Raw genomic sequence first — 216,104 nt, forward strand, 5'->3', positions numbered from 1 at the left:
TCTTCTTCAGCAACGAAGGACGAACACACACTCTTCATTTACTCAGTCTCTTCTCTTACTTTTAATTGGTATATTTAAAGATTGCTTTGGAGAGGAAATGTTCCTATAACAAACAACAAATGAGTTGTGCCCATAACCTGCAATGCTGAAAGGATAAAGGCTTAAAAACAAAATCGCAAACCAGATCAATTGCAATAACTTAGTCCCAGTGAAAAGAAAAGGTAACATATTTCCCTTTCTCTTGGTAGAGGAAGTGGGAGTCTTCTCTACAGGTATGAAATAATGCTTCTGTTATCTGATATAGTCACTTCGTTAGTTTTCCTTAATTTTTTTTTAATTACAAGATTCAACAGAGAGAGGAGGGAATATTGGAAAACATTCTTATGTAAAAAAAAGACAAATAAAAATTAGTAGTTAGGGAAAAATTCAGGACTACGACAGACTCATTAGTTTGAAAGAACCTTAGCAGTCAACTAGACCAACTAATCCATAATAAGGAACCCCCACTGTCATACAGCTTCTACAAGGTCATTCAGTTCCTGCTTAAAGAATAATGAAGAGAAATCTACTACTCTTCAGGATAGCCAATTTTACTTACAAATAGCTCTAATTGTTAAAGTTTTCCTGTCTCTTTGTAACTTCTACCAATTTCTCCTAGTTCTGACCCCTGGGGATGAAGAGAAAAAGTCTAATCCCTTACCAATTTGACAATTCTGCAAATATTTGAAGCCAGTTGGATGCCCTATCTTCTCTGGTCTTCCACCTCTAGGCCAAGCTTCCCCAGTATATTTAAATGGTTTTCATTTTCATTGGGCACAGACTTAAAGTCTCTCTTACAACCTGGCCACCCAGCTTATTTTCTTCCTAAACTAGAGCTCAAACAGTAAAATATTCCAGATTTGGTGTGAGCAGGGCATGACAACCACTTCCCTTTTCCTGCAAGTTATGCCTCACTTAACGTAGCTTTGGTCTGTCTGCTATATCACACTGTTCATAATGAGTTTCTATCATTGTTGTTCAGGCATTTTTCAGGTGTCTGCCTCTTTGTGACCCCACTTGGGGTTTTCTTGGCCCAGTTACTGGAGTGGTTTGCCATTTTCTTCTCTGACTCGTTTTACAGCAAACTGAGGAAAACAGGGTAAAGTGACTTGCTCAGGATCACACAGCTAGTCAGTGTCTGAGGCCAGATTTGAACTGATGAAGATTAGTCATCCTGACTCCAGGCCTGGCACTCTTGCCAGGGTACCACATAACTGCCCCCAGCCTTAGTCTTTCTGACCGCCGTATCACGCTGCTTATAATAAGCTTTTAAGTTCATGATAAAACTCCGATATCCTTTTCAGGAAGAAACAATCTATCGAATCATACTTCTTGTGAAGTTGATTTTTTGAATACATGTTTAAGACTTTTACCCTTTTTAAAATTCCACCATGTTAGATTTTGCCTAGTGCTCTAATCCAAGGGCTGGAAAATCCTTTGGCCTGAGGGCCAAATTTAGCCTGCTGCCCATTTTTGGAAAGCTCATGAGCTAAGCAGGGTTTTTTTCCTTTCTTAGCTACAGCCAGAATTTGCCTCCCTCGTTCCCCCAGCCTATCAAGATCTTTTGGAAATCTGTTACCTCAAGTTAGCTATCTCCCCCAGCTTTGTACCATCTGCAAGTATGATAAGATATGTGAAGAGTAAGAAAATGAATCTAAACCTTTATTTTGCATTTTAAAAAGCAAAATGGTTTGCACACCAGTTAATGAAGTGTTATTCTAATAACTTCAAGAGTCTAGGATGAATTCAAGAAGTTGCCTATTAGAAAAAAATGTCATGCAGACTCTAGTTATACACCACTGAACATACATATACATATGTGTGTGTGTGCATGTGTGTATAATGTGTTCTGAATGTCTTCTTGGTGGCAATGTAAAATGAAACGACAAAAATGCAAACTTTTCAAACTGGAAAATGAACATTTTATTTACATGCCCATCAAGTTACAACTTATTTCATTATACATTCTTCATTATGAAATCACAAATGATACATAACTGTACATTATTAATTTTGCCACTGTGTTACTTTTTACATGTATTCCTTGACAGAGTTGGAGAACATAGTTTAACAAGGCGACATTATTTTTCTCAAAGGAAGACATAATTCATTTCTTTAGGCTTAGTTTGGAAGAAAATACAAAATGGAGGAACCCAGAGGAAAATCAGGGTCATGACAAACTTGCCTCTTTATTTGTAAACTTTCAATATATGCCCTCCCAAAAGCATAAACTTCATAGTCCATATCAGAACGTTACCTCTGATGTAAATGCTCCCATCTACCCAAATACAGCATGTACACTGTACAGACATTACAGGTTAGGAAGGATCACAGTCAGTGAAAGTAATAGAGTAAGGTCAAATAAGTCATCACATCCAGTGGCAACAATATGGCGCACTAATCCTATCCTGAACTCAACAAGAACCAGAGCTCCTACAAAAGGAGAGGAAATAAAAACAAAGAAAATGGGTGAGTAATTATATCTTCATTGTTATACCTCAGACAACAAAGTCCTTGCTAAAGGACCAACGCACAGCCCTATAGAAAAAAGGTAAGACTGCAAAATAAGAGAATTAAAATGTTACTCCCTCTACTCGGCAACCTAGAGAAATCAATTAAGAGCAGAAACCTGTCAAAGCAATAGGTTTAGATGAAAAACACTTACATACTGCACATTAAAATTAAAAGCATAATTTTTGTTCAAATATAGGGTGCAATACAAGGAATAGTAGAGAAAAATTATTTGTAACAGAAAAAAAAGCAAGAATGCAGGGTGAATGTGAAGCAGAAGATGAGGTGAACATAAAGTGGGAAGGAAGACAGAAGGGGGGCCCAATTTGAGAGAAAAGAGCCAAAATCAAAAAGGGAATTTCAGAATGGAATGAGAGGCTAGCAGAGTGAAATGGATGGCTAGTTTCAGCAAAGAAAGTGGGAAGATGCCAGGTGGGAAAAGGGGAATCATGAGAGGGGAGGCCCTTGCCAAGCTAACCCAAATAATGTTAGTGATGGAGCAAGAATGATAACAGAAAAGACCGGAATGGAAAAAAGTAAAAACAAGTGGGAACAAGTCAGAATTCTGGTGTTTTCTTTGTTGTACCTGCAAATGAAGTAGGGGAGTTACAACTCTACAGTAAAAATCCTCAGAGGGGGGAAAAAATGAAAAATTCTGGATCCCCACCTGTGAAAAGCAAAGCTGAATTGTTAATGTAAGTTGCCATTTTATTTCATCTAAAAAAGACAAAACAAATAAAACCCCTAAACATCAATTATCCCTATCCCCAAACTGAATTACATATATATGTATATATATGTGTGTGTGTATATATGTATATACATATATATAATATATATATATTCTTAAGAAATTATTATGATGTAATGATGTAAAGAAAGTGAAATCAGATCACAGGAATATATCCTAGAATTAAAAAAAATTCAAAACTAGTCTTTTAAAAAGTCATATTAATCGACTATATAAACAGGCCTATTTATAGAACATATTCAATGTGAACCACCATCCCCCTACGGGGTGCTGAGCTTCACTAAGCCTGCCACATTTTCCAAATGTTACTTTACTCTTCCACAACTTGGTAACGTTAATATCATCAAACCAAACCAAAATGATTCAATGACCCCTTTCCATTTCATTTAGTTAAATGTGAAAGGAAAATGCAAGCCCTCAACAGAAAGCTCTGGAGGGCAGTGGGTATCCCTCCTCCTATGCTCAAAAGCATAAAATATTTCTCACCCAAAACAAGAGCATAGAAATGGGGAGTGGATGCCTTTACAGATCCTCTACAAAAAGCAGAGAGAAACAAATGATCCTTCCCAACCATATTATACCCTAAGAAGGTGGTATACACGAGGATCCAATATGAATCAAGGGTTTTGTTTTGTTTTTACACAATACCATGGGCTTACGTGGCTAATACGTAGTAGTCATTTTTAAGATTAAAAAATAGGTCACAAAATACCTTACAGAAAATCCTTAGGATTTAATACTGAATTAAGGTTAGATACCTTTGGTGAATCCATATTAAAGAATGTTTAAGATAACATTTCATTCACATTTAAAAAAGGGAGGGGGGCATGGGGAGAGTTGAGAGTTGAGAGATCACACTGGACAGTCTTCCCCTAAAATCAACTTGTACTAGTTGCAGTTTGGTTAGTGTCCTGTCCCTAGATAGTATCTCTGGTGCCATTTTCCCTTCCTTATGCCATCTTCCCACCCCCAGAAGTTCTTTTGAACTATCTCACACAGAGGGTTCCTTTTTGGTTGTTGTTGTTTTTTTTTTTTTAAGTACCAAAAACACCCTCAAGTATTGTATTGCAAGGAAAAAAGAGAAAAAAATTGTGCTTTGAGGAATAAAAGCAAGAGTTTGGTCTAAAAGTATTTGAAGCTAGAACTGAAACCTCTAGGTAGAAAAAGCATAGGAAAGAAACACGAGGCAACTGAAGAAGGTAATACAAAAACTACTGTGGAAGAGGATATCAAGGACCAAAAATTAAACCACTTACTTGTCACTTTTAATACACAAAGCTCTCTTGGACTTATTTCTTATTAACATGTAATAGAACAACATGGAGTGGGGGGATGTGGATGGGGATGGGTGAAGTATGGGGTCAGAAAACTAGCCCTAAGGAAGCTAATGAGGCTTCTAATACACTTAAAAGCACAGAAAAGAAAGTGCTTCAGACAGAAAAAAAAAATGCAGCCTTGTTTCCCCCAGCACCACAAAGATGACAAATGCCTCAACTATGCCAAAGCATCGGTGAACATGGTGAGCTTACCTTCCAATTCACAAAAACAAACAAACAAACAAAGAAACAACAACAAAAACAAAACAAAACAAAGTGATATGGAAAACAAACTCGGAAACCTAATCTTTGTCAGACAAGCCTTCTGGGAAAAAGAACAGCCCTGAGGCGGAGAGATGACGTATAATCCAACCTGGGCCCAAAGAATAAGCACGTTATGAGATGATTCGTTAGAAACACCAATGTAGAGAGATCCAGTTAGTCAGCAGAGCTCTCTGGCCCTCTGCATGGGAAGGTGCTAACTGGGACAGAAGTGAGTATACTAATTCCATTTCTTTTTGTTACCTTAAAATACCAGTCCATATAGAGTTCTCAATTTCCTAGGGTGTTCTTAGGAACCTGTTTTCTAGAGACTTTTAAAAGATCTTTTATTCTAAATACCTGATTTAGGATTTCATAGTTCTGCAAAATTTCTTCCTCCTGAGGCTTATCCCCTCACTATGAACCTTACCCAATGCCTTAAATACTAACACTTTCTGTTCTCATGATCAAGACTGAATATCTAAAAAATTATTTTTTAGCACCATGACCAGTAGGGCGACAACCTACAGTGTCTCAACTCGGAATTGTAAGAAAAGCAGAATGAAATGACTTTCCATCTGAGCTTCACAAAAAAATGAAAATCAACATAACAAGAACCCTCCCGCGTTTCTTGTGCCCATAAATGGTTCAACCCAATAAAAGCCAGTTACCTATGAATTTCATAAATGGTTTATGCCCCAAGGAGAAAACCCTTCAAAGTTTCTTGCAGAAAAAAAGAGTGCTCTCTCCCCTCCCCAACCCCCAAAGGAAGACAAACCTAAGAACTTCCCGAAGCACATGGCCAAACCAATGCTATTGGACAGGTTTGCTTACTAGAGATAAGGAACGGCACAGGACCAAAAACAAGGCAAAGCCAAAAGAAAAGGGGGTTGGGGGATTGGTTCCACATAATCACCTTGTGTACTGATCGAATGAGATATACTGGTATTAATTCCTAGTTAGTTTTAAGCTTCTGGATTTTGTGAACAAATAATACACAGGTCAGGATAAAAGTATTGACTTACTACCGTCTTTATAAAAATCGAAGATACACACAAAAAACACATCCACATTTATGGAACGGTATCCATTCAACTTTGATATGACAACACAAAAAACTAACAAACAGCTAGTAGGTTGCTGAATAATATCCATCTTGAATAACATTTTAATTTTAAAAGGTCCATATTTACAGAGTACAATTAGATGCAATGGCTTGCATTCTGCATCTCCCTTTAAATGCATGATAAAGAAAGAACAAAGATAATGGTTGCCACAGATCTTCCAAAGGGGTTAAGCTTAGGGGAGACGATTTAAACTGCTATAGGTGGGCTCCAAGAATGGAAACTGACATCCCTTGCTAATTCAGCTTCCCTCCTCCTTTACTTGGTGGGAGAAATCATAACCGGAACTAAACCTCAATTCTCTTGCTCAAGCTACTTTACAACAGGAGAATTTATCTGCATTGGTTAGGTAGTGATCCTAACAAGTATCTCAAAAAACACCCTGATTTATTCTACTGATCACCTCATTTTGGGGGAATATCATATTTAATAGCTCATTTATGACTATGTGCATAATGGCTTGCACATAGAAGATAGCCCCCATCTAAAATACCCAGATGATGCAAAAAGAGGCCCTGAAAACAAAAAAATCTATAGGTGCATTTCCTATTAAGTTTTATTTTCAATGGTGACCAGAAAGAAGTCCTCTTCTCCTTACTAACCTGGGGAGACAGTGCCCAGATTTTTTATTTCAAAACCAAGTTGGAAAGAAAACTTTTTTCAACTTTCAGGAAACATTCAAACTGATTAATCTGTTAATTAAGGGGATCACAGAGACCCCAAAGCTCAGCCTCTAGTTCCCATTAAAATAAAGCTCACTAAGATATAAGCTAACCCACTGCTTAAGGTGAGTGGATTGAAGGCTTTCAGGTAGCTCCTACTTAAAGTGTGCCTGCTATCAAACAAGCTCCTTTTAAATAGAGCCCTCTGGGCACAAGACTAATGGGCTAAGGCTCTCTTTAGTGTATGTGTGTGTGTTCATCCTTCATGGAAGAAGCCATTTGGAGGAAGGGTGTGCCTGAGATGGGAGATGAAAGCCTATCTCAGGTATAAGAGTCTTTCATAAGGAAAGTCATGGTGAAAGCAGCAAGCTTCCCATCCTGTAAAGATCCCTGCAAGTGGTAGGATTTGGAAGTAGAGGTGGCTGATCAAACCAAATGGGACTCGTATGAGGAGGCAGAGAGCTATATAATAAATTTCCTTTTGATGGAGGTATGAATTCCATCTGGGTTATTGAGTTCCGAGATGCAAATTTATGGAAAAGCCATCATTAAAAAAAAGAAAACTTAAGACTACTTTCCAGTCTCAAACATAACATGATGTTCTTTCAGAATCAACTTTATTTGAAAGACTCATCAAGGTCTGAAATACCATAATCCCAGGATTTAGTCTTTAAAAAAATTTTTTTGTAACAATTTGAATGATAGTACAAAATCTTCACTGTGAAAACACAGAAGACAAAGGCTATGTGAACTCTGTCTCCTCTCAGAAAGGATACAAGGCATAAAGGACCACTCCTTTCTGAGGGACTCTATAGTTTGCTCCTTCTGCCAGCTATCCAGTCAACGCATCAAAGGACACTGAGCTTCCATTTCTCTTGTGTGATAGGTCTATCAACATGATCAGGAAGCTTTCAATACAAAAACGAATTCCAAAGTCCAAGGATGCCCCAGGACTCCCTGCTCTAATAGTTTAGGTTCCCACTGTAATATCTATCCCAAATGATAAATATCTTTCACAAAATATGGGAGCAAAGATGGAACTAAGGCACTTTCTTACGGTTTGCCCAGAATTAACCTTAACAGAGCTTGCTCCTTGGAAAGAGTTAAGCTTTTCATCACAAGGAAATAGGCCAAAAGCTATCTGAGGGGAGAACTCACAGTTTAGGCTGTGTTGGTTATGCCTACAGCCACAATCACTGACTAGCTATCTCTTTGTGTGGGATTACACTTCACATTAAAGTTGTCTTTGCTATTAAATCTACCAAATGGCAGGACACGCTACGGCCTTCCCCAAAAGATACGATGATAATAAGAAACGTGATTGCCAGTGTTATTCCCCTAATGTGTTCAGTCTTAGAAAAGAAGTGGCTCGTACTAGCAGGGAATCAGTTTATAGGCCTGCAAGTGAAGTTTTAAAATGATTTTTTTTAAGCCAATGGGAAAATGACAGTTATGCCTATTTAACTCTGGAATTGAGAACTGGGGGAAAGCAGAGGTGAAGGGAGGTGGGGAGGGAGGGATTCAGCTAGGATTTGAGAGAATGTGAGGCCAGGCTTTGACTTATTTACAAGAATGAGAACCTGTCTCTTCCACTGGTACAACTCCCAACCCAATACCTCTTATCTCCTTTTGGCCACACAAATACCAGGTTGATCCCCCCAAATTTTTGATCTATGTTTGGCATACACCTTCTGAAGTCTTTCTAAGAAGTTATTAATGCGTATAAAAGAAAATTATTTTCTAGCCTACACTGAAGATAAGAGCAACCATTATCAAATATTCTTTGCTAGTAAAAAAAAAAATCTTTTAAGATGGGGGATGTGTTAATGTTCTTTCCTCAATCCAAGTCACTGTGATCGCACAGTCAGATTTTGAAGAACAAAGTCTACATGCATCATAAGCACTTAAAAAAAAAACCAAAAACAAAACAAAAAACCAAAACTATAGTTCCTTGTAGCTACAACAGGACGGGGAGCAAGTGGACACCAAATTCCTATTTGCTTCTGGGTCCTCTAAGTTCAGCTTTTCTTGGCATTCATCATGCTTTTGGCAGCTCCAGACCACAGTTAAGCAAGATTGTAGACTGCCAACCAAGTTCTTGGCTCCTGATGTGACTGCTCCCATCGCCTCTCCTTGGGAAAATTCCACAGTAGTTTCTATAGCATAAGGGTCGGTTATTCTTAGTGGAAATCATTCAACAATCAGTGCCACATTTATGTGGGACAAATCTATCATATGCCTGTGGAAGGTTAAAGAAATGATCAATTGTCAGTCAACTCTGAGTATCACCAGTAAAGTCACGGAGGCCAAAGAAAGCAAGATTTTAATGGTGGGCCCTGTGTTAAGAAAACTTGAGATACAAAAACAAAACAAAAATCCAAATGTACAAAAAAGGAACAAAACCAGATCCAAGAAGTGCATTTCCATATGACAAAACAAGATTCCATACATTCATACAAAATATTTCACTGACTGGTTTTGGTTTTTGTTGTTTTTTGTTTGTTCTTGTTTTAAAAAGGCTGCTCCACCCCCGCAAACCCTCCCTTGTGCATTTAAGAAATGATGTTTCAATGAGTAACTCATCACCCCCTGCCACCCCCTCCCCCCAAAAAAACAAAACAAATGAAAAAACAAAAATTCAAATTGATACACAGCTTTACAAGAACACATCTATTGTGCAAAGCAAGGCAATGGATACAGAGCAGATCACACAAGGGTATGAGGTCTTCCCTCCCACCCTTAAATCATGGTAACTTGAGACGCTCCACCTAAGAATACAACGGGCTACCTGTGGAACTTCTGTTGAAATGCTAAAGCGTGTGCTGGCTCCTTAAACTTCGCGATGGCTTTCCGTTGCTGGGGAAGCATCTGTAAACTCTACATGAGGAAGGAAGAAAAGACAGAGAGATAGAGAGTGAGAGTGAGAGTGAGAGAGAGAGAGAGAGAGAGAGAGAGAGAGAGAGAGAGAGAGAGAGAAATTGTGATGACATCACCATTCTCACTGACAATGTGACACTTTTAAGAACAACAATACCTGATGGTTTCATTTTTAAGGTGAGCAAAACACTTCACATATATTCTTATATATGATTGGAGCCTTGCAACAAGCCTATAAGGCAAATGCTATTTATTATTTTCATTTTACAGTTAGGAAAACTTTAAAGTTAAGTGATTTATTCAGGATCATATATATAGTCAGTAAGTATCTAAGATAGGATCCCCTATCTTCTCAAATGCAAGTGTAGCTTTCTCTCCACTGTGCCATGTTACTTCTCACCAATGTATTGTTAATGTACTGGTATGTATTGGTAACATCTAACCAGGCAAGGCATGCATGCATGCGTGTGTGCGTGCGTGTGTAACACTGCCTACCTTTATAGGCTATGTTGGTTTTTTTTTATCTGTGATCTCACTGGTTTAGGGAACTCCCACATAAAGAAACTCCCACTACGAAATCAGTATCTGCATCTTTTCTGCAATTTGTAGTTTGAGGGGGCTGCCTACCAACAGCATGGAGAAATTAAAGGTCTTGCCTTGGGTCACACACTCAGTATACGTATTTTTTTTTCAGGAGTGGGGGGAAAGCAACTTAAAGTGACTTTTGCCCAAGGTCACACAACTAAGTCTAAGTGTCTGAGGCCACATTTGAAGTCAGATCCTCCTGACTCCTGGGCCAGTTCTCTATCCATAGCACAGCTGCCCCAGTATGTTTAATAAGGCAGAATATGATCCTAGGTCTTCTTGACTCCCAAGTTAAGCATTCTATCCATCATGCCATCTTGCCTTTACTGGCAGCATCTAACTCAGGATATATACATGTGTATAGAGAAAAAACTACAATGCTGGTTGAGTCAACACAGCCAACCTTGGAAGGAGGTTCACTGTTTTCTGAGCTTTGTATGAAAAAAGTGACCAATCAATGTTATGTTTTAGTTTTGTTTAATTTATAAACCAAAAGGCAGTATGCTGTACTAGTGCCAGCCTTAGGGAGGGCTGGGAAGTTCTGCCTCCTACACTTAATGGCTGTGTGACAGGTCAAATACCTCAGTAACCAACTAACTAACCAACACTCTCCTACAGAAAGTGCCAAACTCCCCTGCCAGATGTATTTTCTCATTCGAGAGCTCCTTACGTATCAAGGACATAACAGGTCTAGTTTGTATCTTTATTCCTAATGACAGATTATCTTATAATGGTGCTGTAGATTTTCACATATATGGGCGGATGTACTGGAAAGCAAACAAATTCTATTTCCACTCTTGTTCTATTAGTCTTTGTTTAAAATCCTGGGATATAATTCTATAATATCTGTAATAAGTCAAGTGGAAATGCACCAAATAACTGTTCAGTAAGTTTTCTTCCTCGTAATAAAAATAGATGAGTATGGCAAGACCTGCTTAACATCAGAAACCCCTAACAAACAACTTTTCAATACATACTGCTTTAACTTAAAGTAAGGCACATTTTAAGATTCCCTGAATTTGAAAGATCCAAAGTGTACTTCCAGTACTGTTACTTTGAAATATACATGGATTAAAAAAATTGCTGGACAATTAGTTATACTGAAAATTATTAACAGACTAATTATTTCCACTAGGGTAGAAACATAGTCCTTGCCTTAAAAAATTAAATTTAGTCAAGGTTCCTAAAAATCACAAACATATAAACACATTTCCGTAAATAATGATTTTTTATTCTAGAAGCAGACAAGAAATATTTCCTTCCCCCGTCCCACTTAACAGTATTTTATTTTTTTCCAATTACACGTAAAGATAATTTTCAATGTTCATTTTTGTAAGACTTTGAGTTCTGAATTTTTCTCCCTCCCTCCTTCCCAAAAACATTTCTTAATAAATCAAAATATTAGTAAGGGTCCAAAGTGGTATGGTTTTCAGTGCAAAACTTGATTTTTATGAACGAACTGTTTCAGGAAATGTCTTAATTGTATATATTCTGCAAATAATACACTTGATAATATTTGGATATTTAATAGGATGATAACTGATATTTATATTGTCCTCACAACTCCATGAGGCAGGTACTGTTTATTATTATTCCCATTTTAAAGAGGAAACCGAGGTTCAGAGAGGTCATGGTCATAGTTAATACCTGTCAGAAAGAGAGATCTTGAAATCAGGTCACCATGATTCCAAGTTAAACACTACTGATGATGGAATCCTTTCACATATAAGTTGGATGCCTAGTAGCAGAATCAACTGTGATGTAAATGCTTCCACAACCTTAGGATTTTGGGTCAGGGCAACAAGCTGTGAGACATAAAAATTAATCTTCTTCTCTTTCCTCTATTTGTAGAAAATGTTCTTGCTTTGGGAATCCAAGGTCTTGTCTGCACATGGGGCAATCGAGGTTAAAGAAGCAGACAGAGGCAAAAAAAAAACAAAAAACCATAAGGAGAAATGGTTTTGATTTCAGAAAAGCAAAACCCCCTCCAAAATGGACACAGGATTCTACTTCCTCTTACTTGCCAAACTGGTAAGAATCACCATGGAACTCAAGAATGGGGGGGAAGGAAGGGGAGATAAGAAAGAGGAAAGAATTATTTGGGATTCCTGAGGGTGGGCCAAATGCCTTTCTCTTCAGTTTGTAACAGAAGCAAAAGCAGCAAAATGTAGGCATCAGGTAGTGTGATTTCTATCCAGGGCTGTGGCAGTTTTATTTTGGATATTAATGTTCTGACACTCTTGAAAAGGCAGCTTCTAAAGGAAGTTCTGAGATGGCCTCTGAGCCAGGAAACATCCAAGTCGGGCTGCTGACACATACAGGTGGTAATAAGCCCCCTTACCTCTTAAAGCTCTGGGCACTCTAACTCTATCAGTTGCAAGACTGATGCCGAAATGCCCAGGGAGACTCCTCCTCACCTGCTAATTTCTGCTATCAATGGAAATCTAAATACAGTCCCTTTCCTAGAAACATCTTATTGCATAAGGATCCTTTTCTCTTTATTATGATGTTCCAAAGGTGCACTGGGAGCTTAGGATCAGACTGAAAGGTGGATGGAGCCTCTAAAAATCAACCAGTGCCACCTACTAGATTTACAAAATGGAAGCAAAAGACTGCAAAGAGGTAGAAGCCCAGCCCAGGCCTTCGATTCCAAATCCAGCATTCCTTCCATCACACTCCTGTGACCAGAGGGTTTTCATAAGAATAAATATGTATTTCATAACCATATTCAGTTGGAAAAAAGGGGATCCTTCACCCCTGTTTCATGTTGCAATCTTCCTTTTGGTTCTCTCTCTTGCTTCCCAGGATCTGACTGCTCATTCTATGCAGAGGGTTCCCAATCTAGACTTGTAACCTCCAACATCTCTGGAGAGCTAAATCTGGGAGCAGAGAACTGAGAGCAGAAAGACAGCATAGTCCAAGTCCTTCAGACAAGGAAACTAAGGACCAGAGAAATGCAAAGAGTTAGAGTCACAAAGGCGTTAAGCATTTGCTAAATGTTTCCCAATTACATTTTGGGAGGAGGGGAGGAAGGAGACAACTGGGGTTAAGTGACTTGCCCAGGGTTACACAGCTAGTATGAGATGATGTGAACTTGAGTTCTCCTAACTCCAGGGCAGTGCTCTATCCACTGTGCCATGTAGCTGCCCCACCTTATTATATTTTAATCTGGTTGGGTGGGCCCCACTTGGAATGTTGCCTTTTAATGTGGCCCCTAAGTGACATCTTTGAGCTAGACAATTCTCTTAAGACTGTACTTCTACTGGTTTTTGAGAGCCATTTGCTAAATTTTTAGCATGAGATGGAAATTGTCAAATATTATAAATCTGATGATTGTCTAGACTAAAGAAAATGATCGCAAAAAGGCTAAGGATGTAATTTTGCCAGCATATCCCTGGGCCTCCATTATCTCTTGTCAGGACTATTACAATAGCCTTTTAACTGATTTCCCTGTCTCAAGTCTCCACTTCAATCCATCCTCATTCAGTTGAAAAAGTGATTAAAAAAAAAAGTTTAGGTCTAACCATGGCACCTCGCTGCTACCTTCCCCCCCGCCCCAAGGGTTCCTTATTGTCTCCAGGATCAAATGTGAAGTTTTCTATTTGGCATTTAAAGCTTGTCATCATCGGGCCCCTCCTACCTTTCCAGTCTAATTCTTTAAACTTGACTCCCCTCTGTTCCTGATACAGCTATACTGCAGCCACACTGGCCTCCAAGCTGTTCCTTCCAGGTGATACTCCATCTCCTTGCTTTTGCAATAGCTCTTCTCCCTGTCTGGAATGATTTCTCTCCTCACCTCTGCCTCTTGGTTTTCCTGGCTTCAAATGTCCCCTTCTGTAGGAGGCTTTTCTCAAGTCCCTCTGGCTGCTAGTGCTTCTGTCTCTGAGATCACCTTCCACTGACTCTGCACAGACACTGTGTGATCCTAGGCGTTCACGTGCTCTCTCTTTCCACTAGAACAAGTTCTTTGAGGGGAAGGGATATTTTCACCTTTCTCTGCATAACCAGGCCTGTCTAGTCAATGCTCATTTACTGACTCCTCTCTTTCACACCTGTCTTTCATGCAGCTGCCAAAATAATCTTCCCAAAATGCACAAGTCTAATCACTTTATTCTCCTGCTTCAACACTATCTTACATCTACAGAATAAGATGCAAACTGCTCAGACTTCCACGTAAGAGAGTCGCCAAATCAGACTCCAGTTACCTTGGAGTGAATCACCAGCTTTATTGTACACGAGCCCCTCCTCCCCATGGCACCCATATTTGTGGGGGTGGATGTTGACCACATCCGTCACTTCCTACCTCTGTTCACTTCCCCCAAGCTGGAATTCAGATCCTCCTCATCTCAGTCTGTCAGATGTTCCCTCTTTCATGAAGCCTTCTCTATTCCAGGCTGAGAGTGTTTTCTCCTTCCTCAAGTTTTCTTAGCCTTTGTCCAACAGAAGTTGGAAAAGGCTTAGGCCTCATCCATCACACTCTATCTTGTCTTTCACGTCTCTGTCCCCAGCTACCCCAATCCCTTGAGGTCAAGGAATGTTTACTTTCCCATCTCTGTATTCTCAGTGCCCAACACACCTTGTGAAGAGAAGGCTTGGTGGTGCCAGTGCTGGGCCTGGATTGAGCTGGAAGATCTGGCACTTACTAGCTGGGTGACTCTGGACAAGTCACTTAACCACTGTCTGCCTCAGTTTCTCCATCTGTAAAATGGAATAGTATCACTTACCTCACAAGGCTGTTGTGAGGATTAAATGACACACCTGAAATGCTTAGTACAGTGCCTGACTATAACAGGGGCTTAACAGATACTTCCAGTTCTCAAGGGTCTATTCTGTTCCAAAGAGATTTGGAGATACTTGTGTTATCTTCGAGTAATAATGAGTCAAATAACAGAGATAAAATTCATTGATACACCTTAGTTTTTATTTTTTATGCTCCACTATCTAAATAGCAAATTAATTTTAAGGATGTAGTAGTTCAACAGCGGCCAAAAGAGTAACATTCAAAAGTATGAAAATGATGTGTTCAAAAGTGTTCTGCAGTGTGGCTGATGAAGAGTCAAGAGGGCCTGGGATCAAATTCTATCTCTGCTCCCCATGACCAATATGATCCTAGGCTAATCGTTTATCTCAGGAAGCCCCAGTAAAACAAGGTGCTTGGATGTCATGACTTCTGAAGACCCTTCCATTCCCAAACCACGATTCTCTCATTACTGCTTTATATAGCATTTCAATCTCTTGCAATTTACAGAACACTAGGGAAAGAAGACCTGCCCTGGCTAAGACTTCTATTGTGAGTTTCAGAAATGGGCAGGCAGCTTCATAGAATGTGAGGAACCCTGGCCTGGAGCCAGATGACCTGATCTCTAGGCAGGGCTTAGTCACATCCCAGGCCTGTACCCTGATCAAATCTTTTAGCTTCACAAATCATCATGTTCTGCAGCCACAAAAAAAGATGGGAAAGTGCCACATAGATGATACTGAGGTGATGGTTTGGGAGTTTACAAAACACTGCACAAATCTGATTTGTCTTTGACAGAGCTGTCCTGATCCTCAACCACTTTTTTGAACAACCAGCAGCTGATGTGTGTACATTTAATGCCAGTTATTTTTTAAAAAATGTTTTAGAATTCTTTTTCACATGACAAAATTCTCAGTTTATATTACTACTTATAGTATCAAGAGCAGATTTAGTCATAGGAGATCTAAGATCTACCAACCAGTTCAACCCTCCTTGTTCTACGGATAAGGAGGGTAGAGCCTGGAGGGATGGTGTCACACAATTAAGTAAAGTGAAGGTGGGATTCAAACTGAAATTCTTTGGAATATGGGGATCTCTTCACTGAGCCTCCATGCTTTCTGACCACTGAGTAATGACATGGATTCTAACGAATAGCCTGTGTAGGCTGAAGAGAAGACCTCAACAGAGAAGTGATCTTTCAAGGAAAACTGGTCAAAAGTAGTATGGAAACATTAACTGATTAGGAAACTGGGCTTTCCAACAGGATCTAAAAAACAAAATACCCATCTCTACAAGGGAAAAATCACAGTATTTCTAATTCCCGGTAGTGATGGCTATCAGAACCACAAGCTGAGTTTTACTGTTGACATCAATAGTATTGTTCCCGTAGAATGAAAACAAGAGGTCAATCAAGCTTCTCAGAGTAAAATGCTTGAAGTACTTTTGAGATTCTGCATGACCCAAAAGGAGGGCATTTGTAGCAGGCACTTAACACTCATTGACATTTATGTCCTCCATGTTGCTGTCAATGAACTTTTTATAAATCCATCTTGGGTCCCAATGGATTGTCCATCTTTTGAACTAAGACTTTGCTTTGGCTTGGGGCACTGTTTGGCAAGACTGAAATACACTCATCACCCAGCAAAATGCAAATTCTCTCACGGGCAAGGACTGTTTCATTTTTTTCACTGTCACCCTTGCAGAGAGTAGGTGAACAACGCAGACCTGCACCCATTGATGGTATTCAAAATTCACTGATGGTACTCAAAAGACTGGAAATGAAGAATGTAAGCCAATCCCAATGTCTCAGTCAACAATACTGACTAAAAATTTATTTTTTTCTCAATGCAGAGAATGAAAGATAATCATTTAAAGTGTGAAATATGCAAGTCCTTGTGTGTTACAAGACAGTATTACTTTAATCATACAATATATGCATATATGTGCAAATGTGTTGGCCTCCACGCTCTGGATTTGACCTCCATACTCTGAATAGTCTTCCAGTATTATATGACTTATGTTTTTGATAATAGATTTCACTGCTGTTCATAAATGCTATTAATTCAAATTTCACTGAGTGGCTTTATCAGCCAGGAGGCTTTGCTCTTTTTCACTGATACGGACTACATCTATATTTTTTGTGTTGTAAACATGAGCAATTACTTACAGGAAGCCGAAGCAAAAGTGTGGAAGGGTTTGTATAAATCCATGCCCAAGACAGGAAAAACTTAAAGAGCATGCATGCCTGAGAGACCAGTCACGTTTATGTATAAAACCTTCTCTCACCCCCCACCCCCCAAGCTACTCTGAACTGAACGATTTGTGGAAACAGGGCAGGAACTCAATTTTAATGTGGTGTAGGGTCATCAGAACCTTTTTTTCAGGTCATAAGAGATGACCTGATGACCCATAACAGATGATGGGAGAATCTTGCCTAATGCCATAAGATGGGTTCTAAAAAGTTGGTTTTATAACTAATGTTTTGCAAATAGATTTATTTTAAACACATGTGGACAGCCTGCTAATAAAAGCAATTTTATCATGTATCTCCTTTTAAAGCAATTAATCACTACTTATTTTGTAATTTTTGAAAAGCAGGATTTTCATATATAAAGTGCTTAAATTGAGGTACAACCAAATCATAAAGGAGATGAGGAAGGTTAAGTAAGGTCTATCTGTCAAAACATGAATACTGCATATATTTAATGAAGAAAGCATTTTTTTTTGGGGGGGGGGGGGCCAAGGGGTTACAACACAAGTCTCCAATCTTTTTGGTGGAGACAGGGCTATTTTTTTTTGTAAAGGCTCGAATGGAGCTGTGAGGTGTAGATGTAGGAATAGAGGTGGGACAGTCAAATGCCTTCTGACTACATTCCCCGGGTTCAACCTCACAAGCCTCAAGAAAGGGTTAGGAGAAGGAAACAGGGAATTAGTCAGTAGAGCTACTACTGTGTGAGGCTGACTGATCCCAATCAATAATTTCAACTATAACTCTATTTGCACATAAAACACCATATTCACCTAACTATGAAATCAAGAGTTAGGGGAGGTACAAAACTAGGTGCAATGTCTTGATATTTTAAAAGATCCAATGGACTGAAACTTTTTTTAAAAGAAAAATCTCAATAATCTCCCTGTATTAGATAAAGCATTTCCTTTCCTTTTTTTTGGGGGGGGGGGGGGGGGGGGGCAAATCATAACTTTGCTGCATTCAAATTTATAATGGAAGAAAAAAATGACTGATAGAAATATTAACTTCATAACAAACTTTATTATCACATGCCCTTGTTTAGATTTTACTGATGTAACATTTTATTTTAAAGCCTTAGCAAACAACTTGCTGAAACAAGGAAACACAAGGCTAAAAACGTTTGGTCCTTTGGAAACTTTTATAAAGAAGTTCATCGTACAAAAATAGGTATATCAGATTTAATAACCCTAGAAGTCCTATCAATAACCATGACTAGAAGAGTAAAAATACTAAAATATCCCCCCCAACTGACCATGTATAAAATTAACTTTTTCTGCTTCTATAAGTCATTATATAGAAATAAAAGATTTCTAAATTAAATAGCACTAATAATTTGCAAACTGGTTATCACTCCAAAATTAAATGGTTTTTAATTTTTCCAGAGTATGTGACCAACATAAAAATAAAAGCAATACAGGTAAGTAATGAAAGCAGAAAAGGGAACAAAGGGTTGGTTTTTTTTTTTTTCAGTTCTTTCATTCATTTACTTTAAAATTAAAATTAACAGAACACCACCAAACTTTCTTTTCATTCCTAAGGAATGAAAAGTTGTGAAGAGAAGGAGGAAGATATATCAGGTAAAATAAAATCAACTGTGGTACCTTTAATAAAACAATGCCTCTCTCTGAGAAAACTTCTGCTATGGCACTCAAGATTCAGAAGCCATATTCTCTTCTGAGGCAGCTGTCAAGCCTCCAGATTATTCCTTCCCACAAATGACCACAACTCATTTCAGTGGCAGTTGGACTGTTTTAACCCAAGGATGCTATTCTTTCTGGCCACCACATGAGGGCACTGGAGAATGTGAAATTCTGTCATTCCTTAGCTGGTGTTATTGAGAAAGGATCAAATTCAAATCCATTTTACCTAGTAAGTGGGTCTCCCACTGCTACTCTCTTTTCAAATTTTTCTCTCTTTTTTCACTTGTGTTTTAATTTTCTCTTTTTCTTCTGGCAGGATTTTTCCAATGCCTCTGTAGCTCCAGGATTTAGCAGTGGCGTAGGCACATTATTGCAGCTGGTGCTTTTAGGTAAACGCCAAGTTCAAAAGCAGCAACAGTGTCTGTTAATTAATCTTGGGCAACAATATGCAAAATTCTCAATTAAGGGGCCAACAAGGGAAAAGTTATGTCTTGTGATCTCCCACTCAATGCTGCAGACTCACAGAACTAAAAGGGTCTGCCCCCTTGGTCCATTCTCTTACAAATTAAGCTCCTTGATGGCAAGCATTAGGTAGTTTTTCACTTTTTGCAATCCCCAGTGCCTTCCAAATAATAGATCCTACAGGAAGCTAAGAAATGTCTGCTAACTAGATGAGGAAACTAAAGCCTAGAGAGAAGTGACTTGCCAGGTAGTGGCAGCTCTGGGCTCAGAGCAGAGTCAATGTGCCTCTTTTTAATACAAAGGGATATAAAACCTGAGTTTAAACTACTGTGCTTCTTTTTCCAGCAAAAAAACCCCAAAAAACCTAAGACAACAAACAAATGAAACAATTAGACTCCTAATCATAAATTCATTTTTCCCAGCTTAAGCTTCACAGATTATTTCACTTTCTTGGACCAACCACGCACCTAGTATAAAGTAAAGGCTTGTGACATTTAATAATAAGTGTTAAGATGAAAAGGAGATAATTATTCATTATATAGAAAGGTTTAATTTCAATTAATTGAGGGGGGAGGGAGAGGACTTGAGTCAGGAGAAAAAAAATTCCTTAAACTTTTTTTTTTTAAATGGGAGAGGAGAGAGATCCTCAAGTTTCATGTAACCAATGACATTGATGCCAGTAGCTTTTTTCAGATACTTTTTTAAAATATTGTGGCCTAGGGAGCTCTTAACTGTTCTTGAGCCTCCTCCAGATCTTTCTCTTCTCCTGGTCTTTTTCCCCCTTCACTAAAAACTACTCCTGATTGTAAAGTGTTAACGATTTTTGGTAGGAACAGAGGCAAGTGAATTTGACAAGAATGTCAATGTGAAAAAAAAAACTGATTAAAGCCATTTGCTCCTAACTGGACAGCCATGTGACACTACATGATTTTTGAGGCAAATTTTAAAGTTTGTTTGTTTTAACCATAACAAATATTTTAAATGGTTCACCTGGAATAACTCAATGGATGTGGTCAACAATACCTTATAGTGAAACTGAAGTCAGGAATTAAAATACTAATAAGTTCAGGGGGGAAAAAAAAAAGGAAGCAGGCCTGCTTATGAGTATTCCAAAGGAAAAAGAATACAAATGGCTTTGAATTTTGTCCTGATTTACATTTCATTTTTCAGAGGCACCACCTCTCCAGATGATTTCTGAGAGTTTATTATACTAACATAAGCAGTAAAATGCTTAAAAGTGAAAGCCACTTTAGTTAGTAGCCTTTTGAATTTATATTCAATGATCCCAATTATAATCTGCACAATCATTCACTTATATGCTAAACTTCACCACTATTAGCCATGAAAATCCTTACAATCTATAATTCTGTGTAATTTCAGGACAATTTACATGCTATTAAGAATCAAGCTTGGTCCTATATTTAGGGCAAGTTAGTCCCATTTACTTTGAAAATCCAATCTGTATTTTTGCTTGTTGTTTTTTAATGGCCACAAAGTGATTCTGATGTCACAAATACCACTTTTTTTGCTAACGCTAACACCTTACTACCTCAAGGAAACATCCCTCTTACAGGAGCAATATACTGCTTAAGATTCTGTTTTAAAAATAAATGAGCTACACTCTAATGTATACCTAGTTTATAGAAAACAAGCCTCCTTCAAAATACAGATTCTATATGGTGTCCATTCATCAGAATCTGAACAGATTTGGCTCTGCTGGGGTTTACTGTGACCAACGAGACAGATTTATATCATCTTTGGCAACAATCTGAGGGTAAAGAAATCTCTCTCCCCATCACATTTTAGTTACCTCTGGCAACATTTAAGAGTGGTATAACCTAGAGGAAAGAAAATGAGAAGCCTCAAGGAAACAGAAAGAACAAAGTTAAAACAGATCCCACATGCTTATCCCATCACTTTTGGTGTCAGTTACAAAGGAAAAGGATTTTACATACCTGGGACCAGAAACTACACTAAAAGGTTTCAAAGTTTGTTTTTTTTTCAATTAGCCAAGAAAATTACAATTGCAATTATATACCTGCTTATTCAAAATGGCTGGGAAATAGAAAATTCTGGTAAAAAGAATTAGTATTGCTCCCATTGAGGGATTATTAATATATCTTTAAAATCAACACACAGTAAAAATAAACCTTAAAACTATGTGAAACATAATTCAACCTTTCATTTTTTTTGAAGGATCAAAGGGCACTTTGGTATCTTACCATCATCACGCACATCAGTTATTACTGTACAATGGTGTGTGTGTGTGTGTGTGTGTGTGTGTGTGTGTGTGTGTGTGTGTGTATTAATGTGGGGAGTGGGCGAGGGAACAAAGTCTGCTTAAATGACTTTCTGACTATTTAAATTTTGGATAAATTGTAGTCTATTTTCTGACTCGAAAACTCTCACCTTATGCATGTATCGGCACTAATTTGAAGGTAGCACTGTGGAACACTTAAAAACATATTTTATTGTAACAATCACTAATTTAGAGCATTTCTCAAACTTTCCCCATCTGTATCTATTACTAAGGAAACGTTCCACACCCCACTAAACCCATCAAAATGAGAATAAATTAAAAGCCTAGGAATACCATACTCTATGCTACTCACCACCCTGGACAGAGAAGGAACATCCATTAGCAGTTGTGGTTGCCTGAGGATGGCATTTTGGCAGAAGTAGCTGGTACCAAGAATAGTAGGCTCTAAGACTGGGAGTAGATAAGGGCCCTAATAGGCAGGAAGTCAGACACAGGAGGCTGCAAGGAGCTAATATTCACAACCTCCTAGCAACTTCTCTTTGAAGGGATGATCCCCATTTTGAGAAACAATGATCAAGAGAAAATAAAGAATTTCTATCACTTACATGGCATTTACCATGGCAAAATTATAAAAGTAGGGTGGCTTTGCAAATTAGTCACTATTTGGCCCTCTGTGAGAAATAATTTCTACTAGGAAAAAACAAAATAAATAAAACATGTTACTGTTAAATAGCCACAAAGTTTTTGCTTATAAATCACAGGTGCACACTTTACAGATATTTCAAAAAGAATTTTTTTAAAACCTAGAGTAAAAGGGGAAGGGGGAAGAAGCTAATAATTATAAATAGGTATGTAAACAAACACATATTATTCTACTAGTAGAAAAACAAAGCCTGCCCATTTTAAATACATTTTTTTCTTGTTAAAAAAATAAGTTTTGGGGAAAAAAACCAGAAACCTAGTTTGCACCTTTGTTTTAAAAATACTGACATAGGACAGTGTAGAAGTAGCTCCTTTAACATTTGTTCAACATAGTCATAAATTCTGCTCTTAGAAACTGAACTTTTTTTGCTATCTTAACAGTCACAAATGAAATATCATCTTGACCAATTAAAACTTACAGTATCCCTCACTAAAAAAAAGTATACATTGAAAAATGTTAACAAGTAGCTTATGTTTTCTTACCCTCTGTGTAGTTTGTTGTAATCATGTAAGAGAAGCAGGTCACTTTATCATGTTTTTATTTGTAACAACCCTTTACAACAAAGAGTGCTACAAAAACCTTAGCCATTCAGAATTTTCCAATTGTTTTGGACAGAAAACTTATTTTTAAATCAAGGGCACAAACAAATCAAATCACTGTCCAGCCAGGATTTCTGAACTTTCAAGTTCACTCTTGGATAGCACCATGCTTAGCCAATAAATTCAGAGTCATGCTTTTTATGTTATGTTTTCAAATCTTTCTTGGTACTAAAAAAGAATTTCTCAAAGACAATGTTATGGTATACTAAGAAAACTGATCAAATTATTTTAAAAGTATCCACAAAGGACTTTGTAAGTAAGATAAATCATACAAAGCAAATAATCTGTCCTCATGTGACAACACTTCCTTGTGTTTAGCATATTTACATGAAAAAAATATATATATATATTGAGTTAGCTCACAGAGGGGACAAAACACAAAGGTTTGGGGTTTTTTTTTTCCAAGAAAAAAATGAAAATCTGAATTTTTGAGAGTAAATGTGGAAATTGAACAGTTATCCAATCAGCTGCACTCTGTCAGTCCTCTGCCTTTGGGTGCTCTGCTCTCCCCTTCCTGAGCCATCTTCAGCAATTTAGCTAATAACTGATCCTCACAACAACGTTAGGGTTCTTTGTCTCAACTACTGCAGGGCATTCTCCCAATGTTTTAGGCTCCAGCCTCCTGTCACAACCAATTAGGGAAAAAAGAAGAAGAAGCTATATTTAGCCACTGAAAATCTTAACACAATGATGATGAATGTGATTACTTAGACAAATACCTCTATAATGCTTAGAGTCAATGTAAAATGATGCAGTGAACTCTAAACTAGGCTACATCCATCTCCTTAATATTTGTAACTCCACCTAAGTTTTTACACATAAATGACTTGTCTTTATTAACTAATAGAACAGATCATTTAAAACAATGGATAACACGCTGCTTTTTTTTCCTCCTGAAGCTCAAGTGGAAGAGGAAAGTAGGTCAGAATGACACTGTGTTTGTGGTAAGTTCCTGAGAATTGGTGGAGAAGGTGAAAGGACTTCACAAGACAGCGATGGAGAGAAGATAAAACAATTAAAGCACATCTCTGATTTCACCATCTTAGTTTTTAACAAAAGTAGTATCTATTTGCCACTGGGGATCCTTAAAGAGGTCAAATCAACAAGAACTAATACCTTCTCAGAATAGGCAATTAAATACTGTTTATCAATGTGGGGAAGTTCAAGAGATGGCCCAAGAGACAGATAGCTCCTCTTCAGGTTACCTTAAGTCAGGAAATAACTTGGGTAAGAAGCCTATGAAAGGAAGGCTCCATTCAAAACCAGAAAGCACTAAGGGAGGGGAAAGGAAAGGGAGTGATGAGGAGACCTTAAGGGGAAATGGTCAAGGGTTATCAGAGGAGTTTGTACATAGCTAACTGGGGTCACTATAAGTTAAAAAACAACCACGGAAAACATTAATAACCACTTAAATTTGGCTACATTTATATTATTAAAAATTACAAACTGATAGAAATCCATTAATTTTTTTTAGTTATTTTAAGATTAACGTGCTTAATTATTAAATGGGTTTAATATAAAACAATTCTACTCCAATATAATTTCAGCAAGTCTATCACCAAAAATATTTTCTACTAATAATGTGAATAAATGCAAATATTGTTTAAAAAAAAAGGCATGATAGATTTAAGACCTTTTGGTTTACAAGGTCGATTATACAGAAGCAATACTAAAATTATTAAATGTACTCTGAAAGTGCTCTGAACAGAAACACTGAATACATCAAATGAATACATCAACACATGACCTAAGGAAAGTCACATCACTTGCTTTTGCTAAAAAACATTTTTTTTAAAAAACCTAAATACTAAATCTAATCTAATACTACAGAAACTATAATTAATGGGAAAAAAAAATCATCTGAGCACAAAGGTTTACTTTAAAAAAGAGAACTGGGGTATAAGACCCGAAAAACCAGGCTAAGTTACATAATTTGTATTTCTTCAAACCAGGACAAAATTCTACAGGCTTTTCAATTAATGAAAAATTTCCCAGTAAAGAACAAAAAAGGGGAGAGGGAAGGAAGAAGGAATTAAATTACACAATGTCTTTTTAAAAGCTAGATACCCAAGAACATATATATGTGTATAAATTCATGTATTCTTTATATATAAATCTTTTTCAACTTTTGGAAATATTTCTGAATTAGGAATTATCTTAATAGCCTGTTGCACAGTCAACTGTTGATTATGTAAGAAGAATCCAGCTGCAGACTACTCAGGACCTTCTTCACCCCTCTGGATGCCTGCTTTCAGAAAAGTGCTGAAATTCAAGCCAGAAATTACATCCCTTGATCGAAGCTCTGATAAAAACTTTTTCTGGTGGGAAGGGACACTAAGTGGAAGTTTGGGGATTACTGTCAATTTCCATTATTTATGCTTGCACCTATTCCCCATTTGCTCAGATAATCAAGAGTTGGCTGTACTTTGCCATTGCATGTAAAAATTGCCTAAAAACTTACTTTACTAGGTTCTGTCTTTTGGATTCCAAATACAGGTGCTAGGAAAATACACACAAAATTGATTAATTCCAAGGTTAGTTAATTTGGAATTTAGAGTTTAACTTCCTATTTTCTTTCAGAAGATTTTCTGTCTATATTAATTCCATAGAAGTTACTCATTATTAGAACACATATTGACTTTCAATATTATTAATCTTATGTTTAGAGTAAGGCACATAATTACAAAAATTTTTACTATAACTATGATTTCTTCCTCTAAATAAAGTGAAAAACCTCATAAAAATCAGGTAAAAGTTTTAAGATTAAGATTACAGTTTTAAGATTTTACCAGTCATATAAAACATATATTCTTGAATATCAGTTTTCACAAAATGCACACTTCCCATTAAAGCAATCCTATTTCTAAAAACTTACTCAACATTCTAATTTTCTAATTAAACTTTTTAAAAGTAAAGTTTCATTTAATTCAGTTTCTTTCACAACATCCAAATGACATGCATTTGAGCTGTAACTGGCACAGACTTAGAAGGTGGAAATCTGTGCTAGACTTGTAAGGGACCTCAGAAATTATTGCTCTGATCTGCCAGGCTGAGCACCCAGTGAGGGCTCTGTGGGGACCAGCACCTCCTCTATTTCCAGCAGCTACCTAACATGAAGGCAAGATTTGTTTGGGTTGGGTCTGAAAGACCATTTGATGCTCTGTTTTTGTTTCAATTCAATTATTTTGGGGGAAATAAAAAGCTGCTTTAGTGTTTCACTAGGGTTTTGGTGAGAGGGTACGAGAAATAAATCTTTGGTCTTTTTAGGGGCTCCGTTAAGACCAAAGGTAAGTTCATGGTGCCATATGTTGGAATAACTCTTTCTGGGTTTGGTTTCAGTAGTGTTCTCTGATTCCACAGGGGAAAAAATAAACAGAAAAAGAGGCAGAACGAAGCTTGTTACCCAGCTCTGTCCCCATTTCCTTCAATAAGGACTCATTTTTCTCTTACTAGGCTGAAGAAAGCCATGTACCATCAAAATACATTTTTGGCTTTTTTGTCATTTAACTATGTAGTTAAAACCAGAAGGGCAAAAAGCCAAATGTATATACCCTTTGTAAGATTGCCTTTCAATAATAGAGAATCTGTAGATGTTAAACAATAAGAGTGATGATGAGTATGATTTAGTGAACTTTAAACTGCCAAATTCTTTTTCATATAATCTTCAAACCAGGCTTTCTTCCCCTCATAAAAAAGAATAAAACTATAATGGTAGCAAGCGTTCACATTTTTTTTATGCTTTAGAATTATAAAAGTATAAATAAATACACTATTTCATTTGATCAACAACTGCAATGCTGTTTTATTAACCAACTTGGAGTCTTGAAAAAAAATAAAAGCATACTTGCCTGTCAATTTTCTATGCACTGTTTTATATGAGTAAAAACTTTCTTCCTTCTTTAGGGGAAAATAAAAAAAAAACAACAACACCAAAATTGTGTAATTCATGACCTATCCTGGGCATGCTCAAAGAGAATTTTTTTTGTTTTATATTATCTTCAAAAAATAACCCATAAGGCGTCCAAAAATACTTGGGGCAAAGAATCCCAAGAAAAGTACTAGTTCTTTTAAAACTTCTTCTGGATTATATAATGTAAGATTGGAAAGTATTATTTATCTAACTTAAATTTTTGATGATGAGAAATGGGTGGAAAAATTAAATATTTATTTTGGGAAGGAGAGATATTAAGATTCAAATAGCAGATATAAGAAAAAAGTCAATGTGGAGTGATGAGTTCAAATATACAAAAGTTATAATCTATTTTTATAAAGTCAGGTTCAGCTGTTATTTTATAAAGTGTGCTCATTGTGAAAAAGTCTAACTATTTCTCTAGTATACGGTAATACTTTTTGTACATATCTAAAATACGATACAAAAATACTGCATGTTGATCAACAGATTTCCACAAGAGACAATGTGATAGAGTGAAAAGAGTGATGGATCTTGGAGTCAGAAAATTGTGGGGCCTTGTTCAAATTTTGTCACTAACTATAAATGTAACCTTGGATAAATCATAACTATTCTGTCCTTTAATTTCACTGTCTATCAAGTGATATTACTGAATTCTCTAAAAGTTCATTACCTGCAAAAGTAGTCTAGAAAAACAAAGAAGTCAGATTAACAACAATCCCATAAAAACAACCCTCAGATTTAATGGGTCTTGGTGCCAAAAAAGGGTCAGTGAAAACTCACCACTCTGGAAACCCTATGAATAAAACTACATATCATTCAAGCCATCCCTCTGAATAAAGACATACTTTTCCATGAATATAAGGTATATAAACTTGAACTTAGGCTCCTAAAAGTAGATTTCTGTTCATTTCTTAGGAAAAAGAGAGTCCCTAAACACAGAGATTCAACCAGATTCAAGCCAAAGGGCTACTGTAATCCTTCTGACTTAAAACAGGATTTTTTTTTTTTTTTTGCTACACTCCATGAGTTCTATGCCTCTATGAGGCATGTAAACATATTAGTTTGCATTTTAAGATCTTTTAAGGTTTCTCCAGATCTCTTCAGTTCTCCACAGGGTAGTGGTTTGTGTCAGTTGATACGTCATAAGAGATCTTTATCTATCTCTAGGATCTCCAGACACATTAAAACTCTGATTTGCTTCAAGGCCTGGTAACATGAGGTGGAATTGGGAGGGCCATCTGCTATCGCAGCATCAGGCTTAAAGAGATAGGCAGAACAGTTAGGGAATGTAGCTTGTTCAACATGGGAAGTGCTCCCCAACATATAAAATATTCATTTTTTTTAAAGCATGGGTCCTGAAAAAGGGATCCTGAGCTTGAAACAAAATCAGGTATAAAGGAGATGGAACTCCATGAGAACAGCAGGCACTCTGGAGGATGATATTTAGACTAGCCTGGTGACATTTTACCAAACGAACGGGCCATCAGGCAGCTCGACTTTTATATGTCCTGAAATCCCAAAGGTGAATGGAACTCACCAATGATTTACTAGCAGAGGCAATTCTCTGATCCTTTAAAATATCCATATGGCTCACAGACTAGTGCTTCAAGGGCACAATCTATATGAGAACCAGGCTAATTAGCTAGTATTCAGACTGAGAACCAAAGCATTCACTTCCTACTTAACTAGGCAGAACAGAAACTGCTAAACAAAAAGGCACTAAAATGAGGAAAATATGCCACATGGAGCTGATAATTACACGGATAGCCCTCTCCTCTAAACAGCAGAGAGAAAGAAAGGGGAAGGAACAAAGAAAGACATGAGGAAAAAGGGAAGGATATTCTTTAGGTTTAACAGTAGCAAAAACAAACAAAAAAAGAAGTCCCACTAGCTGTCATGCACATTAATGGGCTGTGATGAAGCCAACCAGTGGTTGAACAAAAACAAAAGACAGGCAGCATAAATGCACACTGAAAGTCTACACAAAAATGGACTGGGAAAGTACAGCAATGCCTCTTCTAACAAAATCCCTCCGAACTAAGCTCCTTCATAAAAAGTCAGCTGTGGAGAAAACAAAACAAGTCAAGCACAAGAGCTGACTGCCATTTGCAGCAATGTGACAAAAATACCCCAGAGGGCACAGCGTCTGTCTGTTCAGCTCAGCTGAAGGTTAACCGGGCTGATGCTGGGCAAAGCTCTCCCTATCCTGACCAGACTGGAGATGCATCCCCACTCACAGGCCTCATCTACTAACCATTCAACAAGGGAGCTTTCATCGGCTTCCTTCCTGACTTTAGCTAGGTTATCCCATCTCGGATACTTTGGGGACTGACTGCTCCCAGGGGCTCAGTGTGTCATCGCCTGCTCAGCTTAGCCAACAATTTCTGAGCTCAAATTATAAACCAGCCTCACCCTGTTAGTGGGGATTATGGTATGGGTTAAGAGTAGAAGAGTGTTTCCTGTGTATCAGAGTCTTTATAACTAACCTTCTTGTTGTGGCATTTCAAATTCTTGACACCTATGCCCTTATGCTCGATTCCCACTCTCTTCCCTTTGAGGAGTTTACTAATACTTGGTCAGTTATTTGATCTATTGATTAGGTGACTGTATGGCAGCTCCTTAAGGGCAGGGGTGGTTTGGCTTCTGTCCCTATAGTTTAGAATCTAGTATAGTGCCATGCATCTGCATTTCAAACACTGTGAAAATGCTTTCTTCCACAATGTGAAATTACTTTCTGCTTTGCTCATTTTAATTTTAGATATACACAAACAATAGGGAGATGTTTTAGGCAAAGGTCCAGGTTCTCCTCCCTTCCCCCCATCTCATAAGGCCTATTTAGTCAGCCCTAAAGGTAAACTTAATTTAATCTTTTAAAATGTAATTTGGGGCTGGTATACCAGAATATTCTATGTCCTTTCCTCACTTCCTGAGACCCTTCCAAGACTCTGAAAATATATCTCTATCTCTTTCTCTTTGCTCCTATCTTGGATGGAAACTTTGCCCTGCCTTAGCTACCTTCTTGATGACTCTGCCCTCTATGCCGCTCTCCCTCCACTGCCTCAATGACCTCCATATACATATTTTCTATTTCATAGTACATCTGATATTTTGTTAATTATTCTGTCATCTTAACTCCTTTAAAGTCATAGAGTATCTTACATTATGAAATTTCTGATAAAAAGTTATTAAAAGCATTAGTGGTGGTATTACTGTCTAAATTCGACCAAAATGGCAATGTGATATTGCTGAGTGCTTTGGTCTTGGAAACAGTTAAGACCTGGGTTTCATTTACACCTCAGACAGTAACTGTGTGGTCTTCAGTAAATTACGACACTTCTGGGAGCCTTTTCCTGACCTGTTGCTGTTGTTCAGTCATTTCAGTGATATCTGACTCTTTATGACTCCATTTGGAATTTTCTTGGCAAAAGAACTTCTCCAGCTCATTATACAGATGAGGAAACTGAGGCAAACAGGGTTAAATGCCTTGCTCAGGGTCACAAAGCTAAGAAGTATCTGAGGCTGGATTTGGCCTTGGGTATTTCTGACTCCAGGTCCAGCACTCCATGCACTGCCTATCCTAATCTGTAAGTGGGGATAATAAACAACAACTACTTCAAAAAGTGATGAGTCAATAAAAAATTCTGTATTAAGTGCTTACTATATGACAAGCATTGTTCTAAGTGTTGACAATATAAAGAAAGGAAAGACGAAGTCTGACCTCAGGAGTTTACATTCTAATGAAGGTGACAGGACAGAGTAGACAAAAGGTGATCTCAGAGAGGAAGGCACTGGGTGAGGGTGAGGATGGAATCAGAAAAGGCTTCTTGAGGAGGGACGGATTTGAGAGGAGTCTTGAAGGGAATGAGACAAACTAAGAGGTGGAGGTAAGGAAGGGGATCATTCCAGGTATGAAAGAAAGCTACTGAAAAGGTAAGGAGACAGGAAATGCACTGTCACATAAGGGAAGCTGCAAACTGGTGAGTCACTGAATTTCAAAGAACAGTGAAGGGGCTGTGAATGAGTAAGATGTAATAAAGACAGGAAGGGGCCAAGTTATGAAGAGCTTCAAATGGCAAATGGAGTACTTAAAATTTGATCCTAACAGATCAAAATAAGAAGACACTCAAACGCACTGAACAGCTAGGGAGAGGGTGCCATAGTCTGTGCTTTAGAAAAAGCCATTCCAGGTGAGGTGGAGGATGGACTGCTGGGGGTTGAGACTTGAGGAAGAGAGACCCGTTAGTCTGGGGGAGTGCTGAGTGATGTTTGTGTGAGCAGAGAATGGGCTCTGAAGGAGAGATGCTGTGAGGGCAGAAACAAGGTTGGGCACTGGATCAGACTATGTATGCAGTGAATGAGAGTTAGGAGTCAAGTACAGTCTGATATGGTAAGCCTAGACCCATAAATAGTAACAGGAAAAAGTAGAAAAGCCCATTTGCAAAACCTTAAAGTACTCTGTAAATGTGAGGTACTGTTATTATTAAAATTAAACTAATGTTACTTCCAGTATTGTTGAGAAAAGTAAAACATCTTAGTCTCAACAACAAAATTGGCTGTTTATGTGTGCTTTGATGGAATGGTTCTCAGTTTCCCAGGCAAAACAATGTAATCTACAAATTAAAGTTAATTATTCTAGCTACTCTATTATTAAGATTTTCTATTACAAACTACTTACAAAAGAACAGTAGTACTATCTAATCATTTATTAACATGCAATTGCCCCAAATGAACACTAGGCAGCGCCATAAGCCTAAGGAAACAAAATATTTAATAGGCACACATTTTTCTTCTTGAACCACAAAGTCAGGAGAGTCTCTTATTGAAAGTCTTATGCTCTATGGCCTCAAGATGATATATAGGCATATTTAAATTACGGTGATTTCATGCTACATGAGCCACTCAATGCAGTATTTTGAAGAAGTCAAATTCTTTACCTGCCATAATAATGTCTCATGCTAAAAGTTCATTAAAAAAAAAGTTTGTTTTTTTTTTTAAACTGGGAAGGCCAACATCGTGGTGTGCAATGGAGGTTTTTGTTTTTAAATCTGTAAAAATCCTACTTAAGACATTCCCCTGAATTGATTGGCAAGAAATGAGCTCACTGTTTTCTTCTTACAGGTAGGAATAACTGGCTTCAGAATGAGAACTAAATTCATCATTCCTCAGGGATTTTGGGGGGTTTTATTTAAGATGTCTTTCAGGTTAGTTGGAAAGGAAAAAAAATTTTTTAATGTAATAGATTTAGACTTTTAGATTTAGATTTTTATTTTTTCTAAATAGATTTAGATTTTTTTCTTTCAGGAAGGAAGGAAGGAAAGAAGGAAGGAAGGAAGGAAGGAGGTGTTAAATTACTATAAACATTAGCAATCTTCCTCTTACATGTGTTCTGCATAACCTGGTTACATATTTTTAGAATAGTGTTTTCTTATTCTTTTCAGTTCAGAGAATCGGCAGATTAGGATAGAGACGGAAAAGCAATTGAAGGAGGAGGGGTGATCTCAGAAGGCAATGAGGTTACAAATATACATTCTTCTATTTACACAAAGGTTTTGTCTTGGCACAAGCTAAGAGAAATTTTTACTGAGAAATATTAATTTTCGTTTAAGAGTTTTCAGTATCATAAGACTTCTCTGGACTAACCTTCACAATGTCACCTTGGGGGTTTAAAAAAAAATCTATTTTAACATAGTCTGAAAGAGAGCAGAAGTGCCTGTCCCTGGTATTCCAGTTGCTTACTACAATCTGTGTATTAGAATAAATACTTGCTTCAGTGATACTGAATTCTTCAGTGAGAAACTAAATCCCTGCCTTTACCCAGGCTAGAATGGAACCCTTCCTTGTTTCTGCCTCTCAAAGACTCCATACTTTTCTCCAAAGCTCAGGTCCAGGACCACCCCATATAGAAGGGCCTTCCTGATTCTTCCAGTAGCTAGTGTCTCCTTCCTCTAAATGGCTTTTTATTTATTTTATAAATATTTATATGAGAGCATATTGCTTCCCCAAAGACTGCAACCTCCTTGTGGTTAAGGGCAGTTTCACTCTTGTATTTGTACCCCAGTACATGAAACAGTATCAGGAATAGTAGGTGAATACAAGCTTGTTGGATAATTGACCGACATCAGCCCAGCTGAACTAGAGGTTCAAGGACAATGAATATAAAAGGATGAGCTACCTCAATCAGGGATCACTGGTACTTTGTCACAATTCAGAACCATCAGACCAAGCTCCAGACCTGGCTCTGTTATTAAGCTTCAAGTCCTACTATACTATTATTTGTGTGTGCACGTGCATTGGTGCATATGTATTGTGTGTGCCTGCGTACATGCTTGTATGGATGCATGAATGTATGGCAATACAAATAAAAGTTCTTAGTGCTCAGTTTTGTTTTTGCAAAGTGGCATCAACTATCTGACTGCTAGAGACAAAATAACTCTTATATGCAGTCTGAGGACCATGATATCTAACCACTTTTTCAGTCTAGCTCCTGACAGTCTGTTCTACTAAATGAAGTTTCCACACATTTTAGTTAACACAATAATTTAAGAACACGTCATTCTATATGACAAGGAAATGCAACATATGAAAGTAAGAGAGTATTAGTCACATTCAATACCTGCCACAGTTTGAAGAAGGGCTTTCACCTATGCTTGTGTCTTTCTGAAATGTCTATAAGTAGATTTTAAAAAATTGTTATGTCACTTGCATTTTCTACTCAGAAAGTGCTTTAACACTCACCTAGATCACCTCTCTCAGGCACTTGATTTTATAATACAACAGTCCCTAAATTTTACATTATTCATGCTGCTTAAACTGCTCCCACACCCACAAATAAATGTGGAAGTGGAACTGGGTAGGTGTTGGTGGACATTAACAGATAAGGGTAGATTCAAATATACATAGGGTTTATTTCAAGGAAAAATCCAATGGTCTACCTATTTTTGTATCCTCATTCACATAACAGCTCCAGTAACTGTACCATGCAAGGGAATTTTGATGGCTAACTTCAAGTTTTCACAATAACAGTGCTGGAGAAGTTTTTATAGCTAGCTCAACACAACATTCTAAGGGTCAGAATAGAAAGCGTCTAAGCATACTGGGAAAACTGGCATAAAATGTCAAAGTGGATTCCTATACATCTATAAACTTAAAAGAGTTCTCGTGCCAATGTATAGGGTTAACAGTGAAATACTGTTTAAGAAAAAGTGTTATTAGTCAAAAAACTTTCTGATTCTTCCACTGATACTAAGTATATGATTACAAACATGCTGAAGAGCTTAATATGAAATTTTAGAATAGTCTTCTGTACAAAATAACTGATTTGAATTGATAAAAAAAAAATCTTATGCCTAAACTATATACCTACATTTGTATGTAATAAATGTTCTGACTGATAACTAGTGTTGCACAGTAAACCAAATCTACCTTTCCTTTCTAATGTGTTACTTTAAACTGAAGTAACTAACCCATAAAGAACACAACTTCTGATATCACAGAATTAATTTGGCTTATGAGTATGAAAAGACTTTTGGCATATAGATGATAAACCAAGGGTGACCTACCTGAATGGGTCCTACTGACATCAGCAAGTTTTTCAGTTGGACATCAGTAGTTGATGAAGAAAGCCCTTCAACTGACACAATACAGGGCTGAGGTTTGCACTCCACCACGCGCAGGTTCTGTTTATTTGGCATCAAGCGTCCCCGGCCCATCTGGCCTGCTACTCCTCTGCCTCTCCCATGCATAATAACCTGCCAACAACAAAAAGTAAGAGAGTTGTGATTTACTAAGTTTGAACTTTGGTTATTTTTATAGATAGCAAGATATGAAAGTAAGCAATTAACTCAGAATCAACTGAAATACATAGCAGCTGACAAAGGCAAGTGAGCTGTTTTTCCTTTGACAGCTTCCCATCTACTGTCAGCTATTTTTCCAGAATGTTTTCCCAGCTAATCATCAGACAGCAGCAATCTGGAACTGGAAAGAGTATAAGACATCAGCTCTAGTTCAACTTACTTGTTTTGCAGAGGAAGAAATCAAGGCCCAGAGTCACAAAGGTAGGGTTAAAACCCCTGGGTCTCCCAACCACTAGGGCTCTCTCCATTGCAACATATTGTTGCCTGAGACACATCAACACTGATGGTTAGTTTTACATCTGAGAGGCACCCAAGTTGACATAAAAAGCAATGGTTTAAGTATCAGAAGTCTTACCTAAAACTCCTAAGTAAGCAAGTCATGAAACCTCTGTAAATATCAGTGCTCTCATCTGGAAATTGGGGATAATGATGATGACGACAATGACAACACTTGCACTGTCACATAGCACTATTGCTCAGAAAGCATAATCTAATTGTTAAGTATCATATATACATGTAAGCTAATATAAGCTGTTGAAATCATCTGAATATGAATTGTTCACATGGGAAATCAGGTTATTTGGGGCTAAAAGCCTATAAAAGTGTGTATGAACCATAAAGGTAAACCAAACTGTGTCAAGATGTCTAACCCATTTTGTAAATATTTTAATGGCCATGCTGAAAACTGTACTGGGAAGGAGTCCTTGGAATATCAAACTGATAGGAAAGGAGATGGTATTTCTAAGCTTTTGGAAGGGAGTTCAGAAAACAGTTCCCCCAAACGCTTATGATTAAGCTTTCTTAACTTTCTTATAAAAAGGATAACTTTTTAAATATAATTCAGTTGCCCAATTCCACTAGAAAAAGCATCATGAAATTTCAGTAAAGAGGAATATAATTTATTTAGTAACAGCCTAATAAAAAAAAGAGATGAATGAAAAAGACAGTGGGAAAATTTTTAAACTGAACTCCGTGACCTACGTGGGTTCCAATGAGAAGTAATGATAATACAAAAACACAATATTCCTTAAAATTCTAATGAAATTATTTCTTTGAATTATGCTTAAGGGGTAATAAAGATATTTTAAAAGAAACCAGAACTGTAGGTAAACAAAGGTGGCAAACAAGACTTAATGAAAATCAAATAATTATATTTTCATATGGAAAATATTAGTTTCATTCAACAGTTATTAGCTACGTAAAATTGACTATAAGATTATCTTTGAAAAATAAAAAATTTAAGACCTTCATTGAAATATTAATCAATAACAGAACTGTAATTTTCAAAAATCTAGGAAAAATGGGTATAACTATCCAAGAAACAGCTGATTGCTAAAAACGTGGTTCTAAAGTCAATTTAAGCTTTATCATATTTATCACTTCCTTAAACAAATCTGGCCTCAAACCAAAACAGCGTGACACTGTGTGAGTCACTTCGCCTCAGTTTCTTCCACTGTAAAATGAGGATAATAACAGCACCTATTACGTACCTTCCAGGGTTGCTGTGAAGATGAGATGAAATATTTGTAAAGTGCTTTGTAAACTACATAAATGTTATCATTACTGATGTGTTTGTCCCTTCATTGCTGAAGAAGACCATACCATCAGAGAAATGATGACATGGCTTGCACTTTGACTTTGTTTTGAGTGAGGGAGGGCTGTGCAGGTCACCAGTCTCACTTCTCCTCCAGAGTCATCTGAATCCAGTGACCAGATATTCATAAGGATGATTGGAGATGATCCAGGATGAGGCAGTTGGGGTTAAGTGACTTGCCCAAGGTCACACAGCTAGCGAGTGTCAAGCGTCTGAGTTGAGATTTGAACTCAGGTCCTCCTGACTCTTGCACTGGTGCTCTATCCACTGCACCACCTAGCTGTCCCTATCATTATCGATAGTAATAACAACAATAATAAACATAGCCATCAAGATAATAAGAAATTCGGAAAGTTCTTATCTTAAAGTAGGGCCCTTGTCCTGACATTTACAAGTAATAGACCTCTTTAATCTAACTTATTCTGAAAACATACAGATCCCACACCTCTTTGTATCTTAAATGTCCAGCCAAAGGAGTTTCTTGATAAATTGTTACTGATGTTGCTTTAAAAAAAAAGCTAAGAGATGCTTCTAATAATAAAATTATTCAATTCATTCTCATCTTTCCAAATTTATTTCTGGTCTACTCTGCCTGGATCATTAGGTTCAAGATGCTTCTAATAAAACTCACAGTAAAGTAGTTAACAGAGCTGACAAGCAGTAATGGACCCAAAAGGGAAGTCTTTGTAAAACTGCCTGAGTCCTTTCCCAAAGAACTTCAAATGTTCCAAAAAGACTAACTTCCAAATATTCTGAAAAGTTTCTGTAAGTCATAGGCACAAGTGAGAAGAAATAAACTGTTGGAAATATTCAATTTAAAAATGCAACAATTAACATGTCCTTAACTAACTCTAATATAGGCTTGGATGTACAATTTATAATTATAATTGATATTTTAGAGCACTTTAGAAGTTTTGCTAAGTATATATGATTATATGTGTGTGTATGCACACATATGTATATACATCTACATATTTATAATCTCAACAACACTGTGATGTAGTTACTACTATGGGCATTATAAGTCCCATCTTACAGATGAGGAAAGGGCAGCTTGGAGAGGTTAAATAATTTACCCATGGTCAGACAGCTAATAAAGCATCAGAGGCAGCATTCAAACCCAGATTTTCCTTGACTCCAATGCTAGTATCTTATCTACTGTATCACACTGTGTATTCTTTCCAACGATGGAACTTATTTTTTAAAAATCAGATCCAAAAGCTATTTTAACACAGAAATTCCAAATCAAAGAACAGAAGGAAAAAAAAATTAGACGACAAAAAACTTTACCTATGATTGAGTACTCCCTAAAGTCACTTAATCCTTTCGTACTCTAGGCTCCCATCAGGAAAAAAAATGCAATAGTTTTACTTGTTCCTATTTCACCAGATGCTAGTGAGATGGACTGAATCTGAACTCCTCAGAAGAGAGCTATCATACAAACCCAAGGTGTTTTCAATGTTAATGTTACTAATATCAGGGACTCTCAACCAGTGGATCAAGATCCTAAGAGAACCTGAGAGCTGGACGGGATGTCCCCCAGTCTAAATCATAAACAAAAGAAGCAATCCCGACTATCACATAGCCAACTGTTAATAGCAGACCTCAAGTCTTTATCTGACAGATGAAGAAGCCTGGTGATGTCAGATTCCTTCACTTGCTCTTTTAAAATACTTTTCCTTATGGTGAACCATCTCCCTTTCTGAATCTGTTATCAGGGACTTATTTTGTGAGCCCTACTTCCAATGACCTCAAAGTTTAAGGAACATAAAGTAACTCCTCAAAGAAAGATTGGAGACCTCCCCAAACATCACATTAATGTGAAAAATGAGCTCTTTGCTATTTAGAGAATGCATCAAGTTGCCAACAACTTCACTTAGGAGACAATACAAAACTTAGATAATCCTTATTTAATCAACTATTAGGGAAAAAGCAAGAAAAATACCAGTACTTCACCCTATCAAACATCAATATCCCCAGATTTTGGGGGAATGACCCCAGAATTAGGGATTATGACTCTGCTTGAGCTCATTTTAAAAAGGATGTAACTATATCAAGGGCACCATAAAGGTATACGCAGTCAGAGTATTGCTTTAATTCTAAGGAAATGCCAATGGTTCACATAAAAGATTCAGGTTTTCATGATGTAGCCCATGAAAGAAAATCTCAGTCTATTTCCATATCTAAACTTGACAACTCAGTAATAGCAATTTGAGAATTACAGAATTTTTGGAGTTTTGAAGGGGCTCTAAAGCAGTGATCATTTAGGATAATTTCCAAGCTGAGGGTGCAGGATGTGAAAATCAGCATCCACTGATACCCAGTACAGTCATGCAGCATTCTGACCACTACTATACAATGACACATTTAAGTTAAGCAAAGAAGAATGGTTTTTGACTCTGCCAAAGGAGAACACATCTTAATGCCACAGATTGTTTAGAAACAACTCCTAATCCTTAGTGGAAGAAACCATCAACGAAAGTTAGGTCAATTTACAAAAGGATAAATCTCAAGCTATGGAAACTCTCAGGTGACAAAGGAGAGGCTAAGTATAAAGAGTCCCTAATAGGTGTTGAGGGCTGAAGTCAATGCTTCATGTGAAACAGAAAATTGATTTTTAATTGCCAAAAGCATGTTTAAGAAACAGGCTGCACAGAAAGCTTACATTTTAAATTAAAAGTCTGTGGGGGTGATGAAGTTGGGTTGTCTCATCAGGAAAATATTGAAAAAAACGTTATCTGTAGTCATTTTTAGGTTTAAGGAATCATAGATTTAGATCTGGGAGACAATCAAGTTCAATCCCTGGAAGAAACTGATGCTGGGAGAGGTTATATAACCCTCCCAGGGTCAAAGAGCAAGTTTCTGATTCCACAGCACATCTCAGTTAGTGAAATGCATCATGGTATGGATAATGGAATTAACACTGGTCTTGAAGAAGCATAAGAAATCAAAGTTTAAAACATCCTTCTGACACTTAACAGCTGTGTGATCACGGCATGTGACAAACTCGGAAGCCTCAGGTTGCACAACTATAAAATAAGAATAACAGAACCCCTGTAGTAGCTATCAACCAATTAACAAGCATTTATTAAACACCTACAATACACCTGTTAGGTACTGAGGATACAAATAAAATAAGAGGTTTATGTTCTCCTGGGGGGAGAGAACATAAGAGTGTTCATGAGTCAATACATTTAGGGAGTGGTTTATTAACAATCAGGGAAATAAGAAGTGCCTTGATGTGGGTGGTAGTACTTAAGCTGGGCTTCCACACAAGGCAAGGGTTTGAAGAAGTAGAGGTAAGGAAGAAAGGCATTCCCAGCATGGGGGTAGTCTTTCCAAAGACATGGAGGAAGGAAATAAAAGGTAGTGTGTGTTATGGGGAAGAAGAACTACGCCTGGAGGAATAAAATGTCATATATGTGAGGAAGAAGAACTGTGTAATCAATCAGCTGGGAATGAAGCCTGACTGCGAAGGGTTTTAAGTCCCAATGAGAAATCTATATTTTATGCTAAATGCAATGAATAAATTATCAGCTTCTTGAAATGGAGAATGATATGATACATGAGAAATGCCAATTTGGCAGCTATGTAGCTAGAGATGAGGGAGACCCAGTATTGTGTTCAGGCATGGGTAAGTAGCCTGGCCCAGGCTAGGCTGATGACTCAGCTTTCTTCCTGCTTTGGAGGACAGCAGCAGCTTCTCAGAGCCCTGCAGTCAATCAGAAACCTAACTAACCTGAGAAAAAGACACTGCCACCAAAATTGGCTATACCTTTGATCTTAGGCTGGAACCCACCACCTCTAATTGGGTGACTGAGAAAAGAAGACCCTAGATATACTGGCCATTTTGAAGCTTCTGGTTTAGACACTTGGGAAGCTGCCTCCTTCAATCTCACTGACTTTCAGTACCTTTCCAGAGTCCTGCAGACGGGAGGAGCTCTCTCCAGTTGCTGCCTGAACCTCTCATAGACCTGCCTATGGACACCAACTCTGGGATTTCAACGCTGCAGCTGATGAGGCCATCCTGAGCACAAGCAGATTACAATTCTACCCTCTGAAAAGACTGACCCTTTCACCCCTAATGAGCAGTTTAAAACTTCATCACCCTACCCCACCCCCCTTAAACACTACCAAGAATCTTTACTACCCTGACTGTATAATAAACAGATATGTTACTTACTACTGTATTACTCTTAGTCATTATTCTAAATCTTCATTGGTAAATCAGTATGCCTCACATGAGTCCATGAATTTTGTAATTTATTTTTAATCAAACAGTTTATTCAAATAATTCCCCCAAAAGTATTCCCCCCCACACACACATGCTAAGGATAACTGTGGGGAGATCAACCTGCTTTATAAAGTTGTGAATATAATGAATGTAAAGTACTTTGCAAACTTAACACAATGGCTTACTGGTATTTTACTGTTTTCAGAAATGAGACAAGAGAAATCCCTGAGGCTAACTAATAGGTAATAGAGATTTCTGAATTCCTGAAAGGTTAGTGAAAAAAAAAATTTAGTGTTTATTAAATACATCCTTCACCTTTGTGAAGGGCCAACTGATTCTAAAGACAAAAATGTTACCTTCTTTGCTGGGTGAATTCCTTGGATGTTTTTAACTCCTGGCGGAACAGCTGAGTGTATGTGAGCTGCAACTGGAGGTTGCTGCTGTTGATGAAGTGTTGTTCCCTTTGTCAGTGTGACTTTCCGAACAGGATGCTGTCTTAGTTCTGGAGACTGAGGAAGTCGTTGTGGCTGACCCTCTGGGTGAAAAAAGCCAACATTCTCTCCCCCCTGCTGAAATCAACAAGGTATCATGCTGTTCAGTATCTATTCAATCAAATACCAGTTTCTGAGAAACCTACTTGGGAGTATAATTTTATTAACATCTAACTGAGAATTAAAACAATTATCAAAACAAATCTGACACTTCAATGTGTACGGAGGGGGGGAACAGAAAATTTCCTGCCTAGTTTTAAATTATAACTAGCAATCCAACATTTGATGAAGAAACATTAATGACACTTTTATCTTTATATTAATTTGCCTACTAAATTTTGGGGAGGATCTGATTTAAAAAAAAAAACATTTTATAACACTGAAGATCTGCTGTAGTTTAAAGAAATACACTCAGGTTCAACACAGGGACTCTCTCACTCATCATTTCCTAAAGGTGTACTGTTTGTTAAAACCTGGCAGTTAACATAAATAATTTGTATTTTTACCTCTTGCTCAAACCAGACTACTATGCCATAAATACTCTCAACTCATTCCACTACTATTTTTTAAAAAATTAGTTTATAACTATCTAAACACAGGTGGCACTGTGAATAGTTTAAGAAGATCTGAGTTCGAATTTGACCTTAAATACTTGCCAGTTATGTGACCCATCACAAGTAAATCATTTAACTTTTGTCTGTCTGAGTTCCCTCATCTGTAAAATGAGGCTAGTAGTTAGCACTTATTTCCAGGATTATTGTGAGGATAAAAGGAAATAATATATTTAAAGCACTTTGTAAATGCTGACTATTATCAGACTTACTAAACTAGCATGAAACACATGCTCAAATCTTAGAAGTTTGCTGTGTTCCTTCTTTGCAGGTAGATATGAGGAAGATGAGAGACAGCTAGGTGGTTCAGTGGACAGAGCACTGGACTTGGAGTCAGAAGACCTGAGTTCAAATCCTGAGTCAGACACTGACTAGCTTTGTGACTCTGGGCAAATCACTTAACCCTGTTTGCTTTAATCCACTGGAGAAGGAAATGGCAAATTACCCTAGTATTTTTGCCAAGAAAATACCATGGAAAGTACTGGCTATGGTCCATGGGGGTCACCAAGAGTCAGGTGTGACTGAACAAAATAATGTAAATATATGTTCTTGCACTTTATTTTACTGAACAATTTTCCTATAAGACTGACCTAGGAGAGATGATGGCCAACAATTATGCAACAGTGTTATGAGAACTGATTACCACCATCATCATTCTTAAAGTCACTGCATTTCTGGGATGTACTTATTAATAAACTTAACTAACCTCACTCTACACCATCTTTCCCTTATTGCCTGTCTGACTTTAAGAAGTACAGAAGCACTCTCATGTACTGGTGCTATACAATAACTGCCTGACAAGCAGCAGAAAGGACACAAAGAAACTTTTAAACCCTTGCCTAGAGCTTATCCAGTGTCACGAATTCCAAATCTGCAGAGTAATAAAAAGCTATAGAACAGAAATGAGAAAAATCTGTATGAAAGGTAGATGCCAAGATAAACACTGTGAAGATCTGACTGAAAAGTAAGGTGTCTTAGCAGCAGTAGGTGCTTAATAAATGCTTCCCGTGATAGAATGGAAATACCTGAAGGGCAGGGACCGTCTATTTTGTCTTGTGCTAATGAGTTCCTAGTGCCTAGGCCCAGCTTTTGACTGCTACATAAATATGAACACCCAAAATGAGTACATTTAAAAACTTCCAGATGAAATACTATGCAATCACTTTCCCTCAGTTCTGACTAACAATGTATGGTGATTAAAAAAACCCCCCAATAACCAAGCAAACGAAGGATGGATGAAAATAGAGAACAACAGAACTGAACGACAGAAAGCAAGCCTTCAAAATGAGAAAAACCATAGCTTACACTTAAAATCAAATCAATTTATACCTGCTAGGACCCTATGAACACTTAAAAGATTAAAGATACAAGATTCTATGTACCTAAGTGTGATATGATGATTGTTCCCTGGCATCCCCACTCCCAGGATCCTGGGTGATATAAATTTAGAAATGGAAATACTTAAATACTGACATGCCCAAGCTTAATTTTCATCTACTTCATGACCTCCACAATCATTTAAGGCTATTCTACAGAAAGTAAAAAAGTAGATAGGATATAGAAAAAAATAATATGAAGAAAAAAACTTAAAAGCGGATAATTTCAAGTGTTGCTCAACATTTCATAGTAGTAATTCCTGATACTAAATACACAAATGATACCTGATTCACTCAGTTGTTAAGTTTTTCCTCATATATGCGTGCTTACTATATATATGCACTATTATTTATTCCCAGGAGGATACAAGTTCCTTGATGCTAAAGACAGTTTCTTTTTTTTTTTTTTTTTGGGGGGGGGGGGGGGGTTGGTCTTGGAATTTATAAAACCTCCTGTCACATAGTAGGTAATGCTTACTGAATTGAACTGAGTAAATTTAAGAAAAGTTAAACAATAAAAAAAAAAATAGCAATATAGCCAGGCCACCTGAACTCTACTGTCAAGTTGATACAAACTATTTTAATTAGTTTATCCATAATTTGTTCAACAAATGTGGAATGAGAAAATTTTAATTGGCTGATTAGCTATTGCTTCCCCAGCTAAAAGGTCAGGATCAGTAGTAATAATCAAGATGCTGGAACTCAACTGAAATTGGACCAGCTCATCATCATCATTATTATTAGGAGGAGGAGGAGTGGTGATGGTGGTGGAACAACAACACAAGAATATAGCACTCACTATGTGCCAGATCCTACAAAAGCACTTGGTAAATGATATCTCATGATCTTCACAATAACCCTGGGAGGTAAATGCTATTATTGTCCCCATTTTACAGATAAGGAAATGGAGGCAAACAGGAATTAATGACTTGCCCAGTAGTGTCTGATGACTGGCCTTCTGAAAAAAAGGATGTGCTATGGAGAGAAGATAATAAAGGGTTTATAGGACACCCCCCTCACCTCCAGATTACTCAGATATAGAAAGTTTCTGTCTTTAACATGGAAAACTAATTGTGACTTGTTATCAAAGTCTTCCATTTTGCAAATCTGATTCTGGATAGCCATTATTCAATTCCATCTTAATATAAATTTCCCTATATTCAACGAATTATGTTAAATTCTACTAATACCAAGAGTATTACTGTCATATAAATCAATCATACAATTCATGATGAACACTTTTGTAAGAGGTATGATGTCTTCATATAGGACTAAGTAAAATGAATAAAAACAAAACTGTAGCTTGAAGATTATGCTGTGGTTGCAACCACAAACAAGTATTTACTAAACACTGATTATATGACTAGGATCGTAGACCTTAAAAGGCCAAAATTTAGTCCAAAAGTATACTTAGTTATCACTATTAAGGTGACAAAGGAAATTAATGGAACAGTCAACTCTGTGTACATGTGCCAGAAAGCACATTACACAGAAATCATTATGACTGTAAGACTAATATATAACAAATTTGATGGGTGCACATTTGGGTGATTTATGTCGATTCCATTTTTTCTTCAGCGGCTTCACAAGGATCTACATAGCACACATTAATAGGGAGGGGTTTGGAAACCCCAGGTTTGCCTAAGTTACTATAAATTAATGTTACCATCTTAGAAATTACAAAATTTTTAAGCAATTAATTCTAGAAGATGGCTTTTTAATATAAGGTTAACTGGTGTGCTCAACTTCATATCTAGGCTAGACATGAAACTTGATGTAGTTTAGGTCAAAGGTCAGCAATTCTGACAGCATCAGAACATTCATTCTTAATTCATCCCTGCTTTTGCACCATAAGGTATACCTGAAGTGTGGGGGTCAATGCTGGCTTTAATTATCTTTCTTTCACCAGGATGGCATACAATATGAAAACCTTAATCATTTTTGGTTTAGAATGAGGCTACATTGAAGCCCTGAAGGAAAAATTCTGACTTGCTAATTGTTATTCCTTTAGATAAAACAACACAATTATGACCAATTATATTCTTTTTAAAAATTACACATTCCAGAATTTATTAAAAGAATATGGGACAATTTCCTTACAGGTAGCCAGTTTGGAATTAAAGGCTAATTGTGATTTAATTCCAACACATAATAATCAAAAGTTACACTTAATAGTCATTTTCTCAGAGGAAATTGTGGCCCTTAAAAATACACTGGCCAAAAATATTAATCTATCCATAGATAGCTGAACCAAAAATAATAACCACAATCAAATCAATACTTGGAAATTTGAATTAAGTGATTTTCTGCAATGCACATTTAGAAGAGGCAAATCACAAGGCAAACAAACTAACATCAAACATTTCTTTAAAACAAATTGAAACGAAAAGCAACAACTTTAAGGATTTAATTCAATGCATATTTATAGAATACCCCCCCCACATGTAAAAGCACTAAACCTTAGTGTTGTGAAGTTTATAGTTTAATACAACTTAATTTGGCAAGTATTTATGATCTTCCTTTTATGTGAAAAGAAACTGTGGTAGGCTAGGAGAAGGGAAAAGGAAAGAAGCAAGAAAGGGAGGAAGGGAGGAAAGAAGGAGAGGAAGGAAGGAAGGAAGGAAGACTAGATTGTGACCTCAGCCACACAACTAAAATAGATACAACATATACAAAGATAACTAAATATGAGATAATTTGAGGAGAAAGAGAACACTAAAAAGTTGGGAGACTAGGAGAGAAGGTGGTAGACACATGAGCTGAGTTCTAAGAAGCTTAGTTGAAGAGGGTGAAGAGGGAGGGAATACATCAGGAGAAAACCTAAGCAAAGGCAAGGAGGTAAGGACACAGGTTGTCCAGTTTGGTTGAAACATAATGCCCAAAGGGTTATTAACAGAAAGGCTAGAGCCAAATTAAAAATCTTGAGCAGTGAAGTGATGTGGTCTTAAGCTTTAAGAAGAATGTTCTTGTAGCTATGAGAAGATGGATTGGAGAGGGGAATGTTGCAAGACTGGGACACCAATTAGAAAGTTATTTCAAAATTGTTGTTTCTCCTTTATTTTCAAAGAGGACCAATGTCTTAACTTGCTCAAAATGAAATAAATTTAAATGAGGCAGAGTTGTGCAAAGTTGTCAGTCTCACCCTCTCTTCCTGAATCATCAAAGTCCAGTGGGTAGGACAAAAGTCAGGACAACTGGTGATGGCCTGGGATACAGTGGTGTCTTAGATGACCAAACTCTAAGCATTCCACAGCACCTACTTCATCTTCAAATTGTTCTCATCTGTTCATTTTGCCTGGAAGAGTTTTCATATGCTTGGAGTAGATGTCTTCCTAACTCAGTGACAGATCTGACGCCCATTGGTTACCCTCAAACTGGTACAGCCCATCTGCCTACCAGGAAGTGGCTGCTATACAAGCTACAGCTTCTTGGAGCCACAGATGAGAGTTTTACAGTAGTCTAAGTGAGAGACAATGGCCTGAGAGAAGGGTGCTATCTCTAAGTGAAGAGAAGGGCATAGGGCTTGGCAAGTATATAGATAGGTGTGTGCTCGTCCTTCATTGCCGAAGAGAACCACGCCATCAGAGAAATGATGACATGACTTGCACTTGACTTTCTTTTGAGTGAGGGAGGGCTGTGCAGGTCACCAGCCTCACTTCTCCTCCACAGCCATCTGAATCCACTGACCAGATATTCATCAGGATGACTGGAGACGACCCAGAATGAGGCAACTGAGGTTAAGTGACTTGCCCAAGATCACACAGCTAGTGAGCGTCAAACGTCTGAGGTGACCTATGATCTTCCTGACTCCTGCGCTGGTGCTCTATCCACTGCACCACCTAGCTGCCCCATATAGATATGTGAAGTGAGAGAGAAGGAAGAATTAAAGAATAATGCTAAGGTTTTGAATCTGGTTGCCTGGAAAGATGATAATGGCCTCAACAGGAATATTCTCCTGACTTGCAGATTTGGGGGAAAATATAGGAAATATGATGTTTGAGAGGCTAAGATGCCAGTTCAGATTTTTCCAAAAGGCAACAGAAATGTGGGACTATGTTTAAGAGAGAGAGAGAAAGAAGCACCAGATACAGAGATCTGGCAGTCATCTAGATAAATAATTAAACCCCTTAGAGCAGATGAGATCACCAGATTAGAGAAGAGACAAAAGAGAACAGGGACCAGTAATTTACCCATGGTTAGGAGAGTAAGGGACAGGCAATGACTGAGAAAGGGAAAATGAAGATAGCTTAGAGGGGTAAAGAGAAGAAATAGACAAGGATCACATCACAAAAACTAATGTGGAAAAAGGGGCATCCAGGAAAGGGGGCTGTTTAACTTAGAGAGAGAACATGGATGAAAAATGAGAAATGAGAAAAGTACATTAGATTTACCAATTAAGAGAGCTTTAATAATCGTGAAGAGGGCAGTTTCAGTTAAATATTAGCTCAGAAGCCATATTAAAAGTGAATTAAGTGTATGAGAGTTACTTGAGGAAGTGGGAGCAAGAAATAGGCAGCCTTTCCTAAAAGTTTGACTGTGAAAAGGAAGAGTTACATGACCTACTTGAAGAGGTGGCAAGTTAAGTAAGAGTAGACCTGGGCAGGTTTACAGTCACAGGAAAACTAAACCTAAGATTAAGTCAACCAGACTATCCTTTCTAAATGAAGTTTTGTTGTTATATGATGCTTTTTCATTTATTATGAATGGTTTTCAAGTTATTTTTGAAGATCAGTGAGTAGTAAAATGTCAGTTATGTTTTGCATAAAACATTAAGTTGTCTAAAAGTAGACTCCTTCCCAACTTTCAAATGAAAAACCATTTTGAAATGAAAATGATTTGGGGCCTGACTTTGTATTTCACTTACCACCAGGCCATTATCAGTGCACATTAAGAGTATAGAGTATATTTTTCTAGCTGAACTGTTCAAAACTTGAAAATATAAATGATGAAGTGTATTTTAATAGACATGGCTCAAAAATGTTTATGGGTCTTCTATATAGGTCAATACAGAATACCCAACACACACTGGAAGTGACCTCAAGATGTTAATCTTTTATGATTTACAATTTACGTTCAAAATAAATTAGGTTTGTTTTAAATTCTTAATATAGGGAAAGAATAAGTCTCTGTAATATGGAATATGCTCCACGTTCACAGTCCTCACAAGAGGTTATACAAAAAAATAAAATAAAATCTGCCTTTCATAAAATGCCATATGCCTATACATAATTAGAGTAACAGTATTTCCTCATTCCCTTGGAAAAGGACAAGTGGTTTATCTTTCCTTCTACTAAAACAGATTTTTCTTTCAGAAATGATGACCCGTTAATGAGCAATGAAAACAACAATGTATCTTATTGGGGGGAAGAAGGTTGCTATTGTTTTTAAAAGCGGAAATGACTTTAGTAAGCTGATAGTATTCTTTTATCAGTTATATCAGAAACAAATCTTACAAAGAGATGGTTTGTTTGCCATCAACATTAGCAGGACAAATTTATTTATAACAAATGCTTTAAATGTACAGATAAAAATGCCTATTGATACTGTCAGGACTTCTTACAATTTGACAGATCAAATCTTATTTTCATTCTTAAACCCCATGAAGGAGTGATATCACTGTCTAGCATTCAGTAGTGAGCAAATTGATTAATCCTTCTCTATAGAAATCTCAACCCTTGATTACACCTATCAGACGTTAAGCAGCATTATTCTAGAGTGACAACACTTGACAAATTCCCCAACCATTTTTCTCAGCCTTTGTGGCCCTGCTAGCTTGTATTAACCCTGATGAAAAATTAATTTTCCTTATCTTCTACTAAACCCCAAAATCCAAATCCGCCAAACTGGCAACTCTTTCTGTAAAGGTATTATGAAAACCTCTAAAAGATTAATTGCATGTCTTCAGGTGACATTAAATTAATTTCTGTACTCATGACAGACATTTGATACTCCGTACTGAGAGGACAGATAACATTGTCAGGATACACAGAAGGACAGTGGTGTAGTGTCCCAGGGCAGCCTCTTATGAATTCTCCTTCGATAAGGCCATATTTCACTGTCACTGGCGCTGTTACTGATCTTGAAGCCCACAGACCTCGCTGAACAGGTTTCTATTAACTATGACAATGCTGGTCTATCTGTGTAATCTTTATAAAGCTAATTCAAAAATTTGACAGAAATAAATTAGATGTGTGCTCTATGAAGCACTTAAATTATAAAAACAAATTTATACTATTTTCTCTTTTCAAAGTACTATTTTAAGCAGGGAAAAAAACCAACAGAAACAAAGCCTTTTCCTGTCTATCATTTGGGTTGATTAATCCTTTAAAAGTGCTATTTCAACAAAGAACAAGATAAGACCATCAAAGGGCTAAAAACTGTAACTCAAAGCTTGGAATATTCTCTGAAACACATAATTTTTCAAATATCAAATACTAAATAAAATATCTGTAACACTTTCCAAAAAAATATAATGGTTTTACTCAAAATTAATTTACACAAGACACATAAAAGTTAACAAACAACATTTCAAAAATTTCATATGTGTATATATATTCTGCTCTCATAGTAAGGCTAACAGGCTGTCTTTTGTGCAAGAATATTATGGATCATATGACTCCGACTTATTTTATAGTCAATGATCTATCAAAAGACATTAGGTTCCCATTATGTGAGGGAGGCACTGTACTAGGCACTGGGAATTAACAGAAAGAGAAATATGTCCTACCCTCAAGAAGCCAACGTCCAAGAGAGAAGACAACATGCACATATATAGCTACATACAGAACACATGCAACAGAGACAAGGCAACCTTGGTGGGGGAAAAGAGTGTGAATAACAAAATTTTCTTGTTGATGTCTGAGCTGAGTCTTGAAGAGCACAGATTCCCCTTCGCCAAAGAAGGTGATAAGGGAGTGAATTAAAGGCATAGGGGCAATCAGTACAAAGGTGATGATCAGGTAGGATCTATACCAGGAATGCAGGGCTGGTTCAATATTAGGAAAACTGTTGGAATTACTGATCATATCAACAACAAAACTAACAGAAACCACATGATTATCTCCACAGAAGCAGAAAAAACTTTTGATAAAATACAACACCCATTCTTACTGAAAACACTGGAGAGCACAGGAATAAATGGAACTTTCCATAAGATAATATGCACTATCTACATAAAACCATCAGCAAACCTTACATGCAATGGGGATAAACTAGATGCATTTCCAATCAGACCAGGGGTGAAACAAGGATGTCCATTATCACCACTGTTATTCAATATATTAGAAATGTTAACTGTAGCAATAAGAGAAGAAAAAAAATTGAAGGAATTAAAATAGGCAAAGAAGAAACTAAGTTACCACTCTTTGCAGATGATATAATGATATATTTAGAGAATCCTAGAGAATCAAGTAAAAAACTACTTGAAATAAACAATTTTGGCAAAGTTGCAGGTTACAAAATAAACCCATATAAATCATCTGTATTTCTATACATTACTAACAAAGCAAAACAGCAAGAGATAGAAAGAGAAATCTCATTTAAAGCTACAGTGGACACTAAAATACTTGGAAATCTATCTGCCAAAACAAACCCAGGGACTATATGAAGACAATGGCAAAACACTTATTGCACAAGTAAAGTCACATCTAAATAATTGGAAAAGTATCAGTTGCTTGTGGGTAGGCTGAACTAATATAATAAAAAGGACAATTCTACCTAAATTAATTTACTTATTCAGTGCCATACCAATCAAACTGCTAGAAAAAATATTAACAAAATTCGTCTGGAAGAACAAGAGGTCCAGAATATCAAGGGAATTAATGAAAAGAAATGCTAGGGAAGGTGGCCTAGCCATACCACATCTCAAATTGTATTATAAAGCAGCAATCATCAAAACCACTTGGTACTGGCTAGGAAATAGAAGGGTAGATCAGTGAAATAAGTTAGGTACTCAAGACACAGTAGTCAATGAATATAGGAGTCTACTCTTTGATAAACCCAAGGACCCTAGCTTCTGGGATAAGAACCCACTGTTTGACAAAAATTGCTGGGTAAACAATGTGGCAGAAACTGGCATTGACCAATGCCTGACACCATACACAAGAAAAAGTCCAAATGGATATATGATCTAGGTATAAAGGCTGATAATATAAACAAAATTAGGGGAACAAGGAATAGTGTATTTGCCAGATTTATAGAGAAATTTTTGACCAAAACAAGAGATAGAGAACATTATGAAGTGCAAAATGGACAATTTTGATTACATTAAATTGAAAAGTTTTTGCACAAACAAATCCAATGCAAGCAAAATTAGGAGGGAAGCAGAAAACTGGGAAAGAATTTTTGCAACTAGAGTGTGTGATAAAGGCATCATTTCTAAAATTTCTAGAGAACCGAGTCAAATTTACAAAAACACAAGTCATTCCCCAATTGACAAATGGTCAAAGGATATTGCACAGACAGTTTTCAGAGGAAGAAATTAAAGCTATCTATAGTCGTATGAAAAAAATGCTCTAAATAAGTATTTCTCTTATGTTGAATTTGTACTATTTTATCTGTTCTTCTTAAGGTCTGCTAAGAATCTTAGTTTAGGAAAGTTCAGATTTAGGGGGATCCCACAAATGGATTTATTTTAAGGTTACTCCAAGACTGGCTCAGGGAAGCCAATGAATCATAAATTTCAACTTGGAGGAAATACAAATCCTGGTTTTACTTCTAAATATACTCTAACCCCCTAGAGTTACTTTTGGCTGACGAAAACTTTCCCATTCATGCCCAAGACCTTATTCATCTGCACCTGGATCCCCAGAGCTACCCTTGGAACTGTGGATAAAAGAGAGACACCCTCCAGTTAGTGATCAACTAAATAGCTTTCTCACCTTATAACTTTGCTTGAATGTCATTAAGCCATAATACTACATACACAATTTACTAGTACAGACTTCTTCTGTGACTCTCAGCATTAAAAAAAAAAAAAAAAAAAAAAAAGGTGGTCTCCTATTATGCTGACTCCTCCCTCTGGTTCTGACAAAAAAAAAAATGAGCTGATTTTCTTAAAGCATAAATTCCATTCAAGTATTACTGTAAGCTTCTAACTATCTTTTTTCTTGTCTATAGTATCTAGGATCCTCAAATAACCATCCTTGAGTCATTTAATTTAATTAATAAAAGATTACTCAGAAAATATATAAAGTAACCCAATATAGCTTCCAAACAGAATACTGTTTCTACCCAAGTATTTCCATCTGATTTATGGCAATTACTTGGGGAGTTTTTCTCATAAACAAAGCTTTTAACTTCAATTCTGAATTATTCATGGCCAGCAGTAGATTATAAACAAACTTTTATGAAGAACAGATAAAATACTGCAAATTCAAATAAGAGAAATACTTATTAAACATTTGTGTGCAAAACCCTGAAGAGACAAAATAAGGGAAATATACCATGCCTCCATGAAGTTGACCTTCTACAGGATGAGATAACAAAGATAATTATGTTGAATTTTTATTTAGTTTATTAATTATTCCTCATTTACATTTTAATGTGATTTGGGTGGCACTGGGAAGTTTGGGGGCTACTTACAACCTAGGCCCTGAAGTTTGACACCTGTGACAGTAGAAAAAGAACTAGTCTCTAAGCTAATGATCTGGGTTCAAACCCCCGCTTCTAACATACACACTGGCTATGTGTGGCAAGTCAATTCTTGTTGCTCACTGGGAGCTCCATACACTGACAAATCTGGTTTAAAACAAAACAAAACAATATCAAGTCATAGCTATAAAGAGTGAAGGAAGGCCATTCTGGGCCCAGGGAACAGCATGTACAATGTGAAAATACCCCACAGCTGTCCTAGGTCTTCCCTTTACACTCTCTCACCTGGTGACTTGATCAGTGTTCCCATTGGTGTAATTGTCACTGCCCAGACAACTCCCAAATCTATAACATGAAGATCTGCTTTCTCTCCTGAGCCCCAATCTTGCATCATGAACTGCCTATTTGATATTTCCAAATGACAGTGCCAAAGGCATTTCAAACTCAATATATCCAAAAAAGGATGTTTTCCCCTAAACCCATGCTCCTTCCAACCTTTCTTATTATTTTTGGAAACCACCACTGTTTCTATCATCTAAGTTTCTAACTTCAGTGTCATCTCCAAGTCCTCTTATTCTCCAAACCTTATGGTTTCTATCTCACAAAAATGTTTCTAATCTATACCTTTCTTCTCACTCACATAGTCCCAACGCTATTTCAGGGCAACATCACCTTTCATCTCAATTACTGCAAGTCATCCAACTGGCCTCCTTCCCTTAAGTCTCTCTCCATTCCATTCCATCCTAAACATAGCTGCCAAAGTGATTACCCTAAAACACAACCCTAACCACATCACTGCAAACTCAATAAACTTCAATGGCTCCGTATTCCTCCTGGATCAAAATTCTCTTCTTGTCATTTAAAGTTCTTCACAACTTGGGCCCAACAAACCTTTTCAGTCTTATTACACATTATTCCCTCTCATGTACTCTAGACAACATGGCTTTCCTACTGGCCATCCTCCATGGCACTACATTCCCATCAGCATGTGTTTGCACTAGCTATTCCCCATGCCTAGAACATACTTCATCCTTCAATTCCATCTTTTAGAAATCCTAGTTTCCTTCAGGACTCAACTCAAGTTCTTTCATCTACATGAAGACTTTTCTGATCCTTTTAACTACTACAAGTACTCTTCCCCTCTGATACATTACCCTGTATCCTCTCTGGGGGTGGGAAACTTGTGTCCTCAAGGTCACAGGCGGCCTTCTAGGTCCTAGGGTGTGGCCTTTTGACTGAACAAATCCTTTTACTCAGGGCATTTGTTCTGGGAATTTTGGATTCTGTCAAAGGGCCATACTGGACACTATGGAGGCGGGAGGAAAGGGGAAGAAGAGAGTAGAGACAGGAGGCAGACATTAACTGTTGTAGAGAGTTCTTCACTGAAAGAACCGGGAAATTTAATTGCTGAGTCATTGTCAAACCAGGATTCAAAGCTCATAGAGAACAAGGGAAGTATACAGAAGTCTAGTTAAAATATTCTAATTTTTAAACAATCTACAAAATATAGGTCAGTGCATCTGTTTTCAATTCCTGGAAAAATTCTAGAACGTATTATTAAAGAGAAGTTACATACAAATGTATAAAGGGAAGTGGTGACTGCTAAAAGTCAGTATGGCTTAATCAAGAACAAGTCACACCAGACAAACCTCATTTATTTTTTGGCAGAAATACTGAGATGATAGTTCAAGGGAATGCTGCAGTCTTCCAAGATTTCAGCAAATTATGTGAATATTCCTTGTATTGTCCTTGTGTATATATATGACATGAACTAGAGAAAAATAAAGTTAGTTGGATTTGAAACTAGTTGAATGACTATTCCTGTGTAGTAGAATGCTACAGGAACCTGTCCTAGCTCCTATGCTGTTCCAACAGTTTTATAATGATTAGGACAAAAGTGATGGATGGATGGACGGACAGATAGATAGACGGACAGATAGACAGACAGATAGATAGTATGCTTATCACACTGACAAAAAACAAAGTTGAAAGGATGACTAAGATGGTGGATGACAAAACAAAGACCTTGAGAGATGAGAAAAAAACCAGGATCTATTCAGATGAAATTTAATAGGCATAATTGTAAAGTCCTGCAATGAATCAAAAAATTCAACTTTACAAATTCAAGACTGAAAAGATGTAGTTATATAAAAAAATCTGTGATTTTTAGTGGAATAGAAGGTCAACACGAGTCAACAGTGTGAAACAGAAATTAAAAAAAACCAAACTAGCATGATCTTACATTGCCTTCAAGGGCATCATCTCCAGAACCTGGGAAGTGATAGTCTCATTCTATTCTGCCCTGGTGCAACTATCATGTTCAGTTTTGAACATAACATTTTAGGAACAGAGTACATAGAAGGTGATAGTTACTTTCAAGTTTTGAAAGGAAAGAGGAATTATGTGTATTCTTCTTAGACCCAGAAGGTAGAACTTGGTAGCAAGGGTGGTAGCTACAGAGAAATAGATTTTGGGCTAAATGTAAAGAAAAACTTCCTTTAGAAGCTCAGAAGTGGAATGGACTGTAGCAGAAGGTAGTGGGTTCTCCATAATCTTCATTCAAGGCTAAATCAACATTTCTTGGATTAGTTATAAAAGGGATTCTACAAAATTCTACTAAATGGCCTCAGAGTTCTTGCAGTTCTTTGAGGTCAAGAGTCATCAGGATTGAAAAAAAGCCACTGAATTTTGTCTGCTAAAAAGACAGTGACAAAGAAGAGAGTAAAAATGAATAGGAGGGGGAAAATAAATGAGAAAGGAGGATAGTTGTTAGGACAAGCTCCTGGAAAAAATGAGAGAAGTAAGAGGTGAAGGGATCAGTCTTAATAATAAATTACAGGAATACTACCTCTCTTGTGATCAGAGGTAAAGAGATAAGTTCTGAAGAGATTTACTGTTCATTCTACCTGGTCCCATACCATCACAACAAATGTCACTACAGATTTTCACAACAGAAAATAATCGAATGAACTAATATTTCATTAAAATCTCAGAATGATCAAATTTTAGAGCCATTTCTAAAGATAAGGAAACTGAAGTTCAGACACCAAGTAACATGTTCAACAGACACATCATTAGTTCTTGGAATATCTCTTAATGTGGTATTCTTTCCATTGATGTACTTCTGCAGTGAGTACTGACCCAAAGAAGGTAGAAGCACTTCTCACCTGGTTACATCCAAAGAATTTTCAAGAGTTTTTCTACAATCTGGTAACTGCTATAGAAAACATGTTAAGAAGTGTGTGATCACCACCAAGCCTCTCAAAGGATTCCTTTGTGAGTATATCTGAGAAGAACACAAAGTAGATGGGCAAAAGGGTTTAGTAGACTAAACAATCCAGTATTTTGGGGTCAGAAATTTAGCAGGCCTTTAAAGACTTGATCAACTGTCCTATACTTGCATCAGGATTGGCTTTGAGAAATATAAGCAAGTCTTCTGTGATTTACACTGAGGACAACCAAAGAGCTTGAGAGAAGTTTTGTAAAAGCAAGAAACAGTGGGTCACCATAAGTCCCTGGCATCTGCTAGTAGAAGACTGATTAACAATGAGACTTCAGTCCACAAACTGGAGCTCCTGGCTATGAAGGAAGTTCTCAATGGCATGAGAGTGAAGCGTGGTTACAAGATGCCACAAGATATCTGTTGTTCTCTTTGAAATTGGATAGTGCTATTCAGAGATGTCAACTAAGAGATACAACCACATCATTAATTATTATTATACTGTTATAACATAGTTCACAATAAAAGATACTCTTCTCTATGATTTGTGCATATATAATAATTAGCTTTCCTCTAGTTCTGGGATGGGGAACCATGTGGCCCTCTAGTTCCTCAAGGGCAGCCCCGCCCCTTTGACTGAATCCAAACTTCACAGAACAGATCCCCTTAATAAAAGGATTTGTTTTGAAAAACTTGGACTCAGTCAAAAGGCTACTCCCGAGGACCCATAAGGCCACATGCAGCCTACGGGTTCCCCACCCCTGCAGTCTAGTTAAACTGATGATGTAGCAGTTATTACCTCCATTCCCATTCATAATAAGGTTGCTTTTCAAACCAAAGTTCTCTCTGGGCTCAATAAGTCCCCCCAACTTTCTTTTGAATAGCAGCAGCCAACAAACTGGAGGCTAAAAAGATCTCTGACTAGCAGTAGTTGCTTAAGCATGAGAATAAAGTCCAGTTGGAAAGACTCAGCTACTGGTATGAATATTAGCATATACACTGCAATTTGGGGGTAAAACAACATATCCTTGAATGGCCAAATTGTGTATTACAACGGACAATGAATGCTCAGTAGCTGCCAAAACTAATGAATCTTAATAAGGCTGTTCAGAAACAATCTGACTTCTAAGGCCACTAATATCGGTCTCAGCCAAGCTGGTCTGTGTTTCTATTACTGTGATACCACATAAAGAGATGTCTTTATTTATGTGGAGGAAGAATTTACCAGAATTTTTACATTAACATGGATGACACAGATATAGAAAAGTCTATGATACCACAGCCATTTGAAAAGGCTTAAATATTACCTCTTACTATTCATATTCAATTCAAATCTACTTTTATTATGTACCTATTATGTGGGAAGTGTTGGGGACCTAAAAACAAAAACACAAATACTACCTGACCTTAAGGAACTTAAACATTTAATAATGGAAATTAGAAAGAAACAATGCATAGCTCTGCAACCTTAAGAAAGTTGTTTGATTTCTTGAGAACTAAACTGCGTCAACAATATGATAAGAAATTTGGCTCAGATATTCTTTAACTCCTTCAAGTTCTAAAAAACTAAGAGGATTAGCATTTTCTTCTTGTGTTGGTACTAACAAATCTTAGAAATAAAAAAAAAATCAATCCAACTCTTCAAAAATCTTACTTCTTAGAATAAGGCATGAAAACTAAATAATTAAAATTCTAGTAAAAATAATCAAACAGAAAACCTTGATACAACAGAAAAGGTCAACGGCATGTGCATTTTAGGCCATTTCTGATCTAGCAAATCTGCACTACAACAAAGAATATGAACAGTCCCACTGGAGTTGAATGCAACAGGACTGAATGGGTAAATATGGGGGGCTCACTTTTAATAGAAAAGGAAGGGGGAAATGAAGGAAGAGATGTCAGTAGAAGCTGTTACTTGATAACTTTCATTTAACTATCTACAAATGAACTAATTCTCAACACTACAGTCACATAAATGAATTGGGACCTTGGGCTTGCCAGTTTTGACAGCTTTCAACATAAAGCACAGCATCAAAATAGGACAGCTTGTTCTCCTGCTGCGACATTCTGTACTTCTTTTTTCTCTGTGAAACTAATGGAATAATGTAACATTTTATTTAGTTTCCTGCCAAATCATTAAAAAATTCATTACCTTGATCAGAGGAAAACAGCAAAATTTAAAAATTGCTTTAATTTCTTAGGAAGTATAGACAGGCATTTCATAGGGGCAAGAAAAGGAAAAAATTTACTGTAGGTGAATAATTTATTCTGTCTTCACTAAAAAGATAGAAGCTGTGCTTGAAGCTCTCAGAGCACACCTGTTTTTAACATGGCAAAAGAAGATTAAGATAAAATAAGCTAAAAGCTACCAAATTGATACTAAGCATTTTATATTCTTTACCCATGCTGTGTGGGTATTTAAAAGAAATCAGTGACATGAAGTTGTATTTCTAAAACCGGCTACTTTTATTTAAGAATTATTCCCTTTCTAATTAATTAGGAACACAAAAAAGAGGATCATAGGATATCTAGGATAGCACAGAGATTCAAGGAGCACCCAGGGCAACATCCACCTAAAGAGACGGAGCGACTTGCCCCCAACAGTGATTTCATCCTGATGGGACAACTCCTTCCAACAATACATATGAACTCATTCATAGCAGACAGTGCTGTAACTTAAGAGAGCTGAAGAGGCACTTGGCTAACATCAACTGGATATGAATATAGGTCTTCTTGAATCCAGCTTCAGCACCATGGCCCACTATACTATGCAGCCTCTGTTGGGTTAAATATAAAGCAGAAGTAGTTTCTGAGCCCAGATCTGATGTCCAAATCCAGTACTAGTGCTGTAAGACTTCTACTTAATGTCCTAAATTTGATGAGGAATATTTCTATTCACTCAGCTATTTTAAAGGGGGCCATATACTAAATTCTCATGTAAATTTATTCAGCTTTAAGAAAAACTAATTTACATAAGAGGCAGATTAGGGGTTGACAAAAGTATTTTACAATAGTTTTTTTAAAATTATAAATTCCTTCTATTTTTAAAACATAATTTGAACTAACAAAAACCAAGCTTCCCTTCTGTAACTGCCCTATGTAAGAATCAATACTAGGTTGAGTTTTTTTCTCAAATAATGGGATCCATTAAATTCTTATATTTAAAATTAATGAACTAAGCCTGCACTGTCCTACTAGTTGTTGCTCTCTTTTTTTCCTTCTTGGGAGGGTGGAGAGGTGGGGGGGGGGGGGGGGGGGGAAGCAAAGAAGAGAAGGTAAGGGAAGAGAAGCGGTGGTGGTATGAGCTCCAGGACCAGAAAGGCTATACTGCCAGTGCCTAGAGTTAATAAACAACTATGCAGTATTTTAAGGTTTGAAAAGAACTTTACGTATGCTATCTCATTTCACTACCAACAGGACTGTGAAGTAAGTGTATTATTATCATCACCTAACAGATGAGGACGCTAAGGCTAAGAAGAGTTAAATCACTTGCTATGGTCACACATCTAGTAAGCATCTAAAGCAGGAGACTGTCTTTCTAACTTGAAGTCCAGTTCTAGCCATGATACCAGGGGGTTTCCAACCTGGGCCATGCATTACCCCAGAGAGGTATGAGCAGTTTGCCAAGGAGGCCTAAAAACTATTTGGTAAACAATTAGTAGTAGTGTTAGTGACGAAATCTGTGGATTAGAGAGGGAAGAAGAATAGCAGAAAGGAGAGGGAAGGAGAGATACAGAGCATCTGAAAAAAAATTTAAATTAGTTTAAGAAATAATTGTAAATGCCCCAAAATCAAGTAAAATGAAACTGGAACATGATATTATTTTCATACTAAGCTAGAAAAAGTCAGTGACAACAATGTAGTGAAGATGAGCTAAATGATCTTCACAAATAACCAGAAACTCCAAATTTATCTCCAGTCTGCAAGAGGTACAAAAATCTTTGGTGTACCCTTGAAGAAAACATATCTCATTCTTACTAAATGTATTCACACAAGGCTTTACGTTTACGAAGCTTATCTCTCTGAATCAGGGTTCTCAGATTCTATTCTCAATCAAATCCCAAACAAGAAATAGCCTGGCGGCTAAGCAGAATATTATTTCTTTCAAAAACTATACAGAAAACTATTAGTAGACAACAAATACAATTGAGAGTCTCACTGATGTGACTGTTCTATAATATATTTAATGACTTCATGATACTAAAAGATATTATGTATTTAAATAAAGTTTACTTAATAAAAAATTAATCAATTTTATTCACATGCATGTGCATGGTAAACTACAATTTATTTCCTTTTATAACAGAGAGGTGGAGTAGAAAGGTTTACTGAAAGCCCAACGACATGGGAATTGAAAACGGTTGGGAACCTCTGTACTAAAAGCTAGGTGACCTAAATTTGAATTAAGATCATAGTTCTTATAGATTTAATGCTTGAAGGAAACTAAGAGTTATGACACCCTTATTTTTATGGATAAGAGGCCGCTACAACCACAATAGACAACCAATAGTAATTGTCAGGTAGAAGAACCATCAACAACTTTATCTTCACTTGGCTAATGATGTTTTAGAGGAAACAAGTATAAAAATGGAAATCAGTATTTCTATTGATTTCTAAGTATTACAGAGAAACTTATAATAAGAGGAATTTTCCCCTCAATTCATTTTGTACTACAGTAGCAACACAAAGTAAACTCAACAAGCATTTATTAATAGTGCCAGGTACTGTCCTAAGCACTAGGCATAAATAAAGGCAAAAAGAAAAGGTCCCTGCTCTGAAGCTTACAATCTAATGAAAAAGACAATACGCACATACCATGAACAAAAAAAAAAAAAAGGATAAATTGTTAAAAAAATAAAATAAAATAAAAACCTCAAAGATAAGACACTAATTATGGAAGATCGAAAATTTCTGTAGAAGGAGGGATTTTAGCTAAGAGTTGGAGACAAGAAAAAGAGATAAGGAGGAAGACCATTCCAGGCATGAGGAAAATGGAGTGTTTTTTGCAAGGAACAAACTACAAGGAGGCATGATGGGGTTGAGGAGGAATAAGGTGGAAGAATACTGGAAAAGTACGTGTGGAAGAAATTGTGAAGGGATTTAAAAACCATAGAATTGTCTCTCTGATGCAGGAGATAAGAGGAAGACATTGGAGTTGAATGAATGGAGGCTGGGGGGACAGACTGCCGACCTCTGCTTTAGGAAGAGCACTTTGATCGCTGAGTGGAAGCTGAAGGCAAGAAGAACCCCAAAGTTACTGCAGTAGTTCAGCGGTGATGCAACGAAAGACCTCCACCAGAGTGGTGGAAGCATCAGAGAAAAGAAGGGGGTATATATGACAGATGTTGTAGAATCAAAAGCACTTGGGAACTGATTTGATTGGGCGGGGAGTGGAAGAGTAAGGAGTAAAGGATATCACCTAGATTTCAAGCCCAGGTGATAATGAATATATGGATGTCCACAACACTAATAGGAAAGTTAATGAATGGAAAGGGTTTGGGGGAAAAAATAATGAGCTCAGTTTTGTGCATATTAAGGTTAAGATGTCCAACAGGCAGTTAGAGACTAAAGATCAGGGTTGGATAAGTAGATCTGTATAGAGAAGATAACTGAATCCACAGGAGCTGATGTGGTCACCAAGAGAAGTGGTAGAGAGGGAAAAGAGGAGATGGCTCAGACCCAGTACAGAGGAATCACCAAGGTTAGTAGATATAACCTGAATGAATATCCAGCAAGTAGTCCAGATAGGATGAAGAACCATGAAAGAGTAATGTCACAAAAACCTAGAGAGAAGCAAGTATCAAGAAGAGGGTGATTGAGACTAAAGACTGTAGAGGTCAAAGATGAGGAAGACTGAAAGACCATTAGATTTAACAAATTAAGAGATTATTATTAACTTTAAAATGGCAGTTTCAGCTGAATGATGAGGTTAGAAGACACAATGACGAAAATTAAGAGAGGAAAGAAAGTGGAGGCTGATCATACAGAGCTTTCAAACACAAAAGGGAAGAAACAAGAGCTAGCAGGGACACATGAATTGATTAAGGGTTAATTGCAGATGGGGTAACATATGGGCATGTGTGCAGGCAGCAGAGACGACAACAAACAGGAGAATAAACATTAGTGAGAGAGTGGGAATGATAGAGGAGAGGAGGCGATCAGCTGAAGAAGATAAGATGGAACAGAATCATCTGTGCATATGGAGGAGTTTGCCTTGGCACGAAGGTGGCCTAACTCTTCATTTGAGAAAGGAGTAGGGGAGATAGTGGCAGAAAGCATCTTTCAAGAGATGGGGAGAGGGACCTCTCAACAAATGGCCTCAAAGTTTTTCAGTGAAATATGTGGCAAGATTCTCATGTGAGAGAGTGAAGGAAAGGTGAATCATGAGAAGTTTGAGGAAAGATAAAAAAGGTTTGGAAAATACTGTGGAATACTGAAATGATTTAGAGAGGTGAAAAATGACTGCCTTGCTGCAATGTAACATATGTAACATCAATCTGTAGTGGATCCAAGCCAGGAGAGTTTAGTGATTTTCTCCAGTTTTGTTTATTTGCACATGAAAAAGCACAGTGGATGGTAGGAGTAACCCAAGTCTGGGGCTTAAGGGTTTGGGAGGGCAAGACTGGTAATGTGATAAGGGGACAAGGGACTTGAGAAGAAAGGACAGTACAGAATTGAACTAGTTCACTAAAGTGATGAAGATGAGAAAGGATTAGAGCATAGGCAGTGCAGGCCTGACAAAGAACTGAAGGGTAAAGGAATTGGAGTTCACAGTAAACATGAAGAACATAGCTAGGGTTGATCATAAAGCAGAAAGGAAAATGGAATAATCAAATATTATGAGCAGATAAAAGAATTTCAGAATTCATGAACAAAGACTTATAAAGTTGTCTAGGACACCTCAGGAGGTTATATCCACTTAATTGTACCCAAAAGATGGTGGCCTTTATGTTCAAAAGATAATATATGAACCCTACATGATAGTTTTAAATTCATTCTTGAATAGTCACCAAAAGTATAATACCAATAAAGATACTTGATTTAAAAAGTATATTTTTTACATCCTAAACTCATCTTCTTAACACCAAAATAACTAATCTGAGTATCCCATCCGTGAAATATCATCCCAACATCTTTGTAATAAAGATTTTGTTAAAGAATAATTTGCATATTAATAACAGAGTAGGTATAATTAAAAGGTAGAACTGAAGACAGCGAAATTGTTCCCTTTTTGAGAGGAGAGAGCAATATTGAGGCAGTAGGGAGGGGGAAAGCAAGAGGAAAAATGTGAGGGAGAGGAGAGAGAGATAGAAAGATAGAACAAGACAAAGAGAAAGGAGTTTCTTCACTAAACCTTCCCTACACCAATGAAATCACAGGTGAGTTAACATCACCACAGATAACAAAAGACTCAAAAATAATATACCTCAAGAATCATTATCTGCAGTACCCCCTGAAAAGCTCAATAAGCTATAAATGTTGACTATGAGCAGTTAAGAAAGGACAGAAAATAAGAACTGTTTTGATTCATAATTGACTCATTAAGTATAACTACATCCACAGCAATCTAATTAAGTTGTAAAATTTTCCCCGTGTGGATGCCAGAACCTGAATTCAAAGAAAATTCTGGCTCACTACATAAATGAAGAGCACACTTGAAATTTTTTAAAATAGTGATCATTCACCAGAGTATAATTTCTTGGCAGGTGCTGTATACTGAGAAAGTTCCAAGTTTTTTCTAGACACTGAATACTGAAATAAGCAGATTCTTACATAAAAAGAACAGTCCGATTACAGTTAAGGGCAAGTTTGGGCTTTGTATATAATGAGGAAAATAAAACTGCTTCTTCTCTTCATAGGCCCTTGCCTATGAATACAAAACACAAGATAAATACAAAATAAGAAATGACTGTGCTCAGGGACCTATGGGTCACACAGTAAGCTACAAGGTGTGTGTGAAAAAACAAAGGAAAGCTATTAATAAATGAGCCAGATATTTAAAATGCCCATACATTCTGGATCAGAACAACGATACAAGCCTTCCAACAGTATCGTACCAGTTAGGTGTTTGTCAGAGTACTAGGTCCAATCCTAGACTCTGCAATCTGAATGCTACAAAATTGTCACATATATGCAGTCTTATGACATAAAAGATAACTCTTGGGCACAGGTTTGCAGTCCATAGGGGAGGAAAGGCTCAGAAATTAGAATATTTTCTCTAATCACAATTATATAGTGTGATTCCTTAAAATAAACCCCAAACCATCATAAGTATAAACTAAGGTCATGAAGGCAATGCTACTGAGGGCAGTTCAAAGGGACAAAAAATTATTCTTTACAGAAAAACTACTTTTTCCTATTTTGGCTTAATCAACATTGTATCTATGTTGGAAGGAATATAAAAATTAATATAATGTCAAGGAAAAAGAAAATAAGATCAAATAATATTATGTAACTTGTTATTCAACTTTACTAAAAATCTATCTCTGTAAAGATGGTTCTTTCAATTTTATAAACAAAATTGTACAAGTAACTTTTAGAATTCTTCATTGTGAAAATGATCTCCAATGCTATAGTAAATGACATAGCAAAATTCAAAGAGACACTCATAGTTTTTAATAAAAGAAAAGTGAATACTTCTTAACTCCTGGAAGGTGTCTAAGATAGTGTTCTGTTTAAATAGCAAGCCTCATGTTTAATGAGAGCTTTTGTGGCAAAAGATATAGGTAAAACATAGCTTTGCTCTACTTCTTAAAATTATAACCCAAGTAAATCAATAATGACAATTATGAACTATTACATGAGCAAAAAATTGTGAAGATAAAAAACAACTTTTCTCTGGAAAACCAAAAACACTAATACTGTCTGAGCTTCTTATAAATAAGTCAAATGAAACTTAGATATCATTATATAATTTCATCTAGTGTTTACCTGCCAAAATACAACAAAGTCTTCGTCCTCCTAGATCAGAGAACTAGTATCTGATATGGCTGATCCCATTCATCCTGAAAATCTCTTCTCTTAACTAATATGATATGGCATTAGACCTGTTCTCTTCCTACCTGTTCCTTTTCGTTTTCCTTCGATAGTTCATTTTCTTTCTTGGGCACACTAAATGTTATTACCTAAAATTCCCTTTTTCTTCCTCTCCTCTACTTCCACATTTACTTGATGATCTGAGTGTGGTGCCCAGACCTTCTATAAAGATAACTACCAAATCCCTAGTTCTGACCTCTTTGCTCAGCTAGTTCCATAATGACAGTTGTCCGAGGACCATCTCCATCTAGATATTCTACTGGCACTTCAAATTCAACACATCAATTCAAATTAACTCATCATTTGTCTTTCCCCTAAACTAGGTCTTCCTAACTTCCTTAAATTTCTAAAATGTATCACTCATGTTCAAATATTTGAATCATCTTTAATGAATACTCTCTTGCTCATATACATCAAGTCACCATGTTCTGGAAATTATACCTTTATAACATGTCTTACTTTTCACCCTTTCCTCGCCATTTTCTACTCTACTGATTTATGGACTCCTAGAGACTTCTCTGGAGCCTTCTCTCCCGTTTAATGAATCCTCTGCTATTTCTGTAGCCAAATTAGTTATCTAAAAACATACCTCTGACCACATAACTGTTTTCTTCAAAAATTTCCAATGTTTCCTTGCTACTTAGTGTTGTCTAGATACTATAGTATAACATTCAAAATTCTTCATAACGTGATTCCAGATTACATTTCTAGTTTTGTGTTCACTACTTTTCTAACAAAGCTACATTCAAACTGGACTACTAGAGTTCTTCCATGAATAAATAATACATCTCCAATTCTGCTTCTCTGCCAACTTCCTGTCTATCCCGTACATAGTTTACTTCTTGTTTCTTTGTACGCAGTCTCCCTCATTAGATTATAAGCTCTTTGAGGGCAGTGATGTCTTTTGCCTCTTTTTGTATCTACCTTGCTGAGAACAGCGTCTGATATACAATACATGCTTAATAAATGTTTACTGATTGATTGCTTCTATGAGCTTCTTGTTCCTCTGCTTGGGTGTCCACCCTTTTTTATTTTTCTTAGGAAATTCCACCCATCTTCCCAAGACACCTGAACTGATGCCTCCCTTCAGGGGGAAAAAAAAGAATTACCTGAACCTCCCCCCTCTCCCCGCCTTTAATCTCATTTCCACTCTGAAACACAAGACTGTCCAAGCATTTGCTTGTATCTGCTTTGCTTTATAATTATTTGTGGAGTGGTTGCTTCCCTACTAAACTGTTAAAGTTTTTTGAGCAGGGACTATTTATCTTTTTTGACATAGTGCCCTACACAGTGCTTTGTACAAAATAAGTCCTCGATAAGTATTTGTTAAATTAAACTATCATGCTACTACTAGATCTACTACTAGATGCTACTAAAGAGATCAAAGGAAAAGGAAAAGGACCCATATGTACAAAAAATACTTATAGCAGATTTTTTGAGGTGACAAAGAACTGGAAATTGAGAGGATGCTCATTAGTTGGGGAATAGCTGAACAAGTTGTGGCATATGATTGTGATGGAGTACTACTGGGCTATAAAAAATGACCAGGAGGATGGTTTCAGACATGGCAAGACCTATATCAACTGATGCAAAGTGAAGTGAGAAGAGCCAGGAAATCGTTGTGGACAGTTCACAGCAATCCTGTAATGATGATCAATTGTGAAAGATGTGCCTACTCTGATGAATACAATGATCCAAGACAATTCCAAAGGACTCATGATGAAAAATGCTATCCATCTCCAGAGAGAAAACTGATGAACTCTACATGCAAAATGAAGTATAATTTTCTCCCTTTATTTCAGAGTGGGGTTGGGAGGAAGGTTAAAGGGAAAAGAGAGCAGCAATATAGCAAATATGGAAATGTTTTGCATAATTTCACATGTATAATTAAAGCCTTGTCTTCTCAATGGTGATACAGGGGCGGAAAATAATTTAGAACTCAAAATTTGCAAAGAAAAAAGAATATTTAGAATAAATAATAAAATTTTAAAAATATTAAACTATCAGTGTTTTGAACCACAATTAATACAAGTGTGAACAGAACACTGAGTTCTGCTGCAAAAATTCTGATAACATTCCATTAGAACATTTTTATCATTTTGTTACAATACATACATTACTTAAAAAAATGCAAACACACAAATACATTTTCAGTCTGTGGGGCTAAGAGATGAAATAGAGTTAATATCTAGAGTATTTGTAATTTTTAAAAAGTACTTTGAATCCAGTAAAGAGAAAGGAAGGCAATATCAATCTAACTTGTGAATATTTTTTTTATTAATTACAATATTTTGTGGGCATTTAATTTCTGTCTAGATAGTTCAAATTTTTACACTTCAAAAAGGAAAGAAAAACTGAAAGTAATTATTATTTAATAGCCTGATTAAAAAAAGCTTTGAGTAGTCTGGCTTGTTCTCTCCTATTTTTTAGGATTCTTATTACAGAAACTGACTTATGAAGCAAAGTCTTAGAGACAGAATTTGTTTCAGAAAATTTGCTTAAACTAGACTGAAAAATGCTATTACTTTGGATCTTCTAAAAGGACAAAGACAATTTTTATACATAGGTACTTGTTATAATGGGATTCTTCGTATCTAACGGGGCCTTATTTTGTGGTACTATAAATAAAGCCTCTCTAAACTACTTAACAGGAAAATAATGAAACTAATCACTAAATACTGTTTAAAAGTCAAAATGACATTTATAGTAATCATGAAAAAACGTATAACCCTTCCCACTTAGGCCATGATGAAATTACCTATGAATTAAAATCAATTTAGCCCACAGATTCTACAGTCTTGATTCACTTTTTCTTTGTTTTTAGGGGTGTAGAGGAGGAGGAAGTTCAGGACAATAAGATGAACCTAAGTATACTAACACCTTTTCAGTTTGGAAGAATGCTTCAAGAATTTTTGGGCTCACTGGATCTGAAGATATGACAAATTAATTCTTTTGTCTAGTACATTCTAGGCATATTGATATTCATTAAAACACAAAAGCAAAACATAAAGCAACCCAATGTGAATTGGAATTAATAGCAATTTTTTAAACCAACTAAAAGTAGGTTAGCTGATTCACATGACTATAACAGAGGCAAATTGTGTCACTCAATTTTTTTATTTTCTTTGATAAAGTTCTCTGTGTATTTTAGGACTGCGCTAAATGAAACCCCAACCAAAGAGAAACACTCACAAAATTTGTAAACTTACCCCTCCTGACAACTTAATCACCCTGACTTTGGAGCTGACATGTGGCCCATCTCCACTACCACTGTTCGCCCGCTGCATGACAGTCCTTTTCACTCCAGGTTTCATTTCCTGGGGCTGGCCTTGTATTGATGCCACTCTAGTAGCCTGTGTTGGGGTTGGCAATTCGTCCATGTCGGAAGGCTTTGTTTGAAGTACTTTGTGAGATGGCTGGGGCTGAGTTTGAGGTACTGTTCTATTCTGTCTCAACTGTTTCATTGGTTTCATTGGTTGTCCTTGGTATTGCAAATTAGCACCAGCTTGTACAAAATTTGAAGTTTTGGGCTGAACATTTGTAATAGTGATGTCTTGCTTTTTTACAAGAAGTCTATTTTTTACATTTTGTCTAACTTGTGCACCAGGATAAGGTAGCAGTGGACTCCCATTAGTGGGTGAGAGTGATGTTTGTTCCTCCTGCTGTACTGGGGGTTGTGGGGTATAAGGCTGCTGTTGCTGCTGTGCAAGTCTTTCAAGTAATTCCCTCTTTCTAGCACCAGCCTGCTGCTGCCGTCTTAATTCCTTTTGTTTCAAGATTTCTTCTCTTAAACGTTTCTGTTCTTCTATCTTTAAACGATACAACCTGGTTTCTTCATCTTCATCAGGAAACTAAATAGGAAGCACATTTTTTGTTAATACAACGAAATGCATGTGTGCCAATCCAAATAACCAATCAGAACTATTAAGAAAGCACATCTTTCCCAAACCTTCATTCATCAATTGTGTAAAATCATTTAAAATCTACTTTTAATTTTTTTCTAGGATTTATTTCCCATTTAAATATAACTTCCTTGCCTCTGGAAGGGAGAGGGAACGAACCTCAGCTAAAGCTAAATTGGGAATCTTATCAGAATATTAAAAACGAAATCATGTAAATTTCTACTCATTTAGAAGTTTCTGAAACCAATTAAAGTACTCATTTAAGTTATCAAAATATGTTTCAAATGGAAATGGCAACAATACCAAGGCAACTCGCTGTCACACACAGGTTTTATCTTGCTCTTTTCTGACAAACTAACAAAAGGTAGGGTAGTAAATGACCTGAAAGGCCCTGATTAGAACTATTGATTTTTCTTACAGAATTTTCAGGCTGATCTCAAACTCATTTGTCACACAATAATTGGTTATAATGAACAGCACAAGTCAATCTCTCTGACCTTGAACTCGTGCACTCTCTTCAGAATCAAAATGTTGCCAAATGCAGTGTTGGAATATTAATGGTATATATAGAATCCTTTAATATTCTAGTCGAAGGCCTTTCTGAAATCACTATACTGTGTGTCAAATAACCTTTGTAGAGGTTTTGCAACTCTCAAAAATAGAAGTGTATTCTGATTATATATTTCTTTAAAAGAAATACACATTTCCCCATCTAGTGTATACATCAAAAAATACCACCCCAACCATCCATTACCTATTTGGAAACCACACATATCTGAAAGACAGTCAAGAACGAGGAAGTAAGGTAAAAAGGCCTTTGTGCAAGCAAAACTAATATCTAGAGAATAAACCTCATGCATTTCATTTCTCTCACCAAAGGTCTATTTATACTCTTACTTAAAACACAATTCTAACAAGACTAATTTTCCAGTTTCCAAGTTCACAGCAGATAAGAATATGAGAAATAGCAAATTAGAAAGAGAGCATAAGGTAAACCTACAAAAATGAGAGGTGACAGGAGGGCAGCAGAAAAACTATTAAAAGCAGAAAGTAAAGTGGCCTAGGGCTCTCTGGATATATGGTGACAAGATTTACATACCTCAATGGCTCCTTAAAAAGCTATTTTATTACTCTGCTACAATAAAGTACAGTAACAAATTAATAGTGATGATACTGAGTCATCAAAAAAAGTTTAAAGCATGGACAGTGTGTTATCTTAGGAAAGCACAGAAGTCTATGATAACATTTTAAAAAGACTTTCATCATACATGCTTGTGGCTCAAGGGGTTAATTCTTCAGCTATCCAGAAGGACTCATTCCCTGAGGGTGTGAGATAGTTCTGATTACACTGCAATGAGAATTGTCAATCACCTCTCAATTATCTGTTTGTCAATCAGTCACATCAATATATTAGCTTCATTCTGCTCCCCATCACTATCAATCATTGGTGCAAGTTTTGGGAAGTGAAGCCAATGCAAAATTAACCTGAATAAAAAAATAGGAATAATGACTTTTTTAAACATCAAATACAAATAATGCTGCCTGGGAGCTGTTGCTCTCCTCCATTAGTGTAGATAATATTAAGCCATTTTATTGAGCTAGTAAGATATTTACTAACCAAACTAACATCAATGTTCATAGTTAAGTAATTTCTCATAATTTATCACACAAATTCTAGTTAGCCCTGAAATTCTGCCTTCAACATTTACTGTTCAACACTCTCACAGAAACTTGCTTAGAAAACAGACTAAACTAGTATTGTGAAACTGATAGAATTATATGTAAATAATTGCTATCAGGATAAACTATAGCAAAAGAACAGCTGGAAAAAAAGACTGAAGGCCACTCGGGTCATCTCTCTCATCATGAGTTATTACAGAAGTGGCAATAATTTTTATTTATTCTAATATATTTCTTTGCAGTTATACTTCTTAAAGTAGAAGTTTCCCAAACTAGTCTACTTCTTTAATCTTGAGGAAATTATAATTATATGGGTAATTAAATTTTTCTAAATATACTTGTAACTGAAAGTAATCCTCTGATAAAACCTGTTATAAAAGTTAAGATTTCTTGTATTTAATAGGAATATAAGTGTAGAACCTATAGTATGCCATCTCAGGGAGGGAGTCAAGAGGGAGGGGGGAAAGAGTGGGAGGGAGGGGAAAAAAATCTAAGATATATGGATATATATATATATGCATACAGAACACTGAAAACAAATAAAATAATAATAATTTTAAAAGGTTAAGATTTCTACAAAGCAAATAATAATCAATTTATTTTGTTAATCCAGTTTATTACATACTTGTTTAGCTTTACAACAAGCAAAATAATGGCCATGAAGATGGTATATTAAACTTGATAGCTAAAGGTAAAGAGACTAACATTAAGCACAAATAAAATATCTGTACAAAACAATTTAACTCTTCAAAATTATATTTTTGGATCTGCTATAATAAGTCCATAGAAAATTTTTTAACCAAAAATCTAATCCACATGAGCTGAAATAAAGTCACTAGGTAAAAATAAAAATATTATTAACTGGACATCCTAAGATCAACAAAGCTCAAAAAGCAGTACAGATTGCTAAAGCTGTAGGCTAAGGGGAAAAAAAATAATTTTAGCAGTTTCCTACAGTCTTGAATTCCAAAGATATTGAACACTGTTCATGCATTATTCTCAGTGCTAGTCTTGAATTGATGTTACCAGATATCATTGACAGAAACAGAAATTTAACTGTGTCAGCAGGACAAATTTCAAATGACTTTTAGGAGATACCGGTCTCATTCAAAGTGCCTTGGCACTTAACTTTGCTAATGCATATAAATGTTACTAAACGAAAAGTTAAAGACACATCAACTACCTTTCTCATCTATGTCAGCCCCTCCAAATTAAGTAAATCCCATAACTCCCCCAAATCACACTATCTTCACCAAATGCATCCCTGTAAATAAATAAATCAGCAAACAAGATTAAATTCATAGGGTGTATAAGATTGGAACCTCATTCATTGTATACCACATTTATTCCCTTTGTATGAGAAATTATACATTACTTAGCTACATAAGTATCACCAATAACTTTTCTTTTAACCAAGTAACTATACTGGTGGCTAAAACCGTTAGGTGTGACAATACACAAAAATAAGACATAAAGATCAACCGCACAAAATATAGAAGCAAATGGAATAGTTTCACACAGATGACAGGTGTTATCTGATATGGTCTAAAGTGATTCAAAAGAATTACAAACTTGGAGGTGAAGGAACAGAATATATCACCAATTCACTTCCAATTACAAGTGAGGAAAGAAATGTAAATGTGGGGAGTTTGGACTAGATGGTCTCTGAGGCTGCTTACAGCTCTCCCATCCATGATCCTCTAACTTCATGAAAATTAATTTCCTGGAGCATTTGAATGAAGAGGGAATTTCCAAAATGCATACATAATGGATGTCCAAGCATGCATGCATACTGAAAGGAGATCTGACTGCAGAAGTAAGTCTATGCAGGGGAGCAGAAGGGAGAGCCCAGAGGTTGAGGTCTTGGCCACACGGGACAGGAAGCCACAGTAATCTGAGAGTGAAAGGCACAATCAAAGCTACCTAGATATTCACTTTGCCTTAACAGAACCACTCCTAGGGAAGTTAGTTCAAAAAATGAATAGACAGAATACAGAAAAGCAGTGAAGACAGAAATCTGTCCCATTGATTAGTAGGCTTGTCATAGCTTAACAGGTAGATGGTCAAGAGACAAATAGGAGGAAAGGAAGAGACTAACTCTTGAACCATAGCCCAAGGAAAAAGTGGCAGGACCTTTATAGATGAATAAAAGGTTTGGGGTTTGAGAGGCAAAAATATATAAAAACAAAAGTCTTACCTCTGGTTCTGTTTTTACTTCTACTTTAGCTTGAACCACAGGGCTGACTGGCTTAACTTTCATTTCAGTCTTTCCCTGTGGGGTCCTGACACCTACAACAGATCTCGAAGGGGGTGGGGTGCTTGTAATTGGTTTCACTTGTGCTGCAGGTGTAGAGGAGCAACGGTTGTTACTCATTTCTATAACATGGGATGGTGCTATTGGTAATTCACGCAAATTGCTATTTCTTGGAGCAGTTGGCTGCATTTGCTGAATTGGCCGCTTGACAACATTCTGTGAAGCTGCACTCTGTCATAAGAAAAAAAGGTAATTTCTAATCAGAAATAGATACTTGTGAAAAAGAACAAAAACTGTACATAAACAAAAAAGCAATACTACAATCAGAGCAGATTCTCTTAACCCTCAACCCCACTGTTTACACTGTAATTTACTCAAAATTCTGAAATCTCTGACCTAATGAAGCACACAAATATTTTGTAATTCTATGCAAGCAAGGGATTTCCAGCTACATTTTTCAAACTTAGGCAGTACCAGGTGACAGCTGTAGCAAGAGAGACAACGGGTAACCAATATCAGACCAACCAATATAGATGTTTTCAATGACGGGCTCACACTTCTAACTAAATTCGAAAAGCTAATTTGTCAGCTTTAAACATGTGATTTAAAGTTCATTCAATATGAAAAAAACAGTTGACTGCAACAAGAGATGAACCTCAGTGATGGATATGTATTTTAACAAAACAGCCACTGACATTGTCAGAAAACAAACAATAAGCATCCTGTACATGTGACAATTTTCCAAAGAGGTATGGTTTTTAGAAGAGGAAAAACATTCTCAAGATGGGTGTCAAATACACAGCCCACAGCACGAGCCAACACTCCTACACATCGCCTGAACCACATTAAATATAATAGGGCAATATTTAACAATATAAACATAGATTACATTAATATGTGGTTTTCTAGGTCATGATACAGCCTGCACAGATGCTTAGGAACAGTTCAGTGGTCCCTTCATTCCCATCTGAGTTTGATATCACTACTCTAAAAGACATACTTTTAAATAGAAAACACACACACACCCCCAGAGGAATAACAAAAGTGAGTAGAAAATATCTGAGGATAGAAGGAAGGGGAGACATCACATCTCACAATAGGGATTATATCTTAGGAAGAGGCATGGTATTGTGCAAAGAGCTCTGAGTGTGGAGTTAGACAATCTAGCTTTGAATCCCACCTCTGTGCTTGCTACCTGTGAGACCCCTGAAAAAATCACAACCTTCTTGGGCCTTAGTTTCCCCTTCTGCAAAATGAAGTCAATTTAATCTCTAGATCTCTGATCCTAATAATGACAAAGGTCATTTTCCCTCCTGAGAGAGATGGGAAACTCTGTGAAAGAGCATTTTTTTTAACCAACAGGAACAGGAATCATAAGTTTAATTCCTTATGCTGGTATTTTAGTGCCTATCACACAGTAGATGCTTGAGAGCTGTGGAGCTCTGGGATTATTCAGGCTGCGTGTTTTACATATGGAACTCATAAAATCTACTACTATTTTTAAAAAGTTATGGAGCTTAACAATCTGTCTTCCCATTATAGCCCCACAGCATTTACTGAAGGGGCAAAGGGTCAGTTTTAAAGAGCAGGCATAAATGATAAAACTACAGTTCAAGGTGCTCCAATACTTTTTTTTTTAAACAGGCAACAATAAATCTATGCCAGATCTAAGACTAGAACCCAGGCACCAATATGGAAATTCAGTATCCTTTCCATTAACCACAATGCTTCTTGTTCCTGACACAGAAAATCAAATAGCCTTTTCTCCTTCTGCACACTATCAGTTCTTCCAGAGGTAAGAATTATTAACATAGATCTTTTATTTACAAAGAAATGTTTGTACTGTTTTGTATGCAGAGACCAAAGTAATATACACTTACAATAGTGGTACAATATAAGTGTTCAAAACTGTAAGCCTTAAACAAAAGTGGAGAGACTATCTAAAAAGTATATAAGAGCTTTCTAACAGTCTATTTTTCGTATCTATCCCTCCATGTACAGCCATTCTTTAAAAAATCTGAAGCTGAAACAAAATAATCATAAAAGTATGTTTTTTCTTCATAGAGTGTGTGTATATATGTGTTACATTTACATACACACACATATATAAGCATACACATACATATATATATGTGTATGTGCATACACATACATACACACAAACACTAGAAGCCATCAGTTTCCTGTATATCATTCATAAGTGGATAGTTGGGGTGGGGAATCTAGTTAGGAGAAACATAACATAAGTTTGCATATCAATGACTATCTTAAATTATGGCAGAAAAGTTATTTTAAATTATATGACTTTAAAAAAGAATTCAAAATACTGCTTTCTACTTACATGTCTTGGACCCTGTCGCTGAGGGCACTGCATTCTACTGTTATTTTGCTGAGGCTGAGAAGTCTGCATGTGAGGCCTAAATGGTGGCTGAGACATGGGCATCAGAGGTGGTGGTGGGACAGAAAGGTGATGGTGATGCTGATGCTGAGGCTGATGCTGCTGAGGTTGGTGCTGAGGCTGGTGTGGTGGTTGGTGCTGAGGTTGGTGCTGGGGTTGATGTTGGGGCTGGTGTGGAGGCTGATGCTGGGGTGGAGGCTGATGTGGAGGTTGGTGAGGAGGTTGGTGTTGGGGTTGAAGCGGGGGCTGGTGTTGGGGCTGATGCTGATGATGTTGTGGTTGATGCTGGGGCTGTTGTTGTTGATGTTGGGGCTGTTGCTGCTGTTGAGGCTGAGGCTGGGGTTGATGTGGTGGTGGTAATGGAGGATGCAAGGGTCCCTTCATAATTCAATGAAAAAAGAAGGAAAACAATTTAAGATACATATTTGCATTTATTATATTCTAGCATCAATTTCTTAGAAGAAATTTGCCCTATTGGGGCAAACTTTAGATGATCCTAATGAAGCTTCATTTTAAGATTTGCTATGATGACGGTAACAGACTCTCATTTACGCCAGACTAGTACCTTAAAATTTAATAATAATTATCCCTATGTTAGTATTACTAAAGCTCGTTCTTCTTCAAGTAAGATAAATTTCATTCTTCAGTATTTATGTCTGTTGAATCTATAAAATGTGCTTAGAGGCTGAACTCCTCGAAAACACACATAACGTATCTCTCTGATATTTTCAGAGTGAACTTGAAGGAAAAAAGAAGATTCTTCTGTAAGAAAGGTCCTTATTTATAAGAGAGCATTATATCAAATTCAAGATTCATTTTTATCAGCAGAGGGCACTCAAGACTTTCAAATAATAACAGTAAGTGAACAGCATTATCATTTCTTGCCCAGAATACATACAAATCTTTCCAGTATATCCTTTGGGAGTGTAATTTTAAATAATAACTTCACAATCCTTCCAGAATTAACTAATTCATGAAATCATTAGAATGGTGAACAGAATACAAAAATTTCTAATTTAATTTGCAGTAAAATTAAATCTTAACTTTAATTTGTTCATTGCCAAAGGAAGTCATTGCTTTCGATTTTCAAATACTCCTCGCACATGTTAAATTATAGGGACATAGGTTATATTTATAAGCATGGCAAATAATGTACTAATAAGACTTAGTTTTCTTATTATTAGGCTAATTGTTTTCTTGATGTTCATTACAAGCCATAATGTCAAGCTCAAAATGTTAAATTTGTCTATATCTGTTTTAAACAAAGTTAGTTTTACTCATCTTCCATACCTGCATGTTAGGCTGTGTGTGTGTTGGAAGAAATGGCTGTCCTGGGCCAGGTAAGAATGGTTGTCTGGGAGGAATGAAAGGCCGTGTATTTGCGGAGCCCGGTTGGTTGAAATGAAGAATCCCCACTGGACCTGGAGGCTGAATGTTTGGTCTTACAGGCCTTTCTCTGGGAAATACTGGTTGCTGTCCCTGTTGATTAAATGCTGGTCCAGGCTGAGTAAAAGGCAAGGGATTCTGGGTAGGAACAGGATGACTGCTGTTAAGAATCGTGGGAGGTGGTGGTGGTGGAGGGGGACTTCGTTGCTCAAACAAAGGATGGCTCGGGAACCTTGGTTCTCCTGAAACTAAATGATATTACAAGCATATCATCTTCTTGATAGAGAATATGGACTTCTTAGTATCATCTTAAGATGAAACAGAACTATGTTAAATTGACCCTACAGGACTGATGATTCAACTCAGACTCATAAGGCATAAAGATTCCCCTTTTCTACCAATCACATCACTGAATATTCTTCTTTTAAAATAATTAGTATAAACTAACTAAATTCAAATATACAGCTTAATATATTATTATAATTATTTTCCTGTTACTTTTTCTTTGAAGGTTCTTTGTTGCCTTATGTAATTCACTTTTTCTTGACCACACATTTGAATGTTTATACTCATTGGACAGAAATGAAAATTTATTTTAAAAATATAAGCAAAATGAACAATTATTGGATATTTTCTATCAAGTTATTCCTTTCTTATTCAACAACCTATAAATTTCACATCCCAAATAAAACTTTCCTCAACTGATGCTACTGGAGTAAGACTGAATATCCTGTAATTTAAAAAATTCCAGATGCTGATGCTTGGCTGAACTGAATTAAAACAAAATATGTCTATAGGTAATGAAATTAATACTACGAACATAACTAGTAGACTTATCATATTAACAATGTTAACTTGAAATTACAAAATTTCTTAATGATGTACCTACCTCCTAAAAAAAAATGGTCTCTATCCTGAGGAGGTGGTGGGGCTCTCCATTGGTCCTGGAGAGGAAGCCGTGGGGGCTGGTTGAAATTGGTAGGAACAGGCCCAGGAGTATGTTGAGGAAATTCTGGAGGAACCTAGTAGTAAACAAAGAAAAAAGTAAAATTAAGTTATGAAAAACGTATGAAAATTTACCAACACTTCTGAGATATTCAAATAGAATATAAAGTTCTTCTCTAAAAACATTGATTTATCAAGTATTTTTGGTATTCTGTATAAGTAGGCAATCAAAATGGGCAATGATGTCACAATATTAAGTAGTATATCTAGAAGAGAATTCAATGTTTTAATATCATTGTTGCACCACAAGAATACTACTTTTCCCAAGCTTATTGAAATCCATGCAATTATTGACCTTCTTTCCCATTAATCCAAAACACTGGATGCCTACTTTATAAAATGCTCCTGACATTTATCTTCTTAAACCATGTTCTTCTTTGCCATCTATTTAGTCAACCCTAAGCTATAGAAATGAGGCAGCTTTAGTTCACAAGGAAAAAAAAATCAATTTGTAGAATAATAAAATCAGAAATACTGAAAAAAACCATATGGATATTTTAGAAAATGTATGTAATTTTTTAAAAAGCAAATTACTATAACTATTCAGTGAATACAAAATGGTTTCACTGAAAACAACAATAGTAGCTAACACAGGCATAGCATATTTTATGGTTTACAAAGCATTTTACATGTACATATTATCTCAGTTGTTATTATGAGGTAGGTGTTATTATTAGCCATTTTAAGGATGAGAAAACTGAGGCTCGGGGTGGTTAAGTAACTGTCCCATTGGTTACATACTTAGTAAATTAAGGAAAAGGCTCTTTTAAATAAACTATTAAAGATGTGTTTTAAAGATTCAGCCTTATATTAAGCAATTAGAATTGAAAGACTTTAGAGATCTTATAGTCCCACCTGCTTCATTTTACAAAAGCAGAGAATGAGGGGACATACCATGTAAACAAATAAGTAAAAATAAAACTTCAGAAGGGAATGAACACTAAATGGAATAACAAGTGAGGTGAATTTTGAATAAAGCTGGGAAAACGAAGAGGTAAGGGGTATGATGAGAGTGCATTTCAGGCATTAGGGCCACCCCACCCAGGTCAAGATATAGAGGCAGAAGAAGGAATGACAAATCTGAGTTGAAAAGTATGTAAGCCAGTTTGGCTGGAAGGCAGAGTATGTGAAAGGCAAATGATACATGGACTATACTACATATTGGGACAGGCAGGCCAGAGAAAGAAGGACTATAAATGACAAGTAAAGGAGTTTGTATTTTATTCCAGATGAAACAGGAAATCACTGCAGATTCTTGAACAAGTTAAGTGATGTGGTCAGTCTCGTGCTTTAAGATGTAAAGAAAAAATCAGAGTCTAGGAATGGACAGACAAATTAGAGAAATGCTACAATAAGAGGTAATGATGGCCTGAAATAAGACAATGGTTTTTGTAACTTGAGAGAATAGTATGGAGGGAAAATAAGCTACGGAGGTAAAATTGGCACAATGTTACAACTTATGGGAGGCATTTAGGAGAACTGGGAATGACTGCAATTATGAACCTAGAAATTATGTAACTGGAAAGATGGTGGTGCTCTCAAAAAAACAGGAAAGTTTAGAGGAAGACTATATTTAGGGAGAAATGAAGGAGTAAGAGTAACACTTTGGAAATTGTTTAGTTTGCTTGTCTACTGGATATTCAGTTAAAGATGTTCAACAGCACTAAGTCACATAGAAGTGAAAGTCAAAGAGATATGGACCAGACATACACATCTGGGAGCCATCTGCACAGAGATAACTGGACCCAAAAATCACCAAGGAGTCAGGACTGAGTCTTGAGGGTCTCATAATTTAGGGGGTAGGGAGTGGATGATTATCCAATAGAGGAGATAGTCATTTCATCTTTCATCCACCACACAGGTAAAAGACCTAGGAGAAAGTACTGTCATGAAAACCCAGTAAGGATAGAGTATTCAGGAGAAACGGTCACAAGTTTCAAATAATGCAGAGAACAAAAGAAATTATTATAAAGAAAAATTCACGGTAGTTTAGCAGTTAAAAGATCACTGGTGACCACAAGAAAATTTTCAATTGAGTGGTGAGGTCAGAAGACAAAGCAGGAGAGGTTGAGCAATGAATAAAAGAGGAAATAGAAGCAATGAGTGTAGGTGGCTTTTTTTTTAAGACTTTAGACTACCAAAGGAAAAGAAACAGGACAATAGCTTTGAGAGAACAGTAGAGTCAAACTAAAGTTTCTCAAGAAAAGACAAGACCAAGGGATGTTCATTCACAAAATAACAGAGACTGAGTCAGTAGAAAGGAAGAGGGTTAATACTGTAGGGGGGAAATGATCCAAGGGGGAAATTTAGAGAGGCAGCATGACATGGGGGAAAGAACCCTGACTTTTTGGAGTCAGACAACCTCAGCTGGTATCCCACTTCTGATGCTTAATATCTCTAGGCAACTCATTTAACCTCCCTGAGTGCCTCAGTTTCCAATTCTTTACAACAAAGGAGCTGGACTATATATCTGGAGTTTCTTCTGTCTATAGCTCTATGATCCTATAAAATGGATGGGGATAGGTTCAAGAGTACAAACAGACGAAGGGTGTTGGCATCAGCAGTGAGAAGGACCTTCTCATGAGAGACCGGGACAAAGGAGGAGAAAAACCAAGGCTCTGAAGTGTTATATTCCATGAAGATAAAAAGGTGCTTATGTTGGACTGTTTCAATTTTCTCAAATTGAGAGGTAAAATGCTCTCTAGGAAGAAGAGAAAGGATGGCACAGGAAGCCTGAAGTGAAAATATTTGGAAGAGCAAATGTCGTAAAATAATTAAAGAAGAATAAAAATATTAGATTAGGTTAACTTCTGATGAACCCATCTGCACCACTGTGTGACTTTCCTCAGAGGTTTGTAATTAGCAGTAGAGAAAGTGAATAGTTAATTTCAACCAGTATATCAAGTTAAAATACCACAAAGTTTTAAAAAGATAGCCACCAAGTTATTTCATGATAGTAAATAAACCAGTAGAGGTGAACATTAGTAGTAATCAAGAATGAAATGTATTTTACAAATGAGACCATACAATACTTTCCTAAAAATGTTTTCATACTCTAAGAAACATGTCATCGTTTAATATAAATCACTTAACACAAACTGAAGATAGCAAAAACACTCGTGCTATGCTTTTATATGCAATATTTATAATGTACATCATAATTTTGTTTTTATTAGAATGTACTGGAAAAAACAAGATTGCTTCACTCATTATTGTTTGCTAAATATCTACTGGGAATTTCAATATAGGTTCAACTTGTAGATAGCTATCTTATGCCACTACTAAAGAATTTATTCTACAACTTATACTATTCTAGACCTACAATTCATCAAGTACATTTATACACATGCAAACAGACACACATGTATATGTACATATATAGATGTACACATAAATAATGGGCAAAATTTTCCTATTGATATGAAGAACAAATTTTGTAACTCATTTGAGAGTCTATTAAACACTATAATTTAATCAATTAAATTTATATAGTGACAAGTCACAAAAATATTAAGCATCAAAAGTGGGATACCAACTGGGGTTATCTGACTCTATTTAGAGTCAAGGCTCTTCCCCCCATGCTGCCTCTCTGAATTTCCTCCTTGGACCATCCCCCCCTACAATATTAACCCTCTTCTAATCTATTGACTCTTTCCCAGTTACTTGGCAACCACACCTTGGTGTCTCCTCTCCTAAATAAATTTTCACTTCACTATAAAATTATTGTCCTATTTCTCTCTTCCCTTTCATAGTCAAAAACCTAATTTAAAAAAGAAAAGCCATTACCTCAAGGCAAAGATTGCTTCTTTTTTGGTCTTTGAGAGTGGTGGCACCTAGAGTTGTACCTTGGAGTTAATGCCTGCTTGTTAGAATTCAAGACTTCAAAGTATTTTGCTAATTGTACTAATTTTCTCTCAAGTCAGACTTTGTAGGTAACAAAGTCTTTTTGAAAGTTCTGCAATGGCTCAGGAAATAATGTGCACACAAACACTCTCTCTCTCAAGAACATTATTAGCTTGAGGTGAGCCTTATTGAGTTATATTTCTTCTAAACTATGCAATTCAACTGCCACATTATGAAATGTCTACACCCAACTAAAACGGGAGAGAAAACAAAGTTCAGTAACTTCAGTGAATTTTGAATGTTGCCAGTTTATAAAATTTTGAGTTTATTGATCTGTATGCATGCTCATACATTCATTCAGGGTGGGAGTTACATGGTATTACCGCTAAGTTACCACTAACCCGAACTAGTCAGTGTTTACAGCCTGATAAGTAACAACGGCTTAAGTATCTACTAACATGCCAGAGGCCTTTGCCCTACTACCTCTTATTTTCTGCTAAAATTACACCTCAAAACGCCTCAACATCATTCTCCATTAGCTACTCATTTGCTCTGTCTAGCCTTTTTAGTCCAACCACCCTCTATGTTTCTGCCTTTGATCCCTTTTCCCCTCCTATTCCTTTCAAGAGCTTGCTGCTTTGATCACTGCTTTGAACCCCTCCAACCTTTTCAATCTCTGTATACTTGTTCATTCTTCCAAGATTCCTATAAATCCAGATCTTCAACATCTTTAAAACCTTTGCATGGCCCCTACCACTATCAAAAGTTAATATCTTATATCTTTCTCCTCTGTTAAATATCCAACTTCCTAGAAAAATCATTTATATTACTTGCCTTTATTTAGTCTGCTCCCTTTCACTTTGACTTCACCACTAAACTGAAACTACTTTCTAAGGTTATAATTAGTTCAATTGCTAAATAGAGCAGTCTTTTCTTAGTTCTCATTCCTTCTGATCTCTTCAGTATTACTCAACACTGTTGATCACTTGCTCGCTCTGGTACCCCACCCCCCATCTAGATTTTCAGGTCACTGCTCACTCCGGCTCTTCTACTTGGCTGACTACTCCTTAATCTCCTTTGTTGGACTATCATCTATGTCCCATGCTTTAAATGTAGGTGGATTCCACTTCCATCAGGGAAGGCTTAGGGGTGGGCATGGTTCTGTCTCTCTCACATCTCATCGCAGAAGATCAATGGGCTCAATGATTCTGGTGCATATAACTTCCACACCTATATATCTCTCAGCCCGACATCACCAAATGTCTATCAGACATCTCCAAACAGATATCCTGAGGGAATCTCAAACTAATCATGTCCAAAATGAACTATGAAATTTCCATATTTTGGAAGATATAATGTTATGAAAAGAATGCTGGATTTGTAGCCTGAGGACCTTGGTTCAAATCCCAGCTCTGCAACCTAACACGCAACAATCTCTGCAACAACCATGTGTGACTTGGACAAGACACAACCTCTCCGCATCTCAAGCTCCTCATTTATAATAAAAGGAGACTTGACATCATGGTTACATAAAGTTCTAAATCAATCGATCAACGAACATTAAGTACCTATGTACTACTCACTGTGTTAAGTGCTACGAATACACAGAAAAAAGAAAATAGTCTTTGCTTTCAATAAGTTTACAATCTAATAAAGGAGATATGTGTAACCTTAAAAGAGAAGGCACCAGCAGCATGGGGGACCAGGAAAGTCCTCCTATGGAATGTGGTACTTTAGTTCAAGTTTAAAGGAAAACAGAGATTGCAAGACACAGAAGTGATGAAAGAGTGCATTCCAGGCAGGGAGATAGGAAATGAAATATCATGTTATTATATTTGAGGAATAGCAAAGTGGGTCAGTAAAGTCTGGATCATAAAGTCTACGACGGGTAGTAACGTATAAGAAAAGTGGAAAATCAGGAAGGGGCTAGGTTGTGAAAGATTTAAATATCAAACAGAAAAGTCTGTACTCGATCTCTGGGGTAAAAAAGAGAACCTATTAAAGATGGGGGGGGGGGGAGAAGGTGACATGTTCAGATGAGTGCTTTAGGAAAATCATGATGATCTTATCATCAAAGATAATCAACATGTAGTTGAAGGAGATGTCCAGTGTCCTTCAAGTCCCTGCTGAAATTCTACCTTCTACAGGAAGCCTATTGCAATCCTTGAGAACATCTTCCCTCTACTGACAGCACAGTGCCTGATACATAGCAAGGACTTTATAAATGTTAGCTATTTATCACTATTATTTACAATTTGCTTGTACATATCCAGTTTGTACATAGTTGCTTGTATGTTGCAAATATCTTGAAAGCAAAGACTATCTTTTTTTGATGCAGCCCCAGAATTTAGGACAGGTGCTTAGTAAAAATGTTTATTGTCTGATAGAGTGGGGAACAGTCAAGGCAGAAAGACTGATTATGAGGATACTGCAAAGACATGAACTAGCCAAAACTAGGGTAGTGGCTATACAGAGAGGAGAGATGCTATATAGATAAAGCAACGTGATTTGGCAACATGTTGGCTAGATTACAGCAACAGTCTCTTAATGTCTTGCTTGCCTCAAGCCTTTCTCACCAAATTCTACTTAAGTGTTGATCTAACCAGGGGACTAGCTCTACTTAATCAACTACAATGGTATCCATTTAGAATAAAATATAAACTCCCCTGTTAAGATTTTAAAGTCATATATAAAAAACCTAGTGCCAATCTATCTTTTCAACTTCACTAGAATTCATTACTTCTCCCTCATTCTACAATCCAGGCGAACTGGTCCTCACATAAGGCCCTTTATCTCCTGTCTACCTTCACATTACACATCTACCGTGCCTGAAATGCACTTCCTTCTTCCCTCCACCTGGACCCTTCTTCTCCTTTAAAATGCAGCTCAGGCACCATGTTCTGCATGGAGATTTTACTGAGTTCTGTCTTTGTCTGTATGTCTGTCTCTCTCTGTCTGTCACACACACACTCCTCCCTTCTTCCCAAACTATCATGCATTTAATTACTTTGTATGTATTTGTTACTTATTAACTTCATATTTATACTGTATATATTTTTATTCGCAAAGTTTTTTTAAACAATAGAAACTAATGTTTCTAAGTATAACAGTAAAACAAAAAGACTACATAAAGCTATAAATAACAATGTTATTGTTCTTGCTTTAAAAACAGCATACAATAAACTCTACATACTACTTTTAAAACTGTCCCGGTTACTTGTACTTCCTTATTTAGCTTTCTTCTGTTCTCCTTCGCGTTCAAAAAATGTTACAATGGCTCTCTTTTTCTTTTTGTTGGCATCACTATGGCTAACTTTCTTGCCCTACTCCTCTACTTAATAATTAAAACAGAAAAGGGCTGGGAGGGAAGGGAGAAGGATCCAAACCTTGTAACAAACAGTCAAAAAAACCCAGAAGGTACGGCTATGCATGCTGCACACATTCTCTCTCTGTGAGCAGAGAGATGACATTTCATCACAGGTCTTTTGGAGACGTGGTTGGTCATTACTGTCTCTCAAAGTATATTTTATTTCTTTACAGTGTTGTTGTATAACCTGCTCTCTTAGTTCTGCTCGGAATTTTCTGAAACCACTTTTTGTCATCTGTTATAGGGCAGTATTTCATTAAATTCACATCACAAAATTTGTTCAGCTATTCCCTGGTTGTCTTAAAAGCAAATTAAAGTACTCCTTTAGATTATGGTTCTTAACTTTTATCCATCCCCCCTTTATATCCACCCCTGCAGGTTCAAGAAGTTAGTTTTGCCTATGAGTACTCCCTTCTCAGGATTATCGTATCTCTTAACCACCACCTCTCTGCACCGCCCCTCCCCCCCCCCCCAATTCCTGCTGGTTCTCCTGCTGAGCTTGATAAAGTTCAATACGAAACTCTGCATGTTAAACTCTCCTTTGTCTTTGACATAGTGAAGTTCATCTGAGAGGGAGTTAGATGGTGCGGTAGATAGAGCACTGGGCCTAACGAAAGAAGACCTGAGTTAAATTTGACCTCAAGACACTTTTTACATGTGTGACAATGGGCAAGTCACTTGTTTGCCTCAATTTCCCCAACCGTAAAATGGGGATAACACATATCTCCCAGGGGTTCTTGTGAGGATCAAATGAAACATTTGAAAAGGGTTTTTAGCAGAGTGCCTGTCACAGAGTAGGAGTTCTGTATGTGCTATTACTATCAGCATCACCATTATCTGATGCCCATTCCACTCTGCCCCTTCCTCCATGGTTATATACTCTATTCTGTATGTTCTTCATATGAACCCCGATTATAAAAAAGAACAAGTTCCATCCCTTTCTTCCTTTTACTTCATCTTTTCTTTCTCCTTTTCAGTCTTAGAAAATAACCATGCCCCACCCAAGACACCTGGTTTTGAAATTTTAAAATTTCCCTTGGTACTCTTTGAAGACATTAAGCTTTTAAGAGGACACCTTATTCTTCTCTCCTTCTTAGAACATTAACACATCCTCATACAATTTTTTAGCTGCTCAAATAAGTTTACTTTATAAATTTATAAATTTTATAAACTTATAAAATTTATAAATTTATAAATTTTACTTTATAAATTGCAGTCCTGTGTTTGTATTTCAAAGTTCCTTCTTTAGTCTTTTCATCAGGAATACTTGAATGTTCTCTACTACATTAACAATCATTATTATATTTTGCTTTTTGGAATGTTCTCACATGTTGGTTTTTCAAAGCTACTTCTGTACTTGTTGTCCTTCATTCTTGAAGAGGACCATGACATCAGGAAAATGATGCTGTGACTTATAAGTGAACTGGATTTAAGTGTGGGAGGGTGTGCAAGAGCCATCTGGGTCCACTGGCAAGACACAGGACGACTGGTGATGGCCCTCACTTCTGTACTACAATGCTAACAAAGAACCTAACGTCTCTTCTCCTTTTCAGAAGAATCTTCTGGGTCTTAGAGATCCCATTTCTTTGTCACTTTAATTGCTTCTTTCTAGGTGCTTATAATATTTTTTCTTTGATGGTGGAGCTCCAGATTTTGGCTATGTCATTCCTGGTACTCTTTAATTTGATCCTTTCCAGAAGACTAGAGGATTCTTGCTACCTTTTTTGTCCTCTGGTTTTAAGAAATCTGAGCAGTGGTCTTAAAAAAAAATCATGGTTGTTATAGAGTCCAAAAGTTACTTGTCCTTAACTTGTTTTTCCAAGTCAGTTTTTTTTTTAAATTTCTTACATTTTCTTTTCTTCCAATCTTTTGGTTTTGTTCTGATTATTATTGCCTGTGTCTCTTGAGTCATTGATTTATTTGATCTGCTCTGATTTTCATGGATGATTTTCAGGAACTCCATTTCTTGTGTGAATTTTATGATTTTATTTTCTATCCTACTAATTCTTCCAATTCCTTCTTCAAGAGTTTTATTTCATTTAGTATGTCCAGCTTATTTTTCCTAGATAATTAGGTAGTCCCAGTGGAAAATCCACTTTTTCCTTATGGACTCTTTATAATTATTGAGTTAATCTTTAGGGGATCTCTAGATTTATAATGATTTTTTTATAATGATCAGTATTTTCTTTGATTTACTCATCTCCAGTTTTAGTTCCTAAATTGGGACTTCAGAGATACTTGTCTGATGATCATTTGCTCAATTCCTTTTTTCACCCTACATATGCAACCAGATGTCAGGTCTTCCCCTAGTCAAAAAGTTCCCTATTGCCTCTAAAATAAAAGAGCCTTATTTGGGCACTTAAAGTCCTTTGTGATCTGGTTGCAACAAATCTTCCCAAGTTTATGTCACATTATTCCCCTTCATGCATTCTACAATGCAGACAACTTAGTTTCATCCCTTTTCTTATCCCTGTGTCTTTGCACTGTCCCCTGTGCCCAGGATATAATCCCTCTTCCCCTCTACTTTTAGAACTTCAGCTGAATTTCAATTTGTGGGTTACCTTTTTCAGGAAACCTTTTCTAATCTCTGTGAATTCTTAGTACTTCATGATCTCTGACTCTTTAAATGTGATCTCCCTCCCCTCCTCTATGAGAATGGAAGATCCCTAAGGACAGAAATGCTTTTTCATTTTGCCTCTGTATATCCAGCAGCTTGTAGGTAATTAATAAATGTTTGTTGCATTGGCTTATTCTGTGAATGACTTGGACAAATTAAATTTGGGAGAGATATCTAACATATATGACGATCAAGATTCAAGATGTTTTTGTCAGGCTGGAATACTGGCATAAAATCAGTAACCTTAAATTTCACAAGATGAAATGTAAAGTTCCACATACTTAGGTTCAAAAATCGAACTGTCAAAGAAGATAAAAAGTCCCAGAACAGCAATTCATATGGATAAAAGCATGAGGGATTCAATTAACTTCAACTTATTAATGAGTAATATAATATAGCTATTAAAAAGGCTAACAGAACATCAGGCTCCATTATACTCATCATAGTGTTTAGGATCATGGTAAATAATGGACTAACTATGACCTCAGGTCTAGAAGGAAATGAAATAATGAAGGTGAGGTGCTAGAAAGGTTGTGATCTAAGATGTCTTGAGTTTCAGAAACAAGCACCCAAATGGATGGGGAGCCAACCACCCACTGAGGCAAGAGGACTGGAGAACATTCTTGTTTTTGAGAAAAAATGGTCTCAAGATGTGAGTGGAAACAAATATGGACAAATATCTAGAAGAGCCAATATAATTTTAAATTATCTAAAAGAACATTAGGGAAGGTGTGGGTGGCAGTTGTGGGGGGGGGGGGGGGGAACTTCTTACCCAAAATGACAGGCTCAGGCATCAAACCAATAGTTGTTATGCTACTCTATGGCAAAAGAGCAGTACTTAACTTGTAATGAGACTTCCTAAAATTCATTAAAATCCCCCACTGAGTCTAAAATGTGAAGAAAAAACATCTCTAAGTTAGTTTAACAAAGAAAGCACTATGACTTACAGATTGCTTTTACAAAATGTTTACAAAAGTGGGTTAACAATTACCCATGATGAAATCACTGACAGAAAGACAGTGGAACAAGTTTTACTTACTCATTTGCATATGTACTTTTATAGAAATGGGTGGCAACAGATACAACAATAAAATACAAAAAAAGACTTTTGTAAAGAAATCTCATATTCTGAAATTCTACATACACATGTGACAAATAAACCTGCACATACCCATTTCTCTTATTTGGTAATCAAGATAATAAAAATCCAAAAATAATGACAAAAATGTAAAGTAGCCAACAGACTTATTCAGCCTTCTCTAGGTATTTTCATATTGAGGCAAATAACAAAACTGCCTGGTTCAATGTAAACACCAAGATGAGGGGCAGGAAGATAATCAAAAAGAGATCAACTAATACTATAACTGTCAGGTGTATTTTTCAAAATTATGAACATAATTTTACGAGAAATAACGTCAATAACTAGAACCTAGCTGTCCTGACACCCAGTGTTGTGCTGTTTTCGTGACTGCACAATGCCAATTAGTGACAAACATGTTCTATATCCACATAAAGCAGAAGATAGCTGCCTGATCAGTACATCTTTTCAGGCCCCAATAAAAATTCCCATCTATGAAGAAGCCAAAATGACAGATAAAAAGTTAGACATGAAACAACCAAACCCGGACATTTTGCCATATGGCTTCCTTTACTACTTTTAGTTTCAGCTCCCCTCTTGTAAAGGTAACAATAAGCAGTGAAATGGCCACGAGACAGAGAGTACTAGGGAGGAAGACAGGGGGAAAAAAATCAACAAAATGAAATGTTTTACTTCTGAATTAAAAAATTTCTTGTAATAAAATCTGATGGCTAAAAACATTAGTCCTAAGAGACTTTCTAAAATCATTTCAGTTTTTACAAATAAATAAAAATACAATCATTAGAGCAGATGTTTTAAAAACTACCTTAATTTCTATAAAATGAATAATACACTAGTGCACCATACTCAGGGAACCCAGTTCTAGCCCTCAGGATTTTTAAGTAGACTCCAGGACAAATCCTTATGTATATGAAATATGTCACACAACCTTTAATGTTTGCAGGGAGCTAAAATTTTAAAGGTAATTCTTAAAGTTACCTAGTATAGTACTCAATTATAAATTCAAAGGCCAATTCTACTGGAATCTGAATTTGAGATTCTGGGCTACTTGGAATTTTCAACCACAGTCTTTCAGGGTATAAAGACTTTCTCAGAACGTTTTGAGAGATATATTAGAAGCGATAATTTAGAATAATACCTGCATGTAAATAAAAGATGTCAATAAGGTTTTTAAAAGATAATTAAGCCTACATGAGTGTTAGAAGTTTTTAAAGGTTTCATTAAGTCAGAAAAACCTAATATATATGTTAAAATATGAAACTTGTATGTGCATATACATATATACACACAAACATGTAAATGCATATAAAAATGCTGAATAACCCATGGATGATTTGGGAAGAGATCAACAATATCAAAATTCCAAAGGATGAAATATTAGTGGTCCAAAATGCATTTCAGTTCATACAAAAAGAGTATTTAAAAATGTCTATAAAATTTGTGAGCATTCAAATAATCTCTCAGCAAATCCAGCAGTGGTTAGAAAGCAAGTAGTAAAGTACTTTTGTAGCAGTCTGAGATTTGTATTAAAAACTAATAGTATCCCTCTCTCTGAAATTTCATTCTGCTACTTCATGAGCAAGTAGCTTTGAGAAAAAGTTGAGGAGGATGAGTAGATTTTCCCCAGATTCAACCTTGAAGGTAAGTTTAAAAAAATTTAGCAGAACTTTTATTTACAAATGAGGAGAAGCCACTCAAGCTTTCCCTGTTAAATTTTACCTTATCTATAATGAGAAAGTCTATCTTTGGGAGTACTTGAAATAAACTCTCTAATGGAAGAAACTGAAAGACAGGATTCTATAAAATGCTAAGTATATGATCATATGTATCCAATATAGTGGAAGCTTTTGCACTAGGGCATCTAATGCACTAAAATGAAGTCAGAGAATTCATAAATAATTACAATTTTCCTAAATTTTACAATTACAATTTTCCAAATTTCCTAAATACCTTAAGTAAAGCCCCATTCTTTGAATAACCCCAGAGCTATGTAACTTCTTAGAAAATTTAGATATCAAATAAAAGACAAATGCTATACACGGATATGCCCAAAGGGGGAGAAGACAGAGACAGAGAGAGGGAGACAGAAAGAGAAAGAGAGAGAGACACACACACAGAGACACAGAGAGGGATTTATGAGAGTGCATTTGGAAGGGAGGAAACCTGATTTAAACTATTACAGTAGCTATGGATGAAAACAAAAAATCAAATGAAAGAAAACTCAAGTGGGCATTGCCTAACTGCAGAAGGGGAAAAGATTACTATGATTTAGAATGCTAGAGAATTCAACTGTACGAATTAAGTTATCCTCTCTACAGGAGGACACCTATAGAAAGAAAAAAGTTGTCATAGAATATAAAGCTTTTAATTGGCAGTCAACAGGAGACTGAGTTAAGTATCATACAAGGAGAATTACAAAAAAAATGCCTGCCTTTTGCAAATTTACAATCTGAAATGGTCCTAATGTGAACAGAGTTAATATATAGTCAATATATATGATTTTTTAATAGAAAAAAAAGTTTTAAATAATTACAAGAATGAATTTAACTAGCTTTTATAGTACAAGTACTAATAACATAGTAGAGTAAATATTTACTCTGTCTGGTTACTTTATAACATTGACTGATTATTATCCACAAAGAAATGTACTTAACAGGGCTGTTAGGTAACTACAAAATCAGAGTGGAAATCAAAAACAATAAGCATGGAAGTTTCAGGTCCAAACTAGATAGGTCAGCATAAATAGTTAGCTGATCAACTTGGAAAGGCTTCCCAAAACATATAGGATTTTAGAAGCTCATGACTAAGAAATGGCTCTGCAAGCTAGATGGTTAAGAATTCTTGGATGACAGTATATTATCCTGAAGGGTTTTAAATACTCAAATGAAGAATTTATGTTTTATTCTAGAGGGGTTAAGAAGCCACCAAAGATTCTTGGGCAAAAGTATGAAATGGCAAGACTTTGGGAACATTATTTGGTAGTTATGGGGAAGACAGATTAGGAAGGGGATTGTAAACAAGGAACCCAATTAAGAAGCTGTGCTGCTGAGAAGTGATAAGGACCTGAATTAGGGTTATATTCACATAAATAAAGATTAAGAATTGAATTCTAGAGATTTTGTGGAGGAAGAATTAACAAGACAGATGAAAGGGTGAGCAAGGGAGAAAACGTGAAGAGTCAAGGATGATTCCAAAACTGGTTGCCCCAAAGGATGATGGTATCTTCAACAGAATCAGGGAAGTTTTGAAGAGGTATGGGTTTAGGAGGGTAAATAAAAGTTCCATTTTGGACATGGTGTGTTTGAGATGCCCAACAGATATCCAAGTTAAGATTCCCAACAATGAAATTAAAATTCAGGAACGATATTAGAAATGCATCTATAAATCTATATGGAACTCATGAAAGCTGATAAAACCTTAAGAAAGAGTATGGAGAGAGAAGATTGCCCAGGTTATACAGCTGGTGAGTGACAAATGCAGGACTAAGAACCAAGTTTTTTGCTTCTTGGTAGAGAGCTTTTTATCATAACATATTATTTACATAATTATTTACCATGGCAAACTTGTCTTTATGTTAAACAGTGTAAGATTAACAATCTAAAGACTAATCAAAATGCAATCATTATTAACTTTTCTTATTTAATACTGGTGAGGCATAATTATCTAAAGCCAATTATTCCTACCAAAACTATAACGCAGTTGTTTCTACTATTCATCAGACATAAATACTTCATTCAACATGACTTTTATACACTTAAGCAATTCTGCCTTCTGAATGAACATAAGATAAGGCTACTTTAATCCTTTCAAAAAATTACACTATTTTGCGTTTTCTTTTTTATCCTCTTAAATATCCTTCCTAGTTAAGAAATTAACATTCTCTCTCATCTAATTCTTACACAAATTGTACTTTTTCTCTTCTACGTATCTTGCTAATTACGTGATTTTATCTGTAATAATCTATTCATAAGGTGCTGATAACTTTGGTTACTCCCCCCATCAAAAAAGATGAAAACTTTGCATAAATTTCTTAGCACAAAGTTAATCTTATAATGCAAGGCATAAAGAGGATCTAACAGCTATTATATGACTTATCAGCTTTCCTGAAAGGGTCACTCAGTACACTTTCATAAGACTAATTAAATACCTTAACAATGTCATTGAAACTTCATGAATCTTTCAATAAATTACAGCCTTCCTCTACAACATGTTTTCATTTATTAATCTAACTTAAAATGCAAAGTGCTATATAAGAAACCCTTCCACAGTTAAGTAGGGCCACTCAGTTAATTCTGATATATGATTTAAATGCAAAGAATAATGGCCACTGTAACCTATGACACAAGTAAAACTATCACTATCTGTCAAAAGATGTTAATCCTCTTATTTCAAAAGTGACCAGTCTTAAAAAAAAAAAATCTCCCTAAAAGCCCATTTTGGAAGATATTTTATAACTTATAAGGCAACAATAGTGGCATATGGAATGGTTCTAGAAATTCAAAAATACATAGTATGCACAGATAGAAGCCAGTCCTCGGCTTCATACTGTGACTAAAATTGCTTAGTGAACTGATGGTTCATAAACAGGCACAACACTAACACTTCAGACCTTCAACTCTTCTAAGAGTTCAGTTCTAAGGACTGAAATATTACTTGGTAATAGAAAAATACTCATTAGTTAATATACAAAAAGGCATTTTTGTTTTTATTAAGTTTCATACATTTCAGCTTATCAATGACAAATTTCTTATACAATTAAGGTTCAAAATATATCTAATTTTATTTCTAACCATTTCACTAAAGTACAGTTCACATTTAATTCAGTCATGGCCTTAGTTACAAATATACATTCTTCCATAACACTCAAACACAAACAGAAATATAAAAACTATTTGAGGTTTTAGAGGATTCTACTTATTTTCCATACTACAGAAACGAAAGGGTTTCAGAAAACTGCTAGTAGGGTATTTATGTGTTTACTAAGTTGGTCATATTGGATTTTGGAAACATTACAAAAAGAATTTGATTTGACACAGCAGGTAATGCCAAATTCAAAATAACTTCAATTCTAAATTATGGCCTAAATGAACAACATTCTTACTAGAAGAGAGGAAAACAGGCAGAGAGGTAGCCAGCAAAGTAGTCAGAAAACACCTTTAATTTTTTTATAAGGGAAGAAATATCAATCTTCTTTCAACGCTTGCAAAGGACTAGCCATTTTCCTGCATAGCCACTTTGTCCACTGATGTTAAGATCAGAAGCTACTAACATTTCCTATTAGGCCTCTTTCTTTCCTCTGATACTGCTATGATTCTGGTACAGGCCCTCATCACCTCATTCCTGGACTATTTCAATAACCTGGTGGTGGATCAGCTTGCCTCAAGTCTCTTTTCACTGTAATTCATCTTCAGTTGTTAAAACAATGTTCTTTAAGTTGAAGTATATGAATATAATGAAATACTACTGTTCTATAAGAAATGATGAACAGGCAGATTTCAGAAAAATCTGGACTTTTGTGAACTGATGCCGAGTCAAGTGAGCAGAATCAGGAGAACACTGTACACAGTAATAGCAGCATGTGTGAAAACCAACTTTGATAGACTTAGCTATTCTAAGCAATGCAATGATCTAAGACAATTCCCAAATAACTCATGATGGAAAACGCTACCCACAAGCAGAGAAAGAATTATGGAGTCTGAATGCAGATAGAAGCATATTATTTTCTCTTTTTCTTTTTCTTGTGGATTTTCCTTTTTGTTCTGATTCTTCTTTCACAACATGACTAATGTGGAAATGTTTGCTATGACTGTACATGAATAGCCTATATCAGATTTCATGCTGTTTTGGGGAGTGGGGATTAGGAGGAAGGGAGAGAAAAATATGGAACTTAAAATCTTATAAAAGTGAATGTTGGAAAAAAAATTAATAAAAAAAATGTTCTTGAAGTGAAGTTCTGATTATGCCACCTCTCTTCATCTTTGTCTTCTAGCTTCACTGGTTTCCTTCCCAAGTCTCAGCTAAAATCCAATCTTCTACAGGATACCCTTCCCAATCCCTTAATCCTACTTCCTTCCCTCTGCTGATTATTTCCAATTTATCTTGAATATAATTTTTTGGTACACAGTTGTTTGCATGTTGTTTCCCACTGGTCTGAGTTCCTTGAGAGCAGGTACTGTCATTTACCTTTCTTTGTATCCTCAAACCCTAAAGACAGAGCCTAAAGATAGCACCCCTTAGTTACTGGGTTCCCCAAAACTTATGATGTGATGGCCAATTGTCTAGTGATGAACCTCTTCCAACTTTGCTGGGTTAGTTCTTAGGAAACAGACACAAGTATACTGAGCCACACTATATTCAAGATTGCTCTAATCTGCAGAACTGCCTTTGAGAAGTCTGGCTCATCTCTATTCTACAATGAGATATTAAATTAAGCTTTAGTCAACATCCTCCCCCAATAAAAATCCAAAATACTTATATATTCTGGTGCTTCGCCAATATGAGTTCAGAAATTTCTTACTTCCTTCCACAATACAAAATTAAGCATCAGCTCATATAAATAGCTCCACAATAGAAGCCTTATATGCATTAACTGGAGAAAGATCTATCATAATATATAAACATCCTAAATAAAATTCAGAGATCAGGCCACAAATGAACTCCCACACATGCCTCTTCCTTACTAATCCCATCCAAGATATCAAAGCACTAACCCACCTCCTATATCCCCTTGAATAAAGAATTTGCCAAAACATTCCAACACAAATCATGAAATACCAACTTTTGGAGGGAAAGACATACTCAGTATGTTAAAAAAATAAGAAATTTAACATCATAATTTTTCCTAGTTTTTAGTTCACATAATTTTTGCTTTAGTTGTTTGGTCTTTTTGATAATTTTATGCCTGGTAGCATTAACAATTTCAATGTGTTTGGAAGTGTATGTGCAATTGTTATGACACATAAGTCAACTTGACAACGAGGAAATAAAATGGAAGATACTAATGATTAAAAACTTTTAGTCTACTACATGACTATCTAAACCAATATCTTAAGTAAATAAAGTCAGCTTCCCTTTAAAGCAGGTATGACTTTTTCTAGGTCAGGATTTTTCAATGATTACCCCACTAAAAAAAAAACAAACCCCAACAACAATCATCCAAACAAATAAAAACCCAGGGACAGTCAGTGTCAGCAGTACTGAGAAAAGACAAAAACACTAAAACACTGTTGGATACTATGAATTTGTCCAAACGTTATGAATAACAATTTTGGATTATACCAGAAAAATGACAAACTGTTCATACCCTTTTTATTTTGCAATCCCACTATGGGGGAAATAACCCCAAAGTCAAAGAGAGAAATGAAGTTCCAATATGTAAAATAATATTCACAGCAATACTCTTGATATATAAAGAACAGAAACAAATTTGGTGCTCATCACCTGGGAAATGGCTGAAAAGGCTATCACATAGGAATATAATGGATTAATACTGTGCATTAAGACATGGTGAATAAGAAGATTTCAGAGAAACGTGGGAAGAAATGTATAAACTGATGCAGAGAGAAACAGAACCAAGAGATAGAGATGGGGACTGACTGGACTTCAGGTACGCAGGACTGGTGTACAGAATTTCCAGATCAGGAAACTCCCTGTACTGTTACAGATCAGTACCACCTCTTTTTCAACTTATAATATTAGAGAATTAGAATGAGGCAAGACACTGAATGTTTAAGTGATGTGCCCAAATGCACAGAGCCAGGAAGTGTCAGAGATTGAGCCGGAACTCAGGTCTTTCTGACCCCAGGGCCAGACCTCTGTCCACTATGACACTCTGTCTCTAAAGAACTAAGAAAACAAATACTATGACAACAATGCAAAGTAAAAGACCACAATTAAAAAGAAGATAAGCAATAAGTAGTAGAAAAACCACCGCAGATCCCAGAGAACATACAGTGACATATACCTCCCCTTCTCACTATACTGGAGGGTTTTGCTTAATTGTTTTTCTTTGTTTCAAGACACAGTTCAAACTGGGAGACTGGAAGATTGAAATGACTGTGATGTGAAGACAGAAGGCATAACTAAAAGGTATTCAATAAAGTTATATCATTTCACGACTACAAAATGTTTGAAAACCTCTGCTATGCATTATACTTATATAAGTGTTTTTTTTTTTTTTTACTCTGTTCTCTCCTTTATGGAAGATACAATTAGGAAAGAAGTAGTCACAACTGGGTTAAAATCAAAAAACTGGTATATAATGTAAGCTTTGAAAATATTATATGTTATCTATCAGGGGAGAGGGAAGAAAAGTCATTTTTGTATAAAATGAAAAATCTTACCAGCATTATTAATCAAGATTGTCTATCTTCAATGATCTTTTAAATAATTACAGATAGGTAAAAATATGATTGATAGGAGTTGTACATTTAATAACAGTAATTATCTTAGTTAAAAACAAGTCATGTAATTTCCTTTGTACAGAAACTTGTTTTAAAAATCTATGAGGCTTCAAGTCAGTATCCATATTTATATACTAATCAATAAATACTTGGAGGATACTTAAGATTCTCTGAGCAAAGAGAATTTGCAACAGGTTTAAGAAACTTTATTACTTAGTCCTAAGTAGTTTCACAGTGCTGTATAAATGCTTATTTAAATACAACATTACTACTACTTGTTGAGTATGTTATAACAAGGATTCTTTTTGTGTATGGATTGGAGTAAACAGACACTGAATCGCTATCAATTCTCCAATTTTACAATTCTGTGGTATTAAATTAAAATTATAATACAATTTCTTGTTCTAAGTATATAATCTTAATTGCTTAAGAGTTGCAATAATAATTTACAAGCAACTGTGTTACTAGTACACTATAAAAGCTTATCTATTTCTTGGGCTTTCAGTTACTAGGGAACCAAGTTTTTTTTCTGATGCTATGAATCATGTGCAAAGTACTCTGGTAAAACAGCAAGTAAAGTTAAAGGGTTACTGAATTTTAGAAGCCATCTTATTTAATAGCTGTTATCATAGTGTTTAGCTGCTGCTGTTCCTCCTGCAGATGGGAATTCATTGATATGATTAAATTTGATGGTATGATAATATATGGTAATCGTGATTAATCAGAAACCCAGTAGCAAATGGAGGATGCTGGGCATTATGTCACCTGCATTTTAAACTGCATTCCTTCCATGCCAGCCTGACAATATCTGACAGCTGGAGGAATATCATAACTACATCTGCTTACTACTACTTATAGTTCTGATAGAAAAAATTCCCATCATTCCTTCACTGTCTTTATTGCTATAATTACTGGGTTCTGCAGACAAGTAGAAAAAACACTAAGTGTTCCAAAAGAAAGCATTTTTTCTCATTGTAGTACATCCTCGATTCACATCTGCAAAGACCATAATCTGAAAGAAATGTAATTTGATGCAGCAGTCTCATTCAAACATGATTTGCATGAAATGCCAAATAAAGCACAATCCAAGGAATGTCAATCAACACCACCTGATACCATGTACCCTACTAAATGAAAACAACATACATTAAAAACTACCTGTGATTTGCTACTGCTACACAGTAAATAGAAAATTTCATTTAATGGTACTCTATTACAATAGTAATGCCATAACCAAACAGAGTAATTTAAAAATCAAAGCCACAATAACATCACTCCTTCACCTAATTTTTTAGTGTTTTAAACAAACACACCACTATGAAACTGTTTAGTGGCCAAATTTGTTATTTTTAACTGGGTTACTGGCTTTCAAAAGGTAATCAATGGACTGAAGAGATGATAATAAAATATATTAACCAAGATGCTTTAAAACATTATCACTTAAAATCATATCAGATTTTAGTATTTGTAGCAATTGAAAGGGAACAAAAGTTAGTTTAAAAAATCTAAACTTAAAATGCTACACTGTAAATCTGTAATATGATGAAGATATCTCTGTGATGGCTTCAAGTGGCAAACTTTACATATGATCTTGGGTCAAAGGCATAACAAATATCAGGAAAAAAGAGACTAGAAAACTAAGTTTTAACAAGAGAAAATAACAGTTAATTAATTAGGTGGAAAATGCTGAACTATAAATTCATTATCTTGTTTAAAACAAAGAAGGCTCCTCGGAACTGAAAGCGAAACTCACATAGAAATGAAAATGGATGTTTACTTATGTAAAGGCAATTCAAAATAATTAGCAAAATATAAAACGGGTCTGGGAAATGAGATTTCAAAGCCTAAGTGGTTGATGTAGCACATTTTAACCCTCAGGGGTATATGCTAGCTGCCTAAGCCAATCAGCCATGCTAAGAATCTGTTATTTAAATAACTGGAGGATATATCTATGCTTTCTCAAAAAGATTCAACTCTCTGATAGTATGTTTCAAAACATTAACTAATCTACAAAAAGATAAGAGCACAAGGAATAAGGAGGATGTTTCTACTGTCCTAGTACATTTATTTGGTGGTAAAATTCTAGGTTGTACTAGGTCCTTCTAGTCATAATTATTTAAATATACATATACTCAGAATAAGAGGATGTGCATGAATAAGAAAAGATTTTAGTCTCTAAGTCCTTCAAATGCCATAGTCCCTGAAGAGAATACAGGAAAGTCATAATAAAAATCCAGTAGAAGCACAAGCCTCTGATAAGGAAAATTTCCATGATCTCTAAGCATCTATTTCTCAAATATAATTTTTTTCAAACCACTTAGCAAGTATTTCTAAAGCAAATTTACTCAAACTCTGAAATTTCTAATTCAAATTTCTAAATAATTCAGTTTTATGTCAACAAAACTAAAACAAATCTTGTTTCAATATTCCATATTATTTTGAATAAACTGGCAATTTTAACTTAAATGGTAGCTATTCCTAAATAAATAGCCAAAACCATAAGTATACATGATAATACTGATGAATAACTCCTCCTCCCAAAATTTTTAATAATTACTTAGTACAAAGGCTCTTACAGACAGTCTGTGAATTTTTTCTTCTTAGTATTTTGATAATTGTATTTTAAAATAATTGGTTTCCTATATAATCTCACGCATTTTCTTTTATGTATGCATTCAAAAACATTATACCAAAGAGTCCAGAAGCTTCAGGAAACTGCCAAATGGCTTTATAAGAGCAAAAAGGCTAAGAACTCCTGATTTAAGGTTTACAAATACAATCACTCATGATGAGAAAGTTGTGAATATATTATTATCTTCATTCATAGATTTAAAAAAAAGTTTAGTGATTTACCCATGATCACACAGCAAGCAAATTAGGCACGCTTTGGATTCAGATATCCTGACTCCCAAGAACAGAAGTATATACATTATGTCATAATGACTCCTAACTCTCAGTTCCTGTTCTCCTTCAAATGAATACAGTAACAATATTAAAAACTTACACTTACTACTAGAAGTTACCACTCATGAATGATGTGTACTGATAATTTTACAGCAATTATCAAAACAATGATCCATAGTAATCTTAGGATGTGTCCTTCTTTTAAATAAGCTACAATAATCACATACAATGGTACTCTGTAACAAACTTCTCATAAACTGTAGGAATTTAAGTTCAAAACTTGGAACTTCTTATACCTTAAATCATTTTTTTCAAAATAATCATTACTAAAACAATTCTAAATATACTTATGTTTAAAAGATACGTGTGTTTATTCACTGCTCCTTAAAATAATAAATACATGTCTGAAGACTTAAAGGACAAGTAAGAATAAAATGTTTCCTCTTAATTGATTCAGTTCACTATTTATAAACTACAGAAAAGATAACCAATTTTCAGCTTTTGTATACAGGTGTGCTCTGCTTTGAACAATATCTAAGGTCATTAACAGTAACGCAAAAATCATGCTTTTATAAGGTAAACTAATTTTAACTGGTCATAAAGGCTTACTAAAAATAGGTTAACCATTCAGCAATACAAAAAAAAACAAAACACCACTCTGATTTATCAGAGTACCTAATTTTTATCTTTATATAAGAGGGTTTTTTCCCTTGTTTGTTTGTTTTGTGAAGTGAAACATACCCAATATTAGCAACTGTGTGATGTCAATTCTCTATAATTTCATTCCCAAGTGAGATTAACTATATGTACCTAATTTCACTGTTTGAAGCTATTATTTGGTTTAAGTTATATCTAAGAAATGTTGTGACTAGTATTTCATGATATCAATCAGGTTTAATTAAGTAATAGTGGAGAGAAAATAAATGTAACCCAAAAAAGACAAACTAAAAGGTACATGAAAAAAGGGAGAGTTGTAACCATAATAAAAGTATTTTTCCTTTACACAATATTCTGAATGTCACTTTGAAAAGGCCTTCAATATAATGAAACAGGTGTCGAGATATAATTACTTTAAGAAGATGGGCTTCAGAGTAAAGTAGAGCAATGGCCTGTAAGACAGAAATCCCGCCTGATTTAGGTGGAAGACAGAGCTTTTCATGTTTAAGAAACCAAAGAAAGGAGAGCCAATACCTCCTAAATATTATTAAATATCTCCAAACAGACACTAAAGTTTATTATCACTTAATTCTCTAAATCACTGGAGGGAAGCACATCCAAATCCAGAAACAATTAGCATTGTTTCTGAGAATGCTTTTTTTGGAAAAGGGCGATTCTCATATTCCAAATACAATAATCAGAAAATCTAAATTTCTAATGAAATTTAAAATATTAACTGCATTGTACTCTAAGGCTTATCTGACTTTTTACCTCTAAATTATCACTTAAAATTTATTGAAGTACATTTGGAAAAAACACAAATGAAAATTAAAAGTGACTCTTCTAATTTTATAGTTGCTATAAACACATTTTTACAAAGCTATCAATTACAGTATTGACTTACGGCTATTCCCTGTTTACAATTTCTTGTCCATTTTGAATTTTAGAATATATCATATTATTATTGCTGTAATGATAGTGAAATAACCATGAAAATTACTTCAATAACAGTTTAGACACACACCTTGAAATTTTTTCATACAAAATACTGTAAAGTACTTCAAAAGTGCTCAAAATATTTCTGCTCTTCAGTAAGTTAGCTTTCAAACCTATTCATCAAAAAATATATATTCTGCAATTTAAAGCACAGAAATGCTTACTCCAAAATAAAATAATTCACTGGTTTATAAAAAGATTTAATAAATCATGTGAAGGAAAAACAAATGCTTTTTTCTTTGCTTATTTTCACTATTTGAAACATTTACAAAGTTTTCTACTGACTGGACGAACAGTTTTAAGAATCATCAGTATTTCAGAAATATTACTTTAGAAAACAATCCCATAAATCACCAAACGGTACTTACTTGAACAATAACAACAGTTAAGAATAATAAATAATAAAACACTATTGAATTGAAATAACTGCAATGAAATAACTCATTTACATAGCATTTTATGGTTTAAAAAGCACTAGATAGTTGAATCTACTTTTGATATATTTATAGACAGAGGTAGATCTATTTTTATTTTCTGTGGACTTTTGCAATTTAAGTATTTAAAAGGTCTTTCCTCATATTTTAGGGTTATTTTTTGTTCAATATAACTACATATCTACATACTCTTACTTGTTTTCTGAACTCATAATTACCAACTATAATAAAAGCCTTATAAAACATTGTATAGGAAACTCAAGGAAATATTTTTCCAACAAAGCAATTGCCAGAAAAATGAAAGAAACTAAGGAAAAGTTCTAAAATATACTTTAAAATTTATTTTCTGAAATGCTGTTAAATCAAATGACTGAGCATCTTTTTTTGTTTCAAAAAAACCCAATTTGTTAAATTTCACATACATGTGTATGTCTACACACACACACGCGACAACTTTTAATAACAGAAGGATCTTTGCACCTAATACAAGGAGGCAATAATAAAATCAAAATCCATATTCTTTAAACTAAAACACATTTGAACTTCCCACTGGTGACTCTGATCCAACAATTTTACAGTTAAACAAAATTAATTCTGCTCTCAAAAATCCATTGACCTTAAGCTTTTAACAAACATTTTCAACTGCACAGATTATTGTCAATATTTACAAATCCTTAAAATTATATTTAGCTGGAGCCACTTTTATTTGCTATATTAATATTTCTTTGCAAATGTATGCTTATCCATATCACAGCAGAAGGACCAGCTGCTACTCACTGGGAATCTCTGGGGTCCTACAGCAGGTCTGGGCTGGCTGGGTACTGGTAACAGGGGCACTAAAAGAAGAAAAACACCTTTTGTTGTGAATTTGTTTTGGTTAACAACGGTACAAAAAGAAATAATGCAATTTACCAAACAGGTAAAGAGTTGAAAGTTGGCACAAATTTGAGCACCCCACACACATTTTTTTAAAAAAGAAAGCCCCCCAATATTTTAAATGGTAATAAGAAATTTAGATTTCACTAGTTAAATATTTATAAGATTTCATTTTTCTTGAGGAGATGACTCATTTCCTATTTTTCAAATATAGCTAAAAGAACACGAAAGAATTTCATTTCTGGTGCTCGCAATCACCCCAAAATCTAAGTACAAGTAACTTTTTGTTAATCAGAGGAAAAAGAAAATCAAACTACAATAGAAACAATTTTTATAAGGAAGCCTACTAATTAGAAAGAAGTATCATATACTTTAATTAGTCCATTTAAAATACAGGATAATTTCATAAATTGTCATTAAGTGGGTTACATACTACTGCGCTTTTAAAAAAAATTCTGGAGCTTAAATATTGTGGTTTTATAAAAACAAAATACAATTACACATGGAATTTTGCAAACAAGTTCTATTCTAAACTTCACATAGCAAGCAGTTGTTGTGTTTGGAGACACCCGAAAATTAGGAGAAAATAAATCTTAAAAATACAATAATTGAGGGTATGAGAGGAAAAAAATTAATTTTTCAATTATTAAATGACCTCCCCACCTCAGTTACTCATGGAATTCAGCACATTAAGCTTCTTATTTAACAAGATTCCATAGTTCAAACATCAAAGTGCTACTAGGCTCGTTAAGCCAATCTCTGAAAATGTGACTCAGAGAAGCTCCCTCATTTAAAAAAAAAGATGCAAAGACCTGCTGCCAGAAAAAGTTTAAAGGGGGAGAAGGGTAAGGAAAGGAGAGGGCAGAAAGGTCATTCCTCCCAAGAGAGTAATTTGTAGAGTTTTGAATTTTACTGTTCGTAGTTTGAACTAAAATATTTTTTTTCTTTCTATTTCACCTAATTAGTTCAACAACCTTTTACTAAATGCTTACTCTATCTGAGGGCAGCTAGATGGCACACTGGATTGAGTGCCGAATCTAGAATCACAAAGACTCATCTTCCTGAGTTCAAATCTCACCTCAAATACTTCCTAGCTATGTGACCCTGGGCAAATCAGTTAATTCTGTTAGCCTCAGTTTCTTCATCTGCAAAATGAACGGGAGAAGGAAATTTCAATGGAGTCATAAAGAATCCAAAATAATTGAAAATCTACTGAATAACAATAAATACTCTATCTCAGGGATTGCATTGTGTACCAGTAAACAAAATACTGCCCTCAAGTAACATGAGATCTAGTTGAAGAAAGGAAGTAAATAAATTATAAAGGAACATGTCAGAAAGTACAAAATGTGCTATACAAATTCATCAATATTGCTTAATTCTAGACATGGAATCCAAAATATCAAGTCATAGCATCAGATATCTCAGCTAAAAGAGTCCTCAGAGGTTACCTGGAACAAGAATCTTCTCTCCAACTTGCCTGGGTGGTCATCTAAGTTTTGCTTTAAAATTTTTTTAGTAGGTGATATCCAGTGAAATCCACTCCATTCCTGGATCTCACTCTGGTCACACAACTAGCTCCATCTCCTTTAGCTGACACACAAAGATCTTCACTATTGTCTTCTACACATTTCTAGCATGTAAACTGTCATTGCTAACAAGCTGCAGATGTCAGAGAAAAAGGTAGCAAAGCTCAGAGGCCCAATCAACGAACAGGCAACTTATAAATGAGCCAAGAACTATGCTAGGCACAGAGCATCCAAAGAAAAAAATTGAAATAATCCTTGAAGTAATCCAAAAAAAAATGTACATTCTCTCAGAGGAGACAACATATATGTACCTAAGTATATCTAGAATTAAAAAATAAATAAATACACAGTAGTTTAAGGAGGCACCTGCACAATTGTAGGGAGGAGGGAATCAGGAAAATAGAAGGTCAAGCTTCAGCTGAATCATCAACAAAGTAAATGATTCTACAAGGTAAGGCAAACAGGCATTCCAGACATGAAGGAAATTCAGTGGAAAGGCCAGGAAACAGGAGATGGACTGCAATGTGTCAAGAACAGAAAGAATTCTAGTCTAGCTTGATCAGACAGTGTTGGAAGGGGAATCATATGCAATGGAGATGGAAAGGCAGGTTGGGGCCAGATTATGAAAAGCATTAAAAGTCAAGATTTTATAGGAAATAAAACAGGGAGACACTGGAGTTTATTAAAATGAGGAGGGGCATGATCATAACTGAGTTTAACAAATAACTTTAACAAATAATGTAAAAGATAGACTCAAATGAAGAATCACTGCAGGCAGAGAAAAAAGTCATTAAGCAGGTCATTACAAGAGTGATGAGGGTCTAAACTAAAGTGGTGGCTGTTTAAGTAATAAAAAAAGAGATGTATGCAAGAGGTAGAAGCAACAAAATTTTGACTAGTTGCATATGTTGGGTGTGAGAGTTAGGAGTTAAGGATAATGCTAAAGTGGCAAATTTTGGTGATTAAAAAGATAGTTGTTTCCCTTAATAGAAACAGGAAAACTGGGAAAGGGGTAGGTTTGCATGTTTGAGGGAGGACGATTGAACTGTACATGTTAAACTCAAGTTGTCTATGCAACTTCTGGTTTGAAATGTCCAACAGGAAAACATAGTCTAAAAGGGAGTCAAAATGGTGAAGTGACAGAAAGGAGTACAGTAGGGTACCCTCTGTACCAGATGGAATTCTAGTAGGATAATCCAGAAAAACTCACAGTGAGCTCTTTGTCCAGCCCCAGCTCATCAAAGGGAGACACTAGTGAGGTCTGAAGACACTGGGTACAAAGTCAGCCAGAACCATATTGTGCAGGTAGCACCCCAGCATCAGGAGAAGCTGTGTATCAGGACAAAACGGGGTTCCAGAATGGGGGGGGGGGGGCATTGAGGGATGAGGCAGTATGTATGTGCACTGTGATGAGAACAGGTGTGAACTGGCAGTTTTGTTACCGATTACCCAGTTCTAGATTCAGAGCAGATTGATAGAGGGGTCTGTGCAGGGCAGTGGGGATTCTGGGTAGGGAGGCATAGAGCTAAATATAGAGAAAGTTCAGAATTCATTAAGAGCAGTGATGTGGCTCAGGTTTCCAAGGGCAGATTAGGTTCTCTTTTCCAGCATCTAGGCCAGACTGCAAAGAAATAATCAAGGCAGGAATCCCAAACCAAAGGAGAATCTAAAATTTTGCTATTTTGAACCAAAAAAGATTTCCAGTTAGTTGATAAGAGACAGAGTCCAGCACCATTCTTCTACTGCAAGGAACCTGCAGAGCTTGGGGTAGACTTGAGGGGTGGGGAGGGCACAGGATCAGCCATCAGACTTTGCCCTGAACCACACCACTTAAGGAGCACCAAAAGCTTTCAGGTCCACAGTTTTTCCCTGAAATCCCCAACAAAGTAGGAGCAAAGGGACCAACCCAAGCATTCCCTCCAGAAGTGCCACAAAGCCTATCCCCAAACATCAAGTCCCAAATCCAGAAGTAGGATGGAAGAATGGGCCAGCAAAAGAAGTAACTTTATTATAGTAAGAGTTAAAAAAAAAAAAAGGTTTAAAATGTTTTCATAAATAGGATAAGAGTACTTGCCAAAAAAGTTAGAAAAGAACCATGGAAGAACTAGAAAGAGCTTGACACAAGAGGTACAAAACCTTACTGAAGCAACAAATACCCTGAAAATTCAAAACAACCAAATAGAAAATAACTTCATAAGGCAAGAAGAAATATTAAAACGAAGTCAAAATTATAAGAAAAAAAAAACAAAAACCAGAAAATTATGTAAAGTATTTCATAGTGAAAGCAACTGACCAGGCAAACAGATCAAGGAGAAAAATTTAAGGATTGTTGAACAATCTGAATATCATGACCAAAAAAAAAGAGCCTGGACATTGTATTTCAAGAAATCTTAAAAGAAAATTTCCCAAATCTCTTAGAACCAGAGGGCAAAGTGGAAAAAGAAAGAATCCACTGACCATCCCAAATGAAAACGCCCAGCAACACCATAGTCCCAAACCAAAGCTTCCCAGTCAAAAGAAAAAATACTCCAAGCAGCCAGAAACACCATGTTTAACACTATAACCTATACACGATAAACACCATGAAAAATGAGCAGCATCAAAATGAAGTTGTATTTCCCTATTCATATTAGAGGTTCCTGAGTGATGGAGTTATTTATTATGATGGGATCATAATAAAGTTGCCTCCAGCCCCAAGATTCTAACTTCCTTATGGGTCCCAATGAATAGCATTTATGTCCTGATTTAACCACACAATCTAGCTTTAACTATACAGGCCCCCAGACTCAATACAGTCACGACTCCCAGATCCAATTCACATATTTGAACAGGTGTATTCTTGTACTCCACCACAACCACATCATCCATTTAGTCCAAGACAGGACCACAACACTTAACTATCCAACTATCCATCTTGATCAGGCAGGACCACAATAGCTAGCCAACTGGAAAGCAGCATGCCTGGATGTTTGACCATCAAAACATAAAAGGGACTCTACCCATTACCTAATCCCTTAACAAATCCCTCCTGTCTCTTTAATATTCATAATTTCCGTTGTGTAATCAGCATCATTACACTATAAAATTGTCTGTCTTGTCTAAGTTGCTGATTCCTCTTGGAACCTAGACCACTTCTGAGGGGTGCTGATCTTCAATAAATGCCTATATGTAGATTAGAGATGGTCTGATTCTGAATTCTTCAGATGGTGCCACCACAACACACCATGAAACCATAACAGTAGCAGTGAGTCAATGCTACCCTTCCTTTCCAAACCCTATTAGGAGAGAAAAGGGAGGGAACAAGCAATTATTAAAACCTACTCTGAGCCAAGTACTTTACAAATATTATCTAATTTAATCCTCACAATAACACTGAGAGGAAGGTGCAAGGGACATATCAATGACATGCACATACCCAACATGCATCTTTCCATCATTGTTTATGAGCTTAATTCTTCTAAGATCAAAATATCCTAGAATTTGCAATCACTTGGTTTCATCAACAGAATACAGGTGATCAAGATAACATCATTTTTACAGCAGAAACAGTTTGGAACTACTGAAAATATAACATAATTTGCTAAGTGCAAATCCAGCTCAATCTTCATCTCCTCCCTAATTATAGGCAGAACTCAACGACCATCAGAAATATTTGTCCAAAATAAGACCAAGGATATAAACTCAAGTTAATATGGCCCTTTCAAGTTTACAGAGTACTATATACACAAAAGTTTTGCAAAGTATGAAACTCAAACTTTATTTTATAGATTAAAAAAAAGTTCCTCAAGTGATTTGCTCATGGTCATGTGGCTAATTAATTAAGTGTTGAAACTAGGGTTAATATAACAAATCTCATTTTTTTCCCATCCACTTTGCTATAGTCACTTACCCTATAAAAACAAACTATTTTTCACACTACTGTGGATTTTACCCGCACTTAGGAAGTAAAGTCTCTAAGATATAGCTAAGGCACCATTTTGTCTGCATGCAGCCTTTCCTGATCCCTCAAAAGGCAAAGGCTCTCGCTCTTCAGCTACTATTGTAGTCAAATGCATAAGCACTAAACACACTTCCCTGTCTGATACCCTGGGTGATAACAACGTTCCCCAGAGCACTTGAGTCATCTCCACAGTCAAGACTGACATGGAATTTTGCATAAATCTAACATGTAGAAGAGAAGCAACTTGCATAAGGAGAGTTCTTAAGGTTACATTTTGCTGAGTCAAACATTTTCTTAAAATCAACAAATGATAAAGACAGGGATACTTTGCATAATCAGCTGCATAGATGACCACAAATAAGATGGTCTACGATAGAAAATCAGCTGTGAATACTTGGTACCTCCTGCCCCTTCTTTTTTAAAATCAAGACTGCACATAGACCATTCTCATAATTTTATAGACAAGAACTGCAGGTAAATGGGTCAGTACTTGTCAGTGATTCTTCAGAGGCTTTTATTTCTCTGCCTTCTTTGATACAGAACTGAAAATAGAACTTCTTAATTCAAATTAAAAAAAAAAAGTCAATAAGAATTTATTAAGCACCTACTATGTACCAGGAACTGTCCTAGTGTTACAGATACCCCCCAAAAAGGCAAAAACATTCCTTGTTCAAGGGAGTTCACAATCTAATGGAGGAGACAACATGAAAACAAGTATGTTCAGACAAGGCACATACAGTCTAAACTGGGGATAACAGAAGGAATGCACTAACATTAAGCGGGGACTAAGAAAGGTTTCTTGCAGGAGGTGACATTTAAGTTGCATAATTTCAGAATTGTCCCCTCTAGCACCTATTTCTTCCATGTATACTTGGGCAGGTTCAGCCTTTTTCCCTGCCTTGCCCTTGCCTTCTGAAATAAAATATAGAAAAGGTAAGATAACATTTTGCGAATAATTCAAGTCCATTATTATGGATATTAACTACTGTGATGTATTATAGATGATGAAAGTTTGGGACATGGTTATAGAGGTTGACCTCAGTAAGATTACATCTTGTCAAACAATACAAGAGTCTAGCAATAAAATGTAGGTACTAATGCTGATATGACCATATACATGGCATATTAATGTCTTTTGAGGGTTAATAAAGAACCCATAGAAGATTGCATGCCATTTCACAGAAGGAGGGGGAGAAAATCTAAGAAAGTGATAGTAGAAAACTGAAAACAAATAAATTCATTTTAAAAATGAGAAAAAAAATTTTAAAAGAAAGAAAAAATAAATGAAAAGAGAAGAGGTGACAGAGAGGACAATCTGTTGGAAGAGACAGGATGGAATGGGACTGATTCTTGAACACAATAGCCTTGGTAATGTCACTTCACCATGTGAGGCAGGGTGAAAGAGGAGATATTGGCAGAAAGCACCTGAGTGATAGGAGATGAATAAGAGTGGAGAAGTAGGAACACATGGCGAATGACTTCCATATTTTTCCAAGAATGTAAACTTGTCAGCCTTAGAGGGGTACTGAAATATGAAAACATGAGGAAGTTTCTCAGGTGAGAGAAAGGGGGGAGGAGCAAAGACATAAGGCGTTTAAGGAGGAATGAAAATGTTTGGAGAGCCGCTGTGGAGAGCGAGAGAGCAAGATAATTAGGGAGATACAGTAAGACTGCCCATTAGCAGGGAGGGCCCAGGGTCCAGCTGAGATTATGTCACATAAATCCACAGTGGACTCAGGACAGTTGCATGATTTTCTCCACCTTCATTATCAGCACGTGTAGGCACAAATATAAGTGGCAGAAGTGATCTAGGGCCAAGGCTTGACTGGGTGTAATCAGTGATATGATTAAAGGAGTGGGGAATTCAAGAAAAGAGGAGAATGTAGAGTTGAACTGGTTCACCAAGGAGTCAAGATGGGGAGAAGAGGAGTGTCTAGTGCAAAGGAGATGGCCTAGAGGAGAACTGAGGGATCAACGGATTAGAAGTCATACTGTGAATGAAAAGTAGGATCATATAAGAGAAGGCAGAGGGAGAGGTGAAAAGCTAGTTAGTTATGGTTGGATGAACAGATTTCAGAGTTTTTCAGCAGAGTGATACACTCTTGAACACAGAGGAAGATGGCAAGATCAAGGGTATGATCATCTTTGTGTGTGGAATGGAGAAGTTCATGGGAGAAGAGTAGGCTGAGGAACTGAGTGGTTAGGGAATTTGAGCGAGAATCAAGACATATGCTAAAGTCCCCGAGTACCAGATCAGGAGGTGGAGAAGAAAGAAAAGTTGCAAGCCAATATCAAACTTAAACAAGGAAAGCAAGAGACTAACCTGAGCATCTGTAGACAATGGCTACCAAAATTTTGAGTGGGTGGTAGATATAAATAGCATGAACCTTAATGGTAGGGAGGCTAACGAATAATGAAGGAAAGGAGACAATCTGAAGTGCCAATGGGGAGTAAAGAGTATTTCAATTCCCCTCCTCAAACCATGAACTGAGGAGAATGAGTGAAGGTGAAGCCAATACTGGAAAGAATGATCAGGGAGATTGTGTCATCAGGGGAAATCCAGATTTCATTAAGAGGTAGTAGACAGAAAGAGTGGGAAAAGAAAAGATTTAAAATGAAGTTAAGTCTGTTCCCTATGGAACAAGCATTCCAGAGGATATAATGGAAGGACTAGGTGGAGTTAGCATGATACTTTGGGGTGGGAGGACTGGTGGGATGGGAATGTTGAGGGAGGTTTAGATGATGACCTACAGGAGTTCAGAGTCCCTGGAATGTGAAGGGTACAACCATATGTGAGAAGGTTTATCATTGAGTGCAGGGCACCACTCCTCTCCCCTCAAAAGACAAGCAAAGCAGAAGATGGGAGATGGGAGGTCTGAAGATGGAGGGAGCGCTGTTGCTGTTCTTCACAACGCAGGTAGGAGATTAGGCTGGCAGCAAGAGGCACAACTGATATAGATACAAATGACTGACTGAGACAGATGAAAGATACCTGTCCTGGCCCCTGGGAGCCTTTCTTTAGACAACGTGCTACATACAGCAGAAGATGGAAGGCTCAGAGCACTAGCACACCCATGGTCACCTTATCTTGCAACAAAAGCAAGCATCATATGTGGTGGGGATATTCTGGTCTTTTTCAACAAGTACAGGAGTGAAGCAAGGACAGCAACTCTCCCCTCTATTATCTGATATAGTTATGGATATTCTAGCAACAGCAATAAGACATGAGAAAGAAATTAAAGTCGTGAAGCTAGGTAAAGAAGAGATAAAACTATTCCTATTTCCTGATGGTATGATTTATTTAGAAAATGCTAGACAATCAGCAAAAATACTAATTGAGACTATCAATACTGTCAACAAAGTTTCATGTTACAAAATAAATCTTCAAAAATCAACAGCATTTCTATATATAATAATTTTAAAAACACAAGAAGCAATAATAGAAAAGGAAATCCCCATTTCAAATACCAACAAAATGCATAAAATATCGAGGGATGAAAAATATACAAGGACTAGAGATCACTACTAGCACTGTGCTGGTAAACCATGGTCACTGCCAACATCCATCAATCAATCAACAGCCATTTATTAAGAACTAATTACGTGCCAGGCATTGGTCTTGACCCCTAGGCATGGCATAAAACCTGAAGAGGAAGACATCTGCAACCTGATGGAAGACTGAATACGTGGGAAGTCCCATCATAGAACGCATAAAGCTTTCCTGACTGGTACTAACTTGGGATTTGGCTTTGTAATCTCAAGTCACTGAGTAACAGCAGAAATAACTACTGGAGAGGGGTAGAGGCAACAGAGTGTTTGATATACTGTCATGAAATTCTGTACTCTATAGTTTCCAATCAAGGATCCCACTTTACCATCATCAGTTTAAGAGTGGCCCATGGAGCATGACATACAATGAACATTCCACATACCAGATCATCCTCAAGCACTTAGCGTTACACAACACAATGTTACTAAGGACTCAAAATTTTCAGAAAGCCATTACCGACCCACAACCCATAGAACATCTACAAAGAAGTAACTCATGGCAAATTCTGCACCCAGAGGCCACAGAACATTGGAGCGAGGGAGATTTCTGTTCCGGAGAGACCTGCAAACCTCTTGCAAAAGGTCCTTCGCGCCACGGACTGGGCGCCAGGACTAGGAACTGAGTACAGCCCTGCCGAGGCCACGGCACCGAGAGGAAAAGATCCGAGCGGGCTTCAGGGACGGGATCTCCAGCAGCCGCACAAGTCCCTCCAACCACAGGTGACGGGGGTTGGTGAGAGAGTCTCTTTGGCGGGTCAAGAGAGGGCAGTGGGGTGCCCCCATGGCTCGGGCCCCCTCGGGAGGCGAGGCGGTGGTGGACAGGGGCTCCCCAAGCAGGCAGGAGCTCAGATCCATTGTTGAAGGTCTCCACATAAACCCCCTGAGGGAACTAAGCCCTGTGAGGCAGCCGTGCCCCCACCTGAGCACCTGAACTTAATCTCACACTGAACAGCAGCCCTGCCCCCGCCAAAAGCCCTGAGGCTGGAAGCAGCATTTGAATCTCAGACACCAAACGCTGGCTGGGAGGATCAGGAGGCGAGGTGGGTGTGAGGAAAATATTCAGAGGTCAAGTCACTGGCTGGGAAAATGCCCAGAAAAGGGAAAAGAAATGACTATAGAAGGTTACTTTCTTGGTGAACAGGCATTTCCTCCCTTCCTTTCTGATGAGGAAGAACAATGCTTACCATCAGGCAAAGACACAGAAATCAAGGCTTCTGTGTCCCAGCCCACCCAAAGGGCTCAGGCCATGGAAGAGCTCAAAAAGAATTTTGAAAATCAAGTTAGAGAGGTGGAGGAAAAGCTGGGAAGAGAAATGAGAGACATGAAGTCAAAGCATGAACAGCAGATCAGCTCCCTGCTAAAGGAGACCCAAAAAAGTGTTGAAGAAATTAACACCTTGAAAACTAGCCTAACTCAATTGGCAAAAGAGGCTCAAAAAGCCAATGAGGAGAAGAATGCTTTCAAAAGCAGAATTAGCCAAATGGAAAAGGAGATTCAAAAGCTCACCGACGAAAATAGTTCTTTCAAAATTAGAATGGCACAGATGGAGGCTAAGGACTTTATGAGAAAGCAAGAAATCACAGAACAAAACCAGAAGAATGGAAAAATGCAAGATAATGTGAAATATCTTACTGGAAAAACAACTGACCTGGAAAATAGATCCAGGAGAGACAATTTAAAAATTTTGGGACTACCTGCAAGCCATGATCAAAAGAAGAGCCTAGACATCATCTTTCATGAAATTATCAAGGAAAACTGCCCTGAGATTCTAGAACCAGAGGGCAAAATAAATATTCAAGGAATCCACAGAACATTGCCTGAAAGAGATCCAAAAAGAGAAACTCCTAGGAACATTGTGGCCAAATTCCAAAGTTCCCAGGTCAAGGAGAAAATATTGCAAGCAGCTAGAAAGAAACAATTCAAGTATTGTGGAAATACAATCAGGATAACACAAGATCTAGCAGCCTCTACATTAAGGGATCGAAGGGCATGGAATAGGATATTCCAGAAGTCAAAGGAACTAGGACTAAAACCAAGAATCACCTACCCAGCAAAACTGAGTATAATACTTCAGGGGAAAAATTGGTCTTTCAATGAAATACAGGATTTTCAAGCATTCTTGATGAAAAGACCAGAGCTGAAAAGAAAATCTGACTTTCAAACACAAGAATGAAGAGAACCATGAAAAGGTGAACAGCAAAGAGAAGTCATAAGGGACTTACTAAAGTTGAACTGTTTACATTCCTACATGGAAAGACAATATTTGTAACTCTTGAAACATTTCAGTATCTGGGTACTGGGTGGGATTACACACACACACATGCATACACGCACACATACATAGAGACAGAGTGCGCAGAGTGAATTGAAGAGGATGGGATCATATCTTAAAAAAAAAAAAGAAATCAAGCAGTGAGAGAGAAAGATATTGGGAGGAGAAAGGGAGAAACTGAATGGGGCAAATTATCTCTCATAAAAGAGGCAAGCAAAAGAATCATTAGTGGAGGAATAAAGAGGGGAAGTGAGAGAAAAACATGAAGTCTACTCTCATCACATTCCACTAAAGGAATGAATAAAATGCACACTCGTTTTGGTATGAAAACCTATCTTACAATACAGGAAAGTGGGGGATAAGGGGATAAGCAGGGTGGGGGGGATGATAGAAGGGAGGGCATGGGGAGGAGAGTGCAATTTGAGGTCAACACTCATGGGGAGGGATAGGATCAAAAGAGAATAGAAGTAATGGGGGACAGGATAGGATGGAGGGAAATATAGTTAGTCTTATACAACACCACTATTATGGAAGTCATTTGCAAAACTACACAGATTTGGCCTATATTGAATTGCTTGCCTTCCAAAGGGAAGGGGTGGAGAGGGAGGGAGGTAAAGAAGTTGGAACTCAAAGTGTTAGGATCAACTGTTGAGTAATGTTCTTGCCACTAGGAAATAAGAAATACAGGTAAAGGGGTATAGAAAGCTATCTGGCCCTATAGGACAAAAGAGAAGACAGAGACAAGGGCAGAGAGGGATGATAGAAGAGAGAGCAGATTGGTCATAGGGGCAATTAGAATGCTTGGTGTTTGGGGGGGGGGAGGGGATAAAAGGGGAGAAAATTTGTAACCCAAAATTTTGTGAAAATGAATGTTAAAAGTTAAATAAATAAATTAAAAAAAAAATAATAAAAAATAAAAAAATGAAAAAAAAGAAAGCCATTACCTACAACATTAGGAAAATATACCGCAGGTGGCAGTGTATGTACCTTAACCAGCAATCGTTAAAATGGTTCAGTCTTTTCTTTAGTTAGGATACATGGGTCTGAAAATCAATATGTAGAAAAGAGAAAAAAAGTAACTGTGCTTACAGCAAGTGTTTAAAAAAGAAAATGACATTCTAAAAATCGTTTGATTCCCACACTGAGTTCTTAACCTAGGCACTCTATGCTATAGATCTCAAGCTACCCCCATGTGACATGAGATGGAGAACGGGCCAGAGTCTATAGAGAACTTATTCTTGGCCATTATTCACTGGTTTAAAAACAAACAAACAAACAAGTCTATGGGATCTCAAGATGAAAGCAAGAATGGAACTTACACTCTACAGCGTATACAGTGGCGAAAGATAGTTGGGATGAACTGTACATGTAACTATTTTAGTATGTAAGTGTTCTAGAAGTCATAGGCCAAGGAGGAGGGAGGCTATACAATCAATTAACAAATATTTATTATTAATTATCAGTTAGCAAATATACTATGTGCCAGGCACTGTGCTAAGCTATAGAGATACAAAAAGCAATTGAAGACAGTCCCTTCCTCATGCAGCTTACAACAAATGAAGGAAAATAACTCTCAAACAAATGTATACAAAGCAAATTATACAAAGGATAAACAGAGAATGATTATGAGAAGGAAAGCACCAGAATTAAGAGGACTTGGGAAAGGCTTCCTGTAAAAAAAGGGATCTTAGATGGGACCTGAAGGAAAACAGGGATGTCAGTAGACGGAGATGAGAAGGAAGGCATGAGACAGCCAGAAAAAATACCCTGGAGCCAAGAAATAGCGTGTCTTGTTCATGGCACAACCAGGAGACTAGTATCACTAGACTGAAGAGAATGTGGTGGGGAGTGTTTCTGCAGATATCTGTGATGTAAATAGAATGACAAGGAAGAAATGAGGGAAGAGTATGAAGGCTATCTGTGTCAACACTGTACTGTTACACTGTTAGATTTATGTTGTATGTGTGCACTATCTACAATCAGTGCTGCTGCATTTATAATGAAATGTATTTAAATGTCTTCAATCATGTATAATACTACATGTGTGACAAATATAGGATAGAATGTAATGGATAAATAAACTAAATGGATTTGCAGTACACTTAATATTTATGACATTTCATTTCTGTGCTTATAATATTCAACAATCAATTTGGTCAATGGGAGAATCTCACCTAGACATTTACAATTTTCCTCATGTCCACAAATAATTAAAGTACAAATATTTAATAGGACCAAATGTGTAATGCTATAACCTCCAAAAAAGTTGGAAGAACTCAATTCCACATTGGCCCAGGGAAACCAGTTTGTAAGATACTTGGTATTAAATCCTAACTAGTTCAAAGATGGCATATACTGTCTGTGTGGCCAAGTACAAATTATTTAACTTTTCAGTGCCCCATACAACAAAGATGATAATTTGTCGATCTGTAGTAGAATGACCAAATTAACTCAAGCCCAATCAATCTTATCCTGTCCTAAAGTATACATAAAGTCCATTTGTCTATCTGAAGGCCAGCTGTGGAAAGATCACAAGGAAAAGATACATGCCAATAGGATTCTACAACTGTAGCATTAAACGTTTTTTCAAAAACAACAACAGAATGTGGGTATTTTGTTATTAGCCCATGATCATGGTTCACTGCTTTAACTTGCATCATACAACAATGAGAAGGGCTAGAAAATGTTTACAAGCTGATAAAACAACTAGCTGATTTGTAAAAGACTTCTGAGATACTTGTCAGAAGCATAGGCTATTTCTCGAATCATAGTAAGCTCTAGCAATCTTTTTTTCTATTGGACTAATGTAAAAGCTTGTGTCTAACCAACTGTCAGTTTACTTGCCATGCTTCTGACCATTTAGCTACTTGGCTTTTATAAAACAAGAAAATATGTAACATTAACAGATGCAGACATAAGTAAAATTAATACGACAAATTAGATTTAATGCAGTTCCACAATCACAAAAGCAATTGAAAGTAGCATCATGTTCAACAGCCCTTCTTTGATACATCCAATTCATCTGAAACAAATGCCAGGCTCTGTTGGAAATAAATTTTAATTCTTTCCACGGGATTAAAGCAAAAATCTGCTATTAAAAATGGTTTCATTTTTGGTCACTATCTTTCCTCTCTCATTCTATTACTGGTCAAAAACTTGTCAGAATCACTTAACTTGTTCCCTGTGCATCTATGTCAGTGCCACTATGGATGATCTGCATGCCATAAAAGCCATCAGAGCTACTATATCAACAAGAACTATCAAAAATTCCTATGAAGAATAGGAAAGCCCTCTTTCTAATTGAAACCACTTTGCACAGCAAGAAACTAGCAACTCCATAATTCAGAGTAAATGTTAATTAACTGGTTCCATCTCACAGGATAGTCTTCTGCCACAGGTTGTAGCTAAGCTTCCAAAAGAAATGGATGTGAATTTTGATAAAGATAATATGAAGAACAGGAACTGTTTTTCATTCTTGTCACTGCATCTCCAGCCCCTTAAAAATAGTAGATATTCAATAAATGCTCACTAAATTTCATATGAAATATAAATTTTCTCCCATCTAGTTACACATGGCAACAAAATTTATTTCACTAAGCTTTGCTATCCATAATCACTCACATAACAATTATTGGAAAATGAGCTTTGTTTCTAAAGATCAGAATCAACATGGTCTACATGGCAAACTATGTGGCTAATAAAAGCCTAAAATTCATTGTTAAAAATACTGCACTAATACTTGTGATGTAAAATTAATAGAACATAATAATTATGTACTTCTTTAGCAATTCTCTGAAAACATACTTTAAAGGTAAAATGGGTACATGGTCTAGGTATAAAGATTGATACGATAAACAAATAAGTGGAGCAAGGAATTGTGTATTTATCAGATTTATGGAGAAGGGAAGAATTTTTGACTAAACAAGAGAAAGCATTATGAAGTGCAAAATGGATAATTTTGATTACATTAAATTGAAAAATTTTTGCACAACCAAACCCAATGCAACGAAGATTAGGAAGGAAGTAGAAAACTGGGAAAGAATTTTTGCAACTAGCATCTGCGATAAAGGTCTCATTTCTAAAAGATATAGAGAACTGAGTCAAATGTACAAGAATACAAGTCATTCTCCAAATGGTAAATGGTCAAAGGATATGAACAAGCAGTTTTCAGAGGAAGAAATTAAAGCTCTGTACAATCATAAGAAAAAATGCTCTAAATCACTACTGATTAGAGAGACATAAATCAAAACAACTCTGAGATACCACATCACACTTATCAAATTGGCTAACATGACAAAACTGGAAGATGATAAATGTTGGAGAAGATGTGGGAGAGTTGAACACTAATTGTTGGTGGAGGTGTGAGCTGATCCAACCATTTTGGAGAGCAATTTAGAACTATGCTGAAAGGGCTACAAAAATGTGCATGCCCTTTGACCCAGCAATACCACTTTTAGGACTGTATCCCCAAGAAATCATAAAAATGAGAAAGGGTCCCACATGTACAAAAATATTTATAGCAGCTCTCTTTGTGATGGGCACAAACTGGAAATCAAGGGGACACCCATCAATTGGGGAATGGCTGAATAAATTGTGGAATACGAATGTAACGGAATACTATTGTATTATAAAAAATGATGGGGGCGGAGCCAAGATGGCGAAGTAGAAAGACACACATACACATAGCTCCGAACCCACAAACCACAGAATGGCTAGAGGGGACCAACCCAGGGCGAATTCTGCACCCAGAGACCACGGAATATTGGAGCGAGGGAGATTTCTGCTCCGGAGAGACCTGCAAACCTCTCGCGGGGGGTCCTTCGCGCCATGGACTGGGCGCCAGGACGGGGAGCAGAGGGCAGCCCTGCCGCAGCCACGACACCGTGAGGAAAAGATCCGAGAGGGCTACGGGGACGGCTCTCCAGCGGCCACGCAGGTCCCCCCACCCACAGAGGGACCTGCAAACCTCTCGCAAAAGGTCCGTTGCGCTGCAGACGCGGAGCCCAGCCCGGACTTGCGGTGGCCGCCGCGGCTCCGAGAGGCACAGATCTGAGAAGGCTCCAGAGACGGGATCTCCAGCGGCGGCACAAGCCCCCCCACCAACAGGTGACTGACGGGGGTAGGTGAGAGAGTCTCTTTGGCGGGTTGAGAGGGGAGTGGGGTGCCCCCATGGCTCGGGCCCCCCCAGAAGATAGAAGCTGAGAGGCGGCTACAGACAGGGGCTCCCCAAACGGGCGGGAGCCTGGATCCATTGTGGAAGGTCTGTGCATAGACCCCCTGAGGGAACTGAGCCAGAGAGGCGGCCCTGCCCCTGACCACCTGAACTTAATCTCACACTGAATAGCAGCCCTGCCCCCACCAAAAACCCTAAGGCAGGAAGCAGCATTTGAATCTCAGTCCCCAAACGCTGGCTGGGAGGACCAGGAGGCGAGGTGGGTGTGAGGAGAACATTCAGAGGTCAGGCCACTGGTTGGAGAAAATGCCAAGAAAAGGGAAAAGAAATAAAACTATTGAAGGGTACTTTATCGGAGAAAAGACACTTCCTCCCTTCCTTTCTGATGGGGAGGAACAATGCTTGCCATCAGGCAAAGACACAGAAATCGAGGATTCTGTGTCCCAGCCCACCCAATGGGCTCGGGCCATGGAAGAGCTCAAGAGGAATTTTGAAAATCAAGTTAGAGAGGTGGAGGAAAGACTGGGAAGGGAAATGAGAGGGATGAGGGAGAAGCATGAAAAGCAGATCAGCTCCCTGCTAAAGGAGAACCAAAAAAATCTTGAAGAAATTGGCACCTTGAGAACTAGCCTAACTCAGCTGGCAAGGGAGGTGCAAGGGGCCAATGAGGAGAAGAATGCTTTCAAAAGCAGAATTAACCAAATGGAAAAGGAGATTCAAAAGCTCACTGAAGAAAATAGATCTTTCAAAACTGGAATGGTACTGATGGACGCTAAGGACTTTATGAGAAAGACATATCTCAGAACATACCGCGCAGATTCGAAAAATGGAAGATAATGTGAAATATCTTATTGGAAAAACAACTGACCTGGAAAATAGAATCAGGAGAGACAATGTAAAAATTCTGGGACTACCTGAAAACCATGATCAAAAGAAGAGCCTAGACATCATCTTCCATGAAATTATCAAGGAAAACTGCCCTGAGATTCTAGAACCAGAAGGCAAAATAAATATTCAAGGAATCCGCAGAACACCGCATGAAAGAGATCCAAAAAGAGAAACTCCTAGGAGCATTGTGGCCAAATTCCAGAATTCCCAAGTGAAAGAGAAAATATTGCAAGCAGCTAGAAAGAAACAATTCAAGTATTGTGGAAATACAATCAGGATAGCACAAGATCTGGCACCCTCTACATTGAGGGATAGAAGGGAATGGAATAGGATATTCCAGAAGTCAAAGGAACTAGGACTGAAGCCAAGAATCACCTACCCAGCAAAACTGAGTATAATACTTCAGGAGAAAAAATGGTCTTTCAATGAAATAGAGGACTTTCAAATTTTCCTGATGAAAAGACCAGAGCTGGAAAGAAAATTTGACTTTCTAACACAAGAATGAAGAGAACCATGAAAAGGTGAACAGCAAAGAGAAGTCATAAGGGACTTGCTAAAGTTGAACTGTTTACATTCCTACATGGAAAGACAATATTTATAACTCTTGAAACATTTCAGTATCTGGGTACTGGGTGGGAGTACACACACACACACACATGCACACACACACACATGCACACACGCACACATACATAGAGACAGAGTGCACAGAGTGAACTGAAGAGGATGGGATCATATCTTAGAAAAAAAAAATGAAATCAAGCAGTGAGAGAGAAATATTGGGAGGAGAAAGGGAGAAGTTATATGGGGCAAATTATCTCTCATAAAAGAGGCAAGCAAAAGACTTATTAGTGGTGGGATAAAGAGGGGAGGCAAGAGGAAAACATGAGGTCTACTCTCATCACATTCCACTAAAGGAAAGAATATAATGCACACTCATTTTGATAGGAAAACCTATCTCATAATACAGGAGAGTGGGGGACAGGGGCACAAGCAGGGTGGGGGGGGGGGGATGGAGGGGAGGGCACGGGGAGGAGAATGCAATCCGAGGTCGACACTCATGGGGAGGGAAAGGACCATAAGAAAATAGAAGTAATGGGGGACAGGATAGGATGGAGGGAAATATAGTTAGTCCTATACAACACAACTAGTATGGAAATCATTTGCAAAACTAAACAGATATGGCCTATATTGAATTGCCTGTCTTCCAAGGGGAAGGGGTGGAGAGGGAGGGAGCTAAAGAAGTTGGAACTCAAAGTGTTAGGACCAAATGTAATGTTCTTACCACTGGGTAACAAGAAATACAGGTTAAGGGGTCAAGAAAGCTATCTGGCCCTACAGGACAAAAGAGAAGACGGAGACAAGGGCAGGGAGGGAGGATAGAGGAGAGAGCAGATAGGTCACAGGGGCAATTAGAAAGCTTGGGTCTGGGGGGGGGGGGAGGGGATAAAAGGGGAGAAAATTTGTAACCCAAAATTGTGTGAAAATAAATGTTAAAAGTTAAATAAAAAAAAAAAATGATGAACAGGAAGACTTCAGAGAGGCCTGAAAAGACTTACATGAACTGATGCTGAGTGAAAGGAACAAAACCAGGAGAACTTTGTACACAGCAACAACCACTATGTGCAAGGCATTTTTCTGGTAAACTTAGTACTTCGCTGCAATGTAAGGACTTAAATAATTCCGGTCTCTTAAGACAAAATGCAGTCCACATCCAGGGAAAGAACTATGGAATTCGATCACAGAATGAAACAGATCATTTTCTTTTGCATTATGTTTTGGTTGTTTCATGATTTCTCCCACTCATTTTAACTCTTCTGTGCACCATGACTAAAGTGAAAATGTATTTAATAGGAATGTATGTGTAGAACCTATATAAAACTGTATGCTGTCGCAGGGAGGGAGTAGGGAGGTTGTGGGGAAGAAGGGGGAGGAAGGGGAAAAATCTAAGATATATGGAAGTGATTGTAGAACACTGAAAACAAATTAATAATTTAAAAAAATTGATAGTAAAGCTAGGTAACCACTAAAAAAGCTGTATTTTTTTAAAAAATGAATCATTTTAATTTGAAAATTAAAAGTACCCCATGCTAAAAAGGCTAAAAAGTCTATACAAGGCTTAGAGAAAGGAAAATTTACTGTAGCTTAGAGCATTTGTCACAATTTTAACTTAATGAAGTGAAAAGTTCACCAGATACAGTTATCTATTCACATTTTTGCTCTTCCCTCAATAAAAGATGATTCCAAAAAGACTTACCTTGCACAGGGGTTACTACTGTTCCTTTGAAATGTGGATTTATATGTATGTTCTTCGGTTGTTGAGGGGTCACTGGTGGCGGAGTCATCATTATTCTGGGTGTTTCCATTTGGGGAGGCATATGCATTCCTTGAGGAGGAGAAGGATGGTGTGGATGCTGTAAGGGAAGCAGAGGCTGTAGCTGTTGCTGCTGGAATAGACTTCTAATAGGCTGCTGTTGAGGAGGTGGTGGCGGAGGTGGTGGAGGTGGAGGTTGCGGCTGTGGCTGTGGTTGTGGCTGAGGTGGTGGAATTAACCTCGGTGAATGAGTCTGAAAACCAAAGTAAGAAATAAATCCAAATAAGTCAAAAATCAATTTAGTGGAAAAAACCACAGAATTCTGATTAAATGTTAAATTTTATCACTTAGAAAATGTGCCTAATGTTATCTTGGACAATTTCTGAAATCTAAATCAATTAAACCCATTCATGGTAAAAAAGTGGGGTTTTTGGTTTAAAGTAAAGTGAACACTTGGCATGAGAATTTAAGAGAAAGGTAAGCCTCTTAGTATTCTGCTAAACAAAGATGAGACCAAAACTAGTGAAATGACAAAATGATGAAATATCCCAGACCACTCAGGACTGCTGCCATTGGCTTGTACAAAAACAATCCTGTGCTTGCATCTTCGGATTCCAAGGAAGAATCACATCACCCATAAGTGCATCTTCAGAGTTTAAATCACTGTAGACTAAGCAGTCCACAAGTTTTCCAGTTGGTAAGGTCTTGCTCAAACCCACAGTGGGTGGTACAATAGGTTTTTATTAAATAACTACGCAATTTGCCACATTTCCCCTGTAAAATACCCCTAATATTACAAAAATTTTATTAAAGACATTGCATTTTGTTTTTTAAATGTGTTCACATTCTGTCATTCTAACAAAATGAGGTAGATGAACAAGTATTACAGACAAGGACACTGAGGTACAAAGAAATTAAAGTGACTTTCCCAAGGTCACACTGGCCTGTAAACCATATAATCAGTATTGTTTAAACTCCTCACTCTCAGCCTAGGGTTTTCTCCATCAAATTATACTACTACTGCTTTTTTATTTTTTAATATATACTAAAGAAAAATAAGGAAACTGGTAACTGGGAAAGGCAACAAACTGAAAAGAAGTGGTTTGATAATTTTCACATTAGAGGTAATTAACAACAATGCAATCTTATACACATCATTAGAAATTCTGGATGTTATCATTAATCTTCCATTATCCTTAAAAACAAATTCCTCATGTTAAAAATCTTCTTTTGCTATGTTAGATTTTCAAACTGTATGAAAGCTACAAATCTAGAAAAGGGAAATATACTGAACATACTAGACACCAAAAACTTTATTTAATTTCAGTTTAACTTAACGCCATTGAAAATTCAATGACTGAAAAATCAAAAAGTAGCTCTACGGCCTAAAAAAAACATAAACATTAAAAATGTTTGGCTTCTGTCTTTAAAAACACAAACACTAAAAATGTTTGGCTTCTGTCCTTGTCCCAAAACACTAGTAGAAGGAAGTGACATTAAAATACATTTATAGATACTAGACCTATATGCAAAATTGGTTTTAATACTTACACCAAGAGCTGGTTGGTTTAACCAACCATCATCATCTTCCCCTACTCAATAAATTATAATTGCTCCCCATTACACCTCCAGGATTATATATAATCTTCTTTTTGGTATTCAAAGTCTTTTACAATTCACCTTCTTTCTTTCTGAGGCTTCTTACATTTTTTTCCACTTCACACATTTTATAAATTTGCTACTCCTCATTCATGACACTCCATCTCCTGGTACCACAAAGTTTGTACTATCTGTGCCCTATTCATGGAATGGTTTTCCTCCAGACTTCTACCTTCTACCTTGTCTGACTTCTTTCAAGACTCAGCTCAAATCTCATCTTCTGCAGACCTTTCCCAGTCTCACCATATCTCTCATCCCCACTGTTAGAGTCTTATCTGAGATTACTTTCTATCTACTCTTAATTTACAATGCATATGTAGAATTATTTTCATGCTGTATCCCCCATTAGAATGTGAACTCCTAGACGACAGGAACAGTGTTTTCGTCTTTCTTTGTACTTTGCCCCATACCCAGCACTTATTGCAGTACAGGTCACCTAATAAGTACTTAATAAATATCTACTAAGTGGCTGACTTATAGTAACATCCAGGACTCAGTCTACAGATAAAGAAACTAAGACACAAAGAAGTTAAGTGACTTATTCAAATTTTAACAACTGGAATGAAAAAATCAAACTAGACTCTAGACTGAACTACTATGTAATAGAAATTGTTATACATATTATATATGTGTGTGTGTGCGTATGTATATAATTATATAATAAAAAAAACCACACACCAGAAATAGATATATACGTATGTGGATGTGACATTAACAGGCTACAGATTACTTATTTTTTAAAAAACTATAATATGATGTTGAGAATTTGAACTAATACTTACAAAATAATACTTTAATAAAGTCTCAATTGTCCATGCAGTAGGCAAAACCCAATTTTATAGGTGAAGAACTAACTACAGAGGTTTGCTGGTCATGAGGCCAGTTAAGAGAAGAGTTAGAACTAAAACCCAACTCTTGTTTCTCTATCATAGCACATTGCCTCAATGTATCACACCTTTAAAATATTTCTAACAATTCCAACTCTGTCTTATCTAAACTTCAGATCTCCTGGAGTGCCCAGAACAGCATTTTGTAACAAAGTGAGTACTTAATACTTTCACTGATTCTGCAGTTACAATTTAATCATTATTTTTGTTTTAATTTTTTATTTCAATCAGTTCTACATTGTCTCTAGTTCACACATTTATAGGAAAGCAGGCTTACAAATGGATAAGTTGAGGAGTCTGAACTGCTCCTCAAACCTAAAAATGAAAGCCCATCAAGATAACATTAAACACAGTAACAAGATGACATTAATTAGCACAGTGTATATAATTCTTGAAAATTTAAAACTATATCACATTTGATACAACTTTTTACAAGACATAAAGAATACCAAATATAACCAGGGATAATTGCCATGCCACAAAATTTCCTTCAGTTGATCCCATTTAATAAAATTCCTTTCCCTAAATATAGCTGTCTATTGCTCTTGATCGTAAGGTTGCTTTTCATTTAAATTCTAACTGTTCTATAGAAATATTTAATAAAACGTTGCCTCCAATACAAAATTACAGATAAAAAGTGTTTAAAAAACAAAAATATGCAAATAATGACCCTTAATCATTTTACATAATAAAAATTGGCTAGCACAATAAAGAAACCAACAATATTCAGAAGCCAATTACACAATACATTATTAAAAATTTAGAGATCAATAAAACTTTTCTAAATTTGCTATTTAAAGAAACAATGAAGTGGATGCCTTCTAAAAGAATCCTTGTTTAATCTAAGAAATAATCATCAACAAAAAGTTTAGGCTATCATATAATGGATTCTTTAAAAAGAGGGACGCCTCTTGTACCAAAAGAGGGTAAAGTCAAAGAAATTGAAACACTACACATTTGGCATGGTATTTTAGGATTTCATGCCTTAACACTCATGAAGGTTTATATCTATCAGCTCCATCTTCTTAAATTTATTCATCTTACAGAGAAAAAAAGGTATCAACTCAATCAGATGTACACAAAACAAATACTGTTCTTTAAACTATCACCTCTATGGAAAATGAAAGAAGCTCAGAAGTTACCACCACAGGAGGCTGTGCAGGCAGAAGAGCAGGCCTGTGATCCTTCATTCTTCCTCTTTCACTGGTATCTCTTCTCTGCTCTCCCATCCCACGACACATGAGAGAACCTCCTCTCCTTCCTCCTCGCCTGGAACCGTATCGTCCCTGTTTATGTTGCCGTTCCCTTTCTTCAAATTCAAGCAATGCAGCTTTAGCTTCAGCTGAAAGTTCTATATGAAAAGATGCATACGTGTGAGCTATCTTCTAAAAGATTTATTGGAACTAAGGGGAGAAGATGAGAAAGGAATGGGTAGGTGATCATCACATGATGAGATTGTGCTACACCCTGAATAACTATTACACTGGTATTGAAAAATACCATAGGAAATAAGATAAAACTCATTTATTCTTTGTTTACCTTTCTGTGTTGATTCTTCTATGAAAGCAAACTAGGCCACCTTTTGCCTCAATTCCTTCCTAGCCTTCAATGACGCAATGAATATTCCCTCAGACAACTGAGATCCAGGAAAGACCTTACCTTTAAAGGCCAAGGTCTCTCACTGCCTCAAGGGCCATCACCAGTGGTCCTGACCAGTGTCTTGCCACTGGACTCTGATGACTCTGGAGGGGCAAGTGAGGCTGAAGACTCTGCACAGCTCTGCCTCATTTAAATCCTATTCACTTGCAAGTCAAGACATCAACCTGCTGATGTCACTGGTCTCTTCAAGAATGAAGGACAAACAAACAACTTGTCAATGACAAATTAAAATTTGCAACCTAGGAGATAATACATTTTGGTGAAAATGTTACATAATTATGTACTTGTGGGTCATCAAAAGGGTCCTGAATTTAGGAATTAAAAGGTCTGAATTTAAGTCTCCACTCTACCACTTTGAAGCAATGGGACCTGGGTAATTACTTACTTTACGTCATTAAAGTTCTAAGAACCTGTTTTCCCTTTTGTAAAATATAGATAAAACTTAATACTACAACAAGGTTATAGGCCATGAGAAACTGTTTGATAAACCACAACGTGTGAAGTAAATGTGAGCTGAAACAAATGTGAGTGCTGGAGGAGCCAAGATGGCGGAGTAGAAAGATACACATATGCTAGCTCCTAACCCACAGCCCATAAAATATCTGTAAAGAAGAACTCCCAACAAATTCTAGAGCAGTGGAAGCCACAGAACAACGAAGTGGAGGAGATTTCTGTTCCACAGAGCCTGAAAACCTGACACGAAAGGTCCATCGTGCACCGGACCCGGACCTGGAGCAGAGCCCAACCCTGTCTTGGCTGCGCGGCACTGAGAGGAGCAGATCTGAGTAGGCTTCAGTGGCCGCGTAGGTCCCTCCACCCACAAGTGACAAGGGTCGGTGAGAGGGTGTCTTTGGCTTGCCAAGAGGGGAGCGGGTGTCCCCATAACTCAAGCCCCCTCAGGAGGCGAGGTGGTGGTGGACAGGGGCTCCCCAAGCAGGCAGGAGCTTGGATCCATTGTTGAAGGTCTCTGCATAAACCCCCTGAGGCGGCCCTGCCCCTACCTGAGCACCTGAACTTAAATCTCACACTGAACAGCAGCCCTGTCCCCACCCAAAGCCCTGAGGCTGGGAAGCAGCATTTGAATCTCAGGCCCCAATTGCTGGGTGTGCGAATCTGGAGGTGTGGTGGGGGTGGAAAGAAAACTCAGAAGTCAAGTCACTGGCTGGGAAAATGCCCAGAAAAGGGAAAAAAAATAAGACTATAGAAGGTTACTTTCTTGGTGAACAGGTATTTCCTCCCTTCCTTTCTGATGAGAAAGAACAATGCTTGCAATCAGGGAAAGACACAGAAGTCAAGGCTTCTGTATCCCACACATCCAAAATAAATATACCATGGGCTCAGGCCATGGAAGAGCTCAAAAAGGATTTTAAAAATCAAGTGTAAGAGAGGTGGAGGAAAAACTGGGAAGAGAAATGAGAGAGATGAAGGAAAAGCATGAAAATCAGGTCAATACCTTGCTAAAGGAGACCCAAAAAAATGGTGAAGAAAATAACACCTTGAAAAATAGACTAACTCAATTGGCAAAAGAGGTTCAAAAAGCCAATGAGAAGAATGCTTTCAAAAGCAGAATTAACCAAATGGAAAAGGAGGTTCAAAAGCTCACTGAAGAAAATAGTTCTTTCAAAATTAGAATGTAACAGATGGAGGCTAATGACTTTCTGAGAAACCAAGAAATCACAAAACAAAACCAAAAGAATGAAAAAATGGAAGATAATGTGAAATATCTCATTGGAAAAACAACTGACCTGGAAAATAGATCTAGGAGAGACAATGTAAAAATTATGGGACTATCTGAAAGCCATGATCAAAAAAAGAACCTAGACATCATCTTCCATGAAATTATCAAGGAAAACTGCCCTGAGATTCTAGAACCAGAAGGCAAAATAAGTATTCAAGGAATCCACAGAACACTGCCTGAAAGAGATCCAAAAAGAGAAACTCCTAGGAACATTGTGGCCAAATTCCAGAGTTCCCAAGTCAAGGAGAAAATATTGCAAGCAGCTAGAAAGAAACAATTCAAGTACTGTGGAAATACAATCAGGATAACACAAGATCTAGCAGCTTCTACATTAAGGGATCGAAGGGCGTGGAATAGGATATTCCAGAAGTCAAAGGAACTAAAACCAAGAATCACCTACCCAGCAAAACTGAGTATAATACTTCAGGGGAAAAAATGGTCTTTCAATGAAATTGGGGACTTTCAAGCATTCTTGATGAAAAGACCAGAGCTGAAAAGAAAATCTGACTTTCAAACACAAGAATGAAGAGAAGCATGAAAAGGTAAACAGCAAAGAGAAGTCATAAGGGACTTACTAAAGTTGAACTGTTTACATTCCTACATGGAAAGACAATATTTGTAACTCTTGAAACTTTTCAGTATCTGGGTAGTGGGTGGGATTACACACACACACATGTGCGCGCGCGCGCACACACAGAGACAGAGAGCACAGAGTGAACTGAATAGGATGGGATCATATCTTAAAAAAATGAAATTAAGCAGTGAGAGAGAAATACGTTGGGAGGAGAAAGGGAGAAATGGAATGGGGCAAATTATCTCTCATAAAAGAGGCAAGCAAAAGACTTTAGTGGAGGGAAAAAGAGGGGAGGTGAGAGAAAAACATGAAGTTTACTCTCATCACATCCCACTAAAGGAAGGAATAAAATGCACACTCATTTTGGTATGAAAACCTATCTTACAATACAGGAAAGGGGGGGAGAAGGGGATAAGCAGGGTGGGGGGGGATGATGGAAGGGAGGGCAATGGGAGGAGGGAGCAATTTGAAGTCAACACTCTTGGGGAGGGACAGAATTAAAAGAGAGAATAAAAGCAATGGGGGGCAGGAAAGGATGAAGGGAAATCTAGTTAGTCTTACACAACACGACTATTATGGAAGTCATTTGCAAAACTACACAGATATGGCCTATACTGAATTGCTTGCCTTCCAAAGGGAATGGGTAGGGAGGGAGGGATGAAGAGAAGTTGGAACTCAAAGTTTTAGGAACAACTGTTGAGTACTGTTCTTGCCACTAGGAAATAAGAAATACAGGTAAAGGGGTATAGAAAGTTATCTGGCCCTACAGGACAAAAGAGAAGATGGGGACAAGGGAAGGGAGGGATGATAAAAGAGAGGGCAGATTGGAGATAGGGGCAATTAGAATGCTTGGTGTTTTGGGGTGGGGGGAGGGACAAATGGGGGGAAAATTTGGAACCCAAAATATTGTGAAAATGAATGTTAAAAGTTAAATAAATTAATTTAAAAAAAAAAAAAGAAATGTGAGCTTACTATCCACACCATCAACCTAAATGAAATTCATTTGTTTATCTTTGAAATATTTAAGCACTCTGAGCAATGTAATGACCAACAGACTCCAGAATGAAGCATATCTCTCTGTCTCTCCTCTTAATAAAGTGTGAGACTGTAGATAAAGAATGAGATACACATTTTCAGATATAATCATTACACCAAAAATCAGGTTTATCTACTGATTAAACTTTGGTCCCAAGAGAGGAGTAGAAGGTAGGGGCAGTGAGAACAGAGGATTAGGGGGAGATTGTGACAGTTATTTTAAAAAAAAAAAATATCAATGAAATATTTGTAACTATATGGAAGAAAGCAAAAGGAAGTTCAGAAAAGGAAGAGCAATTTTAGGGACACCACGTATAATTTGAATTTTTAAAAATAAGATATACGTAAGGTTCATAATTTCATATACAACTGGTTCTCTAACCTTTGAAATGTTGGAAGTATGGTTGATGACTTTTCTAGTTTATAATGAAGTGCTTTTTAAGAAGTTCAATTGTCAATTCATCTCTTTTCTCAGAGAATAGAAAAGAGATGAGGTTCAGTTTGCTTTGAAAAATGTTACTAGTCAAAATCTCTTCTGGTACTAAACTGAATAAACTGCTATGCTAGGTTTTCAAAAAGTAAAAAATAGGAGGCTTAATTTACGGATTTAGATAAATAGCAAAATTCTTTTGGAGGTGGAAAAGGGCCTAGGATCTCAAGGGAAATCATGAAGGGAAAAAAAAGTACAAATAAAGGGGAAAACTATTATTTTCAGAATTCATGCTATATTATAAAGTACTAATCATCAAAACTATCTGGAAGGGATTAAAAAAAGAGACCAGGGAAGAAACAGCATAATCAAGATCCAGAAAGAAACACAAAGTGTCCAGTGTCTAAAAAGCCAAGACAACCAACTTCTGCAGGAAGAATTCCAGTTTCCCTTTTCATAAGAACTACTAGGAAGCAGTAAGGTGTAGAAGGCATCTAACACTATATGCCACAATAAGCAAAAAGCACACAAGTGACAAAATTTTAGAGGTCCCCTTATTTAAAAAAAATTAGAAGACCAGAAAGAAGTACCTTTCAGAGCCATGATTAGATGGAGAATCCATAACCAAAAAATGCATATAGAAGATTACACATAAGTAAAGGAAACTTTCCTACAAACAAAAAAGGTGACTAAAAGAAAACACACTTATCAAGACAGTGGTGGTGTGTAGGGGAGGAGGAATTTCCTTAAAAGAGTTTCTGTAGGTCCTCATTACTCACCTGCAGAAAATATATCTAGACATTATTCTACAGAATATCTCATCTATTTTTAAACAACACAGAATTTTATTAAAATCTTAACTACAGAATTGGTTCATAAACACAGTTTATGCAGTGAATCAGCAATTATTTTTCTAGTAGCTCTAAGTGTCAAGATTAATTTCCCTATCGCTAGTAATAAAATGGTTTCAAATGACATCTTTAATCAGTAAGTAGAATGCTTTCCTCCAATTGAGACAAGCTGTCACAAAGGTCACCAAAATGTGACAGGATGGAAATTACATTTGTAACTTCAACTGAAATGTTAATTTCACTTTAAAATGTTTTCTGAACTATGTCCAGATTTTAAAGCAATGGGATGTGCAACAAAGTTACAGTGCTATTCATTTTTTTCAAATATTTCAAAGCATGCAAATTGTTTACATGCAAATAATTTTCACCAAAAATTGTTTACTAAATATACGAATTTTGTTCAGCAAAATAAAAAACTGCAAACTTTATATAACATTCACTGCCAGGTCTTTTGCAAGCTAACAAAAGCTAGCACTTATACAGCACTTGACACACATTAACTCATTTACTCCTCACAAAATCTAGGAAGGAAGGTAAGCAATAAACATTACCCAAAGTTTCTGGAATGTTTCTTCTCTCTCTAGGTACATCTGAGAGCCTAATGACTGTTCCTTCTTTCCGTTCAGTTTTGAAACGCTGTCTTCCAGATTCTTCATCATCTTCCTCCTCTTCATCAGATTCCTCTTTAATTTCCTTTTGGAGATCCAGAGTTTCAATAGCTCCCTACATTACAAAAAGAACATTTTTAAAAAAATACAAAGAATTAATAATTCACATCAAAGACTTTAAAATTCTCAAAAGGTAATGAAAGTTCATGTTTAATTATGAAGGGTGCAGGCTGCAAAGTGTCCCATTGTTAGCACCACATATTAAATATGGAATCTAGTATAGGAAAGCAGTCTCTAAAATTTTAAGTCAGGTTTTTGAGAGAAATACACTTGTTACCAATTTTCTGTTAACATAAAAGTTACACCTGGCTACACTTCTAAAAGGTGCATTGCAAAATCCAAAATATGCTCCTAGAATTGTTCCGTGTCATTTTGTCATCCCTACCTAACACTGAGAACAAAATTTAATCCCAACAATTATTTTTAATGCTATAACTATGGCATATTGCTAACCTGTATTCCTCCCTTGAAAAACAGCATTCCCATAATTTTCATTAAGCATTTATCCTAAAATTCAATGACCTCTACCACTACCCTATCTCTGTCTTCTCTATTACTAGGGTCCTACAGACTATTAAAATTAAGATTTCTTGCATGTGAGTGTACATTCAACAATGATGCAACATCAAAGTAAGGATGCAAGTGAACCAACGTCGTCAAAAACTATGTCAATTAAAATTCAAGCCCAGAAGGATTCTTCTGCCAAGCTGCAAAGACATTAGGCACGGATACGGGTTCAAATGTCACTGCACACGCTTACTATTTATGTGACCTTGGGCAAGACATTTAACTTCCCTCTATCTCAAGTTCCTCATCTATAAAATGAAGAGGTTGGATGATAAGGTTTTTGAGGTGCCTTCCAGCTATAGCTCTCTGATCCTATGGGCTTGGTAATCAATCAATCAATCAAGAAGCATTTATTAAACAGCTGCTGTGCTAGACACTGTGCTAAGAAACAGCCCCCAAAGAACTATTCTATCAGAGGATACAATATACACGTGTAAACTTATATAAAATAAATGCAAAGTAAATAAAAGATAATTCGGGGTAAGAACTAGCAGTTGGTGAAAGGAAAGGAAGTCAGGAAAGGTCTCCTGGAAAAAGCAATTATTGAAATGAGTCTTAAACAATGCCAATGCTTCTAAAAGGCTAAAAGTGAGGAAGGAACATGTTCCAGGTAGGGATGAAAACTGCAAAAGCATAGAGACAGTAAATGAAATATTATGTGAGGAAGAATATGGAAGTAAGTTTGGCTGGAATATAAAGGGCACACTGAATGTAATGTAGTGGCTAGAGCACTGGGCTTAAAGTCAGGAAGAGTTGATTTCAAATCCTGCCTCAGACAATGACTAGCTATGTGATTGGAAAAAGACACTTAACCCTGTTTGCCTCAGTTTCCTCATCTATAAAATGAACTGGAGAAGGAAATGGAAAACCACTCAGGTATCTTTGCCAAGAAAACCCCAACTGGGGTCACAAAAAGTCAGACACAACTTAAACGACTGAACAACAACAAAACCTTGCTTAAGCCTCACCAACAACCATGTGAGGTAGGAATTATAAGTTATTATTATCCCCATTTTACAAGAAAGGAAACTGTGCTTCAGAGAGATTAAGTGACTTGCCCAGGGCACACAGTAACTGTCAGGTGGGATCTGAACAGATGTCATCCTGACTCAATGCTAATTACTCTGTGCCAGGCACTGAACCAGGCATGAGTGTACAATGAAGTATATATAGGTGTATGCAAAATAGATACAAGGTAATTTAGTGGGACAGGGTATCAGGAAAGGCAATGGTACAAGGCAATGCTTAAGCTAAGTCTCAAAAGAAACAAAGAATTCTAAGAAGCAGCAGAGAGAAAGAACACTGAAAGAAGTGAGCCCAACCAGAGCAAAGGCACAGAGATGTTAATGTTATATACAAGGAATCCAAGAAGCCAGTATAATTAGACCATAAGGTCCATGAAGCAGAATGAAGTTGGAAAGGTAAGAAGGGGACAGACAGGCTATGAAGAGCTTCAAAAGAGAGAGCAGTTTAGGGACAGGGGCCACTCAGTTTTATCAAGTAGGGGAAGGGCACAGGCAGACTGGCTACTGTGTGAATGGTTAGATTAGAGGACAGACTAGAGTAAAGAGAGACCTACAGCACAGAAACCAATGAGGATATGCAACAGTCCAAGTGATGAGAATCTGTCAACTGAGGAAAGGCTGTGTAAATGAAAAGGAGACAAATGCAAAAGATGCTGCAGAAATAAAAATAGCAAATTATTGATAAAGAGAATAAATAGGACATGGTTGAGGAGAGATTACTGGGACAAACAACCAAAAATGAATTCATTAATCACCATCCCCTGGGCCCAATCATCCACACAGTTCCAACTCCACTAATTGTACTCCCATCCACTTCTGGTATAATGGGAAGAACTCACAGGATTTGGACTCGAGGACCTTGCTGTGCTACATATTGTTGGTATAACTGTACAAGTCACTCAACCTTTCAGGACTTCAGCAAAAGGAAGGAACTAAATTAGATGATTTCTAAATTTATTATCCATAACTCTCCAATGTGTTAGCAAGAGTATTTCAAGAGGCTTTTTGTTTTGGGGGCGGTTTTTTTGTATCCTCACTGCCTAGGACATAGCAGGTACTTAATAAAGACTTATTGAAATGAATGATTTGGATTGATGCATGCTGTCCCTTAGTGATCATTACTTCCAATTCAAACTATTCTCAAATCAACTACTTAATACGCATTTTACACAGTATTTTGGTGACAAAAAGGCCAGTCTCACTACGTTCAGGAAGGTTCATTAAAAGAAGCCAAATCCCTAGAAAATGAATTTGTTTTCAGGCACAGAAACACATGAAGATTATCTACTAAGGCACAGGATTTGTGACCAAGTTTAGGTTGAAGATGCAGGGCAGACTGAGGAGGGGACCCATACCTGGCTAGAGACAGTGTTCAGGGGTGATAATAAGTCTCGAGAGTCATAAAAGGAGTCTAATTAGAGAGAACCTAGGAGTGCTTCTTTTGTCTTGATGATCTTAAACAGAGGGGAAGAAAAATAGATTTGTAGAGGGTAAGAGAGAGAAAGGTAGAGAAAATCATCTCATAATTGAGGTGGGCAAGCAAAAGTCTACATAAACAAGGTAAAAGGGTGGGAGTAGCTGACGTTTGAATCTCTCATCTGAAATGATCAAAGGAGGAAAGAACATACACACAGTGGGTACAAAAATACATGTTATAAGACAAGACAAGAGGAGGGAAAAGGAAGAAAGGGGAGAGGGGGAGGGAATAACAAAGACAGATTAGGAGAAATTAGCCCTAAGCAAAACAATCTGAGGATATTAAAAAGAAAAACAGCAGCTCTTTTTGTGATGGCAAAGAATGGGAAAATGGAGTGCTGCAGATAAACTGAGAAATGGCTGAATGAATTATAGGATTAAATGTAATAGAATACTATTAAGAAAATTATGTAGGGGACAATTTTAGAGAAACAAAGGAAAACTTGAATGGATGCAGAGTGAAATGAGCAGAACCAGGAGGAACAATTTATACAATTTATTATTAAGACAAACTATGAAATACTTAAGAATCCTAATCACTGTAATGGCCAACAATTTCAGAAGACTCCTGATAAAATACCTTGTCATCCTCCCTAACAAAGAGATGAAGGACTCTGAGTGCAAAATGAGACATTTTTTAAATGGACTTGGCCAAAATGGGAATTTTTGTTGCCACACACACACACACACACACACACACACACACACACGCCCATGGAATTTGGTTTTTTTTTTCTTTTACAGTGCAGATGTATGGGCACAGGAGGGAGAGGAAGACAAAAAGAAGATTTTTGCAGATTGAAAAAACTTTTAATTAAAACAACAAAAACAGGTTCCCTGAATGAGGACTCCCATAAAAATTTTCTACAAAGACAAATCCTCAAAATTGAAATTATTTGGGTTTCAGAGTTTTTCCAATTATATGGATTCAACTACTTACCAAATTATAAAAGACTTTAAAGTATGTCCAATATTATAAGATTGAAATCCTATTTTCTTCTATCAACAATTTCTCAAATATTTCTCAAATGAATATTGCCTATTCAAATATTATTTATTTAAATTTAGTCCCTTTTCATGTATTTTACATTAACATTTATGATAAGCACACATCTAAAAATGTCCTTTGGCATCACAATAAATTTTACTGTATGAACACCACACAATGCATCTCAGTACTGCAATTTGGCAAAGGTATTATCATCACTGGTTGAAATATTTGCAAGAATAATACGCCTATAATTTTGTTCCAATAGGAAGTCACAAATATAAGGGATATATTCACTTTAAGAAATAAAACATTTAGAAACTAATCAAACCACTTTCTCTACAGCTGTCTTTTATATAAAGATTGCCACATGATTCCACTGCCAATTTAAAATTCTTCATCTTAGAAAAAACTCATTTTTCATAAAATATAGGCATAAAAGGGATACCTTAGATATACTACTAACAGAAATCAGTTAAATTGTATTTTTTCCTCTCTCATGCATTTTCCTGTATGAAAAGTCAACTTTCCAAACATAACCTAAAGCATCTAAGAACACTATCTACTGTAGCTACAGGTAAATATAGAAGATAAGCAAATGCACTATATATTAAATACAAATTTAGCCACATAACACTTTAAATACTTACACATTTAGGAAAACATATTGTTCATTCATCTCAACGAATCAGTTTCCCTCCTACCCTGAAGTAATGAAATCCTCCCCTCTCATCAAAAACAAATAAAAAAAATCCTGCAATAAGAACCTGTACACAGTCCAAAGAAATTAATCCTAAGAATTACAACTTTTGAAAAGCCCACATCTTTATGGTCAAACTGCTAATTTAAAACAATAGCAAATAGGTGAGGTAGCTGTGAAAAGAATACTGAATGTGAAATCAGAAAACCTGGATTTGATTCTCAGCAAATTTTTGTTAACCTCAACTAGGCTCTCACCAATGCACAGCAGTGCTTTTACTTATTTCTCACATAGCGCAGTGAATAGAGTATTGGACCTAGAATGAGCAGGATCTGACTTCAAATCTTGCCTCAGACGTGAGCAGTGACCCTGAGCTAGTCACATAACCTCTGCTACCTCAGTAACAATAGCCCCTACTCCTCAGGGTTGTTGTGAGGATAAAATAAGACTGTAAAGCACATTTTAAATTTTAAAGTGCTATCTAAATATTATTTAGGAGCGGTTAGAATGTTAGGTCTGGAGTCAGGAAGCCCATTGTTCAAATTTGACCTAAGATACTTACTAGCTAGGTGACCTTGGGCAAGCCACTTAACCTATCTGCTTCATCTGTAAAATGGGGGTAATAATAACATCTACCTCCCAAGGTTACTATGAGAATAAAATGAAATATTATTTGTAAAGTGCTTTGCAAATCTTAAAGTATTATATATCCTATTATTGTTGTCATCATCATCTTTCTGTCTTGAGAATTATTATACTAATAAACCCATCCTTGATGCTGCCATTCTCTGCAAGATATTTCCTATTCACCAAGAAAACATGAGTCATAGCAGTCATTACTTGAAGCTGACATTGACTAATTACCCATTTCCTGCATTCAGCATAACCCATTGGTAGCCACTTGAGCCCAAAGTGAAGCAACACTTGGCAAGAACCCCCATCAAGCCCAGGGAGCATAATGTCATGACTTCACCTGTAGACAGATATGATAGGGCTGCAGTGTCAGAGGCCTTCCATGGGTATAATATGTTCCATACATGTGAAGCCATTTACATGTGTTCTCATGGTAGCTGGTCACAGATTCTGGACTAGAACCCAGGATTCTTCTGACTCTAAGTCAGAAGCTACCAGCTTTTTTTTTTTTTTAAAGAACCAAGTTTCTTTAAAGCTTTAGTCACACTGACACTAAATAAAGGAAAAGTAACAGAGTGAATGTTAATTCCTAGTCTTAAAATAGCTGAACTATGACTCTACTATGAGGCATTTTGACATTCCAACTGCTCTTCAGAGGAGGCCATATAAAAATTTATTAAAAGCCCTACACTAAGATAAAGAAGAATTTGATTCCAACTACAAAAGGAAATGTCCTGGGAAAATTAAGAGATGGTGATGGGTGCTACATTTTGAAAAAGGAAAACGAGCTTTAAGAGCAGAATATAATTTTTAAAATTTCATTTCTAACTGAACGTAACTTCCTTGAAGCATGGGAATTGTTCCACTTTTGCAGCTGTATCCCCAGAACCAAGCTGTATCCCCAGCCAAGTATAGCACATAGTAGGAACTGAGTAAATGCTTGTTGAATGATTTTTAGGAAAACTTACTGAAGAAGGTATTTAACAATTACAGTATCTTAAAAAATAATTTAGTTGTTTAAATTAAGTTCTAAATACGATATCTGAAACTTTTTAGGTGATGACCCTACAAGATTGAGAACTGTGGCTTTAACCATAAAAGCCAAGTCTGAAAGGAAAGAGAACTTACCCAAATCCAACAAAATACTTAGATTCCATCTTTCAATTTTCCAATCTATAAAACGGAATTTCATTTACCATTTACTTTTTCCAGAACAGAAATTAAGAGAGATGAAAAATAAAGTTGAAGATATATGAAAAGTATAAAGAGACAGTATTGCTATGATAAAAAAAAAATGGCTTTCAGGAATAGGTTACACTTCTTTTCCTGAAAGGCATATCTGCAAGTCTTTTTTAAGTTTCTTTAAAGAAAAATTTTAAAATAAGTACAGTAGTATTAAAAAAAAATACGTGTCCTGTTTAAAGCTTATAATTCCACCACCTCTATACATATAACTATAGGAATATAGCCTGGTCCTGTGATTTCACTGGTATAGGACATTGCTAGGTGAAGGAACCCTCTCAACCAATGTAAGTATGTACCTTCTAACTGCAACTTTACAAGTCTCCAGAGTTGCCTAAAGTCCTGAAAAGTTAAAAAGCTGTTCAGGATTACAAAAGAAACATGTGCCAGAAGTTGGTCTAGAACCCAGGACTTCCTGGCTTTGAGGCCAGCTGTCTACTACTATGCCTATCTCTCTCTGTCTCCTGCTATCTGGCCCTCTCCATCACTCATAAGAGGCACTCAATAAAAGCTTGTTGATTGATTCTTAATGCAAACAAGTCATATTGCTAATGCCTGAAATTCTACATTAGATTCCATACTTCAGAAAAGGAATAAGAAGAGTATCAATGACTATTAAATTATTCAAAGAAACCATGATCACCAGTTTATGTAGAACACAAAGGATAAATTATCAGTGTTCCATAAGAGACATTCAGAGACAAAAGAACTGTAGACACCCAAAACACAAGTGAATGCAGAACTTTAAGACTTTCAGTTACATAATACAAAGTTTCCTTAAAAGATGAGGGCCAATCTAATACCGAAGTCCAAAAGTAAGCCACCATCCTAAATTATGACCAAGCAATAAGTACAAAAGAACCATAGTTTTCCCAGAAGTACCTAGAATAATTGTGAACATTCATTAATTCACTTACAATAGATTAAGCATCTGTTCTATGCAGACTGTTCTAAACATTAGAGGAAAGTACCAACAATCAATGACAGCTATAGAAAAGTAGATCATAAGCTCCTCCGTATTTTCATTATCTAGCAAAGTGCCCTGCACACTGTAGGCACTTAATGGTTGCTCAGTTGTAATAGAATCTGTAGTGTAGTTTTTGTAGTATAGTTGGGTGATCCACAAACACCTACCCCAAACTGTACTACAAACTAACAGATTAAAAATGCTTACGGTAGAATGTGAAGGAGAGAGGTAGGTACACCGTTAGGGCCAGTCAAAAAAGAGAAAGACAATTAAGACAACTTGGTAGGTAGAAGTGGGAAGTTGTCAGGGATTGAGGGAAGGCTTCCAGAAAAAGAAAGCATTTGACCTAAGTTTAAATTTGTTAGAGAGTGAAGACTAAAGTAAAGGTATGTATGCAACTTTACTGGCAGTTGCCCACACCTCTCTACTAAGGGAAGAAATGTTCATTATCTGCTAATCAGAACCAAGAGGGAGAAAAAAAAAAATTACATAGTAATCCATCCACATTTTCTGTGCTTGTCCTTTTCTAATTTTCTAAGTCATGTAGAAATATAAATATTCTCTTTCACTTAAGTTGATAATCTTAAAATTCTGTCCTTTACCTTTCACTTAAACGGTTATCAAAACCACAGAGCATCCTAATAAAGCATCTAGCTCTGGAGTGCTGCTTGTGAAGACAATGCTGGAAAGGCTACAGAGCATCCTGTTGACCATTCATTATAACACAGCCTTTCCACTTTATATACTCTAATATAACAGGGGCAGCTAGGTGGTGCAATGGATAGAGCACCAGTGCAAGAGTCAGAAGGCCCTGAGTTCAAATCTCACCTCAGACACTTGACACTCACTAGCTGTGTGACCTTGGGCAAGTCACTTAACCTCAATTGCCTCATCCTGGATCATCTCCAGTCATCCTGATGAATATCTGGTCACTGGATTCAGATGGCTCTGGAGGAGAAGTGAGGCTGGTGACCTGCACAGCCCTCCCTCACTCAAAACAAAGTCAAGTGCAAGTCATGTCATCATTTCTCTGATGGCCATGGTCTTCTTTGGCAACAAAGGACCAACACACACACTCTAACACAACACCACTCAGACTGGTGACATCAATGGTTGGCATGCCTTTACTGTAACACACTGATACTTCATTCCTATCCTCTCAGCATAAATAGGCAACAGAAAAATCATGCCTTCAAAGGCACTGGTGGTGGCTGTTTAGCCCTAAAGAGCAAATCCTTAATTTTTATTTCCACTTCATTTTTTCCAGGTGGTGAAACTACAGATGGGGAACTACAGGTAAAGAATGTTGCATATGCTTTCATACTTCCTTGTCTTGTCTAAGTTTGCTTAACTTTTTCTTTGTTACAAGAAAGGGTTTAATTCAGGGGATTGGATTACTCAAGTAAATATGAATAAATGAAATGTGGTGTAAAAAACAAAAGGCATCCAACTTAAAATAAAAGCAAACTGTACACTATAGGCATCATGGCATAAAAGATAGTGCTGACCCTATAGTCAGAAAGTCCTGGGTTCAAGTGTGCTCTCTGACACACTAGCTATATGGTCACAGTGAATCACTTAACCCCTTCCATGCCTCCAGGCAATTCTCTAAAACTACAAAAGGTAGAGAGGTGGCTCACCACAGGTTGGGGGAGAAAGAGAGGAAAACAGACAGTCACCCCCTACCCTTTATGATGTCAGAGCTTAAAAGGGGCTGCCTGTCCAAATTCTTAGCAAAATGAAATCATCTAAGTTGTGGAGCAATGTCATTTAAGGCACGTGCCTGAATTACATCACCTAGTACTCTGGCTTTGGGTAAACAGCTCTACCTGAAAAGAAAGGGCCTGGTGGTAAATGAATAGGCTGAATATTCTATCAAAGGATATTTTTGGATGGCTTCGGTCAAAAAAAAGACTTATGGCCTTTTGTAACTAGATATAACAGGTAAGTTATCTATGATCCTATGATCTTATGAGGCTACAAAACAAAGCTGTGGCTTTTTCCCTCTCTCAATAAAAAAGTTCCAGGGATACTGAAGAGGTTAGTATCCAGTTAGCCAATATTTCACACCATCTACAGGATCACTATTAACAGAACAATGACCCTGAATAATCAATAAAAGATTAAATTAGGTTCAGTATACTTTAAGAAGGCACTGAAGCTATATGGCAAGTTTTTAAAGTTATTTTAGGTTTTTTAAAAGTTGAGTAAAATGCTCAGGCACTAAAAGTTAACTCAAGTTTTCAAAAGGTCAGCCATCAGAACTTACTTCTGGAAGGCTCCACAAATAACTAAGACCTTTTTATACCGTATTATTTGTATTATTATTATTATTTTTTTTTTTACTAATCCTAAACAGAAGTTTTTACTTATAATCTGAACAATGAGCAACTCTCTGACCTTCTTAAAAGATGAATAAAATACCTCTTCAGATTCAGGAGCGGCTTGGGAATCAGCCATCTCCTCTAATTCATCTTCAGCCACATAGTCTTGCTCTTGCATTCCTTGCGGCCCACCATAAGACTGCATGTATTCTTCATCCTAATAGCCATTAAAGAGAAAAGTTTTTCTCACGCATCTTTTTTTTTTAAACACGTTATCATCATGAATCATGCTGTCATTCCAGTAAACTTTTCTGGGAATAACGTACCTACAGCCAGGTTCAAACAATGTAAATGCAACGCCAAATACGTAGTAAATGAGAGGAATATCATGCTGCCCAAACACTGACTTTTGAAGTAATGTTACAGCTCTTATATCTAGAGTACCCTGTCTCATGCTTTGTCTTTCATGTCCAATGCTAAGGGAAAGAGTCAGTTCCTTCTACTCAAACAGAAGCTATCTAAGTGCTATCAGAGAGAAATGTAGAAAACACTAAGACAACCAGAAGTCAACTTTCAATTGGCTGTATAAATATAACCCAAGTCTACAAATTCAATTCTGTTCAACAAGCATTCATTAAAAGCCTACTATGTGCAAAGCTTTATGCCTATTTTAGCTACTAGTTTCAACTCATTCCCGTTTTTTCTTAAAAAATCAGAACTCATAATTATAGAAATAAAATGGGCATATTTTACTTGTACTCTTTTCTATCTGCCCTTTTGTTCTCTCTAAGGTAGCGAATCTCTTTGATGTTCCTAGCCACCCTTAACAATATAGTAACTAAGCAATCAGTCCTTGAATAACTGAGAATTAGCTTTATCTAATACTGGTCATAGTCTTGTTTCTTCACCATTGAAAATAAATCTAACTAATGTAATGAAACTCTTCCTTCTATCTTCCAAGACTGTTTCATAGTTTTTTACCTTCCTTTTCACTTTCCAGAAAATACTAACCTCATCCAGTTAATCACAATGGACACCACTAGATGTTATTCACCTCAAGGACAATTTCAGGACTGCAACTAAATTCAGATTATGAACAATGTAAAATTAATTCTTTAGACAAGACATAAGAGAACATAGTTCAGTGAGCTAGGAACTCCACAAATACAACACAATAAAATAAAAATTCAATACTTTCTACATCTAAAATATCACATACGGTTCATTTTTTTCTGACGTTCTAAATAACATTTTATATGCAAAAGATCAGAAAACCTAACCACCATGTCCATTTACTAATAAATGTAATTACTAGTTATCCCACACAAAATCAAAACCTAAGTTCTAAGTCACAAATTGAGTCTGACTAATAGTACATCCAGACTTTTGCACATTTTAATGATCCTGTGTTTCCATCTTGTCCTAAATGCTTAGTGTCAAGCTTATCCTCCTGATTTTATGGCCAAATATCAGCACTTAGGAAATGTCTAAAATGAACAACACTTCAGTAGCAGAAACAACACTGTTTCTGCCATGCAAACCATACCTAATGAGGGCATCATTTAATAGAAAAAGAGTATTTTATTAATTTTCTTCGTTACTATAAGATAGCACTTCACACACATCCTTCCCCAACCAGGGTTATTTTTACTACTAAGCAAACGCTGCACAAATTTCACTCCCAAGTCTAGTGTACTGCCATGAACATCCTTCCATATAAAAAAAAAAGGTAATAAACTATGGCAAGTGTCAGAAAAGTCATTTTAAAAAATTACGATGCACATATTAATTAAAATCAAAGTGTTAAGGTACTCTGAGGCTAGTGAAACAATCAGTTAAACTGCTTAAAGCTTAAAATTTACTATTTTATGTAGGATGTTATAACTTTATTGCTAGGACTACAGATCTTATGCTAAAAGTCAACAAATTCACTTTACATAAATTCCTTTTACAGCAAACTCTTCTGGGATGCAGGTAATAAAGTTATACTCAATCTGAGAATTCTGCCTTTCCCCCAAAGAAAATTATATGGTTTTAGAACTGGTAATGGACCTTAGAGATCACCTACAGTGATTTTTAACCTAGGGTACACAGAAAGATTTCATGGTGAAGAAAGGAATTCAGTGAATTTGGATGGGGAAGAAACTTCATTTTTATTTTCACTAACTTCTAATTGACATTTAACATTTCCTTCAATTTTGAATGTAGGCAACAAACAATATTCTGAGAAGGGGTCTACAGGCTTGCTTAAACCAAAAAAAAAAGGTTACGTCTAAGAATCATTGGTCTAGTATAACACCTTCATTTTACAGACAAAGAGAATGAGTCCAATATCTCAGAGTTAAAATCATAGCTCTCTTCCCTCTCCCCTTTAAGAAAATATTTAAAAAGGATGCACTCCACAAAGTACTTTGTACACTCCTACCAGTTTCTAAACTACAATCCAGGAGCTATGACTACAGGTCCAGGAAAAAATTCATGGCTAGCTTCCTTTAGGTACTCAGGGAAGGAAAAGGTGTCTTGATGACAGCAGTAGAGCTAGATGACCAATGAGGAAAGAGGAGTAAGCCAAATGAAAAGCTGACCAGTCGGAAGCAGTTCTGAGGTGGGGGGGCGCGGCCAGAGGAGGAGAGGGAAATCATCATAAAAAGTTCCACATGCCCAGAAAATGATACTGCAGATAATCCCACCACCCCTTCCACCCCTGAATAGCAATCCTACTTCCTCTCCCTCTACCCAACATTCCTCATTCATCCACAACAACCTCTTAATCATTCCTGGAAACAACCAAATTCACTGTTCCCACTACCACTACACTATCATCTTTTCCCTTTCTCACTATCCCTTCCTTTCCTCAATGCACACTCAACTAACACTTTAGGGTTTCATCATTAAAACAACTATTGTGTAAAGACACGTAAACCTAATATATGTAAATGTTTGCATTAAGAGTCAAATATTAAACACAATTATTCAAAATATATAGTCTATACCACCTCTGCACAATAATATCACCCATAACTTCTTTTAAAACTCAGTTTACACCTAAACAATTCTAATTCAATACTATCTGAAGACAGAGGAATGAATATAGTAAATGATCACTTTTGCAGTATCTGAAATACATAAGATTCTATTACAAATATGATCATTGCTTTTCACATTAAACTTCATATAACTGTTTATTTAGACATTTCTCCCTTGAAATCTCAATAAGACATGTGAAAATAACTGAACGTTATTGATACAAATAGGAAAAATCACAAGTATTTCTTTTCCCAAAATTAAAATCAACAATCTCTGCCACCTTGATTACAGATAACAAATTATGTGTGTGACATTTTCTAAACTAACCTCCAATCTCTTTATTCTGTTTTAGACAGTTCTCAGTTACAAAAAAGATGAATGAGCAGGACATCAATCACTTTGGAATATTAGCACCTTAAAGATGTCTTTAGCAGGTCAATAATCTTTTCACCTTCGAAGGACTTTATCAGATCTTGTCTAAAGCCTGGATAAAAGCTTTTGCATTAAGTACTTCTAACAATTGGCAGTGTATCTCCACCACACAAAGCTGTTTTCTTCCTTATGGACACAATCCTCAAGGTCATGATTCTCAGCAGCTTTCCAGCATGACAAAGAAGCATTACCTACCGCCAAACAAGCTGTCAACACAAACTTTGTCATAGCCTAGATAAAGAAACTGGCAGACAGTGATAATAGGTCTAATTTCCCTCTCTCCCAAGGGAAGCAAATAGATTTCAAATCAGTCTAAAAACCTATGCAAGGAAAGAAATGTTATCTTTGGAGGTACAAAAGAAAAAGACTCACTGGAAATTCATCTAGAGGTTCATTGATTTCAATGTCTAGCACTTCATCATTGTCAATTTCTTCCTCCCCCTGTTCTTCGACATATTCTATTTGGTCTTCTGTCAACTCAGCATCATGGCCTTCATACTGTTCTTCTTCAGTATAGTCTTGAGGATACAATTCAGATCCATCAGATTTGTGATAAATCATTTCATCCTCTCCTTGTTCATATTCGGATTCATGTTCTACAGATTGATCATTAGTATTGTCGGAGAGTTCAAATGATGTAACCATGCCAGATGTAGTGTTAAGACTAATTGTGACACCCTGAGAACTAGAGTGGACAAACATACACAAAATGAACCATACAATTAGACACTAACACAAGAAGCTTATCAATTATTTGCTAAAAAGATTTAAACTATAGCTAGGGAAAATTTAATACAATGAATAGGGAAATGATTAATATTTCCTTAAGTAATAACTTAAAATAAAATTTCACATATTGTATAATTCATTTCAATAAACCCATCTCTCTCTCTCACAGACACACAGACACAGACACACACACACACACACACACACACACACACACACACTCACACATACATTCCACTCAGTTTATCATCAGCTGCAGGCTATATGATGAAGATAATCAAACCAACCAGATGGTCTAACAGATATGTACAGCAAAAATCCTTAGCGGTAGTTGGAAAAAATAAAAGCAATTTCAACTTTTCAGAATAAAAAGTAAATTGCTAAAACTACATATTTTCAAGTGCTTTGAAATTTAAATATATATACTATTCTACTAACAAAAATAAGTATTTTTATTTTAAATACTTCTGATCATAATTTTTTAAGTGTAGGATTTACATAGTAACTAATTCTCTATTATAATATATCTATTATTACAAACTTCCAAGTGTTTTAGAACTTACCTGTAATAAAATGAATTTCTGAGCATACCCAAGGTTAAAAATAGTAAGATAATCTTCAGCTCAGAAAATCAGTTCATTTCACTCAACATTGTGATAACAAAATTATTACAAGCACAAAATAATCATTTTATGCAAAGAATCATGAAAGATCAAGTAATTAAGGCAGGAGAAAATTCAAAATCCAAAAAATCCTACAAGTAAGTTAATACTTTAAAAGTTAATACTTTAAAAATATGAATGACTTCAACTCCATACCATGACCTAATATACCATTTAAACAATGCTGAAACAAATTCTGAAACCAAAGAAATTCAGAAAAAAAAAAGTAACTTGGCTTGAAAAACACGTTAATATTCAAGCAAAAAATTATTTAAATATCTACTAAACTGTATCAGTTAAGTATGATTTAAAATACACTCATGATGACAAAAATTAACAGAAACACACGGGAGTACAATGAATAGGATTTATTTTTCTGTATTAACAACTGAATGTCAAATTTCTTCCCAGACTCTTCCCTTAGAAATTAACAAAAAAGCGGTAAATAATCAAATATTCATTTTATCAGAGCATACTAATAATTCAATTTCTCATAGATACCTAGAAAGTATTTCAACAAATTAAAAAAGGAGATTCCAAGATAACAATGACCGTAACAAAACAAATTACGAATCCAAAGGAACATTTTCAAAATGTTCATGCTTGAAATAAAACTAAAATAATAAAGAAAGGTGTTAAGAAAGAACCATCACTGTTCATTAGCCACAATTTATATTAAATGGTTCTGACAACAGTATCTTATATGTATTGTCAAAAATTTCACAACTTTGTTGATTTTCATTCATTTTCCAAAAAAATTCAACATGAAAATCTCATTAATTTTAAAAAAATAATCTATTTTAGATATACTACATAAATATGGATATACGTAGACTATATATATATGTTAGAGAATATATAAAATAACCATTTAGACACAATCATCAGAATAAACTCTTCAAGCATGTATGAATAAGTATATGAATACATCATGCAATTTTAAGTATATAATGTATGTAGACATATAAACACATGTACTCTTTTCTTCATTCAAATTAAATGAAAACATAAAAAACTGAGATTAGTAAGGTACCTGAAATTTAGTTCATCTTCATTATCACTCTGCAAAAGATCATCATTCAGTTCTTCATCTGACAAGTCTGACTGATTCTGGATGAAAAAAAATTTATTAATATTTGTCCTTTCTATAAAGAAACATTACAAAAATGACCAATTTATAATAATTACATTATTCTTAATATTTTGTAATTAAAACATGTGATATGAGTATATAAATCACAAATTTCTAGGTTCCATAGGAAGCCAGACATTGAGGCATTATGTTGGCATTCAAACCTATTCAAAAATTATTATCCCATCTACAAGAAACTGCCTACTCACTTGGAATGTAAAGACAAAATGAAACAATCCTTGCTCTTATTAAGTTTTAATTTCCACGTAAGAGACTAAGCACATACACAAATACATGTGGCACAATCTAATTAGAAGGAGAGGAGAAGAGAGTTTGGAAAGGGGAGGGAAAAAATAGGGAGATTAGGAAAGCCTATAGGAAGTTGTAGTTGATAGTTGAGTCTAGTCTAAAAGAAAGATAAAGATTCTAAAACATGGTGTTTAGGAAAGTACATTTCAGGATGATGTGAGGCAATCGTACAAATGGAGCTGAAAAGTCAGCTGAAGTCAGATTTGGGGTGTCTTAAATAAGAGACAAAAAAAGAGACAAAAACAATGTTTTTGAACAGAGAGTAACCCAATGTTTTTGAATGGGGATATTGGATGGTCAGCTATGACCTTAACAAGATTATTTTAGTAGCATTGTAGAAGGTGGACTGTAGGTGGGGAAAAAAACCTGAAACAGAGAAATCAATTAGGAAGCAATTAAACAGTCCAGCTAAGAGTGATGGTCTGAACTAGGACAGTGATTGTATTGACTGGAGAGCATTCCAAAGATATTACACAAATAGAAGACAAGACTAAGCAAATGGTTGTTATGAGGTTTTGGAACATCTCTAACTTTCAGGAGTTTTACCCTCATTATCTGCTGCTTTCTTCCACTTGTGTTAGAATGATTCTCTATCCAAATTTTTAGAATATATTATAAAAAGGATAGTTTGTGATTACTCAGAAAAGAAGGCAATGTTCACTCAAAGCCAGCATGGGTTCATCAGGAGCAAATCATGCAAGATCATACTATATCTGACAAGGTTACGACATTGCTATGGGATAGTCCTTAGATATTGAAGAACTTCATCAAAGTACTGACAACATATAGAGGATGAGAAAGAAGAGAAAAGACAAAGATAATAAGGAACTTAAGTTGGGTTAAGTTTCAGGGAGATAAGAACTATTTGTTTTGGGATCCCAAACATTGAGTTTAGGATACCAATGGAACTATAGTAAACAATTCAAGTAGGAAGAAGGCACAGCTAGATGGTGCAGCGAACAGAGCACTAGCCCTGGAATCAGGAGAACCTGAGTTCAAATCTGGCCTGAGACAACTGACACTTACTAGCTGTGTGACCTTGGGCAACTTACTTAACCCCAATTGTCACTTCCCCCTCCAAAAAAAAAAAAAGTAGGAAGAAGCAGGATTCACAAGAAGGATCAGGGTTCATCTGAGAATCAAATGTGCAGAGTTGGATATTTTATGACTCCTTGTTCACTCAGTTCCAAATCTATATATATTATCACACATGAGGATAAATATATCCATTTTGCCCAAAAGTATGGTATAGTGAAAGACGTCAAATGCTTTGCAGGGGTTTTTCTATATCTAAAGAATATCCCTTATCATTCTAGTAACCTTGTCAAAAAATGAAATTAGTTAATACTCCACATTTAGTTTTACAAATAGCTTTTCATGAAGGCATGCTTTATATACATTATTATAGTATGACTTCAGCAGTTTTGTTTGGGGGGAAAGGGAGTCCAGATCTGTGATTTCATCAGGGTAGGGAATTCCCAGTGACTAAAGTCTCTTGAACAAATTAGGTAAGTAACTGTTCCATAACTCAGAGCATTAAGTTGTCTATAACACAGAGAAGGAGATCGATGACTTGCCCAGAGTCACATAGCTAAGAAGGAGCAGAGATACCTTTCCGACTCCAAGGACAATCCTCTATCCTTATGGCACAGTGATTCTCACTATTTAAAAGAAGTTAACCTTCAAGAACTCATTTTCGAAAGGAACACTTGTTTCTCACCTTTTTGCCAGACAACAAATCTTCTCCAAGCAAATCATCTTCAAGTTCACTGGGGAAAAAATGTAAAGTCAATAATCTGTTTCTATAATAAAACATCTCAAGACACTATAGTTTTTATTTTATAAACCATCATTATATAATAAGACTTAACCCCTGACTTATACTGGGTTATACAAAAGTTTGGGTTTTATAATGTTGATTAGGATATATTTTATAGATTTTCTTACCTCGTCTTTCAGCTCTTCTCCAACAATGAGTATAGGTATAGGTAGGTGCATATGTGTGTGTGTGTATACACACATACATAGATGTATATGTGTGTGGGTATATACATACATATATTATACACACACACACACCCCTACATATGCCTACATGTGTGTATATAAAGTCTGTTAGATATATATGCATACTAATAAACATAATAAATGGTGATTGACTTGTTGACATACATATAAAATGTGTAGTCCCACATTTTAGGGAGGGGGTAAGTAGCATTATAGTGCAATACCAAGAGTAATGAGCTAGCAATCAGTTTTCCTTCTAGTCCTGGCTCTGTGCAACAGAATAAATTTAGGTAATTTATTCTTGGTCAAAGATTCTACATATATAAAATGAAGACAATGACTAGATTAACAATCTATAAAGTCTGAACACAGAATGGTGAGAACTGCTCATTTTTACTTTGCACTTTCTTTACCTGAAAATTGTAAACAACAACAACAATTAACAACATTATATTCTGGGCACTTTTTCAAAAATGAAATATACAAGATAGGGTATTTAAACTATTAACCAGCATTACCCTCTCAGAATTTGTGTGTGTGTGTGTGTGTGTGTGTGTGTGTGTGTGTGTGTGTGTGTGTGTGTGTGTGTGTGTGTGTGTGTGTAGAAAGAGAGACAGAGAGAATATGAATGAGATGGGTTTGTTTTTTTTTTTGTAGTAGTAAGAAGCATTGTCACCTGGGGGAGATTCACATAAGGATAAATCACTGGACCTGGAGTCAGAAAGACAAGTTCAAATCTAGCCTCAAACTGGGCAAGTCATTTAATGTCTATTTGCCTTGGTTTCCTCAAATGTAAAATGGGGATAATAATACTATCTACTTCTAGACTTACTGTGAAGATCAAATGAGATAATATTTGCAAGTTACTTGGCACAGTGTGTCTGGAACACAAGAGAAGTTTAAATGCTTCTTTTCTTCTTTACCACTCACCACAAAAAGCACAAATTAACTCAAATACAAAAGCAAGAATATAATACTGGTGTCCCCAGATCAGAAAAGTATGCAGGGAAAAGTAAGGTATAGTAAGACAGGAGAGGTGGCCAGGTTGTAAAGAGCTTTAAATGGCAAACAGAGGATTTTTTAATTTGATCCTGCAAGTGATAAGGAGACAATGAAGCCTGAGCTTTCCTGAGCCACCCCTCTGGGTGACATGGTCAGACCTGTGCTATAGGAAAATGAATTTGATTTATAGTTGAGTGAAAGACGGACTAGAGCTGGGAGAGACTTGAGGCAGGGAAACCAACCAACAGGTTATTGCAGCAGTTTGGGGAGAAGGAGAGCATCAAGGTGGTGGCAGTGCCAGAAGAGAAAGAAGGGGGCAAGATAATGTTAAGAAGACAAAATAGAGGTATGCATTAAGAAGATTTTAAGAAAGTACAACTGACAGAAATTGGCAATAGATTGCATATGGGTGGTTAAAGTTTAGAGTCACAGAAGATACTTAGGTTATGAGTCTGGGTGACTGGGAAGACAGGGTGGTTTTAAGAGGAAATATAATTAGTTCAATTGGGGGCCTGTCTATGGGACACTCAGTTTGAGATGCCTAATACAAAATGAGTGATACAAGTTAGGAGGTTAGAGCTGGATAAGTAGATCTAACAATCATCAGCATAGAGATGATAACTGAATCCATGGAAGCTGATGAAATCATCAAGAAAAACAGTACAGAGGGAGAAGATGGACCAGGACGGAGCCACTGGGGACACCAACTTTTAGCTGGCATGACTTAGACAAAGATCCAGCAAAGTAGACTGAGAAGGAATGTTCAGATGGAAAACCAGGATACAGTAGGGTCATGAAAGCTTAGTAAGAAATGGGTATAAAGTAGATGACTCAGGCTCAAAAGCTGCAGAGGTTAAAAAAAAATGAGAACTGAAAAGGCCATTAGATTTTTGGTAAGTAAGAGATTATAGGTAACTTTGGGGAGAGCAGTTTCAGCTGCATAATGAGGTTGCAAGCCAGACTGTAGAGAGCTAAAAAGAGAACAAGAGGAAAGGAAGCAGAGGCAGCACTGGTTATAAACAGTCTTCATAAAAAGTTTAGTTGCAGAAGGGAGAAGACATATGGAACAATAGCTAGCAGGAATGGATCAAGTGAGAGTTTTTTGAGGATAAAGGAGACATGGACATGTTTGTATGTAGTAGGGGGGCAGCCAGTAGACAAGGAAAGATTAAAGAAGACTGAGAGGGTGAGGATGATGAAGGGGGGTAATGTGTCTGAGATGATGGTATGGAATGGAAGGTGATCTCTTGTGCATTTAGACAGGGCTTAACCAAAGTAAGGATGAGGGCCACTTCTTCATGACAGCAGTGAAGGAGGAGACAGCAGCAGGAAATATCTGGGTGACATGAGATGAGGAAAAAAAAGGAGCTCTCAGAAAATGGCCTCAATTTTTCAGTAAAAAATATGTAGCAATGTTCTCAGCTGAGAAGGAGGGAGAGCCACGGGTTGTCTGAAGAGGAATGAAAAGGTCTGAGAGAGCACATGTAATGAGTGTGACAATAAATTAATTAGGGAAGTATAAAAGAATGCCTTGCCATAAGGAGACCCCAGGTGAAGTTCAGTAGTATCATTTTACAGTGGACATCATCAATAGTTTCATGATTTTCTCCAACTTCATTTAGCAATACATGTAGGAAGAAAGGCAGTGGTTAGTGGAAGTGACCTAAGGCTGATGCTTGAAGAACAAAATCAATGATACAATAAGGGAACAAAAGAACTCAAGAGGAAGGCACAGAATTGAAATGGTTCACTAAGGGTAAATACGGGGAAGTGAAAGTGTAGTTAGTGCAGAAGTCATGGCTTAAGAAGGAGGAATCAAATAACTGGAGGTCCCAATGAGAACAAAAAATAGGGTTTGGTCTTGCAAGAAAGAGGGAAAAGTGGAATGACAATGACTGTTATCAGATAAAGGGAATTTCAGAGTTCACAGAGAAAGAAATGGTGCATTTGTGAATGATGGCAGGATCAAGATTGTGACCATCCATCTTTGTGGGTGGCTAAAATAGGTTGGAAAAGTAGGTCATGTGAGACTGGTAAGTTGAGGAACTGTGAAAGTAGGGTATTTGAGAGGGTACCAAATATGTATATCAAAATCCCCTAATATAAAGACACAAGTTCAGGAAAAGAGAAAAACTGTGACCCAAGTGTCCTTGAGGACAATGTCCCAGCAGACAACATGGTTATTGTTTATATACCCCAGGGAGCACTAATGTAGAACCTGGGCTATTCATCCATTAACCCCCACCATGAATCTATGGAATGGCATACCTCCTTTTGTAATCAAACAAATCTTCAACAATGGCTTTTTTGAGAAAAGGAAGGATAGTAGTTGAGGATGGTTTTGAATGTCAGGTTAAAGAGTGTGGCCTTTACTTGGTAGGTGAGAGGGAATAATAGTGATATAATCATATCTATGCACAAGGAAGAAAAGTTTCTAGATGGCAAGGAAGGAGAAGAAATAGAAAAAACACACTGAAAACACTTTTTGTTGTAGCAAAGAACTAAAAACAAGTAGATGCCTACTGACTGGGGCTAAATAATTCGTAGAACATAAATGTAATAGAATATTACTTCACAATATGACAGAACAAATATGAAGAACACAGGGACGTCTGAGAAGACATAAAATGAAACAGAATGAAGTAAAAAGAAATAGGAAAACAGTATAGGATAACAACTTTTTAAAAAAAAAAAAATCAAAACTGAGGAGCATCAATATAATGACCTAGAATGGCACCAATGCAGAAGCATAAAAATTTACCTTCCTCCATACTCTGCAGAAACAAAATATAACATGTACTAGTGGACTTAGTTGGGCAATTGGTTGAGTTTACTAAATTGATTTCTTTTAATCTTTCTTTTTTCATTTACCATAGGAGCTCTAGACAGAGTGAAAATGAGCGATATAGTGGGAAATGTAGTAACAGCCAAGCATCAATAAAAACTTAGGAATAAAGAGGAAATGACGCTGTCCAAATGAGTGGCTATGGCAATAGTAATATGAATACAAGAGGTGAGAATCTTGAGCAATACCCTGGATGTAGAACTGATAGAATTTGGTGGGTGATTAGATATGAGGTGAACAGTTAAAGGTGGGTTCAAGATATTAAAAACAGGAGTATGGGTGAGGAAAAACAGAAATACTGAAGAATGGACACCAACCAACTTCTAAGAAAAGATAGTAAACCTAGTTTTATATATATATATGTATGAAATCTGAACTATGAGTGAGGAATCCAAGTCAAAATGTGCCACAGGCAGTTGTAGAATGCAGATCTCAGCCCCAGAAAAAAGGTCCAACAAGAATTTCATTTACGTAAATTTGAGAGTTCAAATTTCAGAAGTTAACAAGAACAAAAAAAGGGGGGACAATGAAAGAGCAATATATAAATACTGATGATTTGCATGGGGTTTATGCCACAATCTACAATTCTGCTGATACTGTTAACTGTTTCAATTAGGTTTTTAGTTGATTCTCTAGGGTTATCTAAGTAGACCATCATCTCAGCTGCAAAAAATGATAGTTTTGTTTCCTTTTTGTCTCTGAAAATTCCTTCAAAATGTTTCTTGTTTTATTGCAACAGCTAGCATTTCTCATGCAATGTTAAACGGTGATGGTGATAAGATAGCATTGCTTTACCCTGATGTTACTAAAAAGGCTTCTAGCTTACCCCATTACAGATAAAGCTTGCTCTTGGTTTTAGATAGATACTTTTTATTTTAAAGAAAACTCCATTCATTCCTATGCTTTCTAATGTTTTTAAAAGGAATGGATGTTGTGCTTTGTAAAAAAAAATTTTTCTGTATCTATTGAAATGATCTTAAGATTTTTGTTGTTTTTGTTATTAATATGGTCAACTATACTTACAGTTTTCCCACATTCCTAGTATAAATCCAGCCTGGTCAAAATGTATGATTTGTATGATATATTGCTGTAATCTTCCTGCTAGTATTTTATTTAAAATATTTGCATCAATAATTATTAGGGTAATTGTTCCATATATTTCGTCCTCTGTTTTGACTCTCTTTGACTTAGGTATCAAGACAACATTTGTCATGCCTTCTTTACCTATTTTTTTTCAAAGAAAATTTTTTTAAAAATATCTAATAGGTGGTTGGTGGTATGAGACTGAAAAGAAAGACTTCTGCATAGAGATGACAACCAAACCTGTGGAAGTTAAAGAGATCACTGAGAGAATGTGTGTATAAAGAAAAGATAGCCCAGGATATGCAAAATTGGGGAGGGGCGGGGGGGGGGGGGGGGGGGGGGGGCTAACGTGAACTATGACTACAATGAACCAGAAAAGGAAACAGGGAAGTAGACAAGCAAGAGAACAACACATTAAAACCCAGAAGAGAGTATCTAAAAGAAGAAAATGGTGGCAGTGTCAAGTGCTACAAAGAGTACAAAAAGAAATGGAAACAGAAAATGTCATAAGATTTAGCAATTAAGAGACCATTTGGAAATTCAAAGAGTTGAATGAAAAGATGAGAAAGTAGTCAGATTGCAAGGGACTGAGAAATGGGAGAAAAGGAAATAGAAAGCTAAGTGTAGAAACTCTGGAGATTAGCTGGGAAAGAGATGAGAGACAGGATGACAGTTTAAGGGGACAGTAGGATCTTGTAAGGGCTTTTTAAGATTGGAGGATATGAACTGATGTAAAGTGAAGTGAGCAGAACCGTGTACGTAGTAACAGCAATACTGTAACGATGATCAGCTTCGAAAGACTTAGCTACTTTGATCAAGACAACTCCCAAGAGAGGACTGAAGAAGTCTTGAGTACAGATTGAAGCATATTTTTTCAACTTTATGTTTCTTGTTGTGGGTATGTGTGTATGTTTTCTTTTGCAACACAGCAAATGTTTTGCATGACTTTACATGCATAATTTATATCACATTGTTTGCCTTCTCAACGGATAGGGAAAGGGCAGCAGGAAGAAAATTTGGAACTTAACAATTTTTTTTAAATTAGTGTTAAAAAATTTCACATGTAATTTAGAAATATTTAAAAAATAAAAATATGCTAAAAAGAAAAAACCATGGAGGAGATAGACATATTTCTAGGGTATAGGGAGAGATATAACAGCAAAACTTAAGAGGGGATTTGTAAGCGCAATCTGCTAGATGGTGAGGGTATAAGGGTATATGTAGAGAGTTAGACCTTGGTAAGAAGGGCCTCTTCATGACACTGAATTAAAGCAGGTGATAGGGACATGTGAAGGGGTTTTGAGATGTAGAAAAAAAAAAAGGACCTCAAGATTGATGGCTTTTATTTTTTCAGTACCAAACAGTACAAGTTTACAAGGCAAAGACCTTAGCTGAGAGGATGGGGGGAAGGTATGGGCTGAAGAGGAATAGCTCTCTTGGACCAATTAAAGAGAAATAGAAAATAGGATTGCCTTGCTATAGGGGTTGAGATGAACAAAACTGAAGATTAGGAAGTTTGGAAAGATGGAAAATATGATGGGAACAAGGAATTTCTGATTAATAACTAATGAATCACTGGAGGGAGAGACAACATCATCAAAGTTCTGTAGGGGAGCAAATTTGTGTCATACTCAGGGAATAGCTAAACAAGCTGTGGTTCATGAATGCAACAGAACATTATTGTATCAGATGAAACAAAATTCAGAAACATATGGGAATTTTTTTTTTTTAAGAAAAACTGTACATGATGACACTATAAATGGAAAAAATAAACTCTCAAACTAAAAACGGGACATTATTATGACTAAGTACATTCCTAAACATGAAAAAAATACACTTCCCTCTTCACTGGTCAAATGAGTCAGTCAGTCAACAATCACTTATTAAGCACTTAACTATGTGACAGTGTGCTAATATGAACTGGAAATACAAAGAAAAGCAAAAACATGGTCCTTGTACTCAGAAAACTTACAGTCTAAAAGGGATAGAGCATGCAAATAACTATACAACTACAAAACAAGCACAGAATAAATTGAGAGAAGGCACTAGAAATGCCAGGAACAACCTCTTACAGAAGGTGGGATTTAAGTTGAGTTTGATGAAGGTGGAAGGAAGAAAGAAGAATATTCCAGGCATGAGAAATAACAGTGAAAAGGTCCTGAATCAGGAAATGGAGTACGAATGTGTAAGGAAAAGTTGGTCAGTGATCCTATTGTACGTGAATGGAATAAAGTTTAAGAAGGCAGAAAAAGAGGAAGAGGTCAGGGTATGAAGAGCTTTAAATGCCAGATAAGATTTTATATTTGATCCTAAAGGCAGTTCATCATGATCTGAGTAGAGGAGTGACATGGTCAGACCTGTACTTTAGAAACTTCTTTGTGTCAGCTAAGTGGAAGATAAATTGAAGTGGATAGAGACTTCAACAGAGAAACCAACCTAAAAGCTACTGCAACAGTCCAGGCATGAAATGTTAAGGGCCTGCACCAGAGTGCTAGTTCTGTGAGTAGAAAAGGAATATTATGAAGGCAGAAATGATAACAGTTAAAAATAAACCAAATATGTAGAGTGAGTACGAGTGAAGAATAGGAGATGATACACAAGTTGAAAGCCTACGTGACACAAGAGTGGTGGTACCTTCCAGACTAACAGGAAAGTTGCGAAGTGGGGAACTTTTAGGGAGAAAGATGAGTTCAAATTTGGATATGCTGAGTTTCAGCCATGCTGAAATGTTCAAAAGACAAAAGATAACGGGAGACCAGAAGTCAGTGGAGGTCAGAGCTATATAAATGTGAAGATCATCAACATAAGGAAGTATTCAGCAAAAGAGACTGGAAAAGAACAATTAGAAAGAACCAGTATACAGTAGTGTCATGGAAACCCAGAAAGGAGATAAAATATCAATGAGAAGAGTAATCAACCGTGACAAAGGCTATATAAAGGTCAACAAGGATGAGAGTTGAGAAAAAGGTGTTGAATTTGCCATTTTTCTCTTTTGTATCTCTTATGCCTAACACAGTAGGCATTTAATAAATGACTATAAAATTAAAAGAAAACAATAAAGTATTTAAAAACCTAGAAGTATAACGATATCATATTTTATTAGGATATCTTCTAGTTCAAATGCAAAATTCCCTGACTGAATAAAGCAGGGCTTTCCAACCTAGAACATATTCTAAAAAGGTAAAAAGATCTCAATTCTCAATACCTGAGCATTCCACTCTCCACAGTAAGGAGGTGAAGGGAGATTTAGGGTAAGAAGAGCACATAACAAGTTCAAATTCTTGCCTTTTTCTCCAACTAGCAAAAACAGAATACAGATGCCTTAGAAGGTCATAAGCTTTGAGTTCCATTTGCAATAAAAATTTTAAACATTTTGAAATAGGGGGAACTATTTAATAATGCAGTGGATTGAGCTATAGCCCTAGAGTCAGAAGGACTAAGTTCAAATCCAACCTCAGATACTTACTAGCTACTAGTTAGTCCCTGGGCTTAACCAACTGCCCCCTCCCTTAAAAAAAATCATTATGAAATACAACTGATTAGTGAAAGTGTTTGAATAAGTTACATTCAACATTTATTTTAATGTCAACATGAAGATTTTGAGTAAGACAATACATATCTCTGTTACTCAACCAGGTAACTTCATACTTAAAGGAGCTGTGTCTTCAGCGTGACATTTCTTCAGAACAAAGGTTCAAACTTAGGCTTGATGTAATAGCCTAACAAAGAGAGCTAACCAAAACTAGAGCAAGCTTGTATTAGCCCATTGAGGGACAAACATTCTACATAGATGTGTTAAGTGATACCTCACAGTTCGATGGAAATAATACTTTTTTAAGCAAAAAAAAAAAAACTGCTTTCAGTGCTACTCAAAGACCTCTGGCACTGAGCCAGAGAATCTATTACCTAGGAAAACGAGAGGAGCTCTCCTATATCCCTCTAAAATCTGAGAATCGTTACTTAAAGCAGTCATTACAGTGAATTTCAGTCATTACAGTGAATTTCAGTCATTTCTGGGGCTGGGAGTCAAAAGACCTGAGTTCTAGTCCCTTGTCTACCCATAAAGAATTATATGAGTACAAGTTATAACTTCTCTAAGTTTCAGCTACATCTGTGAAACAGTGATATCCTCTATCTTACAATAACTATCTCACAGTTATTGTAAAAATGAAATGAAAATCTATGTCAAGTGCTTTGAGTTACTATTATCGTTACTATTCAACGCTGACACCACTTAAAGCCAACCTATGGGAGGTAGAGGTTCGGAATTTAATTCAATTCAACAAGCATTAATTCAGAGGCTACTATGTTCAAGGCACTGAGTCAGAAAGGGGGTTACAAAATCAAAACAACAAAAAATTCAGTACCTGCCCTCAAAAAGTTCATTTCATTGAGGGGATAATATTTAAACAGAAGAAGGGAATCAGAAAATGCTTACTGTATGAGTTAGCACATTAGCTGAGGGCTAAATGAAGGCACTAATTTTAAAAGGTGAAGGAAAGGAAGAAGAACATTCTAGGCTGTGGGGACCAGCCTATGCAAAGACAGCAAGACAAGATGTGAAACACCAAGCTCAAGGAAAAGGAAGCAGTCTAATATGAATGATGTGAAACAAGACTGACAAGGCAGGTTAGAGGCTAAATGTGAAGGGCTTTCAATGACTGATAATTTGTATCTTATGCTAGAGGTAAGAGGAACCCACTGAAAACTGAGTAGTAAAGTGGCATGTGGGCTTTATAAAAATTATTTTGGCAGCAATCTGGAGGACTGGGGAAGTGAAAGAACTGATACAAGGAGTCCAATTTGTAGACTATTAAAATAGCCTAGACAAAAGGTCGATGAGGATCCAAATGAAATGGAAGCTATGAAAATGGAGAGGAGCAGATAAACGCAAAATACACTGTAGAGGTAGAATTTACAAGGTGCAGTATTTGATTGGCTAGGCAGGGGTTATAGAGAATGAAGATTCCAGAAGAAGGTGTTGATAGCCCTTACTATATTCTTCTCTGGTCAGATCACACATGGAACATTATGCTCTCAGGATCAAATTTTAGGAATGACATTGGTCATCACAACAGGAAGAAACTAGGATAATGCAAGGCCGTTAGCAAATGGCTGAAGGGATCACAGATCTTTCGCTTTAAGTAAAGACTGAGGAAGGACCACAATAGCTTTCTTCACAGATTTATGAAAAAGGGATCCAACTTGTTTATGAAAAAGGGATCCAACTTGTTCTCCTTTGTCCCAGAAGGAAGAACCAAGAGCAAAGGCTAGAAGTTGTGAAGATACAAACTGAGGCTTGATGTAACATCCTAATAAACTAATAAAGAAAGCTGACCAATACTAGAATGGGCTTCTTTCAGAAATACAGCTTTCCCCCTTATTGGAGGTCTTCAGACAAAGGCTGGATAACCACTTGTTGGGTCAGTGATAAAGAGAATTCCTATTCAGGAATGGATTGAATTAGCTATTGAAATCCTTCCCCAGTGTGTGATTAAAGGAAAGACCACTATTTCATTCAATCTTTAGCAGTTTTCCAAAAGATAGGCATAAAAGTTGTACTCAGAAGTCATATGACAAAAATGAATCAGTTTCACAAAAAATATAAATCAGCTGTACAAAAGGCATTTTATTATCAAAGAACACAAGTCTTTTCAAAATCTAATGCTAACTGTATTAGTTGTATTGAGATTTGTATAGTTCTAATTTACATTACATTATTAGCTATTACTCAATGGAGGAATAAAATTTAACAGAGGAAATTACATCTAAAGAGCAAACAATTTCTCAAAAAAGAAATTAATTTATCAAGGAAGATTTAGCATGTTATTGTTAAGCTGTAGGTTTTAGACAGTTTGGGGCCCAAACCTATGATATGGGGAACTTCCAGTTTGGAAACTCCTTCTACCAACACAGATTAACAACTCTTGTAACTCAGTCTTAAAGAGTTATCTAAGGCACTAAGAAGTTAAGTGTCTTGTCTACAGTTACAGAATCAGTATATCACAGAAGTAGGAATTTAATTAGGTCTTCCTGACTCCAAGGTCAACCCTTTTAACCACTATGATATGCTGCCTTCTATTTTTAAGTAACTACAAAAAATATACAGTTTTCAATAATTATACACACACACACACATAATATACAGGTATATATACACACTCATATACACGTGTTTATATATGTATATGTACATATATGTATGTATACATACATACATGCATACATGGGCAGCTAGGAAGCACAGTGAATAGAGCACTGGCCCCAGAATTAGGAGGAACTGAGTTCAAACTCTGCCTCAGATGCTTGATACTAGCTGTGTGACCCTGGGCAAGTCACGTAACTTTCAATGCCTTGCCAAAAAAAAAAAAGAAAGAAAAAACATACATATATGTAATATGTATCATATATAATTATATGTGTATCACACACACCCCTAAAACTTAAAGATTGGGTAAAAACAGCTGCTTAGGCAATAACACCAAAGATGACCAACTCCTGATTACAAAACCAAGTAACCCAGTCAACACAGTTTAAACTTAAAAACTTCACTAATGTTTCTCTAAGATGTACATATTAACATTATATTAAGTAATTTTGTATCATACTGTAAACAGTTTATTTTGTAAATAATAATGTATTATGTAATCTTCCCTAAGCACAGATCTAACAACTATGTGACTCCCCTACTCAATCAATTCCAGTGGCTTCCTATTGCCTCTAGAACAAAATATGAACTCCATTTTTAAGCTTTAAAAACCCTACACAATCCATTCCAGATTCATTGTGCATTATTTTTCCTTCCCATGCTCTATGACCAGCCAAACTGGTCTTGCTTCGGCTCTTCTCACACAACACTCCATCTCTGGCTTCCATGCCTTTGCTGTAGGTCAATCTCTAAGAACGGAATGCACTCTCTCCTTACCTCAGTCTCACAATTCCCTTTCTTCCTTTAAGATGCAGATTAAGTACCATCTTCTTCAAAAAGCATTTCCAGATCCCCACCCCTCCCATCCATTAGTGCCCTCCCTCTCAAAATATTTTGTATTTAACAACTTTGCATGTAATTATTCACTGAATATTTGTGCAGTGTATGTAAGCATATTGTCACTTCTACACACTAAAACAGTTTACATGAACATAAGGAACTACAGAGAACACATTAACATGTATATAATCAACACTTCATTTGTATGTGAACTTCTATTAAGCATTAGAACACAAACTGCCAGGGGCCATAAAATTAATCAACATATAGCATCTGAATATGAAAATTTTTTAAGTACCTGTCCCAGTCATCATCCCCAGTTCTTCTTCTCCAAGACCGTTCTGCACCAGGCTTATCAAACTGATCAAAGTCGTCATCTGCAAAGAAGACTTCATTAAAAATAGTTCTTACTAGAATAAAACAGACATATAATACAAAACAATTCTAATACAAATAATTAAGAATTCTGTAAATCTATTAAAAAGTTCATCATGAACTCTTTACTTTTCAGTTGAATATGTACAAATATAAGTTTTTTTAACTAATGGGCAATAACTAAGGCATCCAGTCCTATGAGGGGAAATCAATTCTTTATTAAGCATCATTAGGTATCAATATCAATAAGTATAGGCAATGACTAGAGAAAAGCATACTATGTAAAGAAAAACATAGAAGAAAAAAACATAGGAAAATAAAGTACAATGAAAAGAACAGCATGCTTAAAGTCATAAGACCCAAGTTTAAGTCTTAGCTTAACTAGTTATCTTATGTGACCTATTTTTCCCGTCTGAGCCTCAATTTCCTCATCTATAAAATATGGATAATTGTAATTATACCACCTATCTCAGAGTTATTAGAATCAAATGAGAATATATGGAGAACACTTTCTAAACTGTAGAAGTGATATAAAACCTAAACTATTTCTTCTTTTCTAAATAAATAAAACTTACATACAATTATTTATAGACCTTTGTAATATTTATAATTTATAATCAAATTTTAAAAATACATTATTAAAACAATCTCTATTAACTAAAAACAAACATAACAGGGAATTTAAAATCCATACTGCTTGGAAAATAAAACAAAGTATAGTTTTTATGTAGGATCACTAGCAGCAGACATCATTCCCTGAGGGGGCCCCTCAGGTTAGTTTAGCTAAAATAGGAGTCAGACCAAGAAATAAGGAAAAAATACCTTGGGTTTGTCAATAATGTAGAGTGAACTTGGAACAAGACACAATCAAGTTCTGTAATTTCTCTCATTTCACAACACCCAAAATGTGAAGGAATGAAACAAGCATTTATTAATGCCTAGTATGGGCAGCATCTTTACAAATATCTCATTTGAGCCTCACAACAATTCTGGGAAGTTGGTGTTATTATCCCCATTTTTTTACTGATGAAGAAAGTGAGTTAAACAGAAGTTAAATGATTTGCCCAGTATCACACAGCTAATATGTGCCTGAGGCCACATTTGAACTTGAGTCTTCCTGAGTTCAGGTACAGCATTCAATCCACTACACTAGCTGAATTAAGTAATTGGAAGTCACTGATGGAAGGAGCTCAAGAACAGCAAAGTTTAGCTTGAACTCAACACAATGAGAGAAACTAGAAGGAGAAGTTAATAGCCACAGAATAATAATGATAATAATAATATCTATAAGACTGTTCTTAAGTCTATCTTATTTTCAATATGCACCCTATCACCAAAATTTGCTTACCTTCCTGCTATCTACTTGTTTTTTCTCTGCTGATTACAAACACACCCAAGAAGAAACAAAACAAAAGGTGGAATCCAGGGCCTCAGACTCAAAATTGGGGACTTTTCCCACCATCCCACACTTCTTCACTTCACTTCTATTCCAGGAGCAATTTCTTCATCCTCAACTGTTGACTTGTAGCAATGTTAGACTGGCCACAAAAGACAAATGTATTGCAGAATTCTCTCTACTTCCACCTTCCAAAATGAGAACACACGCGCACACACACACACACACACACACACACACGCATGCACGCACACACACATTATTTTTAAGTGAATATGAAGCTTACAAGAAATTCCAAACTGACATCCATTCATTCAATCACAGCAATGAGACCTGACTTCTGTTTGTTCTTTTTCTACTTAAGAAAAAAATTACATAGCTTGAAAAAATACAAAACTGGGTTTCTTATTCTAGGATGCCATGAGGTCTTTGTTGTTCGAGTGTCACATAGTCATTGAAACTGGATAAACTGAATTTAAAAAGATAGTCAGATTTCTCTCCTTTCAGTCATTTTGACAAAGAAAGTTTTCTCTCTCAACCATAAAAAAAGCTATTCCAACATTTTCAAATTGTCTTTGAAGGTAGCACAGAAACATGAGGTAACGTGAGATTCTTCTAAATTCAAACTGGTGACCATCCAATCCATTGTAGCCTTAATTCTTGATAGCTATACTTTGACACAGTATATTGAAGAGATCAAAAAGAACAGCAAGGAAGATCTTTCAAAAGGCTTTGGAAAATCCTCCCACTCTAACCTGCTTTTAGGATTTTGTTTAAAGGGTGAAGAATCATACTAAGAAGGTGAATATGCCTGGATCACTTACTCAAAGAAGAGTATAAAAGAATTTCTAAATCGGGTCCTACTTGGGGGCTTCTCATACAACACAGGTGTTTCTGTTTGGTTTGCCCTGTTTTAATTATTTCAGTAAAACAAAACTACATCTAACTTGGGCATTCAAACCCCTTCAGTGAACAAAACTGAAAAATCCAGTTCTATAGTATCTTTTTCCATAAGCATCATCTAAAGTATCTTTTAAAAAAAGATTCATGTCTAAGTATCTACATAAACACTAGCTCAGGAGCAAACAACTTACGACACTTTTCTACTCCTAATTATATATATACTTCCTTCTTTTTCTATCCCTGTTCATTTTTTCCCAATCCATTCTTTTTCCTCTGCCTTTTAGATCTATGTGTCACAGATTTTCCAGGAGTGCACAAGGACACTGCTTAACACACTGGCAATCAAGATTAAAGAGACTGAGGACCTCTGAGCTAAACGGAGGTTCTAAGGATGAAAGAGCTGGCTTTGAGGGGAGGGAAAATAGAAAAGAAAACCACCAAGAATTGCAATCAATATAACTGCCAAGACAAAGGTCACCAAGGATGTAGCAAAGGATCCAAACAGCAACTGCGTATGACTAAATTACTTCAGAAGATGAACTGCTGCTTTCACTTTTAGAAAAAGGTGACTGGGAGAGGGTAGGGGTAGGGCTTAGATCCTGATGGAAACATTAAATGTCGAAAATGTTGCAAAAATAGTTAAAACTACAAAAGCATAAAAAGAATGGCTGACAATTATTGTTAAATTTAGCTCTGACAAGGGTAAAAATTAGAGAAAATAGCCACTAAAAACAAAGTACTAGATACTTTTTGCAGTGCTAATATTAAGGGATAAGAAATAATCAAATTATAGGCTTTTTATGTTATATTACCAGGCATTCATTGTATATTTTTATACATACTTACACATACACACATCTAAGGAGAGAAAAATATGATCTGCCAAACATCTCACTGAATTCATGCTATAAAGCATGCACTTTATATAGAGTATACTCATGTACCATAAAGATATATAACCTGTGAATTCCAGACAGATTTCAAGGAGGATTTTCTAGGACTGTAAGAGGTTGAATTAAATTTAACCAAATAGGGTATAAATACATAGAACTTATAACCTCAAATGGCATGCTAACTTAAAAAAAATCTTCAAGAAAAGTTTAGATAAATTGATAGGCAAGAGAAGGAGGGGGCAGAATTGTGATTCCATAGTTTTGGAGAATTCTTGGTGCGATTTTAAGATAAATAAATTAATGGAAATTGGAACTATTTGGTAAAGGCCAAATAAGAGGGCTCTGCTTCTAGCCTGGCCCACCACAGAAATCACTGAGGGGGAGCAACCCTTGTGAAAGGGCTAGCCATGACTGCTACCACCAACACCACTATCACTGCTAACCAGGAAAAGTCCATGAGTCCTGTGGGTAATAGTGTCCCTGAGACCATCAGTCCTTCCAGTCCTGGCCCTGAAGCCATCAGTCATCATCTTGGTGAGCAACCTTTGTGAAGAAAATACTACCTGGAAGCAAGTTGCCTCTGCAGGTGCTAGAGCACCTAGGGCACCACCCTCCTTTCCCTCAATTACCAAAGCTACAGAAGAACCAGAAAGTAAAGTTCTCACCACTAATGTCCTTTCCTAGGTTCCAACAAATGATTCAGCACCAGAAACTGATATGATTTTATCACAGGAAGTGACATTAAAGGAGATGCATTCCTCTTCTGCTGCTGCACACTAAGATCAGGGGACCTCTTTCCATCTGACTTGCAGCTGAAACCTTCTCTAAGTGTTATCTCCTCCATGAGAATATGAACTCCTTGAGAACACACTGTCTTGCTTTTTGATTTGTATCCCCAGTGCTATTTGCATGTACTAAGTAAATAATTTTTCCATTCATTCCCATATAAAGTGTTTCTTAGTAATGCTGTATGACACAAAATGTTGTAATAGAATAATCACTGATCTATGGCATTTATATTTGGCCTCAAGTAATGCTGTCATATCATCTCTTTCAATATGGTATAGTGGAAAGAAAACTGAATTTGGAGTCAGAAGATATGTGTTCAAATCCCAGCTTTACTTCTCACTAGTTTTGTGTGACCCTGAACAGGTGACAATCTCTCAGGGCTTTACTTTTCTCATTCATAAAATAACAATACTGAATTAGATTGTCTCTTACATCAACAAAGATCAGTAGGCTTTGATGCTAGTTAAAAATGAAAAGATTAAGCTTCCATACTGCAGCTATTGCTATACCACTATACCTTAAATCCCTTTACTACCTAAAACTCCAGAAGTTACAAGTAAAGTTGAATGTCATCTAATACAAACTCTTCATTCTACAGGCAAAGCACCCAAACCTATCTTTATGCATTATTGATGAAAATAGGTTGAGAATATTACTAAGTGTACTAAAATTACCATTTAAAGTGAATTTTCTGAGTCAAGAAAAAAATTGCAGAAAGGATCCCTTTATCATGTTACTTAAAAACAAACTTTAATTCTCCTGTCACCAGCCTCCAGGGCCACCTCCAAACAAATCAGTGATTGCCTGGACAAAATCTACCTTAAATATATATTTTTCTGGAATGTTACCTTGTTAATTTGATGAGTTCTTTATGTAAATCATTAATAATGACACTCTTTCTAAAGTCCGTAGGTGCTCATTTTTAAAATTTCTTAGAGATAAGTTCATTCATTCAACAATTAAGTGCCTACTATGCGGTACAGAGGTTATTGGCCCAAAAATGGAACATTCCCTGCTCTTAAGGAGTTTAAAATCCAATGGGGAGGTAAGGGGAGGAGATAGGAGGGTTTTAACATATGTAAAAAACAATATGTACAAAGTAATTTGGGTTATGGAACTAGCAACCAGAAGAATAAGGAAAAGCCACAGGTAAGAAAAGGGGCTTGAACTGAGCTCCTTCTCTGAAGGAAGCTGGAGTTTCCAAGAACCAGAAATGAGGAGGGAAAAGAGTTCAGGCATGAAAAGCAGTCTGTGAAAACACAGACACAGGAGATAAAATATGAATGGAAGACAGCAAGTAGTTTGGCTCAAACGCAGAGCCTATGAACTGTAGTAATATACAATAAGTGTAGAAAGTGTGTGACTGGAGGCAGATTGGTGAAAGAATCCAAACAGAGGAATCTGTACTTGGCCTAGAGTCAATAGAGTCAGCCACTGAAGCTTTTAAAGCAAGGGCATCTGTACAGGTTAATAGATTGGAGAAGGGAAGGACTTGAAGCTGGCAGAAGGTTTGTAGGTTCCTGCAAGAGTTTGGGTAAAAAGTTTTAAGAAATTTAATTAGGGAAGTGGTTACAAACAGAGAAAGCAAAACTCACTTTTGAGGTTTAAGGGAAGCAAGTAAGGATTACAGAAAGGAAGAATAATCTGTGTAAATATTGCAACAAGTCCAGTATAACATAAACTCCATAAGGGCTGGAACAATTCCCTTTTTGTCTATATCCTCAGTACTCAGCACAGTGCTTCACACAAAGGCAGCAACATATAAATGTTTATTAAACTGAATTGATGGTTACCATTTCTATTTCTATAAATGTAAGTACCACTCACCTAACCCAGATCCTGGATATTGGCTAATCTAAGGATGCTCACAGTACAATTAATAATTTCCCCTAAATTGTTTTGCTAATAAGAGAGTATTATGGGTTCCTAAGTTGAAAGTTTACAGGTAAACAAATTTCAAGGTGTGTTATACTCAAAATGAATGCTTCAAGAAGAGTATTAAACTAGATAATAACTGAGATTCCTTCAAACAGCTGGATTATGTGATTCAACTACAAAGTTGCAACTCAGCAGGGAATCACTTGAAAAAAACCAAGCGGAGCCTAGATAAAGAAAACATGCTGCAAACAACAGTGACACACATCACCACCCACATACATTCCTCCCCATTCTCTAGGAGCAGAACACACCTGTCTATAAGCTACAAACCTGAGCCATCAAGTCCGCTTACACAGATGCCAACTGCCACACATGGTTTAAAAAGTGAAAAAGAGAATCCCTGTTTATGCCTCACTACTGGTAAAATAAAGACATACCCTCCACTCCTGCTCTGTCCATGAATGAAGTTTCAATAACAAAGGTATGTGACCAATTCTCCACAACAGAAGTACCATGTACAACTTGAAAAATGACAAGGATTTACAAATCTTCACTATAGACAGAATATGAAAAAAACTGGAAAAGCATATCAAAGTGTTAATAGTTTGTAGTGAAGAGGAAAAAGTCTTTAACTTTAGGTTTTAGATTCCAGTTCTGCCCTGAAATCTGTGACAGGTCAAAATTCTTATGTTATCAGTTTCAAACCCCTTTAAGAAAAGATGTGATATAACGCTTTCAAATGCTGATCAAAAAGCATGCCATCTCTTTAAACAACTTGAAAATTGTAATTTAAACACAGAGATTGGGAATGCAGTCAAATCCAAAGCAAAGTTATCAACTTTGCTACTACAGTGGACTGACTGATGAGCACTGCCTTCTCACACCTGTGCTGACTTTTTTACTTCCCAAGGCGGTCTCCTTGATCTTTTCACCTTACGTGACAATCAATGAAGAATATGTGCTATCCATTGATTACTCCTTCATACAGGACAGACCCACTTTCTTTCTCCGGGCATAAAGTCCTCCAATGACATATTTATTCCACTTCTCTTGTGCTATTCTGTGTAACATGCTGCAACCTATTTAATCTATGTACCTCCCCACTACACTAACAGTAAGCCATAACTTTAACTCTTAAATTCCATGAATCACAACCATACAGTCTCACTGAAAAGATGGATCTTTGTTTCGCAGAAAATTTTCAGGTCAATAAAAACAACTTATCCAAAAGGCAACCCCACCTGTGCTCCCCACCCCCTCAATTCTGGGCCTAGCTCAGCTCATTGTCCATCTGATGTGTCTATCCAATAAGTACTCTTTGTCCACTTGGTTTTTCCTGTGAAGATTTAGGTAAAGCTCCTGACAAAAGATCTTATTTAGGAAATTCTGCAATGTTCCAAGGCTTAACATAATCAGCATAATATCATCCACAATCAGGCTGTTTGGAACAACCAACCATCAACAGGGAATCTTACTTTAATTTCGATTTTGCTTTGGACACCCTCCATGATTACAGAAATCACCTCTGTCTTCCTGTTTACTCCTTTACTTAAGGGTCAAAATTCTCTCCGATGTTCTAATTTTAAAGAAGCTTGCATGATTTTAACATATATGGGAAACAACTTGCTGGATAAGTTTTTTAAGGATACATTAACAAATAAAGTATTTCCTTAAAAATGTTAACCAGCAATAAGTACAGTGGAATCTTGTATGCTTTATATCCTTCAATTAATTGTATAATTATAAAAATGTAGGGGTTTTTTGTAGAATATTAACCATTTCCTTTTCAAACTTTTACCAATATACTTCAGAAGTTTCTCAAAGCCTTTATAGAGCTAGAGTAGCAGGCATATGGGTCCAAGAGTTATTTATATTTTCTCAGATACTCTTTATTGGCAATGATAAATCCCATATTTTTTCCAAGCATTCATTACCTTCTCCTTTCTCCTACATTTCAAAATTGAGCTCTCAATACCCTTAAAGTTGTGTTTTCTCCTCAAAGTATGCTTGGTCTAGTGAAATTATTCTTCCCATCTTGATTTTCTTTAGTACTATTTCTACTTCTGTTGCGTACATCCAGGACTGCAAAGCCAAGAGTCAGATAGAGTGGCTCTGCTACCTCAGATGGATAAATGAGTTTGTAATAGAGATCTTTATAGTTCTTTTCAAATTTTTTTTGGTTTGTTCAATGTCATCATAGCAAATTTAGCACAAGAATGCAGATAGTATTTGAATTTTTTTAGATTTATATGTGACCAATGTAATAAAAACAAAAGGGCTTTTTTTTTCCTTTTTAGGCAAAAAAAGAGGATCAAAGAAGGAATTTGGATTGGTGTGGATAAGATTAATGACAGGGAGAAGTTGAAATTACTCTTTTCTTACTTAACTTCTACTTTTTATAGCAAAGAGATCTCCCCAGAAACTACAAAACCAAAATACTAAACAGATAACAGATACAAAAAATAAATAAAGAATCAGTAAAAAAGCACTTAACTGCCCTGGATGAATTCAAGTCAACTGGCCCAGAAGAACTACATCCTCAGGAACTGACAGACATTACTGCTGAGCACTGTTAATAATATTTGAAAGACCATGGAAAGTAAGAGAGGTACGGTAAGTCTGGAGAAAGGCAAATATATTATTAATTTTCAAAAAAGAGAAAAGAACAAAGTTTTTAAATATAAGTCAGAGTATGAATGGGGAAAGTGCATAAGCATGAGATACAGGAAACATGGTTAGAGAGCAGTTCTGAAAAGTATTTATTTGTTTTAGTTTACTAAAATTTTAATATAAGTCAGCAGGGTGATATAGCAGCTTAAATGTAGTCCTGGCTGAATTAAGGGAGTCATAGCTTCCAGGAATAAGGAGGCGATCCCTGAACTCTGTCTTCATCAGCCCTCCTCTGGGATATTGTGTTCAATTCTGTGTACCACAGTTTCAGTTTGGATAATCTCCAGAGGAGGGTAACCAGACTGGTGGATCACCTTGAGTTCATGTCATAAAATGGAAAGAAACTGGGGATGTTGAACCTGGAGTAAAACTTTAGGAAAGACATGACAGATGTCTTCAAGTGTTTGCAGGACTTTCATATGAAGAGGGATTAGATCTGCTCCATTTGGCAGAAACAGAGGCAATAAGTACAAACTGCAAACATTTTACTGTTAATTGGGGAAAAACTTTCTAACAATCAGAGGTGTCCAAGAGTAGAATGGGCTGCCTTGAGTGGTGGTGGATTCCCCCTTCCTGGAAGTCTTCAAGCAGAGGTTATATAACCATTTGTTATAGACAGAGGAGGGATTCTATTTACATATGGGTTGGTCTACATGGTCACCAAGACTCCTTCCAACTCTTACATTCAGTGCTAATAGTCAGAAATAGGAATGTTTGGACAACGAATAAAATTCTACTAAGCAAAATTGCACACAACCATAGGATTCACATGCAAATGTTCCCAAAGAACAATGTTCAAAAACTGTACATATGTTTAAAGACACCCATCAATTCGTTGTCAAAAAAGTAGGATCTACATAACCAAGCACTGAAAGATGGGAGAGCGCAGTGATCAAAGGGGGTCTGTGAAGGTTCTGATAAAAGACATTTATTTAACTTGGATATACTTATGACTTCTCTTCCTAGGAAATAAAGAAATTCTAGATGTAATTTTATTTTATTTTCATCGAATGCCTGTGAGATAGGGAGAAACAGGTATTATTACATGTGAGAAAATAGAAACTAAACAACCTGTTCCAGAAACACACAAGCAGTGGTAGAAGCCAAAGCCCTTGAACCTTAGCAGATAAGCTAGCATGGCAGGGTTTGGGGTCTGAATATTCCTATTGGAGCCCCAGGTAGGTGGCAATGAGTCAGTCACTTAACTTTCCTGAAGCTCAGATTCTTCATCTTCTTATAAAATGGAGATTATAATACTTGCACTGTCTACCTTACAGGGTCACTGAATGAAGGCAAACAAGAATGAAAGAAACAGCATGTGTTAAAGCTTATCTACACAGTTTTTGTAATCCAGTCACGTAAATAAAAGCTTTTTTTATGTGCATCCATATTTAAAGCTTCGTTCAATATTAATGATCAAAGTATTATCCCTATTGTTACATCTTTTAAGGAATCTTATATAATTTTGGCATACACATGATAAGTATCTTGTTAGCAAATTACCTGAAAGGTCATATTCTGCACTATTAAATCAAATGTTTTCTTATCATCAACAAACAACAATTATAGTGCGATTTTTTTTATACTTCCTACATCTTTCAGTCAGTCATATGATGGCAAAGAAGGATGGGACAGTCTTTGCACAGCTAGAGGGAATATCCACATTGATGACATCCCAGATTCATTTAAGTAGCTTTATTATATCTACATAACATATATACATATATGTACACATACACATAGACATATGCATGTATGTGTATGTGTGTACTGTGTGTGTGTGTATATATACATATATAGAGATTCGATTAAATTCAACATTTATTAATGCCTAATAGGTGAATGGCACTGTGCTAAGGGAAGGGAGGGAAGAAAAAAACAAAGAACCCTGGCCTTACGCTTACCTTCAGCTTCTACTGAAGGTTACAACAGATAAATAAAAAGAAAATTTGAGAAAGGAAAATGAGCACTAATGACTTGGGAGAAGGAAGCCCAGGAAAGGTTTTATAGTTGAATTAGTGGTACCTGAGCAATACAAGATAAGGATTCTGGGAGGTAAAAGTGAAGAGGCAGCTAGCTAGGTGATATAATAGATGAAAGTACAGGACTTGGATTCAGGAAGAGCTGAGTTCAAATATGGCCTCAGGCACTTAGTAGTGACCTGAAACTGAGCAAGTCACTTAACAGCTATCTGCCTCGATTTCTTCATCTGTATAACGGGGTTAATAATATATCCCAAGGTTGTTTGCAAACCTTTATTAAAGTGGTATATAAATACTAGCTAATATTATTATCATTAGGAGGAGAAAGAGGGAGAAGAAGAGGAGGTGGTGGTGGTAGTGGTAGTAATACAGTAAAACCCTTCCATAAAGCCAGATAGCAGGAAGAACCACCCTTGACGACATTATCCCAACTTGCCTTCTCTCTTTGCCCAGGCTGTTTACCTACTCACAGGCCTTGAATGAAATGGGAGTCAAGAAATCTATTGCTTCTGGTAAGATGGAGGATGACTACACCGTCACCACCTCCTAAGATCCTCCAGGCCTTCTTTCTGCCCTGCTTCTATGCTCTGTCATCTTAACTTCCTAAGTAAACTATGGACCATGCAATTCACCACTGTTTCCCTAAAACTTGCAGGTTTTTTCACCTCCATGGTGGCTAAAGCTTCTTTTATGCACTGACTCCTGAAGTGGGAGTTCCTTGAGATCAGGGCATTTAGCATGGTGCATGCATATGGTAAGCACTTTACAAATGCTTTTGCATTCATTTATTCACTCATTCATTCATATTTGGATAAGGTACATTGATTGATGTGTGTAATATGTTTTTGTGGATTAATTTAGGAAACCATGTCTCTACCCAGCTACAATTATTACTCAGGTGAGATACTATATGTAAATCATTTACACAAGCCTTAAAGCATATATAATTTACCTATTACCAGCTATCCTACCACTTTCCAAGGCAATAAAAAGCTGGTTTTTGAATTCCAAAATATCTAGAAAACAATCACTCCTAAACTGGGAACTATCTGTACCAAGAACAGCTATTTAGTTGGATTAAAAGTGAATTTTTCTAAGTATTTTCCCATTCTTTATTCTTCAAATATTAAGCAAAATCACATGAAAACTGGGTAATAAATTTTCATGCTAGCATTAATATATTAACATTACACTAAATCATCATTTCAATACTTGTTGCCATCTAAAGCATTTGTTGTTCTTAGGGTCTTTTACATCCCTAGGAGCTACACTCTGACAAGCTTAGCCCACCCCCATATCTTTGAACCTTAACAACCTTAACAATTTTGTTGCTAAAACAGAACATCTTTAGCATCAACAGTTTTAAATGAGATCTATGTTAACAGATCAAGGGCTATAAAAAAAAATAACTCCTTTGAACATGAAGTTCTGCTCTCTAACCCCAAAACAGGTACAGATAAAAGGAAAATATTAAATACTTCAGAATTCATTCTGAGTGCAACTCTGTAGTAATCATGCTTTTCTAGAGCAAACTATTGACTGCTTTAATAGAAATGAAAGATAACATGTAGATGAATTAAAATGTGGGCTCTAGTGCCACATTTGTGAAAAAATGTTTCTATGCAACCCATTGATACAGCCATTGCCAGTCTACGGAGGCCTGATCATTCAAATGTTCAAACTTGGATCCGTTTCATATACTTTTTATAACACAAATTGGTTTTCAGTTATAAGTGGGTAACAAATGAAGAATGAATCATACAGTTTAAGAAGATACACACATAAATAGCATAAATGCACTATTACATGACAAGTCTGTCAGAGAATTGCAAAACAAAATGCTAAGAGGGATTGGAAGAAGAATATTGAGAAGCCAGGGATAAAAATCAAGGAAAACTTCAACGAATCTACAAACAATTATTAAACACCTGATATGTTCCTGGTACTGAACTAATAAGCGCTGAGGATATAAATACAAAGAATGAAACAATTTCTATTCTCAAGGAACTTGTATTTTAAGTCTTTAACAGCTGGGTAGAAAATCAATTAAGTGAAGATGGGAAAGGAAGGAATTCCTGGCACAGACAGTAGTTACATGAAAAAAGGAGATGTTTAAAAATGAAGGAAATAACAGAATTTAGATGGAATGTAGAGTATGGCAAGGGAATATGCTAGTTCCAAACTGTAAGAGGCTTTGTATGTCAGAGGAGTTTGAACTTTACATGACAGGAAAATAAAGAACCACTACTTCAGACTGTTGAGCAGAGGAATAACTTGACTACATCTGTACATTAAAAATGATTATTCTGTCAATAGCATGAAGGTGGATTAGAGATCACTTACTACCTGTATGACCTGGAGAAAATCACTCAATCTATCTGTACTCAGTTTCCACATCTTGCAATGAACATATAAGATTAAACAACCAGCACTGAATCTAAATGCCTATGATCTTACCCGTATGAAAACTTGGGAAGAAAGTGGCAGTGGCAAGAGTTGGTAAAGAGTTATTTCAAAACCAATGTTTGGAAAACCTTCAAAATAAAGCTACTTTTTGAAAAACTTTTTTTTTTGACAAAAACTACTAGGAAAATTAGAAAATGGTTCTTCAGAAATTAGGTTTGAGTCAACATCTCCTACCACATGTTACAATAAGCTCAAAATGGATAAACAACTAAAATATAAAAGGCTGACATTATTTTAAAAATTAGATCAGATCATGGACCTTTCACAGTTATTGCAAGGAGTAAACTTCTTAAGCAAATAGAAAACAGAGGCAATTTATAAAAGATAAAATAGATAATTCTGATTACATGAAACTGAAAAGATTTTTAATGATCAGTTGTTTTGAGTTGTATCCCACTCTTCATGACTCTATTTCAGGTTTTCTTGGCAGAGATACTGGAGTGGTAAGCCGTTTTCTTCTCCAGCTCATTCTATAAGAAGAAACTTAGGCAAACAGGGTTAAATGATTTGCTCAGGGTCACACAGCTAGGAAGTAGCTGAGGCCAAATTTGAACTCAGGAAGATATCTCCCTAACTCCAGGCCCTGTATAAAAAAGATTTTGCACTAACAAAATCAGTGCAACTATAATAAGAGAAGCTGTCAAGTGAAAATAAAATCTTTGCATTAAATATGTCTATTAAAAATCTGAAATCCAAGCTACAGAACCCAAATATATAAGACAAAAAGCCATTCACAAATGGATAAGTAGTGAAAGGATATGAACAACAGTTTACAAAATAAGAATTATAAACCATTCACAAACATGAAATTGCTAGCCCAAATACTAATAAGAAACGTAAATCTAAACAACCCTGAGATTTTCCCTTTCTCAAGAAAATGAAGATGACAAAAGCTGAAAATAGTCAACGTTGGAGAAAATGTAGACAGACACTAATACACTGCTGGAGGAGTTGTGGGTTGGTCTTACAAAAACTCAAAGACAAAAAGAAAGGCTCCATATACACCAAAATACTAACAGTTTTTGCGGGGGCAAGGAGCTGAAAACAAAGTAGATGCCCTGATGTGGGAGATAGCTAAACAAATTAGGATAAATGAATATGGAGAATGTTACTGAACAATATGTAAGAAACCAGGAATATGAAAAATTCAGATGCACAGATTTATGTGAAATGATGCAAAGTTAAAAACCAAGAAAATAATATACACAACCGTACAAATATGAAAAGAATCCTCCCTTATCCTCACAAAACTGATAACTGTGCAAATTATATCAACCAAGTTTGGCCCATAGAGATGAGAAAATATACCTCACTTCCCTTCCTCCAACTGCTTTTCCAAATCTAACTTTTCAAATCTTTGTTAAAAAGAATAGCTCACTTGATAGGGAAGAAGGGGAAGGATCAATTCAGAAAAGAATATGAAATAAAAATGAAGATATCAACATAATTTTATTTTTAAAGAAGCTATTGCATTAGCCCTAAACAATGGGAAAAGAGAAAAGGAGACAAAAGTAAGAATCAATTATCTCATCTGTAAAATGAGGGGATGGTCCCTTCCAGTTACAAGTGATCTCTCTGTTAAATGATCTTTAGTTAAAATTCTTTAACATTATCTTAACACAGCTCACAATACACAAACAAAACTCAGTTACTAATCTATTTTCTCAAGTTATTATCTGTGATCTATTGCATTTAATTTTGTCAGGCCTAAGTATTCTTTCACACAGCTATAGGTAGAAATAGTTCTTTGCTTCCTTCAAGTACAGAGTACTTGAGAAATTAAGAATAAAATCAAAAGTGGATGAAAAATCAAAAGGCAGTCAGGTTTCAAGAATGCACAACTATGGACATTACTAAACGCCATTCATTCTCTTTTAACCCTGTCACTCTAAATAACTAAGCAAGCCTCACTGTGTTACGGTCCTCATGAAGTGCTCCTTAGAGGCTAGCTACTTTTCTCATTTAGCTTAACCAACATGAAGCACTGATTAATACAAGGTACAAACTACACATTCAAAAGTAGAAAAACTACTCCTTTGTATACTACGCAATCTAGTTCATTTCAAAATAATGAGATTTTGGAGAGCTGTATAATCACTCTATGAAACTCGAAGATGTTTTTTTTTTACCCTACTACATCAAAAACATGAATTCACTGCAGTTGGTATTCCCTCCATAAGCTCAGACAACCAATCCTTTCTATCTAAGTAGAACATCTTTAGGGATTATGATGGCCAAAAAATTACCCAGAAGCCAACCTGATGAAGCACTTCTCTGACTTTATTCTATAATAATATCCTGGGAGAGCTTTAGGATTATTTGTCCCTAATGTGATCCTCCCAGTTAAATCTGAGCTTAGAAAGCAAAGAAACAAGTCTGTGAACACTGTGCCTAAAGTAAAAACAAACACTTTTGATTTTACTTGTACTTTAATAGCACAGCGTTAGAAAATGGGCTTTAGAGGAGTACTGGCTCTTTGTCAAAGACTGGGGCTCCGGATAACGAAGGAAAAAATAGGAAAAGACTTGACTGTTGTAATTTAATTTGAATTGTAATTTCAGGAGCTATACGTAAAGACTTCCATGAACTCCTGCAAAGTGAAGTGTGTGGAAGAGAGAGAACACTCTACAACTAACAGCAATACTGTAAAGATGATCAACTGTGAAAGACTTAGTTAGCTACTCTGTTCAATACAATGATCCAAGACAATTCCAAAGGATCCATGAAGAAATATGCTATATCCACCTCCAGAGAGAGAAATGATGAAGTATGAAGCACACTTGTTTAATTTTTTTCTTGCTTTTTTTTGTCTATATTGTCTTTTGCAAGATGGCTAATATAGAAATATGTTCTGTGTGAGTTCATATATATCACCAATATCAAATTACTTGACTTCTCAAGGGGTGGGAAGGGTTGGAAGGAAAAGAAAAAATTTGAAACTTAAAAATGTTTTAAATGATTGTTAAAAATTTTTTACACGTAATTGGGAAATGTTTAAGGAAATATATAAAAATACAATTTTACAAAAGAGTTGTCCATAAGAGAATACAGAAATTCATATTGAATGAGGATATTCCTAAGAAGTACCCCCCCCATGAGGAAAGTGCATGGGCTTTGTGACACCTATTTTGACTGCTAAGAGGTCTCTTTTTGTTTCCTTTTATCATAGGATCACGGGTCAAGAACTGAAATGGACCTTGGAGGTCAGGTAGTCTAAGCTCTCATTCTCGAGGAAGGTTATATAAATCACACAGATAAGAAAGAGAAGAGGTAAGATTTGAGCACAGTTCTTCTGTCTCCAGATCAGCATGCTTTCCCTTAAACCACATTATCTACTCCAAGTTCTCAAAAAAGTCCTAGATCCTTGAGTTTACTAAGTTACTTCTTGTTAAAATATAGGAATTTCCCTGATTTATCACTACTTCAATAGAAACATATGTCAACAATCTGGAACTCAGCAGCAGCATAAACCCATAGGGATACATCTACGCATTTAAAAACAAAAGTCCTTAAAAAGCATAACATTCACACACCATTGACAGACATCCACAAAAAGGAAATGAAAAAAGAAACAAAAACAAATGCCCAAACATCTGTAAAAACTAATGTACTTTAAAAAAAAAAAGCAGTTTTGGGTGTAGGAGAAATCACACTTATTTTCAAGACCTACTATAGATCTTTCAACTCACATCCTGAATCATGCGATTTCATATGTAAAATAAAAAAAGAAAATTAGCGTATCAAAAGAGACCAAAAAAGCTACCATATATTTCTACATCCACCTTTTTTATCATTCCATGTCAGAATATAAACTTTATTGTGGATTAAAATGAGTCAAGAATTTCTACAAGAATAGTGGAATGAAAATTAATGACTAATTAACACATGAGTTCCTAAAGAACCTTTTTTCCATCGGTCCTCCGAAAACTGCTTTTGTTTATCGTACTGTGTCCCATTTCTCAAATTTTTTGAAAAAAAACTGTTTTTTTCAAGTATTACTTTTCCACGTGGAATGAGGGCAGAGGGGAGGGAGGGAGGGAGGGAGAGAATTTCAGCCAAACTGTTCAAAAGCTAATTTTGTCTTTCGACTTGTGTTTCACGGGGAAACATCTTACTAGGTTAATAAAAAAATGCAAACTGATAAAATTCCAATCAAAATACTCTCCTCCCACTCCACCCCCCCTTGGAGGGCACAGATAACTAAATATAAAGGGAAAAATCAGTTTCCATTCAAGAATGTGCCAAGGCAAAAAAATTCAAAAACGCACTGCCCTTGTTTTAAAGGGTTTTCCCTTTTTCCAAAGCATTCATACAAAACCTCAACCTTGCTCAAGCACCCGTGCTGCAGACTGGCAAGGGGGAGGCTGCCCTTGCTCAGGAACCTCAACAGTGGCTCCTATCGGCGCCAGGTTTCCCCAACGCTGTCCATTAGCACAAGCCTGGAGCTGACATCTCGGGCCTAAAGAAAGCGGGGGCGGGGGCGGGTGTTAGGGGCTCCCCGCCAGGCTGCTCCGCAACAATATCTCCGCAGCTCTCGCCCCAAACCGTGCCGACACGGGCCGCTCAGGCACAACTTCAGGGCCAAATCAGCAGGGGGTCGGGGGGGGTCTGAGGGGCGGGAGAAGGAGGAGCCGCTTCTCCTCCCCCCGAGTGACAATAGGGGACGGAGACGCTGCGGGGGCCCGGACAGACCAGGGGGAGGGAAGGCGCCAAAGGGCCCGCTCGGCCCCCTCAGGCCTCCGCCTTCCGGCGCCCCAGCCGCCATTCCCTGGCCTCCCCCGGGCCCGAGTGGGGCGACCTCACTCACCTCCGGCTCCGGTTCCCGCTCCTCCGCCCGCACCCAGGGCAGCCGCCATGGTGACTCCCGAGCTCGGCTCTCGGCCTCACCCCCACCAAACCAGCTGGCGGGGCCTGATCCCGGGCCGAGGGGAGGGTGAAAGGTGGGGAAGGGGCGACCCGAGGACCGGGGCAGGGTGGGAGGGGGAGGAGAGAGGAGAGGCCGGGGCGGTTCGTCGTCCACACCGGCCCCTTCTCCTCCGCAGGAAGAAAACAACAAACTATCCCAACATGGCCGCCGACTGCGCTCCCTCCGCCGCCGCGGTGCACTGCGGGATGGCGGCGGACCGCGGGGACCCGTCCCCGGGTTGGTTCCCGTGAGCACGTGCTTCTGAGCGTGAGACAGGAACCGCAGCCGATTCAATGCGCACGCGCGAGGGGCAATGGAAAGGTGCACGCGCCGGTGCGGCGCGCCGGAAAAAACTGGATCTCTCCGGGGCAGAGGGTGGGTTTGGCGGCAGAGGGGAAGCCGAGGGACTCCTTACAGCCGAGGCTGTTCGAACGCCCGGTAAACTGGAGGCGTCCCCCGAAGGCGGAAAAACAAGGGCGGCCGTCCGAGCCCCGCCCCCCAGCGTAGAAGAGTCTATCGTAAACTGCCTTGCGGCTTTGGCTTCCGTGCTTTACGGCGGGCACGTCGCTAGTGGTGATGGCGAGCTGGGTGGCCGGGGCGGATGGGGTGAGGAGGGGAAGTCGGCCTTCTCCCTGGTATCTTGGGGGAGGGGAGCGGAGGGCACCGCTCTCTTCTTCTGCCCTTCCCAGGTATGGGGTGGGGCACTTGGGGGTCGGGTGGAACTTTAAAAAGCGGCTTAGCCCCACGCTGTCGGGCACCTCGGCGTCACGCGTGGGGAGACCGAACCGCCCCGGCGCCTTGTGGGAATCTGGTCGGCGTGTCCGGCTTGTCAGGCCCGTGACGAGCCGAAGGCGCGAGCCAGGGCCAGACTCATTAATAGTAAGAACAGCCAACCTTGGCCTATTGCGGTGTCATCTCCTTTGAGCCTCCGGGGCGGCTCTTGGTGCTCAGGTGCTCTTTCTAGGCCCCACTTTACCGACGAGGAAACTGAGGCAGACAGGTGCAGGGACTGGCCCGGGGTCACGCAGCTAGTCAGCGCCTGAGGCTGAATCTTGAACCCGGGCCTTCCTGACTGCAGACGGGGTAAGCGTGTATGAAGTGGGTGCTGTGTGCTAGGGAGGACCTGTGCCAAGTGAGGGAGGGATGGGTAGCGGCAGGATGGGCCTTCCGAGGTGCCCTGCAGCTGAACCTGGTGAGCCACCTGCGTGGAGGAGGACCCGCCAGAGCTTGTGCTCCACTGGAGGAGTTGATGAAAACCAGGGATTGCCCCACGGCCGCAGTGAGACCCGGAATCGGGCCTTTGTGGGGCTTTCAGTAACAAAATCTACTTTAGGGAAAGATCTGGGCTGCGATGGGAGGTGAAGAGGTTGAGGAGTCAGTTAATGCTTAAGGTTAAAAGACCCGAGAAGACAGGCTAACTGCTGTGTGCAATGGCGAGACCCCCCACTCAAACTGACTACTCAGAGGAATCTCGGAGTATAAACAGAAAGTCCTTTGTTGGGTTCTTGCAAGAACCGGACTTCACCCCGCTCCAAGCAGACTGGAGGAGGGGAAGCATTGTACGGAAGCAGGTGCAACGTTATATAGCAGAAAACCACCATCCCTCCTCCCCCCCTTACCCTTTTGGTCAAGAGCCTGAGTGAGCAGTCATTATTTTCAGAAATAAGGAAATGGGAGTCAGCGAAACTGGGGAGGGGGCAAGGGGGCAACAGACGGTTTCAAAGTTTCCCCATATCATGATTTTTGATCAATTGAAACTCAGGCATTATGGCTACTTTACTTTAGACTTAGGTCCCTGAGAAGTCTTCACTGACTTATCACTTTCAATCCCTCCTTTTATTTTTTTATTCCTTTGAAGACTTCTCACGCCATTCCTGGTACATTTGCTCCACCAGGGAATTATCTTTGTCCACTCTAGCTTATCCCCTTCCTCCACGTTCACAGGGATCCACCTTTGTTCATGCAGAATCATGATGTTAATCTTGATAGTAATCATTTTTGATATGGCATTCTGCACTATTCTAGTAATTAACTGCATCATGCAAGGCAGGCAACAGGTAAGAGAATAATGCTGCTTAATGCAGGGAGCACAAACCACAGTATTTGTTCCCACCAGCTACCCCCAAGCCATGACCTCAAGGATGTATTGAAAGGAGAAGACCAAGTTTGGACGGGAACATGGGCAATCTTTAAAATTTCTGTTCCCACACCTAAATCCAATCAGTAAATACCTCCTCACATTCTTTCCATGAATTCTTCCCCTCATCTCTCCTCCTTTATATGAATATAGCGAGGCAGCAAAGTTGACCAAAGCATTGACAAATTACAAGGGGGCAGTTCCCTTGTTATAAGTACAAATACAGAGTTTCAAAATACAGACGTAGATAAATGAATTAATTATCCAGAGGTTCCATCTCATAGCAGTCTGGGGAGGAACATCATCTGAAGCAGTTTTCTGGTTTGAATGGTCCTTCAGGTCATCTTCAGCCCAGCGTCTCTGCATCTTCTTTGCTTTGTCTTGTAGAAATCCAGATGTCCACTCTCCTGCAAAACTAACCTTAATACCATTTTACAGGACCATTCCTAAGCTTTATATACTTATCACTCTTACAAAATCAAAATTGGAACTTTGGCCAATTGTCGTGTTTAAGAAATTCACTTTAGAACCTAGTTTTGTTTTTTACATTTTACATTACCCCATCAGGAAGATGAGATTTCACAGAGGAGTTAATAACAGGTTCCAGTACTTAACATAAATACAGTAAATAGTCATTTTTGACACAATGCATATCACATCATAAAACAATTCCAACTTCTGGTCATGTGATGCTTCTTCTAAAGCGTTTACAACATGAACCACAAACCATTTTTCTTTTAACACTAACCAACTGAGACAAAAATAATAATGATTATGTATGCTAATCTCACAAACCTTTCACCTGATTGTCTCTACACTTACTAAGAATTAAGGAACCCTAACTTATTGTCTTTGGTCTAAAGTTCTAATCCTAATAGCTTAATTTTAGACTTAACCTCAGATATTCCCCTGCCAACGATCTATCATTTAATAGGTCTGGTTACAAAACCTTTGATTAAAGAAAATTGCTACTAAGGGTAGGGACTTTGCAGGGAAACAGCATCTCCCTAACTTCATGTTATCTCCAGGCAGGAGCAGATTGTCAACTGGCATTCATCCAGGCTTAAAGTCTGCCAGGTGTCAGTGGGGAAACTGAGTCAGGAGAATCCTACCTCAGCCCAGGCTGAATAGCCACTCTCCCACCCTTCCCATGAGATCACCTTTTTTGCAGTTCATACCAGCATCTCTCAGGCCTACTAGCAACATGGATCAGAGGCTCAGACTGCCTTTCTTGCTATCCACACCTGGAGTTAGACTCAGAAGAACAGTCACTTAATAGTCCCGTAAAATCTTAAAAAAGCAAGTTCCAGTAATCAAGTTTCAGATATGACTATAATTTCACATTGGCTAAGGAACATCTTTTAAAGCAAGTCTTAGGTAGCTTACATGCCTTTCTATACCCGTTCTGGTTCCCGATTAAATAACAATCATAAAACCAATTTTACCATTAAAACCTTAGGTTATTGCTCTAATAGCTTTACATCGGTTTCCCAAACTACTCTGTCACTTCCTAACCCTGCTCAATCTAAAAGAATAAGCTACACATATGGTAAGTTCAAACACTGACTTCAACTTAGGTTCATAAAATGAATTCACATCAAACAGAAACATTTAACTTTTCCATCAGTGCCAAATTTTACCAGAGGTTACCTGCCTCTAAGAAACTTAGACTGGAATTCTTTTCCCCAAACTAAAGATGTCTCTGATTTAGTCTCAGTCTCAGTAATTAATTCAGTCAATAATATTTACCCAGTTGGTCTGTGTAACAGATAAAGACTTTATTTTCAAGTTGGGACCTTTGTCCATTATCCCCAAAGAGTTTTAGTCCCATTTGTCTAAAAAGGTCCTGGAAAACCTCACCTTAAAAACTCCTTGGTTTTCCCCATGTGAACTGGCTCTCCTGAGGACCACTTTATTACTCTACTGAAATCTCTGTTCTATTTCCCACTCTTAATCCTATCAATCAAAATCTCCAGGTTATAGGCCACTTCCATCAAGACCATGCTCAGAATCCCTGGACCATCTAGGCCACCCTGGGCTCCTTTCTCAGTCCCTCTGTGGATAAGATACAATTCAGCTTTAAACAGCATCACATTTATACTGTGGTGTCATGTCCTCCACCTTATAGCCAGATGCAGAAATAGGCAAATGGGAAACTTTAAAAGGAGTGTTCCTTTTCAAAGGAAAGCAGTGGGGAAACTGAGTCAGAAGGATTCCATCCCAGGCTGAGGACACAATTGTCCCCTGAGGTTTGTACCTTAGGTAATAGATTTCACTAATCAAAACTTTTACCAGGACTCACATCTTAAATTTTAAATTTGTCGTAAAAGCCAATCACTAGAGATTATCACCTAAACGAATTCCTGGTTTAGGAGCTCCATATACAGCTTACATTTTATATAGAGATTACAACTTTAACAAAGTGAAGAGCTACACCACTTGGGTGATCATTTTAAACTGTCCTAAATCTTAGCTCTCCCTGGGTGGGGATGGGGCCAACTCCTCTCCTTTTACAGTAGATAGTTAACATCTCGTCTCTGAGCATCTCCAGTTCAGATTAGATCTTAAGAAGTCCTTCTGTAATGACTGGATTTCAAAAGAAAGGGGGTGGGGTGGAGCCAGGAGCCTTTTTGTCTTAAAATTCCTGGTCTCCATTAGCTTGTCCCTTATCTTCCAAACCCCCCATAAAACCTGAAGTTATTATAACAGATTAGCTTACAAATATAAATTTGGTAGGTAGGCCTTTCAAAAATCACACAAAAGATTCATACACCAAATGTTTTCTTCTTGTAAGAACAATTTACAATTTGTCATAAAACCCTCATGAATCTAATTGGCAACAATTACAAGACCTAAAACCAAGGCCTTTTCACATTTGGCCATAAACTTCCTTTTTACATACTTTTGTAGATATGCTTGATTCATAGCAAAAACCAATTTTAGTTAACTGCAATTTCTAGTATAACATTTAGATTTACTTAAAAATTTAAATTATTTAAATTTACTTAAAACTTTAAATGAACCATTCCCCATTCAGCTGAATGCACTTCCACATCACTCTGCACAATAATCTTTCCATGTGGGCATCCTCCTATTACCCTGATCAGATAAAGTCATCTTAAATTTGATTGAGCTATTAACTATATTAAATCAAGTTGTAATTTTTCTTTCTCTCTTCTCAAATGCTTCCTCACACACTTAGTACTTACTGAAACCGACCCATTCAGTCATTCAGTTTCCCAAGTCTCTCAATCCCATTACTCAGATTGTCTAGTCCATTCACATCTTTAACTATAACTTTCTGCACGAGAATCCCCCTTCTAGCTTAAAGTAGAGAGGTTAACTCTACCATTATGTAGTGAACATCAGTATTTTCATCAAATTTCTGTCACATCCTTTTTAAAACCCCAATACATATATGCATATATATATCAATTGCATTAAGATAATATTACACCTAACATATACCCATCTTTATACCTTTTACCATAATGTCATAAATCATAAATGTCAGATAACTATCATTTTCTACCTAATCCTAACAGGAAGAGCATTTTCAGATGCTGCTTATTACTCCTTCAGGACAAATTTTAACTTGAAATCATATCAAACTTGAATTTTGTAATCACTAATGATAAACATCTTTCATAATCAAACACTTTTGCTATTTGCAAGAAAAATTTCTGCCCTCTTTTTTTTTTTTTTTTTTTTGAGTTAGGCCTTGTCTGCATTCATAAACGAATGGAAAGGCTTTCCAGTTCATGTCTCATTGTGGGCAAGACAGGAAATGAATTACATGCTAGTTAGCCTGCCTTTCTTTCAGTCTGAGAGGGAGACATAAGCTCTCCTCAGCCTCCCTGCTCTTACCGGCCAGCTGCCTCACAAAGTGAGAAGACAAGAGACACAAACCACAGACAGACTTTCATTCACACATAACACATACAGACAAAACATTTAACAAATCATTTTCATCCAATTTTGAATTTTGTTTTCCTCATCCTCTCAGGTGCCGACCTAAAGAGTCTAGGCAGTCTTGTAGGGCATCCCCCACAAGACTTCGGTTTTGCTTTATCAACTCAAAAGAAACCTACATAGGTGACTTCCTCCAGGCTACTCAATTCTTGGAGGATCCATGCTTTGGCTCGATCGGGACTCCTCTGATATTTTTTTCACCCCATACAAAACAACAGTACTTAATCATCTTCTTTTTATCTTTTCCTTTATATTTTGGTACCTCATTCCAATTTTATAATCTATTTCCCAAGGGACTATTTACTGGTATACTCTGACGCTGTTCTGAAGCATGGGGTTTGGACTGCTCCTTCCCCATTTTGCATGAGGGCTGCCATGCAGACACCTCCAAGTCTAGACACCTCATATCTAAAACTCACTGACCGTTCCTCGAACTGTTTCTCAGTGGGGGTCGCCACCAACAGTCACCCAGCAGTATTCTCAGAGGGTCCTTTCCTCTGGCGTCTGCAGGTCACTAATTTGGTCAGAAGCTGTCACCTGTCTTCCCAAGTCTAAGACTCTCAGAACTGACCCCCAGACCCACGAGTGCTTACCTGCGGGTTATGCCCACATAAGTTACCTGACTGACAACCACAAACACCGACCTCCTTCAGAGTTTCAGAGTCCCTTTACTTTCTGTTTCTACTGAGTTCCTCTGCTTCGGGTTGTTACTTCACAAAGAGGGAAGTCCTGTGCTCAGTTTCAAGGACCGTTGGAGAAAGTCTCTCAATGGTGCCTGCCCTTGAACCAAAGCACTGACCAGCTCTCTGGGAAGTCACATGATCCTGGACCAGGCCCCCAAGAACTATGTGGGATGGGACTACTCAGAGGCATCTCAAAGTATAAACAGAAAGTCCTTTATTCAGTTCTTTCAAGAACCAGACTTCACCCTCCTCCAAGCAGATTGGAAGAGGGGTAGCATTTTACAGAAGCAGCAAGGTTATATAGCAGAAAACCACAAAACCTCCCCCTTACCCTTTTGGTCAAGAACCTGAGTGAGCAGCCTTTATTTTCAGAAATAAGGAAATGGGAGTCAGTGAAACTGGGGAGGGGGCAACAGACGGTTTCACAACTTCAAGTTTCCCCATATCATATGATTTTTGATAAATTGAAACTCAGGCGTTATGTCTGCTTTACTTTAGACTTATCCCTGAGAAAGTCTTCACTGACTTATCACATTCACTACTATTAATTAAATAATGGTCTTTGGAATTAGATTGGAAAAGTCACTAAAACTGTAAATATCCTTTGATCCAATAATTCTACATCCAGGCATATAATCCAAGAAGCACAAGGGTCCTACATATATAAAAGTTCTTACCTCATTACTTTTTGTGGTAGCAAAAAACTGAAAATAAAGTAGACACCCATCCATTCTCAAATGACTACAGCAATTTTATTAAATAAATGTAATGAAATAACATTACACAGAAAAAAAATTATAAGAATTTATAAATATGAAGAATTCAGGGAAACTTGAGAGGACTCATAGGGCCTGAAGCAGAATAAAGTAAGTAAAAGCAGGAGGATAAGTTGAAGAAAAACAGAATTGAAAGACATCAAAACTCCATAATGAGCTGTTAAGGGGAAGAGAGGGCAAGCATTTTTTTTAGTAGCTAAGTATACAGCACTGTGTTAAGCACTTTTGATTCTCCCACAACAACCCTATTGTAACTCTATGGTAGGTGCCATTATTATCCCCATTTTACAGGTGAGGAAACTGAGACAAAGGTGAAGTGACTTGCCCAGGGACACACAGCTAGGAAATGTCCCAGGCAGATTTGAACTTGGGTCTTTGTGACTTCTGGCCCAGCATTCTTATGCACTGCACCACTTTGTAGCCTTTTTTTCTCTGAATTCTCCTGAGACTGTTAACTAACCTCAGCAATTTTCTACCTTGCTAGTACTAGGTCTCTCTCTCTCTCCCAGATCTCTCCTTTTCCACAACTTGCTCTGAGAACTATGATCAAATTAACACTTTGATTATCCTGCTGTTCTCCAGATCTATGGCTTCCTAGATAAAAACAACTCAGTGAAACCTTTCCTATATGTGTTATCTTCTCCTAGAATGTAACCTGTTGAGAGACAGGGAATGTCACACCCTTTAATTTGTATGCACAGTTGATACATAGTTAACATTTAATAAATATTCCTTTCAAAAGTCATGAAGTCCAAATACATTCACTAATCAAGACGTCAGTGAACTAACTGTTGGTGAAGCATATCTCCCTTCTTCATAGCTTCTTAGACATGGACGTGACTAATATGTTGATTTGTTTTCCTTTTTTTATACTTATTTGAAAGATCGATGTCAGGATGTAACAGTATTTTTAAAGACTTTTAAACATTGATTTAAAAAGAGAAACAATAGTTTTTAAAGGCCAGAGGATAAGGTATATGAAGGTCTAGAGTTAAGAATGGAAGAATCAGTTCAAACCATTGATCACAAAATTGGCATAAATGGGGAAGGAATGGGGGAGGATTAAGGATAATATGAAGATTGAATGGGTGCCACCACCGGTCAAGTAGCTTCTTATTGAACACCTTCTGTGTGTCATACATTGTATTAGGCAAACCTGTATGCATGCCTTTCTGTGTGTTATTTTTCTTTGCTTATTTCCATGTTTACAAAATTGGGTTTTGTGTTCCCTATAATTTTAAAAGGGAATGTATTAGAAATCTTTTATATTTCTCTCAAAAAACTCAACTAAGTTTTTACTCTTATGGCCATTGATTACTTTTTTCTACAAGGTTAACAGCCCTCAGGAAAACATTAACCACCTCTACATAGAATTTCTTAAAACAGGAATAATATGATTATAATTACAACACTATACCCTAGGACACAACCTGTAGAATGTTATAGAAGGGTAATGGGTAATCTGGAGGATTGAAATAGGCCAGCAAAAAGCAGGTGACAACAATCTAGTCTGAAAATTACCAAATTTACAAATTCATCAACAAACTAATCTTGTAGCAAGTTTTCTTAGAGTCACCTGTGTTCCTACCTGAATTTTGCATCAAGACAATATCTTCTTCTGAAAATAATTCTATAATCCATGGAAGGGCTGGAAGAGGCCCTCAATCTCATTTGGAGTAATAAGTTGGGGTAATAACAAGCCATGCCTATTAATAAAACTTGTAGTATGAGGCATATAGCCCAAAATATTTTTTTTAAAGATCTGCCATTTATGTTTTTGTTGGGAGAAGGGAATTTATTTGTGAGGACATTCTGAATGTGTTTGCTTCAGGCAGAAGCTTGTGGACTGTTGCTGAGATGAAATAATAAAGGGTTAATATAGCTAGGATGATGAAAGGGGGCATTAGTAAATAAGGGTACAAACATTGTGAAATTATCCTGGTTGGTGCCAGGTGTCAGGATTGGGGGATTAAGCAAACCAAAGCATTTTACTAAGGGGACAAAACAGACTGCTCACAACTAAGTCAGTCTTGCTTACATCAGGCAAGCAAGAAGCACAGTATTCCCAAGAGACAACTAAAGGCAAAGTCCAGCAAAACTGGTCAGCCAGTTTTGTTCACAATGGTGATGAGCAACCAAATGGTGAGGCCTGAAGTTCAGGCAGAGAACTCCAGTCCTGGAAACTTTACTTCCTATCCTCCACTTTTCCGTTTGTAACCTATGAAAACAGTCCAGGGAAAGTAGTAAACAGGATAGAAATGAGATTTGAGTAACCTTTCACCACTACTCTCTCACCCTCACCCCCACCCCCACAATCTCCATACACCAGAGAAAAGTCAAAAGATTGAAATATTCTGCAGGTTGGTCTGGCCTGGCCTAGAGTGGGAATAGTGAGTAGCTATACTGTGGAGACATGAGGAGTAACAGGAAAACAGGACTATCTTCCCTGACTGTCACATCATAGGGAGCAGGAGGCCAAGAATGGCCTTGGGGATAGGAGTGAGTGTGGGGAATCTGTCTGTCACAGTGGCCTTTCTAGTTGAAACTCAGACACTAAGGTTTTGCATCAAGCATCTGAAACTAATGTTGGCTTGTTCTGTTCCATTTTGTTTTAATAAAATTTGTCTCTAATATTCTAAGCCACATGCTTCAAATAGCAAGTGTGAAGACAATCTAAATGCCTACTCTTTGTCCAATGTTCACCATCACTGTGTAAACCCTAAACCCTAGAATCATTGAATGAACATAGAAGACAAAGAATTTGTAGCTAAAGACAGTTTACAGGGGACCAAATAAGGAAATTGAAAAAGACATACAAAATCAACAAAGGTGCTTATGCCAAAAGCAACAAGATGCTTAATAACCTAAGAAAATCACTAGGAAAATATTGGCAGCTTATAGGCTTACTATTGTAAAGAATGAAGAAATAGAGAAAGTCTGTAAAGAACTTGACTTAATAATTTTAATGGGCTCTAGAGAGAATAGAGAAAGATATTTTGTAAAGTATATTTCAGGATGAAGAAATGAAAAGAGAGAATTATATGCCATATCTTAAAGGCTGCTGTCTTCAAGAAGAAAGTTGGAGAGATTGAAACTGGATTGGTTCAAGTAAAACTAACTGCAGATATGTAGTGCTTTATTTATGTATAGGTTTGTATATCCATATATGTATGTAAATATATACATATGTGTATAAATAGGGCTAGATGGTGGCAAAATTATGAGCTAAAATATTAATTGACTGAGCTCAGAAAAGTGTTATAGGATAGATAGGAAAATAAAATTTGACAGTTCACTGCACAAAAGAAAAACCAAACATAAACATTCAATATAAGTTGGAATGAGGGGCTGAATTTGTTGTGCTTCAGCTGAGTCCCAAAGTAGAAGAGACAATCAATTTCAGGATAAAGCAACAGCAAAAGAAGCTGCTATCTAGAGACACAAACAGGGAAAATACATTCTACCAAATGGTGACAAATAAAACTATCAATATTAAATAAAGATACATTCAAATAACACAGTATCTAGGCTCTCTTTTTTAAAACAAATTAAACTGCAAAAAGACCTGGGCAGTAAGACAAGTATGGTTTCATTTAATGTCCCTCTGAATTAACAACAAAAGATTAAAAAGTATTATGCCTCTGAACAAAATGTTGATATAGCCTTAACCTCACCCCAACCCTGAACATAGGCTTGGTCTTCCTATAAAGGGCAGTGCTGTGACATTATTTATACAGAGAGAGACATGATTCCTGATTATTGAAGAGATTTCTGGGGGAGAAGAGCAAAGGCACAGGATTTGAATGACAGATGGGAGGCCTGTGGGACCTTAGGCACATGTCTCTCATAAACCTCTCTACCAGGAGTCTCATAGCCCTACACACAGACAGTTTCACAGGGCCATTCTTCGGGTAATCACCAAGCCTAGTGGATTACATTAGAAAGACGATGTCAAATAGACCTTTCAAGACTGTTGAATGGTAGTCAAGTAATATGCCTTTAAAAATAGTTTTATAAAAATTGATCACAGTCTGGGGTATGAAGAACTTTAATTTTAAAAAGGTAGAATGGAGTATCATACTTTACAAACCTGATAAAAAATACTATTTAATAAAGGAAATATGAAGTAAAGACACATACTTAGAGACTAAATAATATTATGTTAAGTAATAAGTGGGTCAAGAAGAATGCAAAAAATGTTACAATGATACAAAGTCTATAATAAGCATTTATTTAGTACTTGCCACGTGCTAAACATTGTGATAGGTGCTGGTAATACAAAGGAACAGTCTCTGCCTTTAAGGAGTTTATATTATCTCATTCATATTTATATTATATTATTTCTTACCTAGCCTTAATCACTGAATGGTGTCATCTCAGTCAAACTGAGATCTGGGAAAGACAATTTAAAAAGGCCAAAGTCTCCCACTGCATCTGGAGCCATGTCCTGTTTTCCTGTTCTGTATCTTGCCACTGGACCCAGATGGCTCCGGAGAAGAGAGGGAGGCTAGTGTATGCACAACCGTCTCTCACTTCAGTCCAATTCACTTGCAAGCCATGACATAACCTTCCTGATGTCACTGGTCCTCTTCCAGAAGAAAGAATAAACAACAGTTATCTCAGGGAAGATAACATGGACATCTATAAAATTATATAAAATATAATCAAAATAGATAAAAGATAGTTTTGAGAGGGAGGGTGTCAGCACCTGGGGAATTGAAAAGACTGCAGAAAGGGGTACTTTGGTTGAATCTTGAATGAAATAGGTAATTAATTCTAAGTTGGAGGTAAAAAAAAAAAAAACTAGTGCATACCAGACATGAGGGTGAAATTGCCAGTGCCAGTGAAAATTTATGGAGATGGAAGATGGGATAGCATGTAAGGAACAGCAAGAAGGTCAGCTTGACTGGAACTTAGCAAAAAGGAGAGTGATAAGATAGTGAATAGATAGGATGGAGACAAGTTACAAAGGCTTTAAATGCCATAGTTTATATTTTATCCTAGAGACAATAAGGAGCCACCAAAGTGTATGAAGCAGAGGAATAACATGATCAGACCTGAGATTAAGGAAAATCACTTTGGAAGCTGTGTGAAGGTTGAAATGGAAGGGAAAGAGATTTGAGGCACAGAGACCAATTAGGAGGCTATTGCAACAGACCACAGGACTTTACAAAATGAGAAGGTAGCTGAGGTATCATGGGGAAACCCTGAGAGTCAGAAGCAGAGCTGAGAGAGAAATGAAGGATGGCTGGTCTGGACCCACCCTTAAAGGAAGAACAACATCAGAGAAAGAAAACTGTAGATCAACATCACTAATGCAAATTGATGCAAAAATAGTAAGGGAAATATTTGCATAAAAGCTACAGCAATATATCCAAACTGTGACAAGGGTGAATTTACATCAGGAATACAAGATTGGTTCATCAAATGGAAAACCAGAAATATAATTAATCACTAATAACACTAACATTATTTCAGAGTTCATTAAAAGTATAGGTAGTTATCAGACTAGTAAAGTTGACACACAAAAAAAAAAGAAAACAAGAAACTGGGAAAACAGGTACATTAATTTACTATTGGTAGAACCGGGAATTGGTTCAGCCATTCTGGAAAGCAATTTAACTATTCTCCAAAAAAGCTGTTAGACTATGCATACCCTTTGACTTAGCAATATTATTACTAGTTCTATGCCCCCAAAGAGATTTTTTTTTAAAAAGAAAAGGACCCATGTTAACATAAATATAGCAGCTCTTTTTGTGGTAGCAAAAAATCTGAAACAGAAGTGGTGCCCATCAGTTGTGAAATGACTGGACAATCTATGATATGAGATGGAATACTGTTCTATAAGAAATGAAGAAAATTGTTTCAGAGAAACCTGGGAAAGCATGTATGAACTGATGCCAAGTGGAGTGAGAAGAACCAGGGGAACAATATACAACCACAATTCCAGTGAAGTCGTGAACAATGCTGCTCACCTCCAGAAAGAGAGCTGGTGAATTCAGAGTGCAGATTGAGGCATTTCTTTTTAATATGGACAGAGCAAGAATTTATTTTGCTTGACTACACTAGTTTATAATGGGTTTTGTTGTTGTTGTTGTTTTTTACTTTCTCAATGGGAAGAGAGGAGAAGGAGAGGGTAGAGTGTGTGTGTGTGAGTGAGAGAGAGAGAGAGAGAGAGAGAGAGAGAGAGAGAGAGAGAGAGAGAGAGAGAGAGAGAAAACAGATCTGAAAATAAAGTTTTAAAAAATTTTAAAGATAGGTAGTATTGCATGGATTAAAATTTTACGGGGTAAGTCATGCCAAGAGGATTGAAAATTCTGAAAAATGAAATTCTGAACCCATAATTCTGACAAAATAAGGTATAAACAGGTTAGTGATTGTTCTTATATAATTCCAACTTTTTTCTTAAAACTTTGACCAATTCACATATCCACCATTATCCATTCACCTGCTTTTCCATAATGCCTCTAACTATTTTCATGCTCCTTTACTTTTGCAGAGGGCAACTTGGTGGTGCAATGGATAGAGGACCAGTGCAGGAGTCAGGAGGACCTGAGTTCGAGCCTTGCCTCAGGCACTTGATACTCACTAGCTGTGTGACCTTGGGCAAGTCATTTAACCCCAACTGCCTCATCCTGGGTCATCTTCAGTCATCCTGATGAATATCTGGTCATTGGATTCAGATGGCTCTAGAGGAGAAGTGAGGCTGGTGACCTGCAACAGCCCTCACTCAAAACAAAGTCAAGTCATGTCTTTATTTCTCTGATGGCATGGCCTTCTTCAGCAACGAAGGATGAACACACTTTTGCAGAATTTGCAATACATATATGTCATTTGGGATTTCTATACCGATCTTTATTTATGTTGCATATTTCAGATGTAAATATCATTTCCTCCCCAAATAGACATATGATCCAGTTCATAAATCAAGTCTCTCAGAAAGGTGGATGTTAAGTGCTAAGTGTTATTAGCCTATAAATCTGATTTTTATAATGGCATATCTAAGTAGATAGGATTACCTACTCTTGGAGGATATGTACACATTGCTTGGGGTGACTGGGACTGTTGCTCTGGCTTTTCTTTTGGCAGTTTTAATCCATATCTTAGCCTGTTGAGCAGGCATATCTGTTCCAGAGTTTGTCTTTTGCCAACCCTAACACAACTGTCTCCTATTTTGGAGCAGGTAAAGATGAGTCAACACTTGTAAGGGAAACCTACATAGGGTCCAGCATCAGAAGACCTAAATTTGTATCCTGACTCTGTGACTTGCTTCCTGTGTGACCTTATGGAATTTACTTAATTTCTTCCGGCTCTATTTTCTTCATCTATAAAATGAAGGGGTTAAATCTTAATAAATCTTTTGACAATGAATGGAGGTTGTCCATGAGGAAGATAGGGCTAGCTTATGATGACTTAGCTTAAAAGCCCACAGATGCTTCCACCTAACAGAACAAATCAATATAGGCCCTTTATTATCCTAGAGATTCCTTCCCTTGACCTGTCTCTTTTTTGTCTTCCTGACTCATCTTTGGCTTGCAGTTTTAATTTCTGGTTTTCCCTCTGGATCCTGGGGTTACCTAATTTCCTAGCCTCTTGCTACATTTTACAGCTATAGCTTTTTGCCTCCATTAATTTCAGACTCTTTTGCTACAATCAAGTCCCTAGTTGCTTCCCTTTCCCCAACCAGCTGGGGTTGGGACAACATATGTAAAGAATTTTGCAAATTATAAAGGGCATATAGTATATATATATATATATATATATATATATATATATATATATATATATATATATATATATATATATATATATATATATATATATATAGTAAGGCATATTATAAAATACACTTGGGTCAGTCAGCTAGGGATTTTGCAGTATGGGTGCTGAGAATTTGGACCCTAGATGTTTGGGATGTGACAGATCACGAGAGAGAAGAAAGATGAGAAGGCACCATATACATCTCTCTACTTCAGAATTGAGCCTAGGCTCAGCTCTGTTGACCAGGAGAGAGAAAGAATCTCATCTTTCTCTTTTTATACCTACTTGCCATATCCTTGCTCCTTAATACATAGTCAATAAGATTCCATATGGAACCCTTTCAAAATACATTAATTCTTTAGTAGTCACATTGAGAAGATACATATGACTTTTAGCTCTAACTTCTTTAGCAATTTTTTCAATTTATGTTTTCCCTTTTTTTGTCTTCTAAATTTGCCCAACTGAGAGACATTGAAGTCTCTTGATGTTATTGTGTTACTATCTATATCTTCTTGCAATTCAGTTTATTTTTCCTTTATGAATTTAGATGTTACAGTTTTGAGCATATAAGCTTCCTATTAATATTGATTTGTCATTTATGGTTTCCTTTAGCATAATGTGAGTTCCTTGTTTATCTTGGTTTATATTGTGAGGCAGGAGTTCAAGCCAGGATAACCTTGGAGCCAGGATTGCGGGTGGTGCAGGATTGCAGGGATGGTGCAGCCAGCCAGCCCACCATGGAAGGCCTGAGAAGCCAGAGTGCCTGGGACTCAAGCCCAATGGAGTTTTGCATTTGAAACAGGTGCTGTGGTCTATAGGAACCAAAACAAGCTACGAATCTAATCCCTTTTCCCTCCCCAGAGACTGAGGTGGTACAAAGTGTGTAAGGGTAGGGGGCCAGGGAAAGAAGAGGGGAATTCTGCTTCCCACCAGCTGGGTAAATTTGTATATTTATGATCATAACTTTGGAAATAAATATTTCTGTGGAAAAGTTAATCTGACTGTTAGTGACTAAATGGCACTAGAGTGCAGGAGACCTCCTACTATCAAGGGAACACATTAGTGGGGGCTGGAACCATTTGCAGAAAATCCTGGTGGGAGGGGTAAAATGTCAGAACCCAGTATTTCAGGTGGAAGGGGCCAGAGTGGTCAGTATTACCATTTATAACTTCCTTATTTCACAGTGCCTTGAATATGATACAAACTCATTTCTAATATAGTACTTGGGCATCTAGGAGAGGCAGTGGACAGAGCACTGCATCTGTAGTCAGTAAACCCTGAATTTGGAATCCTGCCTCAGATACATTCTAGCCTTAGCCTGTCTGTCTCAATTTCCTCAGCTGTAACACAGGGATAGTAATAGGACCTATAGCCTAGGGTTGTTGTGAGGATCAAAATGAGATCATATAAGCACCTGGCACATAGTAGGTGTTAGAAGTGAGCCCGTCTAACAAGCCCCTAACAGTGAGAAACATGCTCACCTTAAATAAAGAGCAATAAATGTTGTGAAATCAGGAAAGCTTTTATTAATCTTTATGTCCATTCCCCCTGAATGGACCAGTAGCCTCCCCATTAAGGTTACAGAACGACTACAAAGGTGGGGCTTCTTATACTGTTTTCTGAACTTTGGATGTCCCAAGGCACCATCCCCTGGCCATGTGACTCCACGTTCTCCTCTCTGATCGGCCCTTTCTCACACAGCTCCGTGGGCCTGCGTATTAGTTTCTAACCTGTCCATGCTAGGTCACAACCCTCATCACCTAGGAATGTGGACAGCAGAACTTTCTGACTTCCCACAGTAGGTGTCTAATGAATGCTTTCTCCTTCCTCCCTACTTAAGATTCACAAAATGCTTTACATATATTGGCTCATTTCATTCTCACAACTCTTTGAAATAGGTGGTATTATTATCCCTGATTTATGTATGGGAACACTGAGGTTCAGAGAAGGTGAACGATTTGTGCAGTGTCACACAGTAAGTGTATGAGACAAGGTTTGAACTCAGGACTTCCTGACTCAAAGTCCTATGCTAGATCCACCACGTCATACTTCCTCATTGCATAAGTAGGTGATTAATGCTTTTTGAATTGAATTATGTTGGAAGTCTGTGTTTTCATAGTCAACAATAAAGGCAGCTTCACAACAAAGATGCTAAGAAACACGGAAGTCTAAGAGTAGCAGAATATAAAGCTACCTGATGGGTTACAAGTGTGTCTCATTCTGTGTCCATTTTGTTAACCAGCCCTAGATTATTACCATTCTCTCCCTCTACTGTTCGTCCTACTACAATGGCATGCTGCTGGATGGAACCATCCTGACTGGATCAACATTCTAATATAAATGCTGCATAGGAATCATTTTACTCACCTCTTATCAACTTGCCGTTTCACTCGCCTTGACTCTAGTTTATCCCAACTCCTCTCAACAATGAGTCACTGGTAATGGAGAAGACTTAACTGTTCTAATGTGAGCTCCAGCTCTCACTATTTCTACACCATAAGAACTCTCTACATTGTCTGCCATTTCTTCCCCTTCTCTCCATTTTCAAAGGGTGAGTTGGCTTTCCTCCTTACCAAAGCTAACCCCTTCTCCTGCATCCTTCATCTCATCCGTACCTGTCGTCTCCAAAACTGTTTCATCCATCAGCAATGTGATACATTGAAATAATGTTGCAGTTGGAGTTAGAGGACATAGATTCAAATCCCAGCTCTTCTAATTACTATCTATATGAATTTGAGTAAGTTATTTTATCTTTTTGGACCTCAGTTTCCTCATCTACTTATAGATGGCCCTTCTCCCATCTGTCCCATGGTCACAGCATGCTTTCTGCCCAAAATTCCATCTCAGGAGCTCTATCAATATTTATTTTGCTGATCAACCATAGTTCATACTAGTTCAAAGCCAAAAACACTTAATAAGTAGAAAAATAAAGTAATAAGGAAAATTCCCTTCTCCACATACACAGGACTGCATTCTTCCATAGATTCCCACACAATTGACAGAAAGTGAACACATGTAGAAAACATCCATGGCCAGGCTATATGTGGAGAATGTTATACATATAGGTAACCTGCATGGAGAGGACCTCACAAAAGGGGAACATACGAGGCCTAGGAATATGTACAACCTAGACTATTCATTATCAAGGGCTGCATTTCCAAAGGAACTGTTCTGTGGTTGAAGTTACTGCTTACTTACCCACAGAGCCACCTATGCCATTGGCTTTTGGCATCAAGCCACGTCTCAGCAAAACTGCTCTCTACTGTCTCTGCTGCCGCTTCCTGGTAGTCTGGCAAATTGCAGCTGCTACATACAGCCTTTTCTCCATGGGTGACATGTTTCAGGTCTTTTAGCTGGTAGCTCCATGGGCCACCTCAGCTCTTATAATTCAGATGTGCAGTCAGCCAGAAAAGTCTTAAAGCATTACATTTGTATTTTTAAGTGACTTTCTTCTGTTTCTGTATTCTGTTCTTTTAACTAGATGAAAAAAGTTGACCATCATATTCCTGACCCATGAAGATCACACTCAAGAGCTTCATTTTCCAAGACTGAAAGTGGGTAGGTGGAGTCGATAACCTTCTTTCTATATTGCTGTCAGCCTCCCTACCTGCAAAATGAGGGGAATTGAATTAGATGACTTCTAAGGTACCTGTAACTCTAAATATGTGTGTGGGTTTTTTTTTCTTCTTTCTCTTTCTCTTTCTCCCTCCCTCCCTCCTTCCCTTCCTCTCTCTCTCTCTCTCTCCCTCCAACCCCCCCCCCCCAAGATCCTTTGCATCAGGCCACAAACATATTCAAGTCTTTCTATGCTAAAATACAGAACAAAACAAGACCCGTTCTTCAACTTGTTGCCCCTTCAAGCTATCATCCTTTACTGTCAAATTTGTAGAGAGAGTAATTTATCCTCAGAGCCTCCACATCCTTTTCGCTCACTCCTCATCCCCTTTATAATATGGCTTCTGTGCCCACTGCTATACCAAAATTGCTCTCTCCAAGGTAAATAATGACCAACTTTTTACCAGATCCAAAGACTTTAAAGAAGATTTTTGTTCTCATATTCCTTGACTTTTATGCAGCACTTAACACTGATAAGCTCTGCCCTCTCTTTGTTGCATTTTTTTTAGTTCTTGGCATCCCCAGTGCTGCTCTTTATTGGTTTTCTTTCTTTAAAATATTAATTTATTTCTAATATTCTTTTCTTTTTAAATTTCTTGTCACAAATTCTCTCCCTCCCTCTCACCCCTATTCCATCCACTGAGAAAGCTAGCAAAATTATACATGTGAAATCATTCAAAACATATCTCCATATTAGCCATATCACAAAAATATAAAGAAAGCAAGAAAGTTATATTTGAATTTGTTCTCATTTCTCTCTCTGGAGGTGGATAGCAATTTTTTCATCATGAGTCCTTTGGGATTGTCTTAGATCATTGTATTGACCAGAGTAGCCAAGTCTTTCACAGTTGATCATTATCACAATATTGCTTTTACCAAGCACAGTGATCTGTTTCTCACTTCACTTTGCATCCGATCTCTTTTGGTTTTCTGCCTATCTCTGTCTTGTCCTTGTGTTCCAGGGACAATGGAGATATCTGTGGCATTAGTCTGTGTCTGTCTATAGTTGACCAGAATCTGGTGAAGTTATGGAGGCAATGGCTGCTAAAGAGAACTGGTTCAGGGCTAGGTAATTTACAGCAGTATCTGGGAGCTTGGATCAAAGCCCATCTCTACTATTGTGTCCCAGATCTTTTCTTCATTCATGGCCAAGGGATTGCTATGTAAGGTGCAGATATATATATTTATCTAAGTGCTTGAGTCTTTGTGTCTCTGGTGATTATCTATGTGGAATGAGTTTGCTTTCCAGGTTCTCTTTTTCTTTTAGACATAATACATTTAATTAAGCCCTATTCTACTTTCCTGATTGTGTAGGTCTCAATCCTCCTTTGGCCCTCTACAAGTATCACTCATTCACCAGTCCCAAACATCCACTCTTAGTCTTAGTTATTTACTCTTTGTCACAGTAGTATTAATAGATATTAGCATAGTCCTTTATCCTGTTGCTCAGACTTGCACAACCTGCAGCCTGCAGGCCACTTTTGGCAGGACAAAGGATTTCCTCTACATACAGAGGATGTTTTCCTCTACATTTTTCATAGGCTACTCAAAATCCTTTGGTGTACTGCAGGCAGCCCAAGGGCCATATGTGCCCCATGAGCCACAGGTTATGCACACCTACTGTTGCTTATGATAATTAGAGTCTGTGCTCCGGTTATATCTTCTTATAATGGGCACTATTGCTCCTCTCCATTGAATCTGAAACAGGTTGTACCTACCTCCTGAATTCTTCCATTAACATGCTTGCTGCTGTATATTCTTCAAACAAAATGACCAAGGTTGTTAATACCACTGAGGGACTTTCTTTTTGTCATGCTTGAGTCTTATGTAGCCCTATCCAGGGATTGCTGGCCTTAACCCTTAGTCATTTTGGCCTCTTGGCCACTGTAACATCTACCATGCAGGAAAGGAAATGTACTTTCCAATGTCAATTGATTTTCAACGTGAATACAATCAGCACACTTCCTATACCTCTGGAGGAGTTGGAATTGACCCCAAAGTTTGGCAGAACAAGAACTTTGGGCTGTACAGTAGATGAAGTTTACTCTTAGTAGCTGCAGTCTCTTCTTTCTTTATATTTTTATACTCTTCATAGCACTTCAAGTTCCTGACATCAAAACTCCTCACCCCATGCCTCCATCAAAGCACCATTTTAGGAAAAGTTTCTGCTACTTACAGTAAACTAATAACAATTGATAGCACTAAATGTGTTACTTTTCCAAGGAGCATTGGATTTTGACCTTATAAATAGATTGTATTTTAAAAGTTAATTTATAAATAAGTTTATTGGATTCCAGGATTCATTTTTTCATGATAATAATAAACAAAAATCATGGTTAGATTGTCAGGCCAGTCCCCAAAAGCTTTTTTAACTCATCATGAAATTTGACTGTAAAGCTCATTTTGTATAGCTAAGTTTTCCAAATTTCTAAAAGTTTACCCTTTAAAGCACCACATCTTAAAGATTTAAGCATTTTGAATGAGAAGTGTTCTAAAACGCATTATATAATTATTTGTCTTCTTCAGTGGAGAATATTGAATATAATTTTAAACTTCTTTTGGATTATACCTCAAAATCAATGCAATAATGTTTACAGGTCCTGTTGAGTTGTGTAGGACCAGCTGTTCCTATACTTAATAGCCCCAGACTAGAATGTTTTTTAGGTTTTTGTTTCTTTTTTTTAGTTTTTCTGTGTCCTTTCTTATTCTCAGTTGTCATTTCTTGCTGTTATCAGTATACCTTCCTCTAGTTGTATCTCTCACCCCCTAATTTGCTTCTTCAAATTTTGTGTGAGCTTAGAAACAAACCAACCTGCCTCCTCAAGTATTAAAATTATATAAAAAATTTCAATTTCTCTTAGTGACCTCTCCTATGAATGAAGTGCATATTCTTTCTATTTTGTGTATAGAGATCTTTTTGTTAGTTCCGTAGTTAATGGTTCTGTAGCTTTGTGAATTTGCATTTTACATTTATCATCTCATCTGATCATTTAAGCTGTTTTCTACACAGACAAGGTTGCCTGATATTGGAATTCTTGATAAGTAAGCTATTATTATAGACAATCATTTGTATTTTTATGGGAAAATGCATTCTGTGTTCCAACTGTAGGTGCCATCTACATGACTGTCAATTCCTCTGGCTACCATATGAGAAAGCAAAGGCTTTATCTGGGGATATGGTAGATTTACCATCCTAAGAAAAAGCATCTCTCCAGATCCATCCTGCCACTGCTAAACCATGGGGATGGAGGTTCTGGTCTTGGATCCTTTTGACTCATTTGAACAGATTGTTACTAAGTAAGCACTTTTAGGTCAAGGACTATTTTGTTGATTTTCAAATTTCATGAATCAGGGAGCTTGATGTAAGGAATATTTTAGGGAGCCTGAGACTTTCCTGGTCACCCAAATTCTACCTTTTAGAGCTGGAAAAGAATTTAATGATTATCTAGTTTAACTCCCTCATTTTACAGATGAGGAAATAGAAAGGTAAAATAATTTGCCCTAGTTTACATAGGTAGTAAGTAGTAGAGCTAGCATCAGAACTCAGTTTCCTACCCTTCATCTACTGCTGCTTCCCGTGTACCCAACTGACTATGAGGCAACTCCACAGATATAATGACAAAAGTGAAAAAAAAAATGGAAGAGAAAAAAACTTAGAAAAAAAGAACAGAGGCTTTTATTTTTATAGGCTGCATTTTAGGTCATCTAGGTACATATGTTCTAAAGGGAAGGAGAAATTCAAAACTAGAAGTCAAAGGATGTGGCTCTAAGTAGAGAGAGTAATTAAAGTCATGTAAGTGAGCTACTTTAAGGAGAGAATACAGAGGAGAAGGAACAGAGATCTGAGGACTGGATCCTTGGGAGAGAAATAGGATTAATGAGTCAGTATATAAACTATATTTTTCCAAAAGCAAACATTTTGATAAAGCAATAATATTTCTTTATTTTAAATACCAACATTCTCTCCACCCCCAAACCCACAGCTTAGAGAGCCAATTTTGGTATCACATTTTCATTTATCTACACATGGTTATGTATGGGATAGGAAAATGTGTTAGGCTCCATTTACAGTTAAAGAATGGGGCACAGAGAGGTTAATAACTTGCTTGATAGAGTTCTGTGTTGTCATTCAGGCTCCTTACTTGAGCAGTACAGTACTCAATTCCTTTGGTCTCTGTGGATTCCCCAAGATATAGAGGTGGACCAGGGGAAGACACAACTTTCCTTTTTCAAAGCTTTTCCTTAGAATGTAGGATTAGATGGAGCAGAAATCTAAATTGTGGCAAGCAAATTTTAGACTCAGAAGCCTTATATAAACTCTTCTATGATTCTTATGTAAAAAGAAGTAAAGTTTTCTTTTTCATCTAACTTTGTATTTTGGAGCTGGCAGAGCCACTTTCAGTCGTAACTAGTTATGTTATCTCCATGTGTATCCTTAGTCTATTTTTAGTTATTGAAAAGACCTCATTTCTTACAAAGATTTACAGTGTACTTTTATCATGCATAGAATAAGAATAAAAATGATGAATACAAATTATTTTTAGAACTTGAGTTTTTATTTTAATTATATATTTAATAACGGAAATTGAAATGCGCACAGTGGTGTCACATATCTTAAGCATGTACTGAATAAATGCTTGTTGGATCACATTGGAATTTAGTCTACTTCGCAGCATCATGTAAATCCAAGTTCATGTGAATTTCAACTGAATTTAAAGACTCAGCTGGTAGTGTTCAACAAATCTTTATTAAACACCTACTTTGTGCTAGGTACCATAATGTGTTAAGCCCTAACAATCCAAAAGAGGTCATTCTCATTCTCAGCAAACTCTGGTGGCTCTCCATTGCCTCCAAAATAAAATGTAAACTCCTCTGTTGAGCACTTAAAGCTCCAACAAGTCTTTCAAAGCCGAATGCACATTTACTGCCTCTCGCATACTTTATGCTCCAGCCAAACTGCCTTATTTGCTGTTCCCCATGCACTATATTCCATTTCCCAACACTCTTTTCTCAGGCTATCTGCCCGTGGACTGGAATGCACTCTTTCCTCATTGCCCCTGGCTTTCTTCAAGGCTCTCTTCTTCTATTGAGCTTTTCTTCATCTTCCCAGTTATAGTTACTAGTGTTTCTCCCCCATATAATTTATTTTGTATTCATTTATATGGAAACACATGATTTCCTCCATTAGAATATAAATCTCTTGAAGGCTTTGACTACATCCTTTTTTAATCTCCTAGTGCCTAGCATTATAGATGCTTAATTATTGGATGAATGAATAAATGAATGAAATTGATTATAAGAAGATGTTGGATCAGATTGGAATGGATGGTCATCATCTTTCTGTTTCAAACAGAAAGCCAGAGCTGGTAATCATGGTAAATTATGTTATCAAGTTATCAGCATAATCTTGAATTGTGTGTATATGAAACACAAATTTACTCATAATACTGTATCATACTACTATGATGAATTGTGAAATAAAAAATTCATATTCCTTAAATTAATGATACTTCATTGTTTAATGTACAAAGTTTTGTGGTATTTATAATACCACAATAATCACGTCTCAGAAACATGTTTGTCAACTGTTCATCTATGAGACAGAGCTTGCCAGGAACACAGATGGTGTGCCTGTTGGCCCTTCCAGGCTTGTGGTCCCCTTTCTTTTTTTGTTTCATAAAAGGAAAACAGTGGGAGGAGTCATAAGGAAATTGAAGGGAGTTTAGGGAGAAAACTCACAGATAAGAAGTACTTACTCCTTTGCAATGCTCAGTCTGCCTGTGGGATATCTCTTATGATGTTTAGTATTGTTGATTCCTGTCACAAAGCTGCAGGTAATGTTATGAATAACATGACAAGTTTTAGTAAAAATAGCATCAGCTTTGGAAATTGTCGAAATATAAAATGATGCACCTGAAAGTTGAAAGTTTCAAAGAACTTTATGAATTAAAACTAATCCTTTTATCCACTTAACTCTCTGGAAGCTCTGGGAGCTGGAAGCACTTAGCATCTTGTTCAGGTATTTCCTCTAAGTTAACTTGTTTGCTTCTGAATATAATGAGGAACATTGAGGGAAAACCTTCCCCCCACCCCAGATCTGCTAATGTGGGGCTCCTTCCGAGGAGCTCAATGCTTCCCTTTGGGAAGATGCAAAACTCCCTTTTTGATCCCTGAAGAGGCAGGCTTTGAAATGACAGGCAATTCCTTTTGCTTCGCATGGTCCCTGACACTGAACCAGGAAGAGTTACTCACTCACTAGGCTTAAAAGGTGAAGCCAGAATTGCCAGCCTTCTCTCCCCCTCTTTCAGACATGAGTCTTACACTCTGGATAGTTTTCCCTTGGACTTCTTAGGGGGAAGGGAGGGATAAGGCTATCTCCAGGATTAAACCTGATCCACTTGGATTCAGAGCTGAGTTCTTTGTTATTTAGGAGTGACTTCTCTTGTGTGTCTGTGTTCTCCTGCACTGGAGATGTATGCTTAGGAAAATCTTCTGTACTGAGGAAAGACCAGGGACAGTGCTATGTGTTTTACAGATATCCTCCACACAACAGTCCTGGGAGGTAGATGCCCTTATTGTCTCCATTTTACATTTGAAGAAAGGTAAGAAAGGTAGAGAGGTGAAATTACTTTCTCTGAGTCACACAGCTGGGAAGTGTCTGAGGCCAAAATGAACTCCGATCTTCCTGGCTCCAAGCCCAGCACTCTATCCACTGAGCCACCGTTCCCTTACTGAGCTAGGTTTTGTGCTGCCTGATGTCTTAGGCCTCATAGAAGAGTCTTTGAGAACAGTAGTGATGAATATGTCACAAGGTCAACAGCAGCTAAAGCCTCAAGAAACTCTTCAGAGCCCTTTTCTCTTCTGTCAGGGCTGCTTGTGTCCAAGTTCATGAGATGCTGGCCTGTGTAACCTGACTGTGGTGCAGTGCTCTTAGATCAGGAATCAGGCACAGCTGATCCAACTGGAACAAGCAATGCATGATAGCATTATGCTAAAAACGACAAAAGAGCCTATAATTCAGATGTCCATAGATGTTACTGCAGAGCAGCAGGGCAGAAAGTCCAGAGAGAGCGTGAAGGAAAATGAATGGACAAATAGAATCCTGATGAGGAATTAGAGAGAATGTCTGAATAATTAGGATATTTTAGGTTTTGAAATTAATTTAAATATAAGTAGTTCCTGAGAAAGTCTAGTTGGTTGTATTGATAGCTAGTAGTAAGTTTTAAATTAAACATCTAATTAAGAAAGAGAAAGAAAAGTACTGGACTCATGAACTGATTAGGGGCTTTATTGTTACCTTATCTACTAAGACAGGTTTATGAAAGGCACATCTGGGAGAAGGAGGGTCCGGGAGAAATTTTAAAAACCTCATCTTGTCTGCCGGTGTAGAGGCCAAGAATGAAGGGATCGATAGCATGTGCCTTTCTCATGGTATTTATGGAGTTAGTGCCAAATGGGTGCTCTATACACAGTACATGGCTTACACCAGCAGAGGGAGGGAAGTGGATGTTAGCAACCTCATAGTAGGTGTACACTTGCCAACAGCAGAGAGGCTAAGGGATGCATTCTGCAACTCAGTATATCAATTGATTAATTAGCATTTCTTGGTCACCCACCATGTGAATTACATGTAAATAGCATGTGAATAATAATGGTACTCTAGGTATGGTGAGGGATAAGAAGTCAGGGAAATAATATTAAAACAAATCAAGTAATAACAACCAGTGCAAAACAGCGTGTGACTGAGAGCTAAATTGTCTGGTAGAGATTATAAAACCTGAAGGAGGTCAGGAAGAGTGCTCAGTAAGATGTAGAAAAGTCATGGTGGGCTTTCCAGAGGAGGCAAAGGTGGATGAGAAAGAAGGAACTCCAGAAAAGGGGAGCATGATGAAAAGGTGTAGAAGATTCCTCTCATAGAACATATCAGTGAGTAGAAAATAGCCTCTTTAATTTCTAAGCATTCAGACTGAAGCCATGTAACTGAATAGATACAGTGTCTAACTATGATCTCGTTTTATTGATTAGATTCCTTGTTTGAGCTGATAGACTGCTTATGAGATGTTTTGTGGTAATGATGAAGAGGTCTCATGTTAAAACTGTAGATGATTAGAAAGTTAATTGTTGAGATAACTCAAGCTAATACCTTGAAGAAGCCTTGATAAAAGTTACCTTTCAGTTGTCTTTTTAACAATGAGCAACATGGAGATTCTTACATCCGGTGTTTTGATGAACAGGAGCATAGCAGAGACGTGGGAATCCTATGTGTCACTGAGTGTCTACATGTTTCAATTCCTCTCCTATATTCCCCTCTTCGTGGCTTTCTTTTGTTATTAAAGTCACATACTTAGGTACTTTGTGACTTTAATTTTGTAGTTTTCAAAACCCTTTGGGATATATGAAGAAACAACCAAAGTGAGTTTGTATTTTTACAGCCATATATGCCTATATGGATATTCATTAGTACTTACATAGTGTGGAAATGACAGCCCCCAAAACAAATAGTAGACAACCACTTGCTGGGGGCATTGTAGAGGAGATTCCTTACATCAAGCCAGGAATTGTTTCCAAGTACAGAGAATTGAATGTTAAGACAAGTTGAGAGAAAGAGAGATACCTGCAGTTCAGCAACAAGGTAAAATGAGAACAGTTGAACTTATTAAATAATTCGATTTCATCTTGTGTCCATGGCTCTTATCAGCTAAATGAAATAATCCCCACTCCCTAGTAGGGACAGAGTTTACTGGATAAGGAATCAAAATGAGATATCTATAGATCAAAGGCAAAGTGAAATGAGGCTAGAACTCACCTGGTATCTAGTATACTTTCTCTTTACCTGTTATTCACTCTCTCTGGACCACTCCCCCAACATGGACTCACACTCGTGGGTGGAGTCTCCAGAAAGTGACTGCTACCTCGGTTCCAAGGGCAACCCTATAGACTTGTATTGCTAAAACTATCTGTTAGAAGCCCCCACCTTCCACCCCTCAGTGGTATACTTTCCATTAATAATCAGTCAGCAGACTCACTCTTTACTAAGAGTAAAGACTTTTACTTTAGTAAAGACATTTTACATGGCATAGAAAGATGATTAGTTATAAAACATTTCCCTCCTCACACTGGAATTCACTGTCTCAAATATGCATAGTGTCCATAGAAAGAGTGGGCTTAACTTTGGAGAAGAATATTTGCAAGACACATGTAGGATTCACATGTGGTAAAGTCATCTCATAACTCCTGGTCTTGTAGGTCCAGGAAGTCCTTTCTTTGCTGATATGGGTGCAGTGTTTCACCTGTTCTTAGTGTCTGCTCTTCTCTATAGTCTGACTCTCTTTTCTGCAGCCAGGAGGTACACTCCTAGAAACCGTTTCCTTTTTTGGATGAATGCTTTTCTTAATCTATATCTGCCTGAAGTATGTGTCTCTGCTTACTACTACATGACGTGTCTCCTCTGGGTGGGGAGATGGAAGAGAAATTCCCTTCTTCCTTCCTGCAGAGGTCTCCTCCCCAGGCAGCTCCTGGCTTCCAATCTCTCTTACTTTAGGGCTGCTGAAATTCATCCAGGGCTTAATCATTTAAAGTCCCCAGCAGCATGGCTAATTTCTTTTCTTTGCCAATCACATTGTTCCCTTCTTGACCCAGAGAGGTGCTTAATAAATGCTTGTTGATTTATTTATTGTAAATAGATAGTTTGCCTCATTAGTTAACCATAAGGTTTAGCTAAGAGAGCTACTAAAAAAGAAGGCAAAGAACTATAAATCCTGATTCAAGTAAATATAGAGAGAATGGAGAACTTTGCAGTGACCTGAAAAGAATGTGTTTCTGTCAATACTATATAATACCTATGTAAGCAGGGAAAGCTGGAAAGATTCACTGCAGAAGGCAGGATTTGACCTGTCTTATAGAAAACAAGGGAAGCCAGTAGGCAGAGGTAAAGGAGAGCATTTCAAGAACAGGGTACCAAGTGGTAATTGTTGTCCTTTTTTCTTGAAGAAGACCAAAATGACATCAGTATGATAAAGTCAAGTTTCAGTGTGTCCAACTGTGGCTGATCAGATCAGGACGAGCTCAGAATGCTCTACCACAGGTTGGGCACAGATAGTCCACGTGAACATTTGGGGTGGATACTCTAAATTTGTACATCCTGCATTTCCTTTGAGCTGTTTCAATTCTGCTTTGCTCATAGAGCACAGCACCCTTTCTGATGTGGGCATGCCATGCTGAGTGGTCCTGTGCCAGTGTCTCCCATGTCCCACAATCAATTCCAAAGTTCTTGAGAGAGACCTTGAGAGTGTCCTTGTATCGTTTTTTCTGACCACCATGTGATCGCCTGCCTTCTGTGAGTTCTTCATAAAACAGTCTTTTTGGTAAGCGTAAGTTTTGCATTGGAACAATGTGGCCAGCCCTTTGGAGTTGCACTTTCTGAAGCAGAGTTTGAATGCTTAGCAGTTTAGTTCGAGTAAGACCCTCAGTGTCTGGTATGGTATCCTTCTAGGTGATCTTCAGAATCTTCCTAAGACAATTCAAATGGAAGTGATTCAGTTTCCTGGCATGGTGCTGGTAGATTGTCCATGTTTCACAGTCGTACAACAATGAGGTCAGCACAACAACTCTGTAGACCTTTGGTTTGGTAGTCATTCTAATACCTTTACTCTCCCATACTTTCCTTTGAAGCCTCCCAAACACTAAGCTTTGAATCCAGATATGGTGCGTCAGGTACGAGAAACAGCAAATAGGCCTGCGTCACTGAACTGTAGAGAAATGGAAAGGGTAGCTTGTAAGAAGCTTTGCAAACTAAGAAGAGACTATGTTGTGAAGGGCTTTAAATAGCAAACAAGATTTTACATTTGATCCTGTAGGTAACCGCTGAAGTTTGTTGATTAGGGCAGTGCCATGTTCAGACCTGTGCTATCACTTTAGATACTGAGTATAGTACAGACTGGAGTGGAGAGAGATTTGAGACAGGGAAGCCAATAGGCAAGAAATTAAAATAGTCTGGGCATGAAGTGATAACAGCCTGTTCTAGGGTAGCTACTGTGTTAGTGGAGAGAAGGGAAAGTAAAAGAGAGATATTGTGAGGACAGAAAAGACAAAACTTGGCAATAAAAGGGATGTATGAGTGAGTGTGAGAGAGGTAGAAGATGACACTGAGGTTGTGCACTTGAATTACTGAGAGAATGGTGTCCTCCATGTTAATAGGGAACTTTAGAAGAGGAGAGGGTAAAGATGAGTTCTGTTTTAGACACATTAATTTGAAGATGCTTACATGATATCCAGTTCAAGAAGTTCAAAAAGCAGTTGGTGATAAGAGATTGAAGTTCAGGAAAGAGTTTGGGGCTGTATGGATAGATCTGGGCGTCATCAGTATAGATATAATAATTGAACCCATGGGAGCTAATGAGATCTCCAACCATCATTATGTAGAGGGGGAAGGAAAGAAAGCTCAGGGCAGAGCCTTGGGAAACAGACATAGTTAGATACCTATGAATACAGAGCCAGCCAAGGAGACTGAAGCATAGTTAGACAAAGAGGAACAGTGTCACAAAAACCTAGAGAGGTGCAAATATCTAGGAAGAGAAGGTGTGGTGAACCTCGCAGAGGAGCCAACAAGAATAAGCATTGAGAAAAGGTCATTAGTTTGAGCAATTAAGAGATCACTGGTGACTTGGAGAGGGCAGGTTCAACTGAATGATGAAGCTGAAAGCCAAATTACAGAGAATTTAGAAAAGAGTGAGAGGAAAGAAATTGGAGGCAAAGATATAGATGCCTTTCCCAGGGAATTTAGGGGGAAAGAGGAGGAGAAATATATGATAGCTAGCTTGTCAGTTGCTGGAGTCGTTGATGAGTTAGGAACTTTTTATATAGAAAAGTAGCATATATTTATGTCTGAGGAATAAACAGTTCTGCTTAGTTACATTTATCGTATTTGTTCATTCAGCTTGCACCTCCAGGTATCAGTACTTGGCCTTGCACCATTTAACACTTTTATCAATGATTTGGATACAGACCTACATGGTACACTTATCAAATTTTCAGATAACACAAAGCTTGGAGGAAAAGCTAACATGTTGGAAAACAGAGTCAGGATCCAAATGTATCTCAGTAGGCTACAAAGTTGTACCAAATCTAATAAGATTAAATTTAATAGAGGTAAATGTAATCTCTCAAGAGGTAGTTGTGGATCTGCAATGGGAGAGGGAATTTACCCACCAGCATTTATCACTAGCAGTGAACTACAGATCTGTTGCAAACATACCGGCATTGTGCCAGACCTTAGGGTTACAAAGACAAAAATGAGAACAGTCCTTGGTTCTCAAAGGTTACATTCTTTATATTGTCTATGTGACTATAGGCAAGTGATGTAATCCTCAGTGGTTTAAGCAGTTCTCTAGAGATTATCTATTCCTAAGGAGTTGCCCATCTACTTCATTGGAAGGAATTCCTGCTCTCAAAGTTCACTACACTGATAAAATCACAGGTCTGAATCCTTGTCTCCCACCCTCTACAAGAAAGTAGTTAGATTTTAAAAAGTCAGTTTTTACAAATATAAGATGGGAGAGGTATGACTAGACAGGAGAGTAGTTTGCCTGAAAAATATCCCTAGATGTCTTAGTAGGCAGCAAGCTCATTGTGAGTCAACAGTATAGTACGGCAGCTGAGAAGCTAATGCAGTCTTAGGCTACATTAAGAGAGGCATACAAACTAGGAAGAAGGCAGTCATAGCTGTTGGTGAAAGAATATACTGATTCAACCATTCTCTAGAGCCATTTAGAACTATGACCCAAGTGTTATAAATCCAAAGCAATCAACACCACTACTAGGTATGTATCCCAAAGATATATAGCTATATATAAGAAAAAGAAAAGGACCTATGTAAAAAATATTTCTAACAACTCTTTGAGGTGGCAAAGAATTGGAAATTGAGGGAATATCCATCCACTGGGGAATGTCTGAACAAGTGATTGTATATGATTGTGATGGAAGACTATTGTGCTATAAGAAATGACAAGCAGGGTGCTCTCAGAAAAACCTGAAAAGACTTACATGAACTGATGCAAAGTAAAATGAGTAGAACCAGGAGAACAATGTATAAAGAAACAGCAATGTTGCATGATGATCTACTGTGAATGAATTAGTTATTCTGAACAATACAATGATCCAAGACAAATTTGAAGGATTTATGACGAGAAATGCTAAACCATCTCCAGAGAAGGAACCGATGGAGTCTGAATGCATATTGAAGCATACCTTCTCTTTACTTTCTTTATTTTTCTTGTTTGTTTATTTTTATCAGTGTTTTCTTTCACAACATGGCTATCATGGAAATATGTTTTGCATGATTGTACATGGATAACCTATATAAAATTGCCTGCCTTCTCAATGCAGGGGGTGGGGCAAGAGGAGAGAGGTAAGGGGAGAATTTGGAATTTGGAACTCAAAATTTTTTAAAAAAACAAATGTTTAAAATTGTTTTTCATGTAATTGGGGGAAAAGAAAATATTAAGTTTTTTTATGCAGTGACAGTCCTGTTGTACACTGCTCTACTATATCACTTTAAAATATCATGTTCCATTCTGGGCATCTCATTTTAGGAAAGCTTAGAGGGAGAGCATTCAGAGGAGGGCAAATAGATGGTGAAGGGATTCATGTTTTTGCTGTATGTGGGTTAGTTGAAAGAAATGGGGACATTTAGCCTAGAGAGGAGATGATTTAGGGGGTACATGACAACTTTCTTCAAGTTTTTGAAGGGATTGTCATTAAGTAGAAGAATTAGACTTATTCTACTTGGCAACTGGGAATAGAACTCAAAGCTATGGGTAGAAGTTGCAATTTTAGGTTTGATATCAGGAAAATTTCATAGGACTAACCAAAAGCAGAATGGTTGCTTTGGGAAGTAATGAGTCCCCCCAGCCCCCTTCACCAAAGGTCTTTAAGCAAAGGCTTTATGATCACTTGTCATGTGGGCTGCAGAGGGGTCTTTTTTTTCCTTTTCCATATTGTTGGAGATCTCATCAGCTCCCATAGGTACAGTTATTATATCTATACTGATGATACCTAGATCTATATGTATACAGCCCTAATTTCTTTCCTGAACTCCAATCATGTGTAAGATATAGAGAGAGTATATGGAAAGTAATATCAGAGAGAAGCTGAGAGATTGTGGAGGTGGGGGAAGGAGGTGACTTGGAAAGGTGTTCCACAGAAGTTGCAAAGTGAGTTGAGTCTTGAAGGGAGCCGAAAAAGAAAAGAAAGGAAAAGAAAAGAAAAAGCTAAGAGGTGCAAGTGAGAGGGGAAAACATTCAGGCATGGCAGACAGTGCAAAGGCATTGAGTTGGGAAGGGGAATTCATGTCAAAGAAATTGCAAATAAGAAGGGATTCTGGGAAGATAGCAAAATAAAGCAGAAGATTACCTGGCTCTCCCAAATTTCCAAATAAATAATTTGAAGTAATGCCTTAAAGTGAACTTTACTGTGGCAGACATAATTAAAAGTGGGAATAAAACAGTTGTTCAGCCTTAAACAACTTGGGAGGATGTTAGGAAAGACCTGAGATCCCCAGGGTCAAAGTCTGACCTGATTGAAGTGCAAATACCTCCAGTATTGAATCAACAAACCCAGTCAACAAACAACAAGCCCTTAGGGGCAGCTGTGTTGGCAGCCTCAGTTGCAGGTACTTTAGCCCCATGAAAAGTGTAGGGGTCAGGCAACTGAAAAGGGGAAGACTGACTGCAGTGCTCTTTACTGGCTGGCACTGGACATGGGACTCAGGTGCATAGATGCTATGCCTGTGGCTGTGGGCAAGGAGTATTGAGGACATGCTAGTAGTATAGTTGCATAGGAGCTCTACTGGCTATGGTCACTTACAGGAGAGCAGATCCTTGGTTCTGGTTTCAAGGCAGGGGGTGAGCTGAAGCTTGCATCCACTGGAGGGACATCAGGGAGTAAGAGTGTTTGTGGTGACAGTGTTGCCAGGGTCCCTGGTCATAGCTCAGGGGCAGAGAGGAGTACCTGAGGTCAGCCACCTGGATAGAGCTCAGAAACTAACAGCAAGAAAAAGTCTGAAGTCTGAGACATTATCCCCCATACTTCCATACTAGAGCTTAACTCTAACATAAGCCAAGAAATGGCTGCTAAAAAAACAGTAAACAAAAGAGAAAGACCCCAACCACAGTTTGCTACTGTGGTGATGGAGAAGATTAGGGTTCAAACTCAGAAGAAGACAGTGAAGTCAAAACATCTACTTCTAAAGCTTAAAAAATGTAAAATGCGGGGGAGGAGCCAAGAGGGTGGAGTAGAAAGACACATATACTCTAGTGCTTCTCCCACAGCCCTGGGGAATTGAGCAGCTGAGTGGAATCTCAACCTTGAACATAATACTGGGGAGAGGAGAGGCAATAGGACCATCCTCTTGACAAAGGATTCAGAAATCAAGTTGGGAAAAAGCCCAAAAAGGAAAAAAAAATAAGACCATAGAAGGTTACTTTCTTGGTGAACAGGTGTCTCCTCCCATCCTTTCAGATGAGGAAGAACAAGGTATACTGTCACAGGAAGTCAAGGCCCCTGCCTCCAGTGCCTCCAAAGTGAACTTAAACTAGCCTAAGGCAATAGAAGAACTTGAAAAGAGAGTCAGAAGCTTGTTGAAGGAGAACCAAAAAAATTGCTGAGGAAAATAACACCTTTAAAAAGAGGCTAACTCAGTTGGAAAAAGAGGTCCAAAAAGCCAATGAGGAGAAAAAGGCTTTAAAAAGCAGAATTAGCCAAATGGAGGAGAAGGTTCAAAAGCTCACTGAACAAAATAGTTCTTTGAAAGAGAAAATTGAGTTCAGGAAAATGAATGACTATGAGATAAACCAAGCAGTTAAAAAACAAAACCAAAAGGTTGAAAAAATAGAAGATAATGTGAAACATCTCATTGGAAAAACAACTGACCTGGAAAATAGATCCAGGAGAGACAACTTAAAAATTATGGGACTACCTGAAAGCCATGATCAACAAAGAGCCTAGACATTATCTTCCATGAAATTATCAAGGAAGACTGTCCTGATATTCCAGAACCATAGGGCAAAATAAATATTGAAAGAATTCACTGATCACCTCCTGAAAGAGACCCAAAGAGAGAAACTCCTAGAAATATTGTGGCCAAATTTCAGAGTTCCCAGGTCAAGCAGCTTGAAAAAAACAATTTGAGTATTGTGGAAATAAAATCAGGATATCACAGGATCTGGCAGCTTCAACATTAAGGGATCAAAGGGCTTGGAATAGGATAATCCAGAAGTCAAAGGAACTAGGATTAAAACCAAGAATCACCTACCCAGAAAAACTGAGTATAATATTTCAAGGGAATAAATAGTCATTCAATGATATAAAGGACTTTCAAGCATTCATGATGAAAAGATCAGAACTGAAGAGAAAATTTGCCTTTCAAACACAAAAATCAAGAGAAGCATGAAAAAGTAAACAGGGAAGAGAAATCATAAGGGACTTAGTAAAATTGAACCATTTACATTCCTACATGGAAAGAAAATATTTATAACTCTTGAGACTTTTATCAGTATTTGGGTAGGTGGAGGGATTGTACACACACACTCACACACACAGAGTACAGGCTGTGTTGAATCAGAAGAGATGATATCTACAAAAAAATAAAAATTAAGGAGTGAGGGAGGAAAATACTGGGAGGAGAAAGGGAGAAATGGAATGGGGCAGGCTATAACTCATAAAAGAGATAAAGAAAATCTTGTTCAATGGAGGAGAAAAGGGAGAAGGAGAGAGGGGAAAAGTGAAGCTACTTTCTCCACATGTGGCTTAAGGAGGGAATAACATGCTCACTAAATTTGATATGAAAATCTATCTTACACTATAGGAAAGTAGGGGAATAGGCAACAAGTGGAGTGAGGGGAATGATATAAGGGAGGGCAAATGGGAGAAAGGAGTAACTAGAAATAAACACTTTTGAGAAGGGACAAGGTCAAATGAGGGAATAAAAAAATAAGGGGGTGATAGAGTAGGATAGAGGGCAATATAATTAGTATTACACAACATGATTATTCTGGAAGTCTTTTGGAAAACAACACACGTCTGT

The 216,104-nt window shown here is 37.0% G+C and overlaps 1 protein-coding gene and 1 long non-coding RNA gene across 14 annotated transcripts; one reads left to right on the forward strand and one right to left on the reverse strand.

Moving 5' to 3' along the window:
• Positions 1-1,938: 1,938 nt before the first annotated feature.
• Positions 1,939-180,294, reverse strand: RBM33 (RNA binding motif protein 33). 12 transcript variants are annotated; one of them, XM_072652113.1, is made up of 20 exons: positions 179,982-180,281; positions 162,121-162,199; positions 149,618-149,666; positions 147,490-147,566; positions 145,438-145,750; positions 141,683-141,823; positions 131,568-131,739; positions 125,872-126,080; positions 122,127-122,436; positions 102,420-102,478; positions 77,208-77,340; positions 76,223-76,566; positions 74,876-75,310; positions 72,478-72,765; positions 67,908-68,549; positions 40,730-40,942; positions 34,252-34,440; positions 25,241-25,278; positions 9,453-9,541; positions 1,939-8,903 (listed from the first exon to the last, which is right to left on the reverse strand). In XM_072652113.1, the coding sequence occupies exons 1-19, from the start codon at positions 180,028-180,030 to the stop codon at positions 9,475-9,477; spliced, it is 3,807 nt and encodes a 1,268-aa protein (XP_072508214.1). In that variant the 5' UTR covers positions 180,031-180,281; the 3' UTR covers positions 1,939-8,903; positions 9,453-9,474. The 12 variants fall into 12 exon arrangements, 11 of the variants coding, with proteins under 11 accessions (XP_072508214.1, XP_072508213.1, XP_072508210.1 ...); XM_072652112.1 differs by lacking the exon at positions 25,241-25,278 and having other exon boundaries at positions 141,707-141,823; XM_072652109.1 differs by lacking the exon at positions 25,241-25,278 and having other exon boundaries at positions 40,730-40,939.
• On the forward strand, positions 87,681-165,471 carry LOC140532945 (uncharacterized). 2 transcript variants are annotated; one of them, XR_011976746.1, is made up of 5 exons: positions 87,681-87,802; positions 96,268-96,337; positions 140,550-140,578; positions 153,783-153,919; positions 164,781-165,471. It is a non-coding gene; the product is annotated as an uncharacterized lncRNA (long non-coding RNA). The 2 variants fall into 2 exon arrangements; XR_011976747.1 differs by having other exon boundaries at positions 96,274-96,337.
• Positions 180,295-216,104: the final 35,810 nt, after the last annotated feature.

Source organism: Notamacropus eugenii, chromosome 3, assembly GCF_028372415.1.
Source record: "Notamacropus eugenii isolate mMacEug1 chromosome 3, mMacEug1.pri_v2, whole genome shotgun sequence".
In the NCBI taxonomy this organism is placed as follows: domain Eukaryota; kingdom Metazoa; phylum Chordata; class Mammalia; order Diprotodontia; family Macropodidae; genus Notamacropus; species Notamacropus eugenii.

Bases quoted from the DNA above. Each gene is read 5' to 3' on its own strand.
- RBM33 (XM_072652107.1), bottom strand. From the start codon at position 180,030: ATGGCGGCTGCCCTGGGTGCGGGCGGAGGAGCGGGAACCGGAGCCGGA. The intron at 77,341-102,419 runs GTGAGTAGCAGC...GTTTACTACTAG, and splicing joins TAGGACCCCAGAGATTCCCA to GTTCCTCCAGAATTTCCTCA. The intron at 40,943-67,907 runs GTAAGTTTACAA...TGTTGATTTCAG, and splicing joins TGATTAAGTTGTCAGGAGGG to CAGGGGGGAGAGAATGTTGG.